General features: G+C 39.1%; 10 protein-coding genes, 1 long non-coding RNA gene and 6 other non-coding genes across 25 annotated transcripts; 4 read left to right on the forward strand and 13 right to left on the reverse strand.

Moving 5' to 3' along the window:
- Nucleotides 1-923: 923 nt before the first annotated feature.
- pxn.L (paxillin L homeolog) lies at nt 924-39,267 on the reverse strand. 3 transcript variants are annotated; one of them, XM_018261548.2, is made up of 11 exons: nt 39,111-39,267; nt 25,375-25,595; nt 22,381-22,454; nt 22,155-22,294; nt 17,344-17,545; nt 17,072-17,207; nt 10,085-10,255; nt 9,839-10,012; nt 9,640-9,721; nt 7,909-8,057; nt 924-5,393 (listed from the first exon to the last, which is right to left on the reverse strand). In XM_018261548.2, exons 1-11 carry the CDS (start codon nt 39,121-39,123, stop codon nt 5,127-5,129), a joined length of 1,629 nt encoding a protein of 542 aa, XP_018117037.1. In that variant the 5' UTR covers nt 39,124-39,267; the 3' UTR covers nt 924-5,126. The 3 variants fall into 3 exon arrangements, with proteins under 3 accessions (XP_018117037.1, XP_018117022.1, XP_018117029.1); XM_018261533.2 differs by lacking the exon at nt 39,111-39,267 and adding an exon at nt 38,965-39,087; XM_018261540.2 differs by lacking the exons at nt 924-5,393; nt 7,909-8,057; nt 9,640-9,721; ... (1 more) ...; nt 10,085-10,255; nt 39,111-39,267 and adding exons at nt 13,700-14,550; nt 38,965-39,103.
- Nucleotides 12,220-13,472, reverse strand: LOC108716014. Its single transcript, XM_018261549.2, has 2 exons — nt 13,209-13,472; nt 12,220-12,690 (listed from the first exon to the last, which is right to left on the reverse strand). The coding sequence occupies exons 1-2, from the start codon at nt 13,470-13,472 to the stop codon at nt 12,220-12,222; spliced, it is 735 nt and encodes a 244-aa protein (XP_018117038.1).
- A 7,819-nt stretch (nt 39,268-47,086) lies between the features above and the next one.
- On the reverse strand, nt 47,087-47,159 carry trnak-cuu. Its single transcript has one exon. It is a non-coding gene; the product is annotated as a tRNA-Lys (tRNA).
- Nucleotides 47,160-58,745: 11,586 nt separating this feature from the next.
- On the reverse strand, nt 58,746-58,886 carry LOC121396337. The gene has a single exon (XR_005962989.1). It is a non-coding gene; the product is annotated as a U4 spliceosomal RNA (small nuclear RNA).
- Nucleotides 58,887-61,114: 2,228 nt separating this feature from the next.
- On the reverse strand, nt 61,115-61,255 carry LOC121396339. The gene has a single exon (XR_005962992.1). It is a non-coding gene; the product is annotated as a U4 spliceosomal RNA (small nuclear RNA).
- Nucleotides 61,256-62,950: 1,695 nt separating this feature from the next.
- On the reverse strand, nt 62,951-63,091 carry LOC121396345. The gene has a single exon (XR_005962993.1). It is a non-coding gene; the product is annotated as a U4 spliceosomal RNA (small nuclear RNA).
- An 8,402-nt stretch (nt 63,092-71,493) lies between these two features.
- LOC121396329 lies at nt 71,494-71,634 on the reverse strand. The gene has a single exon (XR_005962987.1). It is a non-coding gene; the product is annotated as a U4 spliceosomal RNA (small nuclear RNA).
- A 6,177-nt stretch (nt 71,635-77,811) lies between these two features.
- LOC121396336 lies at nt 77,812-77,952 on the reverse strand. Its single transcript, XR_005962988.1, has one exon. It is a non-coding gene; the product is annotated as a U4 spliceosomal RNA (small nuclear RNA).
- A 4,643-nt stretch (nt 77,953-82,595) lies between these two features.
- Nucleotides 82,596-89,736, forward strand: hsd11b1l.2.L (hydroxysteroid (11-beta) dehydrogenase 1-like, gene 2 L homeolog). 2 transcript variants are annotated; one of them, NM_001086335.1, is given in 6 exon segments: nt 82,596-82,707; nt 83,307-83,437; nt 84,254-84,365; nt 86,225-86,413; nt 86,637-86,780; nt 88,144-88,949. In NM_001086335.1, coding segments are annotated over 6 exon segments (876 nt in total). In that variant the 5' UTR covers nt 82,596-82,622; the 3' UTR covers nt 88,359-88,949.
- A 7,124-nt stretch (nt 89,737-96,860) lies between these two features.
- pla2g1b.L (1 L homeolog) lies at nt 96,861-100,510 on the reverse strand. Its single transcript, XM_018226755.2, has 4 exons — nt 100,406-100,510; nt 99,189-99,348; nt 97,942-98,063; nt 96,861-97,087 (listed from the first exon to the last, which is right to left on the reverse strand). Exons 1-4 carry the CDS (start codon nt 100,437-100,439, stop codon nt 96,969-96,971), a joined length of 435 nt encoding a protein of 144 aa, XP_018082244.1. The 5' UTR covers nt 100,440-100,510; the 3' UTR covers nt 96,861-96,968.
- A 4,871-nt stretch (nt 100,511-105,381) lies between these two features.
- Nucleotides 105,382-131,317, reverse strand: msi1.L (musashi RNA binding protein 1 L homeolog). 5 transcript variants are annotated; one of them, XM_018229936.2, is made up of 15 exons: nt 131,167-131,316; nt 129,171-129,211; nt 128,911-128,992; nt 128,741-128,825; nt 123,928-123,969; nt 123,402-123,494; nt 120,855-120,903; nt 120,254-120,336; nt 115,968-116,085; nt 114,573-114,653; nt 114,246-114,302; nt 111,041-111,097; nt 110,446-110,600; nt 109,530-109,591; nt 105,382-106,636 (listed from the first exon to the last, which is right to left on the reverse strand). In XM_018229936.2, the coding sequence occupies exons 1-14, from the start codon at nt 131,223-131,225 to the stop codon at nt 109,550-109,552; spliced, it is 1,044 nt and encodes a 347-aa protein (XP_018085425.1). In that variant the 5' UTR covers nt 131,226-131,316; the 3' UTR covers nt 105,382-106,636; nt 109,530-109,549.
- Nucleotides 131,318-163,541: 32,224 nt separating this feature from the next.
- On the forward strand, nt 163,542-166,830 carry cox6a1.L (cytochrome c oxidase subunit 6A1 L homeolog). The gene is made up of 3 exons (NM_001096153.1): nt 163,542-163,662; nt 163,854-163,996; nt 166,604-166,830. The coding sequence occupies exons 1-3, from the start codon at nt 163,560-163,562 to the stop codon at nt 166,691-166,693; spliced, it is 336 nt and encodes a 111-aa protein (NP_001089622.1). The 5' UTR covers nt 163,542-163,559; the 3' UTR covers nt 166,694-166,830.
- A 4,116-nt stretch (nt 166,831-170,946) lies between these two features.
- triap1.L (TP53 regulated inhibitor of apoptosis 1 L homeolog) lies at nt 170,947-172,130 on the reverse strand. Its single transcript, NM_001093465.1, is given in 2 exon segments — nt 170,947-171,770; nt 171,862-172,130. Coding segments are annotated over 2 exon segments (237 nt in total). The 5' UTR covers nt 172,009-172,130; the 3' UTR covers nt 170,947-171,680.
- A 58-nt stretch (nt 172,131-172,188) lies between these two features.
- On the forward strand, nt 172,189-174,336 carry gatc.L (glutamyl-tRNA(Gln) amidotransferase, subunit C L homeolog). 2 transcript variants are annotated; one of them, XM_018261572.2, is made up of 5 exons: nt 172,189-172,331; nt 172,463-172,510; nt 173,400-173,569; nt 173,974-174,077; nt 174,160-174,336. In XM_018261572.2, the coding sequence occupies exons 1-5, from the start codon at nt 172,260-172,262 to the stop codon at nt 174,192-174,194; spliced, it is 429 nt and encodes a 142-aa protein (XP_018117061.1). In that variant the 5' UTR covers nt 172,189-172,259; the 3' UTR covers nt 174,195-174,336. The 2 variants fall into 2 exon arrangements, with proteins under 2 accessions (XP_018117061.1, XP_041422318.1); XM_041566384.1 differs by having other exon boundaries at nt 173,974-174,336.
- Nucleotides 174,073-178,823, reverse strand: srsf9.L (serine/arginine-rich splicing factor 9 L homeolog). Its single transcript, XM_018261562.2, has 4 exons — nt 178,492-178,823; nt 177,919-178,109; nt 174,972-175,144; nt 174,073-174,888 (listed from the first exon to the last, which is right to left on the reverse strand). Exons 1-4 carry the CDS (start codon nt 178,689-178,691, stop codon nt 174,751-174,753), a joined length of 702 nt encoding a protein of 233 aa, XP_018117051.1. The 5' UTR covers nt 178,692-178,823; the 3' UTR covers nt 174,073-174,750.
- A 572-nt stretch (nt 178,824-179,395) lies between these two features.
- LOC121394720 lies at nt 179,396-199,155 on the reverse strand. Its single transcript, XR_005961969.1, has 5 exons — nt 199,096-199,155; nt 194,504-194,604; nt 183,808-183,855; nt 181,421-181,469; nt 179,396-180,734 (listed from the first exon to the last, which is right to left on the reverse strand). It is a non-coding gene; the product is annotated as an uncharacterized LOC121394720 (long non-coding RNA).
- An 8,354-nt stretch (nt 199,156-207,509) lies between these two features.
- dynll1.L (dynein light chain LC8-type 1 L homeolog) lies at nt 207,510-209,652 on the forward strand (the record flags this gene model as incomplete). The annotated part of the gene is given in 3 exon segments (NM_001092156.1): nt 207,510-207,550; nt 208,474-208,611; nt 208,709-209,652. Coding segments are annotated over 2 exon segments (270 nt in total). The 3' UTR covers nt 208,847-209,652.
- Nucleotides 209,653-213,062: the final 3,410 nt, after the last annotated feature.

Below are 213,062 nucleotides of genomic sequence, written 5' to 3' on the forward strand. Positions count from 1 at the left end.
ACAGCCAGTTTTTTTACATTTGATTTCATTTCATACAACAGAATACTGCTTCACTAAAAATCTTTGTTCAGAAAACACCCCAGGACTCAGGAAATGAAAGACATACCACTGTTGTCATTTTTTGTTGAAAGCTAAACTACTTCTGTAGAGAATGTGCAAGGCAAGTAGCTTATAACCAGCAAAGGAATATATAGATCTGATCTTGACAGTAAACGTCTGAATTTTCAGACGATCATCTGGCCCGAGCTTAAGGGTAGGGGCACACTGGGTGTTTCGGGAAGACTCCTGAATACGAAGCGCTGCGTATGCCATGCCGCAGGTGACTTTTCATTATAGCCGGCACAAGACAGAGGGAAGGCGTTTGGGGAGATTAATCGCCGCAAAGACGAGGCGATTAGTCGCCGGGTAACTTAATCTCCCCGAATCACCCAGTGTGCCCCTACCCTTAAGCTAGGGCGAGATGATTGTGGATCTCGGCTTGCAGAGAAATGGAGGCTGAGAATCCGATCTCCACTGTTCCTCTGCTCCTGTTCTGTGTGCCCCTACCCTAAGGCTAGAGATGGATTGATCCAGGCAAGGGGCAGTGCAGAAAAAGGGAGAGCAGCAAACTCTGTAACAACTAATCATAAGTCAGTTATTATAGTGAGCTATCAATCTAGGCAGGTTTCCTTGCCCATTTTCTTTGGGACTTAAGCTATGCAGACCGCCAAATTGCTCTAATTTTAATTTACATAGTAAAAGTGCTTTTTGTAAAACTTTGTTTTCAGTACTAGCCAAAGGTAAGATAATCCTGCAATATTTTGGGTTTTCTTTGGTACAATAGCCAACTGTGTGAATCCTGAAATATTTTTTTCTGTATCATGTATGTCACAATCTATATAACTGCACAGAATTAACAAAACAAAAAACATGTAAAGAATAGATTCAGTAAAACAAATGATTGTAAATTTTATTGCCATTATTGGATGAAAAAAAAAAAGTGTCAAAAAGTTCATTAAGCTGGTTACAATGCAAATTGCGTTTAGCAAATCTCACAGTTGTGGTCACAACTTTGAAGCACCAGTAATGTGCAGCAGTAACAAAGTTAAACCAACAGAGAGAATCACGTTAACAATCAACCTAAACATTCTGAGATGATAGATCCAAGCTGGAGGCTCCTTTTTGCTTTTCCGTCGCATGACTGTACAAATCACTAGTGTCACGACAGTTCTGAAGAAAAGCGGTGCATGAAATGAATTTACCAATAATGTGGACCAGTTATTTTCAGAACATATACTGAAGGTGCTTTTATGCATTTAACATTTTGAAATGACGATGGATGTAATTTTAAACCATTGTGACATAAAAAAATAACAACAAAATTGGAGTGTTCAATATAACCTCGTCAATGCATTGTACAGTATAGAAACAAGTTTTACAAGCAAACATTGTTGAAAAACAACAAGCTCAAGACAGGAGTTTTTACAGGCAAAGTTGTGTCAATTGCATCCAGGAGGGCAGGCACCTTAAAATGAACTTTTTGCATTTATTCAGCAGTTTTCTAAAGCTGGCCACATATTGGTCAGTTTTTTATATATTTGACTAATCAGGCTGCAGACTGAGGGTATGTTGAAAAGGTTTGTGTGATTCTGATTCCACAGATTGAAAGGAAACAATGATCGACCATTTCTTAGCACCTTAAGGACAGTGGCCGACAGGGAGATTTGTCACCTGCGATTATTTATGTGCGATGCATTTGTTTTACCACAGGCGATTTACTTTCAACGGAGACACATTTTCGGGAGATTTGCTGGCCACAGTCGTCCATTTTTATCTCAGGTCGGCCACTGCGCTAAGGTATTGGCACGTGCTACATTTTGTTGCCCAGCCTTAAAGGAACAGTAATACCAATTTTTTTGAATGCTTAATTTCCCCCCAAAACTGCTATAATAATAGATAATAGATCAGTAGCACTTCCATTGTATTTTAGTATATTTTTATTTAGTCATGGAGTGCTCCCATAACTTTTCCTTTTTGCATTTTGTATAATAATAAGGCTTACTTTCCCTTGGATTTTTTTTAAATCTTCAGCTTGAATTTGACTTTCCCCCACAGGAGAAAGGCGATGGCAGCTTGAATTCCGCTTCCTACCAATAACCTAACGCACCAAAGCTTTTTCAGCTTCTGCAGCTTAAATATATGCTAACATCATTACCCCCAAAGCTTTCTGAAGGAATAGAAACATAAATTTAAGCTGCAGACACTGAAAAAAAACAACTTAGGTGCTTTAGGTTATCGGTACGAAGCTGACTTCTGGTTCAGCGCACAGAGGAATTCCAGATGCTGTCACCTTTTTCCTATGGGGCACTTTGAAAGCCAAATTCAAGCTAAAGATTTAAAAAAAGCCAAGGGGAAGTAAGCTCCTCCACGCTTAAATACATTTGCACCTGTGATATTGTGAATCAAGCAAGAGCCTTCTCCTGTAATTTATACGAATCCAGTGTTTTACCACCAGTGATTCACACTGACATCAATGTAAAGGCCGACCTTTTGACTCCAATGATGGAGAAGATTAAGTGCAGGTGTACAGAACGCATTTTAGGACATCCTGCAGCAAAATACCTGTCCGCAATGCAATGTACTATGGCTTCGGGATGGCGCATCGGTTGCTTTTGCCGTCACCCATCGTCCAAATCTGCAATCACACCTCCGTCCTGTACCCTCCCTTCTCAGCCGTCACTCATACAAACTCCGCCGTCAGCCTTCCTCCCTCAGTCTTCCACCCTCAGCCCTCCATCCTCCTCCTTCAGTCATCTGCCTTCCGCCCTCAGTCCTCTTCCTTCCACCCTCAGTCCTCTTCCTTCCGCCCTCGCTCACCACTTTAGAAACTTATGGATAAAACTGTTGGCTGAAAATAGAGATCTGAGGGGGGAGTGCTGAGCAGTGAGGGCGGAGGGAAGAGGGCTGAAGGAAGAGGAATAAAAGGAAGAGGACTGAGGGCGGAGGATTGAGGGCAGAGGGGGGAAGGCTGAGAGCAGAAGGCTGAGAAGGGAGGGTACAGGACGGAGGTGTGATTGCAGATTTGGACGATGGGTGACGGCAAAAGCAACCGATGCGCCATTCCGAAGGCATAGGACATTGCATGCAGGACAGGTATTTCGCTGCAGAATGTCCCAAAATGCATTCCGTACAGGTGACAAGACGTAGCATGTGTTCTCACCCGTAGGTTGACAGACTTATTCAACCCCTCCCTTGTCTTGTTCTATTTTGCAGTGATGAATTCTGGGACTTGAAGTCCTTCTACTTTCCACAGTAGGTCATGCACAAATTCTCTGGAACACAGAGGGTCTTCAAGCCCCAGAATCAATCGCTTTACAATAGAACAAGGTAAGGCAGGGACCGATTGTCTCCTAGCATTAACACACGAGTTAGACTGCTGGGAGAAGTTTTATAGAGCCACATATATAATGGCAAAATGTAGGAGAAACAGATCTATGCATTTCTTTTACACAGTACAGAGGACATAGCTTTTTTTTTTTTGTGCACAGAATATTTCATCTCTACTTGCATTTATACATATCATAAGGAGCAGCAGTATTGCGGATATGTATATATGAAAATATATAGCTAAGTAATTATACAGTGCATAATACAAGGCTTCTAATTTAAAAAATACATCCCCACTGGAGTTGTGGACTGATAGAGCTTGATCTGTAGGCAGTGCAGTCAATGAGGCTTTTATTTGGAGATACTGGCAACCTCCATGCCCTGCTGTGTATAGCCATAAGTTAGTATGCGCCTGCAACTTTAGGGGCTTATGGATGTACACAGAAGAGCATATCATCTTGCCCTGCCCATTTGCATGCCTAACGGTTTTCCCTAACTTGGAGGGGTGATACGTGATCTTTAAATGAAGACCATACTCCAAAAACACATTTTTCTGGAATCTTTAGAAAAAGAAGGCATAAACTCTCCTGCGCACTCTTTGGCATTATAATCATGGTGCTTCTTTGCATGCTGAAAAGCTCAACAAAAATACAGGTTGCGGCGAGCCCCAAGAACTTCCATGCACACACAGTTCATAGTTCACTTATAATTCTTAAACAGAATGGCTTTCAGACTATTCACTTTCAAAAAATGTCATTATAACATTGGTTCATGCAGTGGGAGAGGCAACACAAATGTTTAACCGATATACTCAATAGATGGTTTTTTGGCATTAATAATCACATAAGTGTTTTCTTCCCCCACCAGGCATAATCAACTTGCTTTAAAGTGGCAATACTGCTTTTTAATCAAAAATGTCCAAACATTGTTAATACATTAATTCCACACTTAAAATATGAAAATGTTAATAGCCAGGTTTAATCAAAGCAAGAGTCAATAAGAAACATAATTCAGTCCATATATGTATTATATGCATATATATGCTTATAAAAAAAGGCATCTTTTGTCAATAAAACTGAATGAAATGAGTTTAAACCAAGTTTACAAAATCTTGCTTTTTTTAATAAGGCAAGTAGGTTGCATTCCTGATTATAAAACCAGTGGCAAGTATTGAATACCTGCCAGACAGATGACAAGTTACCAGTACCTGTCAGTAGAAAATGTTATTGCTGCAGTTTCCAGGCCCTGTACCTCAGCAGCTTTACCCAGAACTACACAAGCTGGGAGGGTCTACTCAAATATACATAAAATTGCCATATTCACTGCTCTCTCTATTCAAAGGGTTGGAAATGGATTCATTTTTAGCAGTAAATCAGCACTACTATTTAACCACACACAAAGTGCCCTAATTTCTGCATAGTACAAAATTCCTTCCCTGGTATGTATAATGAATGACCCGTTACCTTGCTTGTGCGTCAGTCAGTGGTGCGACTGTATGCCCAAAGATGAGGATTTCTGGTTAACATTACACAGGTATTTGGGTGTCAAAACAGAGCTGGTAGGGGAGCTTCCTGATGCAAATGGTTAGAAACAGTTACTTAATAAGGAGCCACTCCTGACTGAGTGTGTGTAAAACAGGGATCTTTAACATACATTCTCTTTATAATCAATGCTGCCAGTATTGCTTATCCCCTTGACCCCTTTGCCAGTTGTTCACACTTAAGTATGTGAAATGTTTGGAGTAAAAAGTGCATTGTTCCCTAGCAGAAGAGCTTAACAAAGCAGTTCTGACAGTAAGGCTTGTCATTCTGTTCCTTGAAGGTTCCTTTGTTGAGTTGCTTCAGGCAAAAGGCACAGACAAAATGCTCTGGGTGGAACTTCTTCCCCATAGCTGTGATGCATCTGCCTGTGATTGGCTTCTGGCAGCCAGAACAGAGAGAACCACGGCGCTCATGATAATGCATCTCACAGTAAGGTTGCCCATCATGCTCAAAGAAGCTCCCATTAATGAAAGGTGTAAAACACTCCTATGGAAAGAAGAGCATAAGAAAAAAAACATGATTTCAGAGCAACAAAATATCACTTCCATCCCGGTGATGGCCAGTAGGACCCTATCTGATGAAGATAGCTCCTATTAGCCAATCACATCAGCACTAGCTTGTTACAAAACCACAGGAAGGCTTTCACCAAATAACCATGAATAAATGACGCACCACCAAAAACTGTGGCACAGGCAAGCACCTGTTTGTATGATTTTTAGCACTGGAACTCAGGACTTTTTTACAATTGACTTGTGCTTCATTGACTTGAAACACAGCAACAGACCGCTACTGGTGAGGTCACATGGGGGCAATTTTAAAAACGCCAATAGACAACATCAATAGGTCAAAGAAACACCATATTATGAAACTCTATGGGATCTGCAGGTTTGGAAATACACTTCACTGAATATGGCAGCCAAACTTTTGCGAGACGGATTGTGTATATACGCATTTGCATCGTTGTCTGCTGGGGACATATAGACGATCAGTCCAGCTACATAGTGTTCCACTTGCCTTTTTTTCACAAAAGTTTACTAAATTCTGTAGAAGGGAATTGTGAGGAACGAGAAAAAACAGAAATGTTTGTTGGGAAAAGAAAACTACAGGCTAAAAAATGTATATCATGCGAGTGTGGTTTCACCGTCATATTTACACTTGACCATACATTTTTAAAAAATGTACAGTAAAAACACCCCATGTGACCTCACCCTAAGACTCAAACTGGCTGTAGTAAACACAGGAGGGCACTTTTACAAACAGTAGCACAGCATTTAAGCTCTGAATGAAAGCCCACTCTGGCCTTAATAGTTGGACTATCAGTATGTCTAACATACAGTTCCAAGTACCAGGGGCTATGGAAGATGGGAAGTTGTCACCCACACTTAATCTCCTCTCATGTGGGTGACAATCCATCCAAAGTTACCTTCCTACTTGAAATATTGTAAATTACTGGTGGTAAACCATATGCATTGTGTATCCATAAACAATTTAGGAAAATGAGGAGGTCAATCCAAAAGCAAAATTCCTGCTGCAAGGTGCTTCATTGCGGACTACCAAATACACAGCATGTTTCGGGCCTTATCCGTCCTTTATCGAGTATAACACAGAGAGAAACCTTTTGACCTTTTAAACATGTTACTTAAGTCCCACCCCTTAGCGTCCAGGTGAAAGTTCAAAATTCCAAAGTTAATAGTATACAGCACATCCAAGAGTATTCAATGTGATTGTACATTAAAACAAGATGCATAGTAAAGTCCAATCCCAAATATCCTTGTGTTATGGGATGTAGCATAATACGCAGAAAAGTCCAAAATTAAAGTGTCCTGCGTCATACACTATAAGATTGTAGCATAACATTATCCAATCCAATCTGTGAAAATAAGATCCAATCTGTAAGTAAAAGGAATATAATAGTTCACAAGTTCACCGATATGGCGCCTAGGAACTGCACATAAAATGCCTACCTGGCGTATCAAAACACATTAATAACAGAAGTTGCTTTTAACTATGCTGCACAGACAAATTATTAGTCTTAATGCTGTACGGGCCAAAAGGTTTTCAGTATTACTTTTACTCTGGCACCATTCCTATTTTTATACCTACTTTTTGTTATAGATCACAAACAGCAATTGGCAAATAGGTAATCTTACCCATACTTTCAATTCGTGTCTGGTGTTTTCTATATTCAAGACCTGCAATAATGTACTGTAATCATTACTTACAGATTGGATCTTATTTTCACAGATTGGATAATGTTACACTACAATCTTATGATATATGATGCAGAACACTTTAATTTTGGATTTTTATGCGTATTATGCTACATCCCAAAACACAAAGATATTTGGGATTGGACATAACTGTGCATCTTGCTTTACTGTACTATCACATTGAATACTCTTGCATGTGCTAAATTCTGTATACTATTAAGTTTTGAATTTTGAACTTTCACCTGGACATTCAGGGGTGGGACTTCAGTAGGATGTGTTTAAAAGGTCAAAACCTCTCTCTTGATAAAGGGCGTATAAGTCCCGAAACATTTGTATTTGGTAGTCAGCAATAAAGCACCTTGCAGCAAAATTCTGCTTTTGGATTGTTCTCGCAATTTTCCTAAATTGTTTGTGGATACAGAATAGACCAGCAGTGAGGTCTAAGAAGATAGAAGAACCATAGCATCAAACTTGGGCACTGCAATGGAGTACTCTGTTTTGACCATATGCATTGTGTATTACCCCAAATTTGCACTGTAAGGCAAATTCAGATTACTATGCAATGCATATGCAATGAATATGTTGTACCACTGGTGATCTACATTAATTCCAGTAGAAAGGTAATTTTGAATGTTTTGTTGCCAACACCAGTGGAGATTAAGTGCAGTCCAAACTGACAGTACCCCAAAGGTAAATAAGCAAGGGCAATTTATGTTGCACATTGATCACATTCTAAATCTTTAAGACATTAAAACAAAAAAGACTGACAACAATTCATCAAAAACTCCTACCCGACAAACAAAACATTCTGGGTGCCACAAAGTATTCAGGGCAGAGATGTAATTCTCCAAGATAGCATGGGTGCATCCACCACACTTGGGAGCAAACATATCAAAATAATCTTTGCGGCAGTAGGCCTTCCCATCCCTCTCATGGAAACCTGTAGGAATGAAAAATCAAGAAGCTCATAAAAGGAGGGTAAAGGTTAATTATACCCCTAAACATTGCATAAAGATCCAAAAATTTACGGCTGCCATTTTGAAGGCTACAGTTCCATACAAAAACAGTTTAGTATGCTGTTGAGAGGACATATTTTAAGCACCGTTTCAGTTTGGTCGTCTACAGTTTCAAATTTGCAACTTCCTATTGTTTTCCTTCTTTTCATTGTTTTTCAATTATTTCCCTACCTACCATCAGTGAAAATCTTAAAATGTGACCGCAAATTTGTCTTCCAGCAGGAAAATTATCTAAAAGCATACATCCAAAGTTTAATCAAAATGGCTTAAAGATAAGTATTGGAGTGGTAATCACAAAACCCAGACCTGAATCCCATTAACAATTTGTGGAAAAAGCATATCAAAGGAAGTAGGTCCAGAAATATCACTGAATGCTAGTTCACAAGCTTGTGGAAGGCTATCCTAAGCATTTCACTCAGTATGTGTAAAGATCAGATATGGTAAATAAAAGCGGATATAAATTGGTTTCTAATTATTACTATTAAAATGACCAAATACAGAACTAATGTATATATCCTATTTGACAGGCTGAGTTTAAGTTTTAACATAGGTGTATGTAATATTTGGGAAGTCTGGGACTGTATTTAGCCTCTTTACAGGTTTCAGTTTAAAATGCTTATCTGCTAGTCAGGGTCACTGACCCCCAAGAAGCAAAATTGATTTGACATCAAAATTTTTTCCGGATATTCCCAAAAACTGTAAAACTGAAATAGCGGTTTAAAATACTAACCAGATGTATATTTTGCTATGGTTCTGCCTGTAAATGGTCAATTCTGATTAGTCTGCCCCTTATACAGTCCCGCATCAATCACTTATTGCTTTAGGTTGTGTATGTGACTGACAGAGAGACCTTATGCCCCCCCCATAGTGTAACATTAACACTGCAAATGTTATTAACACAGTAAATGTTGTATCTCAAAGTATAACGGACAGCTGTGCTAATATCATTTCAATACTTGAAAAAGTTACTTTAACACATATCCCTGATTTTACATTTTCCCTGGTTTTACATAATTTTCTCCTGGTCCCCTGAAAAATGTAAAATGGGGGTTATACTGTATATGTAAAATGAAACATATGTCCTTAAAGGAAAACTATACCCCCCAAACAATGTAGGTCTTTATTAAAAGATAAAAACCCTGCTTCATGTAAATGAACCATTATCATAATAATATACTTTTTTAGTAGTATGTGCCATTGGGTAATCATAAATAGAAAATTGCCAATTAACAGACAGAGTTCTGCCTTTTGCTTCCTCACTTCTTCCTGTTACAGTTAGTGTTGTAGTATTTCTGGTCAGGTGATCTCTGAGGCAGCACAGATAGAGTCACGAAATGGTGGTTCAAGGCAAGAGATGTATAAGGGCAATATTTATGTAAATATATATTCCAGTTTGGTAAGATTCTTTAATATGTCATTCAATTTGATATAAACTATCTGTTGCTTAAGTATTCATTTTGGGGGTATAGTTTTCCTTTAATAAGAGTGTTCAGGAACTCTAGTTACCTTCTGGTCCAAAGAAAGCTCCACACTGTGCACAGAAGAAATGTTCAGGATGCCAAGTCCTGTCCAAGGCAGTTACCACTTTCTGTTAACCAGAAGGGGCATAAAAGAAAAGATGGTATTAAGATACATTCAGTGAGCAACCGTATACCGGATATTACTAAGCCCAAGTAACAGTATACAAAACTACATACTGACTTACATCCAAAATGGGTCCATTGCAGTAGAAACAGCGAGGAGAGAACAGGTTATGATAATCTTTCTCACAATATGGCTGCCCATCTCGCTCAAAAAAGTTGCGGGACCCAATCTCCTCTTGACAGTGTGTACATACAAAGTGTTCAGGATGCCAAGTCTTTCCCATCGCTGTAACAACCTGGAAAAAAAAAATACGCTTAGCAACTTAAACCTGGGATGCAGTCTGGCTCATACCAGAGAACTGGCTCACCTGCCCAGCAATTGGTTTCTTGCAAGCCCCACACACTCCTTTGGCTACTGTTGCAACGCCCAACTTGTTAAGGTCAGACTGCAGACTTCCCAGCATATTATCCAACTGACTTCCAGGCTTTGGAGTATTCGATGGAGGAGAGTTACTTACAGATTTTCCCTTGGCCATGATCTAAAGGGGGAAAAAAACAGCGGTAGTGTTAAAAAGGTACAGAATTGTTGCATAATTTCAAAAACATTTTACTTTTTCTTTTTTTTTTTTGACTTCTGACAATCAACCTTTTAGAATATACAAATGATTTTATTGCTTTTGAATAATTGTCGAAACTGCTGTGTTTTAGAACATGTATGTTTCTTGATTCATAAGTAATACCAGTAAGTACCGAGGGTCTTTCATTAGATGCATCCAAGCAATTAGATGAGTTGGTGAACATGTCAGAATTGGAAGTCAAATCCCTGTCTTCAGGTTGAGGCCACAACGAAGGCACAAGGGCAGGCCCAGATGACTGCGGACCAGCACAAGGAAAGATAATTTAGATCAACAGTGATATCTGGAAGCATGAAAAATGAGCCACATGCAAATCTGCAAGCAGTGATGTTTGCTGGACTTATATTTTCAGAACTGTTCTTGAAATGGAATAATCCTCTGGATTTTTAGACAAAAAAACAGCATGCAGTAGACTCTGAATGACTCAGAGGCAGTAACAATAGATCTATAACAGAAACCAACAAAATATGGAAGTACAACCCAACAAACATCAAAACTGCAATCTCCAGCACACAAACAAGAAGGAACCTGCCTTATCAGGGAGAGAGGGGCTTGGAGGTGGCCGAGTAAACAATGTAGGGCTGTCTTCAGGGTGAGGCCACAACGAAGGCACAAGGGCAGGCCCAGATGACTGTGGACCAGCACAAGGAAAGATAAATTAGATCAACAGTGATATCTAGGGTTGCCACCCGACTGGTATTTTACCAGCTTGGCCAGTAAAAATGATGATTGTTCCCAATGTTATTAATAGGGAAAAAGATAAATATATTGAAAGGCCAGAATTTTTTTCCAGAAAAGGTGACAACTCTAGTCATATCTAGAAGCATGACAAATGAGCCACATGTAAATCTGCAAGCAGTGATGTTTGCTGGCCTTATATTTTCAGAACTGTTCTGGAAATGGAATAATCCTCTGGATTTTTAGCCAAAAAAACCCACCATGCAGTAGACTCTGAATGACTCAGAGGCAGTAACAATAGATCTATAACAGAAACCAACAAAAGATGAAAGCACAACCCAACACACATCAAACCTGCAATCTCCAGCACACAAACAACAAGGAACCTGCCTTATCAGGGAGAGAGGGGCTTGAAGGTGGTCGAGTAAACAATGTAGGGCTGTCTTCAGGTTGAGGCCACAATGAAGGCACAAGGGCAGGCCCAGATGACTGCGGACCAGCACAAGGAAAGATAATTTAGATCAACAGTGATATCTGGAAGCATGACAAATGAGCCACATGCAAATCTGCAAGCATTGATGTTTGCTGGCCTTATATTTTCAGAACTGTTTTGGAAATGGAATAATCCTCTGGATTTTTAGCCAAAAAAACACCATGCAGTAGACTCTGAATGACTCAGAAGCAGTAACAATAGATCTATAACAGAAACCAACAAAGTTGGAAGTACAACCCAACACACATCAAAACTGCAATCTCCAGCACACAAACAAGAAGGAACCTGCCTTATCAATGAGAGAGGGGCTTGAAGGTGGTCGAGTAAACAATGTAGGGCTACAAATCTGGGGAGAATTCATCTGAAAGGAGATCACAAGTCAGAAAAAGCATAAGTCTCAACAGAATGAAGAAATTATTATTATTAACATGGATTTTAGAGCACCAACTTATTGCGCAGTGCTGAATGAAAACTATTATTAGCCATTATATGTAAATGTGATTAACATATGCTGTTAAACCTAAGCAAAGGCCAGATGCCAGCACCCCAGTGACTAAGGATACATTTACAACCCACTTATTACAAACTACAGTATAACAACTATGATAATATTTGATGGGACATCTGACAAAGCAACCCCCCAAAAAAAAAAAAATCACCATTGCTGTCCCGACAACAATATGGAATTCATTTTTCCTCACACAAAAGCAAAAGTGCCTGGTAGAACCAAATTCAAGTATGCTCTTGGATTTTTTTTAATAGTAAAATTTAGTAAACTCCCTGCCTGGATCGGTGGAAAAAGGGGAGTATCATCTGTCTGACAGCCAACAGAGACGAAGGACTTGTTCGGAGGTAAGGTTTTCAAAGGAGATGGAGGCAAAAACCTAGTTGTGGAAAGTTCTTTGTGATGAGGAGGAGGAAGAGGCCTTGACAGATCTTGATAATCATTACCAGCTGCTTTCCAGGAAGGAAATTGTTGAGGGGAATGTGGAATGAAAGCAGGGGACTGGAGAGGGGGTAATGGAGGTGGAGGAGGTACACAAGCAGAGGGTTGTGCTGGGGATGTAGATTTTGACACAAGTCTGGTTCTGTGTACAGTGCCAGGAGGAGATGAATTGACAGAAAGGGTTTTTCTCATAAGCTGAGGAGAATCTGGAGGTATAATTATCTATACGAGGGAAATAAAGAGAAGAAATAGGTTTCACTGCTTTCATTAAAAACTAATAATAATAATAGAGGCAAGAGGTTAATGTGCTTTGTCACACTAATTTAGGAATTAAAGGTTAGAAATTATAATTAAGTGGTGGTCAGTATTATTTTAAGAAATGGTTGCACATGCAATGTTTGAGGCAACAAAAGATCATGTCCCTGATGTGCACTTTAACATCATGCACTTAACTGCACTGACAGGTCAGACTTTTGTGCAACTACTCACTGTACCTCACTGTAACTAGGCAAACAGGGCAATATGTCTCCAATTTCCATCTGATGGGTGCAGTTACGTAGAAACCCCACTTTCCTATATATTTATGATATAGGGCGATAACAGATGTAGGGAGAGGCTAAAAAAGCAGCAGCTGCAAATCTAAAAATATGAGAAAATCCCATCAGGTCCTTTCCATGCAAAAGCCATCCAGTATAGCAGACACGGCCCAAGCCACACGTCCCCTGGCTTTGTTCCGGTACCTTCTCAATTTGCTGCTCTGAAGGCAGCATGTTTTTAGAAGGTCTAGATGTTATAATCACCCCCTCTGTCAGCCAATCATCTTCTGGAGTCTTGCATGTCTCCTGTTTATCTATTCCAAACCGTCCATGAAGCTCCTTAATAAGGCGATCTTGTGAGGGGTTCTTGTTGTATATGGTTGGGCCAAATTTCCTTCGAGGAGAGAGGTCACGATACATTGGGTGCACATTGGAAATTTCTTTAGTTCTTTCAATAAGTGACTTCATCTGAACAACAAGGCACAGTATTACGGTCAACAACTAACAGAGATATTCAAAATCACCTTCCAAAGCAAAACACAGGATCTTTAACAACAAACTTCATTTGCTGAACATTGCACTAGCCATTTCTTACAAAGACATATATTTGTCGAAGTTGCAAGCATAGTACAATATTAGACATTAAAAACCAAAGACAAAAGAACTTTGTTATTTCCAGGTCATCTTTGATTCCTATTTCACAACATGCATCTTGGAATATTTACAGAAAGCATGCACAACTTGCCATGCTCAAGGCAAAAGCACCACACAAAGAGCTTGCCTGCCGAGAAGCAGAGATTCGTTCACAAGTTGATGCTTCTGGAGAAACTGTTATTTGGGATTCTTGCTCCCAAAAAGCTTGTATGGCTTTGGGGTCAGGCCGAGAGTCAAATTCTAAGGGACTCCCAAACTCGCCACTGATAGTACTGCCTCTAGGAGATTCCACACTGCATACATGACTACTTTCTCCACTAGACACAACTGCATTCTCTGGCACTAAACACTGACTGAACTTGGTATCTGGTGGAAAACTCTTCTGATCCACTGTGATGTTTACTGTTGGTTCCACTGTGATTGAACTGCTTTGGTCATATGCTAGTGACTGCATGTCATACTGGGGTTTGTCCTGCACATCTAGTAAATTATTAAATGCACAATCTTCTATTTTGTTGGGCACCCGAGAAAATACATGAAGCCACTTCTCCTCCAATTCAGGCTTTTTCTCAAAGTCTGGTGAAGACACATCACGTTTCGAAGGTACTGCTTGGAATGGGGTGCTTTCAAGCTGCAGGTTATTTTCTGGTACAAATACATTGCTCTCCTTCCCACTTGCAGGGATCTGCATGAAAAAGTCTTTTCCGATAGAGGCTATTGATTTGGATATTTCCTCTTCAAAAATATGCAAAAAAACTGGAGAGCTGCAGATATTGGTTTCATGAATGTCACTGGCTGGCACAGTAGTTGCACCCAGAGATTGTGGAGGTAAAAACGAACAAGAGTTGTTTTTATAAGGTTCAAAAATTGATTCTGAAAATGTATGACAAGTCTGCACAAGAAGGGGGAAAAAATCATATAAATTACAATAAATGTGAATCGTCTTATTTCTACAGAAATTTTTCATATTAATAGGGCTATGAAATAAAAATGTGCATAGTTTGCAACAGGTCATATTTACCAATATTTACCAACAGGTAACATTTAGGGTGGTAACACATGCTAAGATTCAGTGAGATTAGTCACCCAGTGACAAATCGCCTCTTCTTTGGGCGACTAATCCCCCCCTGGCACTGGCGGGATGGCACTCTGAACGCTTCGTTTTCCGAAGTCACCCGAAGTTTCCTCGTGAGGCAACTTCAGGCGATTTCAGAAAACAAAGCATTCTGAGTGCCATCCCGCCAGCGATTTACATTCTAGCCAGCGGAAAGCATTAAGGGGAGATTAGCCGCCAGAAGAAGTCACTGGGCGACTAATCTCCCCTAATCTTAGCGTGTGTCACCACCCTTACAGGTAACCTGGAGAATAAATTGTTCAATCACTGGGGGGTGCCAAATATTGAGCACCCAAGGCCAGTGCTCCCTTTAGCAGAAAACTGCACCAACCTTTTTGGTAGCACTTTTGGTGGCTTTTAGGATGTGGGAACACAGGCTGAAGGCTCAGTTGCTTTCAGGCTGAGAGAAGCAAATCTGCTCCCTACCCCATTGATTTGAATCCACAGGCTGAGAGCATGGTAGGAAGAAGCAGGAAGAGAATTGCTCTGTAAACCACAGCCGATGCGGTTTTCTACTAACAGGAGCACATGCCCGGGGGATCAGGTAAGTGGTTATAATCACTGGGGGTGCCTAACATTTGGCACCTCCCCAGTGATTAAATGTTTTCTTCTACTTTATAATCAAAAATCATATTGGTTGCTATGAGTTACTGCGCGTACGCAAACCGTATGCCCTTTATAACATATGGGGAACATTATTACATGTCAACAGGTAAAATGCAGTAACTGCATATTTACTTCCATTCTTAGAACAAATGACAACAGGGTGACAGTGATTATATAGTAAATTACACAATAGTTATGCTGGATATGCTGTAATTTATATTCATACAAACTATGCTTAGTGATGTCATATAATTGGCATGTTGCGATTTGCATCACATGAAAAACTTGTGTAAATGAGGATATTAGAGGTCAACCTGGAGTTTTGTGACTAGTTATAACACAGGTCTGTGTGCAGCCCTAAACACAAAGTCTCAGCCCATCCTCTTTTTTGGCAATTGTCAGCAACAGAGACAGGTACTTCCACCATCAGTTTTAGCCATAAAGAATGTAATGGTGGGCTGGGGAATTTTTTTTCTTGTGCCTTTTTAGGACCATAGAACTCCTTAGAGATTTTTAATATCAATCTATTTTAAAGGGGGGGGGGGTAAATTATTTCTTATACAGAACTAAAGCTGCCCAGAGAGACCAGACCAGAGTAAGAATTCCATATGAAGGTTTTGTGTAATTTACCACTGGAGTTACCCATTGCAAGCCATCAGTTCTTAAACTGCTTAAAAATAATTGCTCTCAAGCACCTATGTTATCAAATTATCCCCAATGACAACTTTTAAACAACTAAGACAGATGTGAAAAAGAATCAATGGAGTTTGCAAACAGATTGTGCAGAAAACACACACTGGATTGCTGAAATATTGCTTTATAGCCAGATTGACTGGCTAAAGGTGGGGTGGATTATTTTCCTTTGCAACTGATGTATGTATGAATATTTGTATTTATATAGTGCAACTGTACAGCAGAAGTTACCATGAAAGCTTGTACAAAGTGTTATTTGCATACCTAACTAAATTTAGATCATAAAGCTGAGCCACAACTGACAAATAATGCAAAAGCTGTCCATTATGGCTTTTTAACATTTTACGTGCTAAAATGGCATCCATGCTATATATATTATATGCAACTTTTAAAGGCAATGGCAGACAGTGTTCTTGCCTAAAATCACCCTTCCTTCAGAGCACTGAAAATTCTGCAAGTATGTCAGTCCCAGAATTGCTTGAAAATGCAAGTGGGCAATAGCATGATTTCATTAACATACCAGAGATATTAGTGCCCTGCAATGAAAGGGTATTTTTGTGGCTTTCATTCATGAAACTAAACACCACAAAAATCATTGCCCTTAAGGCTGGGGAGTGAACAACATTCTAGTATCCCTCTTCTAAATGCCTATTTGCAGAAGAGTGTACATTAAACATAGGATTTTATCTTATTATAGAATATTTATGAATGTATAAATATCAAGAGAGACGCTTTTAAACAATTAAAAAAGCTAAAACACAGTAACAGCCACTGATTAATGGCTTTAAACTGAATATGAATAACTGCTTGCTGTATTGTACTTTATCAACAATTAGTAACACATTCTGTGACTTGGCGAGGGCTAGTGCAAAAAACAGCACAATAATTTTCTGAATCTTTAACGTGTCTTCTACATATTTTCTAGCCTAGCTGAGCATGGACTATATTTTTGTAGAAATGTTTAAAAAGTGCAAAAGTTACATGACAGCATATACCATACCTTGAAATCTGAGAGAGAAGCCATGAGCTCATCTAGCTCCCGGGTTGCAGAAGATGCAGAGATCCGGGTCTGCTGTTGACTTGAATTGTCTCCTGGAGGGCTGTTGATATTTCCTTGAGGCATTATGACTGATGGACTGTTTATAAAAAAAATCATTATTAAAGAATGCCTACAAGAAGCTGGGCTAAACATAATCCAGAGTGAGAGAAAGGCAGAGCATCACAGGGTCTTGTCACACTAGCAGAAAACAATATAATGGTGGAAATACTTACACTGGAGGTGGAACAGAGCTTTCTAGTTCATCCAGAAGACTCTCAACACTTGGACGGACATCCTCTATTCCCTGGGTTCCATTGCGCTTTGGCTTTTCTGCTGCTGGCTGGACATTTTTCATACTACCAGATCCAGAGCAATCTAAGGCACTAAAAAGTGGTACAGGAGCCACTGGTTGAGGCATGCTTCGGCTTAGATCATCTTTGGGATAGAAAGAATATATTGTCAATCAATTACAAGTTGACATTTAAAATATTTGAAATATTATATTTGAATAATTTTAAATTTATTTTAAATACGCGAACACAGAGCTGTGAAGTATCCCTTTGGCAATCTGTGGCAAGCTCTATTTCCATCCTGTCATAAATATACACCCAATTTGGAGTCTTGTGAAATGATCTTTATTCAGCCTTGCTCTGGCTGCCAAAGGGTAAAAAAAGGATAGTATATTGGTATCTATTTTATGGCTTATATTGCCTAGTACAGATTTTGGACCGGTTATCTAGAATGCTCGAGACCTGGGGTCTTCCGGATAACACATCTTTCCATAATTTGGGAATTCATACCTTAAATTTACTAGACAATCATGTAAACAATAAAGAAACCCAATAGGCAGTGGTTTCCTCCAATAAGGATTAATTATATATTAGTTTGGCTCAAGTACAATCTACAGTTTTATTATTACAGAGAAAAAGAAAATCATTATTTGACATTTTTCTTATTTGAATAAAATGGAGTCTATGGGAGATGGCCTTTCCATAATTCAGAGCATTCTGGATAACGGATTTCAAGATAAAGGATCCCACACCTGAACTAAAGCTACCTTTAGGCTTATGTCACAAAATGTGTTCTCTCCCCCCCGCAAAGTAGGAGGCAGGACAGGGTAACCGGGACTGGGGCCTTATAATTTTCTTATATATATAGAAAATTATTAGATTTAAAAAAGTCAGTCAAAAAGGAAGAACGCCAATGCGTTTTGCGTTCTTCCTTTTTTAACTGACTTTTAAATCTAATCATTTTCTATATCTGTTGGGTCATGGACTACTCGGGGTGTGGTGTTTACAATTTATTGGAGTGATCCTTCTGGTCTTTAACCTCTTAATGCTTCCTTCACTTCCAAGGGGCTGTGGATTTGTGGCTTTTTAGGGTTTGCTCAGTTCTCTTCCAAGTTTAGGGCAAGTTAATACATCAAGGCCACAGTCCCGGTTAGCCTGTCCTGCCTCCTACTTGTGGTGTCCCAGGCCTTAGCAATTGATTAGGCAATTAGCTTTTGGGACAACTCCACCCCAGGCCCGGACTGGCAACCTGTGGGTGCTGCTGTAAGGTCCCTTAGACAGTCACTATTTTTTGGGCTGGTGGAGGACTATTTGGGCCTCTGTGTACTTGCCAGGGCCTATTTTGACTTCCAGTCCAATCCTGCTCCACCCTCTATCCAATTTTTCCAGTTTTCTAATTTACTCTATTACGGATTTTAGCCATGAATTATATATTATTAACTCACCCGTAGTTTTGGTCATTAGGTTTTTGCTTTATTAGATATTCAAGTATACCATTACTATTTATTGCACTAGCACTTTAACCACCTAGGAACTGCACCTAGTATTACACGGTTATTAACAGATCTATTAGTAAATGCTTTGAGCGTTATTTTCAAATTAATTTATTGGATCCTACCTTATCAATTGATTAGCACCTATTTAGTTCAATCAAGTGATTTTTTATTCTAATTAATTTAATTAATACATACTTTGGGATTGTTTTAGGATAAGAAATTGATACACGCCCTAATTGGCATTCCCACCTAATTAATTATTAATTCTTATATTCATTAATTCCTTGCTTTGTGTGTTGATCTCTTTTTACCCTATTTTATATACCTAGAAATTGGTTTAAGTCATAGTGGTTTCCTAGTTTATTACTGTTAAGGCAACACATTTCAATTTTGGGACTGCTTGAAATTCCTGTTGGTTATAAGCGGGGTTCTTTTCTCTTTTCATTTTTTTTTTTTTTTTAATAGTAACTTTTTATTGAGTTTTCATTAACAACAAGAAGGAAGGAAGTAAAGAAGGAAGGAAGAAGAAGGTAGACATGATAGGATATAAAGACAATTCGCAGTAGACTTATTTAGTCATTGTTGCAGGTGAATCCAACCAAGGAGACCATATTTTATCGAATTTCTGTGGACAACCCCTGGCAATATATGTTAACTTATAAAGTTCCAGCTGGGAATTAATAAGATTAATCCATTTTTTAATCGTAGGAGGAGTTGGTCCCATCCAGTGTAGGGCTACTGTTTTCCTGGCATAGAACAAAAGCGCTCTCATCAATAATCTTGGGTGGATTCTGGGAACCAGAGCATCCGTTATGCCGAGTAGGCAGGTAGCTGGGTTTAGTACTTGTGGTAGAGTAAATTCGTCGGCTAAAAACTGCATTATGTTTTTCCAAAATTGCTGTATTACTGGACAATACCATATAAGGTGTATGAAATCAGCATCCGGGGAGTTGCAGCGGGGGCATCTGGAATGCTCCAAGGGGCCCATAAATTGTAGTTTTTTTGGTGTCAAGTATGTTTGATGTATAATTTTAAATTGAATGAGCCTGTCTCTTGTACTGATAAGAGGAAGATAGAGGCTTTCTTCTAATTCTTCCCAATCATCAGAATCTAAGTGAACACCACTACTTTCCCACTTAAGTTTAATACTCTTTTCAATTTTTTTTTTTTGAATTCAGGTGTGGTTTATTGAACTCAATTTAGAAGACATACAATGCAATACATCACATCGTCACATTTGGTTATACATAAAAATAAAAGTCGTTTCCAAAGGCATAATCTGTAGTATAAGCAATTCTTCACTTTAAAAAATATCACGACAGCAACCATAGGAATTGCATGACAGTGTACCACATACTACAGAATAACAGAGATCCACTAGTCCTGTACCCAATCCAGCCATTTATCCCAAATTTTGTCAAACTTCTTAGTGCTACCTCTCTTTTTATAAATCAAGGCCTCTAGGTTGCATAGAGATTTAACCTCCTGCCTCCAATGTGCTGAGGAAGGAGGTAGGGCATCCTTCCACTTCCTAGTGATGAGCTTCCTTGCTAAAAATAAACATTCTTTTACAAAAAGAGCTTGTAAGAACGTAAAGATATCATTGAGGCCTATGCCAAAGAAGCAGGTTTTCACTGTTCTTGGGAGTGTGGTTTCCATAATCGCATCAAGTGTGTCAAGGATCTCAGACCAGTATAAAGCAAGGACCGGACAGTCCCATATCATATGGGTGAGAGAGGCATCAGGAGCATGGCACCTGGGGCATTCTGAGGAGGATTCAGGAAAAATACGGTGCAACTTAGCCGGATAGTAGTATGCCCTGTGAATTAGGTACAACTGTATCATTCTATCTCTATAGTTGACGGAGACTGTGGGAGGAGAGGCCACCAGTTCCTCCCACTCCTCATCCTCAAGCACCCCAACTTCACTCTCCCACTTAACTTTCAGGGACAATAGAGGTTTATTGAAATGTGCAGTGTGCAATCCCGCATATAGCTTTGATATAATACCCTTCGTGGAACCCTGTGAAAGGCAGTCAACCAAGCTGTAATGAGCTAACTGAATTGGTTGCTGTTTGTTCTGATAGGACAGGCTCTGTTGTATTTGAGTGTACCGTAACCACTGGTGCGGAGGTAGGTGAAAATCTACTCTTTTCAATTTTTAGTATTTGTAAAGCACTGTGTAACATGTTTGAGCAGGTATGATGGGATTATATATCTGAAATCCAGAGATTTGAAATGGATATCCTTTTCTCTGTAAGAATAACACCTTACCTTGAATTTGAGGTTAACTAAACTGCATTAATACATCCATACTGGTTATTTTTAATGTTTTTTTATTTTTTTATTATTAGACTTAAGGTATAGTTATCAAAAATACAGAAAAGCCTTTATCCGGAAAACCCCAGGTCCCAAGCATTCCAGATAATCAATCCCATACCTGTATTTTGAAGGGGTCAGTCACATTTAAGTTAAAGGGATCCTGTCATAGGAAAACATGTTTTTTTCAAAACGCATCAGTTAATAGTGCTACTCCAGCAGAATTCTGAAATCCATTTCTCAAAAGAGCAAACAGATTTTTTTATATTCAATTTTGAAATCTGACATGGGGCTAGACATTTTGTCAATTTCCCAGCTGCCCCTGGTCATGTGACTTGTGCCGGCACTTTAGGAGAGAAATGCTTTCTGGCAGGCTGCTGTTTTTCCTTCTCAATGTAACTGAATGTGTCTCAGTGATACATGGGTTTTTACTATTGAGTGCTGTTCTTAGATCTACCAGGCAGCTGTTATCTTGTGTTAGGGAGCTGTTATCTGGTTACCTTCCCATTGTTCTTTTGTTTGGCTGCTGGGGGGAAAAGGGAGGGGGTGATCTCACTCCAACTTGCAGTACAGCAGTAAAGAGTGATTGAAGTTTATCAGAGCACAAGTCACATGACTTGGGGCAGCTGGGAAATCGACAATACGTCTAGCCCCATGTCAGATTTCAAAATTGAATATAAAAAAATCTGTTTGCTCTTTTGAGAAATGGATTTCAGTGTAAAATTCTGCTGGAGTAGCACTATTAACTGATTCATTTTGAAAAATGACAGTATCCATGACAGTATCCCTTTAACTGCATTTTCAAATAACATTAAAACCATTTAAAGTGTTTAATTTATGTAGTATGGAAAGTTGTAGTTAAATCTTATTTAATTATGTAAAACGTTTTTTAAAGAGCTTCCTTTAATATTTTAATTGGTAATTTTCCTTATGTTCTTACCTGCAGACAAGTTGCTGGTTGGGGCTTGCTGTACTGCATTTAGTTCCAAGAGTAGACGGTCCAGTTCCGACAAATTGCTGCCTAATGATGAGCTCATGACAGTAGGAGATGGCTCTGCAGATCTCTGCTTATTGGGAAAACTGCAGCAAAAGGTAAGGGAAATAGGGAAGTAAGTCACCAAAAAGTGAGTGCTTGAAATGTGTAGATGTGAAATGGTAATATATACCTGTACACATGTTCTTCTTCGACCAAACTGGGTGAACCTGAACTGTCTTTGGCACCAGAAGAGTACAAGGGGTTCTGAAAAACAGGAAAATAAAACTATTGCAGATTGTGAGAGGAGAATTATAACAGATACCATAAACCTCAGGCTTAGCTTAAATATATATAAAAAAAGCATTTCACAATGCACAACATGTCACCCAAAGAAATGTATGTACCCAAAGAAATGACTGTTCTATCACTGGTTACATTTGGCAGATACCAACTATGATTCCAGTAAGGGGCACATGCAAGACCCTGTATCATACAGGCCGCTTGATTGGATTTACAGTATCTAGTCGAATTAAGTCAAAGGCAACTGGACATTTAGAGTTTTTCTAGAAAACGTTTCACCACTCATCTGAGTGGCTTCTTCAGTTCAACTGAAGGGGCATTTAAACCCTTGAAGTCAAAGATATCCAATCACAATGGTTCCATTGAACTTCAGTAAAGTGTTGGCTGAAAAACAGAGGTGTGAAAGTGTGATCCAGTCACAATGGTACTAAGATTTTCATTGAGGCAGGTGTTAATCTTTCAATGTACATGACTGGAAGTTTTAATAGTTGTGCAGCCGCCGGTGTAAGGACGGCATCTCAGGGTTTAAATGCAGCAGAATTCCCTTCTACTTCAGTTGAATTTAAGTAGCCACTCGGATGAGTGGTGAAATGTTTTCATGAAAAACTCCAAACGTCCAGTTGCCTTTGACCTAATTTTACTAGATACTGTATATCATGACCTGGATAAATAAGAATCTTCATAGACATCTTGGTTGGATTTGTGATAAGCAGGTGTTGCAGAGGATCCAAGCAGAAATGCTTCACTAAATGCAGTATAAACAGAAAGCCCACATGAATAGAGGACTAACTTTTCCTGATCTTGCTCCCCTTGGTAAATTGTCCAGCACTGCAGAATATGTTGGTGCTTTATAAATATGTAATAACTAAAAATAATACTAACACAAATAATATTAACACAAATTTTGTTCAGGATTTGACAGAATCTGAGCCTTTTGTTAGTGGGGTTCAGACGAATCTACAAGTCTGGCCAAACCAAAACTGAACCCTATACAATGGTAAAAATTAGCTGTGTGCACATTGGCATTTTCCAACTGCACATCGAGAATTTCTGCAGGTTTGGATTTGGGTCAGTATTCAGCCAAATCTGTTTCCCAGGACCAGGTTAGGTGCATCTCTACAAATAACAAAAATGATCAACATGACCTATAGGCACATTTTTATGTATATTCATATTTTGAATAGTAGTTTTTTGTGTCAGTATTTAATGGAAAAAGATCTCTGGGGTAAAATGATATCCTTGATGACTCTTAAGCTGGCCATAGACGCAAAGATCCGATCATACGAATCGAGGATTCATACAATATTTGGACTGTGTGTGGAGAGACCCGACATTTTTCGTCTGGTGGAGATCGGTCATTTGGTCGATCGGACAAGTTAGAACATTTCTGTCGGCTGTGCGTGTAGTGCCGATCGTACGATTTTCAGAGGGAGACTGTCACTGGCTTTAACTATCATACGATTACTGTCAGGGGCAGAACATCGGCTGATCTGTTCTTACAACTTTATATGTGATCTGAATGGTAAGACTTTGATCTTTATGGTTAGTGGCAGGTCGGGAGATGGATTCGTAGGATCGGATCTTTGCGTCTGTGGCCAGCTTTAGGCTACTGGCACATGTGGACATTAGTCGTCAGCAATAAATATCCTCTACCATGAGTACTTATCTCCTGCAAATTGCTGCTGAGTAAACATACAAGTCTTTCCAAAGTTGCCTCAAGAGGAAACCTTCACCTAAAGCTGGCCATAGACGCAAAGATCCGATCGTACGAATCAACGTACGATCGGATTTTCCCATCTCCCGACCCTCCACTAACCATTCAGATCAAAGTCTTTACCATTCCGATCAAATAAGAACAGATCACCCAATGTCCTGCCCCTGACAGTAATCGTACGATACTTATGTCTGACAACACTAGTGACAGTCTCCCACTGAAAATCGTACGATCGGCAATACACGCAGAGATATTATCGGCAGGCGACAGAAATTTTCTAACCTGTCCGATCAACCAGACGACCGATCTCCGACGGACGAAAAATGTCGGGACTCTCCACACATGGTCCGAAAATCGTACGAATCCACGATTCGTACGATCGGATCTTTGCGTCTATGGCCAGCTTTACAGCTGAGCTGTCCCCTTGCCACAGCATATTTACATGTATTTTCCCCTGATCTAGAAAAAGGGGAAGCTTTCATTGTGCATCATATGTTCATCAAATGCTAGAATGTGGAAGTCTAGCTCACCCCTACTCTTTTGCTAGTTCTTAAGGAAGCAGAGTATAAAAAAACAGTATAACAAGATTTACATTATATTTTTCCCTGGACAGTGCCTATTTTCTTTTATACCTTAATTTTCCCCTGTACCAACATTCCATTGTTTTCCAACACGGATTCACAATTTAGAACTTAAAAGTGATGAATAACTTGGATGCATCTGTAAAATGATACTGTTGCGCTTTGCTTTTCAAAAAAAAAATCAATATTTCAATTCAATTGAGTGGTGCGCCGCAATCTTCCATTTTATCCCAAATATGCCTTGCATGATTTTGCGGTGCAAAAATGAGACAAGTGGGCCTGAGGTTAGCTAGTATATCAATAGAAATCAATTGGCAAGCCATTGATTTCTATATTCCTTGTCCTTTAAGGCTTTTTATGTATTATTAAATTAGCCACACATTAAAATGAATGTAATATTTTACCAAATACTAATATAGCTTGCACCTATACTGTCAGATGTAACATTTAGCTTCCCAACTTACTTAACAGTAAATACTGACAGGGACTTGTATGCCACAGTGCACCCCACTACTTTTTCAATGAGAAAAATGTAAAGCACAATGTCCAGTCTTCCACTGTGATGGAAATTAATATTTTGAATATAAACCTTTAGATCTACGTCCTGCTTGGTGGGAGTGTTGCTTGTCCAGGAGTCTAGTGAATCTGGTAAAGTCCCATTGAGAGCCTTTGCTGTTGATGCAGCAGGTATAGTGATTTCTTGATATGAATGACATCCACTTGGAAAGGAATATGGGGTCTCTTCTGCCAAAAATACTGGACGTTTGGATATATGGGAGGTTGTAGATTCCAGATCAGCCAGCAATGCGTCTGTAACGGAAGCAAAGAACTTTTAATTTTGCACTTTGTATGACTTAATAATAATAAAAGCAGGCCCTCAAACCTGTGGCAGACAAATAATTGTTGGCTGCACAGCACTGCTTTAACAAACACCTTTGATCATGCAGCTGAACTTCTTTGTTCTGTTAGGGCAGTGAAACCTACCAAAGTAAAGAAACTAGTTGCATAGGCTTCCATTAACACGACAACACCTTTGGGTAATACTTTGTGACTCCAAGAGAAACTTGACATATAACATGTTCCTCAGGATTTAGGGTTATTGCACAGAGGTTGTTTTCTTTACCAATGCACAGCCTGAGCATCCTGCCCAAAATTCTATCGCCTGCCACGGACTTCAAGATGAACCACAGAATATAAATACTCCGGTAACTTTCTGCAACGTGCTGAATGGACACTGTAGTAATATGCCAGTGAAGAAAATATAATACATGCCATCAGTCTTAGAAGGTCATTAACTTGCTGCTAGGAGCAAAAAAAAAAAAAAAAAAAAAAAAAAAAAGGTCTCTTTGGTACCTTTGGTAGAGTTACAATGGTTGCAGTTACTATCACTATTATACTAATGTGGATAAGCATATTTCTATGGTTACCTAAACAAACTTGAAAAGCATTGTGTTGAATCTTACACAAAGCAGCATGTCTTGTTAATCGAAGAACTGCTTGGGTTTACTCATTCTCTACATTAAAATTCCTTTGAGATGTTTGCTTCTGCAACTGTTACTGGCTGGTAACAGGTTAGGGAGCCGCAATGTAGGAAGTAGGGTTTTTGTTTTCACATTGGACATCTGTTTAATCCAGCCTATTGCCAAGTGCCCCATTTAGGCGTGAAATGCATAAGGCTTTATTTTACCAATGACTTTGTCATGTTAAAACAACTTCCCTTCTCATTCTCTCTCTTTTCTTGAGATCCTCAATGTAATATTTTATCTTTTACAGTCAATATTTGGGTTATTTTATTTCACCAATACTTTACTCTTTCTTATGCTAACAAAGCCTCATCATCGGTTCCACTTAATGAAACAGTAACACCAGAAAATTAAAGTGTTTAAAGTTATGAAAATATAATTTAATGTTGCCTGGTGTGTTTGCTGCAAAAACAATACTATAGTTTATACAAATAATCTGCTGTTTAGCCATGGGGGTAGCCATACAAAGGAGGAAAGGCTCAGGTTATATAGCAGATGAGCACTGTAGAACATCATTATATTCTACAGAGCTTATCTTTTATCTGCTATATAACTTGTGCTCAATTACCTCCATTGCTACACCGTGCAGGGCAGTAATAAATTATAATTACAGGTATGGGATTTTTTATCTGGAAACCTGTTTTCCAGAAAGCTCTGAATAATAGAAAGGCCATCTCCCATAGACTTCGTTTTATCCAAATAATTAAAAACATTTTTTTAATGATTTCCTTTTTCTCTGTAGTAATAAAACAGTACCTTATACTTGAGCCTAACAAAGATATAATTAATCCTAATTGGAAGCAAAACATTTGGAATTGGTAAATAAATACTTTGACTCTAAGTCCACTCCTCTGTTTTTAAAGGAACAGTAACACCAAAAACTGAAATTGTATCCAATTAAAATATATAATGTACTGTTGCACTGCACCTCCATCACACAGGGTGCGGCGGAGACAAGGGGCAGCAGGGCTCCGAGTCAGCAGCAGCAGCACACCGAGTGTGCAGGGACAAGGCCAGCGCACGCCGGTTTCGTGCCAACCGCAACTGCCCCATAGATCATCACCACTACCAGTACTGCTGCATCAAGAAGTGCCTGGAGGAGAAGAAGAAGCTGGCGGTCAATCTTGCCGGCAGAGTGCGCCAGACATAGGGCGGCCAGGAGAGATAGCCAGGGAGAAAAAATCAACTGCTGCAGGATGGATGGTCACCCTGTCGCCGTTTCTGAAGAGGAGCGGAAGTGGCGTTTCAGTAAGTTATTTTTTAATAAAGGAAATTTAAAAGTTTAAAGTGTGTTGGTGTTTATATTTCGATGTACACTAACAAATTTTTAAAAAAATGTTTTTTTGATGTTACTGGTCCTTTTACGTAACTGTGCTTTGTATTCATTTGTATTTATTGTTGTAATGACCCATTTGTTCTATTAATTTATTGTTCTGCTGTACAGTGCTGTATACATAAGTAGTGCTTTATGAATAAAAATATACATACATAAATACATGGAGGAGTTATATACCTCTGAGTGGAAGTAAGGGTGTCTTTGCTTTAGACGAGAGAAAGCCCTTTAAAACCGGACTTTTTAAATCAAATTAAGCAATTTAGCATGGCAGAGAAAAGGGGACAAACATAAATCCGTAATATGGTAGCTACTATTCTTTAAATGCAACTTATTTTTTCTTGAGAAAGAACGAGTGCCACTTCAGGTTTGGAGCTAACTGCATAGCTAGGAAACTATGCTCTATGAATGCATTATGAAACACAAATGGAAGATCTGTGTGACAAAACTGCGGGCAGAGCTGGCTCAGTCTCAAGCATCTTATTATAAAAAGCAGCCTGGTTTATAAAAATTAAGAAATGTTACCAAGGTGGCAGTTTTTCCTTATTATCAAACATATATCCAAGACAAACTAGTAAACTAACTAAACAGATGCCACCCACATTTAATAGCTCGACAACGCAGAGCAATGTTGCCAAGGCGATTTCTATGGAACAAAGACTGACACACACAGCTAACAAAAGTAACCCAGTAGTAAAAAACAAAAGTTTATTACCTTCCTTGTTTTATGGTGAACTGTATTGTTCCCTCCCAGATTATACTTAAAGGGATCCTGTCATCAGAAAACATGTTTTTTTCAAAACACATCAGTTAATAGTGCTACTCCAGCAGACTTCTGCACTGAAATCCATTTCACAAAAGAGCAAACAGATTTTTTTATATTCAATTTTGAAACCTGACATGGGGCTAGACATTTTGTCAATTTCCCAGCTGTCCCTGGTCATGTGACTTGTGCCTGCACGTTAGGAGAGAAATACTTTCTGGCAGGCTGCTGTTTTTCCTTCTCAATGTAACTGAATGTGTCTCAGTGGGACCTGGGTTTTTACTATTGAGTGTTGTTCTTAGATCTACCAGGCAGCTGTTATCTTGTGTTAGGGAGCTGCTATCTGGTTACCTTCCCATTGTTCTTTTGTTTGGCTGCTGGGGGGAAAAAGGGAGGGGGGTGATATCACTCCAACTTGCAGTACAGCAGTAAAGAGTGATTGAAGTTTATCAGAGCACAAGTCACATGACTTGGGGCAGCTGGGAAATTGACAAAATGTCTAGCCCCATGTCAGATTTCAAAATTGAATATAAAAAAATCTGTTTGCTCTTTTGAGAAATGGATTTCAGTGCAGAATGCTGCTGGAGCAGCACTATTAACTGATTCATTTTGATAAAAAAATTTTTTCCCATGACAGTATCCCTTTAACAACATCCTCACCCGCAGATCTACAATTTGCTGATCTAAACTTCACCTTAGGGCAATGGCACACAGGGCTTTAAGCTCCACATTTTTTAGCAGACCCAAAATATGGGCCAAAGTGCCAGACCGAGGCCACCCTCAAATTGTAATGACCTGACGAGAACTTATGTTACTTAAATCTGTGGGGAACATTTGGGTTCTAAGGCACTGCGCTTTTGCGATGCTAAAATACATGGCACATAATATGCCCAAAGTAGCACCATCTGCTATTAGCCTTAGAATATAAATCACTATACTTATTTACACACATTTATACCTAAATAGTTCATTATACTAACAGACATATCTCCTGTTAAAATGATTTTCCCATGAAACAATGTTTCAGCAGAACCAAATTAAATTGGGGCAGCTTTGCGACCAAACCATTGGTTTAGATATAGATATGCACTACTATTTACTATTTTAAACAGCATGGGAACCGAGTTTTAAGTCCCAAGCCACAACTTAAAAGTTCTGCCATTTACAGGGCATGCTTCATTCACACTGGTGTTAATATATTTCTCTAAGACATGTTACTTTTCATTTGTTTTGCCAACTGGCAAATCTTTTCCATATGATAGCACCACTTGCTATGACTTGCGCTGCAGGAAAAACTGTTTGAACAGAACAGCCTACAGATATTGCAGAGCTCTTTTTGCTATACTGCGAGTAAAAAAACGAACAACCATTGTCATCACTTTGGTTTGATGGGAAGGTTTGTTGCCTACAGGCGAAAATCTCTCAAAAAATGTTTCCCCACCATTAATAAATGCAAATGTAAATCACCAGTGGGAAACCATATGCAGTGCTTCATTTTCCAAAGTTTCAAGGACACAGAACTATGCAGCTCAATTAATTCCATCCCAGATGTGACATCCTTGCAGCAGGATTTTGACTGACAATGTGGGCAACTAAGTGGCAGATGAGATTCATTGTTGATAAATGTAAGGGCATGCACCTTAGATACAATGTTGCAATGCAGCCTATATTATACGATACAACCCAAGACTGCAAATAAGAACAATAAAAAGCCACATTTTTTTCAGTAGCTACTTATGCTATTTATTTTATAATATTGAAATGTAAAGTTTCATTTTAATCTTCTCTGTGAGGATTTGGGGGGGGGGGGATTCAGTACTGATGCGGATGTCGACAAAAAGTCAGCCCATGGCTGACCATATCATGCTTTCTCTCAACCCCAAACTAATCCAACCCAGAGTAGTGTCATTACTTACCCACACCCATACCACCCGTCTGTGTCACCAAAAAGAGGAAGGAGCATGGAAACCACAAGTATATAAATAAGCATCTGACAGGGAAAAGATGGGACCACGACCAGAGTTCAGCCCACCACAAACTTAAACAAAAGAAAGTATTGTGGCTGGACAGAACCCACCCTACCCACAACACTACTGTAAGATACTATGAACCATTCTAGTTTGCTACATTATTTTATATATTTCTTAACTGCAGGCCTGCTGAGCATAATTAGCAGATTAGATTAGAATCTGATCAGCCCAACAACAGCTTGTGTCCATAGCCTAAAGGCAACTGTTAGAATTTATCTATAGCAATAAGTCAAATCAACGGGACTTGCTGTGGGTTTTTTTTTTTCTTAAAGACGTTGCACCAGTCATCCAACTGGCTTTCTCAATTCAGAATAACTTGTAAATCTTCCTTTGAGAATATATATCCTCTGGAATGTTGCTCCAATCAGCATAATCTGTTTATCATAATCCACAATGATGTCATTAAATTGGATGTTGATTGTATTAGCAAGATTGCTTTGATATATTATTAAACCTTCCAGGGAGAGGTGCCAAAACAGCATTATATTTGTCAGACAATAGATGTGCAGCCCCCCCTCCCCGCCTTTATTCATACTTGGGTTTTCCAGTTTTTACATATATGGCTCCTTTAACACCTCTTTTGAACCAGTCGCTTTCCCGGTTTAGAATCTGGATTTGGCAGTCTTCAAATTTGTGTCTTTTTTCTTTTAGATGTAGGTACTCGGCTGAGTTATGACCAGAGGAGCTGGCTCTTCTGTGCTGCGCCATACGCTGGTGTAACTGTTGTTTGGTTTCCCCCACTGCTACAATAGTTGCTAAGATTCCACAGATGCTGCTGAGAAATGTATCAACTGATGTAGCAAATTGTAACAGCTTAGAATCTGCTTCTGGATCACTGAGTTGCCCGATTGAAACACCAGAGACACGAACATTAAACATGCCAGTTCAGTTTTGGAAAAATGGTCTATAATAAAACTTGAAAATTGAAAAAAAATTGGTAAACAATCTAAAAACAGATGAACTGAAACTGTCAGGAAGGTGAACAACCCCTTTAAACAGCCCCAAAATGGCATACCTTGTGCCCAACATCAATGTCCTTTGTAAAATAGAAGCTAAAAACATGCAATGTACATCCAGAATGAAGCTGCTCCCCTTTTTTATACTGAGCCGGTCTTCTATTTTGAACAGGAAGTTGGCCAGAGAGCTGTATATTGCGCCTGCTCCAATGGAGATCAATCAGGTATATGAAGTAGACACCTCTTTGACCGACTTTCTATTCAAAGGAGAAAGAAGGCTCGGTATACCAATACCACACTAGATAAGGGAGTCTGATTTATACTGGATGTTTCAGCTTCTAGCTTAGAAAGGGCATCAATCTTGGAATAGAGGTATGTCATTTTGGAGGCAGTTTAGGGATTTTAAAATAAGCTTTTCATATTCCTTAAAGGGGTTGTTCACCTTTAGATTAACTTTTAGTATGATGTAGAGAGTGATATTTGGAGACAATTTGCATTTGGTTTTCATTTTTGTTTTTATTATTTGTGGTTTTTGAGTTATTTAGCAGCTCTCCAGTTTGCAATTTCAGCAATCTGGTTGCCAGGGTCCAAATTATCCTAGTAGCAATAACAATTCATTTTCAGCCATACAGAGCATTTGTTTTTAGATCGGGTCAGTGACCCCCATTTGAAAGCTGGAAAGAGTTGAGAAACTATAGAAAATAAATAATGAAGACCAATTGGAAAGTTGCTTAGAATTTATTGCATACAAAAAGTTAACTTTAAAACTTAAATTCTAGGAAAAACAGGCAAAAATAAGAAGCAACTGGAAAAAAGTTATTTCTGGTGTACTATTTGAAAATAACTGTACTGAAAAAACTGTTTGGCAGAAGAACAACAAATCCACATGTTGGACTAAAATCAATTGTTTTTCAAGAGAATTAGAGAGATATAAAAACAGCACTCAATAGTAAAAATCCATGTCCCACTGCTACCCCATTCAGTTACATTGGGTAGGAGAAACAATAGCCTGTCAGAAAGCAGTTCCATAGTGCAGCACTGGCTCTATCTGAAAGCACATGACCAGGCAAAGTGACCTGACATGACTGCCTACACACTAATATTACAACTAAAAAATAATATACTTGTTGGGTTAGAAGTGGAATTTTACAAAGTAGAGTGAATTATTTGCAGTGTAAAGAGTTTCATTTAAAAATAAAAACGACACCATAAAAAAAACCTCTCCAGAATCCCTTTAAACATGCAGGTTAACCCCTGCTTACAGTAGGCATAAAGTATCACAATGTTTTAGGCATAGAAGCAACCTTTTCTCAAGCCATTCTATTTGCTCCCCATTAGATAAACACGTTTGCAATAGATATTGAACAATAAAGACAATGCTATTCTTCCATAAAGAAAGCTGCACAGCCCCTGAGTATACAGTGCATTCCGATCCCTTACTAACTACAAAGTGTCAATTTAGAAAGGAGTGCAAGCTGTTATAGTAAAGTGCTCCCATATAGATCTTGTTCTTCCTACCGGTAATGTATTAATTTGCTCTTTGTGTTACTTTACAGTAAAAATGCATCCCCAACAATTCCTGTAAGCATCTCATGGACAGTAATTTATGTAATAGTGAAGATAGTCTTTACATTTCACTTGTGCTTCTCCCAAACTTGCCGTTTTTTGGGATCACTGATCTTACAATTGTTGCAGAGCTCCACTGCACAATCTTTTGGTGCCCCATATTTCTGGAAGCCTGAATTATCTCGTCAGAACAACTACAGGGTCTGCTGTCTCTTGTTACACCTCTGGATGACTAACAGGCATTTAAATGAGTGTTGCCCTCTGACAGTGTACTCAAAATATGTGTATGTACACACATAACAGAAGATCATATACCCGCATTACATTAATAAGGAGAGCACAGTACTACAATGAAAAAAATTAATAATTTTAGGACCCAGCCAGGACACTATCCATGCCGTGTGAAAACATTCTGGACCTAGAATTATATAGTATAGGATATATAATCTGTCCACTACATTGAAAATGTTTGGACAACACCATTCTAAATAAAGCACACCACTAGTAATATTTTCTTCAACCATTCTCACCACACTTGGGTTTAGTAAATTGACTTTTGAGTTTAATAACCTACGTACATAATTTTGCAATATGACCACACCTCAAAAATATATGTAATATATAAAGTAAAAGTTAATAAACCCCACACTAGAATTAAACAGCAGTGTCCTATTACAACATGGTCATTGAATTAGAAATTGGACAAAAACAAAGAAAAAGTGATTGTACAGATTATGTGATATTCATCATGCAAGTGATTAAAAAAAAAGACAAAAAAAAAATGCCTAGAAACAGAAAACATTTTAATACTGCCCTGGCCCAAAATTCAACAAACAAGCAGATTTTTTTTACTAAGTTTTGTTTCATTCCTCAGTTTTCCAGAACAGAAAGACTTATATGGGGAATACAAAAGTAGGGTAACGGAACTGAAGAGACATTCCTTTTGCAAGCAAATAAGAAGGTGGATCCCATTAGATTACATTCCAGAGCTCCTTGAGTAATGCTGCCCCCAGGGCCTGTTCCTATCGCAGAAGAAAGATGTGTTGCCTGCCAAAAGCAGTTCAGAGGAATTCTGACACTCCTGCATGCTGGCACATGCTTCACCTCCACAAACAGAAGAAAAAAAAAAATAATAATAAAACCTCAAATGAAATTACCTTATAATCAGAAGAGGCATTCATATCACCACTCAAAAATGGCATTCACATAAACTGGACTAGATAAGTCACAAGCACTGGAAAGTGGTACCACATAGTTTGGCCCTCTCACAAATAAACAGCCAAAATCATGAAAGGAGGATTGTAGGACCCCTAGGCTTATCAGTCACTACCATCCTATGACGTACTGCTGCCCATAAACAGGAAAAATTCACAAGCAACTTTCAAACTACAAACAGCTGTACAGAGCTCTGGTTTGCAGCTTCGAAAAGTGAAACAGAGCCCCCAGTGTCTCTGTGTCCAACAGACTCATTGTACACCACGCTGAGCTGTAATCCAATCCTACGTAACCTCATCTACTCAAACTGTGAGAAATTTGCAGCCAGATCATATCATTTTAAAATTAGATGTTTAGGAGCAGTGGAAATGAGCTTGCTAAATTAATACTAGACTGACAGTAACATGTCATAGGAGGAAGGAGAGGCCAGCATTGAATTACATTACTGCTTCTCAAACGTGGAGGCTCAATTGCAAATCTGTAAAGGCTAGTGGAGACTTCATAGCAGCAGCCGCTGCTTCATACAAGTGTCAGTTCCCTTTCTGTCTGCACTGAAATAAAAGTCTGGAAGATTATATTTCTAAGAATACGGCCTATGCTACAATTTTTTTCTGAGGGGTAATGTTAAAACATCTTTGACATCTGTAACCTATGCATATAATTTGGTGACTATATATTAAATGGGCGAGGACCGGGTTCTGACTATAAAAAGCACTGCAACAATGGCAGAGAACAGGTTTACACATTATCATCATGTTGTATATATCGTGCAAAGTCTCATACTTAGCTTTGTATCTGTAAACAACATGGAGCAGCAGAGTTGTATTATTAAAAAAAAAAATACGAGGGGTGGAGACCCCAAACCTCAACCACAGCACAGTCATAGTTGGAAAGAGCAAATTCCCCCATCTGGGCAAACTACTGGAAGTGGAAGGAAGCAGCATTCAGCAATACAAGGAAACTGTTCCTTCCTCCCACACCCCTCTATCTACAGCCAAGAGCTCCCCTCCCCCAAATACCTACATATGGTCATGTAGTGTCATGTTTTACAAAAGCAAGGAAAAACAATAGCTATTACAGGTATGGGATCCATTATTCGGAAACCCGTTATCCAGAATTATGGAAAGGCCATCTCCCATAGACTTCATTTTATCCAAATAATCCAAAATTTTAAAAATGATTTCCTTTTTCTCTGTAATAATAAAACAGTACCTTATACTTGATGCAAACTATGATTTAATAACTCCTTACTGGAAGCAAAACCAGCCTACTGGGTTAATTTAAGGTTTACATGATTTCTAGTAGACAATTTATAAAGATCCAAATTATGGAAAGATCGGTTATCCGGAAAACCCCAGGTCCCAAGTATTCTTGATAATATGTCCCATACCTGTACTTCTTGGTATGGACCAAAAATGCACTAGTCACAACATATCTTTGTCCAGCTGAAAGCATGGCAACATGGGGTGTGATCCTCGATAAGTCAAATGATAACTACTGCAGTGTAAACAAGTACCCCAATATTTTACACAGGCAGTTGTCGTAGAAGTTGAGAAGAATGATTCACGGAAGAATATGATTATTAATAATACTGATATGAGAGGTCAGTGAAGAGCTCTGATCATTTAATAACAGAAGGGGAGAAAAGCTTCTGCCTAGATGAAGAATCAGAGGAATCTTCAAATATATTAAACTAATGCAAGGGGCTCTGTTAATGTTTACAATAAATATCACTTTAGCAAATTACAGACAGCTTGGGATACATCACTAGTCCGTGATAGGAAACATCTTATTTCCTCTGGAGGGGGGGTTGTGACTACTGGCTCATAAGCATGGCGTAGACTTCACACCTCTCTCCAGCCAACCATTGTTTATGTCCTTGGGTAGGATGGTCAAGTAATAACCACTCTCTAAATAAGCAAGTAGCATTAGGTCACAGTTTATTATGATGGAGCATGCTTTTTACTGTACTAAAGCAGTGCATTCTAATGAGAAGTGAATGGATTCTGGAACACTCACAGAAAGAAGAGGGAAAAAAAAAAGGTTTGTTCAAGGAAGGCACATAACTCAGTAAATCCGTTTATAGAATACTATAAATAATTTTACAATTGGAGCACTACAAGATCACAACATGACAATAAACAATCTAAAACAATTTAGTCAAGCAGTCTCACCATAATGGATATGCTATATATATATATATATATATATATATATATATATATATATATATATATATATATAACACAAGAACCATGAATATCCTGTAAATGATATTCTTATAAACAGTGATTAGTGATGTCATTGGTCATGACTGGCGATCAATGATGATAGACAACAGGGGGTATAGTATAATAAATAATGTACCCCTGTTGTATATATGAGGATATCATCAGAGTTCCACGGCATGTATAAAAGCAGTCAGCCTTCGTTCTCATGCTTTTACATGGTCATGGAACTCCTCTGGGATTTTTAAAATATAATATAGTCCATTTTGTATAAATACCACACTCACAGGACTAAAAAATTATTATAATTTATTACACATAATAAGCTGACGTTTCGGATGTAACATCGTTAAATCTATGATTTCTGGCCCATTTTCTCCAGATCTTCATGCTTTTGTATTGGGTCACTGTCTATACGGGCTACCCTCACCATTTGGGATTTATAAAGCGAGTCCAAAAGGTGTTTGGGATGATGACTGCTGTAATGCAGCAACGTGTTCCTGTCAGTTATTTATTTATATATATATATATATATATATATATATATATATAAAAATAAAATCACTTGATTTACTAAGGGAAGTGCTGGCCTGGGAATGCTTTATTCCAAATTGCGAGTATGTATATATTAGTGTGTGTATATATATATATATATATATATATATATATATATATATATATATATATATATATATATATATATATATATATATATATATATATATATATATATATATATATATATATATTAATATATATAACCAATACATTTTGTTTGCTAAAACCTTTGCCTCAAAACTTCCTTGGAGTGCTGTCAACTCACCTTGGTATCTATTTATATCTATCTATTTTTGGCTAATGGTGTGGCTGCATGAGATATATATAGTGAATAAAGTACCCCCTTTTGTAAAATATAGGGATATTATAAGTTACCGAGGAGTTTCATGACCATATAAAAACACGAGGCCGAAGGCCGAGTGTTTTTATACAGGTCATGGAACTCCGAAGTAACTTCTAATATCCTCATATTTTACAACTGGGGGTACTTTATTTATTATAATACACAAATTTCAATGAGTCATGTGACAGAAATGACATCAGAACTCACCGTTTATAACTGATGACATCAGAACTCACTGTTTATAAGGATATAATTTACAGGATATTCATGGCTTTTGTGTATTATATATATATATATATATATATATATATTTATTTATTTAATACAATAATGAAACACCCAAAAGGGTACAAAACGAGTTACAAATTAGTTATGTGATTTGATAGAGATCAATGTGCACAGGATCCAAATAAAGTCACAAAACAAAAACAAAAAACCTTCTGGGACTATTGCACAGGGCCTGCTATTTTGGCAAGGTACAGATTGGATGCAATTACACTGCATTTCCATACGGCAAATGTAAAATCCTTCTATCTTTTAAATGCAGACTGCTACATTGAGTACCTTATATATGTACACAATTACCAACAGTGAATCAGTTGATAATGATGTAGCTAAAGAGTGCAAAACAAAGTTGTAGCAAATGCACAGAACTCCTTCATTACGATGCCATATGGATGAAACATGGCACATAGATTGCCATCTGGCTGAACTAAAGACTCCCAACAGCACCTAAAAAGGATTATGCTGCCTGGGAAACTAGAAGTTGCAGACCTGTTGGTTACTCACAAGCAGTGTAGTACTATTTTGGGGCTGAAGATCCTTTGATGCCAGGGTTAGGTATTGGTGCAACATAAAATCTCAGTCTTACAAATTGAACAACTTTCCTAACAACCTGCGTGGAACATGAAGAAAAACAGCAGCAACAAATGACAGAGCGTTAGAGATCTGGTCTCCTCTGGTCACACCTGTGGCCTTCCATTAATAACTACAGCTCCCAGCAGCCTCCACTGTGGCCCAAGGTTAACAATGAGTACTTGGGTAGGGAAAGAGTATCTAATCAATTGAATAGTGTCAGAGGCACTTGAATACCCTCCTACTGCTCCAAGTGTTGCCAAGATCATTTCTAGATTTCTGCCAGAACCCGAATGTGCCCTCTAAACACACCCAAGTCATTTCAGTAGAGTTGTAGACAGTGAGTGTGGCTGACTGAAGGTTAGTGGACTTCAAAGAGGAGTAAAAACAGACTTTACTTAGAAGTAAAGAGCATGAAATAGTTTTTTAAAAAAAGTCATCCCTGCAGGCTATAGCTTTGCTACTACTGCAGGTCGCTTGAGTAAGTAAAGCGCTCCCTGATGCCTCAGTTGTGTCAGAGGTCGGGCGACCCTAAATCTATCCAGCACACACGTCCGATCCCAGAATGCTATGCAACCGATGGGACTGTGGAAGTTTAAGAGCAGCCGGAGAGCCCCAGGCTGGACAGTAGTGAGCAAGACAAGTGCCACGCAGTCCCACAGGAAAGTGCCAATCTCAGCTCCGTTGCCAGTGATTTGGCCGGTGCCGGGGATCATGATTAGGTTTGCCCGCTGGAAGTTCCCAGCACACACAGTCCTGTCAGCACTCGACTGACACTAGGGCCGCAATATTGTCACACAGACACCCACCCGGACAGAAGCGCAACACTGGGCACAAAAGTGCTACAAGTAGTGCACAATCCAGCATGTCCGGCCAGCATGTGCCCAGGAAGTCAGCACTCGGGACGGCAAGTGAAACGGTATCGTATCTGTCCTCCATTGCTCAGGTCACTTACCCAGATCGTCCATGTCGCCTATAAAAGCCGGAGCAGTCCTGGGACTCTGGTACAACTTTCAGAGCTCACCGCAAGAACGCGCACCCGCTCCCTACGTGCGCTGCCCCGATAACACGCAGAGCCACACCCACCCTGTACGTGCGCACTCCCGGCAGCACCCCACCCCTCAGGAGGGAGGTGCGCGCATACCTGAGCTACAGCTGAAACACGTGGGAGCGGGGAATTCCTTGGCACCGGGCAGTATAATGATGGCGAATGAATGTAGGTGACTTGCTCTCAACGCTGCTCTCCGTGTATCATAGCTTTGGAGTCAATTATTAAAATGTGTGTCTGCGCCTGTGAATTATTATTTTATATGTAATGAAACCCTACAACAGGGGGTGTCCAAACTTTTGGCTCGCAGTGCCACATTGAAAAAAGAAAAATTGTCACATGAACTACACAAACAAGTTTGATTTGTAAAAGTAAAGGAGATAAACAGAAAATAACTACAAAGCCAGTTGGATAACCAGATGGAGCTAAACACTGGAATATGGGATACCTGGCTATTAAATAGACTTATTATTATATAGTGAATAAAGTACCCCCTCTTGTAAAATATAAGGATATTATAAGTTACTGAGGAGTTCCATGACCATATAAAAACACAGGTCATGGAACTCCGAGGTAACTTCTAATATCCTCATATTTTACTACTGGGGGTACTTTATTTATTAAAATACACAAGTTTCGGTGAGTCATGTGACAGAAATGACATCAGAACTCACCGTTTATAACTGATGACATCAGAACTCACCGTTTATAAGGATATAATTTACAAGATATTCATGGCTTTTGTGTATTATATTATTATTACTAACTGGGCAATCGACAGAGTCCCCCCTCCTCCTATCTCCTTTGCGACATGGCATTTCCTCGGGAACCAAGCTGGGCTGCATTCATATGCATCCTGTGCTGCATGTGGCCCTCGGGCTGCAGTTTGGACACCACTGCCCTACAGCCTAATAATACCACTTGTTTGAACGGTTTGTTCCCCTTTGAGTAAACTTTTAGTATAATGTAGAGCAGGGATCCCCAACCTTTAGAATCCTTGAGCAACATTCATAATTAAAAGGAGTTGGGGAGCAACACTAGAATGAAAACTGTTCTTGTGGTGCCAAAATAAGTGCTGCGATTGGCTATTTGGTAGTCCCCTATGTGGATTGTCAACCTACATGAGGCTCTGTTTGGAAGTACACCTGTTTTTTATGCAACCAAAACTTGCCTCCAAATTGGTAATTCAAAAATAAGCACCTGGTAGGAGGCCACTGGGAGCAACATCCAAGAGGCTGGAGATCAACATGTTGCTCATGAGCTAGTGGTTAGGGATCACTGATGTAGAGTGTGATATTCTGAGACAATTCTCAGTTGGTTTCATTTTTTATTTTTTTTATTTATTTAGCATTTTATTCAGCAGCTCTTTTGTTTGTAATTTTAGCAATGTGGTTGCTAGGGTTCAAATTACCATAGTAACCATGCACTGCTTTGAATACCAGACTGGAATAGCTGTGGTGCACTGGCTGGGCGCACTCCGATCCCCATCCTTCCTCCCATTTCCTGCCCTACCTCTGCAGTGCCCACACCCCGACTCCACCCACTCCTGTCCAATTTGTGTCCCCCTTCCTCGCTGGCAGGCTGGAGTTTAGGGGGATTTTCATTAGTTATAGCGGAAGCAGACATCACAGTCCATGCCCCCCTGTTCCCTGGGCCCCCCTGCGAATGCGGTGTCTGCTTCCTCTATAGTTACGCCACTGGGAATATCAATAGGAATTGACCTGAATAGGAAGATGAGTAATAAAAAGTAGCAATAACAATACAGAGCATTTGATTTTTAGATGGGGTCAGTGACCCCCCCAATTGAAAGTTGTAAAGAGTCGAACAATGTACAAATATTTTTGCATATACAGTGTATTTGTATGCATTGAAAGCGCTCCCCTCTGCGTTGGTGAGCATCTATCTGAAAATAAAGACAAAGAAAAATTATGTTGGGTTGAAAATAAATACTGTGTGTATAACCCATAAAAAAAGTTTTGAAAGAAAGTTGGAAAGAGTTGGAAGAAGAAGGCAAATAATTAAAAAACTATTCAAAAAATGACCACCAATTTAAAATTTACTTAGAACTGGTCATTCTATAACACTCTAAAAGTTAACTTAAATGTGAACCTGAGTAAACAGAACAGTGTTGGACAGAAAAGCAGTAGCTTGCCTCAGAAATAGGCGAACGGGCCTTATCCCAAGGGGCCACAAGGGCCCAGAAATGGTAGAAGGGTTACCTCTCAGTTAAATCAGCTGGAAGAGGCCAGGCCAAAAACGTAACCTTTTTATTTACTTTTAACGTGTAACTCACATTAAAATGCTAGGAATTAAAGAATGGCTGCTCCAATTGAACTCAAATGTATTATGTCTGCAATAATCACAGCCCCTCAGCTTGCATTTCTATTGTATTTATGGTCTTTTTCTAATGATCTTTTTACTTTATCTTTTTAGGAGCACAGGCACCAAATGGCACAAGCTATACACAGGACTCTCACCCCTCACTGAGTGTAGCCTCTTACCTTATTCTCTTTGAGCACGCATCAATTGCAGGCACATTTTTAACATTGCAACTTGTGTTTTTCAAATTAAGGATATTCTGTTCTCCACAACAAACATATAATAGCACTGCAATTAACGGTCTGGGACGGAAATACAACAGATTAATAACAGGTGTTCCTTTTTGTCAGATTATTTTTAGAGTTTGTAGCAGATTGGTTTTATATATTCAACTAATTTTATCCCCTAGCGCCTTTAATTGGGGTTTTACTGTCTCTCCTTGACTCAATATTTGTACAGGTAATGGACCTGTTATCCAAAATGCTAGGGACCTGGAGTTTTCTTTATAACGGATCTTATAACTGTAATTAGTTTTTTCATACATTATGTCTACTAGAAAATAACGTAAACATCAAATAAACCCAATAGGCTGGTTTTGCTTACTGCAAGGATTAATTATATCTTAGTTTGACTCAAGTACAAGGTACTGCTTTATTATTATAGTGAAGAAGGAAATAATTTTTAAAAATTTTGGACTATTTGGATAAAATGGAGTTTATGGGAGACAGCCTTTCCGTAATTCAGAAAACGGGTTTCTGGACAACAGATCCCATACCTGTATCTGTTAATTTTTTAGTGAAACATCTCATTTTTGTCGCTAATGGGTTCCCTTCTTCTACCAGAGCCCAGGTGCAGTTGCTACTTCTACACCAGGGAACTATGTTGTCATTTAATACAATAAAATTGCTTGTTAAAATAAATCATAGTAATACAATGAGGTGCAGTATCCATTTATAATACACAAAAGCCATGAATATCTTGTAAATTATATCCTTATAAATGGTGACTACTGATGTCATCAGTTATAAACGGTAGAGTAGTGATGTAATTTGTTACGATTCACTAAAACTTGTGTATTATATTACATAGAGTACACCTTGTTGGAAAATATGAGGATATTAGAAATCACCTCGGAGTTCCATGACCTGTATAAAAGCACTTGGCCTTCAGCCTCATGCTTTTATATGGTCATGGAACTCCTCGGGAAATTAAAATATCCTTATATTTTACAATAGGGGGTACTTTTTCACTATATAACCTATACTTGGTTCAAGCAGCTACCAGTTCTAATCTGGGTACTCTTAGGGAAAAATCTGCCTGTCATCATTGAACTATTCTGACAAAAAGCAGAATGTTCAACTAATTCACTGTTGGAAAATAATGATCCAGTCCTGGCATTTTAAAGCACATTCGGCAGGTAGTACATTAATATACATAGAGAATCCAACCCTCCATATAACGAACCGTGCAAGAGAAACATTTGCATCACAAATGTATTAAGGAGAGAACAAAACAAAATGGACTGTGATTTTTATCCCTCAGCCACACACCATACAAGTTTAAAGCATTTTACTTGCATCTAAAGGCTTTTGGTCTAGTTAGCTTCTTATAATGTCTGATAACAACACTGGAAACTTAAGCTGCCCATAGACACAAAGATGAAGTCATACGAAAGATCCGTAAAAAAAAATACGAAGAGCCGTTTAATTTTTGGACCGTCCTGATATTTTTCATACCATGTTGATTGGTCATTTAGGACAGGTTAGAAGATCTGTCGGCTACCGATAATATCTCTGCAGGTATTGCCTATCTTATATCAATGGGTGACTGTAACTACTATTTGTCCGATATAACTTTTGTACTATTGTTGTCTTTCAATTAATGGCCAGAACATTGTCTGATTTGTTCTTTTTACTACTTTCTTTAATCTTAATGGTTAGTTGTAGGTTGGGAGTTTGAAACAAACGATCGTCTGTGGGACATAAAATCTGCACGTCTATGGTCAGCTTTAGGACTCATTTAGCACCACTGAACCATAGATTTATTTAGAGGTGAAGACTCCTAAAACAGCTTTGTATAGATACCTGTGCAATGTTGAGAGTATAAAGTTGTAGGCAGGCTTGTATATATTTGATCACCAAAATGCAGTGCTTTGTGAGACAGAGACAACAACTACACCCCCAGGAAACAAGTTAGCATATACATTTCTTTTTTTAAATAGAGAAATTACACAGTAAGCCACAACATCCCCATACAAGCACCAAAGTCAGCTTCTTTATGTAATGGCCTCTCTCTCTCTTTCTCTCTCTCTCTCTCTCTCTCTCGTCTCGTCCATCTGAAAGGTAATGTATTGAACATCCAATGAATTATGTCTTTCCTATAAAAGTGCACCGAATGATGAACCACTTACAGAACTTATCAATAATTAATTGAAAAGTCAAAATAAATGACCAAAGAAGAATGTAACAGGCAATAAAAACTATATCTGTAGTTTGTTTATGTAGGTAAATCTCATCAACATTAATAAGTAAAACCTAAGTGCAGTTCAATTGCATAGACAGCACAAGAGACAATCATTATTCTCCACCCAATCCTTTTACTTTTTAATCAGCTTTTACTTTTAATCAGCTTTTCGTTCAGGTGTACTGTTAATCAAATAGAATATGTTGTATCTATATACACCACATCTTATAATAGTGCCGTTTGGGAAATATTTAATGACATACATACTGAAAAAATGTAACCAATACTTGTGTCATGTTATTGTGGGAGTCTGTTTATAATAGACCCATGCTGGTAGTCGAGAACTGTCTGCCTTAGGCAGCATGATTAAAAGGGGTTGTTCACCTTCCAAACACCTTTTCAGTTGGGTTGTTTTCAGATTGTTTACCAGAAATAAAGACTTTTTTCTGTTTCTTTCCATTTTTTATTTAATAACCGTTTTTCCGAAATCTAAAGGTGGCCATACACGGATAGATCCGCTCGTTTGGCGATGTCGCCAAACGAGCGGATCTCCCTCCGATATGCCCACCTTGAGGTGGGCAATATCGGGCTGATCAGATCGTGGGCCCTAGGGCCCAACGATCGGATCCTAGCGTTCACCAAACGGGCGGTCGGATCGCGGGACCGCATCAACGAACAGATGCGGCCGCGATCCGACGGGATTTTTAATCCCATCCGATCGAGATCTGGCCGACTTTCGGCCAGATCTCGATCGGGGAAGCCCGTCGGGGGCCCCCATACACGGGCCAATAAGCTGCCGACACGGTCTGTCGGCAGCTTTTATCGGCCCGTGTATGGCCACCTTAAGTGTAAAGTTGAATGTTCCTGTCTCTGGTGTTTGTCTGGCAGCTCAGTAATTCAGCAAATTCTGAGCTAAAAAATTCAATTTACACTTCAATATCAGAACAGTCTCTCATAGAAAATAGAAAGTAATTGGAAAAAGTCTTTATTTATGGTAAACAATCTGAAACCAACTGAACTGAAAAAAGTGTTGGAAGGTGAACAACACTTTTAAGAAAATGAAAAGCAGCTGCCAAAGAAGAAGGTCATTTTGATCAAAGTGGTGCCCTATGAGGGGGCTGTCCCAATCAAATATCCTGTGTGCCATCAGTATAATGATTGTTTCCTGCCTGAAAGAGTTAATTAATGGTGCTCCTAATTTTTTAGGCACCCTCCATTGATTATAATTGCTATAATCAGGCTCTGGGCTAGTGCTTTTAGCTGGAAAACATGCCAGCCTAGGCTACTATTCTAGTGAGTGTTGTGCCACCCACCATCTTACCTCCTGCCATAGCCTACCATATGGTAAAGTCAGAATAGATACAGAGCCAGTCCAGAAGGTATACCAACGGCAACCCCTAACTGACCTGCTCTGCCTTTTTGATGCCCCTGGTGTACTGAATTTCTTTGGTTTCTTGCTCTCTGGCTTCTCTTTTTCTTTTGCCTTTTTAAATGTCCCCAATCCCTCCACCTTAGTCTTTGGCCCCTCACAATTGCATGTTCCTTTCTTGTAATAAGTGCTGCTCTTCCTGTTTTTTTTACTTTATGATTATTTTACTTTACATAACTTTTGCAAGTATGTCCAATTTTCCCCTATTTGCTTCTCTCCCTCTTATATGCATTATCTTCTGTTTTCTTCTGTTCTTTTTCCTATTTCCTGTATTATTTTTCCAGAAATAGAAATAGAGAAGCAGCAGCCTGGAGAAGCAGGGAATCAGCAAAAATTAGTGGCGAGCTAATCTGCCACATTTCACTTTGCTGGAAAATTAGCAAATCCATGGCTGGTGAGAAAATTTGCTCATCACTAGCAAGAATCACTGGCACAATTTCAGTTATTGGTAAATATAAATGTAATGTCTCCTCATCTTAGTTCACAAAATAGATATCTTTTAGCGCACAGAGTCTTTGACTTGGTTCAACCTCCCTTTTGTTATGCATAAAAGCATCATATCAGCCAAAGATAATAAGGACAGAAAATAAGGGATACAACTAAATCTAACTGTAATGCACCTTCAAGCTTGTCTCTAGGAGACAAAGTTTTCATGGGCAAGGGTAACTAACTATAGCTATGCAACTGATAATTAGATTTTCTTTTTTTGTGTAATGGTTTGTCATGCTCTAATGATATTGGTTCAAGCTGGAAACTTCATAAATATACAGATACCCTCCCTAGCTATGAAGTAAGGAATGTCAAAAGACCCTTGCCTTTGGGTAACCTTCTGCGTGGGAAGGGGGTCAGGGAGGAGCCCTTTTCTTTTTAAGATGAGTTTATTCACTCGTGTACGTGTTTTAGAACACTGAGCACTTGGGTGACAAATAAGCATGCAGCACCTCAGCCTTTCAATAGAACTGTGGCATAATGCTCCCAAGAGGAAGGAAGTATGTAAGCTGTTAAATTACAGTAAATGTTATTCATTCTTGTGTATGGTTATGGGTGTAGACAAAGAATTTCCAAATACATCATAGTATATTAACCACAAGAAACAAATGATATTCCTTTAAGACATTTAGCTGAAATTACTATTTTCATTTAACCCTTTAGACGTTGTAGATCCCTAAACATTTACATTTAACATTCTATTTTTTTTTTTTTTTTTAATCTCTGCCGCGTTGTTTGTTTTCCTGCAAAACCTGATACAAGCAGATCAATATCTAATTGGTAGTCCTTTACAACTAATTAGAATGGGACCTAATTTTAGAAAAATTTATATTAAATTGACCACGCTCCTGATCTGCCCATATATATAATATATTTATGCACACTGGGGTTAGTTTGGAGGAACTTGTGGTTTGGTCTTTTTTCAACCCAACTTAACTTTGTAACCAGTGGACCTAAATCTGGACCTTTGGGAAGTGTGTGCATATCTGGGCTAAATTCCAGAACCCACCAGCACACCCTGGCCTCTCCAGCATAAGTTGGCCCGGTGCACAGTCAGAAGAGATCGGCAACCCCAATTGTAGTAAGCGTAATAAAGGAAGAACTGGCACTCAGAGCTCGATGCATGCGGGCAAAGCCCAAATAGAGTGCCTAAGTGTTATTTACTCAAGATACAATAGAACATCGCCCAACGTGGGGCTCGAACTCACGACCCTGAGATTAAGAGTCTCATGCTCTACCGACTGAGCTAGCCGGGCAGACAAAGGGGCCCGCCCCCGAAACGTTACATTGTAATAAACACGCAGGGCTTTGCCCGCATGCATCGAGCTCTGAGTGCCAGTTCTTCCTTTATTATGCATATCTGGGCTCCCTACTTGGTCAGAATCTTTGACAGGCCTTCCACCTGTGCCCCCGATGTGGCCCTTCCTCTGCAGAGGCAAGCAAGTAACTTAATACAATTTAATAATTATAAAAGTGGCCCCCATATGAAGTGTATAATACTTTGCCACAAATATATGGAGGCTGCAGAAACATGCAGCTTATTAAGTTCTGTATAACAACCAAGAGGCAAAGAGAATGCTGGCACATTGTACAAGATGGCAAAGGATGTCTTCCCCAGCTGACTGATCTGTTTTGTGTATCCCTGATAATAAAGAACATCTCAAGCAATCCTTGAGAAAGGGGCATGGTCCGAAATGTTGCACTTCTGCACTACGAATAAAGCAAAGTTTTATCCTGCATAACCAAGCCTTGTGTGCCGGTAAATTTGTTCTTGTCGAATCCAGGGAGGTAGCCGAAGCCTCCATTACTGAGCACCAGGCCAGTGTCAGACTGGGACACCAGAGGCCCACCAAAAAACCTTAGACCAGGGGCCTACCAAAAAACCTTAGACCAGGGGCCCACCCTCAGTACAATTTTTTTCCTCTCCTCATTCAACCTCTATTCTCCTAGTCTCTTTTTTTTACATACTATAATCTATTCCACCTATTTAGATGCTTTGTTCTCATATAAATAGGGAATGGCCATGAAAAAAGTTTAGCAGCATGAGGGCCCGCTGACACCTGGGCCCACCGGGAGTTTTCCTGGTATCCCTGTGGGCCAGTCAGACACTGCACCAGGCTATCAACCAGAAAGGGCAGTGTGTGTCTGCGCTAACCAGTTTCTACTACCATTTACTGAATTAGCACATTATTCTAGTTGTTGCTTTGGTTATTCTAAAACCATTTGGCCAATCAAAAGTAGATATGGTATTGGCATTACCCTTATGAATTATTTAAAGCCTTCTATATGCCTCTTTGGCTATTTTTAGTATGTGACATATTGTAAGACAACATTTTCTTGACCATCTTAGACTGCTGGTGTTTATACAAGCTAATGCTAGGGCACTAGAGTAGATATCACCTGCTGTTGTCTCTTTTATCTTGTTTCCTTCCTCTGTTTGTGGATGTGCCTCTTACCCAGCTGCTCTCTCTGTTCTTACACAGCCTAAAACATTTCTTAAACATTATTGTACATTCTCCTACCCTCTGACTTGCTCTCCTAGATACTCTCCTCACTTTCAGAGCCAGTTAGAGCATGGTTGGACAGCTTGTTGGGGAATGGATAGGATTTAAATAGGTCTTGCACATTTTTTTGCAATAGCAGAGCAAATTGTGTCCCCACTTTTAGATGGCAAGCCAAATGTCCAAAGGTCTCAGGAGGGTTCAGGTGGGCAGTGGTTAACTAAAACAGACACCATCATGTATGAGAAGGCCCACCCAACTGAGTAGTATAGGACAGTATGATTATTAGTATGAATCTTAGCTCCTGCAGGAGGGGTCCTAAGGTCAGTCCACCCTAATTTTTGGGGGTTATTTATCAAAGATCGGGTTTTTTATACCTCGAATGAACTCACAAGTCGAATGGTTTCTAATTTATGAAAAAACCTTAATGGAAAAAGCTCAAATCAGTGAGTTTTCAAGCGAAACCCACTGAAAAAAAAACCTGAACATCATGAAGGCTACACACATCTTCAAATGTTCAAGGGACCTCTGTCATTGACTTCTACATGACCTCAACAGACTTTAGCTGGAGTATTTTCAGATTTGAGCTATTTCCAGGTTTGTGGTATAATAAATCTCGAAAAATTCTTTTTTTTTTTAAAATCCGAAAAATTTTAGTTTTTTTAACCCGATAGTTTTGACTGAAAACTACCCTCGGAAACTCAAACTTTTGGGGTAAAAAACAACTCGACTTTTGATAAATGGCCCAAAGTGTTTATGTTTACCTTATACTTTGTATAGTTGTTAAGTCACTACAGACATTTATGGGCCCCATAGTTACATAGTTAAATTGGGTTGAAAAAAGACAAAGTCCATCAAGTTCAACCCCTCCAAATGAAAACCCAGCATCCATACACACACCCCTCCCTACTTTTAATTAAAATTCTATATACCCATACCTATACTAACTATAGAGTTTCAACAATTTGTTGTTGAAATTAAACTGTTGCTTAGCATGAGAACTTTAAGTGCAATCCTAAACCATCTGTGAGCAGGTTTAAAATCATCCAGAAAGAAGAAATCACCGGCACAACAGGCTATTTCTAGCAGGGAAACCCTTGCTCGTTTATTTGCGGATGCAACGTTTCGGGGCGTAACCCCTTTGTCAAGCATATCGCGAATCAGTGCTCAAAGTATTTAAAAGCATATCAATTAGACATAATTGGTAAAGTGATTAGATAATTGAGTGATTACGTGATTTAGTGAAGAATAAATACATAGTGAGTGTAAAAGGCCATAAATACATAAGAAGCATCTCAGACTAAAAAATGTAATAAAATGTCCCAGATATCCATCAGAGTAAAAATCCATCAGAATAAAAAAGTTAAAACACCATAACGTGTCCTGTGTGGTGTTAATCCAAAAAGATTTTTTGTAAAATCATCCAGGCAGGAGACAAATGAAAATACATTCCCTCACTTGCCTGCATGCCAGGCATATCATGGACTCCTTGCACTTCATGCTAATTCTTGACTCATCTTGAGTTAGTTTAGGTGCAATAAACCTGGCTAAAAAGGTTCCACAACTACAGCCTGAAGAAGCACAAATTGCTGTTCAAAGAATTTCACATGCTTCAAACTGCCTAAGGGCTATGGCACACGGGAAAATGTGTCACCTGTAGGAAATCTGCTCTAATCTCCCAGAATACCTTTCCACTTACTAACGTGGATCTACACATGTAAAACAATTTGGTGGCCTGACATAATCACTGAAAAATTAAAGTAATTGTCTGCCCAACTCTAAGCCTATGGCATAGAAGCGGGGCAGGCAACATATGATTGACAGCTGAGATTTTGAAATTACTTTAAAATGGGTATGGACGTGTTAATAAAAAATTAATTTGGGTTTCATGTTTAATTTGAAAAGGGCTTTTATTATACAGCTTTTTATGTCTGGGTGACAGGACCAGTAAAGTAAAAGATTTAAAATATTTCATTTTATTTTCAAATTTGTATCTATTGATCTAGAACCTACAAATAAACTATTTACTTCTGTTAATGACATAGTTTATTTGTTCTCAACAAATGTTTTCAGTCTGTAGCCCTGTAGAGATCCATGAATGTAATTTAGCCTCTGTATATCTCCCTGTATGAGACCTAAACCCACTGTATTCTACAGAGTTTATCTGCTATATAACTTTTCTCCATTATCAGTTTGATTGGCTGCCACCATGGCTACACCACAGCTATATAAAATAGTAGTCTTTCCGAAGTAAATACCAGGCAACAGTATATTATACTTTAATCAATTATATACACTTTTATTTTTGTAGTGTTACTGTTCCTTTAACTACTTCTCATATTATGTTTATGTAAATTAGATTTCAGATTAGGTTCAGTATATGGTCAAATCTTTTGTGGAGATTGATATTTAGCCAAATCCATAAATTCGAAATTTGGTACATCCCTTGTGTTGATTCACATCAGCCTGAGGCAAACAATATGACATTCCATGCTCATATGTATAGATACCAATCCATCTACTGTATATGTAATAAGCAACCCAATCATATATTGCAGTCTATTTAAGAGAAAAAATGTACAGAGAAAATTGAATAGCCCCTTCCACACACACATTTATAAATAGGGTATGATTCCAATTTACAAATTACTATTCTTGCCTTGGCATTGGCTGGAATACGGATGGCTTGAAATACTTTATTCAACCTCTATTTTTTTCCAAGAATTAAAGCATGCAGATCCTTTCAATTGAACATACCCTACTGTTCAATACTGTTCATCTTTTTTGAAAAGTTGGCCAATTACACAATATACTAGAGGACAGACTTTTTTTTATTACGTATGTTTTGACCTCATCAGCTAATAGAATTCTGGGCACTCTTGCAATGTTGTTATAATGTATGCAAAGGCTTTTCAAGTTGCATTTGCTGCACAGTTCATTTTTATACATTATTCCACACAGCACTTATGGATTTGTTTTTGCTGTACCCATGGAAGCAGATACCAATGCATGGCCACTGTGCATTCAGTGTAGCTGCCTATAACCATTGGTACAGACCAACCAGGCAAAATTTAGCACTCTCTGTACAATGGAATGCACTGCACAGCAAATACAAAAAGTGCAACATCTGTGGCCAAATCCTTATTTCTGCCCCACTTACCATTATGCTCTCTTATTGCCTCGGTATTAGTTGATGGTGCCGCCCAAACCTTGTTGGAAGGTAAATACAATCTGTTTAAAAAGTTACCACTGCATGGGTTGTTACAATTATGAAAGTTTTGTCTTTCCAATTCTAGTTCATGTTGGTGATAAGTCTTTAGATGTCTTAGATCTTATTATGAGAGTTAAACAAGAAAAAAGAAATGTAAAGATAAGGAAAATGTACTATCAATCAAAACTAGAAGCACCAAAATTATATTTTAATTGTACCTTCTTATGGTTCATTAGGACAGGTATTATATTTTGATTTAGACATATCCAGTTCATGTACTGCTGTTAAAAACATAGCTGGCACTTAAAAATAAATTAGGCTTGGTAATAAGAGAATACAGTGATGTTATATTTTATGCTGCTTTTATGTGCATCTTGCACTTATTTGTACAGATAGTTTAAGTTAACTGGCAGCTAGTACGAATCCTCGAACGATCGGACTTCCCCATCACCGACTTGCCACTAACCATTCTGATCAAATAAAGTAGAAAAGAACAGATCAGCCGATGTTCTGCCCCTATCAGCAATCGTACGAAAGTTATGTCCGATAAAGCTGGTGACAGTCTCCCACTGAAAATCGTACGATCGGCAATACACGCAGAGATATTATCGGCAGCCGACAGAAATTTTCTAACCTGTCCGATCGACCAAACGACCGATCTCTGCTGGACGTAAAATGACGGGACTCTCCACACACGGTCCGAAAATCATACAAATCCTTGATTCGTACGATTGGATCTTTGCATCTATGGCCAGCTTAAGTCACTTGGACACCCAAGGTAAACTCCATTGCCCTTGATTACTCGTGACCCCAAACCCCCCACGCACATGTGCTTCGTGACCCTGCACCATTGTATACAAATCCACATGGAAGTATATATATATTATATATATATATATATATATATATATATATATACACACACACACAGAGAGACACACACACACAGAAAGTGTATTAAAGGGAAAAGAACTGCAGCCATGCCTTGTAAAAATAATTCCGTCAACATTTGTATATTTTTACATGTATATCTATCTATCTATATATATATATATATATATATATATATATACACACAAATTAAGAGAACTTGTTCCCAGAAAATATGGGAGCCATTGAAAACTGAATATGTTTACTGCTGAGGAGAACCATATATGTGTCAAGTGCAGTAAATACAGTAATGGATGTGGCTATTACGATTTACAACACTGCTTCTCAAGTTCACTTCTCAGATCTCACCAGTGGTGTATATTTAGGATCAGTGAAGGATTGTAAAATGAAAATGTGCACTGTTAGGGAGGCCTGAACTCTAAAGTAGAGAACCATGTCTGTGCTAAATGTGTATATAGGTTTATTTTTTAACCAGATTTTGACAATTATAGAAAAAAATAATAATCCAATAGTAAATAAGATTAAAGGTTCCACAAGATTTCTTGTACAGCCCTAACACTGCAATGGTACTGATATTAGCATCTTCCTTACAAGTCCTAGGAACATTGCTTGTAAAGCTGTAAGTCCAAATACAACATTATAAAATTCAGGATTATTTGCAGACGTCATGACACTTAATGGACACTGTTACAATCTAGCTAGGCTTGAAAGCAGCACTGGACCCTGTTAGCGTGATTCTGCATGGGGTATTTAAAGAATTGAAAATGCCTGATACTCTTTATTGATCACTTCCAACTGATATAAATTTGGAGTGCCATGTCTCAACCCAAACTGTACATAAATAAGCATAGTTTTTCAATAAAAAATAGTGCAATTAATAACCAACCCCTAGACTGAAACAACCTAAATTATAATGTTGAGTCACGTAGAACAACTACTATCATGATGTGACTTACTCCTTCCTCCATCAGTAATATTGCTTAAATCTAATATTGATGCTGATTAACACAGAACACTGTATAATCCATACATAGAAAATAAAAAATAAAAAACCTCTGGGTGTGTAGCATGTTACCTACTTCACACCTTGCTGGGTATCTGAGTAACACTTTTGAGCGCTGCATGAAGTTAAAAAGAGCTGAGCCAAGGAACTTTAGTACCAAAGACAAAGATTGCTATCAATCTTAATGGTGTACACAGGCCGTGTAACTCACTCCTGTTGAGGAAACAGGAGTTCTACCAATGATGAGCCACTCAAATTGTGGACTGCTTCACATCGTGCCATAAACATATTTTCCAGGAACTGCACCCCCCCCCCTTTCCAAAGGCAGGTCCCTACAGTGTCTCCCAGTCCTGAAATAAAATGCTGTAGCCCATTAAATGGAGGCCATTTTCATAGTATTGAGCGCTGATGCCATACTAAATTAAACAAAATAAATGAGTTGTACATATTCTTATGATATGTCAGCATACTAAAGTTGCTTAGTGGGAAAAGCAAATTCTGTTAATGCATTAGTAAGAGAAAGCAGGGCATTCAAAATGGAGCCAGATTACTTGGCCCGCATAGGCCTTACCAAATTGCAGCCAGATCATCAAATCAGTCACAGATTGCTTTTTCAAAAAAATGTGCTTTACTTGCTATAAAATGTTAGAAGACATTAACAGTGCTTGCTTATGCAGTGAAATGAAAAAAGCTGAACTCATAAAGCACATATGTTGCCAATTTACATGAGTAATACTTGTTTGTCCAACAGATGTAGGGGTCATGAGGGCACAAGCCAAGTTTGTGTTATGTTAGTTGTGTTACTTCTGTATTTGGGGAAAATATTTGTACTTTATATAAAGGTAAACCAAAATGTTAATAATCTGATAAATGTCTGGCCTCTGTTTTGTATATACTGTTTATATGTTTTGCTGTATACTGCGTGTTCTGCTGCTGGTAATTTAAGGCTCATCCACTCATTTAAGTCCAGATATTGAAATGTTACACAATGTATTTTTGTTTGTCCGGTCTAAACATTTTCCTGAACTGGAGCCTTCAACTGCCTTGTTCTAGCATGTATACAGATTAACTAAATACTTAACACCTACTCTATATAGATAAGACCATACAGTAATCGCTCTACATGCTTCTTAACATTCATGTCAATTTTATATTAGTTCAAGTATGTGCCCTATTTAGAAGAATTTTTTTTTTTTAATTAGGTTTTAGAATGATATAATACTTATGTTATGAGACAATTTGCAATTGTTCTTTTTTTTGTTATTATGTGGCTTTTTGTTCAGCAGTTCTCCAGTTTGAAATTTCAGAAGCTGTCTGGTTGCTAGGATCAAATTTACCCTAGCGACCAGGCAGTGGTTCAAACAAGAGGGGCACTTTATCATAGGCCTATGATCAAGTGCCCTTTGGTAGCATGAAAGTATAAGGCTTTTTCTCTGCATTTTGTAAATAATCATTAAAAGAAAAAAACAATTTAAGCATTTTTTTCTACTTGAGTATACTTGTGCAAGCCTGTGATTTTAACAAAAATTCTTTCCATAATTTGGCTCTCCTAATAGGCTGGTTTTGCTTCCAATAAGGATTAATTGTATATTGGTTTGGATCAAGTACAAGGTACTGTTTTATTATCACAAAGAAAAAGGAAATAATTTTTTAAAATTTGGTTTATTTGATTATAATGTAGTCTATAGGAGATGGCCTTTCTATAACTCAGAGCTTTCTGGATAACAGGTTTCCAGATAATGGATCCCATACCTGTACTTAGAATACCAGAGGTGTGCCTCATCCAACCATTTGCCTTGTATGTCTCTATTTTTAGATGAGAACGTTGAGAGGAGATGGAGGGAAGGATAGATGATAGTGTGTAAGAAGAATCTATTATGAGAACAATGAAAACAGGGATAGAAGAAGGAATTGACAGTAGAAAGACATGCCTTAGGCTAAGGCCACACTAGGCGATAGCGCCGCGATTTGACTCGCGGCGACTTTTCGCCGCGACTTTTAAGCCGCAATCGCTGGGGAAACTTTTGCGCTGGCGTCTATGGGGAATCGCGAAAAATCGCCAGCGTAAAAACACACGCGGCGATCTTTTCTCTACTGTCGCTCGAAATTGCCTCACTAGGCGATTTCGAGCGACAATAGAAAAAAGATCGCCGCGTGTGTTTTTACGCTCGCGATTCCCCATAGACGCCAGCGCAAAAGTTTCCCCAGCGATTGCGGCTTAAAAGTCGCGGCGAAAAGTCGCCGCGAGTCAAATCGCGGCGCTATCGCCTAGTGTGGCCTTAGCCTTAGGCATGACCACTGGGGAAAAGGTCTTAGACCCCTCTTTGATGCAAACATGGGGCAGGTCCCTTCACCCCCACCCTCCAGCCAGAAAGGGTCCCAAGGCTTAATATGCCCTAAGTGGGGCCAGGTTCATAGGAAAGGAACCTGATGGCTCCCACTAGAAGATCCTCAGACCCATAAGAGCTGATTGTACTGGATGCAGGTCCACATGCAGATCCAGTTAAAACATGGACACCCCTAGGCCAGACGGTCCTACTACTCACCCCCCACTTTGTGCAAGCATGTGCAGGTTTCCTCCGGAGCACTGGGGATTTGGCATGCAGAAGATGTAAAGATTTGTCAAATCCCCTATGTGTCCCCAGTGCTTTGGAAAAATTAGGATGCAGCCTTGCCACAAATCTGGGCCTGACTGGATGTATTTGAAAAAATAAATAAAATAAGAATTGATTTAGCAATGAGAATTTGTATAATCTGGCCAACAGGCCAGGGCACAGGAGCAGAAGTGCAGCAGTGCCTAAGAAAGTGTTATAAAACGTAGATGGTCAATTTATATTGCAACTCTAGATGACAACAAAAGGAAATGTATCCATAAACTTATGGGGAAAGTTGATTGAAAAGTCAGTTATATAATATAGAAGCTGAGCCGTTCACAATTATACCCATAAATTAATTTTGACTGGATTCTTAAACTTGTTTTGCCGAGCTTTAAATTTAAAGAAGAGAACAGGTCTAATTGCTTTACCACTTCTTGTTTATTGTTCATATGAACATTTTTGAACATTATTTGCATGGATTTGCATAGATATATCTGTATGATTGTCAAATAGTCAAGTCAATTAATTTTATTGCAAAACTTAATAAAAAGAGTTTAAAAAAGTATTATAGTGCTTCATGGTGTCCTGATCATCGTGATCGTCAGGCTTCTCCCAGTAGTACTAGGCCTGGGGAACAAAATCCTGGGCTCTTTAGCTGCAGGCCTTTTGTTCATAGGATCACATTGTTCTCCATTCCACAGGACACCCCTGATATAAACAGATTATACATGTTATTTTAAAATGGTTATACATGGGCAGATTTAAGATGCTAAATTTGACCCCTTCTGACAGTTTATCTGCCTGTGTATTGTTCCTACCCAGATATTTCAGACGGGGACCACCAGTGTCGGACTGGCGCACCGGGATACCAGGAAAACTCCCGGTGGGCCCTTGTGTCAGTGGGCCCTCCTGCTTCTAAAAATTTGGCCTATTTCATGGTCATTGCCTATTTCTATATGAATAAATAGGCTAAATAGATGGAATAATAATTTATAGTATGTAAAGAAAAGAGAATAGAAGAATAGAGGTTGAGTGAAGAGAGGAAGAAAATAATACTCAGAGTGGGCCCCTAGTCTAAAGGTTTTTGGGTGGGCCCCTGGTCTAAGGGTTTATGGTGGGCCCCTGGTGTCCCAGTCCGACACTGGGGACCACATCAGTGGAAGGACCAAAGGTTTGAATCAGCATTATTTGGCCCTGAATAAATCTACTTGTTTGGTGACCTAACCAGATGGGCAGATCTTCTTGTGTATGACCAGATTTAGCCAAAATGCAGAAAAACGACTGCTCTAACCTCTTTACTTTACTTTACTCAGGTCACCGAACTGTGGAAACATTTACTATCATTATAAAGATAAATACAGTACATGGGAGATGGCATCAACTGATTTCATCTCCCCTGTCTGCTTCAATTTGCAGCTGCTATAATTACCATTTGCTGTCTGCCTGAAATACTCATGGGAACTGTTGTAAGAATGCCTCAAGATCCCATTATATTGTGTGCAGCTCCTGATTGGATAAGGGGAACGCTGGGGAATATCATCATTTAAATCAAGAACTGAGCTAGAGTGTAAGTAAATTATTAAGGGACCTTTTCTCCAGTACTAAAGCTGTGGTACGCTGCAGCATTTTGTATCCAAGCATTGCACTATTACTGTACATATTAATTTGTTTTATAATGCAGAATACTGCTTTTCTTCAGTGCATATAGTGGTAGCTATGGGGGGAAAGGCTGAAAAGAGAAGAAAAGGGGAATGGCGACGGGACAGTTTTAGAAACAGAGTAAGATGAGTCCAGTCTGGCAGGTCCCAATTTAGTGTTCAGTTGTTTTATTTATTTTAGGCTGAGAGAGTCTATTTCAGTAATAGCTCTACCCCACACAGCACTTGTCTATTTTTATTGGGGTTTTAAGATGGATTATATGTCACGGCAGAGTCCCACATTAGGGAGTAGAGCAAAGCTGTGCTTGACCGCTTCCTACAGCCCCTCTCTATGCACTGGTCTGAGCATGTTACTCTCTAGCAGCAGTGCAATGTCTGCTATATATATATATATATAAGCAACCACAGGTGTGGAGCACATCACTTTGTAGTCACAAAAGGGTTTTAGGGGTTTTTTGCCTTTGAGTTAACCTTTAGTATAATGTAGAGAGAGATATTCAGAGAAATTTGCAATTGGTTTTCTTTTATAACACAGAGCCGGGGGCCCGGCTCTGTGTTAAACCACTCTGTGTTACACCACTACTTGCAAGACTAAATACCCAGTGTAACTGCAGGCCCAATTGAACAGAAAACAGGGTCAGACTAGGGGGGGGATAACACCTCAGGAGCAGGTATTGTTTAGCACTTGATTACCTGAGGTAAGAGATTTTCCATTAAGCCATACAGCAACCCTAGTCTATAGCACTACATTGATTTCAGAGCAGCAGCTAAAGAGATCATCCACTCAAACGCACCACACTTCTCCAATACATCTCCATACCACCTCAAAAGTACCTTGCAGCAAAACAAAACCATACTACATATACATTCCATCCTAATTTTAACTTTTTAATCCATCTCCATACCACCTCAAATGTAATTGACCATAATACAAGAACACAGTACATACATATACCATTCTAATTTTAACTTTAAATTCAGTCTCCTTAGAGACTGTCAAAAATTGCCAGTGCTGGCTATATTTCAAGCCATCACAGCGGGGTATTGGGAAAAGTTTTCAATTAGCAATAATCGCGCCTCGGATAAACCTCATTGGCTACAATACTGCCACTGCGCAAAGCTGACTACAAAACTGTGAATGGGCCGCCCGGGCCTGTCAGTGTGTGGAGAAAGTTGGAGAGAGAAGCTCGCAAACATCCCTCAGTTCCACATCTCAACTGGTTTATTAGAGAAAATAACATTTGTTATCAATCATAAAACTCAATGTTTGCATATTTATACTGGCTGCTCAGCTTGTCTCTCATCCATTCATTTCATATAAAACTAAATAATGTACAAAATATGAGCTGTCCGAACTCAATTTTCCCACCATGCATCATGGGTATTTTATGCAAATAATTAATTGGAAGAGGCGGGGCTAGTGGATACTCCGTTTTTTTGGTTTTTTTTGTCTTGCCCTGGTACGTTGCTGATGTGATGGTTTTTATACCTGTATCCTGGTGTTTCTGCAAACCTCCTTCTCCGAGTAACAGCGGCAGGATAATGATTAACATGCAGAGATACCATGCAGAGGCGGAAGTATTTGTGACGGATGGTCAGCATTGCATTGTCCTGCTGTTTATTGCGAGCTCCAATAAAAAAAACTCATTTGTGGCCAGGGTCCCCACATAAGTTGAAAAAAATAAAACATTGGTGGCCAGGGTCCCCTCTACAAGTTGAAAAATACTCACTGGTGGTCAAGGTCCCCCCTACAAGGTTAAAAAAAAAAAACACACTCCATTGGTGGCCAGGGTCTTTCCTTCAAGTTAAAAACCATTAGTGGCCAGGAAACCCCCTGTAATTTTTTTTTAAAACCCATTAGTGGGCAGGGTCCCCTCTACAAGTTAAAAAAACATGGGTCTTAATGTGCACTGATATTTTACTTGTGACCGCCCATGACTGTTTACATTATTTTTGATGACCTGCCACACTTTTGTGATGTACATTTGGCATTTGTTTGTGAAACAATAAAAATATTGTTGAAAAAAAAAAACATGGGTCTCCCCATAAAAGGAAAAAAATACCCCCCTAACTACCATGTTCATTTTACAAAATCTGGCAGGTTATGAAAGTTTGAGCACATTTCTGTGGTTTTTATGTGTTATTACAGGTTTGCTAATGAAGATGAATTGCCCTTTAAGCTGAAAGTCAGTTTCCCCAAGAGACCTGCTTATCTTAAATTGTTACAATTGCTTCTTTGTTTATCTTAAATGGTTACAAAAGTATCCAAGTGCACCTGCCACATATTCTGGGCTCTCTGCCAAAAGCCATTTAAGTTAGAAACTTTGTATCTTTTTCTGGCTGTTTAGTGCAGGAGATCAAAGAGAAAGTCAGGACATTTAAGTAACAAACAAGAGGCTGTGGGCTGAGCTGTCAAAATCAGGACTGTCTTGTGAAAAATGGGACAGTTGGGAGGTATGTGATGACAGCTCTGATCCTTTCTAAGCATGACAATTTGCTCTCAATCCCCCATATGTTATAAAAGTCACTAGGATCACCCAGGAGCAGTCACCCATAACAACCAATAAGACATAAATGTGTCCTGCTGTCTGATTGCTATGGGTGACTGCCTTTGGGCAAAGTGAAGTGTCTTTTACTACATAAACCCAAATAAGTGTGTATAAGAGTTGGCATGCTTAGCACAGAGTTTCTTTTACTGCTTTCAACTGTCAGACATCGTTCAGAATTTCTACTGGCTAGGAGGTTAAGTAGGAAACTTAGGTTTGCCACATCGTCGTGTAAAAAATTCTGTCCTTCCTATATATTTTTTTTTATTCCCTATTAATAACATTGGGATAAAGCATAATTTTACCAGCCAGGGAGGGTTTAAGATTTCCAAGCCACAGATCACTAGATGGAAGGGTCTAAAAGGGATATTTACTTACACAAGTGCAGTGTACAGAGTGCGGCAGAGCATTGTTGTGTGTTGCATTTCATACAATAAAATAGACACAATAGTATGAGAATATCTTTGTTAATGGGTGCACATTGCATTGTCCTGTATGTAGTATTTCTGTAATGGGGAAAGTGTCACTTCCAGAGGATGCAGTTAAAATGGCATCAGCATGTAAATTCTTTGCACCCTGCGGGAACCCAGGCATTACTGCTTCATTACCTGAGGTAGAGATTTTCCATCAGGCCACACAGCAGCCCTAGTCTATAACACTACATTGATTTCAGAGCAGCAGCTAAAAGAGCCATCCACACAAACTCACCATACTTCTCCAATCCATCTCCATACCACCTCAAAAGTAATTAACCATAATACAAGAACACAGTATATACATATACCATTCTAACTTTAACTTCAGTCTCCTTAGAGACTGTCAAAAATTGCCAGTGCTAGCTATATTTCAAGCCATCACAGCGGGGTATTGGGAAAAGTTTTCAATTAGCAATAATCGTGCCTCAGATAAACCTCATTGGCTACAATACTGCCACTGCGCAAAGCTGACAACAAAACTGTGAATGGGCCGCCCGGGCCTGTCAGTGTGTGGAGAAAGTTGGAGAGAGAGAAGCTTGCAAACATCCCTCAGTTCCACATCTCAACTGGTTTATTAGAGAAAATAACATTTGTTATCAATCATAAAACTCAATGTTTGCATATTTATACTGGCTGCTCAGCTTGTCTCTCATCCATTCATTTCATATAAAACTAAATAATGTACAAAATATGAGCTGTCCGAACTCAATTTTCCCACCATGCATCATGGGTATTTTATGCAAATAATGATTGGAAGAGGCGGGGCTAGTGCATGTTTTTTCATGCCCTGGTACGTTGCTGATGTGATGGTTTTTATACCTGTATCCTGGTGTTTCTGCAAACCTCCTTCTCCGAGTAACAGCGGCGGGATAATAATTAACATGCAGAGATACCATGCAGAGGCGGAAGTATTTGTGACGGATGGTCAGCATTGCATTGTCCTGCTGTTCATTGCGAGCTCCAATAAAAAAAACTCATTGGTGGCCAGGGTCCCCACATAAGTTGAAAAAAACAAAACATTGGTGGCCAGGGTCCCCTCTACAAGTTGAAAAATACACACTGGTGGTCAAGGTCCCCTACAAGGTAAAAAAAAACAAAACACCCCATTGGTGGCCAGGGTCTCTCCTTCAAGTTAAAAAAACATTAGTGGCCAGGAACCCCCCAGGAAATTGTTTTTTAAAAACCCATTAGTGGTCAGGGTCCCCTCTACAAGTTAAAAAAAACATGGGTCTCCCCATAAAAGGAAAAAAAATACCCCCTAACTACCATGTTCATTTTACAAAATCTGGCAGGTTATGAAAGTTTGAGCACATTTCTGTGGTTTTTATGTGTTATTACAGTTTTTCTAATGAAGGTGAATTGCCCTTTAAGGTGAAAGTCAGTTTCCCCAAGAGACCTGCTTATCTTAAATTGTTACAATTGCTTCTTTGTTTATCTTAAATGGATACTACATAAACCCAAATAAGTGTGTATAAGACTTGGCATGCTTAGCACAGAGTTTCTTTTACTGCTTTCTACTGTCAGACATTGTTCAGAATTTCTACTGGCTAGGAGGTTAAGTAGGAAACGTAGGTTTGCCACATCTCCGTGTAAAAAATTCTGTCCTTCCTATATGTTTTTTTTTTTTCCCTATTAATAACATTGGGATAAAGCATAATTTTATCAGCCAGGGAGGGTTTAAGATTTCCAAGCCACAGATCACTAGATGGAAGGGTCTAAAAGGGATATTTACTTACACAAGTGCAGTGTACAGAGTGCGGCAGAGCATTGTTGTGTGTTGCATTTCATACAATAAAATAGACACAATAGTATGAGAATATCTTTGTTAATGGGTGCACATTGCATTGTCCTGTATGTAGTATTTCTGTAATGGGGAAAGTGTCACTTCCAGAGGATGCAGTTAAAATGGCATCAGCATGTAAATTCTTTGCACCCTGCGGGAACCCAGGCATTACTGCTTGATTACCTGAGATAGAGATTTTCCATCAGGCCACACAGCAGCCCTAGTCTATAACACTACATTGATTTCAGAGGAGCAGCTAAAGAGATCATCCACACAAACTCACCACACTTCTCTAATACATCTCCATACCACCTCATAAGTATTTGACCATAATTCAACAAGACAGTACATACATCATTCTATTTTTAACTTTAAATTCAGTCTCCTTCGAGACTGTCAAAAATTGCCAGTGCCAGCTATATTTCAAGCCATCACGGCGGGGTATTGGGAAAAGTTTTCAACTAGCAATAATCGCGCCTCGGATAAACCTCATTGGCTACAATACTGCCACTGCGCAAAGCTGACTAAGCAAATGTGAATTGGCCAGCCGGGCCTGTCAGTGAGAGGAGAAAGTTGGAGAGAGAAGCTCGCACTGTTCTCTCAGTTCCACATCTCAACTGGTTCATTACAGAACATAACAATTGTTATCAATCATAAAATTCAATGTTTGCATATTTATACTGGCTGCTCAGATTGTCTCTCATACATTGATTTCATATAAAACTAAATAATGTAAAAATATGAGCTGTCCGAATTCATTTTTCCCACCATGCATCATGGGTATTTTATGCAAATAATGATTGGAAGAGGCGGGGCTAGTGCATACTCTGTGGTTTTTTTTTTTTCTTGCCCTGGTACGTTGTTGATGTGATGGTTTTTATACTTGTACGTAAAGATAAGAGGTTAGGGAGCACCAACCATCAATCATAGAGGATGATGTGCAGGGTCAAGTAGATGTTAAACATATATCAGAAAAGGTAAATAAAGATGTTTTAAAGTACACCGCTGTCTGCTGTTCCATTCAGTAGCGCTGCCATACCATTGTTGGAACTGGTGTAGAATATAATGTGCATCGAGCACAACTCAGCCGATGCATGTAACATTAACACTGACCCTCGGATCCACTAGAGCCTCCAACTCCTTCACCCACATCGAGTTCCCTCCCGATCCGTAAATGAATAGTTTGCCCCTATTCTCAGTCCCTATCTGTAGTCTTGCCTAACCAAAGCACGAGACGTCCCTTGTCTTGAAGAAACCGTATACGAAGATTATGAAAACTATGCAAATTATGTGCATGGTATGTTAGGTCACACAAGTTGGATATCAGTGTCACATACGCATAATCTCAAAATTATCCCATCAAGCGCATCTACACAAATTAAGACAGATATAATCATGTATGATGATACCATCTCTGATAACAAGTTACATCATAGTTACATAGTTAGATAGTTAAATCGCGTTGAAAAAACACAAAGTCCATCAAATTCAACCCCTCCAAATGAAAACCCAGCATCCATACACACACCCCTCCATACTTTCACATACATTATATATACCCATATCTATACTAACTATAGAGTTTAGTATCACAATATTATGTCTGTCCAAGAAATCATCCAAACCATTCTTAAAGGCATTAACTGAATCAGCCATCACATCACCCGGCAGTGCATTCCACAACCTCACTGTCCTCACTGTGAAGAACCCCCTTGAAAGTTCTTTTCTTCTAGTCTAAAGGGGTGGCCTCTGGTACGGTGATCCACTTTATGGGTAAAAAGGTCCCCTGCTATTTGTCTATAATGTCCTCTAATGTACTTGTAAAGTGTAATCATGTCCCCTCGCAAGCACCTTTTCTCCAGAGAAAACAACCCCAACCTTGACAGTCTACCGTCATAATTTAAGTCTTCCATCCCTCTAACCAGTTTAGTTGCACGTCTCTGCACTATCTCCAGCTCATTTATATCCCTCTTAAGGACTGGAGTCCAAAACTGCACTGCATACTCCAGATGAGGCCTCACCAGGGACCTATAAAGAGGCATAATTATGTTTTCATCCCTTGAGTTAATGCCCTTTTTTATGCAAGACAGAACTTTATTTGCTTTAGTAGCCACAGAATGACACTGCCCAGAATTAGACAACTTGTTATCTACAAAAACCCCTAGATCCTTCTCATTTAAGGAAACTCCCAACAAGCTGCCATTTAGTGTATAACTTGCATTTATATATTTTTTGCCATAGTGCATAACCTTGCAGTTATCAACATTGAACCTCATTTTACAGTTTGCTGCCCAGGTTCCCAAATCACTCTGCAAAGTGGCAGCATCCTGCATGGAACCTACAGTTCTGCATAATTTAGTATCATCTGCAAAAATAGAAACAGTACTTTCAATTCCCACCTCCAGGTCATTAATAAATAAGTTGAAAAGCAAGGGACCTAATACAGAGCCCTGCGGTACTCCACTAACAACACTGGTCCAATTAGAAAATGTTCCATTTACCACCACTCTTTGTAGTCTATCTTTTAGCCAGTTCTCTATCCAGGTACAAATACTATGTTCCAGGCCAACATTCCTTAATTTAACCAATAACTTTTTGTGTGGCACTGTATCAAATGCTTTAGCAAAGTCTAAGTAAATCACATCCACTGCCATCCCAGTATCGACATCCCTGCTTACCTTCTCATAAAAAGAAATTAAGTTAGTCTGCCCCGGACCTTTGTTTATCTTAACATGTTCTAGCCTCTTTTGAATTTCCTCATGTGTGAACCATGCATCATTAGTTGTTTTACTAGAATTGGGACTGTTAAGAAGGAAACCTCATTTGTGCAAGGTTCTGGTCGCATATGTATATAATCAAGCATAATTTATAAGAAATAACCTGACTGCCATACAGTGCAGCATAATACATGATAGGCCTATATATTTCTACAGTGCCCAGCAATAAAATACCTGTTTTTTATCGGAGTGCCGTCCATCTGTTCGTGTATACATAATACATGATAGGATATATTTAACACAAATAATTTGGTCGGATTACTGTCAGTTAGATGATTCACCATATAGAGAGACACCACCACCGAGAAAAATGACTTCCCTTGTAATTGGACGAATCATAATTATTATAATCCAAAAGTGGACAGATATACTGTATTATGTGATGTATCAAACATCCTCACAATGTTGCAATTTATTGCTAATGAATAAATATATACCACACATCCTCACAATGTTGCAAATAATTGAAAATGGGTAAATTTATCAGTACAATATGTAATGTTTCCACATTCCCTTGTACTGTTACAGCTTATTGTTAACAAACAGTTAGAAGCTTTTTGAAAGTGAAAGTGTTCATAGTAATACTTTTCATTTAGACCATTTGGGCTCAATGCATTCATTGTAAAAATCCATTCACTTTCTCTGGATAAGAGAGCTGTTTCTAAATCCCCCCCTCTTATACCGAGGGAAACTTTAGAAAGACCCATTGCTTTTAGGTCCTTATTTGAATGGTTGTTCTTTTTTTTGAAAGCACAATTAATTTTACCAATATAAACTTGTTACAGGGGCAGGGGCAAGTTAACATATAAATAATATTAGTAGTAGTGCATGTAAAATTATGCATGATTTAGTGCCTTCTACCAAATCTGTCCACAACATAACTCTGAGTGTGCATGTAATTGCAGGCCTTGCATTTGCCGCATGCTGAAGTGTCAGCTTTTGTCGCTTTGTTTTCAAATTTAGCAAAATGACTTTTGAACAACTGGTCTTTTAAATTTGGTGCTCATTGGCAGCAAGTCAGAGGATGTGGACCCAACATTGTGGACAAGAATGGGTCAGTTTGTAAAACTTGCCAATGTTTTTTCAGCACTAATCATTGGCCATTGTTTGCAGAACGTACCTATGAACCTGATTGGTTGTTCTATAGTCTGTGGAGATCATTTACGTACATTGAATAGTGTATTTCTAGGGGTCTTAATTGCTCTTGAATAGGCTTTTTTGATCACATTGTGTGAGTAACCCCACTCCACTAACCGTACAGTAAGTTCACTTGCCCTCCTCTTAAAAACTCGAAAGTCTGATCAATTACAACGCAATCGTAGGAATTCACCAATGGTGAGAAGAGTCTAAAAGGGAGGGAAGGGTCTAAAAGGGATATTTACTTACAGAAGTGCAGTGTACAGAGTGTGGCAGAGCACTGTTATGTTGTATGTTGTGTGTTGCATTTGATGCATTAAATTGGATGCAATTGTATGAGCATATGAGCAAATTTCTGTAATGGGGAAAGTGTCACTTCCAGAGGATGCATCAGCATGTAAATTCTTTGCACACAGCCCACTGTGGGAACCCAGGCATTACCATGTTCAGGGAATGGCCAGTTCTAAGCAACTTTTCAATTGGTCACATATTTTTTTTAAATAGTTAAATCTCCCAACCTGACACTAGCCATTCACATCACATAAAGTAGTAAAATAATAAATCAGACAATGTTCTGCCCCTAACAGAAATCATATAAAAGTTATGTCCGACAAATAGTAGTGACAGTCACAAACTGATATCATTACATAGGCAATACATGCAGAGAAATTGTCAGTAGTCAACATTTTAGTAGTCGAATTTTTCTAACCTGTCCAATCACCTGAATGACCGATCGCAATGGTACGAAAAGTGTTGGGACACTCTACACATGGCCCGAAAATCATAAGAAATGAAGATTTGTACAATCGAATCTTTGCGTCTACGGCCAGCTTAAGAGGCAGAAAGAGGCCTACAAGCAAGCCCCTGCTGTCAAATATGCTTTTTCAATTCCATCTCCATCCACCTGTCTATCAGATACTTCAAAGCTGAAATTTCATCAATCAGAAGTGCAGTCTTTTTAGACAGTCACCGGAGCAGCCATAGTTGGTGGATTTTCCCAGACCTCCAGGTAATCCTGAGCAAAGGGAAAAAGATAAGAAAATTTTGTCTGAACTGGAATTTTCATAGGGCCCTTTGCCCATTCCTGTACAATTATCCCTGCATGCACAGGAAAAACATTCTTCTTTTTCTTGAAAATAATGAGGTAGATTTAGGCTCTGGCTGAATGTCTTTTATATTCAAAGTGAGCCTAACAGCTTTAATAAATCAAAACATTCTGAACTTTCAGTTTCCTCCTGGGATTCATAATCCTTTGAAGATAAGGAATCTTGGTCAACAGAGGTAGAAGCTACAGGTTCTTTAGAAACCATAGGCTGCTTTAGTGTATCAGCTACAGCGTCTTTGATCCACTGATTGAAGGATGTAGTAGAAGTGGAAGTGGAAGCAGACTCTCTTTCTTTATCATGTACAGCAAATTCCTGAAAGCATGTCTGACAAAGTCTCTTATGCTTCATAGCAGGATTGTCACATGCTCTACATTCTACAAGGTCTTAAATCTGCATTCTCCACCCTCCTGTGCGTTTCTTAGAAGTAGACTCTTCAGCAGGGACAGGGTGACTAAGGCACAATGAGAGTGAATAAATAAATGAACAGCTATTTTCGCAGAATCCTAAAATAAAATATATGTATGTTGGTAGGGCACTCACCCAGTACATTTTGAGGCAGCACATTTGCTGGCAGCCTGATCCATGTTGTGGCACTGTCAGGGCTCTTTAGGGCACAGAACAGTAAACCCACACTGCTTTAGCGCAAATTACTTCACTTTCGATGTGTGCCTACAGGTGATGCAAGAGCACCAAAACAAACATATGTGCACAGACAAAGCCTGCCCAGCTACAGGGACCTCTGCACAGTAATATACAGGCAGCCTCCGGGTTACGTACAAGATAGGGTCTGTAGGTTTGTTCTTAAAGGGTGATCCATCTCTTTTAGTATGCTATAGAATGGCCAATCCTAAACAGTTAATCTTCATTGTTTTTTTTTAATTATTTGGCTTTTTCTTCTGACTCTTTCCAGCTTTCAAATGGGGGGGGGTCACTGACTCAGAAAATCACTCTCTACATCATATTAAATGTTAACTCAAAGGTGAACAACCCCTTTAAGTTAAATTTGGATGTAAGTTGAAACATATACATTTACTTATTAAATGCAACTTAGACATATGTTTGTCTTAATATAGTATTTATTTTTTTATTTTATTTTTATTTTATTTATTCTTTCTGTGTTCATCAGTAGACAACACATGCCAGAGGGGATTAAAGCTAAATGCTAATAAAAGTCACGCAAGCCACAGTATGTTACTATAATAGCCTCTGTGTGTGAGTTGTATGTAAGTCAGATGTTTGTAACTCAAGAGACAACTCAGAGCTTGGGGTGGATGGGTATATCAGAACAAACTGCAGTTTGGAAGGCGCACACCCAAAAAACAAATGCTGAGGTGCTAATACCTAGGGGGGCCGCCCAAAGAAGCCTCCTAACATATATCAGCTCAAAAAATTAAGGATTGCACACTCAGTCTTAAAGATACAAAAATAATTTTATTAAACACTTACATAATCGCAGGTCGCCCTACGCGTTTCGACCACATGAGTGGTCTTCATCAGGGGCCAAATATTATACAATTACAAAAAGTATAAAAAGGCCTTGGTGTTCCAAACCTCCCAATTTTGGGCCAGATATCAATTAATCAAGCCATCTGAAGGGCCAGACACAAGCCAATAAACTAGTGATACAATCTGGAGTCAGCAGCTTTAATCAGCCCCTTGTTCCAGTAGTATGTGCAAGCCCTTAATAAAGCTAAATATGTTTATTTCTTGTGTGCACTATGTTATGTGTCAGTACAGCAAAACACTAATGGATGTGGCCATTAGGCCTTACAGCACTGCTATTTAAATGCAGTCTCTGCAGTGGTGTGTATATTCAGGAAGTCCATACAGTGAAAGATCTGCAAAATGAAAATGTGCTTTGTTAGGGAGGCCTGAACTCTAAAGAAGAGAACCAGGGTTAGGATTTATCTTTCAACCTGATGAACTCATATGGAACAAAGTAATAATCCAACAGTAAATGAAAAAGTAAACTAGGTCCTAACTGCCCGAGTTTATGCAAATTAGGATGATTCGGTTCTGTATTGTGCAGAATCTTTCACAAAGGATTCGGGGGTTCAGCCGAATCCAGAATAGTGGATTCGGTGCATCTCTAATTTAATCTTTGGCCCAGGGTCCAGACAATTGGATCAGTCCAATTTGGCCTTGCATGTTGGTGGCCAAAAGAAAATGGAAAAAAGAAAAGTTAGTTTGTCCTTTAAGTTTAACTTCTCCTGCCGATACTTCCACAGTCTCCTCACTGTACACAAAAAGTCACAATCACAAACGTGGACCAGTGCCTAGGGCAAGAAAGAAATATGGTGTAGTATATTCCAATTTGATTATATAAAACCCTGTGTATAGAGATATAGTTCCTATTTGTGCAATAAAGTGAATTGTTTCTTTCCCTTTAAATCTGACGACACCGCTTCACTCCCACAGCCTTCACCAGTTTAGCAGCAAGGCCTAATTACAAAATCCAATCTTGGTGTAGTGCATATGTTGTTTCCGTGGTGTAGGTCCTATTCACAATGTACCTTTAGCTCCCACGAGGGAACATAAAAAAACCCATAGTGTAATTCTATTTATTTAAAAAATTTTGCACTCACACTTGCATTGCAGTTTTAGGCATGTACAATCACAAGTCTTTTAGCAGGTTTAGCATTCAGAGTATGGAGAGTTATGATATTGCCAGCAATTGAATTCTCCTTCTTTCTCCTCGTGGCTTTCCCAGCAGCTCGTGATGACGTCACTTCAACCTTCCGCCTGACGCGTTTCGCCAATCCAATCAGCTTCCTCAGAGGCATGTTTGGCTTACACAAAGTGAACTAGGGACTATCTGCTTGAGCTTATGCAAATTAGGATTCGGATTCAGTTCTGTATTCGGCCGAATCTTTCACAAAGGATTCGGAGGTTTGGACGAATCCATAATAGTGGATTCGGTGCAGGGTCCGGACAATTGGATCAGTTTAATTTGCCTTGCATGTTGGTGGCCAAAAAAGGGGGAAAGCTGTTAGTGTGACAACAATGCCAAATGAGTGGATCTTAACGTGTATTGGCAGCTTTACTAAAGACATAGAAACTAAGGAAGTTAAACGTCTTCCACTGATGTATCCATTCTCTCTTGCTGACCTGCTGCTGGTGTGAAAGATGAGGCCAGTGGTTCCTGTTTAATCAAGATTTACACCAGAATGTAAAATGATTGTATGTTTTGGATATAGTTTTAATCAAAGATACATATGATAAGAAAGTCAATGTGAAACAATATTACAGATATCCGTTATCCAGAAACCCATTTTCCAGGTTACAGATTATTCAGTATGGAATGTTACTTGTAAAAACAATGTGCTGGTACAGAAAGGGTTAAAAACAATGTCCAGGTTTGGATCCCTAACCATTATGTTTCCACACTATTCCCTGAATCAACCAACAGATGGCAGCGGTGGAGCAGTCAGGACGTTCATAGAAACAATTGTTATTCACATCTGCAGATAATAAGTACAGCAGCCATGGGCAGCATCAACTGTAACCGACTCGCCTACACTATATCTGAACATTCACATGGAGCACTGGATTTTGTATGTTGTTGGTTTTAAAGGAATTCAATGCAAACGCTCCACATAACAATCCTGCCATGCTACTATGGACTGGTAACCTTTATCAGATCCGCTTAATAAAGCACTTGATTATAAAATGATTTACTGTACTGAATTTATGAGAAGAGTACAGTCCCCGCCCCTATAGTATGTCTGACTACTGGAAACAGACACCATTCCCTCCAATCTCTTGGAGCTGCGCATTTTAACATTATGGGGGGGTTTTTAGCATTCAAGTGCGTAGCATTAAGTTATAATGTGTTAACCACATTGACCATATACATAAATGTATAATAGTTTAACTCAATTCTTATTTTTACCAGTAAGTTCAGTCTCCGCAGAGACTGTCAAAAATTGCCAGTGCCGGCTATATTTCAAGCCGTCACGGCGGGGTATTGGGAAAAGTTTTCAATTAGCAATAATCGCGCCTCGGATAAACCTCATTGGCTACGATACTGCCACTGCGCAAAGCTGACTGCAATTCTGTGAATGGGCCGACCGAGACTGTCAGCGTGTGGAACAAGTTGGAGAGAGAGAAGCTCGTAATGCAACATCCCTCACTTTCACGTTGTGCATCATGGGTATTTTATGCAAATAAAAATTAGAAGAGGAGGGGCTAGCGCATGCTCCGTGTTTTTTTTCTTTTTTCCTCACAGCTGATTTTGCCCTGGTACGTTGATGTGATTGTTTTTATACCTGTATCCTAGCATTTCTGCAAACCTCCTGCTCTGTAACAGCAGCAGGATAACGATTTACGCGCAGAGATTCCGTGCAGAAGCGGAAGTATCTGTGGGGGGTGGACAGCATTGTATTGCCCTGCTGTTCATTGGGAGCTCCAATCTGAGTATCTTCCGATTCTCACTCTGACATCTTTCTCTCTGGTGCGCCCTTTCACAATGTAGTATGTATTTCCAGGGCTGCCATCGGAAATCACAGCGCCACCTTCCCCCACACAACAGTAAAAACACACGGTTAAACCCCATTGTTAGCCGATCTATGTATCGCTTCTAAAATAATTTTTGTATTTGTTTTTTTATTTGTTATTTTTACAAGTTAGAAAAGAAACCCAGGGTGGCCAGGGTCCCCCCTACAAGTTTTTAAAAAAAATAAAACAGTGGTGGCTAGGGCCCCCTCTACAAGTTACAAAATACCCACTGGTGGCTAAGGTCACCCCTACAAGTAAAGTTGCCATCTGGCTGGTATTTTACCAGCCAGGCCGGTAAAAATGATGGTTGATCCCAATGTTATTAATAGGGAAAAAAGATAAATATATAGGAAGGCCGGTATTTTTCTCCAGAAAAGGTGGCAGCCCTACCTACAAGTAAAAGATAAAAACTATTGGTGTTAAGTTAAAACAAAACATGGGTCTCCCCATAAAAGGTAAAGAATAAATTGGTGGGCTGGGTCCCCCCATAAAAGTAAAAAAAAAAATGGTGGCATTTTTACAAACTGTGTGCACAGGTCAGAATAAATGCAATATTTAGTGTTTATACTACAATTTGTTGTGTGTGCTGGCCTCAAAATGCAAAGCGCACAGCTTAGAGGGAACATTGGCCAGCCCCCCCCCCATACAAGTTAAAAAAAAATATTGGCCATGGTTTTTTTTAAAAAAAAAAATAAATCAAAGGCCATTGGTGTTCAGTGGAACTTAACTTTAAAGTCTGACAGGCGGTCAAAGCAGCTTCTTCATTTTCCTCTGCAACTTTGGCAGCTTCCTGGGCCCCCCTTAAAACTTGAAACTACTGGACCCAGAATGGCTGTCCACACTTTGCTCCCTGATGACGAAAACACAGTAGTAAATCAACTTTGGCTCCCGCACACCCTCCGATAAATATCAAGACGATACCTGGTGCACAAAGGTAGAGGATCGGCCGCCTCACAAGCAGTATAGCAGAAAGAATCCCAAGGCACACAGGGTCAATGAAAGCAAGCTGCCTGTTTCGGGGTCACACCCCTTTCTCAAGCATGACCCCGAAACGCTGCACTTCGCAAAAAACACGCAAGGCAGCTTGCTTGCATTGACCCTGTGTGCCTTGGGATTCTTTCTGCTCCCTGATGACGACCCTGATCTTTCTTAGCGTGATGATGTGTCCTCAATCCTCATATGTAATAAAAGGTGTTCACCCAGGAACAGTTACCCATAGCAACCAATAAGAAGTAAATGCTTCCTGCTGTCTGATTGCTATTGGTTACTGCTTCTGAGCAAGTGTCTTTTATAACATAACCAGGACTGTATTTAGGTCCGATGCTGCCCTAGGCACCGGACCCAGGGACGGATTTACATAGTGGGCACCCATAGGCCCACTGCCTTTCGTCGCCCCTGTCCCATTCCCTTTATTCGTGCAAATTTTCATCTTCTGGACTGGAGCAATGGGGATTGGCGCACAGGAAATTTAAAAAACTATTGTATCTCCAGCACATCCCCATTGTTTTTGAACCAATGTGGGTGTAGTTGGGCAGTATGCTGCCCCCTAAAATCCTGCCACCCCAGGTCTATGTGGCTTTTCCACAAATCCGGGCCTGACCGGACCAAAAAGACCCCTACACACCATGCGTGACGTCAGTGCATTGTGCACTGATGCAAGTGACATCAGAAGAAGTGACATCACGCACTGCGCAGAAGTGACATCACTCTGCCAACCAGCCGGCCCCCTACCCCTCACCCCTCCAGCTCTTTCACCGGATTTCCTATGGAAACATAACCCCAAATAAGTGTGTATAAGAGTTGGCATGCTTAGCATAGAGTTATCGCTTACTGCTTTCTACAGTCAGTCATAGTTCAGAATTTCTACTGACAAGGAGGTTAAGTAATGAACTTAGGGTTGCCACCTTTTTTGGGGGGGAAAATCAGCCGTCCTATATGTTTTTTTTAATTCTCTATTAATAATAACATTGAGATAAAGTATAATTTTACCAGCCAGGGTGGGTTTAAGATTTTTCAACCCACACATCACTAGATAAAAAAGTCTAAAAGGGATATTTATTTACACAAGTGCAGTGTACAGAGTGCTGCAGAGCATTATTGTGTTGCATGTTGTGTGTTGCATTTGATATATTAATTTGGATGGAATTATATGAGTATAGGTTTGTTAATGGGTGCACATTGCAGCTAAAATGTTTGAAATGGGGAAAGTGTAATTTTCGGAGGATGCGGTTAAAATGGCGTCAGCATGTAAATTCTTTGCCCCCAGGTCTTCCGGCCATTGCTGAGCTTCCAGCCACACAATTACTACTTGCACAGCCTCATAACACAAGATTTTAATGACATATCTATATCGACAAAGTTATACACATTATAATGTAATCTTATTAATATTAATACATATTTATAATTCAGTAATATAGTTTGCAGTGCTGTACACTGAACATAAAGATTACATTCAAAACAACAGGATATACAAGAGGTAAATAGGGCCCTACTCAAAAGAGCTAAACTAAGTTTTGTATCACCTTAAAGGGGTGGTTCATCTTTGAGTTAACTTTTACTATGTTATAGAATGGCCAGTTCTAAGCAACTTTTCAGTTGGTCATCATATCAGATCTAGAAACCTTTTATACAGAAAGCTTCGAATTATGGAAAGGCTGTCTCCCATAGACTCCATTATAATCAAATAATCCAAAATTTTAAAAATTATTCCCTTTTTTTCTGTAATAATAAAACAGTACATTGAACTTGATCCAAACTAAGATATAACTCTGGATATAGTTCTGGAAGCAGAACTAGCCTATTAGGTTTATTTCATTTTTACATGATTTTCTAGTATACTTAAAATATGAAGATCCAAATTATGGAAAGATCCATTATCCGTAAAACCACAGGTCCTGCGCATTCTGGATAACAGGTCCCATACCTGTACTCCAACAGTAAATGAAAAAGTAAACTAGATCCTATCTGCCTGAGCTTGCTTGTATAACCTGAAACATAACATAAAATGTTCCAGTCTGGACATTAGCTCACAAGGCTTGGGAAAATTGCTTGCAAACCTATAGCACTGCAGGGGGTATAGTTGCATAAGGTTCACAAGATACGTTTTTATAATATTCAGTGGGGCCCAGGAGCTTCTGCTGACACCACTGGATTTAATTATAAATGTGAGTATCCCAATTTGCTTGAACATTTACATTGGTTCAGAAATTCCCAGCATAGAATTTGTAGAAAATGCATTGTCAGTCTAAAGAAAGTAATGACAGCTTGATATCCAAAATACTTTTCAATACCAGTAGTTTTTCCCTCTTAAGCTGATGTTTTTTTCCTACCAATCCCTACCCGTCATGCTCTTACAAGTTGATGCTGAAGATGAAAGCATCTATACATGCATAGATTTAAACTGCCGATTTGGCCCTTTCAGATCAATTCGACAGATTCTCTTGTGTTTGCCCCCTCCAATGGAAATCTGGTTAAAAATTGGCCAAATATCCATTGAGCAGGTTTGGAAATCCTGTTGCGCAATGACTGCACTGACAAATTGATATGATCATTTCCTAGTGGACCGGTAGAGGACTCTTATGATTTAATATTTGGCCCAGGGTCCATTGGATCAGTCTGATTTGGCCTTACATGTTGGTGGCCAAATCAGGGAAAATCTGTTAGTTTGACTGACAAAAATGCCAAATGAGTGGATCTTAATGTGCATGGCTACTAAAGACTACTAAAGTTACTAATAAACTAAGGAAGTTAAACATTTTCCACTGATGTATCCATTCTCTCTAGCTGAACTGCTGCTGCTGGTGTGAGAGATGAGGCCAGTGGTTCCAGTTCATTTAAGATTTACACCAGAGTGTAGAATTATTGTATGTATTGTATATATTTTTTTAATAAAAGACATAAACTATAAGAAAGTCAATGTAGAATATAATACACATATGGGATCTGTTAAAACAAAAACCCATTTTCCAGGTTACAGATTATTGAGTATGGAATGTTACTTGTAAAAACAATGTGCTGGTACAGAAAGGGTTAGAAACAATGTTCAGGTTTGGATCCCTAACCATTATGTTTCCATACTATTCCCTGAATCAACCAACAGATGGCAGCGTGGAGCAGTCAGGACGTTCATAGAAACAATGGTCTTATTGAAAGCCAGAGGTCGTGCTTTCTAACACCCAAGTGCACAGTGCTGAAGGGAACATAAACACTACTATAGTTCATATAAACAAGCTGCTGATGGCGTAAATTGAAAAAAAAGCTATATGGCACAGGTTAAGGGTAGGGACACACTGGGCGATTTGGGGAGATTTAGACGCCTGGGGACTAATCGCAGCGACTTTTCTTCCGGAATGCCTCCCCTCACTCTGCGCCTGGATAAAATGAAAAGTCGCCGGCGCTAATCACACACGGCGATTCGTTTTCCGAAGTCGCCCGAAGTTGTCTCACGAGGAAACTCCGGGCGACTTCGGAAAACGAATCGCCGCGTGTGATTAGCGCAGGCGATTTTTCATTTTAGCCAGGCGCAGAGCGAGGGGAGGCATTCGGGGAAGATTGGTCGTGGAAAGTCGCGGCAATTAGTCGCCAGGCGACTAAATCTCCCCAAATCGCCCAGTGTGTCCCTACCCTAAATAGTGGATAACAGAGCTTATCTGTTATCTGCTGTGTAACCTGAGCCTATTCTCCATTGAATGGCTGCTCCCATGGCTACACAGCGGCTTCTTTATATAAACAACAGTAGTGTTTCTGAAGGAAATAGAGCATTTATATTTTTATTCCTTTAAAACACTTTCATTTTTTGATGTTACTGTGCAAAGTGCGGGTGCCCCAGTGAGTCCTACTAAAATAGCATGGGCTCTAAAATCCAGATGCTCCAGGCCAAAAGGCACTAAAGGCAACCAGGAACGATGGGCCCACCTTCACCTGAAGGTAAGGGTGAAGGTGAATCATCTCTCATTGTAATATTGGGGGGATCTTATCTATATTTATTGGTGATGTTAGTACAGCCATAGTTTTAGAGGACAGTAGTGCAGGGCCAATCTGGCCAGATGCCCTAGGCAACCCAGGTGGCCTCATCACCCCTCCTCCACCTCCCCCATGCGCATGAGCGCCCCTAAATACCACATCTATTTTACAAAATTTGTCAGGCTATGGAACGTTTGACCACATTTCAGGTCTTTTATGTGTTATTACAGTTTTGCTAATGTAGGTGAATTGCCCTCAGTACTGCCAAGAGACCTGCTTATCGTAATTAGTTACAATTGTATCTTTGCTTATCTTAAACTGTTACAAATGTATCTAAATGCAGCTGCCAGGAGCCTCTAGTTTAATTATGTTTTAGAAACTTTGTACCTTTTCTGGCATTTCAGTGCAGGGGATCAAAGAGAAAGTCAGGACATTTCAGTTACAATCTGGGACTGCGGGTTAAGCTCTCAAAATCGGGACTGTCCAGCAAAAAACAGGACAGTTGGGAAGTACGGTGATCATAGGCAACATATGAGGTATGTGCCTCTTCTACCTATTGCCAGCCCTGGGGGAGAGAGAGACGTTAGGTTCCTGTACAAAAATAGAAAACAAAAATATCCCACCCACTGCTTTCGAAACTTAATCCAGCAGTCAGGGGTGACGCTGCATGAGTCAAGGTGAGAACAAAAAACTGAATTTCGCATAATCAACTTCAAGTATTCAAACAATATTTAATTCTTAATTTTACCAGAAAGTTCAGTCTCCGCAGAGACTGTCAAAAATTGCCAGTGCCGGCTATATTTCAAGCCGTCACGGCGGGGTATTGGGAAAAGTTTTCAATTAGCAATAATCGCGCCTCGGATAAACCTCATTGGCTACGATACTGCCACTGCGCAAAGCTGACTAAGTAAATGTGAATGGGCCACCAGGGCCTGTCAGCATGTAGATACAGTTGGAGAGAGAAGCGCTGAATGATTTCTAAGCGCTGCCTTTTCCTGTTCTTCTCACCTCTCCATTATATTCCCTATTTATCTTAACTCATTTATAAGAATAATTACATTTAAATTTCTAAAAAGGGTAAAACGATTCGATTTCGCAACATGCATGCTGGGTACTATATGCAGATTACACAGCAGTAACGCCTTATAGTAGGCGTGGCTATGCTCCCTGCCTGTTATACCTCCGCCTATTACCTGCACAATTTGAGCTCTAATGTCTTGCTGCTTTCCGCCGTCTCTGACGTTCCAGTCCAGGTTACGGCTCCATCTTTCGTCTGGACGGATAAAACGTCACAGGAATCAATTTAACTAACTGTATTGAATTCGAAGTCTATTTAACATGAATTCAAATAAAAAATGCAATAGGTATAGCTCAAGGGATAAAAAAATTCAGGCGGTTTTGTGCGATTGATATGACTTCATGTTTGGTTTAGGTTTTCCTTTACTGCCCCCTACCGACAAGTTTAGTGTTGCACTAGTTACTGCTCGATTACACTTACTCGGCTGGCTTCCATTAAGCCCAGTCACTACACACAATCCCTTTGTTATTAATTAATTAGCAGCCTATTCCTGCATGAGTCATAACCCAGACACAATAGTATGGACTGGATGTTCATCTCAGAAGACCTTAGGAGAGACTAAGCTGACTTTCCAAATAGGCCTCCTTGCCATTTAAACATACCTCTCAACAGTTCAGAACAGAGGGACAAAAAGCATTTGACCACGCCCATTTTGTGACCACACCCCCTAATTACCCCCCTAATTACCATGCCCATTTTAAAGGACCAGTAACCGGATTTTTTTTTTTTTTTTTAAATTTGTTTGTATAGATCAAAAAAAAACACCAATACAAATGAATCTTTAAAATCGCAAGCTCTTTATTAAGAAATAACTTACCGAAACTAGGGTTGCCACCTGGCCCGTATTTTACTGGCCTGGCCGGTAAAAATGATGGTTGATCCCAATGTTATTAATAGGAAAAAAATATAAAATATATAGGAAGGCCAGTATATTTTTTTTCTGAAAAGGTGGCAACCCAAGCTTGCGCTCCTCTTCAGAAAAGGCGACTCAGCGATGATCCATCTTGCGGCGCTCAATTTCTCCTATAAGGAGCGCAGGGAGGAGAAATCGATCGCCGCACAATGGATCGCCAGATCGCTTTCTGATAGCAGAGATTTGGTAAGTTATTTCTTAATAAAGACTTTGGGATTTTAAAGTTTAATTTGTTTTGGTGATTTTTTTTTTCAATCTATACTAACAAATTTTTTTTTAATAAAAATTTGATGTGACTGGTCTTTTAAGTATCTATTTTATGCTCTCTGCCAAGAACCAATTAAATTAAAAACTTTTCTGGCTGTTCAGTGCAGTAGATGAAAGAGAAACTCGGGACATATCAGTACAAATCCGGGACTGTGGGTTGAGCTGTCAAAAGTGGGACTGTCCCACTCAAAATGGGGCAGTTGGCAGGTATGATTTAAAGTACACAGAGGCGCTAACAGTTCAATCCAAGTGAATTACAAAGCACCGGTCTAGGGCAGCTTAGCACACTCTTGGCCTTCCTCTAGCATTAGATCCAGTAGAGATCTTTCTGACAATTAGACACAGTAGTTGAAGGATGATACTTTAAAGAGGTTGTTCACCTTTGAGTTAACCTTTAGTATGTTATAGAATGGCCAAATCTAAGCAACTTTCCAATTAGTCTTCATTTTTTATTTCATTAAGTTTCTGAATTATTTGCCTTGTTCTTCTGGTTCTTACCAACTTTCAAAAGGGGGTTGCTGATCCCATCTAAAACACCAATGCTCTGTAAGGCTACAAATGTGTTTGCTACTTTTTTGTATTAATCCTCTTTCTATTCAGGCCCTGTCCTATTCATATTCCAGTCTCTTATTCAAATCAAGGCATGATTGCTAGGGGACTTTGGATCCTGGCAACCAGATTGCTGAAATTGCAAACTGGAGAGCTGCTGAATAAAAATCTAAACCTCAAATAATAAAACATAAAAACCAATTAAAAAATGCCAGTAGATCACTCTTTACATTATACTAAAAGTTAACTCAAAGGTGAACAACCCATTTGAAGGATTTTAATTTGTTTTTGGAATTTAGAACCCCAACCCCACAAATGGAGTGGCAGGCTGTAGTTCTAATTTACTGGCAGCTACTGGGGCTAATTTTATAACACATTTGCACTTGTGCAAATTCAAAATTCAAGCTATTCAAGCTTTTTTTCACCGATAACTCAATCAAATCGAGTATTCAAGTTTTTCATTCTGATTGCAAAAAACCTGACAAATCTGACAAACTCGACCTTTCATAAATAACCCCCTAAATGTGTGTTATATAGCTGCTGCCATGTAACTGCTGATGTGTGCTGAGGAGGAGCTGACTTCTCAATATATATATATATATATATATATATATATATATATATATATATAGACACACACACAGGTATGGGACCTGTTATCCAGAATGCTTGGGACCTGGGGTTTTCCTGATAATGGATCTTTCCATAATTTGGATCTTCACACCTTAAGTCTACTACAAAATCATGTAAACATTAAATAATGTAAATTTTATTTGTTATGTTATTTTTCCTCTCTGTGTGTACTCAGCGGCGATTATGACTAAGGAGCCGCCTGAGGCAGCTCCTGCAATGCCGCCCCCCCCTCACCAACTTACGCGTCAGGAGGGGAGGCAGAAACACTATTGCGGAGAACGCAATTGCGCTCTCTCGCAATAGTACAGCCGAATTTCCGGTTCAAAAACCGGAAATTCGGCTCTTAAAGGTGCAGGAGCGGCTTTTTGCCGCCCCTGGAATCCTTTCAGGCGCTGCCGCCTGAGGCGAGCGGCTCAGCTCGCCTCATTGGCGGCGCCCCTGTGTGTACTTTTCTATTATGTACAGTGTATATATTGTACTTCGCTGCAGTTCCTTACAGTGCTTTTCAGATAATGTTATACTTGCATACATACATACATACATACATACATACATACATACATACATATACAGAAGCCAAAGTTGAGGCCCTCCACTGCTAGTTCATGACCACTAAAAAGCTGTGATGTTTATGTCTGTGCCGCACCCTGTAGTCTGAAACAGGCAGGTTTACCTTTATAAACTTGAGTTCATAGACCTTGGAAACTATGTAAACAGATTATAACAATATAAAAAAAAAACCAGTACAACTATAATCAAAGAAAACCAGTTTTAAAGAGCATTACACAAGTCTTTATTATGTGTCATTTTTTTGACATGCATTTCTTTTAGAAGATCACATGAAAACGCAATGGTACTTCAGCACAAACACAGCACCGGTCAGTCACCCGCCATATCAGCAATTAGCTTTGATTCATCTAGCCCAGGGGTCCCCAACCTTTTTTTACCCATGAGCCATATTCAAATGTAAAAAGAGTTGGGGAGCAACACAAGTAACACAAGTAACACAAGTACCTTGGGGTGCCAAATAAGGGCTACAATTGGCTATTTCGTAGCCTCTATGTAAACTGGCAGCCTACAGGAGACTCTATTTGGCACTATACTTTGTTTTTCTGCAATTAAAACTTGCTTCCAATCCTGGAATTTAAAAATAAGCACCTGCTTTGAGGACACTTAGAGCAACATCCAAGTGGTTGGAGAGCAACATGTTGCTCACGAGCTACTGGTTGGGGATCACTGATCTAGCCTGTCCAATTGTTTCCAGTTATTCACTATATTGCATATATATATATATATATATAAATAGGAAAATATAAACATCAAAAGTGAATCAACTTAAATTAAAATATTAAATAATGAATAAAACTGAGTCAAAAGTATTGTTACCATGAAGTAGCAATGTATACCTCTTTTCTCAAAGGGAGCAATACCAGCGGTTAACCGGTCTATATAGAGTTATTAACTTTCAACCCTATTGTTGCTGGCATTGAAAAGTGTAGATTTGCATGGAAAAGTGCACTGTGCTCCATGCATTACCTTTGTAAAGATGCCTTATAAAGCACATTTTGGTATTTGGGCCAAAATATACTGCAGTGTTAATTTCTGGCTAAAAAGTAGAAGTTATTTTTCTGTTCCGCTGCTTTTTTCATTATTATCCCTTATTCCTTTCCCCATAATCCCTGTAGAATTTTATGAGTTTAATGGTCACCCCTTCTTTTTTGGTCCCGCCTTGTGCATTTGTCTCCATTCTTTTTTTTCTCCTGAGAATATTTCTTTTTCAGTTTATTGATATATTTGAATGAGAGGGCACACATTTTAGTGAGAATGATACAAAACAAAAATGCACATACATTCACATTGCTAACTTGTAGGCAGAGTGCCGGAAAACAAGGTAAAGTATTTCTGGCTCATACCAGCTTTTGCCCATCCTGCTGCTCCTCCTCCCACCTTTTCGATGCAGGAATTTTTATAGCAATCAGGTTAGTTGAAACCTGATTGCTATATAATTTCTTGCATCAAAAAGGTGGGAGGAGGAGCAGCAGCAGGATGGGCAAAAGTTGATATGAGCCAGAAATACTTTAGCCCAGGCTGAAAGCCAGGGTGTGCATTTGCTATTCTTCTCATAGGCACCATGGCTGGGGTAATATTACTGCTTCTGTCTCTGTGTGTTGGGTACATTGCTTATTACTTCTTTCGCACTGAGTCCATGAACAAAGGTAAGATACATTTCTTTTCACACATAACCACTTGCATACTAATCTACAGATTTATTAACCTCCAGTGGCTGCTTATGTTACAGTATGTGTTTCCTTGGCCTTGCACAGACATGAAATGCACAAAGCAAAGTGCCATTGTTGTGCATTTCAAAAGGCCTCAAACTTTGAGTGAAACTGCAACTGTAGAGTTTCTGGACTCACAGAAATATGGACCCCCGCTTTTCTGTTGAGAAACCAATCAGGAGCCCTCTTCTCCCCCAAATACACACACACATACAGGGTCCTTTTTGGTGCAACAGCTATAACGTTTGGTGTATTTATTCTTACTCTCCTGAATGGTTGAATGGTTGAATTCCCTGGATAAATATGCATACATGGGTCTGAAAATTCAAGTATTGTCTATGAAGATAAGTGACAGCATGATGGCTAGCAATAACTCCTAAAACCCTCTCTAAATACTTGCTTGGTGCAAATTCCTAGGAGCAGGTATGATGGCAAGTACCTTTATGAATACTGTCAATGCTACTTTGTTTTTGCAACCATTTTAACACTTTGCGTTGGTATTGGTCGGTGAGCCCATATGTATTTTGCACCTGCAGAATCAGTTCGTGGGAAGCGTGTACTAATAACAGGATCCAGCACTGGCCTTGGAGAGCAGATCGCTTATGAATTTGCTCGGATGGGGGCACATATAATGATCACAGCTAGAAGACTTCAGCAGTTGCAAGAAGTAAGTAATTTGCAGCTATATACCACTGCCATATACCTCTTTAAATTAATCTCAACACTAATATATTCTTATACAAGTAGGGGATCTGTTATCCAGAAAGGTCTGAATTATGGAAAGGCAGTCTCCCATAGACTCAGTTTTATCCAAATAATCCAAATGTTTAAAAATGAAAGACTTCAAAAATCCATCCCTAAAAAACTTCAGCAAAATATAGAAAAGCTGATATTACAGAGCTCAAAACTTTATTATAGGACTTTTATTTAAAGTGATGGCACAAACTACAAATTGGTCATTAAAGTAAAATATACATTCAGTATATAGTAGTGTAGAGCAGTGAGCCCCAATAAATGGGAATTTTCTTTCTGCTATCTCTCTTTTAAAGGCACAAAGTTAATTTTAACAAGATAAGTTAATAATATCGCCATTTATTCAGTCACAAAGGTTTGCTGCCTTTGAGTAATTTTTGCTTGTGCTTTTACCTCCTATACTTACAGTCCTCTCACCTGCAACTTACTTCCTACAGGCATTCCACTCTGCCAACCACCAGTCTCTTCTAAATGCTACCTGTAAGCTCATCCACTAAAATCACTGTCCCATATCAGCTGATTCACTGTGTAAATCCTTTCTATCCTTATTTTCCATCAGATTAGATTTGATGTTTTAAATTATAAAATATCACTGACATTCAGTTACCTTAACAAGGAAACCCCTTACTACATCTCAGCTCTGAACTCAAAAGACAACAATTCACTCTCCCTGTTTCTCATCTTATCACTTGCTGCCACTTTATAATAAATTATGCTGATTGTTTTCCAGGTGGCAAGCCAATGTATGAAGTTAGGAGCTGCCTCTGCACACTATGTGGCCTCTGATATGGGAAACTTGGAATCAGCACAGTCTGTGGCCCAAGAAGCAGTGGTCAAGCTTGGTAAGAAGAGGCAACTACTATCTTAAGGGGAACCTTCACCTAAGTATAAAAAGCCGTATCATTCTAAGCAGCTTTTTAATATACATACATATATACTGTATATACTGTGTATATATATATATATATATATATATATATAATGTGTTTCAGATGTTCAAAGCAGGCCCGGACTCGTAATCTGTGGGTTCTGGCAAATGCCAGAGGGGCTGCTGGCAAATGCCATAGAAAGTCTTTATGTAGTGGGCTGGTGGGGGCAGTTTGTTTTTTTTTTTGTTTTTTATGGGTCTGACTCTTAAAGGATAAATAAGTCTTAAAAACTGAATTTACAAATAGCTCAGGATGTGTTTCCTGCAATTTTCAATTTTTCATTGATTATTTCATTTTTTTTCAGTTTCAGATTTTTTTTGTTACAATAGCACCACCAGTGGGGCAGTTCCTGTAACTGTACAGTCAAAAAGATATCCCTTCAGAAGAAAAACAGAGAAGGGTTCTGATGTTCCTCTGCCCAGGAAGGACATGGCAAAAGGCAATTTGAGGCTTCTTTCCACAGCAGAGCAACATCAGAACATGTCTGTTTTCCTTCTGAAGGGATATCTCTTTGACTGTACAGTTACAGGAACTGACCAACAGGTGACACTGTTCATTATATTGGCAGTTAATGAAACCGAAAAAAAAAGTCAGTTGCAAAAGTACAAGGTGGCCATTGACGCACAGATAATATTGTACAAAACTAATTTTCGTACGATAATTGGTGCGGATATGGTGGGAAAGGAGCCGACCAATATCGGCAGAAGACTTGGATATCGGTCGGCTCGTCGATCAGGCACCCAAACATCAGCCATTGTCAGTGCTGAATCGTCAGATACAGGTAGAATTGTATTGTTTCTACTTGTATATCTGACAATTCAGCTCTACACATGTGTATTGAAACGAACAATCTTTCTTGAAAAGATCTTTTCCAAGAAAGATCGTAATTGTTATGTCTATGGCCACCATTAGAAAAGCAACCTGAACAATTTTACATTCAGTTTTTTAAAGAGTTTATATATTCTTCAAAGGAGAAGGAAACCCCCTAGGTGCAAAAAAACTCTCCCCCTCCCCTATGTTGCCCCCCCATGCCTACCTGTCCCCCCAGGCAAACGCCCCTAGCTTGTTACTCAGGTCCTGTCCATGGAGTTCACAGGCGCCATCTTGTCCCGGGTGGTCTTCTTCCTAGATTAATCGGCATATTTTGGTACATGTGCAGTAGGAGCATTTACCGGTACGGATCTACTGTGCATGTGCCGAAAGTCACAAAGTGAAATCGGAAAACTTTGTGACTTTCAGTGCATGCACAGTAGATCTGTGCCAGTAAATGCTCCTACTGCGCATGCGCCAAAAACACCTGTCAAAGCAGGAAGAAGACCGATCAAGAGAAGATGGCACCTGTGAACTCCGTGGACAGGACCTGCGCAGAGGGGTGAGTCACAAGTTAGGGGCATTTGCCTGGGGGGACAGGTAGGTCAGGGGGCAGGAGGGAGGGGGGCAACACAGGGGAGGGGGGAGGGATTTTCGGCCTAGGGGGTTTCCTTCTCCTTTAAGACAATGTAAAGCTGACAGTTTTCCTCTAGGCCTTAAATTAGCTTTAGTGCTGGCTTGCAACATTGTTTGTGCTGGCTTGGAACATTGTTTCAAGAGACAGAGCCAGGAGTGTATAAATTGTAAATCATCAGGCAGATATTGATTTTCGTAACATTCATATTTTAAAATTTATTTAAAAGTACTGAGTCCCTATTATTGTTTGTGTGAGGAGTGTGGTGGTATTTACGTAAGAAAGCGCAGGTCATCCAGTTAAATCCCAGTCTATTTATTTCTGCTAGGAGGCTTGGATTACTTGGTTCTGAATCACATTGGTGGATCTGGAGGATTTGGATTTTTCAAAGGTGACATGGATCCAGTTGTAGGATCTACTACTGTGAACTTCCTTAGCTATGTCCAGCTTACTTCTTCTGCACTGAGCGCCCTGCAGGAATCACAAGGAAGCATTGTTGTCATATCCTCAATGAGTGGTAATTTCTATTGACATGTGTCATTTTCCACTTTCCACCATAATATGCATGTAGCGGTATACTTGTATACCTGCCAGCACTTTCTTTATAATATTGTCACATAATGTGACCATCTGTTTAAACATATTACAAAAAGCTCATGGAGCTGCAATTTAGTAATTTGTTTTAAAATATCCTATATTGTAAATATCCTATATTGTAAATATCCTATATTGTTTATTAGGTCGCATTGGGGCTCCTTTCACTACCAGCTATTGTGCATCCAAATTTGCCCTGGAAGGGTTCTACAGCTCTCTCCGCAGAGAATTTGCTCTTCAGAATAGCAAAATGTCTGTGACTGTGGCTGTTCTTGGATACATTGATACAGGTATGCTTCATTCCCAGAGTGGAATTGCAGACACTTCATGGCAAGAGCTCCATGTCTCTATGTTACATTAAAAACAGCTTTTATCAAAAAATCTGTCTTGATTTTGATTTTGATTATTAGCATTTGTATATGTTCCATTTTCCAACCTGCAGCTGAAAATGTTGTCTGGTTGTTCAGGTCACTAGACCCGGTAACAAAATCTTTATGGTTTTTATTTTATTGTTATTTATATTACTTATTTTTAATTGCTTGCCTGGCTGATATGTTATCTAAACCAAAGTAACCAGATAGTAATTTAAATGTAAAGCCTGAGAGTTGCAAAACAAAATATGTAAATACTTTAAAAGGATACTGTCATGGGAAAACATGTTTTTTTTTTTTTTCAAAATGCATCAGTTAATAGTTCCCCTCCAGTAGACTTCTAAACTGAAATCCATTGTTCAAAAGAACTTATTTATTTTATATTTAATTGAAATCTGATATGGGACTAGACATGTTTTCAGTTTCTTATGTGCCCCCAGTCATGTGCCTTGTGCTCTGATAAACTTCAGTCACTCTTTACTGCTGTACTGCAAGATTGAGTGGTATCACCCCTTCCTACCCCCTAGTAGCCTAACAACAGAACAATGGGAAGGTAACCAGATAGCAGCTCCCTGAAACAAGATAACAGCTCCCTGGTAGATCTACAGTAAAAATCCCGGTCCCACTGCGACGCCTTCGGTTAAATTGAGTAGGAGAAACAATAGCCTGTCAGAAAGCAGTTCCATAGTGATGTACTGGCTCTTTCTGAAAGCACATGACCAGGCAAAATGACCTCAGATGGCTGTCTACACAACTGTCTATTACAACTAAAAAAATTACACCTAATTTTTCAGGAATAAAATTTGATATGATAGAATGAATGATCTGCAATGTAAACAGTGTAATTTAGAAATAAAAAACAGAATCCCTTTAATGGGAAACTACTCTTTTAACATCTGCCATAGATCCAACATACTGCGGAGACAGCCTTGGTACTGGGGTCTTTAAAATTCTAATTGCATTAGACAATGTAACCTGAACTGAGCTGCTCTGGGTACTCAGATCAGTTCAAGTGGTGCTGCATTGCTAGTTCAGAGATCGCAGTTAATCTCTCAAAACTAAAAGTCCAGAATTTCTGGTTGGAAAAAAAGGGATCTTAAAGCTACCACCTTACAACAGAACTGTAAATTAAACACCCCCACAAAACTCTAAACCAAACAATAGGGATGACCAGCTTGCACTTAGAGGTTGTATTTCAACAGCTAGAAATCTTTCAGCTTGTTTTGGAGATAGAATATAACGTTAAAAACAAATCTAATGTTACATGTATTGTTTTTCTTAGAAAATGCAGTAAAGAAGGTTGGAAATAAAGTGTCCATGACAGCTTCATCAAAAGAAGACTGTGCACGTGAAGTGGTCACAGCAGCTGTCCTACAACAACCGGAAATTTTTTATCCTTACTGGGGCATTAAGCCATTCGTTTTACTGAGAGACTGGTTTCCGGGCTTGGTGGCAAAAATACTTGATAAATGCTACATCTTAGAAAACATCCAATGAAGAGTCACAAACCAATCAGTAGGGATGCACCAAATCCACTATTTTGGATTCGGCCGAACCCCCGAAACCTTTGTGAAGGATTCGGCCGAATACCGAACCAAATCCGAACCCTAATTTGCATATGCAAGGAAGGGGAAAAAAATGTACTTCCTTGTTTTGTGACAAAAAGTCACTTGATTTCCCTCCCCACCCCTAATTTGCATCCCTACCAATCAGTAATTGTTCCTGTCTTTTTAAGCAGTATTGTCCTATCTGTTTGTAGAATACTTTTCTAACATTTTCTGTTTAGTACACTATAATTCCTAAAGAACACGTGTAGATTTTAGGCTTAGTCTCCCCAGCAAGGAGTTATGTGAATAGCATTAGAATCCTTACTGACATACTATGTTGGCAGGGCACAGTGCAATTGGAATATATGAGACACACAATTATTATTAAAAAATAATGTACAACTCTCCAGGTCTAAATGAGCTTCAACTCCCAGCTTCCCCTGCCAGCTGAAGGGCATAACAATGACTCCATGGGCAGCAGTTATTATTCCTGTAATACATTAAATACTTGCTCAGTAGATCACATATCTCATATATCAGGCAAATAAAATAAAAGACAACCATTAAAGTGTTTTGCAACTGAAACTTAACATTTATGTCTATAGACATAAAGCTGGAGCTGGTGACAGGCACTTCTCACCTTCAGAAGCAAACATCTCATATGCCATGGGCCTTAATTTTTGGGGTTACTACCCAACCTCATTGGAATTGGGGTAACACACTCCCCCTTAGAGCAGGGGCCCCCAACCTTTTTTTGTACTCACGAGCCACATTCAAATGTAAAAGAAGAGTGCAAGTTGGCATAGGAGGGAGCTGGGCCCCTCTGAAGATTTTTTTGCAGGGGGGTCCGGCTCACTCTAGTTACACCACTGGAAATAACATTCCTTTAGCAGGTCATGCAAAGTTGTGAAATTGGTCTTCGATTCCCTTCTTCACCCTCAGTAAGTGCACAAGCTTACATGAAGTCAAACTGTTTAAGAATATGAAACCTACGACTCTCTTGAACTACAACATTAATCCTGATTGGAAGCAAAACCAGCCTATTGGGTTTACATGATTTTCTAGTAGACTTAAGGTATGAAGATCCGAATTACAGAAAAGATATGTTATACGGAAGACCCCAGGTCCAAAGCCTGTGTAACAGGTCCTACAGCTGTATTATTCTTCCTTTAAAACTCATTGTATAGTTGGAGGCCTGGTTTTAACCTGCTCATGTATGTGCAAGGCTGTTTATTTGCTATACATGTCAATAACAGCTAGAAATAAATGCAGTCAATCACTGCATTTAAAGTGATTATTCCTCAGCAATAAATAGAATTTATATGACAGATCAGTGTGTAATTCTTTGATGTTTATTTTTATTTTTAATATTGAAAAAAAGTTGATTTGAATAACAGCTGGCTGTTGTCATCAGGGGTAAAAGTTCCCAACAGTCTGTGTAATTGATCCTCCTTATTGACCAAAGGTCAATGCTATTACATATCCATTAGCACAATAAGTGGATTTGCATTTTCAAGCATTTAGTGTATGGTTTGCCAAATTATGTACAAGATACTGGACATTTTTTTTGAACAATTAATGGAGGTTGGGATCCAAGATGATGACATTTGGTTAGTTACACTGGGCATTGGCTCATTGTACAAGTTACCCCTATGAATTTAGGTAAAAGGAATACTTGACAAGGAGGGACACCATTTTTACTAGAGTGTTTGACCTTTGTATTAAACCATAATAAGAATCAGTTCTTTTATCAGAGAGATGAAAACTTCAATTAAGTCACACAATCTTATGCCAGTCGATTGTTGCCAATATTGAAGAACAATCTTTTCCTCAGAGTGATCTCAGGACTTAGGTGGCATCTTTATGGTGTGGCAAAGTTCCCATAACAATTTGGTGGACTTGTTGGGCTATCCACAATTGTCTTTCAATAAGGAATATGACAGTTCATGTGAGTAGACGTGAGGGCTACTGGGTTACACAATTTACTGCAAAACAACAGACATCAATACATTGCTGAGACTTGACAGTCCTTATCCAAAATATTTAAAGTGAAAATCTGGCTTCCAGGGCCGGAACTAGGGGTAGGCAGAAGAGGCACCTGCCTAGGGTGCCCTGAAAGGGGGACGCTGGGCAGGTACCAGTCTTCTGCCTACCCCTAGTCCATGTTCGCTCTCCCTCTCCATTCCCTACCAGCTCTCTCCCCCTCCCCTCCGGCTTTTTCCCCTCTCTCTCCCCTGCCCTCCCTCTCCCTTGCCGAGCTCACCTTTTCGGTTTTTCCCCTCCCCTTCATCGCTCTGCGCATGTGTGCGCACACAGAGTGGAGCGCGCGCAAGCGCACCAGCACAGAGGGGAGCGCAGTGGCTGGCTGGGTTGCCTAGGGTGACCCAGTTAGCTTGGTCTGGCACTGCTGGCTTCCAAACCAAAATTTGATAAAGAGGCCCACATAACACAGAAACCCCTGATATATCATCACAGTTAATTTTTTCTTCAAAAAGTATGAATAAATGCCCTTTTCTATGCTGAAATCCAGCTGTTTAACAGTTCTTCTCTTTCTGTATTATTTGAAATCCTGACAGGGAAGGAGGGACTAAATACTGATGTTACAAATTGTAACAACTACTCCACAGCTTATAGACAGCATGCAGGAACTACATAACCCATAATGCATTGCACTATGATGTTCCTTTCCTTATTGAAATCACATGTACAGTAGTGATGTGGGGGCCGATCCAATACCCGCAGGATCCACAGGTCGGCGGGTTTCAGCCTGACCTCGCACTCCACCCCTTTTGTGATGTCATCAGCGGGGGTGAGCAGTGCAGGTCTATTAAAGGAAGCTGATAGGCGGGTGCGGGTTTTTCTGACCCACACATTACTAATGTGCCGGGAATTGTGGGGTTTGGAGGATACAGGCTGAGGACAGCTGGCTGTTGATACAAAGTAACAGTAGTCAGGCAGCTAGGCTTAGGGAACTGTCAGAAACCATTAAAAATCTTGAAAAGTCTGCATATTTTTTAAATGATGTATATTTCAAAGTTGCTTGAAATTATGTTTACTTTTCAAAAAGCTTAAGTCATGTTTTTGTGGAGTTACCATTTGAAAGGGAACTGGAAATCTCGACAATGACAGAAAGGTTTTTGAAGCAGAGATATCCTTCATCTGTTATAGACAACACATGGACTTGGCCCAGGCACGTAGGCAGGACCGCCATCAGAAATCGCAGGGCCCCATACGACAAAATTTCCTGGGCCCCCTGGCTGCACCCACCACAAGCCCCACCTACAGGTCTGCCCTCCCCACCCCACAGGTCTGCCCCCACCACACAGTAAAAAAACAAAAAAATATTGGTGGCTAGGGTTCCCACATGTTAATAAAAAGATATTGGTGGTCAGGGCCCCCCATAAAAAAAATTTGTGGCCAGGGCCCCCCCATTAAAAAATATTGGTGGCTTGGACCCCACATGAGAAAAAAAATTGGTGGCCAAAATTGGTGGCCAGGGCCCCCCCCACATTATGAGAAAATTGGTAGCCAGGGCCCCTTAAACGTCCATGCCTTCCCGAAGTCAGCAGCTCTCAGAAAGATGGGGGGCCCGGCTAATCAAGTAAGTGTGGCGTGGCTGGGCCCCCCTTACCCTCAGGCCCCCTACAACTCTCCCCCCCTGATGGCTGCCCTGCACGTAGGCATAGGGGTTTTACACTAATAAAAATAGTGGGCCACAATAACCCATTTTCTCTTTGATATAGACTTTTCACAGCCATGCATATTTGGTACAGGTAAGTATTAAGAAATCTGGAACATAATGTGATAAAAAGGTCCCCTACTCATGTATATGTGTCAATATAAATATATGATTCAGTGACATTATGAGTGCCATTCAACTTTTTTTGTATAAATGATTAACCATACATGTTGCCTTATATATGTAGGTAAGGCCAATAGAATATTGAAAGGGGTTGTTCACCATTGAGTTAACTTTCAGTATGTTAAAGTGGAGAAATAGCAGCACTCCCATCTTATAAAAATAAAAACTCAGTCATTTGTCTCCTTCTTCACCATACATATATATGTGTGTCAATACCATTATGTGTTTTCGCAGGGGTCTAATTACTCTTTAATCTTAAATCAAACATAGATAGGGTGAGCATATTCTCATGTTGATCAATGGTATTACCTGAATAGTCCTGTATATTCTCTAATGTCCCAAAATGAGCTTTCAATTTAATTGTTCTAAAGAATTGAGTCAGTTCCAAATCAATCTAAAAAAAATTGGCATCCACTGTGGGGAAATTCCAATCTCCCGCATCTCCGCTACCTCACTGATTTTTTGTACTGGCCCACTAGACGGATCAAAAAACTCGGAGACATCCTGAAAGATGGGGTCTTTGTCACTCTCCCCCAATTGCAAGAGTTATGTCCTGACACAATAATCAACCCCTTCAGATACTTGCAATTAAAGCATGCCTTTAAAGCTCAGTTTGATGGGTATATACCCTCCTTTCACAAATTTGATGTTTCCAGTACATTACATGCGGAGAACCCGCGCAAATTGGTATCATGCCTTTACAGGAATTTAATGGAGGCGGGGAGTACTCCCTTCCAAGTAGCCCAGCGGAAATGGCAGAGAGTTCTACCTACGATAACTGATGATGTGTGGGATGAGGCTACTGACAAAGCCTATAATTACCTTATCTCAACGAAAGACAGGCTGATTAGTTTTAAAATATTGCATTTCTATTACTATTCCCCTCTTAGGCTGAGTAGGATCTTTCCTGATAAGTCTTCGGCATGTCCCCGATGTGCTCAGGCTAATGCAGATTTTATTCATATGTTGTGGGAGTGCCCAAGAATACTCCAGTTCTGGAAAAGAGTGGTTGGTTTGCTTAGTGATACTTTAGCCCTTCCCCAAGTAGTCTCCCCTGAAGCCTGCCTTCTGGGGGCAATAGATGAGCTAGTTCCTAAAAGCGGTACTAGAATAATGTATAGATCCCTGTTATTTTATGCAAGGAAGGTCATTATTATGCACTGGATTCAACCTATGCCTCCCTCAATTAACCAATGGCTTAACATGGTGAATCATATGCTTCCGGTAATAAAGCTTACGTATGAAGCCCGTGGTCACCCTGAGAAGTTTGACAAAGTATGGGGTCAATGGATAGACATATACCCTATGGTTTCCGGAAATGTGTGAGCATTGTACATTACAAGGAATGTGGTAACTTATGCTGTATAGTGTCACGTGTGATATTGTGTCGCTGTGCAACCTTTGTACTTTTCTGTTACTTGTCATTTGATGTACTGCCAGCTGTTCTTAATAAATAAAAACTTTAAAAAAAAAAAAAAAATTGGCATAGAATCCAACAAAAATAAAGGGATACCACACTTGTACTTATACTACCTTTGTAGTATATGCTATAAAATGCCCTGTGTGGGCTTATGTACACAGACCAGACAACTAGACAGCTAAAAGACAGAAAAGGGGAACACATATCTGATATTAGAAGAAAGTGAGACAAAATACGACTGCCAGTCATTTTAGTGATGCAGGTCGTACTGTCGCCCAGTTACGAGTCCAGGTAACTCAGCAGGTCCCCAGACCCAGGAGGGGTGGAGATAGGGTAAAACAGCGGCTGAAATGTGAAAATAAGCTGGATGAAAAAATTGGGGAATTTAATGCTTGGGGGTCTTAATAAGGAATATGAATTGGCCCAGTATGATATGGATATGGCTCAGTTGTTTTTAATCATTTTAATTGTTGTTCTTATGTTTTATCCTGTAGTGGTCAACAAAGAGTCTGCATGGGCAAGTGGAACAGTAACACCAAGTAGGCTTCTCATTATCAAATCAGGATGGTGAAATTGTGTATTTAAAAATATGCATAAAAATATTGAGATAATTATTTGGTTGCACTGGTATAATGTTATGACTGTTGATGGAACCCTGTACTATGTATTTTAATATTTATAGTTCTATATTTGTACCACTAGGAGGAAATGTGTTATATGGGTATATAAGGAAGCTTGTTCAGAATTGATACTTTGTCAGCTTGAAAAAAGGACCTGGAAGGTCCGAAATGTTGCTGAAGTTGCCGTATGAAATAATTAAGGTGGTTTTATTTTTATGAGATGTGAGTGCTGCTATTTCTCCACTTTAAGATATAAGGTATTGTATATGAAGGTGAACACATTCTTGCATGCACCCCTTCAAGGGCGATCCTGGCCCCTCTGCCACCTGAGGCAGCAGCAGTTGCTGCCGCCCACCCTCCCCCATGTGCTTACCTTTTTTTGCCTGAGGGGGTCCAGGGGGGTCCACAAGGGCAGCAGAGAGGGCCAGTATGCTAGTGCAGAGAGCCTAACTGCTCTCTCCGCGCTAGAAGAGCCGATTTTCCAGTTTGAAAACCAGAAACTTGGCTCTTAACTTAAAGTACCAGGAACAGCATTTTTGCAGCCCCTGGCACCTAATGGGGCGCTGCTGCCTGAGGCGACAACCTCAACTCGCCTCATTGGCGAAGCGCCCCTGCACCCCTTAGAAGAATATTTATAGTGTTTGCTGGATGACTGCTGTCTTGTGTGTTAACTTTCAGCATGATGTAGAGAGTAATATTCTGAGATAATTTATAATTGGTGTAAGGGTACCAGGTCATGTGGTGCGGCGGGGATGCCCACAGCCCTCTCTTCCTCTGCGTGACGATGCTTCTGGGTTTGACGTCATCATTGGAGCGAAGTTTGAATATTTAAAGGGCTGGCGCCCAATTGCACGTTGCCCAATGTAGGTCTATTTGCAATAGTTCCTGGGTGTGTTTTCTAAGTCTGATTAGCCTGTTCTTGCCCTTGCCTGTCCCTGACCCTGTCCAGTTAAAGGAACAGTAACACCAAAAAATGAAAGTGTTTGAATGTAATGAAAATATCATGTACTACTGTGTAACCTGAGCCTTTTCTCCTTTGAATGGCTGCTCCCTTTGCTACACAGCAACTTGTTTATATAAACAATTGTAGTGTTTCTGCAGCAAACACAGCAGTTTTAACAGTGCAGGGCAACACTGCATTATATTTTTATTACTTTAAAACACTTTAATTTTTTATGTTACTGTTCCTTTAACTGCCTGTCCTGATCATTGCCTGTTTCTGACCACTCTCTTGGAACTTGCTTCTGTACTGCGTTATTGGTTTGTTGACACGGCCTGTGACTTCAACTACCCTCTTGTTTCCTGATTTTGTACTGTGCTGCCCATTTGGTATCGACTCGGCCTGTCCCTTGACCACGGCACCTTGTTCCCCGTTCTTCCAGTAGTCGTTTGGTTCCCTTGCCTGCCCAGAACTCTCTCCCTAGTCCTCTCACTTTAAGGCCTGGCAGCATCCGAGCAGCAGAGGGCTCCTCCCAAAACGAAAGGCAGCTGTTATTGGTGGAAGCGTGAGCTGAGGCCGGGATCCTGTGGTTTTCTCTTGATATGGTGTACACCATGGTTTATTATTTTTGATTTTTAAGTTATCTAGCTTTTTATTCAGAAGCTGTGTGCTTGCTTCAGAAAGACTACTATAGTTTATATAAACAGGCTGCTGTGTAGCCATGGGGGCTGCCATGAAAAAAGGCACAGGTTACATAGCAGAATTATATATAATATATATAATATTGGACAAGGCTTATACAGTATGTTATCTGCTTTGTAACCTGTGCCCTTTCTCCTTTTTTTCCAGCTTGAATGACTGCCCTCATGGCTACATGGCAGCTTATTTATATAAACTATATTCAGGCGCGCTCCAGGCTGTTTTGCCACCTGAGGCCGCGTTTAAAAGGCAGCTTGCCCGTCGTGCTTACCTTAAAATAGCCGACGGGAGTCCATGGGTGGGCACATCGCTAGCGCAGAGAGCAATATTGCGCTCTCTGCGATAAAAAAGCCGAATTCAACGCTTAAAGTTACAAGGAGCTGCTTTTTGCCTCCCCTTGTAACTTCTGGGGAGATGCCGCCTGAGGCAAGGTACTCACTTTGCCTCATGGCAGAAACACCCCTGACTATAGTAGTGAAGCAAACACACAGCTTTTACCAGTGCATGCTAACACTATATGATATGTTAATGACTTTACAATTCATTTTTTGGTGTTACTGTTCCTTTAAGGCATTTATTCAGGTCCTCACCAATACAATTTACATCTCAAATCGGTTTAAATTTACCACCTCCTTCTCATGGTACTTTCTATGTGGAATGTTCCACTAGCCATTTTGTTGCAGCCATTTTCAGTAAATTATTTTGGTAATAGAAACAGCTGCTAATATATTTGCCTTCTAGATCATGATTTGCTCATGGTCACAGGCTTATGCCATAGTATTTTATATGCACGCCATGTGGATCCAGTAAAATGTCAATTGCTATTTAGATTTGTAGCCAATAAATACAATGCGATCTACTCAACAAGGCTGCATGTGGAACTAGTCACCCCAAAACAAGCAATCATAAAACAGCTTTAGGAGACTTTATTATAGTTCATTAGACTGCATAAGAGTACTCTCTTTACATGTCCTCTGTATGAAAGTATGAATAAAGTCAGCACAATGAGGAATGTGGCCTTAGCAGTATCTATTCTTGTCCAGGTTCTTGTTGGCTGAATTATAGCCAGCTCTAGAGAAGCAAAGGGCAGCGTTTCTGTCACAATCGCAGATAAACTTTTCACAGGCGTTGTTACTAGCTGTGGAAGAAAAAAGGGAGTCACGGTTAGAAATACAGATGCAGGCAGAGTGCTTGATACTGCTATATGTATCTGCAGCTCTGTATGTGTGTCTTTTTATCTTCTTTTCCTAAGTGCCAATGATATGTATACCTGACACAGCCTTGAGCAGATACCCATTGTGGATGTGTTTATTTTGGGCCCATACACCGGTCAAAAAACTACTGACACAAATACTCAGCTAATATTTGCGCTAATAAGGACAGCCCATCACTCTTTCCTAGAATTGATTTTCTAGAATAACACTTTCAGCTCCTGTGATGTCTGTATTCTTACATTAGTAATTCCCTCCTGCCTCGTTTGTATACCTTCACCTCTTTCTAGTTACATGCAAATACAATGGGAAACTAAAACTTATACAGGTATTGGACCTGTTATCCAGAAACCTCGGACCTAGGATTTTCCGATGCAGGATCTTTCAGTAATTTGGATCTCCATACCTTAAGGCTACTTAAAAACAGTAATTCAACCAAATTGTTTTGCCTTCAATAAGGATGAATGATATCTTAGCTGGGACCAAGTACAAGGTACTGTTTTATTATTAGAAAAATTTAATATTTTTTCAAAATTCATTATTTGATCAAACTGAAGTCTTTGGGAGATGGCCTTCCTGTAATTCTGGATAATGGGTTTCTGGATAAAATTCTAGTTAGCTATAGGGTCCTGCTTATGTGAACATTCTAATGCCCTGGCTCCATGCTGGTTCTGTGCCTCATAACCAAAAATGGGCCAGTGTGGAGACAAAGCAAACAAAGCAAACAAATACTATGCTGCACAATGAATAAATGGTGCTTATACAAAAGCAGATTACTGACATAAGCAAGTGACAGTTGTTCCAGAACAAGTGTAGTCATAGAGCTCAATGTATGGGCTGTCAAGGATGCCATTACAGTGTCCTTTAGAGTCGGAGTAGCATTTGTCATGGGTTTGGCAGCATCTGCAAAGCAAAGAAAGGGCATCTATTTCTTCAGATACAACTAGGAAGGAAGCATTGAACATAGAGAGTATCATCCTTTTTCTGATAACTCATATATTGTATAGTTTTGCTAATTAGAGTGCTTTGACATGCGAACATCTTTTTTTCTGTATTCATAAGTATTAGTCACATAATATATTCTGAAAATCTACCACTTGAATCAACCAAATATTTTTGTTGATGCTCATTAAACCCAATTCAGTTAGACAATGAGGTAGCCAGGTTACTGGTATTTCTTCAGCCTTGCATGATAGTGAGAACTGCAGCATTGTTATTATTATTCTTTATTATATAGCACTGAGTTATTCCGCAGCTACAGAGATTACACTTCATACAAATCAGTCTTTGCCCCAGTGGAGCTTTCCAACTAAAGACCCCATCACATTCCCCCACTATAGTCAATAGAAGCCACTAAACATGGCTTTATTTTTTGGAGCATGGGGAGGGGGGAATGGTGACTGAGCCAGGCAAGTACCCAACAAGCTAAAAATATCAGGCTCTGTCAGTGATCTGACGTGAACTCAACATGCTCAATAATTTTCCAAAAGAAAATCCCTCCCACTGTTAGACGGCAGTGGCACTAAAAGGAATATGCACAATAATGCTGTTCTGATCCTGTTAAATGCTCTCTCCTACTTCTGTGGGCCCAATCTCACCGCCCCCTTCCCGCGGGCAAATGGTCTGTATTCTCTGTAGTTATGCCACTGATAAAAGCATCAACACTAAAAATCTAATCTCAGGTTCGATCTGCTTTCTGGTTGTTGGGTGTCAGTCACCCTGACTACAGATAGCAATTTTGCTTTCATGTGTAGAAAGTATAGAGAGAGATCCAAAAACTACAACAATTAACTAACTAATTGGAACATCTATATCATAGTACAGGCTAATTCAACATTAATTTTCCTCTTTAGCCTTTATATATTATTTTATCAACTTCCTATACTTGTTATCTTTCCTTGCTATTAATAACACTGATCTCAATAAACTGTTTTTACCTATTGGGCTGGTAAAATACTTGCCAGGTGGCAATGATAAAGTTAGCAGAATTATTTATATTGAAATCAAATGGGCTTTTGCCCGAGTTACCGGTCTAGTGCATCCACAGGAGTCCCACTGCCTCCTATTCCACAGTAGCATCCGTAGTCATTGTAGTCAAAGTAAGGATCACTGGTTGGAATGTTGCATTTGATCATGTTGCGGAACTGCCATAGGTTCCGAGGACTAATGCTAGCCAAGGCAGAAGACACTGTATGATACAAGGCAATGAAATTATTGTATCTATGTTAGAGCTGTATCAGTCGCTGCTGTGCCTTGGTTTATTATTATATTATATGTAATTTATATAGCGATTGATGCAGAGCTTTACATGGATTATACATCATTCACATCAGTCCCTGCCCATTGGAGCTTACACTCTTAAGCCTATATCACACTTACACACTAGGATCAATTTAATCAGAAGCCATTTAACCTGCCCATAGATTTTTGGAGTTTGGGAAAAAAAACAGTAACTGGAAGAAAATCACACAGACAACATACAAACTCCTTGCAGAGAGTGCCCAAGCAAGAATTGAACTCAGGACCCCAGCACTTCATGGCAGAAATGTTACCCATTGAGACATAAAGGTTCCTGATTACATGAAGTAAAAAAAACTACAGTAGTCATTCGAAGAGTATATGCCCAGGTGGTTACTCTCACAGATATTTTTTCTACGATATCTGTAGCTCATTTGGTTAACCAAATTACACAATATCTATATTGCAACAATATGAACGGTGCAGCATTTAAATAAGAACTTCAAGGCTTTATTTCACAGTCACGCTCCAGATGCAGTTAAACTACAGCTCACAAAACCCAAGCACAGTCCTTGTACTTGGTATAAAGTGTTACTATTGCTAATGTCCATATATTTGCTAAACTTGGTATCACTCACCCTTCCTGCCAAACACTGCTGTCTGTTTGGACCAACTTTACAGAGGACCAGACAACTCACCTGTCTTTCAACCCCTTAAAGACTGGTAGAAACTCTACATTGGCAGAGGAATGGTAGGACCATTCCCAATTACAAACAACCTTGGGTACCACAAAGTCTGTATTCTGCTCCTCTTTAGCGCTAGCAGATAGTTCTTGCAGACCTCTGACACACATACACAAACAATATAAATGTATGCCTCATAAATCTCAAAAGCTTGCTGAACTTTCCCTCACTTTCCCCTTCTCTGACATACACACTTGCACTAAACAATGCTTGTATTTCAAAGAGCAGAAGCAAATGAAAATTCCTTAACCAGACAGGATTTACCTGCCAACAGCAGAGCAAGGACCTTGAAAATCATAATGGCAGAGGTTAAGGCTTTAACGCTGGTGCTGATCCTTTAAATACTGAAAATATGACCTTTGGTTTTCAGGGGTAGGAAATTCTGTGAGAAGTTAGCTGCCAAGTACACCTTTCCTCTCTTTGCTAGTGATGATTAAGAGAACAAGGGCCTTGAACTCAATTTGCATCTCAGACCTTGCATCTATATGTAGAAACATGGAGATATGGCTCTTGATTCAAGGTCACTCCCTCACTAGGGCCCATAGCAGAAGGGGGTGGCCTCTGTATGGTCTGTGCGACTTCTCAGGGTAGAAATGAAAGGGAATGGGTGACCTTACTCATCCTAATTCCATATACACCTGATAAAATAGAATATAATAAATGTTATTCTTTAGGTTTTGAAACAGTAAGCACTATACTGTTTAGTCATTGTCCACAAAGGGTGATTGCAGAAATTTGTACTGTGTACAGGCCCAGGGCTGGTCCTATCAAATGTGGGGCCCAATTGGGACCATGTTGGCGGGGCCCCTAGACAAAGTTTTGCTGGCTCCCGACACACCAAGTATTTAGGAAAATAAGGGCATACAGGCACAAAATAGAAAGGAAAGGGGCAGACAAGGTAAGAGAGTGAGAGGAGTTGGGGGCAGGCCAGGCAGCATCATGTGCTGGGGGAAATATTACCTGTGCTGCCCTCTGGTGCGGGGCCCCCAGAGGCGCGGGGCCCAATTGGGCCCAATTGGTCCAATAGGCCTAAGGCCGGCCCTGTACAGGCCCTACAAGCTAAAGCAGCGTTCCCCTTTGTATCCTATTTCCAGATGACTTACCCAATTTCAGGATCTTGGTCCTAGTAAAAAAAAGTCCCCTGCGAATGTCCCCGTCTGCTCGACTAAGGTACTTAACTTAATTCAGTAACAGACAAATCTCTGTCTCTTATTTTGTGATTTTCCAGTGCCAATCCAATGGGGAAATTATGTATTTTTTAGAAAAAAACGTCTGTATTTTAATATATATAATAATAAAGGATTATTTAATGCACAACAGCCCTGCTAGGAGAAGTCAGGCAGGAACAGCACAATTTGATGCCTTGTGCAGATGGGAACAGATGGCAAATAGTTAGATCTATATTGTACAGAGGGCTCTTACACCCAGACATTTTAAATTTCATTCTCATACTGATGCATAACATAGCAGTCCATAGTTGCCTCGCAAGGCAACTTTGGTTTAATACACAGTGCGTGTGTTTTACCAACAGAGATTTACATTATTGTAGGAATGTAGCTTTGGACATTTTGTTGCGTGTGCTGAAGGAGATTAATTAAGGGCTTAATTTACCTCCTTTATCTCCTATCTCCTAAGCAACTGCATGGGAATACTGATACTAAAAGTAAGTACATTTACAATTTAGATACTTTTTTTCTATTTTTTAAGATACTAGCAGTTTTTAAACAGTTCAAATAATTTCATTGAAACTAGAGAGCCATTTCTGGACAGTTCTGCTGACCAGCCGGACAATTGAATAGGAAAGACGTCTGATGTTGTTCTGTGCAAAAGTGCAGAGAAACTCCAGATTATTCTTTTCTTCTTTTTTGTAAGCAGAAGTTTTTCTTCTTTACTGCATCAGACAGATTCACACTAGTGTTTTGTGGGTTTGTCTGAAACCTGCAGAACCCAAAGGTTTACCTACAGGTCGGGTTAGGGCTGAGAAATAACTTCTCTAGTTATCACTGGTGCCAGGCTTTACTCTCTACTTATCCCATCTTCTCAGGCCTTTCTTCAGTGCTTTAATTAATAAATGCACACACACACTCCATTCCCTTTCTGCAGAGGCTAGCAAAACAGACAGGCAGTATGCAGTCCAAACCTCTGTGACTGGGCTGTTTGCAGCCCAGGTTATGTGTTGCTCTCTTATTTATGTAATTAGTAGCCTCCCTGGATTCTCCTACTTATCTGTGACAATACAATTATTATCTGTCTTTAACTTAACCCCATCAAAGAGTCCTAATAAATACATGCAAACATAAGCAGAAATTGTCCTCCAGAAAGAGGAAGGGCCCACCCAGACCAGGAACCACCAGAAAATCTGCGTACACTGGCAGGCCAGTCTAAGTTGTCCATCTATGATGCTGAGCTAGGCCAAAAAGGCAGTTGAAAAGTTGTCATTCTATAATATACTAAAAGTTAAATGAATGGTGAACCACCACTTTGGGGTGCTGAAGTGAGGGAGAGGGATAGAAAGAGAATGGCACATAGCAGGTTAAGAAAACGTTGGAGCTAAAGTAAGTGACAGTGGCACATGGTTGAAAGTAGGAGAGAACAGCACATATGTTTGCTAAAAGATCAGATAAAGGCATTAAAGAAAAATGAGGATAAGACCTCAAGGAGAAGAAAACATTATGCTGAATGCTAATGTTATTAATGGAATAAAATATCTGTATGAAGACTGATGACCTAAATGGAGAACACAAACTGCACCCACTCCTACATGCCCTAAACATTCACAGCCTGCTATTTGCACCTTTGTGCCTCCCTTGACTGGAGTACACCATGTACCCCCAGATGGTGGCTCTGGTTGTTCCATTAATATACTGGACATCAACCAAACTCTTCAAATGGGTTTAAAAGGGTTTTATTTAAATTTCAGTATATTATAGATCATAGATCCCCAACAAGAAGGTTCTTGAGCAGGTTGTTCAACAACCCCTTGAATGTTGCTTCCAGTGGCCTCAAAGCAGATGGTTATTTTTGAATTCCTGACCTGGAGGCAAGTTTTGGTTTGGCATGTGTTGTTCCCTAACTCTGTTTACTTTTGAAAGAGGCTCATGGGTAAAAAAGGTTGGGGACCCCTGTTATAGATGATTCCTCTATTGTGTCTTTGCAGACACCATAAAGTGCAACATTTTTAATTTTTTTTTCACCCACAAGGCAGCATTTTTTATCAAGTATAATTATAGGCACCTCCACTGAAACTTTCATGCAATGCACCAAATGAACTCAAAAGTTGTGGCACATGGTTTCCCCCTTTGCATATGTATTGCCTCAGTTCCAGAGCAAAGAGTCAATAAAATCATCTGATTGATTCATTTGGCACAAGTCAGTTGCAGCTATTGGTAGAACCCTAGGATTGCTGCCTGGTCCAGGATAACAGTTATTTAAGTCAACGTGTGCACTTGCACATATTATGTAAAGAAAAAATATAGATGTTATTAAATGTAACAGATTAAAGGAGAAGGCATAGCATTTAACATTTGGGGGTGCCAACAATTAGGCACCCCCAAGTGACTACTTTTACTTACCTGAGAGATCCTCTTCCAGCTTCTTTGGGTCTTCTTGCAGTTTTGCATGCGCAGTAGAGTGGAAAGCCGGACTTTAACAAAAAAATCGTCTAGTCCGCTTTACTGCTCATGCGTCTGCCCCGGAAAATTTGAAAACCAGTAAAGCAGGAAGAGGATCTCTCCATGGTGCTCGCTAGAAAAACCCTGGCCAGTGTGGTTTTCTGCTGATCTGAGCACCGGCCCGGGATGTCAGATAAGTAAAAATAGTCACTTGGGGGTGCCTAACTTTTGGCACCCCAATTGTAAAATACTATTCCTTCTCCTTTAAGAAATAAAAAAATGGTAATGAGAAAACAGGAGAGCTTAAAGTATGATATTGGATCCAGACTGACTACTGGAATGTTCATTGAATAGATAAAGATCATGAAAAGTCAGATGGACTATATCTGGGACTTAGGACACTTAAGATAAGGAGAGCTGTGTTTATGTTATGTGATGTGATGCCAGCACCACTAAAAATGTGCTTGTTTGTATAAATGGGGGGTGCACCAAAAATGTTGTTTTCTCACAAACAGTCCAGCACTTGCTCTGACTTCTGTATACCTAGGTATTTGTAAGCGCACAGAAAAGATACTTTTGGTGCAGAAATTAGAGAAAACTTGGAACACCATTTTCTTAAGAACACCATGGCTTCATTAAGTTAAACTATATATAAAGCTCTTTCCTTTTCTTGGAGTTACTTGCCCTTTAAAGGGGTTATTCACCTTCCAACACTTTTCCCAATTCAGTTGGTTTCAGACAGTTCACCAGAAATAAAGACTTTTATTGAAGTTAAATAGCTTAATCACACTCAACTTGCGCTGTGATAAGTAAATCTTGTTTGTTTTTGGAAAACTCAATAAAAATTTTAATTTACAGGCAGCTGTTAGAATTGATACAATAGTTGATACATTTCTCAGCCGCATGTCTGGAATATGAGCAACTAAATGTTGCAAAATTGTTAACAGTTCAGAATCTGCACCTGAATTACTGAGCAGACGGAAACACCAGGAACCTTAAACTTTAAATTTAGATTTTGGAATAACGGTAAAAAAAGAAATTATGGAAAGCAGTTGAAAAAAGTATTTATTTCTGGAGAACAATCTGAAAAACAGCTCAACTGAAAAAGTGGTGAACAACCCCTTTAAACACCTGTGTACAGCAATAATAACCAGCAGGTGTCACCAAACAACAACCTATTCGCACTGTGCTATTAAAAGACAACAAAAATATTTTGTGCAACATTCTTTCTACTTTCTTTTTGGCCATGTGTGCACAAAAAGAAATCCCCTTAATTAGGTAAGTGTGGGTAGGGTGAAGGGGCAGCAGCTCCAAGACACGCTGCTATGAGGACCACTGCTTACAAACACCAACCACTGATGCCCAATGAGCATTTCCTTTGCTAGTTCATGGAATTTTTTTTCCAAAGACATTTCTGTGTGCACTATAACTTGTTTTGTGTTTAAAATGTGTGTTTGTGTTTTTTATGCCTTTAAATATATTACGTATAACATAAAAAACTAAACTAAACTAAACTTAAATATGCTTTTCTTATTGTAAATAATTCAAAAAAAGAAATATGAACTCTGCCCATTTCTAAACAATAAACCTATGAATGAGAAGTGAAAAGGAAAAAAAAAGCCAAGCCAATACAAATGAATAAAATTCAATTTATTTTGAACTATCTTTAAAAAAGTCCAGTTGCAGTAACAAAGATTATTGCTTTGAATTTGCAGTACATTGTACATTGCAGTATTGTATATGGCCCAGTGATAAGAAACTCTTTATAGTGTTGCAACTTCCTTATCTCACGTGAGCGACAACTTCATGGGAATTTCTATATGATTTTATTGTTGAAAAGATTCCCCATAATGAGAGTGGGTGCCACAAATGGACTTCCACACTGCACATATAGAAGAACTAGATCTGCATTTAATTTATAGTACTCCAAACTATAAAGAGTGCAGAGCAGATCAAAGAGCAGACAGTTCATACATTTACTTTGCTGAGGGTTCCTAAGTATGTCAGTGTGTAACGGTATTTTACAGCAGCTGTAGCTCACCGAAATCCTGTGCCCTGGAGCTGATTCTCTGAGGTTAGCCCCACTTTACAGCCCTCTCCTTATATCCATGAGCAAAGGACATGTGAAACTTAAAGAGTTAATTATCAGAGGCTAAAGAGTAAGAAGTTCTGCATTCCCCTGCATCATATTCCTGTGGACTGACATCCATTATAATAAAAGATGTATAAAAAAACCTGACAATCCATTCAGGCTTTAGGAAAATATTGCTAAAACACAGGCCCAAGTAGGCAAAAGATAATCTGGGCCAAAGAGACCTTCCGGTGGCAGAACAATCAGTCTGCAATATTTACATATTTTACAAAGAAAAAAAAAAAAAACTTCAAACCAGCTTTGAGAAAATTAAAATAATTTCTGTTCTACAAATAGTTTTTTTTTCATTTAGCAAAATATACATTTGTCTTGTTCTTGTGCACTGTTGTCTTCAAATTTCAGTTTTACATGTTTTTAAGAGCCGAAATTTACATAAAAATATAAGATAAAAAAAATAGGAAAGAAGGAAAAAAAAAAAACACATTTCCAGACAGGCGAAATACAATCTCCCCTCTCCCTCTGCAAAATCATTTAGTACCGAGGATTCTCCGCATCTTACCAAAACAAAATACCATGAATATTTCGGAAATGTCTCCCTGATTTCTAATTTGGACAAAACACAAATCTAATAAAGAAGGATTAAAAAAAAAAAAAAAGAAATAAATAAATTCCTAGGTGAAGGTTGTGCAGGAGGCACCAGTTACTGTGCAGGAACACAAGGTGAGGTACAGCCATCTGATATTCAGAGAGGGGAGGAACAGAATCGTGCAAGAGATGCTTCCACACTCAAGCCTAGGAGAAGAAACACAGGCTCACGTTAATCGCATGACATTCAGTCGCCTAAACTTCGGACACTTATCTACAGAGCTTACAAGAACATCTTTGCTAGTGTACATATAAGCAAAATATCACAGACTCTAAGGAGTGAAAGAGGATCTGAAGCTATGTATCAGGTAGGAGAAAGGCACATAATATGTACCGGTTGGCTTGTATCTGCCATAAACCCTATGAATCTATAAGTAACAGGATGGAAATGATATCTAATGACAAATGATATCTAACATGTGCACTTACATTAGCCACCTCTGGTCCACTCTCATCCAGGTTGTGTATATAAATTGTGATTAAAGAAAAATCCATTTTTTCATAGTCTTTTTTTTGTCTAGGATACTGCTTTTTCATATTCTTGAACTACACTAGAACAGTTGATTACTACAGGTTCTAGAATGATTTTTTAAAGGGACATTGCTAGTTAAGCTTGAGACATGCTACACAGTACAGGTCACAATTTAACAAGCTAACAATTGCGTTTTATGCAGAAGATGGCAAAGGAATGGAGTTTAAGCCAGAGATGGTGATTCTTAAAATGTCTGCCATCCTCACTGCTTCACACACATTTTATAACAGTTCCCAATCTCTGGTCTAAACATATTTCAGAATGCCCGCATGTTAAGAAAGTCCCATCGGACACATATGAAAAGGCGAATTTTGAATATATGTAATACATGACTTGTGTTGTACCTGTCTTATTGACAGCTTTGTTCATTAATGACCACATAAATATCTATTTCTTTCCCACAAGAGTGATCTGCCACCTGAAGTTACCTGCACATTTCCCTGTGTATCTGGAAGCTAGGTTGATATCACAGAGACTTTTTAAAACATAGGGCTTTTCCCCCCTCTGGGAACTTTGTACAGACAGCTGCGGCTTGGAGAATAGGCAAAAGCATTGACTTGTTTTTGTAATCAAGGGCAGATATAGTTGGAAATCAAGGGGCTCATAGCAAGTGTAAAAGGCTTTGAAAATGAAAGCTAATTTTATTCTAAGGATGGCATTTGATTGGCCTATTATAAACATGTTTATTGTGCACAGCCTATCTATTTACCAAGTTTTTTTTTATATTACATTGTTCATTTAACAAGAAGTCAAGCTAATAACTGCCATATTGGGCTACCTGGAAGCTATTCCTTGCAGAAACCTCCTCATATGGAAACTACCCCCATGATCCATTGCCTGCCTTATAGTCCATCACCCTCTCTGAGTTTGCCCTCAACCCCCTCATCCCTTTTGGAACTAACTTTTGTTCTTGGGGACATAGAAATGTATGCAAAATACTGCAGGTGTTTGTAGGTATGATTAATATTTATTACTGAAAAAAGATCTAATCACATATACAGTAACTATCACTTTAATATACTTTTTTTTTTAAATGAGATGTTGGGAAGGCAGGTGTCAAGATACTTTAAGCCATATAATTTAATTTCCATAAAAGTCATTGGTCTGTAAAAAGGTAAAACCTTTTGCTTAGCATTTATAAAAGTTAGAAAAAGTGCATGAAAAACTGTAACAATTTTCCTTACTACAGGTATAGGACCTGTTATCCATAATGCTCAGGACCTGGAGTTTTCCGGATCAAGGGTCTTTCTGTAATTTGTATCTTCATACCTTAAGTCTACTAGAAAATCATTTAAACATTATATTAACCCAATAGGCTGCTTTTGCTTCCAATAAGGATTAATTATAGTTTGGATCAGGTACAAGGTATTGTTTTATTATTACAGAGTAAAAGGAAATCAATTTTAAAAATTTGGATTGTTTGGATAATGGAGACTAGGGGAGATGGCCATCCCGTAATTCGGAGCTTTCTGGAACAACTATTCTAGTTCACATACAGTATTCCCAACATTCCATCCACAGTCTTTTTTACATACACATTTTCACAATTCTGTCTAAAATCTATCACACATATTCTCACAATTTCTTTTAGAACTTTAAGCAGTAGTATTTGTGCTATATACAACAATATTTATAACTGTGATTCTGACTCTTTAAAAAAGAAACATGTCTATAACAAAAATGTCTACACTTTTAAATACTTAATAACATTACTGCCAAAAATGCAAAGCCTATGCCATGTATTTAGAGCCTATTAGGGACCCTGCTAGCTAGATAAGTTTCCAAAAGTAAGCCCCAAGTCTTGGCTCAAAGTAAGAGCACAAAGAACACATTTGGATTCTGATCCCATAACAGCCTGCTAGAGACATCTAAAGCATCACAGTGTAGCCAATAGTGAATCACAAACTCTCATTAAAAAGCAGACTTTTTCATCATCTTCCTACATTACTTTTCAATGTTTAGGAAATGTATTCTAAAGAATAGTAGTTGACTTTAATATTAGGCACCTGCTCAGAGCCTTAGAAAAAATTATGTTTTCTATTAATTGTCAAGATATCTCTAACATAAGAGTAGTCCATATTTACGTTATTACTTAAATTGTATCATTATCATTTGCACCACCTTGTAAATTGTGGCTTTATTATGTAGCCTTTGTGCTTTGCTTTTATTTAGCTGGGAGGGGCTGTGAAGGCAGGTTTTTTAAGCATGATACTTGGCAACAAGTGGGTGCCCTAAGGTACACGGCTGACATTAATCTGCCTAGTTGTGTCCTATCTATAACCATGTGCCAGGACTTCCTAATTTGTCATAAGAATAACTTGTATTTTTATAAATATAGCTATGTGACTGAAAATAGCAAATCAGTTCAAAAGCCTACAGCTACAAATGTGAGCTAAAGTTTGGCAAAGTATATTTGGAACTGAATTAGTAAAAGGAACCCTTTTTTTTACTTCTCCTGCACATCCTAACCCAGGCAGCAATGTTGACATAATGGATTTTACCCCATACCTCTGCAGTGACTTGCTGTTTCAGTGGTAGCCGTTGGTAAAAGCAGTGGCAATCAGAGGGCCCTAAAAAAACCATATTTTATTTGTTAACACAAAAGCAAGTTTTCTGATTATTTTAATCCAAAAAGTCGGACCTAACTAGATTAGATTCCACGATTGGACCTTATTTATTAATAAAAAAAAATCACAATTTAATCGGATCAGGGACAAACGAAAAAAATCTAGTGAGATTCTAATTTTTGTCCGAAACAGTAAGATTTTCGTGCTAATTCCAGCACAGTCCACAGAAACTTCTAAATAGGATAGGTATACCAATTAAAAGCAACTGGATGGCCTTCTGGTAAAAAGGATTTATTGCAGCAGACTGCGGATAGGATTCACCTAACGCATTTCAGGAACAACTCCCTATGATTAAGGAAGTTATTCCCGAAACGTGCTAGGTGAATCCTATCCAGTCTGCTGCAATAAATCCTTTTTTACCAGAAGGCTGCCCAGTTCCTTTTAATTGATATATGATTACAGTGGGTAAGCTGAGGACTGAGCACCTGGCCTTGGGAGCTGCTTTCAATGAAAAGGGCAAATAGTATAGGGACCTCTCCCATTGACTTATATACAACCTTGGTAGGTCTTGATATGCCAGATTTTCGGATTCACACTTTTTCCATCCTCGGGGTACAATAAATCTCGAAAAATTTTATTTTTTTTCCACTAAAAATTCAGATTTTATATTAAATAAAAACCTAATATTTTGAGTTGTTGGCATTCAGACTTTAACAAATAACCCCTAGTTATTGTAATTTACAAAAGAGGAAAAACAAGTGTGCAGATTTCATGATTCACCTATAGTCTGCATAGTTGCTATACTAGTCACAAAACAGAAGTGTCCAGAAGTAACAGAAGTATCCAGGCTCACTTACCCCAAGACTGTGTCCAAAGCCTGTGCTGGGTGCTGGGCTTGCGGCACTGATATAGCTGCTAACTGCTGATTCTTGATTGGCTGCTCCATAAAGTTCTGCCATTGGCCCTGGGCTGCTTGTTCCAAGAAACCCCCCTGTGCGGGTTGGAGTGGAGCCTTGTTTATAAAGTAAGAGAACAGATCTTACAGAGCGCCCCCTACACTCAGCCTTTTTCCCATGGATAACTCATAGTAGCGACCTTCACTGTACAATTGGTCAATGTAAAATCTAACTTTATTTTTTTTGGTGTATATAGTAGGAATTCTTTTCAACACAAACTCCATGTATTAATTCAGGCAGCTGTGGCAAATGATCTCTCATGGCCCTGTGCAGAAAATACATACATAAATCTGAGGCTGAATAATTCTGAATAATGTAACAGTATTAATGCTGAGGAAACATACTTGTAAAAAGGGAATGAAGTGGTAAACAGCATGCATACTTTTCAAGACTACTCCTGCCCTTATATCGAAGGCATTATTCTTTCAGTACTTGCAAAAACCCTGGAAAACACAAGACACTACCCCCAAACTATTAATAATGAGACTATTGTTACCTCTCACCACTGCTGCAGCAGCTGCTGCTACGGGACCATATGCAGTCAGGGGGATAGCTGGAAAATAAAATCCGATGTAAATGTCGAGGGAGAAGCAACAGTAATTATCAAATAATATCAGCAAAATCTTGACTTTACTCAAGGTGGGCCCTTAAAAAGGCAGTATACATTTTTTTCATTTTTTGCATCAATCCAGTGGAACTATATAGGGGTCAACGCATCATTATTTACATCCTGCACTGTTTTCCTTAACCTATATAATAGTATTAGCTGATTAAAACTAAGGTTCACTTGCTGCCATGTTACGCCCTTCCTTATCTACTCTACTGATCTACTACTCCTGTAGTGTTATATTAGCCTTATAAGCATGTGAGAAGTGAAGTGGATATATGGCTGTAGGATGCATGAAATGGGGATTGGAGTTTGGACTTCAGCCAACGAAATGCAGATGCACACCTGGTCCCTCTTTCGACGTTCACGGTGCATGGAACATAGGAGGACGGCACCTCCAACAAATGGTACAGAAATAGAATTAATCCAGCACACGTATCTGCTCAAGGGTTATTGCCCGTGTTTAATGTCAAACCAAACAGGTTACAACGTTTCGGGGGCGTACCCCTTCGTCCCCACCTGACGAAGGGGTACGCCCCCGAAACGTTGTAACCTGTTTGGCTTGACATTAAACACGGGTAATAACCCTTGAGCAGATACTTGTGCTGGATTAATTCTATTTCTGTACCACTGATTGGAGTTTGGAAACACGTTTTCTTTCAAATATATATTTCCTTTTTTTTGTTTTACTATTTGCCTATAGTATCCCTGAGTATTACAAGTTATAAGATGTGTTCCGACATGCTGTTAATGCATGTAAATATGCAGTATTATTATATTATATATGAAACTGGGCAGCTGGCAATCCCATTAAACTAGTTTCTAATGCAAAGTTGCGCTCAATGTGACAAATAACAGAAATTTCACATATGAAAAGATTCTTAGCATAAAGACTTGTTCACGCTAAGAATGAATCCCAGAGGTCATACATGGACATAATTTGGTTGGGTGGTAGGCTAGAATTCAGCCTTAAGGTGGGCATACACTGGACATTAAAACAAGCAGGTCTTTACATGTATGACCAGCTTCATTGGGCCAATTTTGAAGGATCATTCTTTGATTTCATACGATAACAGGCAGTGTTTTAAGACTAAATATCTCTCTGTTGGTGCGTTATCATAGCTCATGGATATGTGCTGGCAGATCCAGAACTTTGCTCAGTTCTGTTGTTCAGTAAAATTGATGTAGATGAATGGCAAGAATGTTGTAGAAATCAATGTTATCATTTTGTGTCTGGATCTTCTGGTTCATCTAAAAAATTAACTGGTAACTATGGTCCCACAACAGATAATCATTGATTATGGGAAATATAGACTGAAAGGAAAACATAAAATCCGTGAAAATAATCCTAAGTAATACTGGTATGGGACCTGTTATCCAGAATACTCGGGACCTGGGGTTTCCGGGATAACAATCTTTTTGTAATATGGATCTTCATACCTTGAGTCTACTAGAAAATCATGTAAACATTAAATAAACCCAATAGTCTGGTTTTGCTTCCAGTAAGAAGTTATTAAATCTTAGATGGAAATAAGTACAAGATACTGTTTTTTTATTACAGAGAAAAAGGAAATAATTTTCTAAAATTTGGATTATTTGGATGAAATGGAGTCTGTGGGTGATGGCCTTTCTGTAATTCGTAGCTTTCTGGGTAACGGGTTTCCAGATAACGGATCCCATACCTGAACTATAAATTGTGTGTGACTGTCTGAATCAGATTGATCTGGGCTGCTAACTCATAACTCAGATTCAATTAAAAATGTACTCATTATTCATGCAGCACTTGGAACAAAGCTAACTGCTTACTGCCTGCTTTAGGTTAAATAAGTTACAGTCTATGGAAGACTGTTATACTCATCACAATAGGTGGATCCGACACCAATGTCAGTCTGACTACAGTTGGACTAAACTGTGTAATATGACAGAGGCAGCCTGTGGACTTCTGATGACATTCCCTATCATGGTCGGTGAGATGTAACCCACGGATTACAGGTGTGCCTTTAATGTTACAACTAGAAATAAACTCAGAATGCCATGTGCTCTGTCTAAGCTGCAACTTTGCTTCTGTGATTTGTTAAATCAGACTTTCGCATTTGTAGTACCTGTATAAGGCAACTCTGCATCTGTATCTAAATTGTCTGTTCTCTTTTATATACCCGTCACCCAAAAAAATAATTCCAAGTCCTATTTTATTATATTAGTCAAGCAAAATGAACTTTAATTACACTGTAAATTATTTGAATCTTGTTTCCTTCCGTCTGGGAATTCATAATTAAAGCAAGCAGGCAGAAGCCATTTGGTAGACACTGTTATTATGACAAATCTTGACTTCCATTGTGAAGTGATGCACTGTGGGATTTGCAGTCACTCATACATGTATATTTATTTCTGTAAGAATAGTCATAAATAGAGGGAGCATGATATTCGATAAAGCTTCACTTTGTGCTACATGATAAATCATGCCCTTATATAGCGTGTACAGCCACACGGCAAGAAAAATAGTCCATGGAGCAACAGAGTATGTGCTGTATAAATAAAAAGTATGTTTTATTTATCTCTTTAAAAAAAGTCATGAACAGGAAAAGTTATTGAAGATCAGAGTGTTTATGCACCTTTTCTACATAAGCCCAACTGAATGAGTTCATGTCAACATAGGGGGTATATTTCTTTACTCCTTTTTTTCTTTATTTCTCTAACTTTTCATCATTACACATCCCCTTTACAACAATAATACTATTTTTTTTTAAGGTTTATTTCATGTTTTCAGCACAGAAACATTTGTGCACCACAAACGTATTACGCATCACTATAGGCACAAAGAAATAACAGATAATAATTTTGCCCATCTCAAGGAAACCGCATGGACCAAATACTATTTAGTGTATGAAATAGTGCAGAGATTTGACTGCTGGGTTTAAAATTTCTCTCATAGTACAGGAAGAGTCCAGCTTACAGTTACCCACTCTGATCAGCGGAGATCTGACAGATGCAGTCCCTTGAAATCGGTTCACTAGAGGGAAAGGCGGGTAGTTGCGCCAACGTATCCAGTTATGATCTCCTCCTTTATGAGGTTTATGAAATTAATGGGACTGACCTGTGAGTTCTGGGAGGACTGGGGCGCCCGGGAGAGGGGTTCTCTCTACACGAAACTCTAAAACGAAATGTGAAACAGCTTAGGAATAGCTGGATACCCAGCCCACAGGGGCATTTGTCAGTGAGCGAGCAGGGACAACCTGATCATTGCCACCCAACATTAAAAATGAAAGGATAATAAAATACCACTGACATTCCAAACCCAACACTGAACCCAAAGACTGATGTTTCTTTTATATACATTAAGGTCAAATAATCAAACAAGAGCTGTGGCTCTCTAAATGCATGCAGGACATGGAGCATATGAACGTAGGAGTCACAAACTTACCTGGGAACTGATAAGTATATCCAGGTGCAATGCCTGTGTAGCTGCGACTGGCATATGTAGCAGCCTGAAATCCCGGGTATCCTGGCAATGAAAAAAATAAAAATAAAAAAGGTGTGTAAGATAAAAAATTAATTATCAAAAACAAAAACTATACTGTCTCAGCAGAGATGATTAATAAGGCTCAATCATATTTATTGTGTCTTAAAATTGAAAAAACTTAAATTGTGCAGATGAGGAATTAACAGCAACATCTAGCACACTCAATTCTCAACTGTACAAAAAGCCAAAAGTAGAGTTGCATGTGATCATATATTATTATTATTATTATTATAGACATTAATATATATATATATATATATTTATATATATATATATATATATATATATATATATATATATATATATGTATATATATATATATATATATATATATATATATATATATATATATATATATATATATATATATATATAATACACAAAAGCTATGAATATCCTGTAAATTATATCCTTATAAACGGTGAGTTCTGATGTCATCAGTTATAAACGGTGAGTTCTGATGTCATTTCTGTCACATGACTCACTGAAATTTGTGTATTATAATAAATAAAGTACCCCCAGTTGTAAAATATGAGGATATTAGAAGTTACCTCGGAGTTCCATGACCTGTATAAAACACTCGGCCTTCGGCCTCGTGTTTTTATATGGTCATGAAACTCCTCGGTAACTTATAATATCCTTATATTTTACAAGAGGGGGTACTTTATTCACTATATATATCTCCCCACGAACTCAATAAAACTCGGTAGATATAAATCTGAAACAATTGTATAGAAGAAACAGCCCTCATATTAAAATGCTATAACCAGCTTTAACCAGCAGAGGGAAATGTGTGCTCACAATCATTTACACTAGCAGTTGTGTCAAAATTGTTTTATTGCACTGAAAACCTGCTAGGTTCCAGTTCAATTCAGATGTCATCAGCATCATCTTCATTCTATATTTATATAGCTCCAGCAAGTTATGCAGCGTTTTATGTTCATTTATAACAGAAAGGGGCTGTACGGTAATTTCACAAACAAGGGTTACAGAGTTAAAAACAGGTTCAGAGGTCATTTTTTTTTGGTAACATACTTTTCCACTTGCTTTGCCAATTACTGTGCCAATGACATCATCTGCAAAATTGTCTGTGTAAACTAATTGTATATCTGCCATAGAGTAAAAATAAATCAGCAGAGCTGCACACAGACTGAATTAGTGGAAAGTATCTCATCCTTTCTTTTGTAATTTGAAAACATTTACAATGGACATTGACAAAAAATGGACACACACAAACCACTCAGTTTTATTCTCTAGCAAATTCAAGGTATTTTTTAACTGAAATGCATAAATTACCTAGCATGCCTATGCCCAACATGAAGGCATCCATTCCATATGGCATGACCCGAGATCGGCCTCTCACAGACCCTGTTGGTGACATCACTTCCTTGGGCTGGGCCTTCTTACACTCAACCTGCAAATAAGAAAAGATTGTATCAACACCCACAATTAACACTCTGATACATTTATGTATGGTTTGTCAAGCCTGTGCCCTCACAACACCTCATCCAGATGATGAAACTATCTCCAAACTAACCATGTATTACCTGACAACATATTGACCCTAAACTCCAAAAATAAGTTACAAAAGAACTAGAACCCTACACCTCTATGCTATAAACCTAACTGCCAAATTTAAGGGAAGGTTGCTGCATTCATAAAGCCAAATCCATTGAAATAAGGAGACATGACAAAAAAGAAGGCTGTGTTATCAGTTTACAGCTTAATGCACCTGCCCAAATATACAACAGCCCCCCTGATAAAGATCTGTGCCTCCAGATAAACTCCAGCTCACTTTCAGTCTGCTTTGGATCCTGTGATACATCTGAGCTAAAGGGATACTGTCACAGGAATACATGCTTTTTTCAAAATGCACCAGTTAAAGGAAAACTATACCCCCAAAATGAACACTTAAGCAACAGATAGTTCATATCATATTAAGTGCCATATTAAAGAATCTTACCAAACTGGAATATATATTTTAGTAAATATTGCCCTTTTACATCTCTTGCCTTGAGCCACCATTTTGTGATGGTCTGTGTGCTGCCTCAGAGATCACCTGACCAGAAATACTACAACACTAACTGTAACAGGAAGAAGTGAGGAAGCAAAAGACACAACTCTGTCTGTTAATTGGCTCATGTGACCTAACATGTATAGTTTGTTGGTATGTTTGTGAGTACAGTGAATCCTACGATCCCTGGGGGCGGCCCTTATTTTTTAAAATGGCAATTTTCTATTTATGATTACCCAATGGCACATACTACTAGAAAAGTTTATTATTATGAAAATGGTTTATTTACACGAAGCAGGATTTTACATATGAGCTGTTTTATGCAATATCTTTTTATAGAGACCTACATTTTTGGGGGGTATAGTTTTCCTTTAATAGTGCTGCTCCAGCAAAATTCTGAACTGAAATCCGTTTTTTAAAAGAACAAACTTATTTTTTTACATTTAATTTTGAAATAAGCATGGGGTTAGACATATTGTCAGTTTCCCAGGAGGTCTCAGGTCATGTGACTTGTGCTCTGATAAAACTTCAGTTCCTCTTTAGGGTCTGGCCACACGAGCAGATTCGGGGAGATTAGGCGACAAATCTCCTCTTTCTCGGGGCAACAATCTCCCCAAACTGCCTTCCCCCCTGCCCTCCGCCGGCTAAAATAAAAATCGCCTGCGGCAATGCACGCGCGAGGTGACTTCAGAAAAAAAGTGCCACGTGTGCATTGCCGCAGGCGAATTCTATTTTAGCCAGCGGATGGCAGGGTGAAGGCAGTTTGGGGAGATTGTTGCTCCTAAGAAGAGATTTGTCACTGGGGTGACTAATCTCCCCGAATCTGTTCGTGTGGCCAGACCCTTACTGCTACACTGCAAATTGGAGTGATATCACCCCCTCTCCCTTCCCTCCCCAGCACCCTATCAACAGAACAATGGGAAGCTAACTAGATAGCAGCTGACACCTCTGCTGAATGATTTGTTTGCATTGCTAAAATTAGCCCCACCTAGTGGTAGACATGAGAATAGCACCAAAGCAGGAAAAACCCCTGCTTTTTTACTGCATGGGTGCTATTTTCATGTCTATCACTCTGTGTCGCTAGCAAACACAACCATGTCATGGTATACAATGGGAAGGGGTGAAACAATAGCTGTCTCACAGCAGTTCCATCCTGAAGTGTTGGCTCCTTTTCAAAGCTCAGCATCAGGCACAATGCACACCAATATTATTGTTGGTTCAAGAATAAAATTTTAAATACGGTAGCAGAGTGAGTTATTTGTTATGTAAACAGTGTAATTTAAAAATAAAAAGTAAACCATAAAAATCATGACAGAATCCCATAATCACCCAACACATAGGAGGATATTTATCAAAGCTCGAATTTTAGAGCGTTGAGAGCTTTTTGAGACCTCAAATAAACTCACAGCTCAACGTTTGTGAAAAAACTCAAATGTAAAAACTTAAATCAGTGTAGTCGGGTGAAAAACTCGAATGCTCAAATTGATCGCGTTTTTGAGTGAAAACCACAGAAAAAAACTCAAACGTCATGAAGGCTATAAAACATCTTCAAATGGTTCAAGGGACCTCTGCCATTGACTTCTTCATGACCGCGACAGGTTTTTAGATTGTATATTTTCAGATTTAAGCTATTTCCAGCTTCTGGGTATAATAAATCTCGAAAGAAAAAATTAAAACTTTTTAGAGTTTATTTTTAAAACCGAAAATTTGAGTTTTGACTGAAAATTACCCTCAAAAACTCAAATTTCTCATGTAAAAAACAACTCATCCTTTGATAAATAACCCCCATAATATATTGAAGAAAAGTTAAGTTACATCTGTCAAGCAACACTACAGAACAAGCCCAGATTTGTGTGAGTGAGTTTTAGAAAATCAAGAGGCCTTTTCCTTAAGTCTATTAATTTAGAAGCAAACATCTATTATACAGTATAATACTAATAAAGACTAAATCATATGGCCTTTAGGATTGAAGAACGAAATGCCTCTACCTCTTTTTGACTGATAGAACCTGGCTAACGGGCTTGGGAAAGGGACAGGGGACTGAGAGTCTCACCCATTGGGCACATTAAGAGCAGGGATGGCTGTGTCACATTCAGTAACCAGGCTACCTGGTGATGATTGCTAACCAGGACTTGGTCAGCCCCATGCTGTAAGCAGAGCAAGGCCTTATCTGTTTCACATAACTTTCATTATTCACCAAACCTGGACAACAAGAAAATGTGCTGATTTTCCCAAATTTTTCCCCACAAAGTTGACCTAACTTCGATCCATGAATTTACCTAATTTATAAAAAAATAAGGTAAACAAAAGTCGGTGCTGCTCAAATTGTATGACTTTTCCGAGTTGTCGCCTGATAACCTCAACCTTTTTGGATTATCGTATGAAAACCAGCGCAGATCACCATATCAAGAAACATCTTCAAATTGTAAATGGAACATCTGCCAATGACTTCTACATGACTTCAACAGGTTTTAGTTGGAGTATTTTCTGATTTGGATTTTTAGTAGCTTCTGGGTATAATAATTCTCGAGTTTTTCCTCTAAAAATTCAAGTTTTCCCAGTAAAAAAAAACCATAAAAAAAACAAGGCTTCATAAAGACCCGTAAATTTTCCACTTCGAAGTGCAGAGCCCTGTGGTTACCCCAATGGTACATTGCATTTAGCAATGTTGTATTCATGAGAGGCAGGCAAAAGGAGGAACACAGGCATCCCCCTCCCACCCCCTAACTTGGATAGGGCTGGCCTGCGCCCCTGCTGCTGTGGTCTACATATTGTGCAAATTTTTTTTTTTTAACCAAAGGGAGGTGTAGCCGACCACCAGACCATGGGAAGAAGTGCTTGCTGAATGAGCACTAAACTGCATACTCTTTGGTAAATTACTCCTATAGACTTAAAACATTGCTCAGCTTCTGTGTCTGTATGTTAATGATGGCTTTTATTTATACACAGGTGAGTATGCAGTCCCTGCAGTATTACGGTGAGGATTTATTTACTAATAGTGTAAAGTATTAAAACATGTCTTTGTCATAAACAGAGACAGACTGTTTCTTTACAGTGGGCCTTTGTGCATGCTGTTAACACGGGACAAAAGTTTGCACTGATTCACGAGCAGCTGTTGTTAGAATTAGCATCAATAAAGAGTTGCGCATGTGTATTCAGACAGCCTGCCACATCACATTGTACTCTACATTGTTAGGGTTCACACACAGTAGCTATTAACACAGCAACACAGGGCCAAGACCAGAATTTAACCAATGACAAGCAGGTGCCTCAGAAAAAGGGAGGCCAAACCAAACCTTTTCTTTACATTTATCCCAGGGATCCCCAACCTGTAGTCCTCTAATTGTGACCGTACTACAAGTATCAGCATTTACCAGTAGCTTAAGTAGGGAATAATGATCCAGACCCTTGTGATAGATAAACTTGCTTTGGAGCAAACTGCATCATTAGATAGCAAAATGTTATTAAGCAAAATAAGATATATCAATAGGGTTTCCATTTCACCCCCCTTACAAGTCTTTACACATGCATAAACAGTATGCCGTGACGTCATTCATGTTTCCCTCACCATTTTATTGTTGATCTCATGGAAGTGTATATCACAAACTTTCTCCACAATATCCTCTCCTTCAAAAGTCACAAACCCGAACCCTGCAGTAGAAAACAAAGCTAAGAATACGTAGAAAGGAGGTGTGGGTTATGCCTAGCAAGCTTCACTGTAATGGAGAAAGCAGGGTGGTGAGAATCCAGAGGTGCAAAGTATAAATTTTTCTCTAGAATTTGAGTATTTTGTGCAATGCAAAGTGCTAAGACCAGGGAGCAATGTAATACTGTTTACTTTCATGCTTGAACCAGGAGCATTAAGGGCTGGTGGATTAAGAAGGTAGCCAAAAGGAGTTTTAAATAAAAGTGATAAGTAAAGCCTAATTATCAAGCTTATTATGTCAATTTCCAGGCATAGCTGAAATCTGGTTAGGTTACCTGAAGTATAGGTTGCCAAGTTAGCAGTGTACTGTTTACAGACTAGCATTCATGTTCTATACTAGTCACATCCTTAACACACTCACATAATAAAATATTTACAAGGAATATGAAATGTCAATGTATAAATATAGGGTTCTGAAGCTCTCTGATCTCTCTCTGCTATAATCTCTAATTCAAATACTCACCTCTGTGCCTGTTTGTTGTTTTATCAAACATTAACATGGCATCATCCACCTGTTCAAAACACAAGATGAGATAGGTTTAAAGGGTTGGTAGGAATATTCATGTCATGTTTTTATTTAATTATTGACCATGCCCTGCCATGATAGTAAATACATGTGAATTAATACTGAAAAAAGGAGAGTACATCACTACGAAGTTTAAAGGGGTGGTTCACCTTTTAAGTTTGTTATAGAATGGCCAGTTCAGTTTTTCCAATTGGTTATCTGCCTTTTGCTTCTGACTATTTCCAGCTTTCTTTTATATAAATCACTGCATGGTTGCTAGGGTAATTTGAAACCTAGCAACCAGATTGCTAAACCTGCAAACTTGAGAGATGCTGAATAAAAAGTTAAAAATGTAAAAACCACAAATAATAAAAAATAATTGCAAATTGTCTCAGAATATCACTATCTACACCATTGATCCCCAACCAGTAGCTAATGAGCAACATGTTGCTCACCAACACCTTGGATGTTGCTCTCACTGGCCTCAAAGCAGGTGCTTATTTTTGAATTCCAGGCTTGGAACAAAGTTTAAATTGCATAAAAACGAAGTATACTGCCAAGTAGAGTCGCCTGTAGGCTGCCAGTCCACTTAGGGGCTACCACATGGCCAATCACAGCCCTTATTTGGCACCGCAAGGGACTTTTTCATGTTTGTGTTGCTCCCCAACTTTTTACATTTTCATGTGGCTCACGGGTAAAAAAGGTTGGGGCCCCCTGCTCTACACCATACTACAAGTTAACTCAAAGGTGAACAACCCCTTTAAAGGCACCCAGGTATGGGGAAGTACTATGTAACATAATAAGATGGTGGATTTTATACAGGCAGATTATTCTGAACGTGTTTTATGTTTTATTCTTAGAACAGCATGTTGGTCATGGGGCTTTAATGCTCAACATAGGAAAAGCCATAGCTCCACCCTCCACCCTGTTCCTTGGTTTCAGGGGGCATGGTAGTAAACCCAGGAGGGGGGCTGGGTAAGAGGGCTGAAAAGTGTGCGAAAACTTTAGGGCAGAGACACACGCTGCTATTTCAGAGATTAGTCACCCACAAGGAAAACTTTGGGCGACTACAGAAAGCCGAAGCGATCCAAGTGCCATCCTGCTGGCAATTTACATTCTAGCTGGCGGGCAGGCAGTTCGGGGAGCTTAGTCGTCTGAAGAAGAAGTGATTTGTCGCTGGGCGACTAATCTCCTGAAATAGCAGTGTGTGTCTCTGCCCTTAAGATTCAGGTATTTATTGTATAGCAGGAATAACTAGGGCAATGGGATCCTGAATCAGTAATATAGCATGATGCATGTATGATGTGTACAAATTGGGAAAAGTCCAGAGACTAGTATACAATGGGGAAATAAAAATTAATATGATATGGGGGGCACACTAATCACAGAAACAAAGGGAGAAAGATGTTAACTGTGTTCTATATTTTACACTGCCAGACAGTTCCACAGGCAGGCTTTCAGAGATATACATTTGCTCTTTGGGTCAAAGAGTTTTTTTCTTTTTTTTTTTGCTTTTCAAACAAAACCGTTTGGTTCCCTGGAGAATCAGAGGCTCTGGGAGCCCTGTCCTGTTACTATGACTGCAGCTTAGTATGTCCTGAGCCGCAGGGGAGAGGGACACAGGCAAAAGCCTTTGTGTGCAACTGAAAAGATTGGGGGGAGGGGTAAAGGCCCCACCAGATATCAAGGGGGAAAGTGAGAGGGAAAGAGAGATAGAGTAACAAAGAGTTACGTGAGACAATATACATACAAATATAGAGACAGTACACACATAGACATATATATTTATTTCTTTTAATACTTGAAACCGGCAGAAGGTTTTTTTTTGTTTTTTTAATATAGGTTTAACAGATAATCTATTTACCGAAATGAATGTGCTGAGCCTGTGCAGGTGACATATTTTCTACCATGCTTATATGCAGTAAAGTGTGCTTCTGTCATCTCAGTTTAGTGTTTGAAACCCCCTCCCCTAAATGTGCCAGATAATCTACAGCTGCTTGAAAAAGAAATCCGAGTCATCCAGTGATCTGTCCAACCTCCTAATTAAATGGGGATCTAATCGTCTTATAACGAGAAATCTCTATGAGGGGTCTTATTTGGGAAAGGTTCACCCTCAGGTGCCATGGGAAGGTTGGTAAACCCTGTATTAATCTGATTAGCAGTGCACTTCACATGGCGGATTTATAGTTCTGGTTTTATTCTTATCCCATAAAAGACTTGAGCCATTCCTGCAAAATCCCCAATACTAACCTTAAGTGGCAGCTTTTCTCATTTTGGTTCGGACACTTCAAACATATTTTCCTAATAATGGTCCTTTTTTTTTACAATGTGACCAACCTAATGCCGATGAGATGTGTCCTTGAAACTAGAGCAGACTGTTTCTCTTCTTCACTACAAAGCATGATCTAATGAACTGCCTCTCCCTTGTGTCTATTGTTATCTGCACTGTGTGAGCTTGTATATTCGGTTTCTATATTGCCCTACCATGCCAGCTATCAGACTTACCTTCCCAAACTGCTCAAAATATTGTTTCACATCTTCAACTGTTGTATTCACTGACAAGCCCCCTACAAAAATCTTCTTTGTCCGTGTTACCATCTGTAATTGATATACAGCCTTATATTAGTAAGAACTGAAATTGTTAGTGAAGCTAGCAGAAGATATAATAATTAGATATAATATTGGTACCATTTAGTAAACCACCTAAACAGGATCATTAATATTATCTAATGAAAATAAGTCTTATACTAGGTTCCACCAGCAGCCTCTGATTACCAAGACACTAATCTTCCTTGCACTGACACCAGGCACCTTCTGTCAACAAACTACTTAAAGGAATTAACCCAGTTATGCAGGTGTCTTCAATGCATGGTGCTGATTTACCCATTAGTTGCTGGTTTTAATCAACAGCTATATAATATTTCCATTACCCCCATCTAACCAGTGTCAGATTAAGTCTTTATAGGAACATCTTGTTCACTAGCCTTTACTACTGAACACATTTCTTTCCATTTTCTATCCAGGTACTCACCTTGGGTTGAGCTCTCCGAGGAAATGCTACTTTTGGGTCAATCTGAAAGATATAATATCAGCTACATATCAAATTGATGTATTCATTACAATAAAACCTGTAAATGAATAGGTGATCGAAGAAAAACAATACACGTCATTGCTACAAAAAAAATATTGTGCTTTGGTTACAGGCTTACAGACAGAAAAAAAAGTTCCTATGGAATTGCACAAATATTCTGTAGAAATTATAATGTCAATCTGTAATTTAACATAAAGGTCTTTAGAAGCATTTTAGAATTTTGGTTGCTGCACATGGGCAGACTGCATAGTGCACTGTGCATGATCTAAAAGGGAATGGACTAGCTGATCTAAGTCGACCACTTGAGTGATTATCACATATGAATGTGTATGCAGTCATCTGCTGACCTCACTGCTTGGGGCTCCCTGTAATCCTATTGTTTGGCCCAACTCCCACATGATTAAATCTGTGCACTTTATCTACAGATCTGATTGTGGTGGCCAGGATGAACAACCAAATCTGTATTGTGTGATTAGCATAAGGTAATACAAATGAATACATTTGAGTGGCTTGCAGATACTCCCTCCGTGGTCTTCTTGTTTAACGTAATACATGAAGATGGAAAGCATCAGAGCAGCAGGGCATCAAGCACAAGTTACACACAAGAATTTTTATGCCTACAACTCCCAACGACCTTCCTTCCAACATGTGTAAAGCATGTAGTTGTAATTCTACAACTCTCAGCATCCCTAATACTGCTGTAGAATAAGACAAATTATATACTACTTTGGGACATCTAGATGATGCTGACTTAAAACTTCTAGAGAAGTGCTGATTGTATGTGCCTAAACTAGAATTTCCAGAATCTTCAAACCTGCTGCCAAATAGTTGCTGCAAGAGTACCACTATCAGCGAACCTTGTAGCCACACAGATGTTGGAACTACAACTTCATTCATATGCGAACTTGCTGCACTTTAGCTGTTTTAGAATTAAAACGTTTGGCATTCACACACAGCAGTCCTTTATGTGTTGTAAAACTGCAACTCCCTGCATCCTAAAGCCTGTGACCTGAAATCAGTGCTAATGAATATCTGTCAGCATCCAGTTATTTCTGAAACACAAGTTACAGTATTCTAGCAGGTTTTTTATGCTGACAAATCCTTAAAGAACCAAATGTATGTATCTAATGTTGGCGAAATAAAACCTTAAAAACGAAGTAAATATGGGGCAAAAACGGTTGACATTAGCACACCAAGCATCCAAGTGAAGAAACACTCATCGTGCTCTGCATTTTAAAATAAGGATGATTTATGAGAGGGTTGACACTGTCACAACAGGCAATACTGCTGGGTGTGGCTATTGTCTACAGGCTGTATAATAAAATAAAGAGAATAGTTATAAAAGTTCTTAGTATTGGAGACAGAAAAATCCTTCCACTGATTTGTTAACGTTATGTTAATTAGAGATCCATAAGTCCTATTTAGAAGTACCTCAATATTATCTTATTTAATATATGTGCTTCACTACCAGGCTAAGGTGTCACTGGTGAAATATAGAGTCACACACATTTGGCTAACACCATAGGCTGCCTTGAACAAAAACGCACTGGGAAAGGTTTGAATTTCTGGGCATCAGTGGAGAGAAATGGAAACGGGAGATAGGTTATCCAAACAATACCCCTTTGTCGTGCATTCCTCTGTGCTATGTCAGCAAAGGCCAGGAAGATGCTATTAACAGAGAAACCTGCAGCTCAGCTCTGGGCAGGGGGGAAGAGCACCAATTTCACATTATGAAACACTATCACTATTGTTGCTAGCAAATGGCAAAGAAAAGTGCAGCACAAGCACCTGTGCTAGGGAATAACCGAGCCGCAGAGCAAGAAGAACCATTAAGTCAGACACCAACGAGATGTGAGGAAAAGATTACATATTCCTAATGTACAATTTGATAAATGCAAACAGTAGAAAAAAACACTTTAAGAAGAAACCAGTGATTTATTAATCACGGGAGTAGTGACAGATACTGAAGGAATACATGACATTTCACACATCACAATTCTCAACAGTATGAGCCTTGAATCAGTATTCTTCGTATATTTGCTTATCAAGTTGCCTAAGCAAGCACACCACAATCGCTCTCAACAACTCCAGGAGTAAAAAAGCTGATCATCCACAGCTCTAATATAAGCAGCAAACACACCCAATCAGACATATATAAATGGGCAAGCATTGCCAGACTTGCAAGAAAAAAATGACCCTTCAGAGAGACAATTTCTCATATCCTGTGAGCTGATTCTATCACATCCAAGCAGCAACCCACCTTTCGATGTTTCATACCAACGAAGAACTCGCCCAGACTATCTGGCACATCCCATAAGAGAGAGCTCCATCCACATCTTTGTAACCCAACCAACCAATTGCTCCACATCAGCGAGTATTTAACCCACCCTCCTCCCATCAATATGAACAAAAGTAAAAAGAAGCACTCATTCAATCTGCCCGTGGGTCCCTACAGTATTCAAATGTTCTTTGTACGAAAAACACATTTCTCCCCTCCCTGGCAACAAAAGCAAGTTTGCATCCACAAGGACCAGGAGAAAGCAGTCTGTGCAGCTCTCTTCCCCTCCCCCACACCTGCAGGGACTCAGTCTCGAGAGCCTCTAAGCTCACTCTGACAAATAAAAGGCCACCGACCAGGACACAGCCATAAAATGAAAGAAAAGTCTGGCATTTTACCGGATGGTTTATAAGCTCATAGTTGAGTGTTTTAAAATGAGCACTGACCCAGCCAACAACTGGATTACAAACAGAGATTTACTGGATAACTATGACAGGCATGTCAAAGGTGTGGGCCTCGGCTATTGTTTAACTGCAGCTCTGCCAGCTGAGGATGATGGGAGCCTATTCAGTTTCACTACCATCCTAAATAAATTCCACAACTGCATGCTTTAGCTTGTTAGTTAACATATACAGTATATATATACTATCCCCCAAGGCTAGCCAGGATAACCCAAAAAACTGATGGATAGAACTCCTTAGATTCCAGTTTTTCTAGCACTCTGGATTCCATGCTGTGCTGAGAGTAATGCACATGCCTGAGGCGCTTAATGGATTAACCTAAATCCATGCCCACAGTTTGCACTTTTTAAACAAAAAAACCCACAGCAACCCACAATTGACTAGCATTTCCTTGCAGCTGCAAATAAAAATGTACTTTAAACACAGCTTGAGACCCAATTTTGCACACCAATCCATCCATGCCCAACCTGAGGCCCTCCTCCAACTGAAGGTCCATACACCAGCCGATCAACTGATCCTAAACTGCTGATTCCACTTACAGCCTGTCTGAGGATGTTGGTCGGAGAAGCAACAGATTATTCTTTCACAATCTCTATATCTGACTGTTTATATCTGTAACAGTGTAAATATGGCAGTATCTTTAAGCCATCCATATTTATTCTGCTATTCCATAAACATTTAGAGCTCTTTTCCCAAACGTATTAACGTATTAATTAACGTATTAATAAGAATGCATAAGAAAATAAATGCATAAGAAAATAAACCTTCACTGTGCCTGCTGCAATTTTTAATTTGTGTGTATATTTTCTACTGCAACATATAGCTAGGATGTACCGAAGGTATCAAACACAGTTATTATCTTTTCTGTAGAGCAATCTAGTTTAGGTGACTGTATCCCAAAGGACACTGATTTGCTTCAGGCTACAAAGAACTGACAAGGGAATCATTACATCAGCTAAAAGAGCCACTACCTTTTTCTCCATTGCACACACTTATTTAAACACACAACTCAATGTTTCTGACAAAATCATTATATATTATGGCCTGTTCCAAAAAATTGATAAAGTGCTAAATTAAATAGAGGTAGAAATGTATTTGCAAAACCTTAAAGTCTTACAGTATATAATCTCTTGATGTAACTGGCTGAGGATGCTGGGATTTTACCAACAGGGGATTAGGGTCCGATCCAGCAAATCTGTTCTCTATTAAGCTGTAAATGTAGTTTCCTCATTGTGCTGTCCTTCTAACAGCCTGGACTTCTGTATATGACCAGATTTGGGCAGCTATTAAGTACAGTGTTTTATTTAATGTCAGGTTAAATCAAGATAATCTAAAATAAATGTAAAACTCTCTTCTCACTTGTCTGCTATTGAAATATATTATTTTAAGGTTTGTGCCTACGTCTTACAAAGAATCACACAACCTTAGATAAAAATAGGGGAAAAAAGACTTCCAAAAGTCATGCTTTTGATGTCTTTCAAGTTATAAAAATATTGGCATCACTACTGGGGCTACACCACAGCCATACCAGTATATGCCAGTATCCCATACTATCCCCTAATTGTTTACTTTTTTAATGCTGTGCTGCTAATTTGTACTCTTTTGGCAATACAACAGTTAAATAACAACCAATAAGCAGCTTATACACTAATCTATTATTCTGCTTGTCCATTTGATCAAGCAAACATGTTCCATCAAATCTACAACTTTATTGAAACTTCACAAAAGTGTTAAAGGCTAATCTGGGTAGATTACCAATTAATTAATTTTTAATATCTAAATTAATCATCTTGCCTACCCCTTTTATGCTTTACCTTTTTGCTAAGGTAAAATGTAATTTATATTTTGTAATTCCTTTTTCTAGATATGCAGCATTAGGACCTAGCGTGCACTCATTCTCACAAAAACATGCTTGGAAACCACAATTTTTCGACTTTTTATTTCTGTCCCGGGAATTACAAGGTTATGTCCCTCATGAAAGAGCCCACTAAATACAAACAAATTCATCTCTTACCGTCTTTGAGTCCAGCTCATGTCGTGATTGAGCCAAAACTTTGTCCACTCCTGCTTGGTCCATGAAAGTTACGAATCCAAAACCCCTATAGAAAAATTAAAAGGATTAGTGCTACAAAAAAGTACAAAGTCTTTTCAAGCTTGATTAGAATCAAAAGTAATCTGTCTCACCTTGATCTTTTGGTCAATGGATCTCTCATGACAAGACACTCTTTTACATCCCCAAAATGACTAAAGTACTCCCGCAGGCCCTCTACAAAAAAAGAAGGAGCCAATCACAAATAATGTATACAAAAACCTAAAACATCATTCTCAGAAAAGAAAAAAAATATGAAGGTATAAGTTGGAGGTGAGGTATAAGATACAAATTATATAGAAAAAAGAGGAAACAAAAGTGTACACGTAATCACGCTTCCAGTGAATTTGCTCACCTTGTGTTGTCTGCCAGCTCAGTCCCCCAATGAACATTTTGCTGCAAAAGCAACAATAGCAAGCAATGAACAGATGGAACCATACATACACATTTAACCACTTAGTAATCACCAGACACATTGCCCTCTACAGACTACATGTGAACTAAAGATGTTTCATTTTGTACTGAATATACTACGGATGAAATACATTTTACACAAGGTATGGCAATGCAGGAAGCGCCCATTTTTTAAAACCATACATTTCACTTTAAAAAGGTTAGAAATGCCCTTGTAATACGATTATTAGACATGGTCATTCGGTGACAAGTTTCCTAACTACTCATCCTTCGCTACGAATGCATTTCCTGTACATGGGAATAATAACAAATGTTGCGGACTGGTTCTTCAAAAGTAAAATTTACATTTGGAGTAGAGATACTTTCAGAAAATGTGATATTTGCTCCAGTTATTTCAGGATGCAGGAGTGGACTGCCATTTTGTACAGCTATCTGTACTAATTGTGAATCAGAAAAATACCAGCTTTGATGCTATGCTCTGATAAACATTTAGCCCTTTTAAACCACTATATACGTAAACATGTATGACTGACCCATGGATTAAACAGTAGATACATACAGACATACAAACAGATAGACAGATACAGGATGCACTACATATAAGCCCCCAGTACGCAGAGAGGAATCATAAGAAACACCTTATGTAATTCAAAAATAATAATGATGGGGCAAAAAAGTTCACGCCAAATAGATATTTGAAAACTGGTTACGATGTATGACAAAAACAGTGTGTGTGCTGAGAGCACAGCGAGCTTTGCAAGTTACTTCTGAAAGCATGCAATTTTTACCTTTTTTTAATAATATGGACATTCCGGTCCTACTGAGTGAAATATGATTTAAAAATAGTACTGCAATGAAATGTTGCACACGTTAAGCTAGGTTTGTTCAACATGCAGCCCTCTTGCAGTTACTAATACAATTTTCAGCATCAATTAACACAGGGATGTCTGTGACCTTCCAGCTATTTAGATTTAACCTTAGCCTCCCTGATTTCCCTGCTCGTTGCATGCTGGAAGTGAACAACAGGCAATAGCCTACACAGAGTTGCCAGTGGATACAAAAGGATTCTGGGAGCTGTAGTTTAACTCCAGCAAGGGGGGCCTCAACGGGACAGGTCAGATGCAAGTGTAAGTAGGCTAAAAATGTAGGACTATGTAACAATGACTAACATGCCAGAAAGAATAGAAAACCAAATAGTGATACGATATTTTAAAAGTGAATGCAATGAATGAAAAAGCTTATTGCCGAGTAAACAAATAAAAGAATGAGTAAAACAGCATCAAGATGTGATGGTTGTGTACCAGATGAGCATCCATGCCTTTCTTGTACAAATAGCAGTGGGTCACGGCCCATATACACTTCTGATCATTGTTTTATATATATATATATATATATATATATATATATATATATATATATATATATATATATATATATATATATATATATATATATGCCAGGAGATGAGAATACAATGAAAGTGGTTATTAAATAGCCAGTGGCAGGTCATATTTGCTTAAGAGAGAAGGCAGTGGGAATAGTGAAGTTTATTGGCCACATGAAAGTGGGACTGAAGCCTGAGTGTGTGGCTGTAAGCAGAAGAACATAAAGTTTGCCACGAGTTGTGACTCCAGGAGCAGCAATCCCTTCCCTCTCAGTGAGACACACGTACACTATCACCCCCCCCCCCATATCCACACGTACTCCCCTCGTGCCCCCCAGGTAACAATGCACCGCTGCTGCCTCAATTCTCTCCTCACTGCCCGTGGAACAATGAGGGCTGTCTTTAAATTTGCCCCATCAGCCTCACACTTAGCGTTTAGTCACTTGGAGCAGCCTGGGATGCTCGGGTACCTCCCCCTTCTGCCTCGGCCATTGGAACCGCTGTTGCCAGGGAGAGGAGTTTGATAGCAATAGAGCTGTTTGCTCCCAATTACCAGGGATCGTGCGCGGAGTCCGGGGGCGACAGTCCGGGCTGGGGCGCTTCTGTCTCCATTCGGTCTCTGGCGACTCCTGAGATCGGAGGCAGCTCCCGGGACAAGAGGATTGGAAGGGGCGGCGAGGCCACGCCCACTCGGGGAGGGCTCTCGGTGCTTATCCTCACAAATACCGCCCCAGAGAGCTCTATCCCCGCCCAGTCTGTTAGAGGCCCCGCCTCGGCACCTGCCCGGCCCCCCACAGAGAAAAGCTTGCCACCGACTGTCCCTAAAGCCGCTGGATATTAAGTGGGGGTTGGGGAGGAGACGTAGCTGCTGTGGTAGCACAGCCTGGAAATGCTTAGTAATAGCACAGAGCGCATTTATGATCCGGTTGAATTAAGGAGGATTAAATGGACTCACTACCAGTGCTGCAGTAGTACAGATTCCAATTAATGTTCGCCAACCCCCCCCCAATTTTCCCAAAAAGGAGAGTAATATTAATCATAGACAGTACATCTCTCTAATCATGTCTAATGGGTTTTCGTGTTTTTAGACCAGCAGTTGGCAGTTTTATCTCAGGAGCTACCATGCTGATTGGGCTGTGCCACAGGCCTGCACATAGGCATATCATGGGAAACGATGCCACAAGTAGGGTTGCCCACCTTTTCTGGAAAAAAATACCGGCCTTCCCATATATTTATCTTTTTTTTTCCTATTAATAACAATGGGATCAACCATACTTTTTACTGGCCAGGTGGCAACCCTAGCCACAAGTGCTCATAGAATGGTGCCTGTTGGAGGTTATTTGTGCTTCTGAAATGCCTGTTCTGAATCTAAGGCCTTCGCACAGTATTAATATATTCATAGATAATACTGTATTTAAACGCCAGCATATCTGTGATTCTGAAGAAAATCAGGAGGCATAATGCCAACATTACTTTCCAACTCTTGCCACTCTTGGACAGCTTAATGCCGGACTGGCCATCTGTGAGTTCTGGCAAATGCCAGAGGGGCTGCCATAAGATGCCATAGAAAGTCACTATTTAGTGAGCTGGTGGGGAGCTGATTGGGCCTCTGTGTACCTGAAAAGCCAGGGCTTATTTTGACTCTCAATCCAGACCTCGCTTAATGGACCTTGATATCAATTATTCTGGATAAAAAAAAATCCCATTGGACAAGGACCACAGCGAGTCATCATTGTCTTCCTCTCCCACTAGGCCCATACGACACTGATCACCATCTTGGGGGTAAAATGACCAGATCCGTGCAATTTGGACCAGACAGGAAAAGTGTGCTTGTTTGTCAACTGTATGCCCAGTTTAAATATGGATTCCATCTAGTGTATTGAGATTATTATCAGTAGGGATGCACCGAACCCAGGATTCCGTTCGGGATTCGGCCAGGATTCAGCCTTTTTCAGCAGAATTCGGATTTGGCCGAATCCTTCTGAATTTGTATATGCAAATCAGGGATGGGGATGGAAATTGCGTGACTTTTTGTCACAAAACAAGGAAGTAAAAAATGTTTCCCCTTTCCACACCTAATTTGCATATGCTAATTAGGAGTTGGTTCGATATTCAGCCAAATCTTTCGCAAAGACTTCGGGGTTTTGGCTGAATCCAAAATAGTGGATTCAGTGCATTCCATCAGTTATACATGTTTGTGGTAAAGACAATATTAAAATGATAATTAAATAAAGGAAACTTGTACACACTGGGAGCAATAAAAATCTCTTGGGGACCACATCTTAAGATGGCTGTACAAGGGCCAATGTAATCTGCTGACAGACCAAGTTGCAGTTTATTAGGCAGTGTATGTGGCCCTCCAACCAGGCTATCCCAATCAGATTGCAGACCGCATCAGTTAGTTGGTGCTGTCTTCGATCCAACCACCTGTATTTTAAGCATTGTGATCCAATCTTTGGCCCAAAGGGCCCACGATTGGATCAACCCAATATCTTCCATCTCAAGGTTAGCATATTGGGAAGAGATTAGTTTTTTTGGCGATCAAATGAGGGGATCTCTGCAATATGTATGGCCACCTTTAGAGCCCTTAGGCCTCAAATTGGACACCAGATGCTAAGGAGCTTTTGTGGCTGGTGTATTAAAGCAAGTCCTATGTATAAACCACTGCAACAGCATTAGAAACTATTTCTTGTGGAACCCTAATTATTGCACATCACTTGAAATATCCACCCAAATTATCTTCAAGCACATAACAGGTTAGCTGTAAACAACAGGGCGGCAGGACTTGATATAGTTGAAAAAGGAGTTCAACCCAGTGGTGTACCACAGGTCCTGTTTTAAAAAACAGAGATGATATAGAAAAGACACCATGTTTGTGACTATGTAATTTCCCCTTGCCTTTTATGCTAGCTTGTAGACTGACTATACTTAGTAAAACCCAGGTTTTTTAGAAGTTAAGGTCCAACACTTCAACCAATATATTACCGAATCAGAATCAGTGTTTTCTGTTTATAATGAATTCAATACCTCTGTACCACAGGTCCTTTAACTGTAAGTGGTAGAAAGCACTAGCTGGTATGTACTGCTTTGTGCATTTTAGTGTGCATTATTTTGTTGTTAAAAACCCCCCTTAGACTATGTTGCATAAAGAAATGGAACTTCTGACTTATAGAACTAAAGTTTATAAATAGCTAGTTCTTTAATCAAAATATTTTTATAAATACTTTCTATACAAACAGAGGAGGGACATTGCAATACAACACATGAAGAGCTTTTGCAAATGTAAAATCACCTAATACAGTATACCAGGAAGCAACATATAAAACCAACATAATAGAAAGCACAACTTTCTTGGATAAATAATGTATGTTATTTTGTACACAAGGGAATCTTGGGTTGCATTGATCTGCAAATGTGGTATAGTTACAATCATATTATTTGGATAGTGTTGAAAAGGATACTGCCACCTTTTAGCAAAAATAAAATCTACTCTTCTGTTTGAACCTTTGACAGAAGTTAGTTTAATAAAGAAAGCAGAGGAGTGTCTATCTTATAACTCCAGATATCATTAAAGAGATATTTTTTTAAGAAAGTGATTATTCTCACAAACCATCTTTATGACAAGCATGCAAGAAAAGGGCACCCCACAAAGGCAGTGTTGCATCAGTCTCCCAGTTTACTACACAAATATTTTATCAGTCATGTAACATCCTAATTGGTTATACTGAACAAAAACAGAACCTGTTCTTCAAAAGTCACTGAGAGTCAAAGAAGGAACAAAATATGATAGTCCACTCACATCTAAGGCTAGTGCCACACTGGGCTGTTTCTTGGTCTCTGTATTTCTGTATACACGAGTATGCATTTTCAACATTAAGTCTGCTCCATGTGTCTGCACACAGGCCAATGCAAAAACTGTTGTGCAGAGAGCCTGCACTTATACAGCCCCACCAGAACAAAAAACAGTTGCCTCCAAGCCAGGAATTGAAAAATGAAAAAAAAAAAAGCACTCGATTTGAGGTCACTGGGAGCAACATTCAAGGGCTTGGTGAGCAACATTCAAGGGGTTGGTAGAGACCTTCGGAATATCCCCAAAGCAGTTGGGGTGGTCCGTTGGTACCCTGCCTTAGTATCTGTTAGCTGCGGAACTAGTCATCCTTTCCACCCTTGTTGATCTAGTAATTTTTGTTCCGTTACCTGGTTGATCCACCCTTGTGGGGTAGGGCAGGTGGCGGAACTGGTTATGGGGTATAGTGGGGTAGAGGAAGGGTTGCCAGCTTTTCTGGAAAAAATACCAGCCTTCCTATATTCTTGCTGTTTTTTCCCTTTATTAACATTGAGATCAAGCATAATTTTTACCAGCCAGGCCGGTAAAATACCAGCAAGATGGGAACCCTAGGCGGAGGGTTGGGTTGTAGGTCAACCAGACCCAAGCAGCACTCTAAACTGTTGTTCACGAGCCACTGATTGGGGTTCAGTGTATTATTTTATGCCCAGCTTTAACATTTCTGTAGTTGCTGCCTATTCTCTGGGAAGGGGAAACAAGTATTTTAAGTGAATAATGCCCAGAAACATGAAGTCAGTGATATAATCTACAATGAAATATTATAGAGGTTGCATCATGCTGCGGGGTTTAGTTAACTAGAAGGGTGAATGGATGTTGCAGACTACATATAAATACTACAACAGAAACGGGTGTCTGCTTAAAAAAATGGAAAACTCCAGTTTTCTTTCAGCAGGTCAATGATCACAAACGCAAGACAAAATTAATGTTGAAGTGTCTCAAGAACAAAAAGAATTCCTTACAATGGCCCAGTTAAAGCCTTCATTTCATTTTTAGCTGATAGCAAGATAGTCTTTGGTTTTAAAACTGAGGTGCACAAGCATCATCCTGCAGAAAATCTGCCTGGAAATAAACCATGTGCAAAGCTGGTACACCTTTACACCAAAAGACTAAAAGTTGTTACTGCTGCAAAATGTGACTACAAAGTATTAACATGTGGTAATAAAATAATTATTCATATAGTATAAATCACTATAAAAATATGTTTTTACATTACATGCATAAGTTTGAAAATAATGAATAATATATTAATTTAATGACAGATTAGTACCTATGTTTAGTACCTATATTTTGTGTAAATTGCTGCATAATATTTTAGCACTACATAAAGACTGCATAATAATAATAATCCCATTGTGTTATGATAAATCAAGTCGTTAACATGGCCCTGCATATAAATTATGTGTTCTTAAACTGCATTAATCAGAAATATTCTTTATTGTTAAGACTGCTATAACATACAAATATATTGTCAATTTGCTCATGAAATTTTGCTATAAAAATGTTTGCAATGGATCAGCACAGGAGCTTTTAAAACGAGTATAGTAAGGGTTTCTTTACTATGAGGGCAGTCGAGTTATGGAAGCACTGAGTGATCATTATTGATGCCATTCTTGTAGGAAAAGCAATATATGAGCCCTCAAACAATCAGAAGTTACTGAACCATGGAACAATAGGATTACTATTTTGAGGTCAGAAAGAAATTGGCTGCTTGGTAGTTTGTAGTTTTATTTGCTTTCCTTGTGTCAACTTGTGTCTCTTTTTTTTTTACTTACTTCTATATTTACCATGTTACTACTGTTATGACAATATTATGTGACAATTCTGACTTGTGTATTCTTCTGTTGCCAAACTACAGTTTTCTGCATCCTTTGCCAGGGATGACTATAGTAGAAACTGTATGGCAAACAATGGTGTTACTTGATAAATGAACTAAATTATTTTACAGATCATAACAATAAAAACTGAGATATTTCTGTAATTGTAAATACTGCGGGAAAGGCACACACAAGGGGGTATTTATAAAAAATTCAGAACTTTCTCTTTTTTCACTTCCCGGTATGTAAAAGAGACAAAAAACTTCATAAACTGACAAAAGAGACACAACTTCAATATGTGGAAGAAAATAAGCATCTTGTTTCTAGCTGGCCCCAGTAAGGGCCCCCAGCCACACTTTTGGACCCCCCCCTCCGAAGTGGAAGCCCCACAAATGTGGGAACCACTGCCATAGTATAACAGGGTCAAGCCTATTTTTGCTGTTATACAGAATCTAATACCTTTACTCCCATTCCTCCTGCATTTCTGTCAGGAGCCCAACACAGTTACTAATATATCTGTTAATTCAGATGGAAACAAATTATGGCAGATTCACATATGGATTGAATATATAGGAAGGCACATCAGTATGATGTAGTCACCTCACTGTCCACATGTCCTGCTGTGCTGTAACATCTAACAGAGAAGAATGGTTGTCGACTGCTCCAAGTAGCCAAACACATACGGATAAATAGATACATAAATCATCTTTGATAAATATCAACATTTGTAAAAAAGCTTTCCTGACTGTCAGGAAAATTACTACTATATGGGGAAAATATGGAACTGCTGGGGATCCTTCAGGATTGCCTCCTTCTATTCCCCATAGATGTCTCTATGTACTTTCAACAGTTTATTGCTTATTTCAAATGGAAAGGCTTCAATTACAGAAAAAGATTTTATGGGTCAAGTTTTGTTGGATGTCTGAATTTCTGTGTAGACTTACTGACAAAAATGAACACAGTACAGATCATTGGATCATTTTGTATGATGTTTCTGTTTCTTTTACTCTTCAGTGAATTTTTATAGAAACACCTGGATATCCAGCAAAAAATGCCAAAGTGTTTGTTAGTGTAAACTTTGTATATTAGCTTTACAGTTCATCTGGAACAAGTATGTAACAGTGATGTGTGACAAAAGTTTTTCTCGACCCAGACCTGCACCCCGCCTTCCCCCACCATTTATAGACCCACACCAACCTGTCCCGCTGATGACATCACAAAAGGGGTGGGGCAGGACAGGTGCAAGCCTATAAAACAGGAAGCCTGAAGTCGGAAGCTGTAGTCTAAGGTCGTGGGCAGAGAGAGCAGGCAGAAGAGCTTAACCCCAACCCCTGCAAGAGGAGCAGCGAGGTCAGCCAGAACCTGCCCGACCCCATGGCAAACTCACGGGTCCCGCCAGTATTGGGCTGGCCCACACATTACTAGTATGTAGCCTTTTTTAGTCAAATATCACCATATTGCATGACACCATTTCACTTATTCTTTGTGATTTTGGTGAATATATTTTTTCTTGCATGCTTCTATAAAAAAAGATTGTTTGGAAATATTGTTATTGTTGTTAAGTGCGTAATACATAATATATATATTTCAGCTGGTATATAGATACATTTAAAGGGGTTGTTCACCTTTGAGTTAACTTTTAGTATGATGTAGAGAATGAGATTCTGAGATTTTCAATTGGTTTTCATGTTTTATTATTTGTGGTTTTTGAATTATTTAACTTGTTGTTCAGCAGCTCTGCAGTTTGCCATTTCAGCAATCTGGTTGCTAGGGTCCAAATTACCCTATTGAACATGCACTGATTTGAATAAGAGACTGGAATATGAATAGGAGAGGCCAGAAAGATGAGTAATAAAAAGTAGCAATAATGTTTAATTTGTAGCCTTACAGAGCTTTTTGTTTTTTTTTTTTTTAATGGGGTCCAGTCGAAAGCTGGAAAGAAGAAGGAGGCAAAAAAAAATTTTTAAAAAATGAATGAAGACCAATAGAAAAGTTGCTTAGAATGGGCCTTTCTATAACATTTTATGAAGTGCTAAAAGTTAATGTTAAGGTGAACCACCTCTTTAATATCCCACTGTCAGGCCCAGATTTCAGGCTTCAGCATCCCTAGGCCACGCACGCGCAGACGCTCGAGTCTGTGTGTGCGCAGGAACATCGTGGATTCCCCCAGAGCTCCTTTGGTTGCCACAAATCTGGGCCTGTCCACTGTGACATCTGGCATTTAAATGAATGGAATCCATGTTGTAATTCCCTTTACAGGTGGTCTTTGGCCTTAAAACAGGTAAATGTTCAATTTCAATTTGAAACCCACCTGTCTTAATCAGTGGTTTCTTTTTATCTAAATACTGTAAGAGAAAATAGGGAGGAACACATATGGCACCGCTTCTCCAAAATCCCATCATGCAGAAAGCTACAAATTATGGGAAAGCCATATCCCATAGAGTTAATTTTATGCAAGTCATCTAATTTTGTAAAATGATTTCCTTTTTCCACATGAGTGGCAACACAATCCTGTTGGGTTCATTTAATGTTTAAATGTTTTTAGTAGACTTAAGGTATAAAGATCCAATTTATGGAATGACTTCTGATCTGGAAAACCCCAGGTCCTAAGATTTCTGGATAACAGATCCACCTGTAGTGTGTGTTTCTCCCCAGGCTACAATAAACCAGCATAGAAATATCACATGTGCCATGGTCCTAATGGTGTGAAACAGACTAGCCAATATCTGAAGTTCCACTTTTATAGAAATTTGACATTACCAAGCAATATTCCCTTTAAAGCTGACCTGCGGTCTACCCCCCCCCACACATACACACACACGTGGGGTCTGCTTTCTCTATAGTTATGCTACTGATACCAAGGGTCCATGGAGAAACATTAGGAGACAACCACATCAATCATCATTGGTCAGACAGACCTTCTTGAAGCCCCATAAACAGGCCAATAAGCTGCCAACTCAGTCTGGGTGGACCTGGGCCAAATCGTCAGCTTTTATCATCCAGTGTTTGTACAGCTTAAACTTTGCACTTTGCAAGCACAAAACAAGTACCCACTCGCCTTTTTGTGCACATGGCCAAGAAGGATGAAGATGACACATTATTCCCAATGGTTAATTTAATAACACATATACTAAATTGCACCAGTTCAGTTACCCATAGCAACTGATTAGCATTTACCTTGTAATTTTGATCAGTCTACTAACAACAGCTAGATAATGAAGCAAAGATCAAATTGCTGGTAGATGCAGTGGTATACATTAACACCTATGTTGTCAAATTAGCCCCCAAGCATCACACTGACAGTCAAAGGCTATGGGGAAAGGGATCTGGAAGTTGAAGTCCAACAACAGTCGTAGAGCTGTAGATCAGACATCTGTGATTTATGTATTCACACTCCCAATTAGAGGTCCCAGCAATCCCCATCACCAGGGTCCCCTTTTCTTTAACTCCTAGAATGGAAGCATTATTTCTACACAGTAAATATTTTGCTTAGTGCTATGTATTCATATATTTAAGTTTCCACTAAAGTCTTCAACTTTCACCTGATCAATAAAGAAAGATGTTTTTTTTCTAAGGTATCTGAATCTAGCCTATGTATCAGGGCAAAACTACAGAGGAGCAGATCCTGTGTAATTTCAAAATATCTTGGAATAACAGGTCAACTTACCAATGTTTTGCAGGTCCTAAATTAAATTTGCATCAGGGCCCAGTAACATCTAGTTAGGCGGCAGGCCACTTCTATACATACCCTCACCCAGGACAACCTTACAAGGATTAATTTATAAACCTCATTTGCTACTCAGTCTTATTTCACAGACTCTGGCATGACAAGTAGTTGATCAGAGTCAGAGCCTCCTTTGATTAAAAAGCAATAGAAATCAGATTCTTTTCAAATAGTCAAATGTATAACATACATTGACAATGACTGTAATGAGGTAGCCCTCCAGCTGTTATTAAATCATTTTTAGCATTCGCTGACAGCATTTGGATGATTGGCATTTAACTATGAACTAGAAGGATGCAGGTTGCACATCTGTTCTTTGACTCAGCAAACCCTGGACCTAATGTTGTCCCTGGCAAGGCTGTTTAAAAAAAGTACAAAATAATTTAGAATTTCAGTTCTTAGAATTGGGGATGTATGCATTTGCATTAGAAAAACATATCTCATGCCAGATCTTGTGAAAACCTTCACTGACGTTCATAGGGAAATATGGCGATATTGCCAAGTAGATTTTTTCCTTATCAAATACAATAGCGTGCCCGTTTTTTCACTCCAGAAGGTTGGTGCTACTCACCCCTGTATGGGCCCCACCACATCCATACAGAGTCTTGCTTTCTGTGTGAGGACTCTATTGCTGAGAGACAGTGTGTGTCAGTGGTGGTGGTTTATTGGATGTCCTGTTAACAGGTCACTCAAAACATGCTGCTTTCTTTCCAGCTCTTGCTAAGCTTAGCTGGCTGAATTTAACTCGTGCCTCGCATAAGAATTCCAGAGGGTGAGAGGGACCTGCCGAGATTACAGGGAGGGCCTGAATAGAAGCTTTTATTCTAACCAACAAGAGCAGGGAGGGCTTTGTGAGCTCATGTGGGAAGCAGAGAAGCATTCACAAGAAATCATTGAGTCACAGGTGGGGGAGCCTGGGCTAAAATGTCAGAATTTAAATTTGGCTCAAGAGCTAAGAACCCCTAAAACTGAAGTAGAATGACCAAGTGTTCAGTAAATGCCCAAAGTATGACTCCAGACCTGTTGCTGAACTACAATTTACTGTAGCTCAACTACAGGCCACAGGTGGCATCCCCTGAGTTTAAGATTACCAACAGTCAGAGAAACATCATACGTGGTATTTAACATTACCAGTAAGAAGTATCATTCAAAAAGATGCTGTGAAATGATGACAAATGACAAACACTAAAAAATATTGCAAATAAATACAAAGGATACAATTTAGAGGAGCTTCACCAGCTGGAGGTTAACTTTTGTAATAAATGGATTGATGCCATACCAGTGGGCATAAATAGCATGGACATACTTTTATTGTTCCATTTGTTTGGACCAAAATCCACCAGAACAACAGGAAGTGAAGAGAAGCTGCTGCTGTTGTTCACTTCCTAGTTTGCTGATGAACCATGGTGTATGAAATGTTTAAACCCGCCGGGTCAACACACTGACTGAAATCCATGGTACATAGATATCCACTGAGTTCAGCCAGCCAACATAAGTGTTCTAAAAATCATATGTAACAAAATTTTATTGACACACTATCACCCCCCTCCCCCTCCATACACTGTCACGCATGAAACAGCTTCTCTGTATCACTATGTTACAAGCTGCTTGCTTCCATCTCTCAGTGACCTATATACTTTGTTTGTGGAGATGCTGCATCGATTTAAGGTCAGTCCCCTCCTCCCAGTTGATGTAATCAGCTAAAGAAGGAGGCTGGAAATTGGATTGAAAAGCCTGGCGTTAGTGCAGGATGAAGAGGATCTGCAGGGATTGTTATGCTAATCAGCTGAGCTCAGCACTTCCAGTGTCCTTCAAACTCACTGAGCAAGCAACAGCCCCCCATAAAGCACCTACCCAAATACCCCAATCCAATGTCAGTACATTTCATGGAAATCTGTCCAACACACAACAGATGCCAGTTAGAATCCGCATATCCCATATGTAGGAATACAGTTCAGGGTGTAAAGCTTTACAAATTAATGGCACATGTAGGCCTATATAAGACATATACAAGTTATGGAAGTTCTAGAAGTTGGGGCACTGTAGTTTTGAATGGTATCAAGGTATAAGCTTTAAAAGAAAATCAGGCTGAACAACGGTCTCACATTTATACAATAGGTGCCCTACAGCACATGTGTTTGATGCATTGAGAATATCAAATGGATCCAGTTAGGTTGAGATACGTCTTTTTAGGATCCCAGTATAACTGTCTTCTAATGCAGGACAGAGGTTCATGGAATAAGTTTGTGGTGGGGGTCGTGGTGAAGTTATTGAGGGCAACTGCAGCTTGGCAACATGAGGCTGACAATAGGAGTGCAGGAGGCGGAATGTTTCCACATGCCTGATCAATGGGAGCGGAGAGCAAACAGGAGCTGGGAAAGAGACCCAGCCACATAGCCCAGCGCCTCCCATCTATCACTCTCTCTGCACAAGCTGCAGAGGCCACTTCCAGGGATCTCAAATCACCCACAGCTCCTGGGACCACCACCCATCCAGCCTTTAAATGCCATGTTTTGTCATGCAGCAAAGCTGACAGGAAGGGGTTTGTGCGCACTTTCCCATCATACCTCAGTGCAACACCTAAGGTCTGTGGCAGTGAAGCAGTTAAATGTTTGTGAAGAAACTTCTAAAAGAAACTTCTGAAAGAAACTAGGATGCAGTTTTTGCAGTTGGATTGATAATCACACACTCAGTAAAGTGTATGCATATAAGCATGTATGCAGTTAAAACAGTGAATAAAAACGAGTCCACCTTTGAGATATAAGTATCGAACCAATATTCCCATCCTCCACTGCCTTTCTGCCCGTTCACTGTTTTCCCCCTCCCCCAGGGCCTAGCAATCTCTGAATCTAAACTGGGTCACGGGGTTTGAGTGAATGCAGCCTTTTCAAAAAGGTGAATTAAATCCGCTTCTCCCATTAGAAGCTGCGTCACTTTAATTCAGGTGTATAAATAACTCCGTGTGACGGGGAGGAGGGTCAGTCCTGTCTGACCTGTAATTAGAAACTCCACCACTCAATGGCACTTTATAGAGACAAAGGGAAGAGGAAGGAGGGACCTGTTCACAGACCCAACTATTTTGTTCCTAATAAATTATTCAGGATTTAGAAAGCTGATCCAAGCGCCCATCTGTTAGCAGCCAGCACAACGAAAGCCAGGGGTTCCCCTGGGCACAGCACCCAGATGTGAAAAGGATGGAGATGGGCTGCCCAAAGCAGCAGATATACCTGGAAATTCAGGTCCATGTCTCATAAAAAAACTGTCCCCCCTGCCAGTGTAAAATGAGCGAAAGAGGTGTACAAAAGAAATGGAAGAGAATATGCAGTAAAAGGTGAGCATGACAGAGGTACATTACAGCTGCAACGTGACAGGCAACTTTGCTGTAAGGAGACACATGCAGAAGACTAAAAAGTGAAATCAAGTGATTTAAAAAAAAAAATTAAATGAGGAGTAATCCACTAGGAATCCAATTTAGAAGAGGCTGTGAATAACAATGTACAGCTAATAACAATGATTTTGTATAAAACACTGTACAAAGTATATTTCAAGCACACTCAGTCCTGTAGGAATTCCAGTTTTATTAGTGTTGTGTTACCCGTAGAGATATAAATGGACTTGTCTCGAAACCACAAGCAATAACACTGTTAATAGTACCACTGGAAAGCACTGGCATCTGAAAGGAAAACACAATCATTTTTATTATTATTATTCTTTGTTAATATAGTGCTGACAGTCTAAGATACTTATTACTTTCATTAGGGTCAATTTCATTAAGAACCAATTAGCCTGCTTGTATGCCTTTGGAGTGTGGGAGGAAACCAATGAAAATAAAATGACAATTAAAAAGGTAGGCAGGTGCGGGCAGGAATGGATAACTATCTAGAATTGCACATGAAAAGCAAGTTGAAGGTGACAATACCTCTCATTAACAGCTTCATCTCCTCAGTGGACTTGCTTCCTTACTCTCACTGAAGGTCACTTTTTCAATCTCATTCTCATATTCTCTCCACTCCCACATTGCTTCCAGCCTCACTGATTCTCCTTTTCTCCTTCTGACCATTACTTAATTACCTTTCAGATCACACATTCTAGCATACCCTCATTATCACCTCACACTACTTATATAGAAATATATGAAATCTTCATGCACACAACCCACAACTATTCTCAGCATCACTAGTACCTCAACTCTCTTCCAGCAACCTTTCCTGATGGAATATATCAGCTTTTCTCTATAAAGATGCCCTCTTATCACTTTGTGACGCACTCACTCTTCCCACCACCTGTCGCCCTTGTCCACCTTTACCTTAGCACACTAGTTCAACTCACTACATCAGAAGATGCTTATGCTCGACTGAACGCAAGTGGAGGCAGTCAAAAACTAATGTTGACTTCCTCCACTTCAAGTTCATGCTTTCTACAAGAACACGGCTCTTTCTCTTGCTAAACAACGGTACTTATTTTCTTTAATCTCCTTTCTATCTTCTAAGTCCCAGAGCTTGTTTGCTACATTTAACTCCCTCCTGCATCCCCAGCACCTCCTCCACCTGCACATGGCATTGCTCAAGATCTTGCTCATTTCTTTAAAGAGAAAATAAAAAGCATTAAACTCAAATCACATTGTAAAACAAATTCATCTTAAAGGAAAACTATACCCCTAACAATGTTGGTCTCTATAAAAATATATTGAATAAAACAGCTCATATGTAAAACCCTGCTTCATGTAAATAAATCATTTTCGTAATAATATACTTTTTTAGTAGTATGTGCCATTGGGTAATCATAAATAGAAAATTGCCCCTTGGGATCCTAGAAGTCACAGTGCACACAAACAAACCATACATGTTAGGTCACATGAGCCAATTAACAAACAGAGTTCTGTATTTTGCTTTTACATTTCTTCCTCTTACAATAAGAGCTGCAGTATTTCTGGTCAGGTGATCTGACCAGGCAGCACACAGACCATCACGATGGTGGTTCAAGGCAAGAGATGTAAAAGGGCAATATTTACTTAAATATATATACACCAGTTTTGATTATTTAATATGCCAATTAATTTCATATTAACTATCTGTTACTTAAGTATTCATTTTGGGGCTATAGTTTTCCTTTAATTAGCAGTACAGATTTAGCTACCTTTTAGTTTTTACCCATGTAACAGTACATATATTTAGCAAGCTTTTTGTCTACTCTAACCCCACAACATGCGGGTCGTCAAGGGGATTGTGGCTCTCCAGAATTTCCTCCCCTGGATGCATGAGTTTGAAAAGCTGGGCATGGACGCAGGAAAGTTTTGCACAGCAGCAAAACCTACCCTAGCCCAGGACCAGACTGGCAATTTGAGGGACTGCTGTAAGATGCCATAGACAGTCACCATTTATTGGGCTGAAGGGAGCTGGTCCTCTGTGTACTTGGAATACCAGGGACTATTTTGACCCCCAATCCAGAAATGTCCCTGGCCCCCTGCCCAAAATCACCTTTCACAGCGTCTGCCCCACAACCTACTCCATATAACTTATCACCTTCTCTGCCCACTATCAATTGAAAACATATTGCTCCTATTCTCAAAAAAAACCTACACTTGATCCCGGTTCACCTACCAATAACTATCCAGTTCCTCTACATCCTTTTCCCTCCAAAGGCTATTTCTTGGTGCAGTATCTTACCTTACAACTCCATACTTGACCTCTGAAATCTGAAAACACTTAACAGAAACTCCCCCCACCAAAGTAACCAATGACATCTAGGAAAAGCTAAAGATCATTATTGCATGTGTATCCTGAAAATGTCTAATTATAATCAATTAAATGATCTGACCCATTTCTGAGATAATAAAGTTACCTATCGCTATCCTTCTTCCAGCATCTGTCTTTCTTCATTCAGGAGTTGGGAATCTGATTTTGACTGACAGTTTGTAGATGTATTAGAGCTTACTTGAATAACTAAGTCCAGATCAAACAAAATCTAACAAAATAACTGACTCTGGCAAACATCCTGCATGTAGAGAGACAGATTTTTTGGTGATTTTAAAAGATTAAATTCTAACACATCTTCTATGCCCCCACTCCAAGGCTAACTCTTGCATGAAGAGAGAAAAAAGAGAGACAGAGGCTGAGAGGAGGACAGTGAAGGTTAACTTGATTATTTTAGAAAAAGGTCAGAATTTTTAAATGATAATATTTAAATTATATATTATTTAGGTATGATGAAGCTTTTATTACAATTTAATTTTTGCTATAGTTCCCTTTTGTGGTTGCCATACATAGGTATACAGCTTGTTTGCACAAGACTGTACAAGTGGCCGCACAGGGTCTGAATGGCTCCTCTTCACTTCCTTGTCTGTGTTGATGCACCATACACTAACTGACATAGATAATGGTTAGGAACTGTGGGCCATCACACACACACAGTTTATCATACTTCATTTTGTACTATATTATTTGTGCGTATATGGGCAGCTTTAGGTCCCCCGCTCTTCTACTACTACACCACATCTCTAGGTCTCTTCTGATACTGACACCATAAAATAACCTTTTTTTGTATTTGTCATAACATTATTTTTGAATGCTATTTATAATGTTGTCATAAAAGTATTTGTGTGATGTTTTTACATTACCTTTCTTATCACAGTGTTCCTCTCGGAGGGGCTGCCATATTTGTGCATCAGTAATCAGTTACTTTTAGAAACTCTAAGTGACAGGCTGAGAAGAGACAGTCAGGTTGGCAAAACAGTCAGCTTTAGGAACGTCAAGTGACAATTACTTGCAAAATCAGAACTATCAGTGAAAAACTATACTTTTAATGTAAATTAATATTTTGAAAAGAACATTTTTTGTGTCAGTATCACTTTAATCATAATTCACTATACAGTATTTAAAAATAAATACATTCTGCAGCACTATACAATAAATGGGTGAATACACTGAATATACAGATTACATACAAAAAAAACAACAGCCAATAACCAATACAAGAGTTAAAGAGGGTCTTGCCCAAATTAATTTACTTCTTTACTTTCTTATTATGTCCCACCAAGACTATTGCAACTTAAGCTAGCCACAGACTTTGAGATCTGCTCAGGTATAAAAAACCATGAAGAAAGCAGATGTGCTTGTTTTTTGCACTTTACACATTGTATTCTGCTATTACAGAATTCCCACAGGTCTCTGATCTCCATTTCAGAGCACAAAGACCAGAGGGTTCGCTTGCATTGTGCAAAGCAATTCCCCCGGGCAAAAATGCTTCCTGAATGAGCACTAAGGGGCTACACTCTTGGGAAAGATGGCAGTGAGGGTACAGTCAGAAATGCAGGAGAATATGCAGGAGATCTACACATCTTTTTTTTAAAGTTTTTATTTTTGCAATTCTTTAACAACAATAAAATGAAAATAAGAAACAGAAAGGAAAAGGAGAAAAGAAAGGCTAAGGCATCAATTACAACTATAAAGGATTACAACCTTTTACAGTCAACCTTTTTGTATGTGCAACCACAGTGCCCCATATGGCTTCAAATTTCTCGTCACCCTCTGGCTAAGTATGTCATTTTTTGACACGAAAGAGTGTAATTTACCAGCTTTTGCCAATATTGTAGTGAAGGGGGGCCAGGGACTTCCAATGCATTAGAATGGCTTTCTAAGCATAATAGAGAAGCTGCAGGTAACAGAGTCTGGAGTAGGAATGAAGTGGAACATTGCCAGTTAGTCCAAGTAAAAGATCTACACATCTTTGATAAGGGATTGTGAAAGGGATTTATGCATTCTCCAGATACCCAACTGGTGAAGCAGAAATTCTGCTCAACTGGTGACAGATAACACAAGAACTAGTAAAAGGGTTTCTATTGATTTTTCAAAGGCAAGTGTACCCCACAAGTTTGCATTCATTTAACTTTCTTTAACTTCTACAACAAATTACAGGCTACACCACCAGGTTTGGGTTCTTCTACACCAATTACACATCAGTGTGCCATAAATCTTTAGGAACAGATAAAAAAAAATATTTTTTACACACAATGCAGCATTTCCCAGGATCCCAGTATAATAATAGGCCCGGATAAATAGCCTCCACCAACACTGTCTACATCATGCTAGAAATTTTGAGCTAGTTGAACACTTTGACAAATTTGATAGAACACTGTATAATGCATTAGCCTGCAAGATATTGTTAATCTGGGGATTCTTCATCTATGTGTACCCTGCTGTTTAAAATGGGCCACCCACCACAATCCTCCTTGAAACAGCAGCAGCCCTGCCTACAATCTATAATAAAAATTAAAATAAAATAATTAATTGACTCTAAACCAATGTTTTCTCCGGGTGCCCTGAGAAGAATTTAAAGGGATAGTTTGTAATAAAATCCCTTAAACAAAGCCACTTTACAATATAGATTGTATGGGACCTATGAATGTAGGGCATGGAAATCAAGTAGGAATTCTGTCTTAAGCTCCCCATAGACGCGACGATTCTTCATGCCGAATGACCGATTTTAGGGAAGCCCGACCGATCCTTCGAAATTATCGTGAGGTTAGTCGGATTCGAACGATCGTACATCTTACGATTTTTCGGCCGACATCTGTCAGGAAATTGATCGGCCAGGTCAAAAAAATCTTTGTCGGTCCCAGTGCAATCTATCTATGTTTGCAGCGCCAAGCAGGCAGCTCCCCTTTGTTTTCCTGGCAAATTGGTCTTTTTTAGTTGATGGTAAATTCGTACGATCGTACGATCGTTCTAAGAAGATCGTGGTCTCATGATCAGGGTCTGATCTTTTAAAGGAGAAGGAAAGGCTGGAGACACTTGGGGGTGCCAAACGTTAGGCACCCCCAAGTGATTGTAGTGACTTACCAAAAACCCAGGGCCGGTGCTCCTATTGGGAGAAATCTGCACTGGCCCCGGGTTTTAGGAGCGAGCACCATGGAGAGATCTACTTCCGTCTTCGCGCAGCTGCACATGCGCATTAGAACTAAAAGCCGAACTTTAACTTTAAAGTCGGCTTTTTCGTTCAAATGTGCATGCATCAGTCCGGGGAAATGCGCAGCTGCGCGAAGACGGAAGTAGATATCTCCGTGGTGCTCGCTCCTATAACCCGGGGCCGGTGCAGATTTCTCCTGATAGGAGCACCCTGGGTTTTTGGTAAGTCGCTACAATCACTTGGGGGTGCCTAACGTTTGGCACCCCCAAGTGTCTGCAGCCTTTCCTTCTCCTTTAAAAATCTCAACATCTATGGCCAGATTTACTGGGCCCATTAATTACATTATTCGAAGCAAATAGTATTCGTATGCTCTGCAAAAGTCTCCTCACACTTTTGTTTCAAATGCTTCACCAACTTTCTTTATGCAAAATGGTATGTGTATGCATATTACTAGAAACCCCACAAGGGCTTACATACAGAATGAAACTTATGGCCAGTAAATGTAAGCCAAGTTAGAAAAGAATGTTAATTACGGGAACATTTACTACTGCACTCCATAAACGCAGAATCTAAAAAACTACAGTTTGAAGAAGCCAATAAAAAATTCCATATGCATGGGAAATGAAAGAAAGGCTATGGGATTAAAGGGGTAGTAAGCAACCTTTCAGTTGGTTTTCACTTCCTCTTTTAGGTCTGAAACTGAAAATGTTGCCTGGTTTTTGGGGCACTGACCATGGCAACTAAAAACAGATTGACTGTGAGGCTTTGGTCTTATTGATTATCTTTCAGTTCAGACCTCTGTTACCCATGTTCCACTGAGGCTTCCTAACAGCTCTCATGACTGACACAAAATACAAATGCAAATAATTCCATGACCAGAAGAAATAAACAAACAAGTCACATTGCCTAGAATACCACTGTTTAAAACTAAAACCCTTGACGGGTGCCCTAGACAGAGCCCCCCTTGGTCATTCACCAAACGCCCCTTCCTGTGTATGCTCATATAGTGATGAGCAGGGAGTGACAAGGTCCAACAACCAGGGACTGGACACTCCTTTCCTCTCACCAGGGTGTAACTATAGAGGAAGCAGGCCCAAGAGATATAGGGGCCCCCATGAGGCCCTAATTCATATACAGATTAAATAAATACTGGTTAAACAAGTCAACCTCTAAACATTTTGGGGGCCTGAAAAATAATCTGCTGTGGGGCCCAGTAATATATAGTTACGCCACTGCAAGTCTCTCACCCATGGCCAGGGGTAGGCAAAGCAGAAGAGGCACAGTGCCCTCTGCCCACTGTTCTGTCCAAGACGTGTCCCTCTTCTGCCTACCCCTAGTTCTGGTTCTGTATTAAAGTTAATTTTAAGGTAAACTACTCTTCAGAGTACAAATTTACAACATAAGTGTCAGCAGATAAAGGCCTTAAGCACAGAAGCAGCTGATTGGGAACAATGCAGTTTCAATACATGTGCAAAAAAAGTCAGAATTAAAAGATATTTTTCTATATTCACAAGTATTTTCCAGTTATGTCACTGCATGTGCTGACTTAGAAGCAGGGTCCAAATGGTGCGCCAAGATAGAAGGGAAGAAAGAAGAATGCAAGCAATCCTGTCAGCCCTTGTACAAGTTTATAGGGCCACAAAGATTTGTATTCAAAACTTCAAGCAACATAAGGAAGGTTCACATATGGGCATCAAAATCGGGGGTTGCACAAATCTGGGATTCATCTAAATTCCAGGGTTTTTGTTAGATTTGCCAACAGAAATGTAACACTTGTAGCCTTGTAAGTCTACTTAGCAACTGGAGACTATAGTTGTTTTTTTTTTTTGCTTATAGAAATTGGGGTTCTGGTGATGGCAAGTTCTGCCACAAATCAGCCTCCACTATATTAAAAAGCTACACGTTGACTTCTGGATGACCACTACACAATTGAACCTACTGGCAATTTGGGGGGTAGAAAATATAGGTTAGGTAGTAGGTTTTTATTTTTTGGTATAAATCTCCCCCATAGTTCTCAAGCAAGAAGGGGATTGTAATAGCTGCCTTGTTTCAGAGCTAGTATTCACAGCTAATTTATTTTCACACAGCTGGTGATAGCCTAAGGTCAGGGGTTCAAAGGACCATTACTGGTCACATTTTCTTCTTATAAAGGTGGAAATATATTATTAGCCTTTGACTTTCTTGTTTTGTCAAATTGATTTATTTGTTATATTTCTACATAGTAATCATTTCTTAAGTAAAGAACTGGCTAAAATCCATCATTCTTAAGAAATATCCTAAATGTTTATGAGCAACAGGGGGAATTACACACCTGCTTACACTTCCTCCTTTTTTTATCTTTTTTTTTTTTATCTCTTTGCACTTTAATTCAAATGGATTTATTCTTTAATGCCATTCTGGTCTTCAAATATCAAAAAAAAACACTTGCTTGCATTGGGAAGCCTTTGAACTTCCAAAGAGATCCAGTCAACAGCTGGATTTGTTCATACACTCCACATAAAATATGTTATACGCATACTTTGCACAAGATGATCACTCAGGGATATTTATCTCACAGAAATAGTGTAAATGGGGGCACTCCCTGCACTGCTGGTACAATTTTCATCAGTGAAGAAAACTCTGTGATGCTGGGCAATCCACCAGTTTAAAGTACAAGAAAGGAGCCTTATGAATTTACTGCAGAGATGAACATTATTTATTTTGCCAGGAGACATAGTGAACAACATTTCAGGGGTCTGCAACTACCTGTAGACAGCCCCCCCCCCCTTTCACAGATTTGGAGCAACTGTGCTAAGGATTTTTTTCCTGCTTGCAAAATAAAACATTCCAACACACCAACCCGGAAAAAGCAATAAGCAAGTCCTTAGTGTGGTTTTATAGAGGATGAAATGCTCAGCAAACTGAAGCTAAAGACTATGAAATTGAAGTGATTCAGAATGAAGCTGTAGATGACCAAGCCCCCACAGTCTTATTTCAGTGGGATCCAGGGGAACATTAAACAGATTTCTTGAATTGATGTTCCTTAGTTTTCAACTTGTACATATAACACTCCTTCAAGAACTGATTGTCTGGGGCCTACTGATTTTGCTCCTATGGCTATCTGGGTGTTAAGGTTTTTGTTGGTCATCCATAAGTATATTTATCTTTATAATTGGTAGTCAATATACCAGCACCAATGTTTACCTACTCTCTACCTGCAGATACCTACAGTCACAGGACCCACTGCAGGATTCTAATATTTATATTGCTATCCTGGATGCCTCTAGAATGTTGATATTTTTCAAATCTATTCTTTGTGTCAAATATTAGATCTTTAAAAAAAAAACACAAGGGCAAAAACCTTTGATCGGTCTGCTGCTGGTAGAATAGTAAAAATATAATAAATATGTCATGATAGTTCTGCAATAGTTTGAACGGTTTCCAAGTAAATAATCTGAGGTGCTGTCTACACATTATTTCAGACTTATAGCCAACAGTAAATACTAACAGTGGTTTTGAGGTTCACTTTTTTAAGGTGAAAATAGGTAAACTTACAAGGAACTAAAAAATCATGCAGTGTCTGACCTGTGAACTTGCATCATTTAAAAATACAGAGAACTCTTCTGAAAGTCAGAGAACCAGGGCCGCCATTAGAAATCATGGGGCCCCGTACAACAAAATTTTTGGGGTCCCCTGAGTCTCACCCAATCCAACCCCCAAGTCCCACCAGATTGCACCCACACCACAACTAAAAGACCACACAGACATAAGCGCTAAAAATGGTAAAGCCACCCCCCACACAAGTTCTAAAAAGCCATTAATGGTCAGGGCCCCACTATAAGTTAAAAAAAACAGTGGCACCAGGGACCCCCATAAAAGTTTTTTTAAAATCATTGGTGGTCAGGGATCCCCCATAAGTTAAATAAATAATTGGCGCCAGGGCCCCCCTTTACAAGTTAAAAAAAAAAACATTGGGGCCTCAAAGATTTTTTTTTTAAAAAAACATTGGTGGCAGAGGCCTATAGTGTATTAAAATAAAACATTGGTGGCTAGGGGTTTAAAAAAAAAAAAACACACACATTGGTGTTCAGTAGAACTGAACTTGTGGCTTCAGTACTTCAATTGACTTCGGGTCAGCGCCGACGCTGTGCCATATCTTCCATCTTCAAGTCCTGAACCAATGAAGTTCCGAAGAGCCAAAGTCCTGAAGCCGAGAAAAGACCCAAAGTCACGAAAAGAGCTGAAGTTAATGTCCTGAAGCCGAGAAAAGACCCAAAGTCACAAAAAAAAAAACCCTTTAGGCCCGGTACAGGAGTACTCCCTGTGCCCCCCTGATTGCGGCCCTGCAGAGAACCCTTGGGCTAACAGTCTATACTGGTGCATTAAAGGAGAAGGAAAGCTACGGAGACATTTTATTGTCAATAGATTAGCTACAATAGTGCAAGCTAGAATGCTATATTTATTCTGTAGAATGTTTTACCATACCTGAGTAAAAAGCTCTAGAAACTCTCTGTTTGTTTAGGATAGGTGCTGCAGTATTAACATGGTGTGACATCACTTCCTGCCTGAGTCTCTCCCTGCTCTAGGCTCAGATTACAGCAGAGGGGGGAGGGGAAGGGAAGAGGAGCAAACTGAGCATGCTCTTGCCCAGGGCAATGAGGTTTAAGCTGAAGGCAGGAAGTCTGATACAGAAGCCCATGTGTACAAAATAGAAGGAAAGAAATGCAGTGTTTCTTTTGACAGGGGACTCAGAGCAGCACTACTTTGGGGGTTTACTGGTATATTTGGATGGACCTTTCTGATAAGGCTTACTTAGTTTTAACCTTTCCTTCTCCTTTAAGTACATATACTATACACCATCTGACATTCTGACCTTCAAAGAAAGTCTGATGAGTCTAAAACTGCTGATATCTCAGAAACCACTGACATTAGAATTATTTTCATGAGTTCTGTATAAGTTTGCATCAATAATTTTTTTTTGGGATTATATGACTAATTCTGGAAGATGACGGAAAACTTGGACTCAGGATGTAAAATAATACACCTCCTAGATTGTAATAGCATAACGCACACAAACTAAAACGCAACTTAATCTATTTTTTTTTTTTCAATTATTTTTCTCGAAAAAATCAAAGCGCCAAACCACGACAAAATCGGTCATTAATTTGTATGTCATCCGATGGTCAGAAAAGTCGTCTTTTTTCGGATTATTGGTTGAAAATTTTTCGGATTATCCAGCGCAGATCACTAAGTCAAGAAACAATTTCAGGGACATCTGCTATTGATTTATATATGACCTTGACAGGTATGATGTAGCATATTTTTGGATTTCGGATTTTTAGGTATTATAAATCTCTAAAAACTTCCAGTTTTTATTTTTCCACGAAAAATTCAAGTTTACCCCTAAAAACCTTGACTTGAAAAAAAACGAGGTTTATTAAATGGGCCCCTAAGAATATCCTTAAGCAATGAGGGGGATGCCAAAAGGGATGTATAGCTTTGGCAGTAAAGGAATGTAGCTTCTGGACTTCACTGCAGCATCTCTGAGAAACCACTTTTCAAAGCAATTAAGGTGATTCTGGACATAGTCAGTAAAGAAAAGTGATGTATTGTCAGCATGAGTCCTAGTGTGTTCAGTATTGCTTCCTCTGCACCGCTCTGTATATGTGAAGTGCTCTTCTATACTGAAAGCTAAAGCATGATTAACACATGAAAGGATCTTTCTCCTATTCACCAGTGCAACAATTATAGAAAGGCAGGACCTGAAAGCAGCATTTTATGTGTATTCTCAAGTTGGGTAGCGAGGCCCAGCTTAGGGGCAAAAATGTTCATTAAACTCAGAAAAGCAGCGTTTGACCATGTGAGGTACTTTCCAGTTATGTTAGTTAATCCCTTACAAACTTTGTATTCAGATTCTGTAAAACAGTATCAATTTAGTTTAGACAATGCATGTGAATTGTGAAGTGATAAAAAGTTTGCAGGCTGCAGAATACTGCTTACTAACTCTGTTGTACATGCTGTGCATTCAGTCACCAGTTGGATATGTTTACTATGTCTTGCACATGTCTCATTTGTTTGGCAAGGTTGTTTTGCGGGCGCAGTAGAATTGTAAAGCCCTCATAGTTGTCATGTTATTTACTGGATCAACACTTTCTTTTCCCAATAAAGTAAAAAATCATGTATAAGACACAGAGTTTGCATTATGTTTATGAATCAGGGGGGCGACTTTACTGGTCACCCATTTAAAAGCAAACATGTGATGGCTACAATGGGTAATTATAGTACTAAGGGCAGTAAAACTTATTGATAGTTGCTTCCACAACTCCCCGGAGGCAAGTGGGCAAAACTCAAGAGGTCTTTTAAGATATAAGGGGGTGCAAGAGGACTATAGGAAGCAAGAACACGCCTACATGCCTCCCCCTGCCTAACTTTCTTGAATGTAGTTTTGCCTAACTCTGCAAGTAATCCATTCAAGGCACATTCTGCAGGTCTCTGTACTCCAATGGCTGAACTGCACTTTGGAGTGCAGAGGCCTGAGGGTATTTGCAGTGTGCAAATTACAAAAATGGCCCACTGCAGTCCTGTTGTGCACTTTTACACTGCGTTTGGGTTTGCAAATGAGGTCTATGATCCCTTATGTGCTTTGCACCTTGCCCCCCATTGGAGAATCAGAGAAACTGCAACTGTGATCACACAATTTCTGTCACAATTGTTGCTCGAATCTGAACCTTTCATTAATGATGCTTATGTTATGCCTGCCTTACTTTCCAATTTGATCGCAGGGGACCCTAGTCACAGTCATTTTGATCTCCAAGCACAGGAAGTGACTTTTTTAACACAATTGTGTCCAATTCATGTCAAATCACAGGCACAATTTTAATTATGCTGGAATGTTGGGGGGAAGGGGAACGCTGCTTTGTGGCTAAAAAAAACCATGGCACTTTGCACTTTAGACATTGCACTTGTGTTAGCAAATTAGCCCATATATTTATTTGGAATCTACACTCTATATAAAACAATTAGCAAGACCAGAATTTAAAATGTATACCCTAAGATGTCAGCTGGAGAGCTGTTGGACTGCAAATGCACAGTAAAAAAAATGTCACATAAAAAAACATCAAAGTGGTTAAATTTGAAAATTCTCAACAATAAAGATCAGATTCTGTACATGTGATGCTTTCAAACACTGACAATTTGTAAAATATACAGCTTTTTATTGAATGGTTATCAGCAGAGTATGATGATTTGCAATCTGAGGGAAATGATGTCCAAACCCTAGTAATTCAGCTTTAATGCAGAATCAGGTTTATTTTAATATATAAAACAGTAGTAGTGACACCTAATGCCTCTATTATTAATATCATTTAAAAAATATCTATAACCACTGTACATACAGACACCACTGGGGAAAAAGTTTATAACCATACCCCTTGTAATAAAAAATGTCCTAAAAGTGTATTCCTGGAGAGAAGATTGACACATAGTGGAGAAAAGTGGATCTACAGGAAATTAATATTTAATATAAGCTTCAGCATTCTGAAATAATAAACTTTCTAAATATAATCAATTAAAAAGTATCTACTGTTTCTGAAATAATACATTTTCACTATCTCTCTCAGCATCTCTTTTTTTTCATTCTCTCTTCTTGCAGGAGTTGGGTGTCCGATATTCATTGACAGTTAGATCCAATATATCTTATAGGGGGCTCCTTTTGCCTAAAGGATGTAAAAAATCACTGTACTAAAATCACCAGAAATCCGGTCCCTCTACATGCAGGATTTGTTCAAAAAGCAGTTATTTTGTTAGATTTTGTTTGTAATGGAATCAGTTATTTTAGTGAGATCTAATTAATCTGCTAGGAAAGGAAATCCCCCTGAAATCTAGCTGGCAATGAATATCTGATGCCCAACTGCTGCAAGAAGATAGAATGAAGAGAAACCCGCTAGGAAAGGGATAGTGAACATAAACTTGATCATTTCAGAAACAATGCAGAATATTTGATAGTACATGTAGGGGATCCATTATCCAGAAACCCATTATCCAGAAACCTGTTATCCAGAAAGCTTCAAATTACAGAAAGGCTGTCTCCCATTGACTCTATTTTATCCAAATAATCAAAATTTTAAAAAATTATTTCATTTTTCTTTGAAATAATAAAACAATACCTTGTACTTGATCCAAATTAATATATAATTAATCCTTATTGGAAGCAAAACTAGCCTATTGGGTTTATTTAATGTTTACATGATTTTCTATTAGACTTATGGTATGAAGATCCAAATAACGGAAAGATCCGCTATCCGGAAAGCCTCAGGTCTTGAGCATTCTGGATAACAGGTCCCATACCTGTATTTAGAAAGTTTCTTATTTCAGTATGATGAAGCTTATATTAAATTTTAATTTTCATGATAGTTCCACTTTAAGGGTGACTTATAATATTTAAAAAGGTTTCTTGAGTCAATTTTTGAAGCTTCAGACTTTTTATCATCTGAATGGAATTAAATGTCTGGTAAATATTTATAAAGCATCCACGTAGTAATGTTTAGTAATAGAATGTATAGTTTGTAATGTGCTAGAGTCTTTTATTTATAAAGTTTTATAATGTTTGGGTGAAATTGTAATGCTGTAAAACCCACTTGACACAAGTATTGGATCCAACATGTGGAATGCTGGCATTTTCCATATAATAGACCTTTTCCTAATTTGGATCACCAAATGTATTGAAACCTACCCACTTTCAATGATCCTTATAGCAGGAGTATGGATTGCATTGCATGGCAAAACAAAGTAAACATATATCAAAGTAGGCCTACCTACCAAGTATTGATTTATTGGTTTTCTAATGTATTTTTTGCATTCTGTGCAGATTTGTTTCTGAGATACAGGTTTCTAAGCTGTGTGCTATTTTTATTTAGTAATGAGTTATCTATTAATTGATAGAGCCTCAGGTTTATTCATTTTACTACTGACATCTCATATTCATTTACAGTATATCGCAATTTATCAGGATTAACAAATTAAGCACAGGAATCAGCTTGGAAACCTGGTAAACATAAAACATATTTCATTATTATTGTCTATTTTTTAAGGCAGAGAGAAGCGTGGGGAATGAGACTCATTGTGTGATCGGGGCAACACACACATAAACAAACTTTTTACACTAACACAAGTTTTTGGAAAGGCTCTTACACACTTACAGCACACACACATTGACAAGAAAAGCAAACACTTGTTTTCAGAAATAAAGATTCATTAATTTTTCTAAAAATGTTCTAAATTTCAATTAGAATGAATCCAGGTGTAGATTCTGAACTGTTACAATTTGCTACATTGGTTGATACATTTCTCAGCAACATCTGTGGAATATTAGCAACTATTGTATCAATTATAACAGCCTTTAATTAAATGCTTTATCAGCTCAATAAAGTCAAAGATAATGTATCAATTTAGAACAGCTTGCAAAGTTGGTGACCTCCCTTCACAGAACTGTTCTTGGGAGACACAGGAGGTGATAAATAAAACTTACATATTAGATAAAAAAAGAATTAAAGAAACTGAAAAAGGTCTTTATTTATAGTGTACCTAAACAAGCTGAAAGGAAAAAAAGTGTTTGGAATGTACACAACCTCTTCAAGTTCTGCGCCGCTATTGAATGCTTGTCTTTACCTGTAAAATGTACACTGCACAGCAAGGGTAGGTGATTTTTAACTAATCTCACTCTTCAAAATATTTTATTGCTATAATTTTAAAATTAGATTTCTAATGGTTTTATTGCATTCTGTGTTGTGTATTTTGTGTGCAATGTTTTAATTTTTATTTTACACGCCAGATCATTTTGTAATACTATGCATATCACTTTTTAAACTATGTACCCTAGAACAGGTCATTTAAAATGCAGTCAATAAAAAAACACACAAATTTCAACAAAGATTTGCAGTTTGTGAGTTTGGACTAGAAAGACAAATTAACCAATTTTGTCAGAAAGTATGTTCTAAAATTTATGAATGCCCAAAAAGTTTATGATCAAAAAGGGGTGCCATATTGTACAAATACATTATAACGAGAAAAAAAACACCAAGACACTTTTAACTTTAAATTTGCAAAGTCTTTATTAAGAAATAACTTACCTATTCTCCGCTTGCGGAACGGCGACAGGGCAAACGATCCATCGTGCGGCGCTCGATTTCTCCTCCCTGGCTATCTCCTATAGAAGACATGTAGGAGAAATCGAGCACCACACGATGGATTGTTGCCTTGTCGCCGTTCCGCAAGCGGAGAATAGGTAAGTTATTAACTTAATAAAGACTTTGCAAATTTAAAGTTAAAAGTGTCTTGGTGTTTTTTTTTCCGTTAAGTAGAAACAAACTTTTTTTTATGTTACTGGTCCTTTAAAGCATTCAATTCCTCAGATAATTTTGAAGGATGCAGAATGCTATTAGAGCTATCCATGACAGTGACTAGGCTTGCACCATGTTTCCTTCCAACATCACAGTTATTATAGTGAAGTACTGGAGGTGCTACTATGCACAGAACCAGTACAAGCCACAAAACAAAGCCATGAAATGTGTAAAGAATATGGTCCCTGTTTTGTGCACAACAATGTTTCTTATATGAAAAATAAAGAGTGCTTTTTATTAATCTAAATATATCCCCCAATGCTCTGTACTTTGTGATGTATTCTCAGCAAGGAAATGAAGACTGTCAGGGGAAGAGGGCTGGAAAACAAAATAGCTGTTACAATTCAGTGATCCTAGAGAAGCAGTTCAGCCTGGAGTACTTTCCACAACAAGAAATGGTGAGGATCAATATCACTCACATTTCATATGGACAGCTGAGTGCAACATCAACACTGGAAACAGGTCTATAACAGCATGAAATCTATGCATAAGGCAATTTTTATTTTACTGTAAAGGCATCAGTAGTATGAGAAATCGGGTTGGGCCAGACCTGTTCCCCAATCGGCTGCCCCCCAAAAAATGATATGTGGCGCAGTGTCTCGGTGTTTGGAAATGCGAGCCGCATGTAGGGTTGCCATCTGGCCGGTATTTTACCGGCCTGGCCGATAAAAATGATGGTTGATCCCAATGTTATTAATAGGGAAAAATTAAAAATATATAGGAAGGCCAGTATTTTTTTCCAGAAAAGGTGGCAACCATTGCCGCATGCTGGCACGCATGTATGTATGGCATGCATGTGCGCGGAGCCCGAATGCTCCAGTCCGACCCTGTGATTCCAGTCTCTGCATAGGGCTACAGTTTGATCTAAAGCCTTTAAAGGGAGAATGCCAAATTGAAAACCCAGTCAACTGATGGGGGAAAGTTTCTGAGTTACTAGAAAAAGTCAGCAGAAAGCTAAATAAATCAGTGTACAAATGCATGCTACATATAACAGAATATTCTCATAAATGTAGGTGTCTCTACTTATCTTCTTAGAGCATCTCAACTTTTTTGGAAGAAATGGATCAGAGTATACCAGTAAAAAATGTATTTAATCAATTACAACGCCCCCCCCCCTGTAACCTGCCTGTAAGGGATTGTTTTTTTAGTCTACATGCAAACATCTGTGGCCACAGTTATGGATGTAGTCAACACATAAACAGACATTAGCATAACATTAACATGTGCTAGCATCTTCTTTAAGGTTTGATGCCTCAAAAGAGCTCAAGAAATGTATACCATCCAAGCTTTATACACAGAATATACAGCATTCCCATGATTATATGAAAGAAGAACTACCAGCATCAGTTTAAGTCTGGTCCATTTCATGTGTCAAGAAAAGACTTTGCAGCAGCCAGGCCCGGATTTGTGGAAAGGCCACCTAGGCCCGGGCCTAGGGTGGCAGGATTTTAGGGGGGCGGCTTGCTGCCCAACCACACCCACATTGGTTCAAAAACACTGGGAATGCGCTGGAGATACAATCAATCATTTTTCAAATTTCCCCATTGATGATGAAAATTTGCACGAATAAAGGGGAGGGGACAGGGGCGACAAACTCAGTGGGCCTAGGGGCGCCCTCTATGTAAATCAGGCCCTGGCAGCAGCGACTTTACTGGGCTGACTTTAAAAATAGAACTAAGTCCTAGAATGAGTATGGGTAGAAATGCCATATATTACAGTATGTTTACAGCACTAGCCTAAAGGTTCAGCACCTCTGTCGCAGTAATGATACAGGCCTTCAAAGTTGTGTACAGGAGCTCACCATCTTGGATTTTGTTAGGAATGTCAGTGACACTCACATGCTCAGTGAGCTCTGGGCATGCAGAAAATGATGCTGGTATGGAATATAAGCTGATGATAAAGGACTGTTTATTAATTCTGATACAAATTGTGCTGGTTTCAGAGCTGCCAAGTAATGAGAATCTGAATTGTTAATAACCAGCATAGTATTGTTTTTATACTGTAAGTCAATACCTTAGCTCAGGTAACTGACCACAGCACAGAGGATGTGCTGAGTATTAACAGAAAAGAAGATGGGAAACTAGTGCGGGCACCTCGGAGTCACAGATCTCCACTGCTGAAGTGCTGTCATCGCCTTGGGCTGGTATAGAACCCCATAATATACAGCATTTTTGCCCTAATTATTTGTTAAGATCTAGTTCTCCTCTAAGAAATCTTAAAGGGGTTGTCCAACCAGTGGCTTGTGAGCAAGCTCACAGTGACCTCAAAGCAGGAGCTTATTTTTGAAATCCTGGCATGAAGACAAGTTTTAATTGCATTAAAAAAAAACGGCCAATCACAGAACTTACTTTTTGCCACCCAGGAGCATTTTGTATGCTTGTTTTGCTCCCCAAATCTTTTTACTTCTAAATATGGCACATGGATATAATGAAGCATCAGATACCCAAGGAAACATAACCATTCATCAAGCCACCTGAACTAAGCAGAAGGATTGTGGTGCCAAGCTGAAATGGCAAAAAAGCAAAGATGGAAGGAAAAGATTTATTTAATAGGCTATTAATGGCTTTTTGTATGATGTACTTGTTAAAGGACCAGTAACATCAAAAAAGATTTTAAAAAAATTAGTTACAATACAACGAAAAAAAAACACAAGACAAATTAAATTTTAAAATGCAAAGCCTTTATTTAGAAATAACTTACAGAAACTCCGCTTCCCCTCCTCTTTAGAAAAGGCGACAGGGCGACAATCCATCCTGCGGTGCTTAATTTCTCCTCCCTGGCTATTCTACTGACAGCATGTCCTCTGCCCCCATCTCCTTCTCCAGCTCTCGGTGCCGATACTTCTTCCTGCGCTGCCAGTACATTATGCGTCCTTCGCTACAGTCAGTTGGCGGAGCCTGTTCTACTTCTGTTTGCTCCTATTCTCGCAAGATCTGTTCCAAGATCCACGCCTTAACAAATTTAATGGCTTCTGTCAGGACAGCGTTGCACAGTCCAGTACTAGGCCATAACTGGGGTGGGGTGGGGGAGGGAGAGCTGGGCTCAGTGTAGAGAATGCCGTGTCACTGGGCAGTGTGGGGACTATGCGCTAAAGCCTAAAGCTATTGAGGTGAATTAAATCTGTTAAGGCAGCGCAGGAAGAGGTATCGGCACCAGTCCGGCGCCCCCTGCAGGCTGCACGTTGGTGTCTGCGCGTAAGGTTGCCACCTGGCTGGTAAAAATTTATGGTTCATCCCAATGTTATTAATAGGGAAAAAAGATAAATATATAGGAAGGCCAGTATTATTTTTCAGAAAAGGTGGCAACCCTGTCTGCACACCTTCTGTTGCCAGGCCGGAATGACGCGCTGCCCTCCTCTACCCTCCTGCACCTCATGTGGAGAAAATGGGGAGCCCGCCGACATCGCCTTCCTACTGCTGCTCCTGGGAGGAGAATTAAGAGGAGCTGGAGAAGGAGATGGGTGCAGAGGACACACTGTCAGTAGAATAGCCAGGGAGGAGAAATCGAGCGCTGCAGGATGGATGGTCGCTCTGTTACCTTTTCTGAAGAGGAGGGGAAGCGGAGTTTCTGTAAGTTATTTCTTAATAAAGGTTTTGCTATTTTAAAATTTAATTTGTCTTGGTGTTTGTTTTTCGTTGTATTCTAACAAATTTTTTTAAAAAAACTTTTGATGTTACTGGTCCTTTAATGCAATTTGTTTTCTAACAAGGAAACTTAACCTTTTAAACTAAATCTTATTTATTGTGATTCCAATGTCCAGGGACAAACATTCATGTCTCACTGTCCTATAACACTAGGGGAGATTGTGGATGCACACCTAAGGCCAATTTCAAAAAGTATAAAGCCCTGTCTAAGTAATTCAAGTAAATATGCAAGTGCATGTAATTTTGAAACTGTCCTATAACCTCAAAAATGGTACAGGCCATCAACAAATGTTGAAAGTCATGGTGTTTTGCAGCCATATAGAGCAGATGAATTGGCCATACAGCCAGTGCCTCTCTTCACAGCTCTTGTCATATTTATTTGTTACACGTTACAGGCTTTGTCTCACCTAAATGACAATCTTTTTGTTAGCAAGCAGAAGGCATCACTCAGTGACCTGATCACCTATTGCTCATTGTTTCCGCCTTGGCCAAGCGCATAAAGAGCTACTTCAATTATACAGCTAACGCATGCGTAATCTACTGTTCCGCGTGACGTCAATGCGCATGCGCATGTCACACCCATTTCCATTTATTTTAGGAGCGTCACGTCCGTTTCTGCACAGACTTCACGGACATTATGGCTGCTTTAGGAAGGCTCTCAGGAATTCTTCGCGGTTCATTGCCCATCCGCGGGAGACTTTTTTCCGCAGCAGCTGCAGAGCAAGAACATGCCGGAGCAGGTAAATGATGTGGTTGTTGTCCTGAGCCAGTCTTAACAGCCATGTTATTGGAGGTCACCTTCACTTGTCCTGGGCCGCGCTGAGGTCTTTATTGCTGTCAGTGGCTGCGGTTATTATATGCTGTAGAATTATCTTTATGCTGATCATACACTGCTACACGCGCTCTTATTCCATCAATTCTGTTTCCTCAGTTCGCACCTGGAAGATCTTGTCCGCCGTTGTTGCTTTACCCGGGGTCGCAGTCTGTATGTTGAATGTCTACTTGAAGATGCAACACCATTCCGAAGAGAGACCCGAGTTTGTTCCATACGAGCACTTGAGAATCCGCTCAAAGGTGAGGCATGAAACGTGCTGTATTGCTACATCTTTTGTAACTATACCCCCCCCCCATGTGGTAATGTATCATTTGCTAATGGTCTAGTCAGTCAGCAAGTGGCATGTTCTGGTCACAATGAGAATTAAAGGTTAAATACTTGGTGTGTCAGACTAGTTAAGCAAAGACAAATGAGTCAAACCATTTTGGAATGGAATCCAAGGTCCTGTCTTAAAGGAGAACTAAAACCTCAAACTAATGAAAACCCCTGCCATCCATAGTCCCCCCCCCCCACACACACACACGTGTTCATACCTGTAAATGCCCCCTAAGTCTTCAATTACCCCTCGATGCAAAGTCAGCACATTGGAGCTCACGGGCGCTATCTTCACCGCTTCGGGAGTCTTCAGTAATTAAGCAGTGCACTTGTAGCAATTTTCCGGTCCAGAACAACTGCGCATGCGCCGACAAGCCTCGGAAATTGCAGAAGGGACCCGAAGATTCCCGAAGCGGTGAAAATGGCGCCTGTGAGATCTGCTGTGCTGACTCTGCATTGAGGGGTAATTAAAGACTTGGGGGCATTAACACCTGTGTGTGGGTGGGGGGGGACAATGGAGGGTAGGGGTTTCATAAATTTGGGGGTTTACTTTTCCTTTAAAGGAATTGTTTAGTGTAAAAACAAAAACTGGGTAAATAGGCTGTGCAAAATAAAAATAGCCAAACTAAAAAGCCTGGAGTTACTGGATGTCTAATAATATAACAGAACAGAATACTACTTCCTGCTTTTCAGCTCTCTTGGTTTACATTGATCGGTTACCAGGCAGTAACCAATCAGTGACTTGAGGGGGCCACATGGGTCATTACTGTTTGCTTTTGAATCTGAGCTGCATGCTAATTGCAAACTCACTGAACAGTTATGTCCCATGTGATCCCCCTTCAAGTCACTGACTAACTCAGTTAGAGAGCTGAAAAGCAGGAAGTTGTGGTTCTGTTGTGTTCGACATCCAGTCACTCCCATTCTTTATACATTACATTTTTTTACATTACTATATTAGAAACATTTTTTATTTTGCACAGCTTATTTACCCAGGTTTTATTTTTACACTGAACTGTTTCTTTAACTTTCAGTATGTTATAGAATGGCTGATTCTAAGCAACTTTTCAACTGGTCTCCATTGTTTTTATTTATTTTTTATAGGTTTTTAATTATTTGTCTTCCTCTTCCGACACTTTCTAATGGGGGTCACTGACCCCTTCTATAAATAAATGCTACAAAAATGTAGCCTTTCTATTCAGGCCCTCTCATGTTTTAGTATATTATTCAAATCAATGCATGGTTGCTAGGATCATTTTAACCCTAGCAACAAGATTGCTGAAATTGCAAACTGCCGAGTAAAAAGCTATATGAAAAACAATTGTAAATGATAAAGAAGATGAACAACCCCTTTAAAGAAGCTGTGCCTCTAGGGTTGAATCAAATTACCTGAGCATCCTACAGTGCAGGCACGTGTGCAGTATAGTGATTGGTTGATGTGCATCTGCCGCTGCTCAGATGGGTGCACTGGGTATTTTAATTCAGTATAGGGGCACTGTTTTAATCTTTAATTTTATTTATTACTAAGTATAGTAGTTTTTACCAGTAATAATGCTGCTGGGCTCAAACATTTAGGGCTCTTCAAGCAGCAGCAACTAAAATGGCAGGTTTTTGAGCTGCAGAGTGTAATCTGCAAATACCCCTAGTAATCTCTCTTTATACACAAATTAGTCCATTTTTATTTGACAGTTTGGTCAAATATTTAGTGTGTGCACTGCTTGTGACATTGAATTCTCTTTTAAAATAACATTCAACGCAAAGCTGCATACAGATTAGAGAGGAGACTTTTTAACCCTTATAGGTGTGGTGATTGGGGGCAGTTTGTTGGGCACACCTTGGTGCATAAAATGAATGACTTTTTGCCTTGGATCGTTAGAAAAAAATGTAGCCCTGGTTTCTTCCTAGCCAGTGCCGTGCAACCATTTTACCACCTTTTTCCAGTGAATGCTTTCCTAGGCAGGCAGCGTAAAGTACAAATGCACTAGGGAACCCACTCCCCAGTCAATTCGTGTTTTTTTTTGTCCTTTAAAACGCCCTTCATTGGCAGCCAATATCAAATGGGTCTCCATAGGCCTACTGAATGAAGATCAATTAAAAAGTTGCATAGAATTGGCCATTCTACAATATACTGGAGGTTAACCAACCCTTTAACCTTACCTCTACCAGTGATGTTGATTATCCATTTTCAGCAAGCGAAGCAACAGCCTGCTGATAAACTACAGCTACATTAAAGTATTGCCTAGCAATGTGTTTACAAAAGTGATCTTAAAACCAGGAAATCGCTAACTGCAAAAGAGCTGAAATCTGCATTGTGTCATACTTGCAAAGGGTGTTGCCCAGCAATAGCTGCTTGGCAAGCTAAACCAGCAGTGCCAACCCACAATCATTCAGCTCTTGTTAAACATCTAGAATAGTACCTACACAGTGGAAGGGTTTGAACATTTTAAAGGGCTTCTGCTTTACACCACTATGTACCATGGTAAAAGCCACATACTTTTTACTGATATAACTTTTTTCTTTTCTTCCCCCACCAGAAATTTCCATGGGGAGATGGACAGAAGAGTCTGTTCCACAATGCTCATGTAAATGCTCTTCCCAATGGATATGAAGAGTCAGAACATTAAGTGTGGTGACAGTCTGTCGGACCAGTGTTTGTGGACCCAAATGGAATTTAGGGATCACGCTTCTGTACTTATGGCTGTAAATTCCTTCAGAGCTTCTGCCACAATTGTGGTTGTTTAAATAAAATATTTCCTGTCTACAAGAGTAAGCTGTGTGGGATTATTTGTCTCTGGAATGTTTTAAGAGGACAATGTCACTATTTTGAGTTTTTGGTGTTTCTAAGCAGATCCTGCTTGGTTATATTTTCCATTAATGTTCCTATCTACAATATACTAGTAACAAATGTTTTCCCTTTTAAGAAATTGTCTTTTGCTAAGGTAGTCCTGTTTGGGGGTACATTATATTGGGTTTTTGGAAACCTTTTTTTTTTTTGTACTAGTCTCTAAAGAAAACTGTTTATAAAATAAAATGTAGCTCTAAAATATTGTTAGCAATGGGTAATTCACAAAATGATACTCTGCAAACTCCTTTATCAATGTTTTTAACACTGTATAACCATTTATAGCAAGTCTGCAAAACAAATTCATGTTATATTATTAAAGGGGTAATGGGGGGGGGGGTCATTTGTTAAGATAATACTGACATCAATTGATTATTTTTGTCCAATGTTTCATTTTTCACATTCTGTATATAGGGGCAGCTGACAGCTACACTTTGCATACTATTGCACTTCTGAGCAGACTCTGAGCTTTATTAAAGTCAGCTTTTACAACAGATGTTCCTGATCTTACTCTGATGAAAAGAGAAATGTATGAACGAATATAACAAATTTGAACAGGGTAAACCTACATGGATGAATTTGTGGGTCCAATTTTATCTGATCTTGCCCTCCAACACCATGAGATTTGTTGTATGCTATAAAAGCTGATTCCCCCTATAGTCCCAATGATCCCCAAACAGTAGCTCATGAGCAACATGTTGCTCTGCAACCCCTTGGATGTTGCTCCCAGTAGCTTCAAAGCAGGGGCTTATTTTTCAATTCCAGACTTGGAGGCACGGTCTGGTTGTATAAAAACCATATGTACTGCCAAACAGTCTCCTGTAGGCCCCCAGTCCCCATAGGGGTTACAGTACTCTATCACAGTGCTTATTTGGCACCATCCCGGAACATTTTCTGTGCTTGAGTTGCTCCCCAACTGTTTTTAAATCGAAATGTTGCTCACTGGTAAAAAAGGTTGGGGTCCCCTGAGCTAGACTATAAAGTTCAACAATAAAGAAAAATGATTTCAATTATGAATGGTGATTATTGCATTACATGCTGCAAGTTTCTGTGTACAGTTGCCCTATAGAATTGAAGTTCTACCTTCAGCTTCTGTTCCATTTGGCTGCCAATCTTGTTGGAGAGGTAACTGGACTGACCAGTATATCATTGGAAATTGGAGAGTAGACTGTTTCCTGCAAGGTGTTGCAGTTAATAGAAGCTCTGTAAATCTCTATAATAAAATAATTGACACTGCATGCTATTGGTTAACTTCTGTAGTAACTTAAACTCTGGAGAACCTCTGGAGGTATTTTTTTTTGCAAATTAAATTCTGTAACAATCCATGATTTGTTATAAATTTGAATTCAATATTAAATTTGAAAAAAAAAAAAAACAAATGTCAAGTTTCTAACAACAACAACTGAAATCTAGAGAAGACAAAAAGCAGCCATTCACAGGCTGGACAGACTGAAGTTATGCCAGGAGCTGTACATGGTATGTCTGCCTTTCCATGTTCTTCTGATTGTTCAAGCAAATAGCCCAAATAATCAAACAGCAGTGAAGAGGTACCCTCATTTGCTGATTCACCATGCAGTGGCCAACATGGTCAATATTCAGATGAAATTGAACTGCATAACATTCATAGTACATACAGTTGGGATCAGAGGGCCAGTATACAAACACCAGAATTTGTACATAACTTTATTATTGGTATGTGTATGGCCAGCTTAACCTTGAACCTTTCAGTTTCCTGTAGTATAGTGTTTCTAGAATTAAGTCACTAATGTAATGCCTTACCCACTAAGGAAACTGACAAACCCTTAATACCACCACCCTCCCAAAGTATCCTTTTGCATGCCAGCAACATGAGTGGTATTACTAAATATTGTGCAAATATTGGTTTCTAAGGCTCTGCCAATGGGTTTGACAGTTATACACCCCCATGCAGAATCATCATAAGACACAATAAAGGGGGAAGTGAGGGGGGGTTATACTGGTAATCTAGTTTTTACCTTGCAAGAACCAAGCATGCAAATAGCTTCAATGTTCCGAAGTAATAACCCAAGTCATAGATTTTTTAAAACAATAGGCAAAAGGTAGATTCAGCCTATGAATAGTGGGTATATTGCCCTATTAAAGGAGAACTAAAGCCTAACTAAGTAGGGTAGAAATATTGTACATTATGTTTTGGGTTTCTATACCAGCCCAAGGCAACCCCAACCCTTTAGTAAAGATCTTTGTCTCCAAAGATGCCCCAGTAGCTCCTCGTCTTCTTTTCTGCTGATCCACTGCACATGCTCTGTGCTGCTGTCACTTACTGACCTTAGGAATCCACTCACAATATTCAGTATACATAGAATATAAATGTCACAATAAGGCTGATTAGTAATTAATACAGATAATTACTACATCAGCACAGAAACCAGAGTAACTAGCATTAAAATTTAATAACCAGGTTGTAGCATCAGCTCATATTACAGGTCAGCCTCATTCCCTGCTTGTAAATTTGCGACGACCCCTAAGATTAGCTTTTCAGAGCCAACTGAGCATGTCCAAGATGGTGACCGCACCCCATGACATGTTTGAATTCCTAGATAATTGCTGCTATTGAGATTCTGAATGTTTAGACTGGTACAATAAGTTCAGTATGTAAAATATGGCATTTTAACCATATTAATTTTTAGGATTTAGTTCTCCTTTAAAATCAAATATTCCAAGCTAGCAGAAAACATACAATATTAAGAAGGATCACCTACATCCTATGTACATACCAGTATGCTACTTAAAGGGATACTGTCATGGGAAAAAATAAAATTTCAAAATTAATCAGTTAATAGTGCTGCTCCAGCAGAATTGTGCACTGAAATCCATTTCTCAAAAGAGCAAACAGTTTTTTTTATATTCAATTACTGAAATATGACATGGGGCTAGACATTTTGTCAATTTCCCAGCTGCCCCAAGTCCCGATATTCAGGTTGAAAAAAAAGATTTTTTTTTTATGCGCCGCGCATGCGTGCAGAATGGCATTGTTTGCGCATGCGTGTGGCTTCATGCTCGGCGCATCACAGTAGGGCAGTGGGGGCAGTCCGACCCTGCCACCAAATACTCAAGGAAGTTGTCAGGAGAAAGAAAAAGGGTTGCTCTGATGTTCTTCTGCGTAGAACAGATTTGGGAAAGGTTTCTAATTTTTTTCCTAAGCAGAAGAACATCTCCTGAAAACTTCCTTAAAGGGAAACTATGCCCTTAAAATAAATATTTAAGCAACATATAGTTTATATCATGTTAAGTAGCATATTAAAGAATCTCACCAAACTGGTATATATATTTATATATTAAGTGCCTCAAGCCACTATTTCATGATGGTCTGTGTGCTGCCTCAGAGATCACCTGACCAGAAATACTGCAGCTCTAACTGTAAGTGTAGGTAGCAAAAGACTGTTAATTGGCTCGTGTGACCTAAGATGTATGGTTTGTTTGTGTGCACCGTGAATCCTAGATCCCAGGGGACGGCCCTTATTTTTTACTACTAAAAAAGTATATTATTATGAAAATGGTTTATTTACATGAAGCAGGGTTTTACTTATGAGCTGTTTTATGCAATATATTTTTTATAGAGACCTACATTGTTCGGGGGTATAGTTTTCCTTTAACTACTTGGTGGTCAGACTGGTTGGAAAATGACCAGCAGGTGTCGCTGTTGTAACAAAATTCATTCATGTTAATGGGACATGTATCCTTTAATATGTTGGTATTTAAAATAAATAATGAATGTACTTTGCAAAAGTGCTTAGAATAGCACCCTCATTCATTTTACATTCACTTATTTTTAAGGTTTACTTATCCTTTAAGGTTGCAATTTTCTCGAACAGCACAGGGCCAATCGTAGTAACAGCCTCTAGCTCCAATTCCAATGAATAGTCATTTAGCAGAAACAATTGTTTTCCCATATTTGCATGGTGACTGAGAGCAACAGCATCAGCAAGAGCTAAAAGAGGCAAAGAAACTCTGGCAAGCAGAATTAAAAAGACACAGAAGGACAAATATATACATATATATGTGGGGGTTTATAGATTTTAATAACCTTAATCTCGTTTTCACAAAATATAGATTATGTATAGGAAGTGTGACAAATATTTGAATAAAATCCAGTTTGTTTTGGTAAATCAGTTTAACCCAAGCTAAAAACCAGTGATAATCTGATTGCTACACGTAACTGCTCTGGTGCAATTTGGCACCAATGTAACTACATTACCCCACAGTGTCATTCTAACATTCAATATACATCACTGCAGTAAGAAGCACTGATCTGATGAATGCCATTCTAGCATATTACACATTAGCAGCAGAAAGCTGGGGACAGCAACTTTATAAAGAATGCTACTGCGGCAGGTTTATTAGAAGCATGCTCCATGATATACAGTAGTCTGGTCTCTGATGGAGACATATTATTCCAAGAACAAATTCAAATGAAATCATTTGATGACTGAACATAACTGACAGGAATTGTAAAACGAAGAGTGAGATAGTATAATCGCAGAAGGATGTTTCTGTGCAGGAGAGGGGCATAGAACTGAGATATTTCGGGCCAGACACCCCACTCCATCTGCTCCTCAACATTTAGCAGCAGACCCCCTCACAGACCACGCCTCCTGACCCTTGTAAATCACTTTAACCTTTGCTACCATGTGCTCAACCTTAACGCCCAAAAACGTCCACATAATTTAATATAAAAGTAATTCCCGTTTCCGGGCGTGCAGCGGATATGACGTTAAGGGGCCAGCGTTGGGTCAGGAGGAGCCGTCGGCTTCTGTTTTCGATTTACTAGGGCCCATAAAGTCCACGCCGTCCACCGGGATGTCCTTGTCTTTAATGGCTTTCTGTATAAAGGAAAGGGGTGTGTTAGTGGTGTGTTAGTGTGCTGCCATAAAATATCCCTTTCATTAACAATACACTGAGCGTCTTACCCACCTGAACACATTCTCTATACCGTCTGAAGAGTTCCGTGCACGGATCGCCGCTACCTTCTCCCTTTAAAAACTTCTCCGCGAACCACCGATTGAAGCACTGGTCATACTCCCGCTTCATATCCGTGCATTCCTCGCCAACGCTATTCATGCTGCCCAAAACAAACTCCCGCCGATCAACAAAAGTTATTTCTTCACTTCCCTACCCTTTCTACGGAGCACGAGATGCCGCAGCAGCCATCTTGTCCTAGGGCAGAGCCGTGACTGTCATTTTACAACACAAGCACATCTATTGGCTGAAACCTTTTATAAATGGCCGCCATCTCCTCTTTATCAAGGTTACTGGAGAAACGCAAGGTGTTGGCTTCAATGTGACGTCATATTAAAGCGCCGCAAAAAAAAATGTGGTTCCGAGCGGCTCTTTACACTGCCAGTATTTCTGGTTTTCGACGTTCTTTGTCGGCTCAAAGTAAGGTATCGCTCAGCTTATTATGGTGTCTACTTTTGTTTGTCTATTAATGCCTGCCAGCTGTTGCTAGACTACAACTAGTTGTTGGAAATTATGCCATCGGTAACCGGAGACTTTACTAATTTCATTTTTGTAGGTGCCACCTAAGCCGACATGGGACCTTCAACCCGAGACCATTAGCCAGGTGCGCAGTACCATTAATTACCTTATCATAATGTAATATCCAATTGCACTACGTTATGCGCCCCCTACTGTTCTTGTGTGTGCGTTTTATACTTTAAAGGCTGGTTCACCTTCAAGTTACTTTAGTATGTTATAGAAGGGCCCATTTGAAGTAACCTGTTTTGAATTTGCCTTTTTCTTCAGCCTCTCCAACTTTTAAATGGGGGCCCCTGACCCCATGCAAAAACAAATGCTCTGTGAGGCTACACATTTATTGTTAGTTCTACTTTTTATTACTTATCCTTCTCTTCAGACCCTTTCCTCTTCATATTATTTTAAAGGAGAAGGAAACCCCCATAGGCGCAAAAAAATTCCCCCCTCCCCTGTGTTGCCCCCCTGGCAAATGCCCCTAACTTGTTACTCACCCCTCTGCGCAGGTCCTGTCCACAGGGTTCACAGGCGCCATCTTCTCCCGAGCGTCTTCTGCCTGGATTAATCTGCATCTTTTGGCAAATGCGCAGTAGGAGCATTTACCGGTACAGATTTACTGCGCATGCGGCAAAAGTCAGTTTCCCTATTGAGCACATGCGCAATAGATCCATACCAGTAAAAACTCCTACTGCGCATGCGCCAAAAAACGCTGGTCAAAGCAGGAAGACCGATCGGGAGAAGATGGCGCCTGTGAACTCCGTGGACAGGACCAGCGCAGAGGAGTAAGAAGTTAGGGGCATTTGCCTGGGGGGACAGGTAGGCCAGGGGGGACAACACAGGGGAGGGATTTTTCACCTAGGGGGTTTCCTTCTTTAAAGTGAATTTAAAGCTGAACAACCCCTTTAAGTGATGAGCATTATGCCAAACAAGAAGGGTACAAAACATCACATACAGTATTCATTTTCCTTCCCTATTTATAGATACCAAAGATTAGCCTAGACATGATCGATCACCTTGAGCGGCTAGCTTTAGTAGATTTTGGAAATGAGGAAGGCGTGCAGCGTCTTCAGAAGGCCATCCAGTTTGCTTCTCAGCTGCACAACGTCAACACAGAGGGAGTGGAACCTTTATCATCTGTGTTAGAAGACAGGTACTTTATCTTAATCCATATCTCCTAGTGATAAGTTAAGCAACTGGACTGGCAGAATAATCTTGAAAACATTTTACGCACGTAGTAAAATGTTTAGCAGATAATTTCGCAAGTCAAGTTGCTTTAGACATATCGATAGGGGATACTGTTTAGTGTGAATAAAAACAGTAGAAAATCCATTTTTTCATTTAAATGGGACCAGAAAAAAATGGTGGGAAATGTATTATGCATAATATATAGGTGGGACCACAAAACAATGTAAAATGAGGAGATGTAAAAGTGAGGTTCTACTGTATATTTTGTATAATTTAACTACCATGGTCAAAGAGCAATATAGTTAGATACTGTTGCTAAATGTATTTATTTTGCAGTTTCTAGTGATTATTAAAGCATGTTTTTTGTAGGGCATTATACATTAGGAAAGACACAGTGGCAGCTGGAAATTGTACCGAGACACTTCTAGAAAATGCCAGAATGGTTGTAGAAGAATACTTCGTAGCACCTCCAGGTATTAAAGATTTTTATTCATATTCACAAACATTACCAAAAAATTTGCAGGATGTCCTTATTCTCTCTCTTTTTAACAACAGGTAACATTCCTTTGCCAGCCCAACATGAAAGATAAAAAGTCTTTCCAAGCTCAAGCACAGAACCCAAGGAAAAGTGTAGAAACAGAATAACATTGCACGGTTTATTAGGACAGCTACAGTTGCTTTTTATTTAACTGAAACACTTTAATAATAAAAGGAACATACGTACAAACTTGATTGTGAACAGGATTAAAAAGTTATTCCAAATTATACCTTTCTAAGATACTGATGGCATTGAACTATATGTAGGACACACATGTACATTCCCTTAAGTTGTATTGGTTCCATTAGCATTCTACTTTAGTTAGTTCCAGTATAGCTATTACACACAGCCTATTAAACACAATTTCATATTAGGCCATCCATTCTTCTTAGGAGGCACAATACTTTTCTTTTGCCTTCTTGAAGATGATAGAACTTAAAAAAAAAAAAAAAAAAAAAAAACACACACACACCTTATGTCAAGAAAATATTTCTTTAAAAAAAAAAATAATGGTATAAAAGTTGATGAAATCCATCAGTCGCGGAATGTTGTTCTGAGTAGACGGGATATAGAATTCAATTCTTAGAAAGTGTCCCTATGGTGGAAACTCAGTACTGTCGAAAGGGAGAAGAATAACGAGGTGAGCGACTGCTTTGATAAGGGGAATCACGCCCTCTAGAACGGGATCTGGAGCGAGAGTAGCTGGTATTCCTCTCTGGGCACACACGGATATAAGAAGTTTCACCCTTAAAAATTTTTTTAAAAAAAAGTGTTAGAAAAGGAACACTAGGCCTGTAGATAACCCTTTAAAATATAAAAATTACATTACCTCATGGGAGCGGAATTTTGTATCATCTAGCTTCCGCAGAGCATATTCCATATCTTCTTTGCGAATGAACTCAACAATCCCCATTCCATCTTTATGTACATCAGCATAACAGACATCACCAGCTTCCCGCATATGATCCTTCAGATCCTGCCAACTTCCTGAGGGTGGAAGACCTTGCAGAAGATAGATATTGTAAGAACATACAATCCAAAGCTTTATTTAAAAGCAAACGTAGAATGAATTTTAATATTAGGGTTTAATTCAAATATACCCTTTACTGGTTGGCTGAGTATAAATTCAAAGCTTCTCCTTTAAATAGCAATCAACTCTTTTATACCAAACTAGAAACTGTTCTGTGCTGTTTTGGGGCAGTTTCTAAATCATTTGCTTCCCATCTTTGTGGAGTTGGGCTAAGTCTACAAATGCTCAAATGACAAAAAGTACTGTAAAAATTTACTGCAAGCAGGACATCTCCCCCGGTAGCCACAAGGCTTATATGATCCAAAATCTATGACCTGTTACTCTATTTGTTAGAAATTATAAATGTATTTAAATCATAATGAAAAAGAAATACAGGCCCCACAGATCTTTTGACACTCGTATTGTACCCCCATGGCACCTCATCATAGGCAGGCATGGCCTGTTTTTTTTTAAAATTTCTAAAATACATTTAACAAAATTGAGCAGAAGGTATCATTTTCATGCCTGTAGATGCAACAGGATTTTTTCAGATTGTGGAATTTACTTTGTAGCAGATGCTTTTAATTTGGGTCAGATGACACAAAGGAGGATCACAATTAAAAATGATGCATATAAATTGCTGCATGTATATTTAGAATCTGAAACATCTTCCAAAATTTCGTGTTCCACAAAGTATCCAGCACTTAAATTTTATTGGTAACAGGAAAAAAAACACACAAGAAAAATCAGGAGTTATCTGGTGCACCATAGATACTGCACAATTTAGTAAGATTTAAAGACTAAAATGTGGTTTGTCACGATTAAGATTAAACTATTCAGCTGATACTTGTAAACACGTATAAAATGCTACTGTCAGAAACAGACAAATCCACAGCTATACAGTGCGGTAGAAGAACAATAAAATCACAACATGGCAGAATAAACAGCCAGTGCACATAATCATCCGGCATAATGTCACAACAATGGGGGAAGGGAGGGGGTTGTATACTGGAAACTTAAAGGAAAACTATACCCCCAAAATGAATACTTAAGCAACAGATAGTTTATATCAAATTGAATGACATATTAAAGAATCTTACCAAACTGGAATATATATTTACATAAATCTTGCCCTTTTACATCTCTTGCCTTGAACCACCATTTCGTGACTCTATCTGTGCTGCCTCAGAGATCACCTGACCAGAAATACTACAACACTAACTGTAACAGGAAGAAGTGAGGAGGCAGAACTCTGTCTGTTAATTGGCTCATGTGACCTTACATGTGGTTTGTATGTGTACACAGTGAATCGTACGATCTCAGGGGGCGGCCCTTATTTTTTAAAATGGCAATTTTCTATTTATGATTACCCAATGGCACATACTACTAAAAAAGTATATTATTATGATAATGGTTTATTTACATGAAGCAGGGTTTTACACATGAGCTGTTTTACTCAGTATCTTTTAATAGAGACCTACATTGTTTGGGGGGTATAGTTTTCCTTTAAATTATCTACCAAACATGAAATAGCTTAAGTTTCACCTTTTGTTAAGTTTCACTTTTTAGTTCAAGAAAGAAAAAACACTGAGCTATCGGGATTAAAACAATAAGCAAGTTCATTGAACTTGTGTTGAACAAGATGATATAAAATACATTTAAGGCCATACAGGGAAGGACCTATATTATCTACATGGCTGCAGCCCTAAAAAAATGTATTGATCTGTTTTTACCCAAACAGCCATCAATTATGGCTTACTTTAAGATTCGTTGTTTCAAAAATAAATAAACCTCAAAAGAACAGGATCAGCTGCTAAATTGTAACAAAGTGGCTCATATGGTTAATATAATGAAATCTGGTGCTAGCATAAATATAGGTTTACATATATCCATACCAGTTGATTTCAGTAACGTGGAACTGGCCACCCTCTTCATTTTAAACAATGTCAACTGCCAGCAGCACAACGACTATGGACTCTGGGAGTAACCGTTCAGCAACATCGGACAGCCAGCTAGAGGTATTTACAACCTTGCTCAATGTTGTGAACTACAAATCTTAGCAAGGTGAAATAAGCAGGGCAAAAGTAAGAGCATGAATAGAGAGGACCAGATCCAGTCACTGTTGAGAAGCCAAGGGTATTCTGGGATGCACTTCCCGTAAGTTTATGGAAATGGTCTTTAGAGGTACAGTAACTCCAAAAAAATGAAAGTGCTTTAAAATAACAAAAATATAATGTAGTGTTTCCCTGCACTGGTAAAACGGACCTGTTTGCTTCAGAAACACTACTATAGTTCAAATAAATGAGCTGCTAAGTAGCAATGGCAGAAATTGAAAAAAAGGCTATATGGCACAGGTTAAATAGTGGATAATAGGTAACACCATTATGTAAGTTTATCTGCTGTGTAACCTGAGCATTTTTCTGCTTTGAATTGCTGCCCCCATTGTTAATGTTTTTTTAAATCAAATTTAAGGTGGATGGATCCTGTACTTTCTAGTAAAGCTACTTGGTATCCGAGTCCTGTTATATTGGGGTAGTTTTGGGAACAAACAGTCCTTGCTAAGTAAAAACCAATGAGCGCCGCAAATGGCAACTTAAAAGCGTTGTAAAGCTAATCAGACGAGCTTTCATTTCCCTTGATGGTATGAGCTATAATAAAGAATGAGCTGGTCCAGTAATTATAAACAAACATATACCTGTGCAGCAGTATCTACAGGCATGGCTTAGCAATCTGTTAGCAAATGTTTAAGCAAAAAGGGCCTCGTTACCTGAGACCATCACTCTGTATTCTGAGCGGCGAGATGGCGGACCATTTCTTCCCCGAGAGCCTCCGTATCCTCCTCCGCCACCACCGCCGCCTCCTCCACCGGATCCCCGGAAGGAACGCGGAAACTCAACACGTAGTCGACATGAGCCAAAGTCATAGCCATTCCTTCCAAACACTGCGTCCTCGGCATCGCTAAATAAAGATAGTTAAAGCGAAAGGAACTTTAGCAGAGAAGCAACTCGATCCCCGCCATATGTACCACAATCAACGTGTCCAAGCTGATCGCTCAAGTAGCGAGAAATAAGTTCATTCCATTGAACTATAACGCCTCGAGCCCTCAGCCAATCATAGGCCGCGTTGATAGTTGCAATTATGAGCCACAGCTCCCAGGTTCGACAGTAAATAAAACGCCTCCCCTCCCCCATTGGTTTCTCCATTTCGAGACCCTACAAGGCAGAAAGCGTACCTGCGCAACAACACAATCCAGTCTCCCGCCTTCTTCTCCCGCTCTTTGGGGATCCTATTAAATTCAATCAACTTCCCCAGATTTTTCAGTGTTTCCGAACTCACTCACCGGGGGTCCTGAAAGCTGATGAATGCGAATGGAGCGGCACTACTGCCGCCCCGGTTCTTCAACTCAATGTTCCGGATCCTACCATAGCGATCAAACAGATCCTCTAGTTCCTTCTCCCGAATATCAACTGGCAGATTCCCAACATATATTCGTCCATCGCCGGATCCAGTCCGCGCGGCCTCACGATCCCAACCTGACATCCTGTAGCTTCCTGACGCCGGCCGCGCGGAGCACGGCTGCACACAACCGGAAACGCTTAAAGCGGAAGTGGAGGGCGAGAAACCACCTCGAACCGGACGGGAAGTAAAAATGCGCTACTCTACTGGTACTATTCTTCATTTAGATTCATTGGTCCTTTAAATAAACAGTAGGCGTTAACCCTTACAGTCTCGCGTGGGTTGGGGCAAAGTAACAGCCCGCATGCTATAAATTTGAATAACAAAAGCCAACAGTAGTGACGTTTAATACGTAACGAGCTTAAATAAATGGTAATGGTTTCAGACAGTTTGGATGCACCGAGTTATAAACGAACTCTGTATTTGTAATGGTTAGTTAGTAGAGATTTTAGTTCAACAAGGAGCCTATAAAAATCCTTAGGACACTTCTCTTTCTGTACATCAGCTCTCAAAGAGTAGTTTACAAACCAGCTAAGAGTTTTATGGAATAGTTTACTTATAGCTAGGTTTGCCACTTTTTTTGGGAAAAAATACCGGCCTTCCTATATATTTATCTTTTTTCCCTATTAATAACATTGGAATCAACCGTCATTTTTACTAGCACTGAACCCAGGATTCGGTTTGGGATTCGGCCAGGATTCAACCCTTTTCATCAGCATTCGGATTTGGCCGAATCCTTCTGCCTGGCCAAATGAATCCAAATCCTAATTTGTATATGCGAATAGGGTTGCCACTTGGCCAGTATTTAACCAGCCTAGCCGGTAAAACACCTGCCAAGGCCAGGGCCAGTATTACAAATTAACCAGCAATGTAGCTGCCGGTAAATTTGAAATACCCTTAAAAAGACCCCTCCGCCCGTCCCCAATCCCCTGGAAAGTAACTTTTGTTCTCTGTCTTGAAGTCTCCGCCCCCTTTACATCACCCCTTTTGATGTCACACTCCGCCCCTTTTTGTTCCCGCCCCCAACCAGCCGGTAAATTTAGGAAAAGGTGCCAGCCATATATGCAAATTAGGGGCGGGAGGAAAATTTGTGACTTTTAGTTACAAAACAAGAAAGTAAAAAAATATTTTCCCCTTCCCACCCCTAATTTGCATATGCGGATTCGGTTCGGTATTTGGAGGATTCGGGAGTACGGCTGGAATCCAAAATAGCTGATTCGGTATTTTACTGGCCTGGCCGGTAAAAGTGATGGTTGATTCCAATGTTATTAATAGGGAAAAAAAGAAAAATCTATAGGAAGGCCGGTATTTTTTTCCAGAAAAGGTGGCAACCAAACGTATAGCATGTAGGCAGTATTATTTTGAGACAGTCTGAAAGTGGTCTTTTTTACTTCTATTTATCAGCTCTCCATTTTAGTTTTAGTAGAGTTTCACCAACTATCCGGTTGCAAGGAAAAAATGTACCTAGGCAGTGGTTTGACCGAGAGTCTGGAATATGAATAAGGTAGCCTAAATAGAAAAATAAGCCATACAAAGTGACAATAATGATGCTGAAGATACACAAAACAATAGTTAGTGCAGTGAATAATAGCAGGAGCCCATAGGTAGGTGCATTCTAATACATCATGTCAGCAAGAAATATACGACAGCCAGAAAAGACAATGGAAAAGTAGCATAGGAAAAAACTCCTGCTTGCTTGTCATTTGCTTGTAGATAGTATATATTTGAGAAAAGGTAATCTGACTAGCTAAATATCATAAAATACATATTTAAAATGCAAGGTTACCTCACAAAGCTATAGCAATCCACTCTCCTGTGACCCCTGTCTCTCAAATAAATGTACCATTTTGGCAGTTTTTGTACTCTTAAAACCCCCTGTCAGCAACCACATGTATTGCACAGCACACTCTGTAATGGATAATACATGCAGACACTTACAATCAGTGACAGAGGACCTTGCAAGTATTTGAATTGCCAAAAATGGCAGAGTGTTACGGCACCACAACGTGACTATGGCAGGTAGATTTTCCGAACAGATACAAAGCTTTCCCCACAGAAATTGTGACTGGGGACAGGGTAGGTGGCCAAAAACAGGACATCATGGTGGTCTTTCCTTTCTTCCTTTTCCTATAAAACATATGCAAGGGTGATTAAGAATATGTGCATTATACATTGTTTAGTGTAATTTGCATACAAAACCTAATAAAGATGGATATATATATATATATATATATACTCAAAGGAAGACCAGCAACACCAGGATTTCAGTGTAACAAAGCAAAGTGTATTCAAATATACATGAAAAGCCGACGTGACGTTTCGGTCCACGCAGGGACCTTCCTCATATATATATATATATATAAAGAAACCAGCAACTACAGGGTATTATTGAAAAATCAAAAAAGTGTATTGAAGAAAAGCATGTATAGCCAACGTGACGTTTCGGTCCCTATTGGGACCTTTCTCAAGGCCTTGAGTAGTTTTCAATAATACCCTGTAGTTGCTGGTTTCTTTTTATGGACATATACAAATATTTAAACCGTGCAACCAGGAGTAATTGGGTAGCGGTGTGCCGTCCATTTTTTGATATATATAAATATATATATATATATATATATATATATATATATATACTTTGTAGGAATGAAGATGCACACCAGGATTTAGCAAAAAAGGTTAAAATTCAATTTTTATTGGTTTACATTAAAAAGAACCGGTCAACGTTTCGGTCTAAACCTAAGACCTTTATCAAGACCCTGATCACAGCATTGGTAAGCCCTCCATGTTTAAATAGCTAAAAAGATATCACTCACCAGTTCGTGCATGCCCACATGATCATGTGACTGTGAAGTAACCCAAAACCTGAATTTAGGAACAGATTTTACCTTGTTACTAAAATGTATAAAAACAAAATGTTACTCATAAACATGTTAAATGAAACACCCAGATTATTATACAAAGAAACATAGTAGTGCTGATTAGCAACATAGTATATAATAACCAAAAGTAACAATTAACATTGATTTAAGAAACATAGACAAGAACAGTACTCATTTAGACCTGAAGGAGCAATAGTGTTCAGTGTCCAAAAGGATTCACGTTGCAACAGTAGTTTCGATCTATCACCACCCCGCCTCAAAGGGGGGATGTGGTCTATGGCTATAAATCTGAACGTGGGTAGTCCGTGTCCTTTTTCTAAAAAAATGTTTGGCAACTGGTTTATTAGTTGTGTTGTCTTTAAAGGCTGTACTGATTGCGGAGCAGTGCTCATCCATCCTCAATCATAATGTTTTATCAGTTTTTCCAACATAAGTTAGCCCGCAAGGACATGTTATTAAGTACACCACATGAGTAGTGGTACAGGTAATATGATGTCTAATGGAAAGTCGTTTATCTGTTTCGGGTTGAAGAAACAATGTTCCTGGTGTCATATATCTGCAAGATGTGCAATTCGGGCATTTCAAACAACCAGGTTTCCCACCACTTAACCATCCTCTCAATTTCTTGGAATAACATTTTACTGGATCACTTTTAACAAGAAGGTCTCTCAAATTGGTCCCTTGCTTGTAACACATCATCAGGGGAATTTTCCCTAAAGAGTTGTCAGCCTCAATGATCTTCCAAAGGTCCCTTACACAGTTATTAGTAATATTAGCACAGGTATTATAGGAAGTAGTCAGTGGCGTAACTACCTGGGAAGCAGGGGGTGCAATTGGGCCAGGGCCCGCACCCCCGCAGGGCCACCCGGCAGTCACTGCAGCGGCGCACAGAAGTGGGTGTATCCTTCTCACTCACCCTGCACCTGGCAGTTTCCAGTGCACTTTTGTAAAATCTGGATATCCTCGCTTTTTAAAGCGGGACCACATCTCATCTAGCTGATATTCTGCACAATTCTTATGAGAGTTGTTGCGGAGTACCCTGCAAAAATGCGAGATGGGCAAGGATTTCTTCATTGGGTCTGGGTGACAACTATTATAATCTAAAAGCACATTTTTATCCGTCGGTTTTCTAAATAAGGTATAGTCCAGGCACCCATTGGATAACACCAATTCAATATCAAGAAACTGGACTCTTAAAGGGTGAATCACATAAGTGAATCTAACCGGACTATCCAATGTGTTGAGCTCATTAACCATTTCGATGAACTCATCATGAGAGCCTTGCCAAATAATGAGCATATCATCGATATAGTGTTTAAAGAAAAACAGTTCTTCACTAAATCTAGGCATAATATGGCATTGCTCGTATTGGTGCATAAACAGGTTGGCATATGAAGGCGCCATGGCTGCCCCCATTGCCGTCCCTGAGATCTGTAAGTAGAAACTGTTTTCAAAAAGAAATAATTCAAAGTTAATGCCAATTCTAATAACTCGAATACAAAAGAAATCGATGGACCACTGTAGGACGAGGACTCTTGGAAGGATTGTTTTATGGCCTCCATACCCCCCAAGTGTGGAGTACAGACTTACCACATCCATACTGGCCAAAAAATATGTTGTATCCTGTGCGAAAGGCAAATCCTTGATACTATCTAGTAGGTGTGGTGTGTCACGTAAGTATGTAGGAGTCTCTCTCACTACAGGTTGCAATAGTGTACCTAGATATATACCAATTGGATGCAAAAGTGAATCTCGGCCCGAAACAATCGGTCACCCTGGGGGCAAGGTTAAGCTCTTATGAACCTTAGGTAATGTATATAAGACTGGGCACTTGGGAAAATCCTGTTTCAAAAAATCATGTAGTTTCTTCACAGTCACATGATCATGTGGGCGTGTATGAACTGGTGAGTGATATGTTTTTAGCTATTTAAACATGGAGGGCTTACTGTGAATGGTAGCACCCAGAGATTGGTCTCAAACGGTGTGCGTTAGGAGCTTTTTGGATTGTATATATATATATATATATATATATAAAGAAGAAGTGTGTTGTTAAAGCAGCCAGGGCCTAAATTCATACATATTAAAAGTGTTCCTATGTACAGTATAATGCCATTTGTGTGCCCCATGAAGGGCCATAGTGGGGCTAGTAACCTAATCTTGCACATGACCATTCACCACCAATATACATAGGCCTTGTTTGCACTACATTTATCATGACTATCGTCTGAATGAAAACACGACTGATAGATAATTTCAATCATAATAAATTACCATTTAAAGAAACTTGTTACATTGGCATACACATATCAGTAAAAAATTACCCTTTCCATCTTTTTCCATGATCCATTATTGTGTCATTTACTGACCACCTGTAACAGAAAGAAGTGTGGGAGTAAAAAATTAAAAGACCCAGCTTTGTCCCTTGGGTTGAGTGTGAGACAGACTTAAAATGGCAGTATTTCAATCATGTATTATCCAATGGCACATACTGTTAGAAAAATATTTTTCATAAAAAGGCTTTATTTATAGGAAACAGTGTTTTACATAAAGGATGTTTCATGTGACTTGAATATATTTATAGAGACCCTGCTATAGTTTCCCTTTAAATGAAACAAATATATTAGTCCAACAAAAATCAGTTTGCCGTACTTTTATCCTATCCATAAATTATTGGACCTTTTACCGCAAACACAGATTAAACTCAAGGAAAGGAGCAGGTCCAATATAAAAAGACACAGAGTTCCACCTTGGCATCTAGTAATGCATATGTTGCAAAGAAAAAGTTAAAACATAACCTTTATTATCTGAGCAATAAAAAGACTTCATGGAAAAAATCAAATCAAATCCCTAGGGTCCAAAGTGAATAAGGAACTTACAGGCAACTGTGTAGCAACAGAATGGATACAATTGGGTTAAAGGGCACTATCAGAGAAAATGTTTTCCCCTACTGGAAGTGCAAACTAATAGAGCCCACACTCCAGTTAGGGAAAATAATACTCCTTTTTTTGCAAATAGAATTGCCCCTGACCAACAATATGCTGTCTGCATCGGGAGGGAGCGTGTTTGACGGCTCACCCGTTATGGGCATGTGTGTGACATCACCCACTGGCAGCATTCTGGGACACAAGCAATGCAAATAAAGCGTATAGATCTGTGCTTCCAAAGATGACCTTAGTAGCTCCCCTTCTTTTCTGCTGATCTTCTGGGCTGCTGTCAGTTACCTGAGCTTAGGAAGTAGCTCACTATATATACTGTATATATAAAATATAAAATCACACTACAAGGTAGATTAGTAATTAATACACATTCTCATTACATGGCAGCTCTAAAACCAGATAGCATCATAATTTAATAATCAGCCCTGTATCACCTTATTTTAAGTCCTGGATCATTACTGTTATAAAGATTATGAACATTTAGACCTGTACATTAAGTTCAGTATATGCACAAATGAACATGGTTATAGTTCCCCACATTTGATGATGCAAGGATTGAATTTTTGATTTTCTCACATGGCAATGCAACATGTCACTGTTCATATTCTGTATTTATGAGTTATGTATATTCAGCTTTGTACTCTAATACTTTATTAATGTGAGGTCTACTTTAGTGATGATGTCCCAATATGATCTACATCCATAAATGCATTGTTAGCAATATTACTTAAATATGATGTTGATTTATGCGAGAATTTATATTACTATTTTTAACAAACAACTATTCCTTATGTAACTTTAACATAAAAAATATCTGAATGAAAAGAATGAAATAGGACTGTGATTTAGGCAAGATGTTTGGTGACAGTGTCTTGAGATCTACTGATCACCAGCTAAAGGTCTACTGGTACATCCCAATCTACCTTTTGGGCACCCCTGCTCTAAGGGGTGGTTCAACCTCAGGTTAAATTTTAGTTTGTAATAGAATGGCCTACTATTAGCAACTTTTCAGTTGGTCATTTTTTTTATAGATTTTGAATTATTTGCCTTCCTCAGCTATTGTTTTGAGAGGCTAAGTATGTTAAAATTTTACTTTTTATTACTTAACTTTTTATTTCGGCCCTCCTCTAGTCATATTCCTGCCTGCCTTTAAAACCACTGTTTAAACTGTTTCAAACCACAAGTTAAATTGAACCCTAGCAAAAAGATACCTGCTGAAATTTAAAAGTGGAGAAATACTGATCAAAATATAATAAATAATGTTTAAAACTCCAAATAATAAAAAATGAAGATTCATTTTCAAATTGTCTCAAAATAGCTTCTTCTAAAAGTTAATTTAAAGGTGACCAGCCCCTTAAAAAGGTGTATATCCACTCAACCCACTTGTATTTGTCAAGCTGTTGCAAGTTAATTCCTGATTCACTTTGTACCCTAGGGAATATTTATTTTTTTCATACATTCTATTGCTGGGATAATAAAAGTTATGTTTTAACTTTTGCTTTGTAACATACCCATTACTAGATGTAATGGTCTTTCTATTGGGCCTGCTCCTTTCCTTGAATTTAATCTGTGTTACACAGCCCCATGTAATGTGCAAAGTGCAAAAAAAGGCTGCAATCAGCCAAACAATGCCTCCAGCTCAGTGGTACAAATATCATGAAGAGAGAGAACTCAGTACTCAATGCCTGTGGAAAGGGTCTCTCTGCCTCCAGTCCAGAATGGCCTACAAAACTGTCTTTGCTTAAGTACCACAGTCTTTGTAAGTACCACTGGGCCGGGGGTGCATTGAGGACACTTTTTCAGGAATAGGACATTGTTGTCATTTTTTGGGACCTTAAATTATAAGCTTCACTGGGCAAGAGCTTAAAGGGATACTGTCATGGGAAAAATTTTTTTTTTCAAAATGAATCAGTTAATAGTGCTGCTCCAGCAGAATTCTGCACTGAAATCCATTTCTCAAAAGAGCAAACAGATTATTTTATATTCAATTTTGAAATCTGACATGGGGCTAGACATATTGTCAATTTCCCAGCTGCCCCAAGTCATGTGACTTGTGCTCTGATAAACTTCAATCACTCTTTACTGCTGTACTGCAAGTTGGAGTGATATCAACCCCCTCCCTTTTCTCCCCCAGCAGCCAAACAAAAGAACAATGGGAAGGTAACCAGATAACAGCTCCCTAACACAAGATAACAACTGCCTGGTAGATCTAAGAACAACACTCAATAGTAAAAACCCATGTCCCACTGAGACACATTCAGAAACATTGAGAAGGAAAAACAGCAGCCTGCCAGAAAGCATTTCTCTCCTAAAGTGCAGACACAAGTCACATGACATGGGGCAGCTGGGAAATTGACATGTCAGATTTTAAAATTGAATATAAAAAATCTGTTTGCTCTTTTGAGAAATGATTTCAGTGCAGAATTCTGCTGGAGTAGTACTATTAACTGAGGTGTTTTGAAAAAAACATGTTTTCCCATGACAGTATCCCTTTAAGTAAATGACACATTATCTCTGCAAATCACTCCAAAATATACCAATGTTATATAAATAAATACTAACATATCCTAGCACCGCAAACACACTTTTATACAGTTCCAGAAATATATATGTGTCCATTTTAACAGTTCCTGTTAACTGTCACAGTGTGGAACAATACCCACTGGTCCATTCTTATCTCTTCTTAGGTTTATTCTTTTTTAAAATGGGTATTATGAGGAATTCACTCATATGGCAGACATGGTAATACTGTAACTTGTCAAAGTAAAAGACAGCGAAATCCAAGGTAACTTGAAACAAATGCCCACATATTTTATTCTCAATGGAGTTTTCATACAGTACATAACATAAAGATAGGAACTCACATATTCAATGTTGTGTAACAATAACATTCTGGTTCCCTAGCTGTCTGCATACATAAGGCTTTTTGGTAAAGCTTTAGCCACCTTTAGACTGTTTATTTCAAAAGCACAATTTTTTTTTCCAGGCCTGGTTTTTCACAGGAGTTTTCAACTCTCCCTCCATTAGCAAGTTCCTCACAGAAGTTCTGCTTTCCTTCAATCACTCCCTGTTGCACTAGTTATCACCTGCTCATTGAACACAGGTTCTGTAATTCTCCCCACATGCTGGGTCTCATACAGCATTCTGTTAACTTAGATATGTACCTTCCCTTTAGTGTTTTCTCAGACACTGTGCCATAGTATCCATTATTTTTATGCAGAGAACTCCCTCTAGTGGGCATATGCCACATGACATATGTCTACCAAAGTGATGCATGTACTGTTCTCTTATAACACAATCAAAGTGTGTAGGTGCACTAAGTTTATACATTTATTTAATTCTGGCCAACTAAATGTACTCCCTGAACTTTGTTAGCTTTATTATTTCTAGCATAGAAAAATAGTTTCCACAGCCAGAAGAATGGAGACCACATTGAGATACATTGGGGGAAACAATACTATTTTTGCAAAAAAAGCATTATGTCACCTGCACTTTTAGGGAGCTTCCGATATAGGCAGTCGTATTGGGCATACACAAATGCATAATAAGTGAGAGTCCGACTCATTCATTAGGCACATGTTTATGCCCTAACACGAGCCAATGTGGGCAGCATAGCACTTATGAGGTGCACTTTTTTTTAGCAAAAATAATATAGGTGCCCTTTAAAAAAAGCTGTTACAATTGATTCATTAGTGGATAACATTTCCTAGATGCTGATGAAAAATGTATCAAGTAATTTAGGAAATTGTAATAGTCTGCATCTGGTTTACTAAACCACTAGTCTGAAACACCAGAGGAAGGAAAATGAAACATCATTATTTCTTATGTTCTATTCGAAAACAACTGAAGTAAAAATATTTTTTGGAAGGGAAACTATCTCTGGCACCCAATTTGCCTCAGAGGGGGAAAAAACCCTTCCTGACTCCAAAATGGCAATTGGACTAGACCCTGGGTCAACTTGTACTATGAGCTAGCTTTCATATCCCTGTATTTCCTAAAAAGCCATTCAACCCCTTCTTAAAGCTATCTAATGTATCAGCCTGTATGACTGAATCAGGGAGAGACTTCAACATATTCACAGCTCTCACGAATATTTAGAACCACCTTTCTTTTAATCCGAATGGGTGACCTTGCGTCAGCTGGAAATACCTACTGGTAAATAAAGCAATAGAAAGATTATTATATGCTCCCTTTATAAATAGTTATCATATCACTCCTTAAAGGAGAAGGAATATTATGTATGGACCCACCTACCTCACTGGCATCCCCAGCCCGTAAAATGGTTAACAAGCTACTTTTCCTGGCCCGAAAGCTCATAGCGCTTCATTGGAGGGCATCTCTCCCCCCTACATATCAGGCATGGGAAAAAGCGGTCCAAGACTTGCAAAGGGTAGAAGATCTCATAGCTAGGAGGAATGGTACTTCCAAACAGTATCTTAAGATTTGGCAATCATGGATTTTGGAAGATGTATAACTGTCTGTTTGATCTTTTTTCTGTAATTTAACCTCATGTTTGGACTGTTTTGCACGTCTGACTGTTATGCATATATGCTCATCTACCGCTGTACAACTGCTAACTACCTGTGTATTCTTTGTTCTAATAAACTTATCTGAACCAAAAAAAAAAAAAGGAGAAGGAAAGTATTTACTTTCCTGAAACCCCGGGCCGGTGCAGCATAAAACTGCACCGGCCGGGGGGTTATTCCAGCGAGCACCACGGAGCAATCCTCTTCCGGCTTTTCTTTCTTCAAATTTCCCGGGGCATACGTATGTGCAGTAGAATTAAATAGCCCGCTTTTTAGTTAAAGTTCAGCTTTTCACTGTAATGCGCATGCGCAGCTGCGAGAAGAAAGAAAAAGAGGATTGCTCCGTGGTGCTCACTGGAATAACCCCGGGCAGGTGCAGTTTTCTGCTGATAGCAACACTGGCCCGGGGTTTTAGGTAAGTAAATACATTCACTTGGGGGTGCCTAACATTTGAAACTACTTTCCTTCTCTTTTAAGCGCCTCTTCTCCGGCATGAACAACCCCATTTTGGCCAGTCTTTCCTCATAGCTATGATTTTCCATACCTTTTACCAGCTCAGTTGCCCTTCTCTGTACCTTCTCTAATTCAGAAAAGATAGCACTGGAGACCAAAACTGTATGGCATATTCTAGATGGGGCCTTACCAGTGCTCTATACAGTGGAAGAATGACCTCTTCCTGCCGTGAATCAATGCCTCTTTTAATACAGCTCAAGACCTTATTTGTCCTTGATGCTGCTGACTGGCATTGCTTGCTACAACCAAGTTTATTATCTACATTATGGATTTGCTTAGTGCAGTCCCATTAATGGTATAAGTGGCTTGGATATTTTTTACATCCCAAGTGCATGACTTTACATTTATCAAAATTGAATCTCATTTGCCACTTAGCTGCCCAGCTTGCCAGTTTGTCAAGATACTGTTGTACTGTTGCAAGGATGCCACATCCTGGATGGAATTATTTGGCCTGGATAGTTTTGTGACATCTGCAAACACGGATAATAACTTACAATACCTTCCCCTAAGTCATTAATGAACAAGTTGCCCAACCCAATACCAAGCCCTTAAGAACCTTGGTTCAAGTAGAGAATGTATCATTAACCACTACCCTCTGCACCCGATCCTGTAGCCAGTTTCCTATCCATGTGCAAACAACTTCATTAAACCCAACAGACCTTAGTTTAGAAAGCAGTCATTTGTGGGACACGGTATTAAACGCTTTGCCAAAATCCAAATAGATCTCATCTACTGCTCACCGACTATCCAGCATCTTACTTACCTCATCATAAAAAGCAATCAAATATGTCTGACATGACCTATCCTTCATAAAGCCATGCTGAATGCTGCTCATAATGCCATTAACTAGGACAACATTTTGAATGTGATAATTTGCCCCCCACAGATGTCAAACTTACTGGCATGTAATTGTCAGGCTAAGATTGTAATCCCTTTCTAAACATTGGAATGACATCAGCTTTTTTCCAATAGGTACCATATCAGATGATAGCGAGTCTGAGAAAATCAGAAATAAGGGCCAGTCTAAAACTGAACAAAGCTCTCTTAGAATCCGGGGGTGTATGCAATCTGGCCCTGGTGCCTTGTTTACATTCATTTTTATTCAAGCTTTATGAATCATATCCTGAGTCAGCCACTGACTAGATTGAGATGAGCCATCAGTGCAGCTATGAAGTGACCCTGTATATTGTATTGTATAAAGAAAAGAACTGATTTAGCATATTTGCCTTTTCTGTATCTGTTAGAACCATACTGGTACCATTATTTAAAGGAGCAACACTCTCAACCTGCATCTTTTTACTATTAATATACTTAAAAATCTTTTTGGGGTTAGTCTTAGCCTCAGAGGCAATGCAATCCTCATTTTCCTTTCTTTGCCTTCTGGATTGCTGTTTCCGGATTTATTATAGTGTTTATATTCATTAAATGCAGCTTCTGTCCCCACAGGCTTGTAGTTTTTAAATGCCTTTCTCATTTTCCTTTTTAATGTCTTTACTTCTATATTAAGCCACATAGGGTGATTCTTAGTGCTTCTACATCCCTTTTTCCAGGAAAAGGGAAATGGGATGACTATCCAATACTCCACACATTTGTGTGCCATATTATTTAAAATTGTGAGATTTTATAACCCCGAAGCTACAGATAGAAGCCGATGCCATGCAATTATTAAAATCATATAACATACTTATGCATAAATATGTACTAAGAAAATACAAGGGCAAAGTATATAGGAGCAATACAGTATGCATGTATGCCATGTTCATAGAACTTTAACAACTCCTATCATATAATACCTGACCATTGAGACAGAATTTCGGGTTGTGTTTCCCATTGCCACTCTCCATGATAATGATCTAAAAGCCCAGTATAAACACCTTTCTAAATACCCAGAATATATATATACAATTCTAAATTATACAAAAATATTGGTCTACAGAGACTAAGCACTTATCATTTTAAAGGAAACATACCTAAATAGCTTGTAATTCAAAGAAAACTATCCCACTAAATTATTCTTTCAAAATAAAATACACCGCCTTATAACATCCAATTTATACTGCACTACAATACACAATGTGCAGCACAGCCATCTGTCCATTTGTTATTTAGAATTGGACCAGACTGCGAGGAGGCTGTATGCCATATGCTAATTCTTTGATTTGTACAATTCCACCTATTGCTGAGAGAGAGACTATAAAGCACACAAGTGTGTCATAAACAGAGCAATGAACAGCAAAGAAACCCGTTTGCTTAGTAATCCTTTCTGATTTTGCTTATATTATACAGTAGGGAATACATTATTCCCTAGGTTATAAAGTGTATAGTTCCTAAAGCTCAGAAAAATAAATTATGGACCATGTTAAGCTAGATATAATATGACCCCCTATAATAAATAAGAACATTTCCTTTTGAGATTGAGCATTAACACTGGCCAATATACTTGTGGAAGATTAAAGAGCACCTATTGCCCCAAATAGTTTTGCCCCATTGGAACTTCGGGCTGATTCAAAATGCTTACATAAGTACAATCAGGCAGAGTTTTGCCTGGAGACACTGTCCTTCACAAGTGACCTGGTCCTTTTGCATGATGAGAGAGCTAGTACATTTATAATATGTTCATGTGCCCCAATATGGTTGTGCACAGCAGAGCATCTCCAGGCAAAATTCTGTCACCTGAAGTTCAGGCTGTGCAGCATCACATAAAGAACATACTGGGGGCTGATAGGGGTTCCTTAAGTAGTGCATGTATAAATCTGTGTGGAAATTGTGTATTATGATCTGTAATTTAGTAGTTGACACATCCATCAAGTACATCCTTTGATCAAATAATTTTAACAGTATCTGAACCTGTAACTCATATACCAAAAAATGGATGGGTGGTGTATAAAATCTTTCCTTATACTGATGCCTGGGTGCCAGGCCTTGTTTGCCAACAGAACTTAGCCCAGCAGTGAGTCCCAGTATGGAGTAACCTATTTTCCAGAAAGCTATTGTGTCCTATTTAACCAAATGATAATTTGACTGTTCTTGGGCCTATACAGGTCATTGACTTCTAATATCCTTGTATTTTACAAAAGGGGCACATTATTTGTTATAATACACAAGTTTAAGTAAGTCATGTCACAAATTACATCACTAAGCACCATTTATAAGGATATACAGCACTGGGTTTCTGGGTTCATTTCCAGCCAAGATACTATTTGCAAGATGTTTGTATGTTCTACCTGAGCCAGCATGGGTATCAGTGCTATATATACTGTAAATACCAGGAATTAATAAAAATAGCATTCCATAATAATAAAATCCATTTTAAATTGTATCAGTATAACTTGAAAAGAGAATCCTCTCCCCCAACCAACTACACTAGTGGGCTAGTGTAATAAAAGGTGCAGCTATGCTCGAGGTCTAGTAACCCATAACAACCAACCACCAGGTGGAATTTTTAGTCAGCTGTTTTAAAACACACATCTCCCTGATAGCATTCATAGTTCAGTAGATGAGCACCATCTGGTGTCTGAGTGTGAGAGTGACAGCTGAGTCATCTAGGTGAGCTACTGCAGTATTTCATACAGTGACAAAGCGAGGGGTCAGGCTGGAAAAGCTACTCCATTGAGTTCATACCTACTACTCGTATGATTTAAAGAGTAAATTCTACAGTTGAAGTTTCAAAGGCTGACATTTCTAGTAACAGTGTACACTGGACAAACTCTGACACTACACTCCAGTACTATATACAGAGACAGACCGTTATACTTGGATGCACGTTTTCTTTGGCAATTGATACATTCCAAATCCAATTTCAGCTGTGTTCCAGGTTGTTAGCTCCAAATAGGATTATTACTTTTGTGCTTCTATGTATTAGACATTCTCTTAATGACAGACTAATGCTAATCAATCATCCGCTGTCTCCTATGCTAACAAAACCTCATCTCCAATTCCACTTAATGTAGGGGTGTTGCAAGTTGATGTAGGTCCTTGACCTGTTGCAATAAACCACCCTTTTTTTTATATGCAGAGTGCAGCCTATCTCTAATTTGTCAAGCTCTGTATTTGGTCTGTACACTATGGGGTATATATATCAAAGAGTTAAGTTAATAGTGAAGTTCCGCCACTCTCCATTTATTTCTATGGTATTTTTAAAGGCGTATTTATCAAAGGGTGAACTTTCACCCATTGATAAATACGCCTTTCAAAATCCCATAGAAATGGATTGAGAGCTGCGGAAATTTCACTCTAGTGGCGGAACTTCACTCTTTGATAAATTTACCGCTATGTGTTTCGGAGATCTCTTTCACTCATTTAGCTTTAAATATCATCTGTATGCTGATGATACCCAAATATATATATCAACCCCTTCATTAACAGCTGAAATAGAGACTCAAATCTCTTATTGCCCTCTAGCAATCTCCAACTGAGTGAGCTGATGGTTCCTCTAACCAAACATAAACTGACCAACTTTCTACCTGTCCAGATCTAAATTCCCCCTTACTATATCTATTGATTGCATGCTCATTGACCCTGTAAACTCGGCATGTTGTCTGGGGATAATCTTTGTCTCCTCTTTCCTTCTCTGACCATATTTACACTACTAAAAAACAAAAGAAATTCGGATGCACATCTGTAAGTTGCAATTGTGTCCAAACGGTGATTTATTTAAAGCCCAAAGTATACATCACAAAGGGGCAGCGTTTCGGACCCCTCCGGGTCCTTTATCAATCCTCTTGTGTCATACTCAAAAATCATCTTATATAGGGGTAGAACGGGGGTGGTGATTGTGAACCCCTCCCCCTCGTTAAGATGATAATGACATTCTCAATTGTATGTGAGTCATAGTCCAGTATCCAAAATCATTTGCATTTAAATACAAGTAAAATGTCCAATCAATAGAGTCCATCTTCACAGAGTGTCCATAGATTATCAGTGTCAAAAGATATAAAAAGTAAGCATGCAAAACCCCAGGCTTTGAAACATTTTGATACATTTAGTATGAAATACAGATTTCATAAATTTGGTAATTGTTTGTGACAATGGATACGGCATACCTGAGACGTCTAGTGGACTCTGCACCATTCAAAAGGATCCAATGACATGTGCAGAAGTCATGTATGACACTCAGGACATTGATTGTCGTTCCATTAATAACCTTAAAAAATGAGTGATAGTGTTAAAAATATATCAACATATCAATAAAATAGGTGACAACAGCAAAGATGTATAACTAGAATAAGGAGTATCCACCTACATATGAATGAACATGGCTGGGGTGTAATCCCTGTTTAGTCCATAATGTATCTAATTTGTGTATCCAAAACATTTCTCTTTGTTTCAACTGAAGAAGTCTATCGCCCCCCCTCCTGGGTATGGCTATTGTGTCAATGATCTGGAATTTCAATTGGCTGATGGTGTGTTTGGCTTGGTGAAAATGTGCTGGTACTGGTAAAGCAGTCAGGTTTCTACGTATTGTGGACTTGTGTTTAGAAAATCTGTCTTTCATTTGTTGTGTAGTTTCACCTATATAAAGTAGACCACAGGGGCATTTCAATAGATATATGACATATGTTGATTCACAGGTGAAATAATGTTTGATGTCGTATTTTTTACCAGTATGGGGATGGTGAAATGAACTGCGTTTGATGACTGAATTACATTGGGTACAGTGTAGGCAAGGAAAGGTCCCATATTTTGGAGTCTGAAGAAAACATTGGGATTTGTTTAAAGAACCCCCAATGTCTGCTTTTACTAATTGATCACGCAAGTTTCTGCTTCTCTTGTATTCCATCATGGGGGGTGTCTGAAATGATGGTACATCAGGAGCACAGAACTGCAAAATATGCCAATGTTTACGTATGATATTGGATCCACAATTAAATATAAGGTAAGAAAAAGGTCATACGCAGAATTACTGCAAAAATTCCAGGTGCTCTTTTATTCCACTACATGTTTCGAGCTGGCGCTCTTTGTCAACACTTGACAAAGAGCGCCAGCTCGAAACATGTAGTGGAATAAAAGAGCACCTGGAATTTTTGCAGTAATTCTGCGTATGACCTTTTTCTTACCTTATATTTAATTGTGGATACAAGGCTTCAAAGGACGGAAGCAGTAAGAAGTGGTCTAATTTGGAGGTGAATCAATGTTTAAACAGATGTGGTATGATATTGGATACTTGTCGACTAGCAGTTGTAAATTTGCTAACAAATACAAGTTTGTCATTGTTGGCAGTTTTTGCAGTCTTGTTAAGTAGTAGTTGGTCCCTGCATATTTACACTACTGTCAAAACCTGTTACTTTTTCGAACGCAATATTGTCTAAATCCGTCCCTTGCTTTCATGCTCATGCATGCTCTCATCCTATCCAGACTAGGGAATGGCAATCTGTGGATTCTGGCAAATGCCAGAGGGGCTGCTGTAAGATGCCAGGCATAGACTTAACCTGTGGGGGGCTGATTGGGCCTCTGTGTATTTGAAATGCCAGGGCATGTTTGAATCCCACTCCAGACCTGCCAGCTAGACTACTACTAACTCCCTTCTCTCCCCTCTACAATCTGTATTAAATACTGTTGCCAGAATTCTCCCCTTTTATCTAAAAAAGTGCAAGTCCCTCCTCTGCTGAAGTCCTTATCATGGCTTCCCATAAAACAAATAATAACTCCTCATAATCTTCAAAGCCCTTCATTTCTATGCACCTTACTACATCTCTTGTGTCTCTATTCATTCCTGGCCGACTCCTTACATTTGGAATGCCATCCCTAAATTTCTCTGGAGAGTATCCTCCCCCAGTCTCTTCAGAAATAAACTCAAAGACTACCTCTTGGGGCACTTGCATAACACCTAAACTGGGAACTGACACTTATATTGTCACATCACCCACTGTAACCAGCAGTGTTAAATATCCTCCTATTTGTGTTTGTAAGTTACCCTGCCACTTAGATTGTAAGCTCTACTGGGCAGGGACCTCCATCCTCTTGTCTGTTTGGCACTAAGCTCTTGGTCTTTATTGCAACTGTACTTTGTTTTTATTTGTATTTATTATTGTACTCCGCAAGGAGCACTCTCCTAGTCTTTTCAAGAAAATATTCAGATCCTACCTTTTGGAGCCCTAAACATTAGTCTAGTCCTGGCACTTATGGGACAATGCCTTACCTGTATATATATATATTGTATTTATTATGTTACTTGTCCTCCCTGTGTGTACTTTTATATATTGTAATATTGCACTGCATATCCCTTCATCACTTTAAAGATAAACTTATACATGTATTTGTTATGGCAATGAACGTTGTTCAATTAGTTTATTGTAGGAATGCACCGAATCCAAGATTCAGTTCGGGATTTGGCCAGGATTCGGCCTTTTTCAGCAGGATTCGGATTCGGCCAAATCCTTCTGCCCGGCCAAACTGAATCCGAATCCTAATTTGCATATGCAAATTAGGGGCGGGGAGGGAAATTGCATGACTTTTTGTCAAAAAACAAGGTAAGTAAAACATTTTTCCCCTTCCCACCCCTGATTTGCATATGCAAATTAGGATTCAGATTCGGTTCGGTATTCAGCCAAATCTTTCACAAAGGATTCGGGGGTTTGGCCGAATCCAAAATAGTGAATTCGGTGCATCCCTAGTTTATTGTTCTGCTGTAAAGTGCTGGGGACATAAGTAGTGCTATATAAATACAAATATACATACATATGAAGAGCTGGAATTTAGAAAAGAAGAGTACAGTAGATGCTAAGGTGGTTTGTGGTTAGAAAGAGAAAAATAAATACCAGTGAGGAAAAGGCTTGGGAAGAGGATTAAAATGAAGCATTGCTGAATGATTAACTGCAACCAATCAATAAAAGGACAAATAGCAGTTGATCTTTCCTGAAAGCCTTTTCACTTCCAAAAAGAGGTTTCAATCAGCATTGGTAATTAGCAATACTACAGGATTTTTCATACCAGTCAATCTTTTGGGGATCGGAAGAAGACTCAAATTTTCCTATTTTTTATCAAAGTGAATTGATAAAATCATTAACTGAGTTGTTGGTGTTCCTGCATGATTTCCAATCTGCCTTTGAACATTGTTTATTAACAGCTGATAACAGACCTAAGCGAGAACGGATGCTGCCTGCATTGTTTTTTCATTTACAAATAATTTTGAAACAATTAGAAAATTGTAATTAATATAATTGGAAAATTGCTTAGAATTTTTCATTAAGCAATATGTTTTTTTTTGCTTAAACCCCCATTAAACAATATAATAGTTGAAAGATAGATTTGATTTTTTTTAGGTAGACAGTTCCTTAAAACTAGCAACTAAATTAAATAAAAACAAAAAACATAAACATGATGTGCTATTAGGCTAGATGATGCTGTTTTTTGTAAGTAATTGTAGGGCTAGGACAATTATTCAATTTGGCAGCATTTGCTGCTAACTTTGGATGCCTGCTTCAGAGCTGAACTTATCAGAATGCCAGCATGAAATTATCATGAATATTGAGTTTTGTCCCAATTAATTTTATGAAAATAAATCTCAGTTTTGAGGCAAAAGAGATTCTTCAAAAGGAAAATAGGAACAGAATTGTACATCATGATATTAATGCTAACATATAAAGCATTTGCTTAGTTGCATTTTTCCTGTCTAATATGAAAGAAATTGCTGTGTGAAAATGAATCAAAACCTACTCCCATGACTGGGCAGTCTCTCTTTCTTGTTTCCTTTTCTTTCCTACTCCTTCCCTTTTCTTTTTACTTATATGTTTACTGAATAATTTTGTTATTTACCTTTTATCAAAAGTCCAAAAACCCAAGGCATTGAGGTAATATATCTACTTTTATAATTTGAATATGTCCTGGAGGAAAAAAGGCGCTTGCGAGGGGACATGATTACACTTTACAATTACATTAGAGGACATTATAGACAAATAGCAGAGGATCTTTTTACCCATAAAGTGGATCACCGTACCAGAGGCCACCCCTTTAGACTAGAAGAAAAGAACTTTCATTTGAAGCAACGTAGAGGGTTCTTCACAGTCAGGACAGTGAGGTTGTGGAATGCACTGCCGGGTGATGTTGTGATGGCTGATTCAGTTAATGCCTTTAAGAATGGCTTGGATGATTTTTTGGACAGACATAATATCAAAGGCTATTGTGATACTAAGCTCTATAATTAGTATAGATATGGGTATATAGAATTTAATTAAAAGTAGGGAGGGGTGTGTGTATGGATACTCGGTTTTCATTTGGAGGGGTTGAACTTGATGGACTTTGTCTTTTTTCAACCCAATTTAACTATGTAACTATGTAACTATGGAGTTGAAAGGAATGTATAAATGTTTACTCACTATGGCAAGCTGGCGGCTTGAACACGTAACTTTTAGGGGGAATTAGTCAATGGTAGGCAGGCAGCATAGGAAAAAGGAGCATAAAGACAGGGACACACAGCTTCTTCAAGGAAAACACACGTTTATTTTCCCACTTTTCACAAACACAGTGTATTGTCCACAGACACAGGGGTGACCATTTTATCATTCAAACAAATAATAAAATAAAACCTAGCCCATTGGGCACTACCTTCCAACTCTGGAGCAGTCCCTGACTAGGCTGGGCCCATTGTGGACTACCAGCAAACAAAACAATTGTTGTGGCTCACCCCTGTACTCACAGTCTTGGAGTGAACTTTTTAGCCTCCTGGCTTTTCTTCAATGTCCCACACAGACAACAAATCTGGCTCTTAATCACAGCCACGGGCTCCCTCTGCTTCATGCAGGATCAGGCGGCACTCCCAGCTCCTTTGGGAGTTCCTAACACAGCCAGGTCTCCTACCTGCTGTGCCCTGATGAGAGACACACTCTCCCATTCTAATTAAATCTAATTTAAATAGCCTTTCCACAGGACAGCTTTCCTGTGGAAGGTGAACTCCAATCTCTGCACTGGATCTGTGGAATGGAGTCCCTGGCTACTAAAGTCTTTAAACAGAGCGCCGATTCTCTGTTTAATAACTCCCTTCCTGGAGCCTATCTCAGTACCTGGGGAGAAATTAAAGGCTAGAGTGACCTTTTTCCACCTTTTCCTAGTCACTCTACCACATCACTTACAAGATAATCAAAATGTGATGGTATATCTCAGCACAATTGTACCAAATAGAACTGAGGAATGTACATGTTGATACGGTGTCTTCTAAATGTAATAGCAATATGTATGGACAACATTAACCTGACAATTGCATTTTGAATGTTATTCCCTTTCGTTATGTCCAGTAATGATATATGACAATACCTATGTTTTTGGAAAAATAAAGAATATACAAGAAAAAACCTACTCCCATACAATATGGGAAGAATTTGTCTTCAGAAAACAGGATCCAAGTTAACTGTCATGAAATTGTGTAACTGTGGGTTCTTGGTTCAGAATTTGCCCGGATCATGTTATTTTTTACCCCCAAATACCCTTACCCATCAGGCAATCAGACAATGTGCCCATAGCTGCACCAAGTCATATTGGCACCAAAGGAAACTTCTACTTGGCTTGGTGCCTGGCCTAGTCTCCCCACCCGTTCCATACCTGCTCACTTTCAAGCCTTTTCACATATAAGCAGAAATGGGAAGTATTCCTATAAGATGTGTGACTATTTTTGTTCATTTTATATAAAGTTATGTATGAAAAGATTATAAAGATGGGAGAAACAGCAAGTAACAGCCTTTTTGGCAAGTAGGTAAGCTTGGTGGAGTGAGATTTATTCAATAAATTGAAATTTTATTGTTATTGTTGAAGCAATTTCTCGTTCTATTTCATACTTATAACACTTGGGGTAGTTGGCAGAAAGGAAATGCTGGGAGTGGTTCTCTGGAGGCTGCAACAGTAGATGCCTTCTTGACTTTAGGAAACAGGCTGGTCAGCATGCCTAAGTTTGATGGACTGAACCTGACTAAAAGTGTGCAGGGGACCATATGACTGTACCATATTCCAACTGAGTATAGCGTATCTGTAAGGCATTATAGTCCTTAGAAGGAGATGCCAAGAGAGCTGTGTTGCAACTGCCTGCAACCAATGTTCTCTCTAATTCCTTCTCTGTGTGCAAAAAAATTATTCTGTGTGCATATTTTAAAATTATGTGCGCATTTTTTTAAAACTGTTCCATTGTCAGAATTAATGCAAAACGTTGTGCTTTCACACAAAATTATTTGTGCACACCACAGTTTGTTGTGTGCATTGGCCTCAAATTTGTGTGTGTGCACACAAGTGTACATTGCCAGGCGGCAGCAGAAAAGACAATTCTTAAAGGAAAACTGTACCCCTCAAACAATGTAGGTGTCTATAAAAATATATTGCACAAAACAGCTCATATGTAAAACCCTGCTTCATATAAATACACCATTTTCAAAATAATATACTGTAGGGACCCATAGGTTTAAAATGTCCATATGGCTTCAGTTCCCTACACTTACTCCTTTTCCTTAGTTGCTGGGCAAAAGCCCATGTATCTAGTTTACTTTTACCTATCCAGTTATTGGCCAATAAAAAAAAACTATATTTTTATGAAAATGGTTTATTTAGATGAAGCAGGGTTTTGCATATGAGCTGGAGGAGAATCTGCTGCCCTGCTGCTCTTCCGTTGTTGGTCTGCCTGCACACGGGATCATTGTTTCCGCTTGGGTGCAGGCAGACGTGGTGGGTTTTGGCACCGAAACGTGACATTTTAAATTTTGAGATTAAATCCACCCTCGGTTCAAAGGCTAAGGGCGCAGCAAGGCAGTGGATTCTCAGCCTGGATCGTCTGGCACTAGCCTTAGAATCACAGGATAATAGAAACAAGGCCAATAAGTCATTTATTTTTGTGCACATTGGTGCACATGTCACCATTATGCTCTGCTTTCATCTTCCCATCAAAATCTAGTCCTTCGGGTTCAGTTTTCAAATATTTAATAGTATTAAATTATTAGATGTGTCAACTGAAGCACCCAGCAGATTTTCTTAGACTGCACTCAAGAAACATGACTGCCTATGACTTGGGCTGTTGGTAAAACAATATATGAAATAGATTAACAGAAATGACAGTGCTTATGCCTCTTTGCAGATAACATTTCAAGTTTCCAATAAAATCATTTCAGCATAGACTTGTCTTTGAAGGATCATAATCGGGGCTTGAGTTGGGATGAAAAAGGTGTGTGGCAAGTGTAACATGGTGAAACAACCCCCTCTCACAACCATAAGCCACACCTACTGTTATAGTTAGCATCACCCACCAATACTTTCTGGTTTCAGCCACTTAAAAGAAAGCCATTTTTTTATTTCCATTTTGGTGTTTCTTTCCAGTATGTTCCTAGTATGCATAGATTTGGCTAAGTGTGTGGCCTGTAGGGACCCCAAACTTAAAATTGCATATGACCTATCTTTGTTGCCAGTCCAGCTTATAAAAAACACTGAACCCAGCCTGTGTATTGTGTGCCATAACACAACACAACCCAGCATATTCTATATTACCTTACTTTTGGGCATATTTAATTTTAGTGAGTGATAAAAAGTGAGATAAGTTTTTCTGAATTGCATCTCAAATTGCATCTTGTCCTTGAGTTTTCATGTGATAAACCATTTTCTCACTGAATTGGATCTGGCCCATTATTTCATATATACTGTATAATTGTCTCACTATATTAAATTGTTGCTGTTCAATATCTTCATTCTAACGCCAGGCGAATTTTCTCCCAAAAAACGCTGGCAACTTTTCAGTTTTTCAGGGTGATAAGCTGCAAAAGAGTGTAGGGTACCTGGCTTCCCCCCCTACATTTCCTAACATATGGCACATAAACTATACAGTGGGCACATGTGTAGGGTATTACAACAACTTTATTTTATTTTATTAAGGTTCCCTGGGCTTGTGTAGTGTAATGTATTTGTTGCAATATATCGCATTTTAGTCAATTAGCGTTGTCCTGACGAATTTTCACCTGGCGAAGTGTTGCGTTGTGAGCGAAGCCGTCTCTGGCGAATTTTCAGCAGTTAGTAAATTTGCCCCTAGGAATCTGTCAGTGGGGATAATAGGCCACTAAAAATGTATACATATATACATATATACATTTCATCCGGAAAAATTCTATGTAAAGCACTACATTAACATTTTGAGTTCTGTATATTACTAATGAACTCACAGCATACATCAGATTCCTGAAACCAGTGTCTAGTCAAATATTTACTACATCATATACAGTAATTGCTTTTTAGTGATAATTCATACTGTTCTATCTGTAGAGTAATATTCTATTTTGGACATATGAACACAATTTATACTTGTTTGTTTCTAAGTAGCCTTTTGTTACATAAGCTGAATCGTGTGAGTAGATACTGCAGTGAATCATTACGGGTTCTGCATGCCACCCCCACTCTCGCCCACACAAGAGCAGCAAAGAGGGGAGCTGTTGACTGTCAAACCCACAGCCTGTGCTTAATTATCCTCTTCTTGCATAAGGTCTTTTGTGCAGTACTGTATATATATGTATATATCTATACACACACACACACTCTCACTGCATAAAGAATGAAGGGGAGGAAGCACAAATAGAATCGGAGATATAGAGTATTTCTGCCTGAGAGGAGGGAGAGAGATTTCCCCATGGCTTATTTCGGTATGTACATTTTGGAGACCTGAGTGTGGTATCCTCTAGGAATTTAAGTTAACAAACACTGAAAAACATATCCAACACCTTATTCTGTATTATCAGATAGCAGCACAACAAGCTTACATAGAAGTGTCAGCGAGAATGGAATTTATTATTCAAAGCTTTTCTAAAAATCTGATTGCACAGAGCACTTATACAAAATATTGTTTTGACACAAAATTCTTTGTGCACACCACAATTTGTTGTGTGTGTCTGCCGCATGAGCGCACCCCTTAGAGGGAACATTGGCTTCATGCTATAACTTGTATGGGTATGGGATCCATTATTGAGTAACCTATTATTCAGAAAGCTCTGAATTACAGAAAGGCCATCTGCCATAAACTGCATTTTATCCAAATAATCCAATTTTTTAAAACTATTTCCTCTTTCTCTGTAATACTAAAACAGTACCTTGTACTTGATCCAGACTAAGAAAGCAAACCCTTTTGGGTTTATTTAATGTTAAAATGATTTTCTAGTAGACTTTAGGTGTGAAGATTTAAATTACAGAAAGATCTATTATCCAGAAAACCCCATGTCACAAGTATTCTGGATAACAGGTGCTATACCTGTATACGTGCTACATTCAAGTTATACAATTTATGGATTAAACTCATATGACTGCAATAAAATCATCGCTTTTATCAATCTGGTTGTGGGTTCTTTACCTTTTTTACACCCTATCAGTTGAAGACTCAGAGCTATCTTGGTTACAAGGATATATCCCTTTCCTGAGGGGATGTGGCAGCTTTTTGAACATCCGTTTTGCAGTCCTGCAAAACTGTTCCTATGGGCTGGAAGTGGCCCATTAAATGCCAGAGTATAGAAACAGATTATCCCCTTAATATGCAGGCCTGGAGTGGCGATTTGCATGCATGCAGTGGGGGCGCAGAGTTTGGAAGTTGGAAGGGTTCCCCCTGGGACTGCTAGGAGTACCTTTGGTGTCACAGCCATAGTGGGCCCCCAATGCTCCAATCTGACCCTGCTGATGAGATACACACATGCTTAGGGGCAGATTTATTAATATATGAGGTTGTAATTTTGCTCAATTCAAACTTATTAGATCTGCCAGAATCCCTCCCAATTGATTTGACTAGCATAACCTGAGAATATACCTCCATTACTCTAAAAATCACCCCTCCGGGCCAGTTAAAGGTATAGAATTGTGAAGTTAACATAGTAAGCTGTTTTAAATAATCATATTATATTGCACTGACCAATCAAAGTAGTTACAGTGAATGGCACACAGTTTAGTTTGGAAATTCATTTGCCTATTTAACTATGGGCCGTTCCAGGATAGTGGCATTCTCTTCTTAACACATTCAATAATGTGCTTAATGCTATTTTATCATTTGTATGTATGAACATTTATTTTTATTTTCCTCACTGTTCTTTATATTTGTGGTCATATTAATGAATTTGATATTGAATTAATGAATAATTTTAATGTACAATATACTGGTGCATATTACTAATTCCTTCCTACAGATGAACTATGTGGGTGGAAGACTCTTGAGTGTCTCCCACACGTTATAGTGTTGTCAATTATCCTCTTTAGTTCTATTTTACAAATATTTTTACCCACATGTTTTGGCAGTCATTAATGCTTATTTTGGTCTAATTATGCATACAACCTGCAGATGCGAACTGTTTCTTAAATTTGCTAAACTAGAACAGTGGCAGAGGAACAGTATCATGTTATAATGTAAAGCCATTAATGATCAAATGTTATCAATTTGATTTTGTAGACAGCCATTTAAAATAAAAGTCAGTTTATGCCTTAACAACTAATGTGGATAAATAAGAAATATATACAGGTATAGGACCTGTTATCTAGAATGCTTGGGACCTGGGGTTTTCCAGATCTTTCCATAATTTGGATCTTTATATCTTAAGTCTACTAGAAAATCATGTAAATATTAAATAAACCTATTAGGCTGGTTTTGCTTCCAATAAGGATTAATTATATCTTAGTTGGGATCAAGTACAAGATACTGTTTTATCATTATAGAGAAAAAGGTAAAACTTGGATTATGTGGATAAAATGGAGTCTATGGGAAAAGGCCTTTCCATAATTTGGAGCTTTCTGGATAACAGGTTTTCCAGATAATAAATCCCATACCTGTATCTTTTTTTTATTAGGCCAGTCTTAAATTGATAAGTGATGTAAACAAAACAGGATCTTGGAGAACAAAGCCTGAAGTATCAGTTTCGGAAATGACAAAGAACGAAGAACCTAACATAGTGCAGCAAGGTTGGTGGGCTCCATGTCTGCCCACCTCACTTATGCAGCATATTTACTATAGTATGAATTTTGCCCTCATCTAATTTCAACAAAGTTCACCTCAGTTTGTCAGGCGCATTTTCATAACATGTCTCAGAAGGACCAAGTGTGCATTTTTTATTGACCCGTGTATGGTCAGAAGTGGTGTTACTAGCAGACCACAGAGGGAACCCAACAAAGACCTATGCACCCATCACCCAGCACTCAACACCCGGGGGGGGAGTGGTTCCAAGACTGTGGGTGGCAGGAGGGCCCCCGTGTCCATAGTTATACCATTAGTATGGAATTTTGCTTAGTTTTGTTGCTTAGTTAGTTTTACAGTGGCCATACATGCTACAATTACGATCTTTCCCAAAAATCATTGATCTTACGAAAGATCTTTTATCCACTCTACTACCATTAAAAGCTGAATCATGAGATATGCAGATAAAGACAAAGATAATTATTTAGCTATATCTGACGATGCAGCATTAGCATTGTGATGTTAGTGCCAATATCAAAAATTTCAGTCCTACCTGATCGACGGAATGACCGATATCCAAGGCTTCTTACTGATATCGGTCGTCTTCTCTCCCACCACATATACACAGATTGTTGTACGAAAGATCTTTTGTGCAATAAATATTGGTGCATATATGGCCACCTTTAGTTTTATGTGCATATTTTTACTGGATAACTTTTGTTCTGCTGATGTCTAGTCTAGCATGTACACTGCAGTTTGATTGCATGGGTTACTGAGGTTTATCTAGGTCTAGGTTATGATTGCAGTAACAGGCTGTAAGATTAAAAGAAAGACAATAAATAGTACAGGTATGGGACCTGTTATCAAGAATGCTTGGGACCTGGGGTTTTCCAGATAACGGATCTTCCGAAATTTGGTTCTTCATACTAGAAATCATGTAACCATTAAATACACGCAATAGGCGTATTTTACTTCCAATAAGGATTAATTATATCTTAGTTTGGATCGAGTACAAGGTACTGTTTTATTATTACAGAAAAAAGGGAAATTCTTTTTTTAAAAATTTGGATTATTTATATAAAATAGAGTCTATGGAAGACAGCCTTTCTGTAATTCGGGGCTTCCTGGATAACAGGTTTCCAGATAACGGATCCCATACCTTTATTACCAGGGGCGATCCTGGCCCCTCCGCCGCCTGAGGCAGCAGCAGTTGCTGTTGCTCCCCCTCCCCCGGAAATTCGCTCTTAAAGTACCAGGAGCAGCATTTTTGCTGCCCCTGGTACCTAGTGGGGCGCTGCTGCCTGAGGCGACAGCCTCAACTCGCCTCATTGGCGAAGCACCCCTGTGTATTACAAATAAAATAACGCTTGCCACATAATCCAACTGCATTTTTAAAGAATTTCAGTTACTTTTGTTTAATTATTTTTATCGATGTTACTTGTCTTTTTTCTATAGACCACTGCTACTGTGTTTTGCTGGTTCCTACAGCAAAGTCACTTTAGGACCCGCCTAAAACTTGGAAGTTGATTTGTTTTACATAAAGAAGTTGCTCGCAGGCTAGGGCCTTTTATTCTCCTGTCCACACACTGCAATGTCTAATTCCAATTACACCAATGTAGCCTGAGTTGCTGTACATCACACACACAGCTCTATTAAAACCAATAGCCCAGTTGAAATAAATTCAGTTTTGTATCCCAGCACATCTACCTCACTTATTTAGCTATCCCTTATTTAGCTATCCTTACAAAATAAGATATTAAAAATGGAACGTTAAAACATGATTTAATGTATACGTTGCTCATTATAGTGAGCTGAAAACTTAACTTTAAGTGAATGAAAACTTAAAAGCTGCATTCTATGTATTTTTGGTCTGTTCAGGTGTTTCAGGTGTTACGTGAGATAACTAAGAGATGCCTCGCGCATGCTCAGCACAATCACCGTTACCATGGAGAAGTCGCTAGAGACATGGCGGCGTCAGTTACTAAGGAAACTGACGCCCAAGCCGAAGTGCACTGTGGTCTGAAACAAAACGCTGAGAAAAGAAGCACAAGCGATCGTCTTATGTGACCAATAGAAAAACGAGTGGGTGAGCGAACAGCCTATCAGCTCCATATTGGTTTAAGGGGGCGCAGTAATAGAAGGGCTTGCGCACGTTGATTGTCAGAGTGAGGGAGAACGCGGGTTGTTACAGTCGGTGTATAAGCTTCCAGTTACACAGGTAAGCGAATGGTTTTGAGTTTCAATTGTTAAGTGTGAGGTCTTCGTTGATGTTATTGCTATAACGCGAGAAAGTATATTTGGCAGCAGCGAGGAACCTTCCATCGCAGGGAGAACGAATTATTCAATCATTCGCCTTATGTTTATGGCAGGAATTTGCTACTGTAGTCCTTCCAAATTATTGATATCTTTTGAGATGGGACCATGCTCTTGCGACTATGTATCACCAACACATCCAATAGTCTCAATATGTCCTGCAAGTAGGACATTTTTTGCATATGGTGGGTGGGTCAGAGCAAGTGTTTGACTAGGTTCTGCGTGTGATTTATAGATTTATATATATCTACATCTATCTCAATCTCTCTATCTATATCTCCTGGCCAACATTTGTCTAAATAAAATGTATTTTATTTTGTCTTCTGTAAGCCATGAATGCTTAAATTTGGCTGAAACCTTGCTAGTTGGTTATGGATGCATGTTGGGGTAGTCTGCATTCCCATTGGATCTGTTTATCTGCTTTGTGGTGGGGCATTTGTTAAAAGACATCCATGATGCTTCTTATATGGGCTACTGGAAATGGGGGGTGGAGTCTTTAGCTAACATCTGCATAGATGGCAACTTGGCTTGCTGTTGAATGCCAGATTTGGCTCGTGCGTGGCTACGTTCACGTGATGCTAAAATATGCAATTCACAGTGATGCAGAAATGCATCCGTTCTTATGCTCTTCAGGTGTTTTAATATGAGATGCCCCTTCCCATATTTTATATTTTTATTTACTGCTGTTTGATCCGTGGCCTTTAAATGTGCTTTTGCGTTACAGCCAGGTTGACAATGCTGTTCAGGAACAGAAAATCTTAACCTGCAGTGGAACTGCATATGCAACTCCCATTTCTGCTTAGTGGATAACCATTTTGTTTTCCATAGATCACCATGTCTGAGAGGAAAGCTGTGATCAAGAATGCAGATATGTCGGAAGAGATGCAGCAGGACTCTGTAGAGTGTGCTACTCAGGCACTGGAGAAATTCAACATTGAGAAGGATATCGCAGCCTTTATAAAAAAGGTGTGCCCTTAATCACGTTTAACTTATTTTATAAAAACCTATACACCACTTACTGAAAAGTGGCACTCATTAATGCCCTATGTGTTTTTTATTTTAGGAATTTGACAAGAAGTACAATCCTACATGGCATTGCATCGTGGGAAGGAATTTTGGCAGCTATGTTACACATGAAACAAAGCATTTCATTTATTTCTACCTGGGTCAGGTAGCCATCCTTCTCTTCAAATCTGGCTAGACTGAAAAGGAATCCTCCCTTTACCTGTAAAAAAAACTCCAGAGACTTGTGCTATAGCCTAACCAAGGGAACAAACCTTCGCTACCTTCCTTGTGTCCTTATTTGTGATAACAGGACTGAAAACCTGTTGTGCTGAATTGAATTGTTTTTCATAATGGTTATAAAAGAGAATGCAACAACAAAAATTCGTATTTATTTTCTAATGTTGCTATTTTTTCTTAACATTTAATAAATGTTTTTTTTTCTTTTGAATCACATTTGTGTCTTTTAGCCATTTCTTCATTCACTGCTTTTGAAGAGACTGCGCATATAATTCTAGAAATGTATTTAATCTGAATACCTTTAGCTTTGTTACTGATATATTTATCCAAGATTGGCTGGCAGGGTAAGGCTAGTAAATTGTACAAAAACTCCCATTTACAACTGGCTTTTTGGCTTGCCTCTGGTTTCTAGGTGTCGACAAAATATGTCGACGTGAAGAAGTGGTTCAGTTAGCTATTAGTATTACAGAATGACTTTAATTCTAAGCAACTTTTCAATTGAATATAATTTTTTTTTTTTATTATTTATTTACCTTCTGGCTCAAATGGGGTTTACCACATCAAAAACAAATGCACTGTGCGGCTACACATTTATTGTTGTTTCTACATTTTTATTATTCCTCTTTCTATTCAGGCCATCTCCTATTCATATTCCAGTCTCTCCTTCATATCGGTGCATGGTTGTGAGGGTAATTTGTACCCTAGCAACCAGAATGTTAAAATGTAAACTATAGAACTGTTGAATAAAAAGTCTAATAAAACAAAGTTTACATGTACCAGCATTTCTGTTCTGCTGTATAATATGAGTGCATACATACACATGTTGACTGATGGAAGTGGTCATTAGAGCTTGAAAAGTCTAACCTATTTCTTCTTTCAATGGACTATGTATAAAATAAGACTAGCCCATACTATCCAGGTGCACCAGACCTACAGCTTGAGGACTATTTCTTCATAAAGGGCAAGTCACCCTCAAAAATAAATGCTTGGTTCACCTTACAATCCCTGAACACAGTTCAGTTGCTTTAAGATTGTTCACTAGAAAGAATTAAACTTTATTTCTGGTGGAATTATCTGAAAAAGGTGTTTGAAGCGAACAACCCTTTAAACCCCCCCCCCCCCATGTGTAATAAAAGGCACTAAGTCTGCACAGTAGCAGTAACCATAGCAACCAATTTGATGTTTGCTTTGAAATAGGTGACCAGTAAATCCTACCTGCTGATTGGTTGCTATGGGTTACTGCTCCTGGGCAGACTTTAGTCGTATTACATAACCCCCCCAATGTAGTGTATTTGCAGGAACTGGCATTTAGAAGTAATCTTTATAGAAAGTGTTTCCTTGACTTGCTGCTTAAATATGCTAGTGCATATGGTTAAGTGGTTGTCTTAGTAATGGGCAACCTGTAGCTTTTCCCAAGGGGATTCAAAGCAATACTGTGTATGAGCTAATTCCGCTCAAGCTTATAAGGCTGGTACGCTTATAGAATGGTGTGCATGCTCTCCCTCCCCCCCCCCCCACTGTTTCTCTGGAGCTAACAATGAACCATATTTGTAGTCCCCCTTCAAATACTTAAAGGGATACTGTCATGGGAAAAAAAATTTTTTTCAAAATGAACCAGTTAATAGTGCTGCTCCAGCAAACTTCTGCACTGAAATCCATTTCTCCAAAGAGCAAACAGATTTTTTTTTATATTCAATTTTAAAATCTGACATGGGGCTAGACATATTGTCAATTTCCCAGCTGGCCCAAGTCATGTGACTTGTGCTCTGATAAACTTCAATCACTCTTTTCTGCAAGTTGGAGTGATATCCCCCCCCCCCAGCAGCCAAACAAAAGAATGGGAAGGTAACCAGATAACAGCTCCCTAACACAAGATAACAGCTGCCTGGTAGATCTTAAGATGGCCATAGATGTTGAGATTTTTAAAAAATCAGATCCTGATCGTGAGACCACGATCTTCTCAGAAAGATCGTATGAATTGACCATCAACTAAATAGACCAATTTGCCAGGAAAACAAAGGGGAGCTGCCTGCTTGGCCCTGCAAACATAGATAGATTGCACTGGGACCGACAAAGATTTTTTGACCTGGCCAATCAATTTCCTGACAGATGTCGGCCGAAAAATCGTGAGATGTACGATCGTTCCGATCCCACTAACCGCACGATAATTTCAAAGTATTGGTCGGGCTTCCCTAAGAATCGTTGTGTCTATGTGTAGCTTAAGAACAGCACTCAATAGTAAAAACCCATGTCCCACTGAGACACATTCAGTTACATTGAGAAAAGATGTGGATGTTTGCCAATGCAAATGTGACCCGGCTTTGCTTCATACTATACATCCCCCTTTAATTTGAGCTCTACAAGCCAATTTGTGGTTATGGCTTAGAGGGAACATTGATTAGCAAGAGTTACACGTGCACACGTTTTTATGCACACTATTGTAGATGGTACTTACAAAGAACTTTTTTTCTTTTAATAATTAATTTTTGCACATACAAGGCTGCGCTCTGGGAGCTAATATGTCACCTGTTTGAATATTTTTATGGATTTTTTGAAAACACCTTTATTTTTTTCTAAATTGGAATACTCAACTTATATCCTGACTGCGCTATGTGGATGACACTTTTTTTCTTTGGAAAAGTGGCAAGGATAAATTACTTGAATCTCTTAATTTATTATTATAATTAATAGAGTGCATAGCACTTTAAAACTTACTCTGAAATATCACCCGTATACACTTTTTGGACATGGATATACACTATTCTGATAAAGGTTTTAAAACAACAGTTTTCACTAAACCAACAATCTTCTGTGTCCCACTAGTTTGCTCCCAGGTTGTTTAAGGGTAGGGCTCCACGGGCGATTTACACGTGATCTGACGCGCTGCGCAAAAACACAAGAGTCACATCGGATGCAACGGAAATAAGGTAAGAGATGGAAATGTCGGATGAAGTCGCAGCTTTGATCCAACGTGATATGACTGTCTGATGCAGACGCATCGTGCAGCGCTGCAACACCATCCGACAATGCTATTACTTACCTTATTTCCGTCGCATCCGACGTGACATTTTTGCTCAGTGCTTTGGATCGCGCGCCCATGAAGCACTACCCTTATGGTTTACCAAAAAGCCAATTAATGCGGGTTAGGAGAATTACATCTTATGATAGGTTATGCATGCAAGCCTGAAAAAATGATTGACAAATTAATGGTAAAGGTTTATGATAAGAATACACTCTTAAAAATTTGTGATGAGGTGTGTAAAATACCTACTTAAAAAACAGACTAATGTCTCAAATAAATTTACGATTCTAATGCAAAGTACTTAAGGAGGACAATTTTAAAATAAATGGAAGGTTTTAAAGAATGATGTTAGATTTGGTTAACTTTTCACTTTACCCCCAGTTTTTTCGCACTAAAGTGGAAGAAATGTTGGAGACATTATTAAAAAAAAAAAGGACTTAAATGTCAACAGTTAAAGTACCTACAAGGTGGGTACTTTTCCATGCCTTAAGTATGGCCACTACACAGGCATCACTAAAGGTGACTGTTGTTCATCCCCAAAAAGGCACAAAACACTACATACCTTTTTATACAAACATTTTTATGAGGGCCATATTACTTCTCAGTTAAGATGGCGGATATTGGAAAAAGTACCATGATCTTAGGTTAAAATTAGCCCAATGTGCAAGTTACTGAATTTGGTTACTACAAACACAAGCACCAAGAGGGTTAAATGAGGAATTCAGTCTTGCTTGTTACTTGTAACTGTTTTCATTTAATATGTTGCTAATTTTTTTCCTATTCCTTTACAGATTCTCCTAATCTGAAATTTTTCGATAGAAAGTGTTAGCAAGGGAAAAGTGCGGCTAATTCTTTTATAAGACTTGGTCTTCACAATTTAACCCTTTCGTCAATGCATTATGTTTTGTAGTTCTTGTTTAACTACAAATCCCTGTATGGTATATGGTTATATATATGTTTGTTAATTTACAGGTTTACTCCTAACAGCATGTGGAACTCTGTTCATGTTATCATCTCTTCATGGACTTTATTTGGACTTTTGGACCTTTCTCTGGGAGCAGTGGGAATTAAATGACTGTTGTTTAAAACTTAGAGACACTGTGAATTTAGATAATTGATGGGGGTGGATGTTTGATCGCAACACATTTAAGGT

This window comes from Xenopus laevis, chromosome 1L (genome assembly GCF_017654675.1).
Source record: "Xenopus laevis strain J_2021 chromosome 1L, Xenopus_laevis_v10.1, whole genome shotgun sequence".
Lineage (NCBI taxonomy): Eukaryota > Metazoa > Chordata > Amphibia > Anura > Pipidae > Xenopus > Xenopus laevis.

Bases quoted from the DNA above. Each gene is read 5' to 3' on its own strand.
- LOC108716014 (XM_018261549.2), bottom strand. From the start codon at position 13,472: ATGAAGTCACTTATTGAAAGAACTAAAGAAATTTCCAATGTGCACCCA. The intron at 12,691-13,208 runs GTACCGGAACAA...TCCCTCGTATAG, and splicing joins CAGAGCAGCAAATTGAGAAG to ATAATTATACCTCCAGATTC.
- pxn.L (XM_018261540.2), bottom strand. From the start codon at position 39,094: ATGGAGGACAGATACGATACCGTTTCACTTGCCGTCCCGAGTGCTGAC. The intron at 22,455-25,374 runs GTTTATATTCAA...CCTGTTTTTCAG, and splicing joins AGCAGGACGTAGATCTAAAG to AACCCCTTGTACTCTTCTGG. The intron at 17,208-17,343 runs GTAAGTATTTCC...TTTTATAAACAG, and splicing joins AGCTCTGTTCCACCTCCAGT to TCCATCAGTCATAATGCCTC.
- hsd11b1l.2.L (XM_041590664.1), top strand. From the start codon at position 83,387: ATGGGGGCACATATAATGATCACAGCTAGAAGACTTCAGCAGTTGCAA. The intron at 83,438-84,253 runs GTAAGTAATTTG...ATTGTTTTCCAG, and splicing joins GACTTCAGCAGTTGCAAGAA to GTGGCAAGCCAATGTATGAA. The intron at 86,781-88,143 runs GTATGCTTCATT...TGTTTTTCTTAG, and splicing joins TCTTGGATACATTGATACAG to AAAATGCAGTAAAGAAGGTT.
- pla2g1b.L (XM_018226755.2), bottom strand. From the start codon at position 100,439: ATGATTTTCAAGGTCCTTGCTCTGCTGTTGGCAG. The intron at 99,349-100,405 runs GTAAATCCTGTC...TGTATCATACAG, and splicing joins CCTTGCTCTGCTGTTGGCAG to TGTCTTCTGCCTTGGCTAGC. The intron at 97,088-97,941 runs GTCAGTAATCTG...TTTCTTCCACAG, and splicing joins AACAACTGTCACTTGCTTAT to CTAGTAACAACGCCTGTGAA.
- msi1.L (XM_018229936.2), bottom strand. From the start codon at position 131,225: ATGGAGACAGAAGCGCCCCAGCCCGGACTGTCGCCCCCGGACTCCGCG. The intron at 116,086-120,253 runs GTGAGGGAAACA...TCTTATTTGCAG, and splicing joins ATGAGATCAACAATAAAATG to GTTGAGTGTAAGAAGGCCCA. The intron at 111,098-114,245 runs GTCAGTCCCATT...TTTATTTTCCAG, and splicing joins AGTCCTCCCAGAACTCACAG to CTATCCCCCTGACTGCATAT.
- cox6a1.L (NM_001096153.1), top strand. From the start codon at position 163,560: ATGGCTGCTTTAGGAAGGCTCTCAGGAATTCTTCGCGGTTCATTGCCC. The intron at 163,663-163,853 runs GTAAATGATGTG...CTGTTTCCTCAG, and splicing joins GCAAGAACATGCCGGAGCAG to TTCGCACCTGGAAGATCTTG. The intron at 163,997-166,603 runs GTGAGGCATGAA...TTCCCCCACCAG, and splicing joins ACTTGAGAATCCGCTCAAAG to AAATTTCCATGGGGAGATGG.
- gatc.L (XM_041566384.1), top strand. From the start codon at position 172,260: ATGTGGTTCCGAGCGGCTCTTTACACTGCCAGTATTTCTGGTTTTCGA. The intron at 172,332-172,462 runs GTATCGCTCAGC...TCATTTTTGTAG, and splicing joins CTTTGTCGGCTCAAAGTAAG to GTGCCACCTAAGCCGACATG. The intron at 173,570-173,973 runs GTACTTTATCTT...TGTTTTTTGTAG, and splicing joins TCATCTGTGTTAGAAGACAG to GGCATTATACATTAGGAAAG.
- srsf9.L (XM_018261562.2), bottom strand. From the start codon at position 178,691: ATGTCAGGTTGGGATCGTGAGGCCGCGCGGACTGGATCCGGCGATGGA. The intron at 178,110-178,491 runs GTGAGTGAGTTC...ATCTTTATTTAG, and splicing joins ATCAGCTTTCAGGACCCCCG to CGATGCCGAGGACGCAGTGT. The intron at 174,889-174,971 runs GTAATGTAATTT...AAAATTTTTAAG, and splicing joins CAAAATTCCGCTCCCATGAG to GGTGAAACTTCTTATATCCG.